Source organism: Neopsephotus bourkii, unplaced genomic scaffold (assembly GCF_033783945.1).
Source record: "Neopsephotus bourkii isolate Nb327-2 ecotype Australia unplaced genomic scaffold, CSIRO-AGI_Nbou_v1 NB_1634, whole genome shotgun sequence".
NCBI lineage: Eukaryota > Metazoa > Chordata > Aves > Psittaciformes > Psittacidae > Neopsephotus > Neopsephotus bourkii.
In genome coordinates this window covers 6,058,315-6,346,672 of record NW_026902109.1, presented here as the reverse complement: position 1 = coordinate 6,346,672, position 288,358 = coordinate 6,058,315, and the positions used below count along the sequence as shown (strand labels likewise).

At 41.1% G+C, this 288,358-nt stretch overlaps 4 protein-coding genes and 3 long non-coding RNA genes across 11 annotated transcripts; 3 read left to right on the top strand and 4 right to left on the bottom strand.

The window, feature by feature from the left end:
* Positions 1 to 3,594: 3,594 nt before the first annotated feature.
* On the top strand, positions 3,595 to 4,699 carry ADO (2-aminoethanethiol dioxygenase). Its single transcript, XM_061374017.1, has one exon. The coding sequence runs from the start codon at positions 3,726 to 3,728 to the stop codon at positions 4,464 to 4,466; it is 741 nt and encodes a 246-aa protein (XP_061230001.1). The 5' UTR covers positions 3,595 to 3,725; the 3' UTR covers positions 4,467 to 4,699.
* Positions 4,700 to 9,129: 4,430 nt separating this feature from the next.
* On the bottom strand, positions 9,130 to 11,150 carry EGR2 (early growth response 2). The gene is made up of 2 exons (XM_061374016.1): positions 10,688 to 11,150; positions 9,130 to 10,361 (listed from the first exon to the last, which is right to left on the bottom strand). Exons 1-2 carry the CDS (start codon positions 10,863 to 10,865, stop codon positions 9,130 to 9,132), a joined length of 1,410 nt encoding a protein of 469 aa, XP_061230000.1. The 5' UTR covers positions 10,866 to 11,150.
* Positions 11,151 to 12,361: 1,211 nt separating this feature from the next.
* Positions 12,362 to 21,963, bottom strand: LOC133223373 (uncharacterized). Its single transcript, XR_009728545.1, has 3 exons — positions 16,944 to 21,963; positions 15,952 to 16,007; positions 12,362 to 12,683 (listed from the first exon to the last, which is right to left on the bottom strand). It is a non-coding gene; the product is annotated as an uncharacterized LOC133223373 (long non-coding RNA).
* A 63,174-nt stretch (positions 21,964 to 85,137) lies between these two features.
* Positions 85,138 to 100,432, top strand: NRBF2 (nuclear receptor binding factor 2). 3 transcript variants are annotated; one of them, XM_061374037.1, is made up of 4 exons: positions 85,138 to 85,362; positions 96,107 to 96,191; positions 97,728 to 97,768; positions 98,891 to 100,432. In XM_061374037.1, the coding sequence occupies exons 1-4, from the start codon at positions 85,309 to 85,311 to the stop codon at positions 99,605 to 99,607; spliced, it is 897 nt and encodes a 298-aa protein (XP_061230021.1). In that variant the 5' UTR covers positions 85,138 to 85,308; the 3' UTR covers positions 99,608 to 100,432. The 3 variants fall into 3 exon arrangements, with proteins under 3 accessions (XP_061230021.1, XP_061230022.1, XP_061230023.1); XM_061374038.1 differs by lacking the exon at positions 97,728 to 97,768 and having other exon boundaries at positions 85,311 to 85,362; XM_061374039.1 differs by lacking the exons at positions 85,138 to 85,362; positions 96,107 to 96,191 and adding an exon at positions 96,223 to 97,588.
* A 7,684-nt stretch (positions 100,433 to 108,116) lies between these two features.
* Positions 108,117 to 273,907, bottom strand: JMJD1C (jumonji domain containing 1C). Of its 3 annotated transcripts, none has more exons than XM_061374026.1 (26): positions 273,511 to 273,907; positions 219,938 to 220,102; positions 166,477 to 166,590; positions 147,942 to 148,047; positions 143,050 to 143,174; positions 141,627 to 141,770; positions 141,317 to 141,509; positions 139,560 to 141,250; positions 136,297 to 136,469; positions 133,774 to 135,983; positions 130,660 to 130,861; positions 128,714 to 128,928; positions 127,576 to 127,728; positions 124,705 to 124,794; positions 123,214 to 123,341; positions 122,819 to 123,032; positions 122,122 to 122,336; positions 121,402 to 121,680; positions 120,859 to 121,027; positions 120,369 to 120,459; positions 120,130 to 120,260; positions 118,803 to 118,925; positions 117,632 to 117,771; positions 115,458 to 115,634; positions 109,353 to 109,484; positions 108,117 to 109,022 (listed from the first exon to the last, which is right to left on the bottom strand). In XM_061374026.1, exons 1-26 carry the CDS (start codon positions 273,655 to 273,657, stop codon positions 108,933 to 108,935), a joined length of 7,617 nt encoding a protein of 2,538 aa, XP_061230010.1. In that variant the 5' UTR covers positions 273,658 to 273,907; the 3' UTR covers positions 108,117 to 108,932. The 3 variants fall into 3 exon arrangements, with proteins under 3 accessions (XP_061230010.1, XP_061230011.1, XP_061230012.1); XM_061374027.1 differs by having other exon boundaries at positions 139,560 to 141,229; XM_061374028.1 differs by lacking the exons at positions 219,938 to 220,102; positions 273,511 to 273,907 and having other exon boundaries at positions 139,560 to 139,658; positions 140,274 to 141,250.
* LOC133223387 (uncharacterized) lies at positions 160,926 to 163,437 on the bottom strand. Its single transcript, XR_009728551.1, has 2 exons — positions 162,315 to 163,437; positions 160,926 to 161,640 (listed from the first exon to the last, which is right to left on the bottom strand). It is a non-coding gene; the product is annotated as an uncharacterized LOC133223387 (long non-coding RNA).
* Positions 273,908 to 283,193: 9,286 nt separating the features above from the next.
* On the top strand, positions 283,194 to 283,631 carry LOC133223281 (uncharacterized). The gene is made up of 2 exons (XR_009728514.1): positions 283,194 to 283,385; positions 283,476 to 283,631. It is a non-coding gene; the product is annotated as an uncharacterized LOC133223281 (long non-coding RNA).
* The last annotated feature ends 4,727 nt before the right edge of the window (positions 283,632 to 288,358 follow it).

Here is a 288,358-nt window from a genome sequence, read left to right as displayed (position 1 = left end):
ATTATAGACATGTTATTTGTCTTCTCTTTTTAGCCTTGTTCTCATCTGAATCATGTTTAGCTAGCATTCATATCTATCTCCTTGACTGGTGGTCGCTATAAATATACAGATATACACACCCTTGCAGAACCAGTGGCAGAACAGTGCAAAAGAGATGTTACTTGCCAGTGTCCTACTTTTTGTCCTATCAAACACACATCTGCAGTTGTTGGCAACATTGTAACACAGAATGGTTTCAGTACCCCCTGTCAAAGTTCTATACCTTGTAAACCATTCTAGCATTGTAACACAACTTTTAATTATAGCTAACAACTGACCCTCTAAGCAGACACCTCTCAGGTCTGTCCATTCAAGGCTGCTGTTTACCTTATGCTTAAGAAGTCAGGTAATTCTGACTTCTTAAACCAACTAGGAGGATCTCGGAAGCAACCCCCAGAAGAAAATGAAAATGAGCAAGGGATATTTCACAAACCTGGGGGGCAACAAAGACATAACAGCAACAAAGACATAAGAAGCTGAAAAACTGTCAACCCACAGGAGAGTTCAGGTCAAAAGGAGAGAAGCCCTGAAGTGTGGGGTGGTGGGCAGGAGAAAATAGCTGTAACACTTCCCAACACTTCTGTGTTGAGGGGAGAAAACACAGCAGGAGACCAAAACCATGACCTGAACCTGACCTCCCTCACACTGGTTGTATCATAAAACCACTGTGCTGAACCCTTGCCATTGCATCAATGACACAAAGCAGTCTCAAAGCCCAGCAAGGAACTACACCAGGGGTACTTTTTTTCTTCACAAGAACTCAAGATAATAGAGGCCAGCTAAGAGTATGGACTTTCAGAAATAAAAAAACCCATCAATTTAATTGTCAGTTGGCTGGACAGCTTGTTTTTCTGTTAATGTTAGTTGTTTGGAGGGGGGGTAATATTACTGCACTGAAAAATGTGGGTGTGATATGGCATTTAACTGGAACATTAAGTGCCTAAGACATATTTTTGTCTGTATCTGTCAGAAACTGAAATCAATACAGTAGCTGAAAACACTAAGGATCATAAGGTGATCAATTATGCTAAATATAAAACTGATCACCAGGAAAGATGTTCTTAAAATCTTAGCAAACATCCTTGTGCGCAGGACACATGGTTCATGGTTTAGAGAGTGATAAGCACTAAAGGGTCAAGTAACTCACCTAATTAACACTCAGAAAGTCAGGATCAGGCTGAAATGAGAACTCAGGATCCTGGTTTTTCATGCTGATCTCTCTTACAACTGCACGCTACTCCGAGCGCATAATGTCCTACCAAAACAGCTTATTTTTGTGCTGAACAGAAAAAGAACCACTGTGTTCCAAGTGAGAATTCTAGCATTCACTTCCACACATAAAATGTCATTGCTGAACTAGGACACAAATGGAGAGCTTGACCCAATTAAGAGATAATTTACCATTATCAGTGGAAACTGCCAAAAATTCCAGTCCACACCTCCACAATTAAACTGACTGTCCCTGCAGAAGCAGCCTGGATAAAAGAGCACACTGAAAATGGAGCCTTCCAAAGCCCTTGGCTTCTGACAAAACGCCACCAGCCAATCAGTGCAACAGTAGTGAGGCTGTCAAGTGTCCTCAGCAGTTCACTCCAGAACAAAAAGGCTTGCAGGCCATTAAAGACTGTACCTGTCGCCTCAAGATGTCTGCCCCCTCATCCTAAGCATCCTGCCAGGCAGACCTCTTCCTGCAAGGTATAAAAGCACTCACCTGATCTTTCACCCTGTGCTCCCACCACAGGCACTGGAGAGAAAAATTACTTAAAACACTAGGGTGTGAATGTGAAAGAGCTGAAGACTGCAATGCCTTGTAGCTTTGGGTGGAACTCAAAAGCAGAACTCAAATGAACAACCTTCTCTATGAAGACGAAGCAATAATGCCATGACCTAAATCTGCATTCTGTGCACCAAACTTATTTATATGGGGAGGGAAATAGATTTAGGAAGAGAAATTCAAGTCACCAATCTTTGTTTACAGTATCAGTATTTAATCCTCTACCAGGCCATCACATGCCCACATCTATACTTTTGATTGCTGTACACAATTTCTGATTCATGTGAGGGTGGTGAGGTGCTGGCACAGGTTGCTCAGGGAAGTTGTGGATGCCCCGTCCCTGGCAGTGTTCAAGGCCAGGTTGGATGGGCTTTGAGAAACCTAGTCAAGCAGAAGGCGTTCCTGCCCATGGCAGGAGGGTTTGGTTCCAACCCAAACCCTTCTGTGATTCTGTAATGGTTCTACGATAACACCACAGAAGGCCATATATCTCTTACTTAAGTTTAATGCATAATTTAAGACTGGAGTTTCCCTTTAAACTTGGTGGGCTGCAGCCACTGGAGTCCTGTTTGATTGTTGTAATTCAGCTGTTTTTCAGGATCCTAACCAGCTGGGCCTACCAGGGTACTCAGGTGCTCAACATCTCCTTGAATTCATAGAACTCCAGGTGCTTTTTCTGTGATCAGAGCCTACTCTTCTTTAACAAATCCCAGAAATAACAAGTTAACTTCTGACTTCAAGCACAAGTATTTTATAGGCATGATCCACTTGCACAGTCATGTGTGTAAGAAATAAGGTAATAAGATCATTGCCACGGATACAAATGGAACAAAACACTGCATGTAATGCCCTGGCAGAATAAATGCTGTACCCTTTTCTGTACATCAGCCTGAAACAACCACATGCTGGCTCCACCAGGTTGGAACTGAGCCAAAAGATTATCCATCCTTTCTGTCGCACGTGGATTCTCCGAGGGTCAACATCTGGAACTCCATGTGCTTGTTCTGTTCATCTGTGGTTAAAAGTAATAAATTCAGATGCAATCACACTAAAAAGTGATGATAAGGAGACACACCAAGGACAGTGCATGCCGTACAGAAAGACCTCAGTGTAACACTCCAGTGGGAGAGTTGGTGTCAGAAACTAAGTTGAAATCTGATCAATTTGCCAAAATGTCTTAGCTGCAGCAAACAATGACAATAAACAAACCGTTTACATAGTTCATTCTATGTCCATGACACCGTACTTGGCGCTACCGTGCTCAGTTTTACGTGGCTGAACTACAAGCCAAGTAAAAAGCACCTTGTGCCCCTTCTCACCACCCCAGAACTACACGGGACAAAACATGCGGCACGGGAACTTGTTTGTGACTGTGGCTTCCCGGTCCCGGCAGGCAGGGCTCCGTGCACACCCCTAGGCAGGCGAGACAGCCTGGCTGCCAGGAGCGCAGCGGCGCCGTGCTACGCCTTGTGCCCGCGACCCCACAACCAGCGGCCGCCCCCGTTCCCCAGGGCACCACGGAGCCGGGCTGCCGAGGGCACTTCCCGCACGCCTCGCCCCAGCTCCCCCCGCCCCGCGGCATTAAGATGGCGGCCGCAGGCGGCGCTGCCGCAGCCCGCTGGGAGCCAGCCGGCCCCACCATGCCAGCACACCACCCCGCGGGGCACGGCCCTCACCAGCCACTCACCTCCACCGACTCTGCTGGGAGCCATAGTTCTCGGCCCTCCACCACCCCCTGCTCTGCAGGACCCTGGGGAGCACCCAGAGCTGCGGCGCCGCCGTCACGGGCAGGACTACGAGCCCCGAGGTGCACGGCGGCGAGGGTGCGCCTGCGCGGCGGGAACAGGGGAGGAGTCGGAAGCGGCGAGGGGACCGCCTGCGGCGGCGGGGCTGGGCCGGGTCGTGCGCCGCCATGCCCCGGGACAACATGGCCTCCCTGATCCAGCGGGTGGCGCGGCAGGCGCGGATCACCTTCCGCAGCCCGGCGGGGCCGACCTTCGGGGAGAACCTGCACCGGTTGCAGCAGCTGCTGGACGAGGTGCGCGCCGAGGACTTGCACTTGGCGCCGCGGGGGCCTTCGGCGGCAGCGGCGGCACCGGGTGGGGGGCTGCCGTGGTCCGGCGTGGTGCCGCCCGTTAGCTACATGCACATCTGCGAGACGGAGAGCTTCAGCATGGGCGTGTTCCTGCTGCGGAGCGGCGCCTGCATCCCGCTGCACGACCACCCGGGCATGAACGGCATGCTGAAGGTGCTCTACGGCACGCTGCGCATCGCCTGCTTGGACACGCTGCCCCCCGCCGCCGCCCCGCCGCCCCCCGCAGCCGCCGCGGGGCCCTGCCACCGCGCCCTGTACCGCTCCCACCAGCACTACACGCCGGCCTCCCCGCCCTGCCTGCTCTCGCCGCACACCGACAACCTTCACCAGATCGACGCCGTAGACGGGCCCGCCGCCTTCCTCGACATCCTGGCGCCGCCCTACGACCCCCAGCACGGCCGGGACTGCCACTACTACCGCTTGCTGGAGGGGCCGTTGACGCAGGCGGGCGCCGAGCCGCCTGGGCTGCCGCGGGAGGTGTGGCTGATGGAGACCCCGCAGGCCTCTGACTTCTGGTGCGGGGGAGAGCCCTACCCCGGGCCCCGCGTCTGCCTCTGAGGCGGCGGCCTGGTCCCAGCGGCGGCTGCTGGGACCTTTGGCGCTCGCCCCGCGCCTGCCTCAAGGACCGGCCAGCCGGAGTGGCCCAGAGCCGCAGTCGCGCTTCGCCGTGTGCCGCGGTACCGCGCTGGGGCTCCTCGGGAGCGCTACGAGGCAAAGAATTCTTCTTTCCATGGGCCTGGCGTGCTTCGCGAGTCGGGGAAATAAAACGCGTGTTTATGTCCTTTGGGGTCGTGCGGAGAAGTAGCGGCACGGTTAAACTTGTGCGCAGCTGCATGCTGTGTACATAGTTGGGGCCGCGCATCAGTGAGGGGGGTTCGGGCTCTGGCAGGGAAGGTAAATGCAGTAAGCGTTGTTGCGGGGAGCCCTGACGTCCCAGGAGGTGACCCCGCTGCCACAGCAACTTAGCACCGGTGTGGCACAGCCAGCCTGCGGAATGCACCCACCTAGCCTGGGCAGGGGCTGGCCGGGCTGCAGCCTTTGGGAACGGCATAACCAGAGCAGTTCTCAACAAGAGCTGTACCTGTCAAGCAGAAAACAAACCCCGAACGACTCCCGAGCCAGGATATGCGCCACCCGTAATCTCCACGGCTGGAGCTAGGAGGATTTCCGCTCAGAAGGGACACTGTCAGGTCCAGAGTTACTTTCTAACAGTTCTTTCAAGCGTTGCATACAAGATCTCGCTATTGCAACTGAGAACTAGAGTACGTCTATGCAGATTTCCTTCAGCTAGGAGGAGACTAGCCAGCTGCTAGCTACCCTTGCTCAGAACCTCTCACGCAACAGTGACAGAGGGTAGTGGAAACTGGGCACGTTGAGAGAAAAAACAATTCTCCACTGTTGTGTCAAGAAAGCTGTTCTAGAAACACGACGTATTTGTGAACCCTATATATACAGCAGCGCACATACACTAGGTACGCGCAGATAAGATTTGATCTGCTGTCTTTTCTTTAAAGCATGGCCTGTGTTTTTATATGGACAAGTGAAAGCTTTGGGCTTTTGAAGCCTTGCGGTTTCCCTCTTTATACTATTTATAAAGACTACTTTTTCATAAGGCTTTTAAATAAACGTAGCATAGACACCATGAATTTTGCCTTCCTATAATGGAACCAGTCTGGAGATGCAGTTTGCCCAGGGCAAGGGATGCAGTCTTTCTAACAAGGGAGAACCTTTCTCTGCAGGTGAAGTACTCTGTATTGCATGGACTGGTCTTCTGCCATCAGCCTAACACACACCTTGCACCACAAACACATGCTGGGGGAGCCTTGACCTTCTTAGCCATGATGTGGGAATTTGAATAAGACAGCGACTTGCCAATATGTTAAGTGATGTACCAACCTGCTCCAGAAATCATTCCACAACTGGCTTTAATTTTCCTTTGTGTATTTATAAAACAGACTTGTTTTTCCTGTACAGTGGCTTGTATGTGTGAATTTTTAAATTATTCTGATATAGCATTGCCTTTGTTTTCTGGGTTTTTTTTGGCCTGTAAAATAACGAATGTAAAACATCGTCAGCATTATGCATGCACAGGTTAATGCTTTTGCAAGGAAAAATTGGTGAAAATTATTTTGGGTGATTTCCATTTTTTCTTACAGCACTTTAAGGTGCCTGATATTTCTGCAGCTGGCTTACCTGTTTTTCCTGGAATTCCCCTGCAGTTTAGCGTTAGTTAATATTTAACAATTCTCCATCGAATGTAGTCCTTAAATATAAGGCAGTGCCTCCCTGTGTTACAGCCTGGGTCTAACCCTTGCCGATGCTAATGGAAACCATCATCCTTTTTCAGAAGTTCACAAAGATAGTGTAGCTCATGCAAACAGCTGTACTGGAAAAACAGACTGCAAAAAGGAGCATTTCTTATCTCCTCTGCTCTGTCCTCCCATTAGGTCTTTCTGCCTGGTTTTTAATTTTTTCTCTCTGTGTATAAAACCTAGTTGAGATGTTTAACAGCACAGGACTTTAACGCATCTTTCCATAGAGGACAGCATGGTACCCGAGGCTGTGGAGTGCTGCTAACAACCGTGGCAAAAACTTACTTTTTTAGTGAAGGTGTTAGCATCAAAGTATTAAAGCTGAGGAAGATGACAAAACCTGAAACGCATTAAAGAAAAGCCTCTTCGTGTAACTTCTTGCTTACTCAGTAATTGAAACTTCATATTTTCTGGATATCTGTAAGCGGAAGGTTTAAGTCTATAATGTTGTTCCGTCTCTCTGCAGTCCAATTATTGTGTTTTCACAACAGCAAAATTACTGTTATTGCTGAATTTTAGAATAAATACAGGGTATCTCACCACTGATCAGTCTTTGCTTTTCTTCACAAGTGCAGCAGTCTTGAACCAAGCATGGTGTAGAGTGCACGTTTCTTTTGCCTAATGGTCCAAATGGGGCGACTGGCCTTTTTCAGAGAGGTGATGCTTGACACTGGCTTCTCAGCACAAGTCTTCCACTGGCTTTTTGTAGACAAACCCAGGCGCATGCTTTTGAAGCTGGCTGTTACTGCAAGGCAAAGGCACTGATGCAAGGTCGCTGATACTACTGTACAATGTAAGGTTCTCTTGTAGCTGCACACTAGTCACCGCAGTTTCTTCAGTTCAGCTCATTTTCAATTTCTGTGCTCTTTGTCTCGCTTTGCTTTTGACTGGGGTGTTAATCTGGGAGTGTGGCTGAAGGCAGGAGTTCGAAGAGTGTGAGCAGAGCCTTGGACTGTGTGCCCGGGTAGCTGAGATCCCAGTTCTGCTCAGGACAGTCTGGCTGTGGCCAAGCTGTGGTTATCCGTGGCTGTGGCAGTACCTCTGGGAGCCCAGCAGGTTGAGAGCAGTGAATCCCTGTCCACCTCCCCGTAGCGCAGCCCACTGGTGCCAATCAACCTGTGGGCTTGTGCTCCTGTGTGACATCCCTCCAGCATCATACCGTGGTCTCTTTTGTGGAGCCAGGAGCTCATGGGATCAGGTGGCAAAGCTGCAACCCACTAACAGATGCAGCAGGAGAGGTGAAGGCTTACTTGCTCTGCTGAGGTGGTTGGCAGGGTGGTAGAGCTGGCATCATTCCGTGACTTCTCCATTCCATACAGACGGGTCCGTGCCTGGCTTTTGATTTGGAGAATCAAAAATCACTTTGGAAGCCTGCTTTCTGTCTGCTTCAAAATCAGACACAGTGTTTCAGCTACTACTGACCGCCTTTCCCAAGCAAAAGCCAGTGCCAGTGCCAGTGCCAGTAGTAAGTGAGCAGGGTGTTTCAGACAGAAAAGCCTGGTGCCACTGGGGCTTTGTGCAGTGGGACCCAACACGGGGGCAAGCAGAGGCTGGGAGCCACTGGGCAAGGGCCTTGTCCCCGTTCTCGTCAGTGTTGGGCTGTGGCGTTAGTGGCAAGGTCCATCCCACATGGCTCACCTGTGTGGCACCAACGACAGGGCCCGAGGGTGGGCCCTGGCAGGGAACGGCCAGGATGGCATCTTAAAAACAAATAATCAAAATAGGTTAAAAAAAGATAAAGCCGCGCGGTGTTGCGGCAGATGGGTGCAGCAGAAAAGCCCAGCTGTCCCGAAGGGTGGGCGCCGCCGCCCGGGACCCTTGGAGCCTCGAGGGCGAGCTCGGGCGGCACTCCGGGAGCCGCTTTCCCCGCCGGGAGGCCGTCGGGGCGGCAGCACTCGCTGCTCCCGAGCCCGCTAGGGGAGGTTGCCCGAGGCGGATTGTAACCACGGAACACAAAAGAAAGTGAGTCAAAAAAACCCACCCCGCTCCCCGGTTAATATCATCCCGTCTCGTCTCCGAGGGAAATCCCCTCGCCCGCGTCGCGGGTGTCAGTACACCGGGCCGCGGCCGCTGGTTTTCCGCGCCGGGGCGATGCGGTTCGCCCAGCGGCACCCGCGGCCGGGAGGGGGGTAACCACCCCCCCCCCCCCCGGGGCTGGCCAGGGGACCTACGGAAATAAATGTGTCAGTTTAGCATAATTAAGAGATTTATTTGTCTTCTTTTATAAACGTTGTAAGCACCTACCCTATTGTCGAAAAGTTTATTTACAGAGCGGCCGGAAAGAAATCCTCTCTCCTTCCAGCCTCCGTTAGTGGTTGTGCATTATTCGTGTTACCTGCTGCGCGCCGGACCCCGGCGAACAACGGGCGTCGGTTCCAGCCAGAGTATTTACATCCCGTCCCAAGTCCTACTACAAACGTAACACTTTTAAGTCACCAAAACCAAAACCCTAAACCAGTGCGTACAAAAATATAGTCTCTAAAAAAAAAAAAAAAAAAAAAGAAGAAGAAAAAGAATCCCAATATTAATAGGCAGAAATGTACAGCCATACTAAAACCAGGGAGGGCAAACTTTCCGGTCTCGGTGTCGCCGCTGTCGTCGGAGCGGATCGGTAAGGCACCCCCCACATGCAGACAGGGGACCGGGCTCTACACCACACAAGGCACCAAGGACACCTCACCACGACGGCACTGCATGCATCCATCCATCCTCCCGCCGCAGCCCCTATGTACACCCGCCGGCCGGCCGCCCCGCCCGGCCCGGCCCGACCCGGTCCGGAGGAGCCCGCGGCGCCGCCGAGTGCTCATCGCGCTCCTCAGGGCTCCGCTCCGCGCTCCGCCGCGCTCGGCTGTGGCTCCCCGACTCCGCGGCTCGGCGGCTCAGCGCTGGGTCCTGCGCGCCCCGCTCCCTCAGGGCGTCCGCGTCCGCGCCGCGCAGGGGGCCAGGGTGGCAGCGCCGCTCCCGCCGCCGGGCTGCGGGCACCCGCCGGCGGCGGCGGCGGCTCCTTTCCGCTCCTTCTGGCGCAGGTGGATCTTGGTGTGCCGCTTCCTCTCGTCGGAGCGGGCGAACTTCCTGCCGCAGAAGTCGCAGGCGAAGGGCTTCTCGCCGGTGTGCGTGCGAATGTGGGTGGTGAGGTGGTCGCTGCGGCTGAAGTTCCGCATGCATATGCGGCACTGGAAGGGCTTGTGGCCCGTGTGGATGCGGATGTGCCGAGTGAGCTCGTCGGAGCGGGAGAAGCGGCGGTCGCAGCCCTCGGCGGGGCAGGGGTAGGGCCGCTCGTGAACCGGCGTCTTGCTCGGCCGGTTGGGGTACTTGCGGGGCCGCAGGATGGGCCGCAGCGGCAGGTGGTGCGGGCTGTAGGCGCCGGCGGGCAGCCGGGCGCCCGCGCCCTCGCCCCCGCCGCTGCCGGGAGCACTGCCGGGGGCGGTGCCCGCCGGGGGCGCCCCCATCGTGAAGTTGCGGATGGTGGAGAGCGGTGTGAGCGGCGGTGGGACGCGGAGCGAGTCGAGGGGGCAGGGGAAGGGCTTGCGGTCGGGGCCGGCGTGCAGCTCCCGTTGGCACTGGGGCGGCGGGAAGAAGCCGCCGTACTCGGGGATCATGGTGAAGAGCCCGCCGTCGGCCGCCGCCGCCTTCGGGGAGGGATAGGAGGGCGGCGGGGGGAAAGGCAGCGCCCCGCCACCGGCGGCGGGCAGGAAGGCTGAGGAGGGGTCTTGCGGGTACAGGTCGCCGCAGCCCGAGTAGGGCGGCGGCGGCGGCGAATAGAGGTGCTCCAGGTCGGGCGGCTGGCCCTGCGCCATGGTGCAGCCGAGGGCCCCGGCCAGCGGGTTGGGGGAGGCAGCGGAGGCGGCGGAGGCGGCGGAGGCAGCGGTGGCCGAGGAGGCGGCGGCGGAGGAGGCGGCGGCGGCGGAGGAGGCGGCGGCGGAGGAGGAGGGCGTGCTGACCCCCTGCAGGATCCCCGCGCTCACGATGTTGATGATGCCCTCGGGGTAGCAGCCGGCGCCGGGGTACTGCGGGTCAATGGAGAATTTGCCCATGTAGGTGAAGGTCTGGTTGCGGGAGGCCGGGGCGTTGGGCGCGAAGCCGCCGCCGTAGGGCAGGTCCAGGGTCCGCTTGTCGCCCATATCCACGTTGATCATGCCGTCTGGGGGGGCAAGGAGCCGGTCAGCCCGCCGCGCTGCCACCCGCCGGGTGGCCCTGCCCCGGTCCCGACCGCCACCCAGCCCGGCCCGGCGCAGGGTTGCGGCGCGCACATGTTGCGCTCCGGCTGCGGGGGCTCCTCGCCGCTCTCAACTTTTCCCCCCGAAACGGGCGCGGAGGCAGGGCTGCCGCGAGGGGCGGCGGGAACCCCCCGGCAGGGCGGCGGGCGAGCCCTAGGGGCCGCGATCCCCGTTCCAGTCCGCCCTCCCGCCGCCCCGGGACTCCGCCGCCCTCCGAGGTCCGGCCCGCACCTGTGCGGGCAGCTCTTACCTCCTGCCACACCGCTCATCTGGTCAAACGGCCCTGCCAGGTCGGCATTGGGGAAGATCGCGACCGAAGTTGGCAGCGCGGCGGAGATGTCATCCGCGGGGTAAATGCCCTCGGGGAGCTGGTGCACAAACCCGCCGAGGGTCACCGGGATCTTGTCCACCGCCTTGGCGGTCATCATGGGGGCGGCGGGGCGGCCGGGGGAGCTGCTGCTCCCGGCCGGCGGTGCGCGCTCGGGGCGGGGAGGGGAGAGAGAGGAGGGGGCGCTTCCCCCTGCCGCTCACTACCGGCGCGGGGGGACTGCGGGCAGGCGGCGCGGCGTGCAGGGGGGCATGTGCGGGCGGGCGGGCGGCCGCCCCGTCGCGGCGGTGCCGGTGCCCGCGGTGCCCCGGGAGAGCCGCGCTCCCGCCGCAGCTCGCGCTGGAGGACAAGTCTGGCGGTAAGTATTTATGGGGGCCCCCTGAATGCCCGGGACGTCACTGCCCATATAAGGACTGAGGAACGGGGCCCGGCAGTCACGTGGGCGCCCGCATGCGGGACCCGCCGCCCCGCTCCCGCCCCGACTCCCCCCCTTTCCCCCCCTACTCCCAGCGTTGCGCGCCCCGCGGGGGCAGCCCCGACCCGCCCCGGCCGCGCTCGGCCCCCGCCGCGCCGGCAGCGCCCGGCCGCCGCCTGCTGCGCCGCCCAGGGGGGTATTCCGGTGGCGGGGCCCTTGTCCTAAAAAGGCTCGAATCCGGCCCCGCCCCGCCTGTCCTTTTTAGGGCTCGTTCCGGAAAATGTTAAAAAGCTCGGAAAAGCAGAGGAGGTCCCGGGGCCGCCCCGCCGGACCCCGCTCACTTTCTCGAGCAGCCCTTAACCGCAGAGCGGCGGCGAGGCAGAGAACAGCCGCATGCACGGAACCCGGCTGCTCCTTTCTTAACAACAACAACAACAAAGATATTATTTTTGTGAATTACGGGTGGAAAGAGCCGCTGAGTGCAGCGAGCGCGTCGTGCTTTTAGTGGAAAGTGTCAGATCTATATATACCCCCGCGAGAACGGCCCCGCCTGCTCCGCCGTCGGTGGGTTGTTATTGCTGTCGGAGGGAGCGGCGGGGGGGGGGCGCGGCGGGGGGGGGGGGGGGCGGCGGGGCCCCCGCCCCCCCCCCCCGCCTCGTCCCGTCCCCGCCTCTCCCCCTTGCTGGGACCGGTGCCATTTCCACTCCCTTTTGCTTTCCTTTCCCTATGCTCTCCTCCACGACGAGGGTATCCAACTAAAGAGTGCTTAAATTCTAGCTTTTTCTTCTTTTTACCCCTCTCCAAGTACTAAAAATAATCTCCCTTGTGCCTCCCTTCCCAGGAGAAGCCCATCTTTCATATGCTGTTCCCAAGCTGAGAGCTTGCAGCCCCTACATCTTCTTGCTGATGAGGGTGTCAGATGTAATGATTTCTGAGAGCTGTATCCCATGCTATGCTCATGTCACTAATCTTGTTACTTACGAATATTTCATCTCGTGGCTGTTTATTCCCGCCTTTTGGAAAGCAGCTCTCACATATGGTTTGTAGCGTGCAAGGTCCCTCTTCAGTGGTCTGCAGAAGTAAAAATACCCCACTTGATGACCCAAGCAGCAGAAAGACATGGCAACATATGAGCGATGTTACAAAAGCATACTCCTGCTTCAAAGCAACGAGACAGAGGATACATGGGAAGGCTAAACACCCTTCACTTTAATTTTTAACTGCAGATACCACTATTTACAGAGGTTAGCACATTACAGTGTGTGCCACAGACGTGTGGCGTGCTTGGGTGTCCCTGTGACTCATGCACTTACCCCCCTCTTGGGTCCCAAATGCTGTCCCCAGGTGCCTGTCCCCCAGGCCTCTCTTTATCCATGCAACACCTCACACCCGAGCGGAGAAAGGCTTTTTCAGTTCTTCCACTTTTCTTTCACTGCCATTAGTAAGGCTCCAGGTTTACAACTCCTCTGGTCACCTTGGAGCTCAGGCTAGACAGGAGCGTATCTGAAAAAGTGAAGGTTTTGGGGGCAGTTGTCACAATTGTTAGGGAATAGTAGACATAAACCTACCTATTTTCCTTGATAGGTGGACTGGGGAAGTATGCCCAGTAATTAGTAAACGTATAGTACGTGTTGGTTTTTAATGTAGATTTTGTTACCAGTCCCTTCTAGCACTTAATGTACAGCCAATACAGTTTGGCATATAAGATTTAGTTGAAAGGAAGCGCGTGTTCCATTTCAGGAGGATTCTAGATATTTTCGTTTAAAATACCTATCTCAATTTAAAAGTAAAATTGTGACAGAGAGACAGAGAGAGAGAGAGACAGGTTCTGGGAAATTTGACTGAGAAGTAGGAGCAATTGTATTGTACCTTTCCATTACAGCCGAGCTATAATTGGGCTAATCACTACTATGAAAGAACAAAATATTGGAATCTGTTGTGTGCTAGGGTGAGTTACTTTACATGAATTTGAGAAACAGGTAATTCTAAGCACAGTATTCTCCTTCCTGCAAAATGTCACAGGTGTATCAGATACAGTTTTTAGGGATACCCTGCAACATCTTCCTGTGTTATTTGAAAATATCACATGCCGCTGATGCCACACAGGAGAAAGAAGAACCAAGGTTTCACATCCCATCTTAACCTCCCCGTGTCTCAATCCCACATTTGAACTAACATGGTAAATTTAGTGTTCTTCCGCTACAGAGAAGGTTTAAATGAAAGATGGATATGAATAAAATGTAACGTTCCTGCTGGCTACTTCACCTAGGGGATTCTACTACTAGTTGAATTTGTTGGTTAATTTTAAAAGGCTTCTTAAGAATGGGGTAAATTGTGCCTGATTTCCAGCCTTTATAAGGACAATCAAATCACTTGACTTCTCTCCGTGAGAGCTTTGTCTTAATGGCAGCAGGATCTGGTGCAGAGCAATTTGGAAACATAGTTAATGTTTGGTCTTCAGGAACATGTTGACAGATGAAACTCAAATGTTTCTGGTCCCTTTTCGGATATTCTTGCTGTAGTGTTTGCATGTGCTTAGAGCCTTTGATCCCCATTTGGTTAATTATAACAGACTCTGGGGGTTAGACTGTCCAATTCGCACTGACGTCAATAAGCCTTAAACACAAAAAATCATACTGATTCCTGTGGTTGCTATAAGCCACGTGGTTTCATATGATGGACAGATTGCTGGTTTAAATTGCCCAAGCCCCACTTGCACTACGAAGAGGAGCTGCACTTCATATGAGTATGACGTGTCTGGCTGGGTATAGCCTTGACTGAGGAGGCTTCAGAGCTGAAGGGCAGAACTTCTCTGTTATTCCCAATTTCTTTGAAACCAGCCACCTTTGGATTTATAGTATTTACTCTTTTTAACAAGGTGCTAGCTGACACTGCACTGGGTGTATTTTCCTGCAGTCATTCTCTACCACAAGAACCTGAGACAGAAGCTGCAGAAATAAAATTATCCTTGCCTCTATACCTGAGCTTGAGAGTGGCTGGGCAAGAAAAGGCAGCTCATCCTCTGTGGAGCTGGCAACAGCACTTAACCAGCTTAACATCCCATTTGAGTCATCTCTCCAGGGGTTACTGTCCTTTTGTGGCAAAAATCAACCAATCTCACATGCTAACCACAGCAATGCTAGTGGGCCTGCTTGGGAAACGCACCCTGCCACTTCCACGTTAGGGTGGCCCCGGTTCAGCAGGTGCCCTCGAGAGTAGGACTTGTTCCTGGATAGGAGATGAGCGACCCTGTCGTCTTACAACAGCAAGAGATGTCTCTCCTAAGTCTGGGCTAAATTCAGGTTGGGATTGGTGGGGTTTCTTAGTGTTTCACATAAAAGAGAACTTTCCAGAGCTCAATTTCAGAGTTTTCAAATTTGCCCCTTTCACTGGGGAATGCAGGGACTTGTCTTGTTCTCACAGGAAGAAATTCTGATTTACTGTGCTGTGTTGACCCTGGATGGACACCAGGTGCCCACCAAAGCTGCTCTATCACTGCACTCCTCAACCAGGCAGGGAACAAAAAAGTGACAAAAGGCTCATGGGTTGAGATTAAGGACACAAGATCACCCACCAATTACTGTCACAGGCAAAATACACTTGACTTGGGGAAATTAACTTATTACCAATCAAATTAGAGTAGGATAATGAGAAATAAAAAATTAAGACATTCTTCCAACCCTTCACTTCTTCCCAGGGCCAACTTTCTTCCCAAATTCTCTAGTTTCTCCCCCACGGTTGCACAGGGGATGTGAAATGGTGGGTTGTGGTCAGTTCATCACACGTTTCTATCTCTCCCCAGAGGACTCTTCACACTCTTCCACTGTTCCAGTGTGGGGTCACTCCCACAGGAGACAGTCTTCCATGAACTGCTCCAGCATGGACCCCTTCCATGGCTTGCAGTCCTTCATGAACAGACTGCTCCAGTGTGAGTCCCCCCCGGCCAAGGTCACCAGTCCTACCAGCAAGCCTGCTCCAGTGTGGGCTCTTCTCTCCACAGGTACTGCCAGGACAGGCCCCAGCACAGGTTTCCCACAGGGTCACAGCCTCCTTCAGGCATCCCCCTGCTCCAGGGTGGGGTCCACCCAGGCTGCAGGTGGATCTGCTCCTCTGTGGATCTGCTCCTCCATGGACCTCCATGGGCTGCAGGGGCACAGATTGCCTCACCATGGTCTGCATCATAGGCTGCAAGGAATTTCTGCTCTGGTGCCTGGAGCAGCTCCTGCCATCCTTCCACATGGACCCTTGTGTCTGCAGAGCTGTTTCACATATTCTCTCTCCTTTTTGTGGCTGCATTTGCCTGGGTTGTTTTCCGCTTCTGAAATCTGCTATCCCAGAGATGTTACCACTGTTGCTGATGGGCTTGGCCTTGGCCAGTGGTGGGTTCATCTTGGAGCTGGCCTATTGGCTCTATTGGACATGGGGGAAGCTTCTTGCAGCTTCTCACAGAAGCCACCCCTGTAGCATCCCCACTACCAAAACCTTGACATGCAAACCCAATACCTTTTGTTTTGCCAGTGGTGCCTGCTGGATTCCCAGGCTGTAGGCAAAAGCCACTTCCCTGAAATCTCCTGTGCCTGTCCCTCACAGGCGTGCTACAGACTCTCAGCCTGTATGGGCCTGTTGCTTAAACCTGGTGGTACCCAGCCAGGGAAACCTGCTGTAAACACGAGCCTACAGAAAACAGCTGCCTAACTGCTGATGTGCTAGGGGAAGGGGATGGTTAAAAAGTAGAGGAGAAGGCATCCCAGTCTGCCCTTAATTACAGTACCTTAACCACACTCTGCAGTTTTCAGCCAAGGCTACTTGTTGTCTTGGGATGAATGCCTGTAAATTTTAAGGAAGTAAACGACTTCATTGTGAGGATTTGGCTTGGCAGAGCCTTAGCAGCATCCTGAAGAGTTATTTAAATGTCAATAACGTTTTCTAATTTGGGCCATAGGAATTAAACAAACCCGTGCGGAATCAGCAACTTACTAGTTTAAGGTTGTGCGGCTGAGAACAAGTGTGCGTGACAGAGAAAACTTCCAGTCAAATAAAAGTAACAACAAACTCGTTTGCCCAGAACCTCTTCTCGTTATTAAATGCGCAGAACATTTCCCGTACATGGCTTCTAGCACATTTATTAAACCCGTAGCCCTGCTTCTGCTCACCGCTTTCGTTCCTCACGTAGCAGCGGCGGAACGGAAGCTGCCGCGGCCGGCGGGAGGTAGCCGGGAGCGTGTGCGGGCTCCACTGCCCTCTCCTGGGGGAAGGCGCTCCCTGGAGTCGGCGGGGATGCGGACGCTGAGCAGAAGGCCGTGCCCTGGGCTGACTGAGAGTGCTGCTGGTGTTTCACCGGGTAACAGCACCCCGAAAACTTTACATCACAACCGTGCTACCTAGAGACATCAAAGCATAGTCCGGTAGAGTCGGGAATTCCAGCAAGGGCAGCAGAACTGCCTGACGACAGGCCCACAGGCTGTGATTCCTGTAGTCCCAGAAGCGTCAGGACAGAGTCCACACACCTGAGAGAGGTGCTGGAAGCAAGCCACAGAGGGAGCATCCCTGCTAAAAGGTTGAAATATTGGCTTTGTGTGGTACTTGCTGGAGGAATAACAACAACAAAAAAAGGTTGCTTCTCATAACAGGGAGAAGAGCATGGATATACGTATCATTCATGGGACAAGACCCTCAAAATTATAGTGACTGTTTCTAAATAACAGCAGTCTGACTGCTAAGCTCTACTTTCTAGTTCTTTCTTCCAAAACTAGTTTCACTTACCATTGTATTTCCTGCTCTAATGTGTCTCCTCTGCTTTGTGCAAATGCCACCTTGCCCCATGGCTGCCCTGGGCCTTTAGTCCAGAGAGAGACTAATCAAGCACATCCCTAGCAACGCAGGTGGCCTTCTTCTTTGAAAGACTGAAATAAAACAGAAAGTGTGACAATTTCAGTTCTCTTGTCAGTCCCACTACCTGGTGTTTGAGTACTTTGAATGCTTGTCAGAAGGTTTTCTGGGCATACTCACTTTTATAGTACTGAGTATGGCTTTTCACCCTCAGCTGAGCAGTAAAGCCATGTATGGCATCTCTTTTCAGCCCACCAGAAGAGAAAGCAGAACTTTGGCACCATTTTTCAGGCAGTCTTTTGAGAAGCAGGAGAGCTGTGTGGGGTGTTTCTCAGAAGCTTCCCACCCCTCCAGGGAAGCTGGAGCATTCACAGTATTTCTAGATTGCCAAGGACTCATTTGCCTTTGCCCTGTCTGTGTACCACTCTCAGAACCTGTTTAAATTTATGTCTTATTTCCCTGTGCTTTGGTCTTAAACCAATCTGCCTTGAGCCTTGAAAACCCTCAGCTCTTTGTGCTGGGTAAGTCAGTCTGAGTGTGATTCTGGCTTTTCCTTAGTTTTTATCATGGTTTATTTTCTGCTCCTGAGGACATGTCTACGTGCTCCAGTCTCACCAGAAGACCATCCTGACTGTGAACTCCTGAGGAGAAGGCTGTTCAGGTTCCTCTTCAGCAAAGTTACCCAATGGATGACTTTCTGTCAGAAACTGCCAACAAATTCTCTTGGAGCAGGATTATTACTTTTTTTAAATCCCACAGGAAATTAAAATAAGCAACATGTTTTGCTTCAAAATTTGTAGGGCTACATCTTCAGGCAATTAGTGCAAGTTTTCTGATGCTATAACCCCTACAAGTCTGAGTAAAAGTCTTAATTGGACATGATTTTATATGAGGTTTGGTTAATTTTTAAGTCTAAAACTCAAACTTCGCCTTAGGGTGAGCATGGTGCTTTTCATTCTGTATTTGGTCTGCTTCCACCTGATTTGCAGGAGTTTGTTTCTGTCTTTGTTTTGTTTTCTTTCTGCGATGTATTGTCCTTGTTCTTCCAACTCCCATCTCATTTATGTCTCTCTACTCTCTATTGTCCAACTTCTTCAGCTCTCCTTTCTCTCTTCCCCCTGCTGCCTTTCCTCTTCCTTGGTAGTTCCTTTTCCTTCCCCCTTATCTCAGCAATTGCTGTCAACAGCTATATTTGGAATAGAGTGGGAACAAGCTATTCTTGTGACTTTACTTTGAAATAACTGAGAGGAGCAGATGATTTTCTTTGAACAAATAGAGGATACATTGAGGAGAAGACAGGCTAGTAAACTCAAAATTATACTGTTAGGGAATACCTGCCCAGCAGGTTTGTCTTTCCCAACTCCTGGGATAACTTAACCAGCTATTAGTTTTTGTCTCCTCTGTTTTATCTTTAAATCTTCCTTTTGTGCAAAAATTCCTCTCTCCAGGTTAGTAACCCGAGTTTCTGACAAGGCCTAGCTCATCACCACAATGTCTGAGCACTTAAGTATCAAGGGGGATGACTGCCACCTAGAATCTCAGATGCCAGAATTAGCTGAAACAGGGCATATACTTGTTTAACACTTGAACTCAATGCCGTTGTATATTCTGGTATAGTGACAGAATACTGTTAAAGAGTCCCATTTGTATGGGATAGAACAGAAATACGCTGGGAGGAACAATTTCCTATCAAGGAACATGATTTCTCCATGTCCTCTCACATTAACTTCTCTTCACCACCTGTTCCTCATCACCCTTTAAACTGCTGTAAGCAATGCAGTAACAAAACTAGTGAGAAGCAGAGCCATACAAACAGGAGAGTACAGAACGTATTTATCCCTATCCCCCATATTTCTGTGTTTATACAATTAACTCCCACATTGGCAAACCAAACAAGAAATGAGGCCAAATGAGAAATTCAGCATCACAGCTTAGTGTTTTGTGCCCGTGCCAGAAGACCCAAGTCTATTTGTCTGCTCCCAAGTGAAGCCAGTTCTATTAAAACTGTACCGCTGTATGCTTTTTTGTGTGTGAAACTGCTTCATACAGGGAGATATGTGAAATTGCACACAGAAAGATGTATGGACAAGATCTCTCCTTACAAGTTAAACAATCAAAAGAGGGATGGCTGCTAGAAGTTAGACAACAGGCCCGAAGGAAATGATTCTTCTATCCATCAATGACTTACTGGGATTTCATAAAGCAGCTAACACAAATGGTCATGATGACATGGGGCTTCCACTATTGTCTCTGCAATAACTGTTAATAAATTCAGTTTGCCAGCAGAATACGTATCGATACCGATATCTTAGGAGAGCAGGGCTGACACAGCTCTAATGTTTTTCAATCAGACCATCTAACAGAAAAACAGATCAGTCTTTAAGCAAACATTCTTTTCTGTGTCCACACTGCTACTACTGCCACCACTCTTCAGATCTTGAATGTGCTATGTCAAACAGAGGCTAAGCAAAGGGAAAAAAGAATGATCCAGGCTAAGATGTGACATCTACTGTCAGCGCTGCCACTAATCCCCCACAGAGACTGCCAAGTATCTCTTTGGGCTTCTGTCTTTTAAAACTGAGCTCAATTTGGTGTATGTAGTGGATATAAGAATATGATAATATTTCGTAATGAATTAAAGGCAAGCTTAATGGCTAAGCATATTTCACTGGTATCAGATAAGTTTTTGCAATTCTGTGCTGCCATAGAAAGTGAATATATTTTATTTATATATTTCCAACTTCAGGTCAACAGACAAATGAACTTGGATGCATTTGAAAACACTGCTAAATCCATGATGAACTCACAGAGGATTTAGCCCTTCCCTGTTACCTCTTACGCCCTGTCCCATACTCACCATGCTGGCAACTTGCAGTTTTCCTCTTGGTCTCCTCAATTCCACATGCTCAGCAGAGCTGAATGACACAGCTGTAAAAAGCATCTGAAAAATAATCTTTGGATTTAAGGCTCCTAGGGCAATACATGGGACACAGACCCAGGCCAGTTTGCTGAAGAGGGAGCTAGTCCACAGTTGTATGGCCACAGACAAGTCTGCACTCACCCAGGGTCAACAAACTGCTCCCCGGGCTCTCAGGAATGCCCATGTGCCTTTGCTTTTTATTATTGAGCAGATGCAGATGTGTCTAAGGCTCAGCTCTATCTAAGCCATAACTAAACACCACTGAGATTTGAAAAGCAGGCTTTTCCCAACCTCCTTAGTCTGGACCAGCTAAGGTGAGCATTTTGTGAGCCTTTTTTATCACCACCCGGAAGGGAAGGATTTTTATACCCAGAGTTATAGTCCTTGCACACAGTGTGTGATATGCTGGACTCAGCCTTCTTTTCTGTCTAAATGCAGCGGAGCACATTTCTTCCACCACCTTGTAGGACAATGCCCCAAACCATGTTTTAGACAGTCTGGGGCCTGCCTATGTCTTTCTAATGCAGACTTTGAACTTTACATGAAGTAAGCTAGCTGGACTGGCTCCACAGCAGAGGTCAGGGTACCTGTCTGGAGAAGAGCCAAAATCCAGTAGGAAGATGCAGCTGGTGTCCCTATTTCCTCACTCTAGCTTCTAGCAGGTCATGAGGAGCTGACAGGCTGTGCATCTGGAAGAGGGTTAATGAGAAAACTGTAAGTGTTCTGTTGCAAGTATCAATTTGCAGTTACAACTACAAACTGCAAGTACTTCCCAGACATGGAAGCAGGGACAACCCCTGTTGCCATAACCTACAAAGGACAGAGGAAGAAAAGGTGTGAAGAGACAGCAGCACCAAACAGATGATGTTTTTCACTTTTATTCATACAAAATTATCAAGAACAGGAAGTACTCACCCTGTGATGTAAAACAGACGTTCCTTAAATTTAGGCTGAATAATCACCGTATCATAAACCCCGTCCCGTGATTTAGGATAGTGCTTGTGCTGGATTACACCGAAAACACCAGGCCTGCAGCATGCCTGGATAGGCTGCCCAGGCCTGACATGGACTTTGCAGGCCTTCTAATAAGCACGCTTACTGTAATATGATTTAAAGTTGACAACATGTCAAAAAACACACACAGTGTCAGAGAAGGAAAGAAATGTTGCTTCCCTTTCTATCCCCCAACCTCATTACAGGCAAAGGAAAAATAATGTATGTAGAATAATACTTCACAATCTAAAGAGTTTTTCTGGTTTCTAAATCTAGTGAAGAGTCATTGTATATTTTGACAGAAAAATGAATCAAAATAATAAAGTGAATACAAAATTATATTGCTGTCAATAATTTAATTTACACAAAATAGCACTGTGACATAGTAATTGTTATATATGATGCAGCATTCAGTATAATATTTGGAGAATACATTATAGAAAGTCAACATTTAACTACTGAAATCAACTTACATAATCAAAGCTGTCAGGGAATCTTTACAGTTTTATATTAATTTGAATGTAATTTACTATAGAGGTGTCATTCTTAGAGGTGCTTACAATAGTTAATGATCTCTGCATTTCCATTATAAAATCCTATTTTCAAAGGTTTATAACTTGGTCGTAAGAACTTTCAGCCCTCCGGCACATTTCCCCTTTCTTTACAAAAACTATGGTAGACATTTTAAACTTTTCTCTCAGAGCAGAAAGTGTGGTTACTTTCAAAATTCATTTTGAGGATTTACTAATTTGCTGCTTCCTATCCAGGGAACTCAGAAAAAGAAAGGTTCTTCACAGCGGAAGACATTACAGTTACATTATTTTCTTCCACTTTCCAGACTGTATCACCCCTAAGCCCATTTTTCTTGCTGAAATGTCTAAGTATCTTCCAGTATTACATGCAAACCTTCTCTGCATTGTTCCTTCTTTCCTTCCTATGTTGATGCCATTAAGTTTTCTTCTAGGTCCTTCTCCTCTTCCCAGTCTTTGACTCCTGGCTATGTTCTATGCCTTCTCACGGATGTCCACACTCACTTTGGCAACTGCATCAGTTAATGGGTCCTCCTGGCTACACATTTCCTCATCCTCACCCCCTTTTTCAAGCTGCAGCCCTAATTCACTTTTCCAATTCATTAGAAGTCTAACAATTAGTTATGCTCTATCAAGTACATTTTTCTCTCTGGTCTTACAGGCTTGATTCATACTAGACATTGCCCATCAAACCACTTAGACCTGCTCTGTTGGCTGGTGATTTTAAGTTTACCAGCCACAGGAACTACACAGCCTTGAGACACCAAAGCTAGTCTTTCTGCCCAGGACATAGGACATTGCAAACCAATTGTCCACAAACACACTGTTACAGATCATTTCCAAAACCAGAATTTGAAATGCAAATTGTCAGCACAAAGCTATGATCCATAATAAAAGCAAAGCAAATAATTACCTTGTCTGCTTTGGTAGACCTGTTCCAGTTCATGGGTCTAGTTTTCACAAATCCTGCTCAGATTCACTTTTTTCATCCACATCAGTCAGCCATCAATTTGGAACCCCTAAACCCTAATTTTTGTATAACCCCAAGTGTTTTAGGCCAGACATGTTTGAGCCAACATGCACAACTGTGTCTGAAATCTAAATTATCACTACCATGTAAACATCTAGATTTACAAAGAAATAACTATGTCACTCACCCAGGATCTCTTTATTTTCCATGCAGGAAGAACTTTTTAAAGTATTTGTGGTGCTGTATTCCAGCCATTCTGTCATTATGTGGCCTCTTTCACCCAGTGCCAACACTTACCCAAAATACTCACTTCCCTTTTTCCATCATTGCCATTTTCCTTGTTTGAAAAAAATGACTGTATTACTAGTAACTTGATGATGAAACAAATAAGATGGGAATCGCCTTTCTCTTATGCATACTGAAAACAGATCTATAGTTTTGGACAAAAAATATCTGTTGCTTACGTGTCACATTACTGGAGCTGGAAAGAAACACTATTTCAAGACTATTTCACAGGCATGATGTTTTGATGATGGCCTTGATTCAAGAAAAATGTGGTCATATTTAGACTAGATAGAACCAATGGCTGACTCATGATGACTTAACTCTGTAACTAGGGCAGATAACAATGGGAAAGATAACACTGGGGGTATTCTGTTTGATCCTTCAGATCAGATTGATAGTTTAGTAGTACAAAAGAACTCTAGAAATCACTTGTTTTCCCCTAGTGGTTATTCAGCTGGACACAAGCAGGATGACTGTCTGGATAAATCATATTCTACACCTCAGATCTTTATTCTGGTTTTGGAAAAAGAAAAAGAAAAAAAAAAAAGAAGATACTAGAGGATTGGCTATAACAAGGACTACTGGCTGAAAGTTTCCAGATGTTATTTCATTATTCTTTCTGCTGAGAAAAAAGAACTAGAAGATGAAACTTTAAAATCATCATCAGAGAAGTCAAGAACTGTAGAGGTCTCTTTTTCCTGCAGAATGAATACAACCTCACAAGCACAGAACCAGAGAGGACGTTCTTCCAGACTGGATGATGGTTCCTGCATTTTCACTGTTTCTCCCAGAAAAATGTACCAGACCAGTTTATCTCCATTCAATATTTTTACCCCTTGAATCTGAATGAAGAGGTTTTCCTCTAATGTAGGTACTGCTGCCCGCTCTCCTGAGGTTGACTCCCACTTCATTCATGTATTCCTAGTGCATCAGGGATGTTAGTGGCTACTGGCTTGCAGCCAACATCCCACACATTTCCTCCACAACACAAATGCCTTAATTCTGACCCACTGCCTTTCAAGTAGATAGTGAAAAAATCAGTCACAAAGAGCTTTGCTTTTATCTGTGTTTCTCCTTCAGAAAGATCTGAAAAAAAGAAAAAAAAATAAAAATCAGACATTGTACTTTTCTTTTTCAAGGTCCACGGTCAGCAAGGGTGAGATTTGGTGCCTGAGCCCGAAAAGAAGCTGAAGGCACTCAGACGGTGGTGCTTATAGCTTTGGGTGAAGGAAGTTTGTAAGCAGGGTAACTGCAGAGGGGGTGGACCACATGGCCTGCCGTCTTGCCAGCGTCACATCCATCACCTGCTCAGCAGCTCTTCTGCACGCCATTCCTTCTGAAGCAGTTCAGCCATCACCTGCTGTAGGAGCCTGTGTTTTCAGGAAGGGCACTGAAAAAAGGTAAGAAGGGACAGTAACTTTTGGCACCCAGATGAAGTTTTCTACCCTCAGCACAGAAATTAAGAGCACAGCTGATGTTACCTGATAACTGTGAGGCAGTGTGTTCCAAGCCCAGCATCTAAAGGGGCAAGAAGAAAATGTACATGGGCAGGTTACAGGCCTGGCACAGCCACCACTAGTGAATTTGAGTTATGACAAATTATGCAACACACATGCATTCTTAGACCCACAAAAGCCAAACACATACATGGTTTTAAGACCAGTCAATGTAAAAAAAAAGAGGTAGTGGAACAAAGCTGTCCATTTCATAACTTCATTGCACACAACCATAGGGGAAAACAGCACAGACAGAGAGGTCTTACATTTATTAACATAGCGAAGCAGAAGTGAGGAGATGTACAGTGATGTTCACAGGGGAACATGGAGCCCAGAATTACAATCTGATATACTAGGAGGGCTGGAATCAGAAGCCAGGGAGAAAAAAGCATTGGCAAACCACTCAGTTGTTTTCCAGTGGTGCTGTAGGGATAAAATAAACTAACCTCCAGGTTAACAAGTTATGTAGCCAGAAATATTTGAGAGAAGAGTTTAAGAAATAAATATAAATCAAAAAGGTATAGAAAAATAAAACCCCAAAGACAATGACAGTCTGGGGAAAATCACCAGCAAGTGCAAGACAGATGGCCAAATCTCGTGATACAGATAGAAAGATAGTCCACTTCATTCAGTAGAACAAGACAGTCTGGAAGACTAGAAATAAGAAAGCTAATGAAAGTGGAAAATAAGGATTTAAAGAAACCATTACACTGACCGTGTATAAATAAAGTTTCAAAGACTCCACATATGCTAATCTGAGGAGCAGGATGGCGAGAAGTTTGGAGACAAATGAAAAATTTCCCTCCTTGGTACAAGGGGCAAAGGTAGAATATGAATGGAGGGTAAATGTATTTGGTACTGCTCCAGCTGATTACAATCTCAGAAAAATGACATGGAAACCGATGTTGCCATATACTGAATTTAAGGAGAAATACACAAGATGAACTTGAAGAACAAAACTAAAATAGTAAAAATAACATAGGTTAAAATACAAGCTGCAGAAAACTGACAGCAGGAATGATTTCAGAAAAAAAAGAAGATAGGTAAATTGGATAAAACAGAGGAAGAGGCTGGCACCCATCACTGCCATGACACTTGCAGTACATCTCACTTCCAAGTGCAGAGTCCAATTTGGGAGAAGGCAAGAATCAGAATATTCTCTCTATAGGGAAAAAAAAAGGCTTCTTTCTTTTGCAAGTTCTTGTGTCAGTAGCCATTTTATGGGACTGCCAATCATGGCAAGTCAGCTGAAAAGCTAGATCATTTTCTAAAGCATCTACCTTCCTAGAGAAAGATTTTAAAGTTGACTGTGTACAATCCAGCTGCTGCTTTTAATCTTTCCCTGACAACAGTAGTTGTTTTATTACTTTGACAGTCATTTTTAGCCCATGAATAGTACCACAGTCCTTGTAAGATAGGAAAATTCTTTTGATCTACAATTTCATAAGGTTTAACAATGGACAAAGGGTTTTTCTGGTATACTTGACCACACACTTGCTGAAGTTTAGGCTTAGAAGCAATAAAAAGGCACTAAGCTATCCATTTTGAGAAACACAAAAATCCTTTTTGACAAGTAATGACTGTCAGAAAAAAAATTGTTGCAAAATTACTACCTATTAATAGAAAATTAAGAGCAAGGTTACCCCTGAAATAATTTTGATGCATTGCCAAAAAGAAATTTAAATTTCATACTGTTTTAATATAGTGTGATCTAGAGGATAAAAAAATATGGATGCAAGATAGGCATTGTATATGAGCACAAAAAAAAGGAAGGCATTTCAAGCTGTCTGTAATAACTAAGAAAAACGGGGAGAAGACTCAAGCAGACATAGAGCAGTTTTCCAGCATTATGGCTTGTTCTATTTGCTCTACAAGTAAGAACTTTGTTTTGTGCAGTCTGAAAAAACTGAATAAATTAAAAATAAAATATATTTCCAAACAAGGATAAAAAGCCATTCATCAGCCATTTTGAGTGAAAAAAGTATTTAAAAGTTACTAAAACTGTAATTTTAATTAGTAGAGGCTGCAGTACTTTAAACACTTACATATATGTTTAACTTCACACACATGTGCATCCCATTTTCTTGTCCTATTCGCATTGAAACCCATTCTGTTTTTGCTTATGTACAAGGAATTAAAACAGAAGGCCTTTATGATATTAAAAGTGTAAGGGCAATGTTTCTAGGGGAGCTATCTATTTAGCAGCTAGTCAGCTGGGTACATATGTACCTATGGAGAATATTCAGATAACGTGCTGAACTGCAGTCTAACTTCAAGTTCTTTCTAAAAGAAGTGTAGCAGAGGCTGTACACACACACACACACACATGTGTGTATTAGAAGCTGAACTGATGAAGCCTGGGTTGAGTTTCCGTTGAAAACTATAGGTCTTATTGGCATTGCCAATTTCTGTAAAAACTTTCATTCCTAAAATCCCACACCAAGCTTAAAATTTAAGCAGAGTGAAAAAAAATAATTTTTTTTTTTTTTTTGCTGGGTGAAGTTAGAAATTGGTCATCTTGATGCTTAAATGAGATTGGCTAGAAGGAAACTAAAGGAGGATGAAAAAAAGATCCTCTCCCACCCTTGCACTGTTCAATTGTTCACATATTTATAGTATTTCTTAAATAAGTATTTCAGGAGACAAAACTATTGGATTTCATGCCTTTTGCTAGACAGCTTTTGTTTACAGCCTCTTGAAATTTCCACAGAATTCCCCAAAATCACATTTTCTGGCAAAACACCAGCCTGACTCCTACAGTCTAACGTTTACAACACAGTATTTTCAGCTAAACCACTGTCCTTTGGTTTCATTACATTCTCATACCAAAATACTGAGATGTCTCTGTGCAATTATTAAAAAAACACAGAAGTCCTCTACAACCAGCCGAAACTGACCCCAGTGTCACTGACCTTCAGAAATCAACTCTTAGTGCAAGCAGAGATCTTCACCTCTGTTTCTCCAGTTTTCTAGATTTCTAAATGAAAGTCTTTTTAAAGGTTCACCTTCACCCTAAACTCTTAAAGTTTAGGGCAGCTCCAACATTTTGGAATAATGCACAACTGAGCTGTGCATATGCAAGACACTTCTTTCCATTCTTTTTCCTGATTAGGAAGACTCAGAGGGATGAATTTTGGCCTGTTTTTTTGCTAACTATGTTTAGAAGTTCCTACAGAAAATCAGCTTCTTGTGACAGGCCATGCCTGGCCTTACAACAGGCCTAGCATTTGCACACTCAGCTCACTCAATTGACTTACTCCCTGCCCTTATCAGCTCTTGGACTTCCCTTTGAAACCTCAGTCCACTAAAGAGGGAAAGGTGGACTTACTACAGGAAACATGGGCTCATGTTTCTGCATTCTTTATGCCACATCTTGCAAAGTGCTGAAGATAATACACTGTGCAATAAAAATGAATGAAAATTTGAAAGCACAAGCAGATCTGTGCTCTGATAATCCATGCAAAATGCAGTTCATGAACATGTCTTCTCCAGTAACTCTAAAAAATTAAAAAGAGGTCTGGCTGCAAACCCTACTGATGCTATGAACAATTGCCCCTCACAAAGTAAGATGCAGCTTTTGGACTGTTCCCAGCACAGCAGTGCCTGGGTAGCTCCTGCTCACCCAGACTGCTACCATGCAGCTGACAAGCAGATCACTGCATGTACAAGGCAGCAGCGCTATGAGGCCAGCAGGAACTTTGTGAGAGTGAGACTGGTCAAGCTCTGAGGGGCAAAGACTACCCCACCATTCTGTTGTCTATAGTAATTCTTATTTAGTTGATGATTTATGTCTGCAAAAGCATCCATTTTTACACAAATTATTAATCAAAAGTCTAGATCCACTGTTTCTGATTTTCATCACTGACTTTAGGAATATTTCATGTAATAAATCTAAAGTAGGTATGAATAAACAAATACGGCATTACACTAAGCTTGTTAATTATCCACCGAGCTACCCAGTTTTAGAAGTACACACGGTACTGGGAGTTCATGGAAGATGAGTTTGAAAAAGTTAAAATTATCATCTACATGATCAGAAACCTCATTTCACTTTTAGCTTCACCTGCTTTGGATGCTTTGGTTAAAAATGTATTAATAATTTCCATGTTGTTATTGTCTGATTTAGCATATTATATCTTTGTATGAGATTTCAATGTTCTACACACTGTACCTAAGAAGACTAAATTCTTTCTAGTGCAGTATTCTGTCCCTGTTAATTTGTAAAATAACAGCTATTCCTTCATGTTTGGAACCAGAGAAACAATACAAAGCTTTTCACCTTATAAGGGGAAGAAAAAAAAAAAAGGTTTTTTCTCAATTCGAAATAAAGGACCCAATCTCTTGGCATCAGCACACTGATTCAGATCATCTCTTGTAGAAGGACACAAATGTTGTCTTCTGAATTACAGTCCCAGTTGAATCTTTTCTGCATAGTGGAGCAAATCATAAATGTAAGGCCATCATTAGCAGATAGAGCTTTCACAGAATCACAGAATCCCAAGGGTTGGAAGGGACCTCAAAAGATCATCTAGTCCAACCCCCCTGCAAGAGCAGGATAACCTAGAGTACATCACACAGGAACTTTCCTCAGGTTTTTATTCGTGGACACCCAGAATTTCAGCCATCAGCCCCAAGACAAAAAGAAAGGAAAGGCCAAAACATTTGGCACCAAGCTGTGTTCGTAAGGACACTCCTGCAAAACCTCTTCCATGCACTTAGAGAACAGTACCTTCTTTCATTCAGGCTCGTCACCCTTACAACTCCTCATCTTCTTCCTTGATGTGACAGTGACTTCTGCAGCAAGCACATTCCCACACCTTCTTCAGGAAGAAAGGATGCTTGTTTTCTCCTGGCTTCATTTATTTTTGCCTGCAGTACCAGCCAATATTCAGTACTGCTGTACCAAGGGTGCTGCTGCAAAATGCAGGTCAGTGTTCTCTCAGTTCCATGGTAATCTAAGAAAAAAATTACACTGATGTAAAAAGAATTCAAACAACCAAAGGACTCCCGTAGCCTATACACTCTTGCTCCCCATTTCTATGTGGTTCTCCCAGCAAGTGGCCCTGGCCAGGATGTTGCAGCATCATTCTAACAGTTGGCATGAGCACCGCTGATTCACCTTCCTCTCAAGTTCCCATCTTCTCCCTTGTATCTGAAACTGCTTCATATTACTGGAGATAAGGAATGATCCTCCCCTAGTAAGAGATGCTGTATATATAAGGAAAAGGATGAAAAAGGAAAAATAAGTTTGCTATAATATATATACATGGACATATATATAGCATTTGTTTGCATCTACCTGTTGTTCTAAATTTCTAACATGTAGCTAAGAGAGCATTTGGCTTGCAGTTTTGGGAAGGTGGTTTCTCATACAAACATATAAGGCTACATTCCAGCTACAAATGGTTTTGTTTGAACATATAACACTGGAACAATAGGAAAATATCTGTGATAAGCTTTTACAGATGATGTTCTTAAGCCTTGTGCTGGTGTATTAGTGTTGCTAAACCCAACAGACTACAGTAGTATCCCCTTGATTAAAACTCATCAATTTTCTATGAGAAGTTTTATAAACAGAGAAAATGTCTGTATCCCTGATAAATTGAATATTGATATGAGACAAAACCAAGCGTCCAGAAAATTTTCAACAAATGAGGTACTATTGTGATACGCGTGAAGATCTCTCAGAAAGGAGTACATTTATTGCTAATAAGCATCCAAAGCAAGCTGGATACCTAGGGCTGCTGGATTATTATTAATATTTTTTAATCAATAAATTGTGGAGGAAATTGCGGAATTGATATTAATCTTGCCCCTTAACCCTTCGTGCTGTGAGATTTCCTCAAGGTCTATTTAAATTTAATTTCATAAATATTCCTTGAAAGTAGAGGCTTTAGAAAAAAAATACATGACCTGGGTGCCCTGTACTGAAAGGTGAGATGGGCTATATTTAGAATTACCTTTGCAGAAAGGGAACACCTCAATAAATGCTCTGCATGGCCATTTGTGACAGAGTCTGCCAACGCAACCTACATTTTTTACGCTAATAGTACAAGCCGGAATAAATATTATCTCCACTCATGTGACAGACCTTTGATAAAGTAGAATTGGCCTGGTTGATTAGGAGTATGTGTCAAACACAGATAATGGGGGAATCCCTTTCAGCAGCAGCAAACCACCTCAGCAACCATAATGAGACCAATTTAATGAGCCTTCTGTTTTGCAAGAGATATTAATTGCAGTCCTGTCACATAAGGTACAATTCAGATAAAATACGCAAAAAGGAGGGAAATTGGATTTCATTACATTTTTGTCATGATTATACATTTTTTTGCAGGATCATAAATCTCCCCAGTGATGATCTAAATACTCTGGGTGGCTGACAACGCTGCCATAGAACAGTGTGCATTGTTATGAAGGATGTTGAACACTGGAAGAATGTCAGGCTTTCCATTGTATCTTTCTGCCATTACGATTTTTATTCTACTCTAGGCAATTTTTGTATATTTGTTTTGTAAAAACAAAGAAAGAAGGCACCACTCCTCTGTATCCAGCCACAAGGATGCTTCCTAAACTGTCGCCAGTATGATCATGATCTTATACATGTTTCTGCAAGTGCTTCATTTGATACTTCTTCAATGAGGCTCACAGACTTAAACATACATCAAAGAGTTGTGCTGGATTAGAGTGCGAATTATCTGCATGCAAGTAAATGAGAACTCCCAGTTCAGTGTTTCAATAGTTGTACGCTCATCCGATTGCTATTCATAATAGAATATGTGTTTGTGTATTATATAAGCTTTGTACTGCCAAAAAGAGCGCTCTCAGGCAGGGCTCCTTCAATTAAGGAGATGGTTGACCTGCCAGATGATAGATGCTCCTGGCTGCTGCATGGCAGCGAGGATGCTCTCCCGCACTACATCCTCACCTGTGAGTCAGAGCAGCTGCAGGCTGATCACCTGTATGTGACAGATGCTGAACAGAAAGCGCTGCCCAGGGCTGTGTTGCAGCACTGAACAAGTCTCAGCTACCAAGTTGCACATCTGCTTGTGTTGAGGATTTACCATTAAAATTAATTCTAAAAAATACATTGTTACTTCACTGGACATAATGTCCTTCTGAACGTTGTCTTCTAACAAGGAGTAGGTATACTTACAAGGAAACAGTGGCTGCTAAGCTCTTACTACAATATATTCACCCCTAAGTATTACCAAAATATACAAAAATTGGAGAGACACAAATTTAACTCCTTGTTCCTAATACAGCTGTCAGGCTCAAAGAGTTCAGTTTGCTTAAAGATACTGCAACAGCAGTTTTGCAGATAGCCTTGGTGCTGGAATGCTGAACCTTAAAGCTGTTCATAATCTTAAACCTCTTGTCCCTGCAATGCCAATAACTTCAAAGCCATGACATGTACAACCTGTGAAACTTGGTCATCAAAAGCTTGATTTTTTTGCTTATTACTGAGAAGGAACTAGGTGGGGGAAAAAGCAAATATGGGGTATTTATTCTACAAAATACATTAATGGAAATTTTTCTTTTTCAGCAAGGAACAAGGACACCCACAAGGACAAATAGATTCAAGACAGTTTAGGACATCATAAGAACAGAGAGACTAAAGCTGGTTGGTTATGAGAATTCAGGCAAGGACAGGCTCACCAGCAGAGTGGTTGACTTAAGGTGACATGTCAGGCAGCTTCTAAGGAAACTTTCCTTTCACACATTGATGCCAGCAGTAAAGTCAATCATTTTCTGCACAAAGCCCGCATATTCAGGAAACGTGGCATTGAAATTCAGCCAGCCATGCACATACTGCAGAATTCAAAGCATAGTGTAAGTCTGTCAGCCAAATTAAATGAAACATTGAAACACACTTTTCAAAGTCTGGTCTTGTTCAGCAAAGTACTTGCGTGTTTTGGACATATCTCTGAGTGACAGTGGTTCCTAAATCCCATCCTCAGAATAAGACTCAGGGCCACATATGTCCCTAAGATGCAAATATGTACTAAACCTGGGTTCTCAAAAGTATCTTGGAGTCCTAATCTGTATTTTTAAAGTCCCAGTTAGAATTTATCTCCATTTTAGGAACCTTGATAATTTCAGAAAACCTGTCCAAAGAGTTTAATTTGCTTCTGAAAAGAGGTGCTTTAAAAACTATAAATATGCAATTCACAGTAATAGAACCTCAGCATGTACTCCCATACCTGCTGGACTAGAAAGGAAGTCTGACACTGGAAAGAGCAGCTTTTTACTGCTTGTATGGAAATACTGAGATCATTTCAGGTGACCCTGTGCAGAGATAAAAGGAACAACAGGGTTTTTATAGGCAATATTATCTGATTGTAAGAAAAAAAACCCCAACCCCAATATGTGAGAATATTCGTTGGTAAAATTATTGAATAATAATTTAATGATTTTAGGATTTGGGGTTTTTTAGATTTTCATTAGGGGAAATAATGATAAGGTAAGACAGTGTAACATACCATTTCATATACATTGCACCCTGACAATATCCTTTTTGAGATTAGTAATTTCATTTTTCTGAAAAGTACCATGTACATATAAACTACTTAATGAAATACGAGAAGCTGTAGTCTAGCAAGCTCCTTCCACATTCTGAACATGAAAGGCTAAGGAGTACACTAGAATATTGATAATCCAATGAAATATTTTGATGTTGTAGTTTTCAGTAACTACAACTCATCAAGAAAGAGAAAGAAGAAAAGAATGAATACGTTAACTCATTCTGACTGTCTTTTGTACTGTCACATCATGAGCAAATAAGAGCCTCATGTATGTAAAAGCAGCATTTGCTCTCTCCTACAGGGAGATCACTTACCCACTGAGCTGGGACGGACCCTTTTCCATGACCTTTGTGAAAGTCGCTCCCACTCTCCTGCAGTTAACATGTTCTGAAGATCACCCTTTGTTTCAGTGCCTTTGGTCACATACTAGCAATGGACTCTGCTACACTGGAATTAATCAAACAAACTGCTCCAAGGTTTAATCTTTTATACAGCAGCTAGCGCAACAGAGAATGTCATGAGCTCTGCATTTGTATGCATTCAGCAGAAAAAAGTATGTGTGGCATTGCCTCTGCTGTGATCAACATGCCTATTGATATTTTCACATTGTTCCATGATAGCTGCTTCCTTAAACAAGCACCTATGAGTAAATAATATCAAGGACAGATCTGTCTTCTTATATTCAATTTCAATGACCATGATAAAACCTCTGAGTATCCAGAAAACCAGCCTTCCGGTATAAAGGAAAACTCAGTTTTCAAACCAACAACAACTGACCTGCCAAATATCTAGACTTGTCAGGATCAGTGTTCAAATGTCACAAAGCAGTGCTCCCCCACTCCATAGCCTGAGCAAGACATACAGGAAGGTGTCAGATGCATTCTAGTGTTTTTTTTATGGCTTTTCCAGGACACTTGAAACACCTCAGGTGAGCGCGTATCTGACATCCTGTTGACCCTTCAGTTTGCTCTCCCTGTATGGCACCAGCTCTCTGGGGCTCTACAAAAAGAAAAAGCTCCCAGGAGACCCTGACGCGAAGTGGCAGCTGCAACGGTAAGACATCTAGTTATTGGTTTATACACCCCAGCCTTCTTGCAAACATCCCAAATCCACAGCTGAGTCCAAACCCTTCCTTCCTTGCTAAAATAAAAGGTTAATGTCCAAATCAGAAGTGTGGAACAGTTCTGGTACCCTGGGGTGTGAGATTTCACATGAGTTGGGGAGTGTGTGTGAAAAGTGTTGTTAGCTAGTCTGCTCTCAGCTACCGTTAGAGGAAGGTGCTCGTTATTCCGGGGGAAATTAGAATACTTTCAGATCACAAAGTACTTAAAATGCAACTACTTCAAAAAGACAGGCTACAACTGAAGTTTTCAGCAGGCTTTCAGAGCCCCACCCTCAGCAAAGCAGAAAGAAAAGAAACGGGAGCTCAGCATTTCTCACAAAATAGGGCTGTGCAAAACCCCCAGGCCAAAAATACTCTTCAGAGATCCTCGGAGAGCATAAAAGATCAAAACTTCAACCTCAGCCCTGTGTATCTGAATTGCTAATAGACGCTCAGTACTGTCTCCATCTGCAGCATCACACAACAAGAATTAGAGGTAATAATGTTTTTAAGGAAAGGGAGTGTTTCACATTGCCAGAAGCATCTTCAAGACTCAGGATTATGATATAGCATTTTCCATCTTGCCCTGAACAAGGTTTTCCAATCACCAGTTTATGAACAGCTGCACCAATACTGAGCTGTTCTTATGTGCTAAATAACAATGGGACATTGCAAAACTACAAAGGCTCGTCCTGTCCATTTAGCCAGCATGTCAGATGGAGACAAAGCATAATGCAGCCCTGTGAAAAGTCCACCCACAAACTTCATTTCACACTATAGAATGAGGCACTTGAGTTCTCTGTCTTCTTTCTCTCACATGAGTTCACACGGCAGCAACTTAAACATTTTGGAGACTGCAAAATATAGCTTTCCACAAAGTCAATTGCTTAAAAAAATAAATAAAAATTAAAAATATTTCAGATTAGCTTGCTATTGCTTTCTTGTTCAAAACTGCTGTGTTCAGTTCAGTTTAAAATATAAATCAATACTGAACAATAAAACAGAACAGTTGCCATTGAAAAGAAAAGCCCTGTCATCTTATTGAAATCTAACACTATCGAATTTGAATCCACAGCACTTTGAAGTGAATATAAAATGCTATTACTAGAAATATATTTTTTTATTACTGAAACATACTGTCTTAAGTTGTAAGATAAAATCTAAAAAACACCACCTTTTTGTTATCAAACAGGAGATATTTATTTTATCAATTTAAACAACAATTAAATGTCCATTATACTGACACAGTGGTATCAAAAAGGACAACCCGCTTCCCTTCTCAGACACACAAGCAAACATACAAACACACACTCCTCTTACCCAAAGCTGGCAGAACAGCCACAGCTCCAAAAGGAGGGGCTAAAAGAGCAACAAACTCAAATATTAACTGTCAGCAAATTACATTCCTCAGCAAAGTTTTATTTGGAAGACAGTGTCCTGCTGTTGCTGCAGTGTGTTGATGGGACTACACAACAAAGGCAGTATAACAGCAAACAGAAATTAAAAGGAAGGGACAGTGAAGTGAATTTAAAACTACTATTTTTATTTTTCCCAAGCAGAGTGGTAGGAATTAGTGAAGACTGCAGTTAAAAAATCAAATATTCCTGGAAGAAGTCCTTTATATGAAAAATTGAATCATTCTATTCAGATGCTATAAGCTCCATAACAATCCATTTAATTTTATATTTAATTAATTCTCACCACTGGAAATTACAAGAAACTTAGAAAAAATTTCTTAAGGAGACAGCTGATGGCTCAGGTTTCCCAACACTGCTCATCCTCAGCCTTTACGAGAATTCACTGACAAACTTCCCCACCAACATCCCTGTCTAGCAGAGTCCCAGCACTATAAACCACCAGCATTTACAGCTGGTTGTAAGAGTCACAAAAAAAATTTGAAAATATCCTTCTGCAAAGCAAAGGGAGGGTAACAGCTTTATGTTAATATTGCATGCAAACAACTAATCAGGTCCTGCCACATGCTCAACATTTTCACCTGCCATAAACTCAAGGTGCTGCCAGGGTGGATCCAAGAACACAGTTTAGGTACTTTTGCCTGAATACACTTTTGGATATTACTCCAGTAGCAGTTACACCCAGAAACATCTTTATCTAAGAACGGTCAGTACAAAATGTAGTATTTCCCGTAACAGTTTGAAGAATAACTTCAGTGAGCAGTCCTGCTAAGTCACCTGCCTTGATGATAAAGGCCCTGATTTGGTCACTGAGTTTAAGCACTAGTGCTGCTTTTTTGATTTTGCCAGATTAAGGACTGCAGGAGTCAACAGACATGTCAGTCCTCACAATCAGGGTAAAGAACCCTTTTAAATGTCATGGTTAAGTAAGGCCTTTACGACCCAACTCTGACATGCAGGTGAGCACAATGAAATGAAACACAAATGAAACAAACATTATGCAGGTACAACTGGAGCAGGATACAGACACAGAGCCATCTGGAAGCTGCAGAGAACCAGATTGGAGATCTTCCAGATGGCATAATCACACTGTCAAGAAAAGTAAAAGAAAATTTTGCCAGGTGCCAGTCTTCTGAGCTGAAGCCATTGAACAAAAAAACCTGCAGGAATGAAAAACAGCTTACCTAGGTGCTTCTGAAAAATTAAGCTAGAAGATTATGAAGAGAGCAGGATAAATTACATCTCTGCTGCATACTTAGGAATTCTTAAGGTAAAATATAATTTAAAAAATCCCAAACAACAACAACAACAAAGCACTACCAAACCCCAAACCACAGTAGTAAAATAAATCAAATTAATCACAACTGACTGACTTTCCTCAAGATTACATGACCCACACAACTCCAGAAGAAATACTGTTCCTCTGTAGCCAGGCTGTTATGACACTACCTTGCAAACAAGAACTCTCTCTCTATTGTAATGGGTCTTGACATTGACTTTGCCATGTTAATTTGCCAGATTGAATCCCAGTATTGGCTTGAATTGAGGTAGCAAAGAGCTATGAACATCAGCCACCAGCTAAATCCATGAAGCACAAAAGCTGCCTTTTTATGGTCAGTGGCAGTCTCTGTATTTTTCTTCCTTTTAACAAAATTAATGGTCAAATGCAGGAAAAATGCAGACTGTCTAAATTGTAAGTTATCTTTTTGTTTCTGGAATAAACAGGGAATCTTTGGAAAAATCAGCAAACAAAAAGGGAAAGAAAAAAAGAAAGAGGGGAAGAGGGGGAAGAGTGAACCCCACTGAATCATTTGATGGGTCTTGTTTCTTAAAAAAAGCAAGCTAAAATTTTGTCACAGCTAAAGTAAATTTGAGATAGGGGAGCAGAAGGACTGAGAACAGCCTGTAAATGATAGCCAACACAAATGCAAGGACTATGTACTGCATGCTGGTATCTGCAGAAGATGCAGGAAGCAGACTGAATGGGTATGCAGACACATCTGGCAAGCCAAGCATAGAAGAAACATAAAAATATGAAAATCCTGTATTATATTTTGTATGGGTTTTACAAGCACCTTGCTGATGCAGGCCCCAAAGACAGGAAGAGGATGATTGCTGTCTCACTATGTAAATGGCAATTTTGGTATCTTTGGAAGACACTGGAGTTGTCCAAAAACTTTGGGGAGGGCTTTCACCTATCTTGTTTTACCTCTCTCTGTCTCACATACACCCTCAGTCTCATGCTGGGTTATAGTCAGGTGTATATGTTTCATGCTTGATTAGATACATAAGAGAACAAGAGTTTGGTACCAACACAGGAGGAGCCAGGCAAGAAGCTGCATGAGAAGGTTGCAGGGAATGAGCATGAAATACTCTGCTGGCGTGCCTCATTTCGTGGGCTGCACTTTGTCTCAGAGGCTAGGGTCCTTTATTCCTACAGCTCAGGGTGCTGATCTTCCAGCAGGAGTACATCAAGCTGCTACACTAAGCTATCAGCAATCCCAGTCTGGTGTTTTTAAGAACACCATTGGTGCCCCACCTGCCTTTCTGGGGGGAGATACATCTTTGCTACAGACAGATTGATTACTAGGAGCATGAGAGCTAAACAGTATATACATTTACACAAATTACATAATGTGTGAGTGCAAAGCTTTGGTTCAATCAAAGGCAGCAGCCTCAGAGGGAACCAGACAGGGACATGAATAGGTTGAAATTAATGACTCCCAGTGATACTGTAGAATTCAACATCATGTTGTGTCTCTGGCTAAGTTCACAAGCAAGTGTCTCAAGAAGATAACAAGCATTTAAAAGTAAAATCAGGCTCAGCACAGCAAGGGGCAAAAAATTTGATTGTAACCTGTAAATCAAACACAAAGGTCTTACAAGGATATTGATCACAGGTGGACACTTAACAGAAACGTGATACTGTACACCTGATATAAAAAAGCTATCTTAGTCTCTTCTTTCACGTGCATAAGTGACTCACTATGCATGTAAATGTCATATCTAGTAAACAATTAATTTAAAATCATTTATGTACAGTAGAAAACGTATTTTAATGGTATTTTTCTAAAGGTCAGATAATGCAAAGAAAAACAGATAAATAGGAGATAGAAACTTACCCAGGTAATAATTTGACTATCCTACTAATAGCTTATATAGTATAATGGTATTTAAAAAAATTAGCACTACATAAGTGAGAAGGAGTAAGTAGCATGGCAGGGTCAAGATCAAGACTCAGGAAATTCCCATTAAGGCAGTTCATCCCAAGTTTACTCTTGCATAAAACATCACAAGAGAGCTTATTCTTGGGTAGAGTATACGGTGTACAAGTATATCAAATGGTTATAACATAAAATTACAATATTCTATTTCCAGTACAGATGTGCGAAACCATAGAATTTGGCTCCAGATCTGATTTTCATTCCCACTAAACTTTGGTACAGGCCACATCCTATGTTTTGACCAAGGAATTTCAAGACATAAGGTGAGAAGTAGTTATGAAATTTACTTTCCAAAACCCTCAGTACCCAGAAGTCAGAGGAACTCTGAACTTAGAGAACTACACCTATCCTATGGCTTGCCAGACAAGCTTGACTTTGAAAGTTGCTATCAGGCCAGACAAGCTGGGTTTTCTGATGTATATGGGACAGTGCCTGGTGTCGTATGCATACTTATACCTCAGACAGGCCACACTGTCAAAAAATGTGCGTGCATTTTCTCTCCATCCCTAGACAGCACAAGCAAGTGCACACACACACACAAGGACAATTTCAGCTTAGCAACAAAAGCTAGCAGAGCATGTAAAGTTATTATTTGCAAGCTTCTAACAGGAAAAATATCAACCCCCTGTCTTTCCTAATACCATGCTGGTGTTTACACATGCACATACATCTCTGAGAGTTTAGAAGAAATTTAAGGCATATTTTGCCCCTACTTTCTATCTGATAGTGTTTCTGACCTGCACTACAGCGCTGTTAATTCTAACATTCTGAGATATTCTCTCTTTCAGAAGGAAACAGCAAGACGTGCTAAATACAGTGTATGCTTACTAGCTGTGTAGTGGCTTCTCAAACAGCAACAACCTTAATAAAGTTGTCAGATCTTACTTCTCACTTCTTATTTAACACTATAACTGTCTCTACCATCTCAAGTTATTGTACTTGGTAAGAGTCACAGCAAATAGCTCCTGTAATTATCAGCATGTTTATGCATCCCTAGATACAGCTATCCCCCGGATTTCCAAGAATATTCCCAGAGTTGCATATGAAAAAGAAAATGTTTTAAACCATAGAGAAGAATGCCACTTGCCTCCTTGAAGCCTGGGCAGGCTGTAAACTGCAGGAGATTTTTCATTCTTGCCCAACAGTTCCCCCCCAGAGCAAAGAGCTTGGACATGCATCTGACAGTAGGAGAGGAAGGTTTCTATCCCCCAGGCTTCAAGGACACCTCAGCCTCCTGAAAGAATAGGCTCAATCTCCCTTGGAAGATTTCTTCCCCTGGTGCCATGCACTTTATCTGACACTCTGCAGACACTGGTTGAGTCATCCAGCAGTCATGTGGCAAACATCTTGGAGATGTTTAAGGGAGAACACTGATGCATTTTTACTGCACCACAATGCCTGAGCAGCCAGGGCCTAGTGCTGCTGTCTGCACTGGATCTACTGAAGATGTCGACCAAGGTGTCTCACAGCCAGCTCAGCCCTTTGCTATGTAAGAATTGCTCCTTTTTATAGTCTTGCACACACAGAGATCAGTTTAATTTTAAACTTTCTCACAACCTTCAGCAGGTCCTTCTCCAGTGAGCATCACTGCAAATTCAGCAGCTGCTGAAATACCTATTTGCATTTTTTTATGCTGTTGGGGAGGGTCTAAAGATGCATTGTGGCCACAGCTGCCATTCCCCTGGAGCACGTGCTGCAGCTTTGAGTTTGCCAAATGGGCCAAGCCCACAGGTTTCCTAAGTTCCCATTAACATGTTCTGCCACATGAAGCAGAACAGCTTTTCCTGGGGAGCTGTATGCAAGGCAGCGTCTCATTGGGCAGGCTCACCACACTCCCCCCTTGCAACAAGCATACAGGCATCCAGATAACAGTGATAACAGGCAATTGGATTATGTGGATGAGGCTTGAGTAGTTCATAGGATGCAGACTTGGGTGTAGGTCTGCTGATTGATGAAAAGTTTTTCTCAAACTGGTGCACGGTCTCTAGGAGCCTGAAGAACAATTTGACGATGTCATTTTCCTGTCCAAAATTATGTCAGAGTTGGTGCAGATAGTTAGTGGCAGCAAAATAACATTGGGTTCTTCCCACCTTACATACTGAGTAGATGAACTATTCAAGTTACCCCTTCCAGCCTTCAGAGTAATCCATCAAATAAGGGACTTGTAGATGGAAAGGTTGTCCAGGAAAGAACTGGAAAGGACTACTGGAGTCAGAAAGGCATTTGCCCCAGGCCAAATCGTTTTTTTCATTTTACTGATATCTGCTGCCACAGCAGTGACCTAGGGCATTCCTGTGGCACTTTCTAATCTTGTGGCTTTTGATCTTTTGTGTTAATAGTCTCAATTTTATTAGATGATTCTAGAAAGTTTCATAACTTTGGAAAAGAGGGAAGAAGCTGGATGGATGCTTTGTGGACCAGTCAGAACTACAAGTGCTCAGCAAGCCTGTTGGCCTAAAATGACAAATGACACAAAAATATATAATTTTTATAGATTTTTCAAATGTTATGCTGAAGGAGAAAACATACTTTCAAAGTACGGTCTCAGATACTACAGGGAGAGAAAGGCAAATGAGGTATAGAGGCAAGGAGAAAAGCTCTGATCCTAACAAGCCTGGGTAAATTTACTCACAAGATCAGTCACACAAACCAGTCCCTGAACTGCATATTTCTGGATCACAAGCATACTACTTGGGAAAGACAGATAGCAGTCAAAATATTCTTCCTCAAAAGGCTCACCAAAGCAGTCAAGGGTCTTTATTTGCTGGATAAGGCTTAAGCCTGTGGTGAGCTCTTAAAAATTATAGTAATTATTTTCAACAAAAGAGTTATAATAAGAACAGAAATTAAAGTCATGTTCCTAGATACCTATAATTCCAGGTGTGAAATCCTTTTATCATGTTACAAAATTAGTTTTATTTGCTATGCTATTACACAGGTTTATGCTTCTTAATTTCTCCGTTAACTCACCTGGAGAAAGAAAAAGGAAATTAAAACCAAAAGCTTATAGTAAACATACATTAGGAAACATGAAGAATCATGGGACCAACTGACCACTCCAGTGATTATGAAAACTGTAAACTAGTTAAAGAGAGCACTGTTCACTGCTCTTCATTAGTCTGATTACCTCTGCCATTAACATTTGGCTCTTATTATTATGATTGTGAAATACTATTCACACTAATGGACAAAAGAAAGTTGACATGGCTAGCTTGATTAACTCATCAATAATCATTTGGAATAATTTTTCTTCATTCAGTGGATGAATCATTCACATGTCCTTTAATAATGCACATTGTTGTGTAGTAAATTAGCATTAAGATTACGCACCTCTGGGAACTACACTCTACTTCAAAGCATTGCTCAAAAGAACGTGAATTTTACTTTTTTTTTTTTTTTAAAGAATATCAGAAAACAATGGCTTCTTGGTAATTGTGCACTACATGAAGACACATAGCCTTCAGGTTATGCAACTGAGCTCCACCTTTAAGCCACAGGATACTCAGTATGTAAAAAACATACTCCCCATCTATTTGCATTCTACTCTGGAGAGTAAAGCAAAACTCTCATTCTTCCTAAGGCAAATATAAACTTAGATAATAAACTGAATGAAGTTATATTTACCTAAACAGATAAGCATATAACCACAGCCCACCAGGCTGTTTGTGGATCTAACTTTACAAACCTCCACTCAAGCAAGGTTTCATAGTCAGCGTAACTGCATACTCCAACTCTACACATGGAATTATGCCCTGGTAGCTCAGCCTTATTTCCATGCAAAAAGCCCTGACAAGTCAGTTTCTTGCTCAGGTTTGTGAGGGAAAGGAGGTGAACCTCTCCCAGCACTGAGCCATGCCATGGTCACCACAGAAGGTGACTATCTACCCTCAGCTCTTTTTTATTCCAAGACACTATAGCATGAAACTGTTCTGCACATCTTTTAAAGCTTTTTTTTTTTTCCAGTATTTTTATTTAACTGTCTTTATTAGCATCACATCTGTGAACACATACACTACACCTCACCGACTTTATAAGTGATTATTTGTGAAGATGTAGAACACGCCAGGACCAGCACTAGCTCTCAAAGGACTCTCCTGTGATTTTTCATCATTGAACAACTCAACCATTTATTCTTGCTCCTTGTTTTCTTCTTTTAAATAACTCATTTATCCATATGAAGAACTCCCATCTTTCAAGTTCAGTTTCTTTAGGAAGCTCTGGGGAGATATCATGCTAAAAGAAGTCTAAAACTGGGGAAGAGGAGAAAGGACAAATAACAAATCACTTCCACTTCTTTATATCCCACTGTCCCTCATTCAGACACATATACCTTGGTTACAATCTGCCATGAAAATAATCTTTCTGAAGACTACTGCATTTTCTCTTTCTGTAAATGGTGTTTCTTAAATAGCATGTTTCCCAGTTGCTGTTACACTATTATTTTTACAACAGCAACAAAATCACCAACCATCATTTCATTAATTCACCCACTGAAAAACTACTTCACAAGAAGAAAGGTACCATTGGGGATGCAGGAGAATAACATTTGTTTGACAGTAAGAATTAATTGGAAAATAAACTGTGTAATGGATGCTTGTGGAGAAATAACAGAATGGAATATTTGGGGTATTTTCCTATCTTTATGTACATCAAGTAATCTATATAAATCCCCCACTCTGAGATGAGAATGGATGCTACATAAATATTAAAATACTTTTTTACAGTTACAATGGGAAACGCATCTTCCTGTGCTTTACAGCTGAAATAGTGCTTATCTGCTCTTTTCTCCCTGTGCTTTATGTAGCAGCTATTTCAGCACGCTGTATCTGCCTGCTGAGTGAGGAGGGCAGCTGTTCATCTGGTGCACATTTCTACTGCAACAGCTCCGGCAGGAACATTTGCACCTCCAGCCAACGCTATTGGCATCAATGTTGCCAGCGGGATCTGCAAGATTTCCGCTCTTTCATACACCTATCGTATGACAACACTTGAATTGTGTAGGTTTGTCATTTCAGGAGACACAATTCAAGATCTCTCAAGCATATTCTCAAAGCTCAAAATGAATATAAACAAAGGAAATGACGTGGGTTTATGATCATTGCTATAAAACATTTTATCAGCTGAGGGACAGTACCTCAAGCTGCAAGATATAGTCATACGAATGATTCTTAGTTAACCAGGTAATTCTTTTGATTTTGCTATTTTTTTATTTTAGCTTCTTAGTCATCATAGGCCAATCTCTGTGTCTGGTTTGGAGAGGGTTCTGGCCTAGCAGCTGGATATTTAAGCCTACAGAAGAAACTACTACACAGGGGAAGCTATTTATGTACTGATGAACTTGATATGCATTAATGAGTTCACTTGAGGAGCTGTGCAGTACCATTATATGATCATAAAAAACATTTTTGGAAACAAAAAAAAAACCTGGGAAAAAATAATCGTTGAAGTAAAATAATAATAGATTATTTTTTTTCAGATGTTCCCATCTGTGAAAAGTCCAGTGTCACTAACGTACAGTTTGGTTTAAAGTAAGTGGTGAGAAGGCTGGGTCATTAGCTACAAGACTCGCAACTCTTCAATAATGTAACTGTACTGCTGACCCACTGCCATATAAAGGCAACAGCCCATGAGATCTAGGTAGACAAAACCGATCAAACCCTGTTTTGAAAAAACAATCTAATTTCCAAAAAGCACACCAGTATAGGAAGGGTGGGATATAATTTGGATGTTACATTTTGACTCCCAAGTTCTAAAAAAACTCCACCAAATCAACAAGAACACAGAAAGATATCCTTCTATATTTTATACAGAAATACATACATTTGGCTTAATCATGTTAAAATTAGAGGAGACTAGGATCAGTGGCTTTTCTCCCATTTTGAAGCATGACACGCCTTTACTATTCCAGCACCCTTCAGACACAGATCACATGTGACTAGAACAGTTCAGATTTCACCCATCTGAGTGAAGTCTTGAGCTCTGCTCTATAGGAAATACACAAATGCCAAAAATAGCTGCTTGAACTAGAATTAATCACAGCATCATGCCCCATTCCCAAAATGGCTCCTGTGACAGGAGGTCTGAGGAAAAGCATCTAAGGGTTTTGAAGGAGCTGGATCAGAGTGCATATTTGATTTATGTAAAAATAGGATGCTATGTCACCTGCAGCTATATGTTAATTTATTGTCCTCTTTACACAGTTTAGAGCTCACTGTACAGTATCAAGCATCCTATCAGCATTAATCAATTATCAAAACCACTCGCTTTCTGAAAACCCTCAGTATGTACAGATTCTTTGGCTTAAGACAGAGTACGTGTACTTTATTTTTTTTATTTAATGTAATGATAACTGGCTACTTCTTAAATTAGTATCTACTGCTTCATTGATCTCCCTTTTCTGTCACCTTGGTTCTTTAAGTATTCTTCTTTAAAAATCAAACCTTTAAAAATTTCACAGTAACATCCTCAATTAAAAGGATAATGTTACTTTTCAAATAAAATCTTGGCAAATTAGGTTCCTTTTATGCACAACACACCAACCTTATTTCCATGCTTTAAAAATTAACTTACCTTTCGCTGAAAAATGTAAAGCTTATGGTGACATACAAAGTCCACCTGATTTTGTACTCAGTTAAAAAAACAATGACCATAACAATATGGTGATGACATATTAACTCGGTTTTATGATGCACTAAATAGAGCTTGAGTAAACAAAAATAATCATGAAGGGAAAAGTTTAATGCTAAAAAGCATCCAACACAAGAGCATTTTTCACTATTGCAGTTCTCAAAGCTTTTGAGGCTGCAGGGACCACCTGGCCCCATAATACTACTCACAGCCCTGGGGAGACACCACCAAACCACCAAATACAGGACTGGGTGCAGTAAATTAACACCATGCTGACATCCCAATCATAAAATTGGCTAGGCTGGAAAAGACCCTTAGGATCATCAAGTTCAACCTTTACCCCAGGACTGCCAAGACCACCACTAACCCATGTCACTGAAGGCATCATCTACACTGCTCCTGAACACTTCCAGGGACGGCGATTTCATCACTTCTCCATGGGCACCCTGTTCCAATGCCTGATCACCCTCTCTGTGAAGAAATTTTCCTAATATCCAATCTAAGTCTCCCTAGTACAGCTTCGGGCTGTTTCCTCTTGTCCTATTGTTATTTGGGAGAAAAGATTGACACCCCCCCCCTCAGTACAACCTCCTTTCAGGTAGTTGTAGAGAGAGGTAAGGTCCCCCTTTCAGAACCTTTTCTTCTTCAGATTAAACAACCCCAGCTCCTTCAGCTGTTCCTCATAAGACCCTCACCAGCTTTGTTGCCCTCCTCTAGACCCAATCCAGCACCAGGTTCCTTGAATTCCCAGGAATCCCTGGCTCATGTCCTTTTGCTGACTGCTTCTCCACTATGCTGGCCATGGGATGACAAAGGAAGGGAAGCACCAAGAGGGAAGGGGTCTTCAAATAGCTATACCATGCCATTATCTTTGCTGTTTTCTTAGGCTTCCTGAAAAAAAAAACTGCAGCCAACCTGGTGAATTTTATCTGAAGCATCCATAAGCCCTAAAAATGCAATTAAATTATTTCCTATAATATTTTGTTCTGTATAAGTCTCTAAATCTCTATTATTGTCTAGGATTTCATTGATTTATAGAATTTATGTACACCAATAAACAAGTAGTTGCAAAAGACTGAAACAGCTGGGATATAACATGAGTCATATTAATTGGCAAAACATGAATACTGTGAGTGACAAGTGTTTTACAGCCAGGTTTTTCTGACAATGCAGAGTAAGTGCAAAGAAGGGCCGCGACTAGAACTGCCAGAAAAGGCTCCCTCTTTGTGTGTCCCAGGCAACTCCTGGAAGAAAAATCTTGCTGATTGCAAGGTGTGGCTCTCAAGGCTTCGTCCTGCTTTTAGTCCAAGCCTTCCATTTTGGACTATACAATTACTCAGGTTTGCAAAAGGCAAAAGACTCATGTTTGCATATGCACACCACCATCTATGGAGGTACACTGGGAGATAAAAATAGGAGGTGCTTCACAGCCACAAACTGTAATTTGGCTCTGCATATGCAACCAAGTAGGTGAGACCTCTCATAGCTATAGCAAGTGATATTACCAAGTCTTGTGCTGTTACTAAAAGCCATGTGTGTTTCAGTGCTTTTCCTCAAGGTGCTGCTCCCTGTTAGAGGTATGTTGTTCTGGAAAAATCCCTACATTCATTTTTTTTTTAAATGCAGCCATGCAGCAAATTTGGACTTGGTGAGAAATGTCAGAGACTTTGCTCTGTGGAGCATGGGCAAACAAACCCTCAAACAACTCCTTTTCAGAATCTTACTGATTTTTAAGCTTGCTTTCTCTCCCCTGCCTCCCTCTCCCCCCGCCACCCCCAAGCCTCCCCCCTCCCTTGGTTTGACTCATGATGTCAGCAGAATTGAAAAGATGGTGGTGCAACTTAGAAGAGCAGTTGTTAGCACATCACCTACCACCCATGCCTGCATACTTGGTGTGGACATGGGCCTGTATACAGACTTATGGACGCGACTGCTGTCCTGTCTTATCTCTCCTTCCTCCCCCGAAATGTCCTAGCTCAGGCCCCGGGACAATAAAGGGCATGCAGGCTGCTTTTTTACTCTTTGAAACACCCCCGGAGAATCATTCCCAGGCAGAGGAATGCTCACTATGGCCATACCCAGTTGAGCTAGAATAGCAGGTCTGCATGACAAAACTCTTCTTAAAGCTATCCCATTCACCACTGTTATTTGCTTGCCTTACATTTCTTGCCTTTCACTTCCTGCATGTGGAGAAGGTGTAGAGCAGAGCCCTTGTGAATCAGGGTAAAAAACACCAAAAGAAGGGCTTTTTGCTCAAAAATTAAGAATGCTTTCCATTAAACATACAACCACCTAAGACCCTGACTGCATTTTCTTCAGGTTTCACTAAGCCTAGCTTTGCTGCTCTTCAAGCCATTTCCACCCACAGTTACTCACCCATCCACCCTTTCTTACGCATATAATAAAACAAACAGTAAGCATTAAAAAAAGTACCGTTTCACTGTGTCACTCAGAGTTACCCTGTCACATTTGTGAGTCTGCCTGTCAGAACAGAGATCCTGCAAGTTTACCTGAATGCTCAGAGTGAGTAATTTCATGACTGGAGGCTGTGAATTGCAAATAATGCAAGTACTAAAAATCATAGGCCAGTGCCAGCTGCCCTGTGGGAGGGACTATAAACTCTGCAGCCAGAGTAAACAGCAGGATACTTTGAGTGACCACTGCTTTATCCTCCCACACATATCTTATTCATCTTGTCTCCTTTTGATGACATTAAAAGCTGCTGTAGCATAAAAAGAAATATTAATCTGCAAGAGAAATATGAAGAGCAATTTAATACTCAGGCAAGCTAACAGATCTGGAATGATGGCATAGCTGTTACTGTCATCAACCAGCTTTCTAACTGAACCAAAGTTTGGTAAGTTATGATTGTCAAAGGAATACAGAAGTAGAGGAATACTTGGAATATTTCTATGACTTTTCACGTGACCCAAAGAGGTACAAAATTAACTGTGCTGTATTAGATTGTGAAATTGTTGCATTTAAGCCATTGTGCAGAAGACACAAGCAAAGCTTGTGTCTCCCTTGTTTTCCATGGTTTTGAATATCATCATTCCTCCTTCTCAGAGGTTATTGAAAATCATTACTGCTTGACTTGAATTGTCGGTGCAAATACAAAGGAGAAACTGCTCCCACCTTCCAAGCAGCCAGGCAGGTGTTTTTGAACAAATAGCATAAAGTTCTGCTGCTAAACCTGTAACAGGGTTAGCGTGGACACGTAACAAGGGACTCCTTACAAAACCTCTCCACCAACCTTTGTCAAAGAAGCGATTCCTCTGTCAGCCCAGCACAAATCCACTGAACTTAACAGGTCTAATTTTCAGGATACACCAGTAGGCAGGCCCACAGTTACCAGCTCAGTTAAACTCTGGTAAGGCAAAAGCCCATGCAATCTTCAGAAGAAACCGAAACAAAGGCTCAGCAGCAAGCCATTGTGGCTTTAACTAATCAGAGAGAAACCACCTGCAGGAATACCCCCTTTTTCTGTTTACTCCAAGCAGAACCTTCCAAATGATGATTAATCACTGAATAAACTGAACAACTGACAATGACATAATGACAAAGGGAAGGCTGAGAGGGGCACCAGCAATGGTGGATGTGGCTCAAGCATGGGTGAGTGGAATGGCCAAAGAAGATGGATGGTCTGAAAACGCTTGACACTTAAGTATCTCCTATGTAGCAGGAGGATGGCTATGCTAAAGGGAGCTGCCAACTTCAAGCAAATAATGCTCTGCACAACAAGCTGACACACTTCCTTCAGCTGTCAGCAGCAATGCAGAGGGGCAGCTTCCTCAGGAACAAACTAATGAGGCTTTTAATTGGGATGTGAAGCCCCGATAATAACAGAAATAAGAGATACTGTAAATGACAGGATAATCCATTACAGTGGAAAGCATTGTGAATGTTTTCCTGATTATATCCACAGATTATCCTACCTATGTCCCTGCTAATTTGAAAAATGATGAATCATAGAGTTCAAACAGGACTCAGATGAGTCAATTAGACTAAGTAGTGATATCAAAAGCTCATATTTTCTGCACTTAGGAATCAAGCATATTTTGCCTAACAACAAACAAAAATGAGCCGTGTTTTACACTCTCAGTTGACCAAGTCATTAGCAACATGGAAGAATACTTCTTTAAATTTTCCATTTTTTTCCAATGTTCTTGCCCCCATAGAATCCTTTCTGGCAGACGTTTATTAGCAGGAAAAACATTTGCAGGAAATGAATTATTATCTTGCAGCATTCTGCTGATTCCCCTTCTAACTTCATCACATTCATGAGAAAACTTTTGACTGCTGTTAGCCGAACTCTGCACATTCAGTACTCAGACCAAAACTGAGCTCCAGTGTACAACTGGGGTATTACTTTTTCTCTCCTTATGCACAAAATGCTCTCTCTGAAGTGGAAATGCAACTGATATAATGTTAAGCCTTTGGGACACATTCACCATACATTGTGGTTTGGGCAGTTATTTACGCAAATACAGAATTATCAGGTAAATCTTCACACCCATCAGGAGATACATGGACATTAAGCACCTTACTGTCTTTGAAAACATGATTGGTAGATCACCTGATTTGAAAGGTGCATTTTACTGAAGAAAGATAGATTGTCTGGCTCAATCTTGTGTCAGGTTTGCAGTGCATGAAGCAAGTAGCAAAATTCAAATAATGTCAATAGGAGCACATCCTCTTCCAATTATCTTGTGATTAGCTTTGTTTGATCTCAAGTTTGATCAAGTCTCAGATGCTTTTTTTTGGCTTCAGGTTCAGTTAGAGCGTTTTCTATTTTGAATTACTTCACTGAAAGCAGGAATATCTCCACGTATCTGAAAACTACTGTGAATATTTTTTATATCTCAAAAGGCTTTTTTTTTTTTTAAGGGGAAAACATTCACAAACCACTTCAGCTACTCAGAATATAAATTAAGTCCGATCTCATTCCAATGATGGCAATTTGCATTTTCTCTCTCACTGATTTAACAGAAAACAGACAATTAAGATGAGAGCTACTGCAACGATGCATCTGCACTTCCAGACGTTAGCCTATGTCAGTATTTTTATAGTGTACTTGGCCAATGGTTTAGTAAAATTTAGTTTTCCCTACGATTTTCTATAAAATGTCTCTGTCATCAGATGCAGCTTTAGAAATATCTTAGCTTTGAAGAAAGAAAAGAAAGCAACAACCAACCCAGACATTTAAGGACAGAGACATTTATGCAAACACAAAGTAATCTTCTGGGGGCTGAAACCACCATCCAGGAGCCTTCATCATTACAAAACTGGGATCTTGTCAAAGTGCCCAGAAAAGGACTTGCTCAGAGTGTCTTTCTGTAACAAGCAAAGCAGAGACTATTTCTTCTGTACAATACTCCTTCTTAGCACCACAGGTGGATTAATTCCATGTAATAACATGCATTTCTATGCAATAAGCTTGCAGTTGCCAAATACACAAAACTGTACTGAGAAGCCTTTATCACCCCACCTTCTCAGTAGTATGGGCATTTTCTAGCTTTCCTGTTTAAGCTGCTTTACAAGAGGGGGGCAGTGAAAAGTGAGAGCATAAACTGTAGTGTAGCATTTAAAGTATGTCTTGGAGCATAGTCATTGCTCAAGGACCAGTTGTATATTCTGCATATGACATCCCAGGTCCAGCTCAGACACTACTCCTTCTGTGGCCTAAACACATTTTAAAGACAGGGTTTGGTTCCCAGCCTCACTTATGAACTTTCAGAAATTTTATATGCCTTTAATTACAGTGTTACAGGACTGCCAGTACTTCCCAAGAACACTGCTACATACCCTGGAACAGCTCCTGAATCTAAGTGTGTACATCTTCAATTTCATATTTTCATGCTGCCATATTTGTTCCATTCCTCCAGCATATCAGATGCTTCCTCATGACAGCTGTCCTGCATGTTATCACCAGCTAACTGCACAAGCATCTTCATGTTTCACAGTAACTGTTTTTATCAGTTAAAATTCACATAACTTACAATAGCTGGTCAAATATCTCCATTTGAAAGCATTCTTTCCCTTTCACTGGTACAAACAGTCAGTGCTAATTCTCGTTGAAGTTCTCCCACATCACCTGGATTCTCACCTCAAACCTTTCAAACTCTCCAGTAATTTCGAGGAGTCTTAACTCTTAACAAGAATTGAGTTTATGAAATCATCTAGAAGTCTTGGACCCCAACATTGTATCCCCCAGCTGCTTTGCACAGTTGTTTGTCCAAGGACAACACATGAATCTGAGGTCATGCAATGTTAAAGGTACAACTTTTCCCACAGAAAGGAATATTTCATATTCAGCTATGCCCAGACACTAGTAACTGTTGCCAAATTTGCTAAATATATTTTCTCTACACTGACATCTTTCTATTACAGCACAGGCTTTTCCACAAATTTTTTTTAATACCAGTCTATGATCTCTGCCGTACTCTCTCAGAGACAATCATTATACACAACCTCACCAGTTGCAGCTTCATAATGCTATTTTTCTTCACATTCATGCTTCTACATCTGTATTTTTCACCACCACCCCCCCCACACCCCAGTTCTTTTTGATTGTCTGTTTTGAACAAATATTTTTCTTATTTTCATTAGATTTTGTGTACATACTTCTTTTGATCCAAACAGGATCAGGAGATGAAGATAAAATCCTTTGAGGAAAAGCTTTCCCTCTGTATTTATTCTTGCTTGTTATTTTGCATAGCTCTCTTCACTTGGCTCTTCAGAGAAAAAGTTCTGGTGACCTTTGAAATGCACAGATAATTTAAAAGGGTCAGCCATAGACAAGGTTAGAAAATTTGTGAACAGGCAGGGAAGAGCAGATAATTTGATTTGTTACTGTTCCTTCATTTTCTTTAGATACTTCTTTTCTAAATTCTTACAAAAACATACATCCCAGTGAGTGAGGAAATAGTAGAAGAGAAATAGGAAAGTACAGACAGTGCATTTTCCCTTCAAAATGTTTAAAACATCTTGTGCTGTTTCTTTGCAACAGTGAAGATTGATGTCTTTTTTAGGATAATGCTTCAAGGAACTACATTACAAAAAATACCAGCTTCCTTTCAGCTAGTTCTCTGCATGTGGCAGGATATTGGTAAAAATCAGCAAATTTGGGATGTTAATGTTCAACCAGGTACAGTGAAGGGTGCAAAGCGCTTAAAGACAGATCAGCTTGACAGACTCTGAACTCCAGCCTATTTAGCCAGGCATGTACTTCAGTTGTAAGTTGCCTTGTTTAATTAGCTGCTGAGGTGTTCCATCTTCATCCCTACTGCCTCATGCCTCATAGGACGTAGAAGCAATCACCGCTTGGGACTATGACAGAGCAGGGCTTGATTGTTCTACAAGATGTCCCATAGATGGGGAGCAGACACAGTTGATTAACCATTAACTTAGCAGTTCTTAGAATAAGGTTTTTTTCTTTCAGTGATGCTAAGATAGACACTTCAGAAAGATCTGAAATGTTATGTAGAAGATGACAGATTGCTTTGTGTATTTTAAAAAGGGCTGATCACAGCAGGCTCTACCACCAGTTTAAGAATGAGAAAAACATAGAGATGGTGGAACTTCTATGAGACTTTTAAGAAATACATACACACACACAAGCACATTTGAAATTAGTATAAAGATGTCTCCATTGAACGTATTTCTAATGAAATACTTATGCAGGTTTAAATCATACCTTGTTGAAAAACTGCTGCAAAACCAGTTCTTGGCAACCAGAAAAATTCATTAGTCCATAGGTTTATGTTGCTTTTACAGAGGGAAAAAGAGACACTTGCAGAAAAAAAGGTGGAGGCAGACTGCTCTGAACTAGCTGCAGAAACCATGCTGAAGAAAGTGTGCATCTTAAAATATGTATGTCCTGTGTTCACTGTAAAATCACTTGGAATCTTTTACACCATTGCCTCTTTCCATTTTGAATTACCACCACAATTTAATTCTCAGATGTTTCAAGAGGATTTCTGGGAGCTCTGTTGTATAGTATTTAGTTTTCTTTATGAGCTTAGGTTATGCATTTAAGTTTTGATTATTAGTTCATTAACAGTCCAGACTTTTATACCTATCCTTTGCTCCTGACTCCAAATAACTATATAAAGAACCAATTTTCATCAGTGCCTGTGAAAACACCTTTAGTCCAGTGCTGGCTGTTACAGTTTCACAACATGTGTCAGTTTTAACTGTTCAGATTAGTAAGCCCATTCTCCCGACCTCTGAGCTTTCTTTATCCATCCTTCAAGAAAGCATTGCAGAAGGGCACAAGAATCAAGCCCTGTTATTGCCACAAGGCCTTCAAATTTCTTCAACCATTTCAATTTGTGGTTAGGCTCACTGAGATCACAGAAGAGCACAGACCTCTGCTGGTGATGGGCACTTAGTGCTGGGCAGAGATACACATTTTATGATCCCATTTACTTGGGTTTAGAGCATGGTGGAGCTGACATCTTGATTTATAACAGCCCAAGGGAGATTAATTCATGTCAGAGCTCAGAGCTGACCACGAAAATAGCCAGCGTGGTGTTTTAACCAGGCCATGTCAGGTAGTGCCTCCAGACATCTCACTCCTATTGACCAGAGAAATCAAATGACAACACTGAAAAGGTACTCATCTACCTAAAAGGAGTCAGCTTAATTTTCTCAACTTAATATCTCCCTTCATTTGTTTAGGAAGATGGGGATATTGCTCTGCTTCCTCCCAATGTGTCAATAACTCACCAGACAGCAGGGATGAAAACACTGCCATGTTCAGCTGCCCATCACACACCTCTGTGAGCAGCAGCAGCACCAGCCCTTCAGCTGTCTCAGTTCATATCCAGTGTGTCCACTGAAAGCAAACCTATCGAAGAGCATTTCACTTATTCAATTTGTCCCACGAGCCATCAGTTTCACAAGCTTAGTGCTTAGTAACAGCTGTAAGACACTCAAGGAACTACTGCCTTCTGGCATGGCACCTGCATGCAAGCACTTCCTAGTCATTACATGGCAGACACAGCCCTGTAACTACGGAAGGATCTAAGGTCACAGGTAGGCTATCTGTACAAGTGAGGAGACCCCATTCCCTGAACTCTTTACTCTTGCCTCCCTAGTCAACAATAACTTGAGTGTACTGAATCTCAGGACACACTGAAGAATCCTTCCATTTATCAAGCCCTCACAGAGGCAATTTTTAAGATTCTTGAAAATTTTTGCAAGGCACAGTTATTTTTTGCCTTCCCCCCTCCCCATCCCCCCCCCCCCCGCCCCCCCCTCCAGTCCTTTAACTGACACAGAATGAAAGTTGTGTGATTTACATGTGCCTGGAAAGGATGGAAGCAGCTATTTTTAACTGTATCACTTGCTTTTAATTCCATCATTCGATTAGACATATATTTTAGCTTCAGGAAACTTTCTTTTCAAGAGGTGAAATGCCAGCACAGTACACTAGCAGAACCATTAGCTGTCAAAATAAAACAGGCTTCATATTTACAGAACAACAAGATCAACTACACGCAACAGAAATAAGATGGCAGTGCACTTTTGCTTATCGGCAGCTAGTGCAGTGTTTTCTGTATTAAATTTAATAGGCATTTTACATGGGATGTCAGATATTTCTGTCTCTGCAAATAGGGTTCTTTCCTTAAAAAGAAAAAAGAAAAAAAAATAAAATTAGGTTTCCTGCTGCTTATATAGGGAGATCATTGAGGAACAGCTTAGAACTGCAGTCTTACACTAGCAATGACTAGGTAGTCATCATTTTTAAAAACAATGTCACAAAAGCTATTTCGACATTGTCACTCTTAAGAATAATTAGTTTCCATCAAAGCAACAGATTATCTGTTCATGTTGTCCACTGGGTCATTACAATGGGCAACCAATACAGATAAATGGTATCTAATCTTTTCTGCTCTTCTATTGGACTGATTGATGGTTATAACTTCTCCAATATTATAAGGCAGAAAAATTATGCTGACATTTAGAAGCAAAAGCACAGAAAGATAAAACTAAGTACAAAGCACATCCAACACCATAAAAAAAAAAAAAAAGAAAGACAAATAGAACAGAAAAACAAATGACAATTAAGCCAAAAGAGAATTATAGAGGGGAACAGCTATACATTGTGGGTGGCAAGGAGCTCAATTAATTATAGAACATGAAGGGAAATCCAGGCATTTCCATTAGATGTTATTAAAAGACATATTGACTGAATTTCTTTACATGTTATGCCTTAGAAGAAGACAAAAGGATTTCCCTAGTATTGATTTGTTCCTGGAGCTGGTCGACTTTAAGACATGAAGAATAACATAATGAGAGGTGGCTGGGTAGCAAACAAGAATGAATGAATTGCTGCCACTGACACTCATATTTGTGAGCTTCCATATATTATTGCCTTTTTCAATTTAACATTTTTTCATATTGCTTGTCAGAAACCACTAAACTGCAAGACATGCTCTAAACTAAATACACAGTCTCAGAATCATAGAATACCAGGTTGTGAGGTGACCTCAATGATTATTCAGTTCAACCTTTCTTGGCAAAAGCAGTCTAGAAAAGATGGCCAGCATCCCTGCCCAGCTGAATCTTACAAGTGTCCAATGCTGAGGAATCCACCACTTCCCTGGTGAGATTATTCCAATAGCTCATTGTTCTCAAACGTTTTCCCCTTGTGTCTAACCAGACTCTCCCCAGGAGTTACTTGTAATCAATATCCCTCATCTTTTCCATGGGACTCATTGTAAAAGGGGAATCTCCATCTTGTCTGTTGCCACCCTCTAAATACAGGAACATGGTGGTAATTTCGCTCCTGAGCCTTCTTTTCTCAAGTCTAAACAAACCCAGTTCTCGCAGTTTTTCCTCATAGGTCAGGCTTCCCAGTCCTTTGATCATCTTTGTGGCCCTTCTCAGGACCCTCTCCAAACCTGTCCACATCTTTTTTGTGGACTGGGGAACAAACATGAACACAGTATTCCAGGCATGGCCTGGCAAGCACCAAGAATAGTGGTATAATGACTTCTTTATCTCTGCTGGTGATGCCCTTACTGATGTAACCCAGCACCCTGTTGGCTTTGCTGCAGTAGCACACTGCTCACTCATAATGAGCTTGTTGTTCATCAGGACCCCCATGTCCTTTTGCACAGAGCTGCTCCCCAGCCAGGTAGATCTCAGCCTGTGCTGCAATCCTGGATTGTGCTTTGACCTTGTTGTTTTTCATGTGCCTTAGCATGCCTTCCAGGAGAATCTGCTCCAAGATTTTGCCAGGCACAGAGGGTGAGACTGACTGGTCTGTAATTGCTCGGGTCATCCATTTTCCCCTTTTTGAAAATGGGGGTTATATTTCCCTTTTTCCAGTCGTCGGGAACTTCACCTGACTGCCATGATTTTTCAAATATGATGGCCAGTGGCTTAGCAATTTCATTCGCCAGCTCCTTCAGGACCCGCGGATGGATTTCATCAGGACCCATGGACTTGTGCACACTCAGATTTTTAAGATGGTCTAGAACCAATTCCTCTCCTACAGTGGGCCCAAGGTCTCCATTCTCACAGTCCCTGCATCTGCCTTCCAAGACTTGGGTGGTGCGGTCAGAGCCTTTGCTAGAGAAGACCGAGGCAAAGAAGTCATTGAGAACCTCAGCCTTCTCCAAATCCTGTGTAGCTAGTTCACCTGAGAGCTTCCGGAGGGGGCCTACGTTCTCCCTAATCTGTTTTTTGTTTGCTATGTACCTGTAGAATCCCTTCCTGTTATCCTTAATATCCCTAGCCAAGTTTAATACTAACTGGGCCTTAGCTTTCCTAACCTGGTCTCTAGCTTCCCGGACAACAACCCTGTACTCTTCCCAGGCCGCCTGTCCTTGCTTCCACTTGCTATAAAGCTATTTTTTCATTTGAATTTTCCTCAGGAGCTCCTTATCCATCCAAGGAGGTCTCCTGGCCCTCCTGCTGCACTTTCTTCTAGTTGGGATGCAACACTCCTGAGCTTGTAGCAGGTGATCCTTGAAGACCAACCAAGAGTCTTGAGCCCCCCTGCCCTCTAGGGCTATATTTCATGGAACCTTACTAAGCAGGTTCCTGAAAAGGCTGAAGTCTGCTTTTCTGAAGTCTAGGGCAGTGAGCTTGCTGCACGCTCTTCTCACTGCCCTAAGGATATCAAATTCAACCAACTCATGGTAGCTGCATCCAAGGCTGCCCTGGAGTGCCACATTTCCAACGAGCCCTTCCCTGTTGGTGAGCACAAGGTCAAGCATGGCACCTCTCCTTATCGGTTCCTCTATTACTTGCAGAAGGAAGTTGTCTTCCACACAATTGAGGAACCTCCTGGATTGCTTGTGCCGTCATTACAACAGATGTCAGGGTGGTTGAAGTCACCCATGAGAACGAGGGCCTGTGAGCGTGAGGCTTTTTCCTATCTGCCTATGGAGTGCTTCATCCACAGATTCCTCTTGATCAGGTGGTCTATAACATATCCCCACAGTAATGTCTCCCATGTTTTTTTCCTTTATGCTATCAAATAACTTCAGGATTGGGCTAACTATGAGATGGATAAAACAGATCAGTCTTTCATTTAACCAGTAGTAAATAATAAGGCTTATCCCACTTCTCCAAAGCAAAAGCAAATCCAAATCTGCTCTGAAATTTGCAGCTAATCTGGGCCGCTAATAGAAGTACCTTTGGAAAAAGCAGAAATTTCAGTGTGGCACTGGCTGGAAGGGGATTGTGCCTCTGAAAAGTGCAATTATTTTCCCATTCTTTTATCACAGAATCACAGAATCCCAAGGGTTGGAAGGGACCTCGAGAGATCATCTGGTCCAACCCCCCTGCAAGAGCAGGGTAACCTAGAGTACATCACACAGGATCTTGTCCAGGCAGGCCTTGAATATCTCCCATGTGGGAGACTCCACAACCCCCCTGGGCAACCTGTTCCAGTGCTCCGTCACTCTCACAGTAAAGAAGTTCTTCCTGATGTTAACGTGGAACCTTCTATGCTCCAGTTTACACCCATTGCCCCTTGTCCTATCACTGCATATCACTGAAAAAAGCCTAGCTCCATCATCCTGACACCCACCCATTACATATTTGTAAACACTGATGAGGTCACCCCTCAGCCTCCTCTTCTCCAAGCTGAAGAGACCCAGCTCCCTCAGTCTTTCCTCATAAGGGAGGTGTTCCACTCCCTTAATCATCCTTGTGGCTCTGCGCTGGACTCTTTCAAGCAGTTCCCTGTCCTTCTTGAACTGAGGGGCCCAGAACTGGACGCAATATTCCAGATGCGGCCTAACCAAGGCAGAATAGAGGGGGAGGAGAACCTCTCTTGACCTACTAACCACACCCTTTCTAATGCACCCCAGGATGCCATTTGCCTTCTTGGCCACAAGGGCACATTGCTGGCTCATGGTCATCCTCCTATCCACCAGGACCCCCAGGTCCCTTTCCCCTTCGCTACTTTCCAGCAGGTCAGTCCCCAGCCTGTACTGGTACATGGGGTTGTTCTTCCCCAGATGCAAGACTCTACACTTGCCCTTGTTGAATTTCATCAAATTTCTCCCCTCCCAACTCTCCAGCCTGTCCAGGTCTCACTGGATGGCAGCACAGCCTTCTGGTGTGTCAGCCATTCCTCCCAGTTTAGTGTCATCAGTGAACTTGCTGAGAGTACACTCAGTTCCCTCATCCAGGTCGTTGATGAAAATATTAAACAGCACTGGTCCCAGCACCGACCCCTGAGGCACTCCACTAGTCACAGACCTCCAGCTAGATTCTGCACCATTGACCACAACTCTCTGCCTTCTTCCTTCCAACCAGTTCTTGATCCACCTCACTACCTGATCGTCAAGCCCACACTTCCTTAGCTTATCTATGAGAATGCTGTGGGAGACAGTATCAAATGCCTTACTGAAATCAAGAAAAACCACATCTACTGCTCTACCATCATCCCTCCACCTAGTCACTTCCTCATAGAAGGGTATAAGGTTGGTCAAACATGACTTCCCCCTCATGAAACCATGTTGGCTGTCCTTAATAACCCCCTCATCCTCGATATGCCTAGAAATGGAGTCAAGAATAAGTTGTTCCATCACCTTTCCAGGGACGGAAGTAAGGCTGACCGGTCTATAATTACCCGGATCCTCCTTTTTGCCCTTCTTGTCTCTTCTTTTCTCCATGAAACTCCCTATATACATAACTTGAGGGTTTTTTACTCTTATCACCTATATCCTATGAACTAGAACTTGTGCAAAATCCTGGTTCTTTGCTACCTGTTCAAGCAAATGAGGTAATATGATTTCAAGTCTGAGTATTAGCTCTTCCTCTCAATGGCTCAAATAATAATACTTAAGTTTCTTCAATAAGCCCTCTGTTTTTAGGAATATATTTAGGAAATAATGGAATCAGAATAGAAAGATGAAACTTTCCACAAATGGAGACCCAGATACAACACAGATTAAGTCAATCAAAATCCTTCAAGATTTTTTTTTAACATTTCACTTCGATTTCTTAAAATCAATTTAAATTCCTAAGTGAAAACTCACTTGGACTAAAAATGTAACATTTAATTTTAAAAATATCCAAAGAAGTAAATCTAGAGTTTCAAGCTTCTTCTGTATTTTTTAAACAAACACTGTGATAAGATTATCCCTTCTTATTAAAAAAAAAAAAAAAAAAAAAGGCAGCTTTCATATCACACTCTCATTTTCTGGGGAAAAAAATATAAAATAATATTGACTGCTTCTTCTAATAAACAATGGGCCCCTTTTTGTCAATTGTGCAAATTAAGGGGGATCTATTTATCACTCGCCTTGTGATTAGTAAATTTCAAGACATGATAATGCTCTGATGTTACATGTGATATCGCTGAGTGAATGAATGCAAAGTAGGAGGATAAGAAACTGTTTTATCTAGTTTTTCTTCCCTTCTGTTGTCTGTTTATGCTGTGACATTTTCTTGTTTTAGCTCTCTTCTGCTTCTTTGGAAATTAAATGAGATACAGTATCTCAGAGACTACTGGCACTTGTGGATTAGTGAGACTAACGTAAAAGCAATTAGCTAGGGAGGAAAAAAGAAACTAATTGCCTGAATTTAATAAAAAAAATAAAATTATAAAGTGCTACAAGAAAAATCACCAAAGGTGAGGTTTGATAAAGAATGGTGGGCCTTGGAAACTCAAGACAAGAGAAGGTGCAGGCAAAGCTTCTCTCTTGAATTACAGGGACAAGAAGAATGGATCAAGGAATGGTGGGGCTGTAATGACATTGACAGAGCAGCAGCCTCATGTATTCATCCTCACCAGCAACCTGCCAGCTGGCACCAACATTTTCTAAACATATTCAGGATACTCAGAACAAGATGTTAAAAGCAATGTATTGTACTCAGTTTGTACCAGGGAACCACAGACGTATTCCACCTGGATGCCAGAACACTTAAGTCTCGTGTGTTGTACATGGGAAAACTATATTTGGAAACCCATTCTGAGAACTACATTTGAGTTTTTTGCTGCCTGAACTCAGCTTTTATCAGTTTGAAGAAGAATAAATCTATCTAAAGCTCATAAAAAGGAAAAGGGTATTTGTGCTGTGATGTTCCTTTGCCAGCATCTATTCAAGTTTATCACATAGGTACATAGACTGTGAATTTGGAGATCCTGTGAGAGAAATAGCTACAAGTATAGGTATGTACTTTCCTATGCAAGTTGTTAATCTGAAGCTCTAGCTTGTCATCTACTTTAGAAAGAGCTCTATTTAAGACTCTGATATACTATTTATTTTCATGAAATAATTTGGAGTTTAATCTTGTACTCAGAATGCACTACTCCACACTGTAACTCTGCTTTGTTCAAGTTTAAAAGGTAATTTTGTAGTTTTATCTAAATGGGTACAAATAAGCAACTTGTAGAAGATCACTACAGAAAAAGCACAAAAAGCTTTGCTTTTCTATAGATTTAGAGGTCCAAATAAAAAGTCACCAGTAAGTCATGTAAACTTCTCTAGGCTGATCACAGACTCCCAACTGCCAAGGAAAATATCATGTAGCAATTACAGGCAAAACTTTTCTTCACTGTGCCCTGTACAATGATAAGCAAAACAGTACTATCTGAGCAATACTTCTGATGACTGCATGCCTGGGAAAGACAGAGTTGCAGAAGCAGCAGACTTCACAAGTCTCCATCCTCTTGTTCCCTAGCAGAGCTGATGAACGCAACATAGCGCATTTGTATGTGAGCATCCATGCAGTGGATCATCTAGCCAGTCTTGCCCACAGGCTCAGGAAGCATTAGATTTCTATCATCCAGGTTTTCAGGTTAGTATACAAAATACAGAGAGAAGAAGGCTACCAAGACACATCCAGACTGTTTCATTTTAAACACCTGACTTAAATGCAGTAAGTTATACTCTGAGGGCATCCTTCTTCAACTACATATGCAGAGAATTTGCCTGTCTTGGCTCAAATCTAAGATCCAAGTGGTATATGTGTGTTCCCCAGAGTACCCCAAAAGAAAGACAAGGTGCTACTTACAGCTGCTAGCCACTTGCATAGACAAAGTTGCACCATCTTTTTTTTCTTTGAGACTCAGTCAGGACAATGGGTCACAGGCAGCACTCCCAAACAGGCTGGTACAAGGACCACTAAGCACAGGGGAAAGGGATTAGCAATTCCTTCACCTTAAAAGTACTAGCTCTAGGTCCTTTATATAAAGACCTTTAATGGTCCAGATTTCTCTCTAATACAAATACTTCACGAGCACAGACACCCAGACAGCCCAGGTGAAACTCAGGGTGGCCTAATGTGACTCCAGCTGTAAGTACTCTGAAATATATGCAAAGTGAATGCCTGCAGCAGATGGCATGGATATCATAACCTGTAAGGATTTTTTTTGCTTGTCAGAATAGTGCAAAACCTGCAATGAGTAATTCACCAACTCCAGCACACCAGTTTACAGGGAGGTGGCTTAGGCATAGAATCCTCAGTACCTCGTTGTTTCAGCTTTCTGCAGGCCAGGGCAAAGGGCATGGCAAGCCAGTTCTGTGATTTCCTTCTAACTTTGTGAACAAACAGCTCTCTCAAGATCACCATTCCTGCCTTCAGCTAGCACTGAATGTACTGTCATTTGCAAAAGGTCAAGCTAGATTCAACTGTGATTAATTCAATGAGTAGTTTGATTTTTACATTTACTGCCACACTTCAAAGCAAGAACTAAGAACACACTGTAAACACAACTCTTCCCATCAAACTATTCCATAACTTAGGATTACAAAAAAAAATAAAGTTCCTTGTTTGAAACCAGATGCATTTTCAAGAGCTCTTCTACCTGATTTTTTGTGACCACACACTTCAGATGTATCTGCATGCTACATGCTGAGAACAGCTTCCATGCTGCAGTCATAGAGGAAAGCGTTCCTCAGTTCCGAACTAACAGGCAGTGAGCGAAACCTGACTTTTCAGGTATGAAGGATATAAACATTTCTGAGATAGGAAACTTAAGTGCTTGACTGTAAGAGGAACATGAGACAAAAGGCTAATTCATTAGTAAACTAAATTTATATAAGACATGTTTAATAATAACTACACCTAGAAATTTTTGAGAAATATATACATTTTTATTGAAAGTGGCCCAATTGAAGCAAAAGATGGTTTTGATTAACCTTTCTAAGCTTAAGATAAAAGATTCCAAAAGGACTTCTAAACAGAGACAGTGGATACTTGAACAGCTAAAGAGCTTTACCTTACCAACCAAAGCAATTCAGGGAAGCAAGTGCTCAAATCAGGATTGACATGAGAAAAAAAATTAATTGAAAATTGAAAACATTTATTACTTGTAGCTTCTACTACTTCATGACAGCTGTCTTCACTGAACAAACTGCTCTCCTTGCAAACAGAAGTTATCAGCCATGCAATACTTGGGTATGTAAGAGACGTTTGTTCTTTGCCTGGGAACCCATCCTGGTTGTACAAGGTCTTGAGCAGCCTAGTCTAGTGGAAGGTGTCCCTGCCCACGGCAGGGGGGGTTGGAACTAGATTATCTTAAAGTCTTTTCCAACCCTAACTATTCTATGATTCTGTAGTGCTTCTTAAGTGCAATTCACAAACCACTTTGACTCTGGGATGTTGAAAGTGTGGAAGAATGAGAAGAGTGGCAATAGAAGACTGAAATGATTTTTTTTTTAATTTTTATTTTTTCTCAGGAATAAGGATCCAGGTCTAATATTTTAATACAGTATTAGGAGTTCTTAAACCCTTTGAAGAAGTTTCAATTTTCTATGGTTGACAGATGCAGAGAGCAATTGGAAGAACATTGTGTACAGATGCAAAATGTATCACAAATTGCCACTTAGCCACAGACATGGCATTAAGCAGTATTCCAAAGTGAGATCTGTATCCTTGCATTTCAGTAACTAAAATCCTACCTACTTAGCAAATCTTAACATGATAGAAGTCATTAAGTTCCTCAGGAGTCATCAGTGTTCCCTGAGTAGATGCTGTAAGGTTTTTTTAGTAATTATTTTTGCAGTGCTATCACTGGAACTTCAGAGATACTAACACAACAAACCTATGTAACATATTAGTCTCAACAAGCTGTAACATATTCAGGTGTAATTTACACAGAAAAGACAAAAGACTACATCAAAACATTTCATCACTCTTCCCCCAAGTAACTGTATAATTCGGAATGTCCCAGAGCATGTTTGCAACAATACATCTACACAGAGAGCTTAGCCTACACTCAAGCTCAAACTTTTCTTCACATGCCCTGCATAAAAGCCTTGAGTCTTAATTCACAAAGCTTGCTCTCTTGCCTGCTGGGAATACTGAACTAAAATTCAGGACTGGGGCGCCTTGGTGTTCTGCATTATGGAAGGTGAATGCAAAAAGTAGCCAGACTTGAATTCTGAGCAGGAAATCCTGCTCGTATTTGCTCATTTGAAAATTAGTTCTAAAAGCAAAACCTACCTAAATGAACATTTCTACCTCCCATTCTCTTTCTGTAACTGACCCAAACTCTAGCCTTCCATTTGAGAGGCTCACTAGAGACTAGAGGATTGCCCCTTTCTTTACATCTGCTGACAGTTACTTTTTTTCTTTATCCACTTATTTCAAGCTGTGCAGAATGTCCTCCCAGACATTTATTGCAAGAAATGTAAAAGATACCAGAATTACAGACTGACACATTGCAGGTTATAATTGAAAGACTCAATGGAAAATCTCACAATTAAATAAGATAAATACTTATGAAAAAGGAGAATTTGACAAGGTCATTTTTGCCAAAGCATCATATTTGAAGCAGTGGAAAAGGCACTGTCCTTGGCACTGAGAAATTTTGTCCAGCAAAGTAGAATTGTAACTTTCTTACCCTATGACTGAAATTCTGCAGTTACCTCCACAGAGCCATGCTGCTTTCACAGCCTGAACAATTTTCAGAATCATCCATTGGCACATAATTAGTTCCAGCATGTCTTCATTACTAGAATAGCAATACAGACAACTCCCTCCAAACACTGGGGTACAATATATAGACAAAAGCACATTGCTGGAATTTACCTGGACTAAGTAACTAACCTTTACAATGGAGAATAGGGAGGGCTTCATCCTGGAAAGCCACATTACATCTATCCTGTGACTGCACTACCACTGTGCTGCCTTGGTACATCCTCATATCTAGAGACAGCAGCTGCAGGAGAAGCCCTGAGAAAGAGGTGCATGCAACCCATCCTTTTATAACTGGGTATTTTCAAGCCCTAGGAAAGACATTTTGCAGTTCTGCAGTTGTTTCCACTGTCCAGCAGCACTTTCTCCCTAACCATGAAGAAAGAACAAGCAGTAGGTCTCACATCCTTTGAAGGTGACTCATTTAGTTTCACAGAGAGGTAAAAGGACATGCAGGTCTAAGGTTTTTATTAAAGTGGACCTTGACCAGTTGCCCCACATATAAGAAAGAAACAGAACTATAAATTTCCCTCTATATGATTTTGATTACATAGCCAAGAGATAGTTGATGGGACTTTCTGAACACATAATATGAGCCAAAAGCAGCTTCAGATACATGTACACACATAGACCATAATAACTTCTTTGCCCTCACCATTTTCTGCAGAGACAAGAGCATTCAATTGCATAGGGCAAATGAAAGTGTGTGACTATAAATGAAGCCAACACCTAACTTGAGTTTGGAACAAGATGTGAAGCTTCAGTCAGAAGACCTCTGGTCTTTCAGGTCTTACATTAAATGCATATTTTAAAGGAATATTTGCTCTTAGCCATCAAGCATGTATACATACAACAATATCAGAAAAGATCTGATGCTCATAGCTTTAAAACCATGTAGTTTTTCCTGATGGAAGCCTAGCATTCTGTAATAGGTTGCACTGCTGTTAGGGGAGAATATCTATTGTTTTATAGTAATTTAAGTTTCAATGAAGGATATTTTTCACTCTAGTATCTTTAACAGTCACTCTATGAAGTGCAACAGCTTGTCTTAAATTTGCTATTTACCAAGGTGGAAAGATTTCCAGGCATGAGGAAAATGTAATATTATCTGTTATAGATCAAAAAATAAGAATTCTTATGATAGGATATGACTTTTTATTTCTCACATATTTAAGTCGATATATTGTCTAGTATTGTTTCACCATTGTCTCATCATCAAGATTAACATTAAATCAAACAATGAATTATTCATGAGGTGTGAATAAATGGAATTAGCCTTTCTAGCGTTCATTCTGTAAATCGCATCTTCTGGATAAATGCTTCCCTCCCCCACCCCCCCCCTTTTTTTTTCTTTAATGTCTGAACACTAGAAATAATGACCTGGCTTGCAGCCTTGCTAGATTAGCTCTTGTTAGGGTGATATTTTTAGATGAACACAGGTCTCATCAACCAAGAGGTGTCAGGTCTGCTATCATTCCTGTTAGCTTCCGAACTTGCAACAGTTTCACTGTCCATCCCTAAACTGTACCTTCATCCCTAGCAGCCATGGTACCTGGAGCTCAGATGATTTGTTGAGCTTGACTCATTATCTACTGTGTTATAACAGCCGTTAGAAACTGAATGACATTCAATTAAAATGATATTAGCAGCTCAGGAGTGATTTTGTTTAATTTACTCCTACTCAGATGTAAAAACATTAGTGACTTTTTTAATTGGACCTCATAATGTCTAACTCCTACTCAAATGCAATGAAATTAAAGACTTTGGTGGCTAAATACCGCTTAATTTACTCCTACCCATCTATAATGACATTAAAGATGCTTTAGGGTAGATATTGTTTCCAATCATTTATATTCAAAAGAAATCTGAGCTTATAGGTACTATTATTGAGCATATAATAAAATCATACAAGAAATGTATCTATACGGCAGGGGATAGTTGGTTACAAGCAATATTAAAAAGTAATCATTCATTTTTAATGCAAGGATATTAAAAAGTAATGTTAAACACAAGAATTTGTGAAGTTTTCTGTTCTTCACAGCCTCTTCAAGGACACAATCCTTTCCTTTTTTTAATTCAGAGTGTGGATTTACATGAAATATTTTTATTAAATTGCACGTGGTTTTTAAATCTTTCTTAAGTGGTATTTATATGATAAATCGAAAGCTGACTTGTGTCATTACAGGGATAGACAGCAAAGCATACTTTTCAGTAATGGGGTTCACTTTGCTCTGTAACTGTGTAATACAGCTTAATGGATTCTTCTAAAGTTCAAACATTTTAGAGGAGCATGTGGTTCTCTGTCACATTTATACCACACCACCTCCCTTTTAAATATGACTTGTCCTATACTGAGTTGATGCTGTTTATTTCTAATACAGGTACCTGCCCCATATTTTGTAACATTGATGAGGCTGGACCATCAAATCCTTCATACCTTTTTTACACAAAAATTCCACTGATTTGGCCATTAGCATATTTCTTTCTCCTCCTTCCCAGCTTTAAAAAGAAAAAACATTATTTAAAATGCCTGCCTTCACTTAGATAAATCTCTAATTACTAAAATGAATTTAGAAAATTTCACTTACACTCTTATTATGAAGACAAGCCATGCAGATGACAGATTTGCTCTTGAGATGGCAGAACAAGATTTCTCCTTTAATCTTGCACCCTCATCTAGAACATGGTTTTGGTGATATTCAAATGAAAAGGCCTGTTCCAGATAACTAGCATAAAATACTGCCAAGGGAGACAGGAGATACTTCTTCCCTCTTGGTGATACACAGCTAGCACCCTTGTTCTGCTGACTGGTGGGTGATTCACTGACTGTCTTTCATCCTGCTCTTCAAGTGATGATGCCTTATACCAGTTTCTTCCCATTCCAAGTGGAACACAAAGAGCAAGGCCTTTTGGAAACCGTGATCCCCAATTCATTTTCTGATTCTGAAGCAGGAGCCAATGCATTGCTTCTGGATTTCTTGTCTTGCAAACTATTTTAAAATAATTTGCTAGTTTATAATGGTTACTTTATAATAATTTTATAAGGTTCCATTGCAAAAAACCGTTTTAAGCCTGAAAAACATTTGCATGCCATTTTGTAATTCATTCCACTTAAATCTGGAGTTTGGACATGGAACAATTAATAATTTTTCCCTGGGTAGAGGCTTGCAAGGGGTGAAGTATTGCAGGCTTGAAACACTGAGGAGCTTCAACACTATCAGTACTACATAAGCACTTAAAGTTAAGCACCAGCTAACACAGATCCTTCATGTGTCTTCTGCTCTCATCTGCAGCAGGTCACACAATAAAAGGGACCACTCTGCTCAGCTGGAGCTGGGAAGTGTAGTCCCTCATATGGCTCGTTTGAATACTGCACCCTATACTGAACAGCGCTCTGGTCTCAGCCACAGTATCATGTCGTGCTCTCTGTCCTGCTCTGTAGCCTGACCTGCAAGACAGACCACTCTAGGAACTTATTCAGTATGAACTAAGCACCTTCAGATGGTGAGTTTGAGAAATGAGTTCACTGTGAGGTCTTCAGCTCAGAGCATGAGATACAATGATACTGGCTTAGGTATTTTGCTGGAGGAGAGCCAGAGCCTCCAATGCTTTACACCCTATATGTTTATGGCACACACACATGGAAGTGTGGTGTCATGACTAAATATTTTAGCAGGGTTTGGGAGAAACTATCCACAACCCCTCTGGTGCCTCTCCTTACTTTAAAGACCAGAAACAGCCAAGCTCTCACAGTGAAACACTGAATTTGTGCATTGACCTGACACAGGTGTGAGTATTTGGGTGTGGACAGGGTCTGCCACCATCCAGAGATCAATGCCTAGTAGGCTGTGTGTGCTACTATATCCCATGTTACAGCTGCGTATCTGCATGCATCTGCACATTTATTTCAGGGCCATAGCTACTCCTATTTTACCCTTGCTGACAAGGTTATCTAAAACTTGTCTGGATTGACACATTGGATGCATATTGTTAGTGTTGTGGAGGAAAAAGGGGCACCCTAGGTACAAGAAAAGCTCTCAGAGTAACAAGGTTATTACTATAGTTTGCACATGGCTCAGCTATCAACAGAGTAAGTACAATTTTATATTAACCTACTACTGATATTTAGCATATTTACTGTAGGTATGATTAATGAAATCATCTCCACTTAAAAAGTGGTCAACAGGGACCACTGAGCATTTGAATTTCTGTTGTCACAGCATCTTTGTCTCACCACCTTTTTCTGGCATCTCCTCCCCTAAAGCAATCTGAATAGCCTATTGCCAATAGGTACAACATAAGGGAAAGGAAGCACAGCTACAATATGGTGAGTAAAATGAGCATTGATGGATAATGTCTGCAACAGGGAACATCAATAAAACACTGTGGAAAAGAAGGTGGATATTAAAAAGAGTGATTAACTGATCAAATGATGACATTCCAGGAACACCAAAGTCTAAAACATGCAAAAATATAAAGGGACTTCTACTTGGCTTTAGTGTCTCAGACGTTAAAGGAATCATTAACAGAATACAGTTTTCAATACCTTGCACATATATTAAAAATGACTCAATATCATCAATTCAGGTGCAAAATGACAAATTTCAAGATACATAGCCAAGTACACATTTGTCTGCACAGGAAGCCTCTCAGGGTGCAGAACAATAAAGCATGAAGACTCTGATTTAATTGCAGTTTTCTGTGTACTCCCCCTGAAGCCAGAAGCATTTTTGAAGTCAGGGATACTATGATCAAGATGAAGTCCTCTAAAGGATTGAGACTTAAATGCCTACACTCTGCAGAGATGATTTATATTAACAAGACATTTTATGTTAACAAAGAGCAAGAAAGAACACATATCTTCAGCATGAACCAAAAAAAAAAAAATATTTATATAGTTGCCCTTTTTTAAGTGGGCATCTAAGATGGTCATATTTAAAATGCCAATTGATCTTCATTTAGTTCCCCAACTCCAGTAACGTGGGCTATAAGCAGATTACTTCCCTTGGAAGGCAGCCTCACCAACTACAGGAAAGAGCAGTCCAGAATGGGCTAAAGAGCATCAACTCTTTGCCACCCCACTGCTCTTCAGACAATCCCATTTAATCTTGATAATGTGTCTGCAACACATTTACAAGGCACCCTAATTCTCATTCTTGACCCATTATATAGAGCACTAAAACAGCCTATATCTGCACCTATCCAACCTCATTTTATAAAGCCATTATTTAATAGACACAACTAATAAACCTCATGCTTACATATTTTCTAGTTTTCTGGGGGAAAAAAAAGAAAGATTTCTTTGTTTTCTATCTCTAACATCTATTTCTAACATCTTAACAAAATGAAGTGTTTCTGTTGCAACCAGTTCCAAATTGTTTTGGGAAAGAGGAAGATAGTCTGTAATATTCATGGTGGAAATTTTAATAAACAGCACCCTCAAGAGGATTAGAACTCACTTCCTTTACTGTTCGAGAAAAAAAAAAAAAATCAGTTGCTAGGCTACCATTTTTGAATACAGCCAGAATAATTTCCAAGGGTTATTTAAGGTGTTTAACTACAGAACAGATACTGTGCGGGAATCCATGTATGCATTAATACTCCCAGTCACAAGAGCTACTGTGGTGGCCCCAAGGCGTATGGTTTAGTGTGAAACTGAGGCTTGCCAAGATCAAGCAAGTAATCAGTCCCCATTGAAAACCATCCTTTCAGGAGATGACTTTGGAAAGGGATAAGGAGACAGGCTGCTCTGGGGCTCCTTGTTGCTCTGCACGTTTGGGAAAGTCCTTGTGAGAAAAACTAATGCAGAGCGAGGCCTCATATTTTGTTCTGAGAGTGATGAGTCCCACAGGCATCCCGGCTTTTGAGCTCAAGGCATGAGAGCACACCTAGACTGTTTCCTTAGACTACATCAGGATAAGATTCAGACACATGCTGTGGACATTTGGGAAGCATAGCAACTGTACCATATACTGGGTAACAGGACTGGCTGGAACTAAGGGCACACTGCCAGTGCCCTTCTGCCCCAGGACAGACAGGATGTCATTAACTGGGGGCAGTGTGAGGAAGATTATAACCTCTGCCCCTGTAAATCTCTGCCTTAGCCAAGCCATCTTCAGAGTCTTGAAGGAGAGCAACCTGCGTAGTATATCTGGATCTAACAGTGAAATCTTAAAAATCATGTCTCAGAACAGGAATTGGATGTGCTGAGGAACAACCACAATTTGCACAGCACCAGAAAAGTCACTGTGTGCTTCATTCTACAATATGATAGTGTGTATATATTTTCTTTGCAGAAGTAACACTGTCCAGATGTCTCTTCCCCTTCCACTCGTTCTTTACAACTTAACACGTATATCAATACCACTAAAACTGATCTGCTGGCTTCTTAGTGATACATTCACTGAAAATCAAGATTTTCAAGAATACCAGAACACTCAGTGTTAAATACAGCAGTAATTTACAGACTGAATAAATGTGATTCCCATTTGGGTGTTTCTCTACAATGTGTTGACAATGCCCAGTTACAGGGTATTAGGTATTTGATATTAGGTTTAAAAAGAATCTTGCAAAAATAAAGTAAAGCCTTAAGATTGAAAAGTTAATTAAATAATTCAGAATAATTATTTTACACTTAATCTAGTAAACTTATTTCCAAAGGAAGTATGTTTGGTTCTCTACTGCAAAATTGCACTCAGAGTTTGCTGTATTGGCAAATGCTGTTACTTAGCATTTTTGGTTTAACTATGAGCACTTTCTCCATGATTATCAATTTTTAGGATAATTTTTATGGATAAAAAATGTCCTTACCATATAAAAAGTCACTGTGATCTAAAGAAGCCTAAGAAAGGGTAGCCTTCTGTAAAGCAGCAGATTCATGCCTAATATTGTTTCAGAAAAGTGTGAATTCCTAGAAATGGAGTACCCAGCCAGATACAGATGTGACTGGGACTGTCAGAAAGCACATTTAATTCATCTGCCAAAAGGAAGCAGCTTTGTCAGATCAGACCTGACAATTCAGAGCTGTTTTCACAGTTACTTTGGCATGAAAAACTATTTTTAAATTACTTTTTTAACGCATTTTTATAGCACTTTTATTACTTTTTTTTTTAAAAAAGTAGATGCTTTTATTAAAGCTAGAAATGAGATGACACGTATATGCTGAAGAAAACTTGGACATAAATAACTCATATCTGATCATTATTCCCTGGAACAAAAATAAATAGCTGCTTATCTGTGATCATGATACTTGCCTATAGCATTAACTTAGATTTAACTTTCAAGATTCACATTAGTGAGCTCCACAAATTATCAGCTATACATATATGAATGGCTCTGGTCCTATTATTCTGAGACAATTCATTACCTCCCTTTCTCCCAAGTTTTACTGCCCTTTCTTAGCATGTCTGGCCAATTTTCTGACATTAAAGCCTTACTCAAGCATACTGATTGCTTACTTTACTTGCCATGAACAGCAATTTTTGTTAATTATTTTAAAATCCATATATATATGTCTCTATATACAGGCTACATATGAATAAGAGAGGCTAGTATGTAGCAATTACCCCCATCTTCTAATTGCTTTACTAATTTTGAGATAAAAATGGGTAAGAAATTTCTGCATAACTCTTCATTAAGATTTCTTTTTCACCCTTCTATAGTAGTATAATATACTGGGATAGAAATACAGCTTAACTTACATTTCACACTCAGACATGTTCGGTTTTATGCTGTAGTTAAAAAAGGTGTTCATGAATCAGCTGAAAATCTCTAGTCATAGTTGGATGACACTTTTTCTTCAACTAACAACGATCATCAGTTACAAATGCCAAACAGGAAGAGCACATCTGTGAAAAACAAGCCTCTTAAACTGAACAAATGAATAACAATGATGTGTGGGTTGTGCTTTCTATGCTGCAAACTCTGGGAAGACCTTTCCCTGAACAGCCATCTGATAACAATTGAAGACACTTTGGTGTTCCTACTCGCCTCCCACAGTCCTTTGTATCAGCAGCTCAGCAGAGAGAGTCTGACAGCAAGATTCCTTTGTCATTTGAAATTGCAGGTACTGTAACTCTGCTCACTGCTGCACAAAGGGACCTCTACTGAGTGGCTGTGTGTTTGTACAGAAAAGCCAGGAATTTCTCAATGGATGGTTCTCAATGTGCCGCACAAATGGTTATCTACAAGTTATCCCAACTAAATGGCCCTCTGCTAAGTCTCCCTTATTTACACACAGCAGCACCCCCATTTCCAAATAAACAAACTAGAGCCATACAGCACCTATGTAAAGCTTATGCTGTACAGAAGAACCTATGCTGTGTGCAGCTCCTCTCCCAGTTAGCTGCAAAGGCGAGGAGAACACCTGTGCTTAAAGCATCATTCGGTTCTCAAATATGGTGCTGAAAACCGTAATGTACAAGTCTATAAAAACGGAAATAACAACCAGAATAAAGTTTATCTTCACATCCAAAGCTTAGCGTAAAAGCCATTTCCCCATCATTCTCATAGGCCCACCAGAGAGACATTGGATCTGAACGTAAATGTATGAAGTATCAACATAAGCAAATCATTCTCAACTTGCAAGCTGCAGTCTGCCATGAACAATCCTCCCCTCTCTTTTTTGTATCCCCATAATTAAGGAATAACCCAAAGTATTTGCAAGACTTCATTCATTGTATCAGACTGCTGCAGGGAGAAAGGACAAGAACATTAGTACTGGTAAATTCACATTGTCCTTTTTCCTCAAGCCCCACACAAATTATTTACTTAATCTGGCAACATAAAAACAAGGAGCTGTCAGAACCCCAAAAGGAACCCTAAAAGAAATCCCCTTTGACTCATAAAACGCAGATCTCCCTAGCCCAGAAGAGCAGACTGAATCCATGCAAAGATTCTTACAACAGAAAAAGGGACATACATTTTAGATAGATGTAACAAACTCTTTAAATTTTGCAGAAGTTCCTTTCCATCTCAGCAGAAGGCAGGATTTCAAACACTCGAATGACACGAGAAACAAGATCTTATCTGCTCACTTTCCTTCTTGCCAAAACAGGCTACAGTTTTCCAAATACATGAGACCATATTTTCCCAAACGTTTAAAATCCCAATCACTGGAATCAGTCTGACAATGGTTAATTTGGACTTCTTCTACCTCATCAACATGCTAGAGCTCCAAGCTGTAGCATAATCTCAGCAATTTTCTCTCCTGACAAACAGATGTTACTAAGTGGAAATAACTTTAAGTGCTCTGCAGCAATTGTCACATTCCCAAAGATGACTTCTTCTCAATCCTTTATCAAAAATTGAGCAAAATAGAATCTTTCTTGCCTCTTAGGAGTTCCCATCCATGGCTTTCCATGCCTACGTTTGATGCCATTTGTCCAGATATAGTGAAGATGAAAAAATGAAACATTGTTTAATGTCACCAGATCTCTGATTTGGATTTTATCCTATCCCAAATCTGTGAAGGAAAAGAGCTTGCTTTACAGAAAAGACTGGAAATGCATGTTAGATGTAGTGTGCTATTATAGTGATGAATTGCACTGTCTAAACGTCAAAGCATAGGTCTCTGGGGTTACAACCCACTGTTCTGTTCCTGCTAGCTGAACACTGAAGGGACATGAGTATCCAGTGTTTCTGATTTCACCACCTGTAAAAATGTGAGTAAGTAACTGTTCAAAGCAAATGTTCCAACATCCATTGCCTTAGCATTTGCAAGCCTTTACGTGTCCTAGGCTAGAGAGCATTCACAGAAACTGAAAGTAGTATTAGTTTAGATTGGATTTTCTGCATTTCTGTCCTCTCATTCTTAATTTTGAAGAGCAACCGCAATTGCAGTTCATCCATTTAGGCTTATCCTAAAGTCATTATTTGTTATGATGCTGTTCCTGCCTTCAGCTACAAAGAAAATGACTATCCCTACCCTCTCACAGGCAGGATTAACAGCCACAGAAAATGAGTTATGGTTAGTCTAACTGACAGGAGCTCAGAAGCAAATTCATTTTCAGAAGTCCACCTAGGCCCAGGAAAGAATTCTGCATCCCGTGTCTTAATTCTTTCTCATGGCTATGTAAAAAAAGTACACAATGCATTTTATTTCATCACCAGTCTGCACATTAAAGACATGCTGAGAACTACTGGTGCTAAAGGTAGCATGTAAACTAAGTGGTGTGAACTAAGTGGTGCAACAACACAGAGTGTTTGCGCACTCACATCTATCTTTTATTTTTTTTAACATAACCGATGTATTAAAAGTATTGTTGGCACAGGTGGGTCATTTTATTTATAGGTGGAAATATCATTATTTTATTTATCTCTCTGCCAAACTCCAACTAAGCATGGTAGAGGGGAAAAGAGGCTAAAGTTTAGTGAGATTCTTTACAAATACATTTGAACAAAATCAGTAGTGACAAACCTCATAATTTTTTCTTCAATGCACAGTTTCACCTTTCTTAACAGAATAGGTGCCATATGGAGCTGAATTAGCTTATTTTGGCTGAATTTAGTGTAGAAGATTCATAGATCCTGGCCTGAGTATTTTTAATGACTCGGTAGATTGATAGGTATGCTCATCCACCTTGCTCAGAGCTAAGCTGTTATCTAAGTAGGCTATGACTGATATCGTCTGCTGCCCACTAGACACTACTGAAGAAATGGCCCTTGAATCAGCTGAAGACAAGACATTGTGGGATAAAAATGTAGACTGGATGCTGATACACCGAGCAGTGCTTGTATAGATTAGCACCACACAACAATTAACTCCAAGCAGCCTTCCAAAGTGGTAATATTTCAGTTTAGAGATCACTACACAGCTTCCAACCAAATACACTTCAGAATCACAAGCCATGTTAAAAAAAACACATGGCATTTTGAAGAGGTCTGGATTTTGAAGTTGTTGTAATGCAAAAATGTACTTATCTACCTGCAGCTGCAGCAAAAAAGTTATAGTGTTCTCCATGGTTCAGAGTAATCCATAAAATGAAAACTAAACAAATTAAATTCTCACAAAAAGTGAGAGATTATATGAAGTAAATAACAAACACACAACAGCTGCAGCTTCTCAACATGGGACTCCGGAACACACTATAAGTGCACTTCATGGAGCAGTGAGTGGCTCAGTGAGTGAGCTGTACCAGAAGTCGGTGGTGATGTTCAGCTTGTTACAAATGAAGCACATGTGTTCTGATCTGTTTTACATCCAGCTCTGAGCGTAAGTACACACATGGCTGAAGATCCACATGTGGACTCCTGTCACTACAAACAGCTCCACTGAGATCCATCACACAATAAAGAATTTCCTACACAGATCCAGGCTGTAGCATCCATGCTTTAGTTGCTTCTTGCCACAAATATCAAGAAAATAATCAAACATCTCTCAAAGTCTACCTGAAGAATGTCTCCTTATGTTACTTCATGAGCTGCAGCCTAAGGGTTTAAAAGGTTTTCCTGAATTCTGGAAAGTCTTTATATGTTTCATGAAATACTTACTTACAAATACGAACTCAAGTCTTACTGTCTTCCATACCTCCTCTACCAAACTGGAGTAAATGCTTTGCTGGATTAGGTCATATAAAAATTTTGCATAGTAAAAAAAATAGATGGAAATACATATTACATTTATTTTAATACAATTGTGTAATTTGAGGTTTATAGAGCCATGCATAAAGCATTTGTTATTCCACCTATAACAAAACTGATCTATTAACTCTGACAATATTTTTAGTACATATTTTGTTAAAAAAGCATTAAGACACATTATGAATCATTCTGGCATCATAAGAGTTACTAGAATACTATATATTTTTCAGGGTTATTAATATTTAGTGTCATTCAGTAAATTAAAAAATCAAGTTTAACTAAGGTTAAAAATATCTGATGATACAGTACATAGATGATTGTAAATGTATATTAATGAAGCTTTACACAATTGACTGGGTATCTTTTCGTTAATCACTCACAAAACCATGCCAAACATATATCAAAGACTTCAGATCCTTTTTCATCCAATCTTCCAACATTTCATTATTACGGTTACCTGATTAATGGCTGCAATAATATATGTGGCATGATATGATATGTTCACATTAAATTTTAATCAAATATTACTAAATTCAGAAAACATTAAGTAAATCATGACTGATGAGGCAATATTGCTGTACTGTCATATTGATGGTTAGAGAAACTCACTATGGAGAGTTACAGATTAAGAAAGAGAAGTAAATCTTATGAGGAAATAGAAGTATCTCAAGTTTAACTAGTTGGTTCTTTAAAAATTGCCTTCCAGCCAAAGGCTGAATATTAGATCCATCAAAAGTATTCCAGTGTCTGTAACTGATATGAATGTTTTGTTTTCTTCTACTGCAAGCTGTCTCATTCTTTAAAAAGCATGGATTATCATATACTCTGCAGAAGGGCCTTTTCCAAAAGATGATGGCCTGTGTAGTGAAAAAACCCACACTATTCCTCACTGCAGTTGGGAAAAATTTGCCCAATTTATTTAAAACCTTCTTATGATCTGAGAAGCAGGGTGTCACACACATGGGGTACACTTGGTCTGGTCATTTTTACCTCACTTACAGTACTGTCACTTTGCAGAAGGTAGACAGGAAGACAGATGGGGGTTAAGACTCTGCAGCCTAGATCTGCAAATTGAAGATGGCTTCATCCTGACAAAAAAAAAGATAATGGGTCTCCACTGCTGCAGACAGCAGCTTTCTTTTCAGCCTTAAACCTGTTCATCTGAAAATTCAGAACTCATATCTGGCAATAATTCTATATTTCATTTTTAACTAGCAGCAAGAAAATAAAACACTGAACTGGCTTTTTCCTGCTATGTTTGAAACTGAGAGCTAATTGTATTTATCTACTTACATTTCCTGTTCTAGTGAAAAGTCAGATGGTATTTGTTTATGTTGTCCTATGCCTGCCTTGGACATCCATCTCCCCCTCTCCCTGCCCCCATAACTGAAAGATTCAACTTATAAATTCAAGCACTATTCTTTTGTTTATATCCAACAACTTATTTACCCAGAAAATAAATTCCATTTTATGAGAGTTAGATGACCTCTCAGAAGCTAAAAGATGAACCCTGAATACCAGTACAAGAGGAAGCACCCCTAAAAGACTACAACAAAATAATTCAAGCAATAACCTGCACTGAAAAAAAACAACCCACCTTATTCCAATGAGTTTAGAGTTCTTAGAAATAGATATTCTCAGGAGGTAATTCTAAACTTTCAGTATTATAGTCCATGACTATGCTTGCATAGAATTTCAGTCCCATGGTACAGACTAAAGGACTCTCTTCTTTCATTTGTTTGTACCTTAAAAACAGAAATTAAACCAGTCTAGTCACATGACCATCTTTTTGGTAGACTCTGATGCCAGTATAACAAATGTCACTGGATCTTATTTTGAGTAGGTAAGTAGTGTACAAGTCCTGCTTAACTGCTTAATTAATTGTGTTAAAAAATGTAGTTCATTGCATAGCACTTTCCATGAGACCTTTCCAGTCTATTTGCCTCCTGGTTTCACTTTCAGTCCCTTTTTTTGTCTTGAAAGTTTGTAAGGGGTGTAAGGCTGCCTTGTATTACATGGTCATGCTTACCAGCAAGGGAAATCTCAGTACTAGTGCACTTCACAAATAAAATACTACTCAATTCTGAAGCTATACTCTGAATATTAAGAGCAATAAATACTTAACGTGCTTAGCTGGAATTTTTTTTTGACCACTTGCTCTTTTCTAGAAGTCATTCCATATTAAGCATTTTAAGGGAAAGCATACAGATAATAAAGGGGGAGAGAAAAGGAAATTAAAATCTTAAAATGGATACAATGAAGTTAATGACCAACAGGGATGAACTGGTAAAGAGCTCTGAGTATTGATGCACCCTGATAGCTCAGCTGAGCTACTGGTTTCATACTTGTTAGATCTATGGCACAAGGATTTCAGTTAAATACCTTCTTGCTATAAAAATGGGTTTGAAATTTTTTTAAGTGAGACTTGATCATAATGTGAACAGTTATGAGAATAATTAAAGCAAATCACTAAGTTATCTTCCTCCATAGTGAGATAAGTTTTGTACAGTTACAAGATTAAAAAGCACAAAATTCCTGTGAGTGTAAGACCTAATAAAAATGGAAGAAGACATCCAAACCCACAGCTCTTACCTCAGGCAAACTCCCACTGGTGTTGGCACCTCATGCAATGCAGAGAAGAGTGCAGACACTTCAAACAAAATTGCCTGGAAAGGTTTGATTCACTCTCACTTGATTAATTGAATGAGTATATTATAAGTCAGTCTTGCAGCTCTTGCTTTTCTCAGGAGTGGAAACATACCAGAAAAAAAATGTTAACTCAAGGTGCTCAGTAAACCTGAGATGACAGATTGTGATGTTACCACTCAGGCCTCCAAAAAACTGCTGTTTCCTCTACAATCCTTTGTTAAAATCAAGGTCCAGCTTTTAAAGACCCAACATAGCCTTGCAGTCTACAGGGTTGTGCCAAATCCCAGGCATCTCTCTTGACAAAAGACAACTTGATGTGGCCATATTTCTTTGCATTTCAGCCTAAGAGAGGAAATCCAAAACAAACCAGGTTTGTTTTGTTTGTTGGTTTTTTTTTTTTTTTTACCAAGAGGTGATGTTCATTGGATTTCAAAGAAGAAGTAGTTTTTATGAACAAGAAAGGGAGTAATCTTCTGTCCAGACAGAGAAACACTGCTGTGGAGTTAGAGTCTGAGAGCCAGTATAGAAAAAGAGAAAGAAATTTGTGCTAGTGATGCAAGAACAGTACTTTCATATCCTTTAGGAAAGTAAAGCTGCTAAACAAACCTACTTTTGTCCAAGATTTTTAAATCCCCAGAAACCAAACCTGAAGGGTCTTTCATTTTTGTGGATAGGACCAGCTGAGAGCAGCACTGTTCAGCTGCCTGTGGTAGCATTGAGGAAGGCAGTAACAGAAGCAGTGATGCAAGCACTGGCCCTTTCAAAGATGAGCTTGAGTGGAGCAGCAGATCTGAGTTGGGGAAACAAGGGCAGGTCTGTGGGTTATAGGTGAGAGGGGATTTGTGGCAAGGGTGGGAAAGTGAAGAAAGGGAGGGTGGTACCTTTACAGGAGTGCTGTAGGAGAGAACATGTATTAAGAAATGTTAGGAAGAAGCTTGGGGCAATGGAGCATGAGTGAAAAACATGGACATCCTCACACTCCCAAATCTGACTTCTCATCACACTTTCAAATGGCCACCTCCTTCTGACCCCCATTTTTGCCGTCAGAAATACATCAGCCTTAGTCAATACAAAGGAAGAAGTTCATCATTATGCCTTCTCAAAATATCAAAAATAGGAAAGCTTCTGTTCAGCTTAATACTGAGAAAATACGAATACAACGACAAACAGTTTTCTGGTATCTTGCACCTGGACAAAGTAATGCAAAGGAATACTACTCAGCCTTTCACCATTCCCAAACTCCTTTACCTTAATTAGTTGTACTGAGCAAAGAAATCACACTATAAATATAATTAGTTACTTGGAACCTGATCTAAAGACTAATGAAATCAGCAGAAAGCTTACAGAGAGAACAAGCTATAAAGAAAATATTAGTTTGATTGCTGTGGGCAAAACTTTCAGATCTAAGCAGAGGATTTAGCTATTTTATTCTGCAAGCAATGAGAAAATATCTTCTTGATTCTAAAACTAAAATAAGAGACCTAATTAATTCTAGAGCACCACAGTCATATACATTACTTCTTAACATGCAGGAATCAAATAGCTTATTTTTTCAACAGTAATATTTTAAAATACATTTAATATAAATGGCTGTGGTTTTCCTTTTCAGTAAACACATGTGAAGGCATACATTATGTTTGAATACAATAAATACAGCTAAAAGCATGCATCTGGGTCAATCCTCTGCATGTAATCAGGATTATGAAAATTTAGGTTTTCTTATCTTTCTCAATAAATGGTCTATGTACAGATGACTGGAATTTTTTTGAGATGTGGTCTTGGTTCTGTTCTTTTTTAACCCACCAGTTTTTTCTTCCCTGCAAATCTGACTGGTTTCTAATTCTATCAGTTGCTCTGGTAGCTAAGGATAGTGCCAAACTGTGGTTGCTGATTTCTAAGCTGTGCTGAGGTTCTTTCAGAAACAAAATTTTCATGCCAAGGTATTCTAATTGCAAGTTTTTCACCCATTTTAATGACTCGCTCTTTTGTTTTTCCTTTCTGTTTGCTGACCATGTGTAATTATACAGGAAAAGGTCACAAAGGACCTTAAGAAGTCAAAATCCAAACAGACACAAAAGAAGGGGAAAAGGCAGCATGAAAAAGTTTTCATTTAGTTTCCACCGTTTTCAAGATTTCACTGTCCTGAACCTTCCAGCTCTCTGAATGAGGTTCGTTCAGTGCCAGTTGTCAAAGCCCTCCCCCAACTACTGCCTTGCCCACAGCCCTTCTCAGGCATTCCCCAGAGGCAACCCAAAGAGACATGGCACATCTATGAGGAGATCCTGAAATCCAGTTATTCTGAAAAATCTGACAAAAGGAAGGAGGCCCATTGGTCCGATGGCTCTGTACATGTGTGGTGGGAAATTGTCAGAGGCATAGGGGAATCCCGTTTGTTTCAAAAGTGCTTCTTCAAAGAAACAGACATCCCCATCTCTCTTTGAGGAAGGCACTGTGTGGGAGGCTCTGTGGGCCCTCCTACAATGCCGTGACTGAGAAGCCTGTCTTTAACTGGAGCTTAACTGAAAATGCACAGTCCAGATAAAATGCAAAGGCACAAAGAGTAAATAAAGAAGTAGTCAATGCTAAGCAAAGTGTGGGCTGAGGAATTCTGCCTCCTAAGGAGGTGACAGTCAAATGAAGCTGGCTCATCATGTGTGTCAAAAGCAGCATCAGACAGGTAAATAGCAATTCTACACTTCCCTCCTACTCTAAAATTCCACTCTTAAAACACAGGGTATTTTAGGAAGCTTCCTGCTGACAGGCACATCCTGCCCAGAATTACATTTTAATAGTTCTTCTTTCAGACAAACATTTAATTTATACTTATACAGTCAACATGTTATTCCCATGCAGTCCCCAGGGAGGAGCAAAACATGCAAAACACAGAAATGGTGGTAATGAAATGAAATAATCATCCTGTTTTCATTGATGAATTTACAGATAATGTAGTATACTATTTACTATGGTTCTGTTTTCTCTGGAGGGCAAATTTAAATCTCTTAGATCAACTCTGTGAACACTGGTAGAAAATGGCAGCAATTTTCAGTCCAGTGCAATGGAGGTTATCACGCCATCTGACATCAATATGTAACATACAGCACTCCAGGATCTTGAAATTTTGGACAAAAAAAGTACAAAGTGTCCCAGACTATTCTCCAAGTAAAGGAGAATGTCTATACAAATTTAGAGTTTGAACTAGCAATAACATCGCTGTACCACATTGCAACTTATGTTACACAGTTAACACAGTTATGGGTTTTACTCACTTTATACAACTGCTTCAGGACTTGGCAACATGGTGCTTCTTGAAGGACCAGTGCACAATGATTTTATTTCACCACAGCCAAGAAAGTACTGGGGATCACATTAGAAACTGAATTAACTTGAATACAGTGTTGCAAATGGCAACATTGATGGCTCTGAAACAAATCCTGCGTATCACTAGCAGCTTTTAAAACATGAGGTTTTCAAAAGTAATTTTGTCATAGAATCATAGAATAGTCAGGGTTGGAAAGGACCTTAAGAACATCCAGTTCCAACCACCCTGCCATGGGCAGGGACGCCTTACACTAGACCATGTCACCCAAGATTCTGTCCAGCCTGGCCTTGAACACTGCCAGGGATGGAGAATTTACCATCTCTTTGGGCAACCTGTTTCAGTGCCTCACCACTCTCATAGTAAAGAACTTCTTCCTTGTATCTAACATGAACTTCCCCTGTTTAAGTTTAAATCCATTACCCCTTGTCCTATCATGTGTTTTTTTTTTTAATTTGCCTTCAATTTTTTAACAGATTTAGATATAGGAAACAAAGCGTTGACACAAGCCAAGAGAAGTGCCCCATTTAAGCATCCGTTAACAGTCCCTGGATGAGAAGAGGCATCACCAGGTTCCAGGGGGCTTACAATCCCTGCCAGCCTTTCTGGAGGAACAGTAATAACCACTGCTGGTCACACAAACAACGGGCACCCTGTAACACATTGGTTTGACTCAGCAGCATGGATCCTAAAGCCTGTGTTCTGTTGGTACAATATTCCTCACTTGTTTAGCTCCCAATCCACATGTGATAAATTGGTCCAGAGCCTCACAGCCTTTTCCGCTAAACATAATGTGTCCCGAAATAAATATTAAAGTCCCTCTTATAAACCAATAAATTAAATTACCTTTCCTGAGTCTAAATACTCTTTCCAGGAGTAATGGAAAACATTTCTTAGAACTAGTTTGTCTTATTTCTACAAAAAATGTATGACCTAATGGTCTGTTTTAGCAAATTGGTATGATTTATGGAGAACTGATGAGCACATAGCAAAAGTCAGCTATGCAGCTATGTGTCAAAAGTCAAATATTTAATGCAAAATTAAAAATTGGATGCAAACAGATCAACAATACAGTTTAAATAAATGGAGACTATGCAGTTCAGTCACCAAAGATGAAAAAAGGTTAGTAAAGTGGCTAGAAATAACAGCATGACCGTATGCAATTTAACTGCCAGTGTAATGTAATATCTAGCATAATATTTAGCAAGATCACCAAAATTTGCTGGTGGTTAATGCAGTATGAAAAAGGATAATCAGTGAGCTAAGTGTGTAAGATCTCATGTACAGATGCAAGGGAGTCAGTACATAGTGACACATTAACTCAGTATAACTTCATTAACAATTGAACAACGAAGTTTTGTGCTCAGATGTAAATACCTTTGCCAGACTTTCTGCTATTGTAGCATTACCATAAAGAGAGAAAAAGGCCAGGCAGCACAGGGCTAAAGGTTAGAGAAGGACTTGTTATGAAGAGGAACAGTGACCGAGTGGGAAGGTCAAGATGGGAGCTGTACTACTACAGATGACAGATAAATGTTATTTCTTCATGACTGTGTGTCCATTAACTAAAATGAAGGAAAACACAATGGTTTGGTTCAGCAAAACAATTAAATATTATCATATGTCTGAGTGTAACTACTGGCAGGGAAGCACCAAGTAGCTTTTCTTCTTCTCCCTGGCTTACCTGTACCTTCAATGACTGATACAGGACATCTTCATCTATCTACTATTCAATCAGCAGGCTCTAGATCAAAACTTCTCTGGACTATATAGGATCTGACATAGTAATACATAATTAAACCAAGTGATAAATTCTTGCAAACGAAAACAGGAACTAGCATAGTGTCTTTTGGAAGCTCCTTGCCTGAAGAGATTATCTTGTCTAACCACATATGTTGGAAAGAGAACGCCCCCCAGCACTCCTGTGTTGCAAAGCTAGTCCCCATAGCACAGGGATAGCCAACAGCTACAGCAAGTCAGGCCACACAGACTCCCTCAGAGACCCACAGACGCCACTCATGTCTGAGGATCAAATCTACAAAGGGTACAAAAGGAATCCTGGAGTTTGTTTACTTGTTGCTAGTTAGCTTTTTTATTTCTTGTTTTCTAGGTGCCTCATCTTCCCCTCCCCCTTCTCTCTTCCTTTTTTTAATTGCCTTTGTTTTCCTTTCAGTCTATAGCTGCCATGCTCCTATGAACTAATGCCATCCTTAGTTCCACCTAAGAAAGTTCTACACTAACCCCTTTATGGCCGTTTTCTTCTCTATAGTCTTTATAAGACACACTGTCATATGGATGAGGATGATCATGACACTCAGGAAGTTAGCCCTTCTTGGCTGATCTTTCTCAAGAAAGTTTATTTTGAATAATTAATACTGCTATATTGTTAGCACATACATGGCGATTTTGGTACCACTGTATTATCTGTTCCCATATACTGTGCACGGTTCCTGCAGTGAAGAGCCACGAAGGGCAATAGCCGTTTCTTCTCCACCTCATGGAGAGAGCTGAGCTGGTCACCCTCCCGACTAGCTTTATGCCCAGGGCTTAAGTTAAATGCCCGGATGTCATTACCTCTGCCCTGGGGTAACGCGCCCCAGGGCAGCACTGAGCTCTCCCGTTTGGTTTCGCGTCATTGCGATGGAAGGGCGCTCCTCGCTGCCACTAATGTCTGTGGCTGCCTTGCCTGACCTCTGATACCAGCACTGGCCTGGCTCCCCTGCCGTGATGGGTACTTCCACCGACACGCCTCATGACCGTGCCGGCTGCTTTTTTCCTCACAGAACTCCCCGCACCTACAGGCCGAAGACCCTGTACCTCGCGCAGCAATAAATAAAAGGGGAGGAAAAAAAGGGGGGGAAATCACGGATGCGTGCGGCGGGCTCTGGCCCCCGGGTTGCGGCCGGGCCGGGCCGCGTGCTCTTCCTCTCAGCCTTTAGGAGGCCGCTCACCCGGTGCCTCACACCGAGACCCCGCCACCACCTCCCCTCTGGGCACCGGGAGCACCGCCGGCGGCGCGCACCCTCCTGCCGACCGGCGGCCGTTGGAGGGGCGGGGCGAGGAGCGGCGCCTGTTGCCCTGGCAACACTGCTCTAATCTCGCGCGACTCGGAGGGTCTCGCGAGTCACCGCCCGGTGCGGGCCGGGCGGAAGCGGCCGCCGTGTTTACAACCCGCCGGGGCGGGGACGCGGGAGCAGCGGCGCTGGTAGCCGGACCGGGCGGTGGGGGCCGGCGGCACCGGGAGCGGCGAGCAGGCCGCCTCAGCGCCCATGTGCCCGCAGCCCCCGCCGTCCATGGAAGTGATGGAGGGACCCCTCAACCTGGTGAGCGCGCGGGGGCGGGGGGAGGGCTACCTGTCAGCCGGTCCTGCTGCCGCTCCCGGGCCTGGGGCGAAGGCCAGGGGCCGCGCCGGGCAGAGGGTTACACCCCTGACCTCCCACCGCTAGGTAACCGAGCGGAGAAGCGCGACTTGAGCAGTAAATAGGGTTCTCCCTGCCCCCCTCCACTTCCCGCAGCACCTGTTCAGGGCTTGTGCCAGGCCCTGCCACAGCGGCACCGGGCCCTGGCCTGTCCGGAGGCGAGTGGGGACGAGCGGTTGTCCCGGACTTGAGGCGGTTTCGGGGATCGGCGGGGCGCTGGGCTCGCCGCAGTCCTGTCCGGTGGCTGAAAGGCGGGGAGAAGCGACAGCCAGGCCGCGGAGCGCTGGACGGTGCTTCTGTGGGGCCCGCGGCTGGGGCCTGGCCGCTGCGTGCCCAGAAAAACATGGGCACCGCGGGAGAGGAGGCAGCGCAGGGTGCGTGTAGCGGCATGTTTGGATCGGAGGGGGTGCGGGGAGTCTGTGTTAAGTCTGGGCCAAGTTGCAAGCACAAAGGACAAGGGAAGTTCTGGAAGGAAATGTTTAGGTGACACAGGTCATATCTATGTGAGCTTAAAAAATTTTAGAGACTCCCAAGGCCCACTGCTGACTAGATGCCTATTAATTTCAGAAGATGAAATGTTTTAAAGCCTTAAAGCTGCAATTACTCTGCTTAAACGAAATCGCTAAGGAGCTTCAACTGAAACACAGATATCTGAAAAATACATATTCACAGATTTTAAAGCAGCCTAAATTAGTAGGTTTCTGCCAAATAAAGATCTAGGATAGAAAACAATTAATTCTCTGCTGCCTTAGGGGTTTTATTAAAGCAGTATCTTGACTATGCCTCAGATGTGGTGACACACAGAGCATTCCCTTAAAAAACTAGTTTTGGTCCAGCAGTCCAATTAATCAGGAGCAGCACACCAGGAATACAGCTGCCATGCTTCCAGGAATTAGCTTAGTCCAGAAAGTGTTTAGCCATTGTCATGCGAATCTCAGAGACTTGTGTCAGTTTTTAATCAAAGCTTGTTTGCTCCAGCCCTGACAAATTTTTACATGCTTCATACAGAGTCAGGTGTTTCTGGATTGTACTCTTCAGTTTCAGAAAGGCTTGTAAATTTGACATTGTAGAGCACCCATGAAATTAGGCCTGAAAGTGTAGCAGGAAGATTGTCTATTCTGAACTGATAGTGCAGAACCACTCTGGGTATGCTGTATTGTAAAAGTGTTTTTAAAAGTGTATCTAGTGCATGAGCTTCTAAGGAGAAGATGGTAACTGAATTCTCTAGTCAGTGGCTGAAAGTAGTAACTTTGTGGCAGTATAGTTATCACCAGTTAGTAATGCTTCCTCCTGAGACCACTTACTAACAAGTATAGGAATGACAAGACTGACTGGTTGATGATCCTCTGACCATCATAGGAGTGTGCAGTTACTCCACCAGTCTAGCACCAGGCTTAGAATAAGATCAAGACACTTCTGCATAATGGATAATACAGGAAAAAAGTTGCTAGTTGCTTTATAATACGTTGATACAGAAAATTATGGAGTTGGCTGTGCATACATTCCTACTGCCTTTTAAGGAGTATTGTGAAATACAGAAAACTTTCCTTGAAACTGATGCACAATATAGTCATGAATCATCTTATATAGAAAAATGACCTGTCTTTTCAGGTTGTGTGAAAATCGTGACAGTTCTTCATGAACAAGAGCTTGAATGGGTACAGTACTGTAGTTAGAACATGCCTACATTTTTACAAGGACATGAACAAAAGTAACTAGAGTTTTACAAAACTCTCCTATTCACAGCCCCTCTCTGCAGCCGAGTTTCAGATTTGCAACAGCATTCAGGGAAGGTGCCAAGCTCCAATGTAAGAATGTTCATATGAGTTTTTAATACTATCCAGTGTCATGCATTTCGTGTACTTCTCCTGTAAATCTTTTCTGTTGACCTAAGTGTAGTTCTTGTGGATTGGAAGAGCACAACCTTTTTCCAGAAATGCCAAACCATTATTCTGATGAGGGGGAAAAAAACAACCAACCAACCCCCTAAACTACAAAGTGGTTTTGAGTACACTAATCATTGGGCTGATTTATCTGCTATTGGTGACTTAAGTACAAGACCTTTTCCTCCTTTTAGTATATCATGGCTTGTTAACTTTTGTGAAATTGATTTTTTTTATTTTTTTTTTTTAGTTATGGTGTTTTATTAGGATTTGCTAGAGTTCTTTGATGCTGCTTTGTCCTGTGAAAGTTGTTCATTAGTTGTGTATTTGGGCATCTAGTCTTACTTACTGGAAAGCACAAATACTGTCCTAAATTTCTGGGAAGCTAATATGACAAAAAAAAAAAAGACCAGAAAAACAATTCTGTAGCAGTTTTGCAGTATCGTGATGTCTCCGTTTCTCTGTCAACATGTATCACACCAGCTGCACTTAATGACTTGTACTGGTGGCTTTCAGTTTCAGTTGTTTCTCATATATTTGACTATTTGCTTAGCCTCCCTAATTACAGGTGGCATGCTGTACCTTGCTATATTCTGTTGATTTCCATTGCATTCTTTTTCTATGTTCTGAAAGAGCTGTTTCCAGCAAAATAATATTGTATCTTTGTGCATCTGGGTCTTAATTAATGCCTTTATCTGTGATATTTTTTTTCTTAAGCTTAGTTACATTTTGCTTTCCCTAATCCACTGATTTACTTATGTAGATAGCACTGGACAAATACTGATTTGCTTTCCAGATCTCTTTAAAAATAATAATAATCTATAACTACAGTGGATTTTGTTTACTGGAAGTTTAAATCATTAAGCTTCAGGTCTAACGACTTCAGTGAGAACATCTTTTTTTTTAGAATTTGGGCTTCAGTTTGTGTTGGGGTTTTTTGTTTGGTTTCTTTTTTTGTTTGTTTTGTTTGTGGGGTTTTTTGGGTTTGTTTCATTTTGTTTTGGGTTTGGGATTTTTTTTCTCCCCTTTTAAGTTATTATAATCATGCTGAGTCTTAACCCATCTTTCCTTCTTTTAACCTTTCTAGGACTTATGCTAGAGTACTAGATGCTGATTTTGATAAATTGAAACAACTTTTCCAAAATCTGTTGCCATGGGCTGAGTTGTTAGAGCCATGGGAAAGTGTTTTGGGGCAGCTCTGATACCTGAGCATTTATTCTGTCTCTTCTTTTTGCCCTTTTTCTTCTTTCCTTTTCCCCCTTTAGGCTACTATATGCTTTGCAGATGAGAAACATCATCTAATCCTGAAGGAATGGTTTAAGGCCCTGATCCTTATACTTTCACTAATAAGGAAACCAGTTCATCAACCTTACAAATAAAAATATTTAGGTTGTGCTGTGGAACTTAAAACAGGTATGGACTAAGTGCAGTGCCTTCACCTGCAGCAACCATATAGTGGATATCTAGTCCAGATGCACAATTGTTTCACATAGTCCAGTGCCATAAACTGCAATATCTCAGCATGTTAACAGATTAAAATTTATTCTGCAAAAACATGGAGGTAAATTTCATAAGTCTTAGGTATAGGAGCAAAAGGTGTAAGTTAAGAAGCACAACAGTACACTGCTGACCATCAGAATTTTAGAAGTAACACAGTAAAAATATGAGGCAAATGGTATCAATCTCAAGAGACTAGAAAGGAAACTTGCTTGATGAACAGAGTCTGATATGCAGGACTTTGTAACTGCAGATTTTGCTTTAATACCTTGGTATCTTTCTATAGAATATTTGCTAAGGAGCTGTACCACCTCTATGTTTTATTCTTCCTATAAAGTAATGGCACTTTGTATGGTTTATAATAAAATGCAGTCCAAAATCTGGTAAATATATATTGCCTACAAGGTTATTGAACTGTAAGGGAAACAGCTTGAAGAGCTGTTTTGGTGAAAAACAGAAAGCACGGCCCAGTGGCTGGAGTGAGAATAACACAACAAAATACATATTGCAAGAATCTCATATAGTGGAAGCTTTTAAAATTAATACTCTTAAGACATTGGTAGCAGCCATTCCAGTGCAAGCCAATCAGCGGTCTGTTTTATGAAAGAGTTTAAAAGTTAGGTGAATGCTACATCCACATGAGGACAAGATAACAAGCAGAATAAATATGTAATATGGGAGAGGAGGAAGAGATGATAGAATCTATGTGAGTTTACTAGACACTGAAGGATTTAATACATGGGCCAGTGTGTTTAAGACTTATTGTCAGCCTGCACCTCTGTTATGTTGATTCAAAACCAGGAATATTATGTTAGTCTACAGAAACATCCACTCAATCCAGTTTGTTTTCTTCAAGATTATTTTTTTTTTTTTATAAAGCTTAACCTGAAAGCTGTTCTACGTGTTTTTCCAACATAAAATGGAAAAAAAGAGAGGAAGATGCACTCAATTCTGAACTCAAACTAAAGAAAATAAAAGTGCAGGTAGTGAGAATGGAAGTATGATTATATAGACATGCCTAACACAAAGTCTGGTTTTACCACAGTAGTGGAAGCCTTGTCTTGGTTTTCCCGGTAACAACATCATCATGAGCTATATGGGACCATTCATGTCAGCTAAGGGAAATATAAGCTGTGAACCCACAGAGGCAGCAGCATACCTGCTGAGTAAAGTGACTGGAGGTGCTGAGGTGATGCGTCAAATACTCAGTTGAACAACCAGATGAGTTACATCCTCTTTGGAAAAGCTTTACAATGTTGTATTCGGTCATATAACTACTACTGAAGCACAACACAAAACTATTCCATGTTGCACATATAACAGCTTACAATAGCTCCTAATCAGTAACATAATTAGCTAAGCTCTGGGTGGTTGACAGAAGCATTATCTCCTCACTGGTATCTGTGCTGTTTGGGTACCTACCAGCAGTGCCTTTCTGCTGCGTCACACTGGCATCACGTGCATATTGTCAAACCGTGCAGTTCAGCTCTGAGTAAGCGTGCCTAACAATTTAAAGACCCAGCTGAAACCTTGACTGAAGCCTTTCTGCCCCACTTGTTTGAAATTGTTGCTCCTGGAATAGGTTGTTTACTAGACCATTTGATGTGATGATTCAATTGTCCCTACTGAGGTGTAGCTCAGTTGCTGGAACAGCTTGAGCCATATGGTTTAGGGCTACATATAGGAGCTGAGATAGTAAACAAAAACAATCAGGGCAGTGGAACTGTTCTCATTTAGCTTGTAACTTCCATTTAGCAAGACTTGTATAATACCAGCCACAGCACTGTATAGGGGGACAAGAAAAGCATTACCAAAGCAGCTGAGAACTATAGGTATACAAAATGGCTCTGGCAAGCAAGTTGAAGTATTTGGTGTTTTTATCATACTAAATGGATGAAAAGGAAGAGAATGAGGTTGACTTGACTATGCAATAGGTAAAAGGATACCACACCTTAAAGAAGTTGCAGGTGATCAGGGAAAGAGCTGCAGCTATGCCTGTATAAGGTTTTGAAGACTCCACCTAACCTGAGCAGGGTGAATGCGAATTGGTTTCATATCAGATCTCTTAATTGCATTTGCATGGTAAAGAACTCAGACTAACCATTTTATTTTAAATTTGGAGTAGGTTAGGAACACACGCATAGTCAGAGCTAGTCAGTGAATTAATACTGACTGGCTAAACAACTGGTTGCTTGTCTGCCCATACATGTAAATTCTGTTACTGTTGCTTACAAGAGAGTTGAACTTCAGCATCTCTACAGTTCAATACAAAGTGAGGAATCTCTTAATACTGAGAATACATGCTCGTGAGAGTTTCACATACTTGTTTTGCTTTATAGTCACACTAACCTGTAATTTACAGTTGAGTCATTATTCTGTCAAGCTTTCAAAGACAAAAAATTGAGCTAACATGTGGCTAGTGGTCTTGGTTGAGCAGCCACAACAGGTTCTACCATTTTTTGTTTCTCCTTCAGTCAACTGTCTTTCTCTACAGAATACAAAGAGTATTTTTTAAGGGGGGCTTGCTTCTGTTGATAAAACTATACATTACCATTTCTTTAGGCTTAGTGGCAAATATATTCCTATTATTTAGCATAAGTAACAGTACAACTCTTTATTATTTATGCTTTTACTGTAACTGCCTGTAAAGACACTGTTTTCTATAGTCACACAGAGTTTTATTCATTATTGCACTTATTTAAAAATTATGGCCAAGTTTATCAGTTGTATTCTCTCCTAATCCAATTTTTCAATACATATGTAGACATGCATGCAAACCTTTCTAAGCTCACTATTTCCTACTGAGAATGGGCTTGGAAAGTTTTCTGTAGGTATAGCAGTGACAGAATGGTTATGGGGTGGGGGGAACAATGGTCCACCACCTTATCCTACCCTTTGTGGCCTGTTGCTGTAAATATCTGTGAGGAATATACTTACAACTCTGTTGTACACTATGGAACTAATGCACTGTGCACTTTCTTCAGAATACATTCTTAGGAAGACAGCCCTGTATCCTTAAGGAAATAAATCCCCAGATAGATCCCTCATCATTCAAAAAAATACCTTAATCTTTGCTTTCAGCATTAGCAGAGCATAGGTATTGATCTTTTCTGAGAAGGATAACTGGTATATACAGTCCATAGCATAAAATAGATGTTAGCAGCAAACAGTAGTTTCATTTAAAACATTTACAAACTGTTCTAGTGGGCAGAACTTCTCTGCAGTTAGCTTTCGTCAGGCCCCATCATGTAGCAGCTGGATTTTCCTGCCTTCATTTGTAACTTTTTTAGTCAGGCATTGTAATCTGTGCTTCATAATCATATTAAAATATATCACTTCCTAGAGAGTCTCTTGTGGTGAACAAGAAGGATGTAAGCTTAACATCTTGTGCAAAGCTTTGTCCAGTGAAGAGCTGTTCCCATTATGAGAACAAACTAAAACAGAACATACACAAGATTGTCTGGCTCAGCTACAGGAGGACTGTCGCATATTACTGGTCTTAAAAAAAAGGGTAGTAGGTGTACCCTATTTGAAAGTGAGTAGTACTACATTTACCTTATCGGGATTGAGTGTGCTTTTTCCTGTTGCTCCCCTTTCTATAATAGCTAGCTATCAACTGGAATCAGGGGAAAAGCAGCAGCTACTTTTTTTTTCAGTCCCCCAACCTAAGGTAGGATCCTTTAAGTTGTAATGGCACACTACCTCTAGAAAAAAAAGCCTAGCATTTTTATTATTGAGTTTGAGGGAGTGGTAAGAGATCTGGTAAGTAGGCCTTACAGCTTCATTTCTCATGGCTTGCAGTGACATCACTGTCTAGTTTATATTGGAAAAAGAAGAAGTTGAGTGTTAATTTTTGGTCTGCTAAAGAAAGCTCCAGGCAAAGAGGAGACCTGCTTTGCTATTTTAGAGGATAGCTTGATTCTGTTGCTCAGAGATTACACAGGCAATGATTTGGACTAGTTAGGTGAAAAAACCAAACAGGACCACTTATCTGTAATGGAGGTACAAACTTAAAGGTGCAGGTGTCATCCTTTAACATCTCGGCTACAGTTGGAAAGTTTGAGGAAAGCTCTCTAGCTTACCTGTTTTCTGTAGTTGATCCAGAGTGGTTCAGATAAGGCATGCACAAATTCCTTATGAACCAAATACATTGGAGCAAGCTGGGGAAGCTTTTTAGCTTGGTCATGCCTCACTCACATCTGCTGCCTCTTGCTAGAGTCAAATTGTTATACCTGTCCATTTGCCTACTGGGAATTCCTGCTCATCTGGACTGGGAGGGACATCTGGAAGTAATTGTTGACCTGCTTCCCCCCCTTCAATTCCAGAGCTTGTTAATAAATTATAATTATTCTTACACCACATCCTACATTTATTTTCAGCACTGCAACTAGAAGAGCAAAGAGAAATCAGATATATAAACCCACTGCAGTTATGCAGCAGCTGTTTCTGTCATCATCACAGCAGCAGGACCAAAGTCAAAGCAGCCCTGATTGAATCTGTTGGGAACTAGCACAGCAGGTCCAGAATTGTTGGTGTAAACACCTTCCTCTAGCATGACATCAGACCAGGGATAAACTTGACAGCCATTTTTTTCACTTTATGATATAGGACCAATTCTTCCATTGCCAATTTTATAATGTGATGCAGGCCACTCTGAATTCAAAATAGATTTACTAACAATGGTTGGATGCTGTGTTGCTAGGTGTAACTGAGCACTAAACCAGCACACTAGACAAGATGTAGAAGCTTATCCATGATACATGGCTATTAAGCACCCAATTACTTCTGTTGCAGCTTCATCACTTGCTGCTAGGAAACAGTACCACTAATTTCTTCAAAATGCTGGTGATGAATAATCTACCATGAAAATTGCAGAAATTCCTTGGTCCCTGCACAATTAACTAACTGGAACAAACACAGGGTAGAATAAATGAGCAAATATTTCCTTGGCTGGCAGGAAGACATACAAAATGAGGAATTCCTCCTCCATGACTTAGTGCAAAACACCTTTCTCACTCACAAACTGCTCTCTCACACCGGCTGTCCTGAAACTGATTTTTCTCAGCTGTGGTTCCTGTTGTTTCCACTGAGGAGGTCTGTTGCTCTGGATCAGAATAAGATGGCTTAACATTTATATATTTTGATGTAACAGCAAGAAAGGCATTTTGATCCTGTAAACAGAGGATCCTAGCTTTTTGTTTTGTTATCAACTCTGGACTGTTGTTTTCATAACTTTATTCAGTCTAGCCCAACTTCTTCAGACTCCCTTCAGCTTCACTGGGAGTTAACTGAGAATGGAAATAATCTAATTGCTCAATCAAGTAGCAACTGACTGTCCTCAAATGTTCTGCATGTGCTTAAGTTATTTGAGTAAGATCATGCTCCAGGAGTTTACAACATATGAAAATAACCTTTGAAAACAATTAGACTCAAATTCTTCTATGCAGAAACTAATAAATGGAACCAGGCCCCTGGCTTGTTGACTTGCTTCGTTAGCTCTTCTGTTTCTAGCTACCCTGTTGCCTCCTCTCTTGTTTTTCAGACCTGCCCATGCAGTTTGCAGAAGTAGCTGTATCAGTACTAATTTACCTAAAAATTGTTTTGCAAGGAGGTAGCTCAGGTGTTTTTATGTCTGTGACATAGCTAATTTGTGACTGGATGAGCTGCCAGGAATAACCAAGGAGATGGCTCTATATGAGCTGATACTGTTGGTTCATTCCTGTGGGAAAGAAGTGTATCTTTCTGGCATATGTCAATTGTAGGAGTCCATAGAAAAAGGCCATAAAATAGATGGTTTTCCAATAGAAAAACACTTCCTCTTCTGAGGCTATTAAGACTCAGAGCAGAAGCAGCAGCGAATGATGACAGTGCTCTGAGGTAAAGAAGAAGAATATAACCAGAATATTTGTTGTGAAGAATCAAGGAGTCATGGGGTATTTTTAATAACACTTCATATTAGCATGTGAAGTGAGTTTTGGAAAAGCCAAGGGTCTAAATGCAATGATATAACTGCTAGAGATTGCTTGAGAACAGTTGTTCTGGCGTCTTTGGAGATGGAAAAATGCGCTTATTTTTATATTGATCCTAGAACATGTGTAACGTGAATTGGTGACTTATATTCACCAAACATCTGAAGTCTGGTATGTTTTTGGGTGAAGAGGGGGAACAGAATTTGTATGGGTCAGAGACGGAATTACAGAGGCAGGTATGGGTCAGAGACAGAATTACAGAGGCATGTTTCAGGCTTTCAGCTCTGTTTCCCCTACAGGTTCCGTCAGTATGGACTTGGTAAAGGCTTTATTGGGAAACAGTAATTTTAACGGAACAGGCAAGCATTTCCTTCAGATTCAGAAGTGGCTTGTGTTGTTTCACAGGGTCAGTGCCCGGTACCTGATGTCTGTTTACTTCAAAGTGAATATGTAGTAAAACACTCATGAATACTCTGTTACTGACAGTCTTGCCTGTTAGTGATTGTAGCCTTTTGTATTACACAGCTTGTGTTGGAGGAAGTACCATAAAATTCATATATTTTCGTAATGACAAAAACACTCGGCTTTCATGACTGTTGCAGTGCAGGTTAAGCAGTGTTGTTTCTCAGTGAACATATGCAAATACTTGCATTAGTCATTTGCTTTCAGCAGTATCTGTAGCCTCCGTAGTGGTTTACAAATGTAAGTATAGACTTAACTGTTGTACCACAACAGCATAACTTTGATATCTTTAAGCATAGCTGTGCTGCTTCCATTAAACGGTGTAAGCTGCAAACAAAAAAAAACAAAGATCTTTTGCAGTTTCTTTAACCAGCAGGTAGAGTCTCTTGGACACAGGGCAGCAGAAAATGTCAAACCAGCTGTAAGCTATAACATATGTCAAATATATGGCATTCTGACAGATAAATTGGTTCTAAATACTTACAGCTTCTCATAACTTCTTGTGGCTTACTGGTCTTTTTACATGACTACAGTAAATTCCTGCCTACAAAGAAGAACATGTACTTGCTGAGGAGCAGCTTAAAAAGGGTTTTGTTGTGTACACACCATCTTTGCTGCATTAACAAACTTCAGTTGTTACCTGTGCAGTACAGATTTTTGTAAGGCAGTATTAAAGGAGAAATCAAATTATAAAGCTTGGAAGGGAATGGGAGATCTGAGCCTAAAAGCCTGAGAAATGGGATCAGTATATTTTTCTTAGATGTACTGATTATTTTTTAAAACGGGTATAACTATTTGTCAAGTAACTCATTGGTGTAATGCTCTTTTTATTTTAAGGCTCACCAGCAGAGCAGAAAAGCAGACCGTTTGTTAGCAGCAGGGAAATATGAAGAAGCCATTTCGTGTCACAAAAAAGCCGCTGGTGAGTAGGAATTTCTTACATGCCATATCTTAAAATCGGTTTCTATATTTGCATGCTTCCTGAAAGTAAAAGATCTAGTTACTTGCAGAATTTTTATTCTTAAAATGTTAATTTGGTTTTTAGTCCCCATCAAGCACCCTTTTGGAAACATTTTTCCTAATCTGAATGGCTAAAGTCACATGTTTCCAAAGTTATTTTGATTGGTGTGGATAAAAAACTGTGAAGGCAGTTCTTGACCGAAGATGAAGCCAACATGCAGTTGGGAGCCTGGTGTAAGCCAGCTTCACTTTACAGTCTGTATTTTCTTCACTGCTTTCATAGCCAAAGTCACCTGCTTTCTATGTTGATAAAGGAAATACTTAGACAAATGTTTGCTTGCAGAGTACTTACTTCCCTTTCCTAATGTCTGAATCAAGACAGCTAAGAAGAGGTGATGAGCTCAGCTTTCCCAGAACTTCAACAAAACAGCAAATTGCATTGCAGGCCTTGGCACTGTGATTGACAGCCTCTCCTAAGTGAGACTTTGTGCATTTACCTGTCCATTTAACTAGTCATGCTTAATTATTTGTGTTGGAGCCTGTCAGCTGTGTGACAGTGCAACTACTGCTTGGCAGAAGAAGAAAGAAGAGGTCTTAATTGGTGCAACAAGTAGGACATTTCCAGTGACAGCGCTTGTGTGGAGACAAAATAAGTGGCTGCTCCAAACATCGTAACCTAGATACCAGGCGTTCTCACTTTGCATTCATAAATACTAGAAAACGCCATAAAATGAGAAACTGATAGTTTCTTTAGTATTTATGAATAGTCAGAGCAATGAGGGATAGCACTTACATTCTAATATGCAGACTTATCTTGTTTCCTTCACTCCATATACCAAGACAAAACCCAGAAATGTGTTGAATATTTCTTGCTTTTCTTTATCTGATGACTCTGTGCCACTATTTTACATCCTTCTGTATTTGGTTAAGAATTCCTTATACTTTGTCATTTTCAGCACTAGCAAGGTAAGTGCTGCTCTGACTTTAAGCCAGCGCATTTTCTGGTTTGGAGAGGAAGCTGATGAAAGAAGTGGAGAGCTACAGACTATATACCTCTTTGTCAAAAGGCATGACTTCGTAATACTGGCTTGCCATGGGCAAGAGGATTTTACTTACCCCATTTTGTCTTTAAATGGTTGTATGTTAGAAGTCTGGTCCTTGGCTGTGTTTCTTCTCTTCAGGGGAAAGTTGTTGTTCTGGGACTTCTTGGAAATGGCTGCTGTCCTCCCCTGAAAAACGAATTGAAACAACCCAAGCTAACAGGATGCCATGGGAAGGGTGTGGTGCTTGTTAAATGATCTTACAGTAATTTTTTCAGACTTTTGAAAAACATCAGGTGTTTCCAGCCACTGTAACTTGGTAAATACTTTGCCTCTGGACTGCTGCTTTTGTGTGGGGATTCAGAATACTGAAGGTCTGAGGCCTTTTCTTAGCTTTTATAGAAATGTTCAGGTTTTGTAACCCTCTCCTAAGTGTTTATCAATTTTTTCTTCTGCAGCATACCTAACAGATGCTATGAAGCTGACCCAGTCAGAGCAGGTGAGACCAAAATGCAGCAGATGCCAGAATTCGCCATAGCCCTGCTGTATTCCTGTGTGTCATACGCCTCTTGGGCATTAGCCTCTACATAGTTGCCTGAACTTGTGTCAGCTGCACCAAGAGTTTTGGAAGTACAGTGATGCTAGCCTTCCTTGAGAGTTTTTCCAAGTTTATGTGGAGCAGGGATGAGAGAACTACTAACCCATCCACGGGTTCTCCAACAATGGTTTCTAGTTTGCAAGGCATCCTCAAGTAGGTGATAAAACTAGTTCCATATTTAACTTTTGCTGTGAGGTACTTAGGCTGTTCTGCTGAGGCACGAAGCTGAGCATCTCAGCTGCAGTCTGTAATTTTGGATTTATTCATCCTGACTTGGCGACCTCCAGAACAACAGGCCTGCACCTTTCGTTCTTGATTACACAAATCTATCTGTAAATTCAGCAGTGTTGTCTGCTTCGTACTTTCTTAGCAGCAGGCTTTTAGTTTAGCCAGTATTATCAAAGCAAATGACCCTTGAAGATCAGACACCTGTCTTTTATCCAAAAGATCATTATTGTAGAAAAATGGAAGCCTTTTACCCAGGTGGTTCCTGTGAGTTACTAACCACCATGCCACCCCCTTCATTAACTATGGCTGAATCATTTGGGACCATATCTGGCCTTGGAGCACTTTTCTGCTTAGTGTTGGGTGTTATTAATGTCTACACAGATACCACCACAGAAGCATACATATGCTTTGTATTATTTAACTAAAGCATGGCTGTGCACGCCAAGTGACTCCTTTCCTGATGTTGGTCATAGGTCAGTTAAACAACTAGTACCTTCTCTCAGAGATAATGTAGCCTGGTCAGTGACTTAAAAACAAAAAGACCGTATGTTAACTCCTTCACAATTCCAGTAGTGACTCTAAATTTGGGTGACACATCTGAATCTGTTGCGTAGTACAAGCAGCAAGCACTTCTAGTTGGATTTAATATCTGAAAAAACAAAAGCTCCTCCCCTCCCTTGGGCATGCTGTGATGCTGTATATATAAATATTTACATGTGTGTAACTTTATGTGTGTGAATGTTTGGGTGGCATTAGGGATCACCAATTAAATTGTTTAATCTTGTTCTTACTCAGGCTCAGCTGTCACTGGAATTACAAAGGGATAGTCACATGAAACAGTTACTGCTCATCCAGGAGAGGTGGAAAAGGGCAAAGAGGGAGGAAAAGCTGAAAGCCCAGCAGAATGCTGACAAGGAAATAGCTTCACACCTTCAGGCTTCTTATAAGCCATCTTCTGAAGACTCTGATGATCAAAATGTACTGGTTCCTGTTACTCAGAAATACAGTCCTTCCACAGAGAAACATCCACATGATATTCAGGGTGTCTTTGACAGGGACCCGGATACACTCTTGTTTCTGCTTCAGAAAAGAAAGGAGCCGGTGGAAGCATGTATTGGGAGCAAAGCTCCAAAAGACGACAAAACAATAATAGAAGAGCAGGCAACCAAAATTGCAGATTTGAAGCGGCACATAGAATTTCTTGCAGCTGAAAATGAGAGATTAAGGAGAGAGAATAAGCATTTAAAAGCAGAAAGAGCGAGACTCCAAAAATCTCCGGTAGACAAGGAGTTGGATGTAGATGCTGACTTTGTCGAGAAGTCAGAGTTGTGGGGTCTGCAGCAACACTCGGAAACTACTTCTTCAGCTGCAACTTGGCAGAAGTTTGCCACAACTGCTGGGAAGGCAAAGGACATTCCAATACCCAATCTCCCACCCCTGGACATCCCATCCCCTGAGCTCCCTTTGCTGGAGCTCTCCGAAGATATACTGAAAGGACTGATGAATAGTTAAAAACCAGGAAAAATACTCAATGTACTTACTCAAACTTAAGAAAAGGGAAAACCACCAGGACAGCTGTGCTAGCTGAGGGCAGAAACATCTAACACAATCCTGCTGTTGGAGGAAAGGCATTAAAGCAACTTTGTTACTGTGAAATACACATCATATCTGATCTACTTCATAAAAGTCAGCGGTACCATAATCGGTATAAGGTGGCAAGATCTTTAGTCTTTCTCCCATTGTTTCAAACCAAATGACTGCCTGGAGAATGTTTCAAGTAACAAAATCCTTCAGGGTTTTAAAGTATGCTATATGTAATAGTTATCTACAATGCCATAAATGATGGTGCAGAACCTAACTGTTATGGTTGCCGGTCGGCTGCCACATATTGAAAAAATGCTTTCTAGCATGAATTTAAACTGTGCATTTCATTATGCATAACTTTGCTAATTCAAGTACCGTGCAATTTATACACCTCCTAGATGGATTTATGTGCCACACTCTATACTCCTGACCATGTTAACCTGAAGCCAGGAGAGATGTTAATTTCCATTCTATGAAGGAACCAACTTATTAGTTCTGTTGACGAGTTTTTGGGGGGTTATCTGTTTACATAACTAATCAGGGTGCATTGAATCTAGGTATTGGTTTCTGTATAAAGTGACATTGTTTAAAAAAAGAAAAACATACTTAAGGAAAAATGCCCTTTTTGTTTTCAGCGATGCATGAATGGAAGTAATTCTAGCTGGCAGTATTTGATTGAAAAAGAAATTGTTTACAGCTTAACCTGATTCAAAAAGGATATGAAAATAAAAAACAAGGTGTTTTGACACTAAATGTGTGTTAAATCTCTACAAATGTTGCAAAGTATAAGTAACAAATTCAGGTTTTACACTAACAGTGTTAGTACACACCTACTGCTGAACTTCTGTGTTCATCATCCAGCAAATTCAGGAACGCGGGGATGAATTCAGAGGGCCTTGCCTATACATCACATGGCTTGGCCAATGCCTGGCTTCTAACACCTACAGAGAGCTGAAGTGGAGGAAGAAGCACTTGGGTTTGCTTGGGGACAGGCTCCCTGGAGCTGAATGAATGGTGCCCCGAGAGCTGTGCACTCCCACTTGGGGCTTTGGTTCCTGAGCCCTCCGCACAGTCAGCCCCTCTCAGCGTGGGTCAGCTCATGCCTGCCCCTAAGCTTCATTAGCCCTAACCGTGTGCTGGAGTGTTACCTGAACCCAGGCTTTCCCAAGTGGAGGCAGGGGGGCAATGTGTAGCGGAGGCATTAGTTAGCTTTAGCAGTTAATGAAATGGTTAATGAAAAGTGGTGAGTGTTGAAAACTAAACAATTTTAAGTTACTTTTGTGCTGTTACAAGGTAATCTTGCTTTCCAGGAGTACCTTTTTCTTCCAGAAGAGACTTGGAAATGCAGCATTTGCTCCCTAGTGCTGTGCAAATTCTCCCCTTACCTCTGTACAGCTGGTGTCGCCTATGCACGCTTGAAGGAGAGTAGGGACTGGAGGCTAGAAAAAGAGCTCTGGAAACAAAGGTAAGACCGGTTCATTAGAGGAGGTCCCTTGTGCTGGATTCTATGAGGAAACTAATTTTGCTGGGGGAAAAAAAAGTTGTATTTCAGTTGGAACAGTTCAGCACATGGCTCCACAGAACAGCTGTGATGAGGTGACCTGTTCCAGGTCAGCCCCAGCTCTTGCTGCTCCCACAAAAAGGCAAGATACCTTCTCCACTGTCACCTGCCTGGCTGGCTGTTGCAGGTAACAAGACAGCAGTTAGTGAATAGTGCTTGTGTTTTGCGTAAGTAAAGCAAAGAAAACGGTATGTGCTCACAAGAAGGAAATAAAATTATTTAAGCACCTATCTCATGTCACTGCCAAGGGCTGTAAGCTACAGGCAGACATTTCAGCTGTCTGCAAATAGCAACCAGAGAAGAATCCAATTTTTAGCCTGGCTACCTCTGCTGAAGGGCCAGGATTCTTTGGAGGGCAGGTAGGGGAATTGTAAGCTCTACCCGCTGTTTTTAAGACTGGACTATTATGTCATATATAGCTGCATACGCAGAACAGCAGGTCGCAGGGAAGCTGCTTCCCTGTAGGAAGACAGCCAAGCAGGGGCAAAACTCCACATGGCCACTTTTGAAAAACATTGTTAAAACTTTTCTCTTTCCTGCAACACAAATGTGTGTTTGTTCTTGCAGTCCGGCCTACTCAACACAGCTGCTGCTGAAACCCACCTCTAGGCAGTGTGGCTTAGCTCGAGAGTTCCAGTCCCATGAGTGAGGCAGAAGGGAGAATGGCTGAAACCTTCCCTTTGATAGGACAGGAGCACCTAGCTGCAGAGTAAGCCCTGCTGACATTACCTGAGGCCCCAAGAAGGCAAGGTGGAAAGCTGGCCATTTCCGTGTAATACTGAGTGTGTCCCAGAGCTGCAGCAGGTGACACCAGTAAAGAGTCTGACTACGACCTGGTCTACTGCACAGGTGCTGCTGCTGCTGCTGCCTTAGCACTGCCAGCCTCTTGCCTCCTTCCCTCCCATGCAGCAGCACAGTCATGAGGCCTGCAGAGAAAGGTGGGTGGGATCAGGTAGGGTCACCTCTTTCAGCAGCAACATCCTAGAGCTGAGAATTCATTGAATGATGGATAATCCTGAGTAACTTCCTGTTCCTTCCTGCCTCCAAGTGTTTTCCCTGAACATGTATAATAACTTAATTACATCTTTCAAATATCCATAAAAAGAAAAGATCCTTGGAGTGTTGCAGAACTGCTTTTACAGAAAACAACATTTGAGATAAGTTTGAAACAAAAAATACAAGATTAAAATTACTATCAGCAAGTGTCCCTGAGACTTCTGCAATCTGACCTGCACTAGATAGAGCAGATGGGGAAGAAGGAGCAAGGGATGCAGCATCCATCTCTGCATTCAATAAAGTTACTTTTCCTTATGAAGTTCCTTATATTCCAGGGGAAAAGCTAAGTGTATGAAATAAGAGGAAATATTTTAGTTTTTCACAGTAAGGAATTACAGTCTGAAGAATGAAAGGTTGTATAGAGAATCCTCGCCACTAGAGGACAAGTTTTATTGATGCATAGTGACAAACGTAAGGAAACGCTTCTCCAGCGTCTGTTAGAGGTTAATTTATGCCTTAACATTTTAGAACTGTTTTAAATTATTATCGCCATTCAGTTCGTGCGAGTTTTGGCCTCGGGAAATGATGGAGACGTCCGGTTTAACTCCCCTGCCTCCACCGCCTGCCTGTCTTACCTTCTCCCTCCCGTCGGCCAGGCCGAGGCCGGGGCCTGGGCCGGGCTCGGGCGCCACCTAGCGGAGCGGAGGCGCCGTGCGCGGCTCTTGCTGGAGCTGTAGGGCCCCGCTCCCCCGCCGTGCCACAGCGGCGGCCTGTCCTCGGGCCTCCTGGAGCCCCCGGGCAGTGAGCGCCCCGCCATTGCGTGCACCGTCCTGCGGCGAGTACCGCGGCAACGCAGCGGTGCGGTACCGGGCAACCGCAGTCGGCACGGGCGGGCAGCCTCAGCTGTGCTGGTTTGTACCCAACGGAACTCAAAGCGGCTGAGGTTAGTTCAAAGTGTCTCACCAAGGGCCAATTTTAAACATAGGCCCAGACACTCACTGCTATTCATAGAGTTCACTTTACCACAGCAGCCACGCTTGTCTTGAACACAGAAATACTATCCCTGTCAAATATAGCCAACATACGCTTGGCAAAAAGAGATCGTAATTACCCAGCCTCTGACTGTATCTCTGCAGAAGGAGAAACCAATGAAAGGCAACTGAGAAGCAATGCGGAGAGTCTCTTGAGAATAAAACCTGCAGACTGCACCACCCATTGCTGCTTACAATGGCAGCTAAAGCCAAAATACACAAGTGTTGGGGTTTGCGTTTTGGTTTCATATGAAGGGAAAAGGGGATCTTGTGACCTCGTCCCCTGAGAGCATTTCCATTTTCAGGAAGCCTGGCCCTGAACTCCTTCCTCGTGTCCTGGCAGCAGCAGCTCTTCAGCCATCTGCAATTCCTGTTGACCTGCTTCCAGTGGTGGGGGCTACACCTCACCCAGGCCACCCTTCCCAGCAGACACTGGGCCAGGTGACCTTTCAAGGCCCCTTCCGCACCCTGGGCTGTTCCATGCTCCCCCAAAAGCAGGCTCACTAGGAAAACAGGAGGAGAGCAAGTACAGCCACAACAGCTGACAAAACCCTCACTGAACTGGACTAAAAATACAGCAGAAAACAAAATCAACCAGTCCAACTGCCCAGAAGTAACCAGAGTGGTAGCATGGCTGCTACAAATCAAATACAGGCTGGGCACCATTTGCCAGACCTTTCTGCCTGGGTATGTGGCCCCTGGAGTTCAGCTGTACAAAGAGAGTCATTGCTCCCTCCAGACACAGAGCTACAGCCCTCATGTCCTTCATCTCCTTCTCTCCTGTGTTTGTTTTACCAGAAGTAACCTAAACTTATCCAGGCTTTGTGTCTTGTAATCATCAGAAGTGCTCCCTCAGGCTCATTTGCTGCAGGAGTTCAGGTATTATTGAGATCAAACAGCACAAAATCCTTAGAGCTGTGAAAATACAGGATTTCCTGCCTCAGAGCTACTAAACCCTGCAATTCCACTAAGGAAGCACAGAGCTAGGATAAAACCACATGCTCAGGGACTGGAAAAAAAAACAACAGGCATCTGTGTCAAGACTACATCATAGTGGTATGGTTGGAAGATACCAAAGTGTTCACTTTGAAACGTAACAGCAGAAATCCTTCAGTCTACCACTTAGCTTTAGAAAGGCCCGTGTTTAAAATGCAGTTGTTTGTGTGCAACACACCAGGTAAAACACGTCTTCAGTCTGCTGTGAGACAAGATTTTCCTACTTGCTATATATAGATCATCACTTCCTTTAACCTATGAGAACAAACACAAGATGTGCAGAGGTTGGTCTGGGTGCGCGGCTGAGGCTGCGGATCATTTGCTCCTTGGTCAGAGTTTCCTCAGCTGCCCTGCTGAGATGGAAAGAAAGGGACATGATGGTGGAGGCCCCATCAGAGGAGCCCCCACGCCACTGGCGTGCTCCCCTGCCCTCCTGGGGCACACATATCATGGGAACACAAAGGCGGGGAAAGGAAAGCAGCACTCGGGCTAACAAAGCACAAGTCAGGCAGTGGAAAACAGGAGCTTTGCAGAGGCAGAGCTGGGGGTTAGGAGCAGAGAGCACAGCAAAGCCTCTGTCAGGGAGTCTCCACTGGGAGAGGCAGCTTGTCCATTGCGGATGTGGGGAGAGCACAAACATCCTGCTCAGGAAAGCAGCAGAACAGGGTGATGGTGGCTGTGGAATGAGGAAGGGAGGAAAATTCCCAGTGATGGGCCTGGGGCAGGGAAGGCTGTCAGCTGTGAGAGGGCTCGACAGGATGTCACGGGAGAGAGTACAACAGAACTACCACCTACCGAAAAGGTCAGAGAGCATGAGAATGTAGAGCTGATCAGATGGGGTTCAGTTTACACACACAGATCTGAGCAACTTCTGTGAAGTTGGAAGAGTAAACAGATTTTTAAACCAGACTGTTATAAGCCCCTGCACCTCTGACCTGCGTAATGGGGACCACGGTTTCACTGCTGGCAGTTCCAGCAATCCAGGAACATGTGTTTCAGCTAAACCACCTACACCATCACACATCTGTGCTGAAATTCTCCAGGTCACAGCAGCCCCGCTTTATTCTGTGCCAATTACTTACTCTTTGTTAGTTACCTCTGCAGTTACAATAGGAAGAAAGTCGTTTACTGTGTGGCATTGCAGTGTATGGAGATGATGATGAGGTGGAAAGGGGCAAGGGAAGTGGTGGGGAAGGGCAGGGCTTGCAGTTTTGGTGCCTTTGAGAAGTGAGCTTTCAAAGAACGGACAAAACCAGATTCACGGACAGCACAGCAGATGAAGACAGCTTGGTCTCAATAGGGAGGTGGCAAAATACGATACTGTATGTCATATTCTTGTTCTAAGAGTTGACAGTGTTCCTGCACTTCAAGCAGCTTCAGCTGACCCCATCAAATCCTCTTGACTACAATAAACCAGTTGAGATTGTAGACCAGAAAAACTCCTAGTCTTTAGAAAAGAAAGATGGGAAAAAACATGTCCAGTAATGCCTCACAGGGCATGGAAATGGTTGAAGGAAAAACTAACCTGAAAACAAAACACCTTCCCACAACCTCCTCTTTAGTCTCAGTCTTCCTGATCTGATTTCCTGTAGTGGAGTGGGGAGCTCTGCTTCATTGTGATGAGCCAGAGGATACTGAGTAAGCTGAGTTTGCTACACTACATACTTAAAAACCCCTCTCTTAGTGGCACTTGGAGTAACTGCTCCCTTTTAACTCCTTGTGGGCTGCTAATGCCCGCAGCACGCAGTCTTTCAAAGTTGATGCAATAACCACTTTACAGCACTCCTCATCACACTCAGCTTGTGCCATGTTTTCCTTGTTCACTCACTTCTGGCTTCTTGCCCTCCTGCCAGTTACTGGGAAACACCATCACTGCGGCAGGAAGCTTATGAAACCACCCCATACAGAAGCACAGCAATTCCCAAAGCAGTCTGCATAACCCATCAGGTTTTGTTTCCATGTGCTGCAAATCCACCAGACATACCCAAGAACCACAACACTTTAAAACTGTTCATCTGGTGCAACTACCGTATTATTTACTATAAAATCTACTGGACAAATGGATAGTTAAAACTCTAGTGACTATGGACAAATTGTATTCATGCAGTTTGAACAAAATTCATCTTTGCTGGGAAAGCAGTGAAAGATTTACTTACCCCAGTGATACTGTAACAGTGAGCCACGCTGCCTGAGCCCATCAGTTTTGCTTCTCCAAAATGAGATGTTTTGTCTTAAAATCCCAGCAATCTCTCAGGCTTTTCTTCGGGAGCATTCAAGCTGCCTCACATTTCACCCACATGCTTTTGCAATTAACAACTCTGACATACACTTAAGGATTCATCAGCAAAGGTGGCAGGAAAAAGGTCACTAAGGAAGAACTCACACTTGGAAATCTAAATTATTCTCGCTCAGCAACTCCTTCAGCCACCACCTGAGAAGGGAAGAACCTCTTCAATCTCACTGGCAGATGCAGGGATTTCTCTTGGGTCTGCAAGTGCTGCAGGGTGATAGGTAGCTGCCTGTGCTCTACAGGAGCCACAGGGATGGTGCCAAAGCTCAATCCTGGAAGCAGTGCATGCTGCCTGCTCTGCAGTCACTAGCAGTGAAGTACCTGCATGCCTTTGAGAAGAGACAGAGCTTGGAGCCCCAGGTTTTGGCCAGGACAAGGCACTGCAATGTGATGCTCCCCCGGTGTACACCATGGGAAACCAATGCGTTCCCTTCAACTACAAAGATGCTCCAGCACAAGGAGGCAGCTGTGCTGACAGCCATGGCCTGGGCCCAAACAACTGCTCTTTGTGCAGAAGAACAAGGGGGGATACAACCATCTGTGGTGGGAATGCAAGTACAGCAGCCTCAAGAAATTTCACAGACGTTAAAAGCACCTCACCAGAACTCAGTTCAGGGGCAAAGAGACAGCACTTGACAAAAATTCACTCATTTACAAATCCTGAACTGTAAAACAAAGAAAGAAAAGGTACACGGCAACTGAAGCCCACTTGTCATTCAGCAAACACACACTGGCAGCTTTTGCATCGTCAGCCAATGTTCCAACCCTGTGCCACACACAGCCTAAAGGAAGACGCTGCGTGGAACCAGTTACAAAGTTGAGAATCAACTGCCAAGCACAGCAACATTAACCCCAAGTATTTATTTACAACTACAAATAAATTCCACGTTTTCAAATGAATAACAGAACTTCACATTTGGAACCAGCAATTGCTTTTGTGTTTCACTGTTTCTTAGACAGGGGGCTTTTGTTGGGTTGTTCTGGGTTGTTTTGGTGACCCAGAACCCAGTCAGATCTTGTCAGAGTGGGAGCAGTCGCCAGGTGACCACACCCTGTTGGACACATCACGACCTAATGGCTGCACCTAACATTTGATATCAAATCTAAACATTTGCATAGTTCCAATAATTTAAACCCATGTATATTTCAAATTTTCAAGCTAACTCCAAGAGCTGGAACTATGCTCTCATATTAAACCAGACACAATTTAAGAAAAAAACCATGCATTATCTTGTGGTATTACTTCAAATGTAAACAGCCAAGATGCTGTAAAAAACTGTTCTACAGAAAGTCCTTTCCCTATTCACGCAAAGTAAACACTGGGTTATTACAGGCAGAACGTAAAGGACGTTTCAATTGTCTTATCCTCACCGAGAGGTGCTCCGGCTCAGTAACGAGCAGTGCTCAGCACTTTCCGTCGCAGTTTCGCCTCAAACCCGGAGAGGGCAGCGCGGTGCACAGAACCAGGGCAGCACACTGCAAACGTTCCCACGGGATATGCGGCACCGGGAGCGAGCGACTCGCGCGGCCACAAACGTGAAGAACGAATACCAGGAGACAAGGTTTGATAAAGTCTTTTTAATGGAAAATGTAAAACCCCTTTCAACTTCAATGTACAAAGCATGTGTAACACTTGCACTTTTAACAAATTAAAGCAAGCCAATGTTTTAAAAAAATACATCATTGAATGTATATATGTATATATTTACACAGCATATTAAGTTTAATATTTAGCTTTAAAAGTTCACATAAATTTTACCAAAATGAGACATTTTTTAAATAAATTACACCTTTTGAAAACGTTTCATTGTACACTGAATAGCTTCAATAAAATACTGAAGTGTTCGTATTTAATATCTACTTTATATACTTTATATTTTACAAAGTTTACAATTATTTGGCAGTAATTTTCAGATTATGACATGACTGCTGTGCGGACTCAGCAAGATCCCAAATGCAGGCAATAGCTGGTGTTTGTGTCCTACTCTCACAGTTAACTGTCTCAATGTAGTGAAAAATATCTGAATTATTTTAGCAAACTGTACAAGTCACATTTACATTTGATCAACAATATAGCATAGAATTTTGTGGGTTTTTTCCAAAAATAAATACATCATCTTAAATCTTCAACATTTCACAAACTTCATGTACATTATAATACAGGACAGCAGAATGCTGCTGAATCGTTTGCAAGTCTAACATGTAATCACAGTGGCTGTGATATGAAGCTCTACCGTTGCAGTGTCAGTAACAAGTAAATATGATGACTATTTTTTCTTGGCACTGATGGTTTATGAAGCTTAAATTAGTGTGCATACTGTTCACCTATTAGAGAAAGTAACCTCCAGCTGATGTTACCACAAAAAAAGCAGAATGCGCTCAGTTTTCATCCATGTCTTCCAGTTCACCTTCGTGAATCTTCAAAGCTCTCACCATTTCCTTAACTGCATGATACAAGATATTTTTAACCTGCGAGAACATTGGACAGATTTTAGTAAGGGCCTTCCATGAAGGAACTCTGCAAAGTGACTATATTCAGGACTGAGCCCTAATCATAGTGGATGGAAAAACCAGGAAGGCTACATCAAGCCAGTGCTAAAGGAAACACCTTCTTACATAGCATAAATAAAACCAGCAGCTCAAGGGAGAGTCATTTACACCCCTGCATTCATGCTGCTGCTCATTGTTATTCTGTGTGAACAGCAGCAAGGAAGTAGCTCCACGCACTGCTCCGCATTTCAATGAGCCTGAGCATGCCCTGCATTCCCAACAGCTTCCAGAGCAGAATTCATTTCCTACCTGCAGTTTATCATCGTAATTGATTTCTTCCTTTGACAGCCTCAGCTCCTGTGTTAAGTGAAAGGACTGTACAAGATGTTCTGGAGACACAAAGTCTTCAGTTACTTGAACGCAGCTGTGAAAATTTTGCACCTATCCAAAATAATAAGAGGAGACTGATAATTAGTACTTTGGAGTTATTCTTTGGCAGAGATACCCAGGATAAGAGTGGGCCTTGAGATCTCTTTAAACCACAGGCTTATCAGACTGAAGGGCGTCTCTATACATCTTATGTAAAGAGCAATTAAGTGTATTCATCTCAGATAAGCTAGTTTCTGGCAAAAGGTAAACTTTGAACAATGCACATCTGCATGTGCTTCGGCACTTCTTCCTGTAGTCAGCTCCGACGTTCATTCGACATACTCTGACATATTGTATTCCACCCTTTTACCAGCTGCACAGGCACTGCTTCCATGTACTACTGCTGCACAGCCATGCCCAAAACACTGCACAGACTGACTCCACAGCAGCCTTGCCCTGCAGGACCTAGCTCCTCGGGCCACGGAGGCATGCTGGAAGCCTGCACTCTGCCAGGCACAACCGCCATGTCTGCTGAGAAGGAACTGCCATCGGAAATTAAAGTATTTGAACAAAGGGCAGGTTCAGAAGGGGGGAAAGAGCAGGTTCTGTTTTCTATAAGCACGCTTTCTTACTGGTAAGAGGCAACTACTGAGAGAAATGGACACCGCCTCCTGCCACACAGGTCATACCTGGAGGACAGGGGAAAGAAAAAGCCACTTCCTGGTTGTGAGCTCACTACCAACTCCTGTTTGTCCTCTTCAGAAACGTACAGCATCAGGTTTTCATCCCTAAACACTTACAAATTACATATCAAAAACCTTATCTCCCCAAATTCTAACAACTGCTCATGAACTTGTGCAACGGTTCTGCCTCTTACAGAGGCTGGAGAGCCCCTGCCACCCCAGCAAACACACAGTCCCACCCTGCTCAGCACTGATGAAGATCTGCCTATTTTAAGCTTGAGCCTAGCAAATGCAAGATTTTTTTGTGCATACTCAAGAATTTCTATTATGATACCTGACCTTCAGAAAACCTCTGGGGTCTACACAGCTGAGGACACGGCACTTTATTTGAAACACACTTTCCTCTTCAAAAACACTGTCTGAGTCTGTATTTACAAGGTAACCTGCCCCATTACAGGTGATACCCCAGAGGTAATCCCTAGATCAACACAGGTGTCGCGTATGGAGTTTCTGCAGCATTGCAGTCACCAAGGACAAAGCAGATCCATTCCCCGCTGTAAATCAATCACAACAGAAAAGCTTCCCGAGAGGAAGAGGGTTTGTTGGTGTCACACAACCGGCGAAGGGCAGGAAGCCAGGAGCAAGGGAACAGCTGCAGAAGTGCCAGCGCTCAGCTCCCGCCAGCACTTGGGGGATTTCCTAGAGCTTGGCTGAGACACCCCTGCACTGTGCAGCAGCCGGCTCCAGCCCACTGCTCCCCCCTCAGGCTTCTTGCCTGCTTCAAGTCTCCACCCGCCCGTTTTCCTTTCCACCCCCGGCAAATCCCACACCACTCTTTCACCTTCTCCTGACTGAGACAAGGTTTTACCAATTCCCACCCCCACTGGAGAGTGGGCAATATGTGCTGCCCTCTTTCATTCTGCTGTGCTTTAAACCTCCTTCCCTTCCAGGGCCTGTCTTATCAGTGTGCAAGTCTTTGCAGGGAAGACAGATTTTACCCAGCCAGTTTCATACTTAACATGGGAATGCCGAGCTGACAGCCCGCAGGCAGTTCTATTTATAATAGTTATAATACAAGCTGATACAATGACACACACAAATTAGTATGTTCAGCAATGATTCCCCTGAGGTTTGCAGGGTGAGGATTACAGCGCTCCCACGACTGTGCCAGTTCCAGCTGAACAGAGGTAACAGCTTCTCCCCAGCCCATGCCACACAGAGGTGTTCCAGCAGGGCAGAGGAGACTGGTGGAGAGCTGAAACAGCCTCAAATCTGGGCCAGGACAGGGAAAGGCGAGTGGGCAGGGAGAAAAGGGACATCCATCCTCGTGGCTGCACTTCCTCACTGCACAGCCATCTCCCTCCTGTCCTTACACAATGAGATCAGCCATTTCCTGAAGGGCTTAGCTCTGGGACCATGCTCAGCCCAGCAGCTCTGCATATGCAACACCCAGACCTTTAACCTACATCCTTATCACAACATCACCAGGATGTTGCATTACCTCCAGCATGTTATTTTACAATATATAACCTTCCTGTTAAGTCAAGATAATGCCACTACAACATTGTAATAACCTGTTCTACTACGAACAGGTTTTGCATGTAGCCTTAACAACACATTTGAATCACCAATTCAAGCATCTCTAGCTTTTATCACTAAAATACTTCGCAAATTTGGAGTCACCAAATTAAAGTCAGAAAGGGCATCCCTAGAGGACAACTGTGATACAAGATGACCCAGAGTGGAGCAGGAGAAAGAGCAAATAGTTCAGAGTAACAGTAAAAAAACCCCTTTTTTTAGCTGGGTAAGTTTCCAAGCAGAGCTAAGGGCTTGCTGTTACAAGCACCAAAGAGAGAACAAGGCCCAGATGCAAAGCTAAGCTCCCCTGCTTGTACAGCCAACTAGAAAGAAGAGAAAATCTTACAGTGCACCAGGCACCGTACATTCAGGGAACCACCTGCAGAGGAGACCAGTCCAGTATCTATTTCTGGTTTCCCCCCAGAGCACAATTCTTTCCACAAGAGGTACTGACAAGGCTACTCTGACCATCACAGCTCTCAGGAGAGGCTCTCCTCCCACCCCACCCACCACTGGAACAGTTTGCCTGTTGAAATGATCACAAGGGGGATGTGACTGCTGTCTGGATCTGGCTGCTGTCACAGGGAAGAAGGGGAAACATCGGAAGCAAGAGCAGTGTTTTATGCTACCATAAAACACTAAGAACAAGATACTTTAAAAGGCATGAATCCATAGAAGCCGAGAGAAAAAAAAAAAAGGTGTGTGTGTATATATATATATGAAATACACACCATCTCCTCAGCAATAAAATTCTAGACCAGCACTTCAGAAGCAGCAGTGCGACAACAATCCTAACTGGCTCCAGGATGGAAGTGTCTGAGCTCCAGTATGCAGTGACCACAGGCTGCTGGGCTCCCTAATTCCATCGCTCAGCCTAATTTTCTCTGCTCCACAACATTAACAACGAGCAACTAAAAATAAAAATGTTAATTTACCACCAAATTTAGTATCAACTCTCATCCAATTTTAATTATTAAATATTCATGATGTGCATGTAAATCTGAAACACTTAACATGTAAACTTAACCTGGAATGCATTCTTGTGCAGACTTATTTTTAAGTGTTTATTAAATGTGCTTTGTATATACAAAGTGTCAGTGCTGATCCTTAAGGTCAGTATTTATGCATCTCTATATAGAGAGTACTATACAAGTACATGAAAGAACACGATGCTTTCATTTCCTCCTACGTGGCAGATTCACAGGAACTTCTTACTGAAGATGAAAAGGTTCTCAGCTTCACCCACTAAGGTTTAAAACCACCATGTTATTATCCCCTTAGTGCCAAAAGCTAGAGCATTACCACTTCAAAAGCAATCTGGAGTTTAAAGCCAAAGAGATAAAGATAAGAGTGGTCTTATTTTTGGTCCTTAAACCTATGAACTACAGGGAAGCCTGGAACAGTCTTCCTACTTCATCTTTTACCTTATTTATATGCCACATGCTACACAAAATAAATTTCCCAGTGTGTCTTACTTTCTGTGGGCTCCTTTTTCACTCTTGTATCTAGGATATCTCCAGTGTTTCAAGAGAACAGAGTAAGGCTGCTGGAGGATGCAACACATGACTCTGGGTGCCCTAAGTTATTTAGCCTAAAAAGAGCCAAGAATAACATCAATGGCAGATGTCCTTTGTGAAGCCAAGTCAGGCCCTGGAGACATGGTACAGGGAAAGGCAATCTACAACAAACCAAGATCTGGTCACCTGGGTTGTTTTGGGGTTTTATTTGGATTTTGTTGGGTTTTTTTTCTTTCATTTGCCAGAAAGCAACTCCAAACAGATCACCCAGGGTTAACATATGACCATGTGAAACCATCTAAAGACTCACTGCAATGACAAAGAAGTCTAGTCTTCTAAGGTATCTGTTGCTTTCAATGCCCCAGCAACTGACATAGCCAGCAGACAGTGAGGGATGTAACACCTGTCATTACTACAACCCTGACATTTTTTTCCCAGAAAAAAACCTACTGCTCTGGTCATGGTGACATGATAAGCCATTGCTTCCTCTCTGCCCAGAAAAGGCAGCAGATGGAAGCCCATCTGCAGGTTAGAAACCAAACAGCATCTTCTTCAGAAAGGCCTGGCCTTTTCTCCCAGGTGGAGATCAGTGATAAATCTTTAACAGCAAGATGGTTTACAACTCCTACTACAGGGTGGGGATGCTCCTCATTCCTTGAGAGTCAGCTACCCAATTAGTGGTGCTTGACAGCTGGCAAGACAGCAAGAAAGCAGGTTCTATTTCCTGTTGAAACAGGAGTTTCATGGAGTGAAGAAAGAAATTGCTGGTCGATGAGAAAATGAACATGAGCCAGCAGTGTGCGCTTGCAGCCCAGAAAGCCAACCATATCCTGGGCTGCATCAAAAGGAGCGTGACCAGCAGGTCAAAGGAGGCGACCCTGCCCCTTTATTCTGCTCTCGTGAGACCTCACTTGGAGTATTGTGTACAGTTCTGGTGTCCTCAACATAAAAAGGACATGGAACTGTTGGAACAAGTCCAGAGGAGGGCTACGAGAATGATCAGGGGACTGGAGCACCTCCCATTTGAAGACAGGCTGAGAAAGTTGGGGCTGTTCAGCCTGGAGAACAGAAGGCTGCGTGGAGACCTCATAGCAGCCTTCCAGTATCTGAAGGGGGCCTCTAGGGATGCTGGGGAGGGACTCTTCATTAGGAACTGTACTGATAGGACAAGGGGTAAAGGGGAAGTTTAGATTGGATATAAGGAGGAAATTCTTTCCTGTTAGGGTGGTGAGGCACTGGAATAGGTTGCCCAGGGAGGTTGTGAATGCTCCATCCCTGGCAGTGTTCAAGGCCAGGTTGGATGAGGCCTTGGGTGATATGGTTTAGAGCGAGGTGTCCCTGCCCATGGCAGGGGGGGTGGAACTTGATGATCTTAAGGTCCTTTCCAACCCTAACTATTCTATGATTCTAAATCAATCTAGAACTGCTCCCAAATTGTATCTGAACAACCGTATCTTTTTTTCACCAAACAGTCTGCAGACTACGAGTAAAAAATAGATTTTAAAAAACCAAATACCAAACAAAATGAAGCAAACAAACCCAATGTGCTAGGAGAGGATGAAGCTTGCTACATATTCATACTGTTTCTTGAGAACTGCCCTACTGGCAGTACTTCTTCTTACATAACTAAGGATTAAACCCTCCTGGCTGCTGCAAAGGTGGTATCACACTTTCTGATGGTGAGGAAAGCTGCTGAAGGGTCAAGCGATGACTCCTGGTGATTGATGTATATTTTGTGTAAAAAGTAACTTAATGTGGACTGGGAAAACAAGCTCCAAATCCTGTTACAGAAATATCTTTTTACACCCAAACTGTTTCTACAGTTCTCCTATGGATGAAGACAGAAACAACGACAAGTGACATCCAGGTATTTTTACCTGTTTGGGTTGCTCTCCCTGCTTCCCCTGTGTTTAGGTTAACTTTCAGTTTAGAATTAAAAAAAAATACTAACCTGACTTTGCCGTAACTACACCAGTTTATTTAGAAATCTGGTAATGCAATGAGGAAAAAAGTGGTAGTAGTGTGCTCATTTTTCATTTTAAAGGAAAAAAGGAACAATGTAATTCCAAGCGCTCAAGTTGCTCTATGTTAGTACCGGCTGGTCATCTATGCAAGCAGATGTACCTTATTATAAATACCTATACACTAACCAGTAATAATAAAAAAAATATCTAATTTCAGTACAGGTGTAGTTATGTCCTTGAAAAAAGTTATTTTATTATATTTATGGTTATTTAATCCTGTGTCTTTAAACAAATGTACATTACCTGATGCAGTGCTCCTGCTGGCAGAATAATAGCATCACCAAGAAACTGAATAACCGTACAAGTTTTCACACCGTATTCTTCAAGAAGTCTTTGGCGAAGTTTTTTGTTCACATACCAACTCTGATCACGTATTGGATCATGCTCTGGTAAAAGGTCTAGGCCTTGCTCTTTTGCTATCTGTAAGAGAAAAGATCCCAAGTCACTTTCAAAAGAAGCTGAACTTTTTGCTGATGAGCTGTAAGCATACCTAACTTAATGAAGCAACACTACTGTGTTCCCAATACCTAAATGAGACTTCAGTTAGGGATTCAAAGGAACCTCAAAAGGAACTGGGAAATCCCACTGAGCTGAAGACATCTACAGGACTCCCATTCCAAAGCATAAAACTTTGAAGAACTCGGCATAACAATCTATTAATAAGCAACATGCTTTGTGTGACTTCTTTCATAAGGAAAATAGAATCTGACCTCAAGAGTTCCGATGCTGCCAATTCCTCAAGCTCACAACCTTCAGTTTTGACACCTATACACAACATCAGCTCAGGAAAAAAAACCCCAGCAGACAGAACTAAGGGTCACATGGTGCTGGGCAACTCAACTTGAGAACAGGGCTGGACTAAATGACTTCAAGAAGTGCCCTGCCAATCTCAACCACTCTGTGACAGGAAGCTATTTTCCTACCATCCTGCCAAGGAATCCATAAAAAGATAATGGACATAAAAAAAAAACAAACAAACAACTTGCTGACAGCAGTAGACTTAACTGCAACAACCATTTGTCATCAAGTTAACCACAGAGGAACAAATATTACCCTTAATCTATTGCTAATTGCCAGTCATAGTGACTAAAGATAAAAAGACACATCACTAATCCACCTGTCATGACTCAGGGGCCAACTGTCTTATATTTTTATTCATATTTATATTAAATACTTAATATGATGCAGAGCTTGAAACTGTTATTGTGTTATCACCCTTCTTCTGTACTAATAAGATACTGAGATTTCCTCCTAGCAGGTAAAGTGGGCAAAAGGTCTAGTCATCAACTAATCTCCACTATTTCAAAAATACTACACCACAAATTACGAGGCAGTGGCAGCAAATGACAAACTGTTTTACACAGCATCTTAAGTGCTTTGGCTTTGAACCTGCTGCTCTCAGACTTCCACAGTATCCCTTGATTGCTCTGAAAGAAGAAACTCTGAATAATACCCATTTGTCCACCTATTCCTTTGCATTTGTGATTTTGTTCACAACTCTCTTTTGGGGGGGGGGGGGGGGGGGGGGGCGCGAAAGAAGAGCCACAATCTACTTTATGAGCACGTACTTTGTGAATGAACAGAAAAGCCTCGCTGTGTAATTCATCACCTCCTGGAATTAGCTTTATTTTATTTACTAATGCTCAATTTTCCCCACAGTTCAGCCTGCCAAAGAGAAACGTTTGAGTCACCAGAGGACAGCTGCCCTGGGACTGAAACACTGCCTCACTGTCCAAGAGGATTTTTAGTGATAAATTTCTTGGGCTCTTCCTGCTCACAGTAGAGGCCTTTGGCTTCTGGCTTGTTTATGGACCCCTTAAGTCTAGCCCATTAAAATGTATCTGATTTTCTTTCCCAGAGCAGAAGACAGTGAAGATTTCTTTTCCTTGTGCGACCACTTCAGTGATATTTTGGTATTTCTCTGGTTCATAAGGACTGCCTTCTAGAACATGAAAGCATGCTGAAGACAGGACACAGAAAACAGCTTCTGTGATGGTATCTCTAATACCGTCAATGGATATTCATCCTACATGGTCATGACCTGGAAGGTTCTGCTGTTGTTCTAAGGAAAGCTGCCAAAGGAAGATCTGCGCTGTAGCTAATGTTGAACAAGTCTGCTGCTTTTGGGTGCATTATCCCCCACTGTTTCCACCTTTGCTATGAGCCAAGGCATGTTCTTCGATCTCCTGAGCCTCCAGAGTTTACAAGCTACCTGTAACTCTTGAGAAGCGAGCATGTACCATCTTATACCATTTATTTGTTGATGATGTGGCAGGTCAATTATAACTCAAGTGCTAGAAAGCATTTTGCTTCCTTTCCTCCTTTCCCTAAGCACAGGGGTTTGTAGTTTTTGCCATCCCTCTTTGATTTACCAGTCACTTGGATTATACTTAGAAAATACGTGTTATGAATCTAACCTTTTGCAGGAACTCCCTTATCTTGTCAGCATCTTTGCCAGCATAAATGTGCCATAAAGCACCAGGTAATTCACTTGAATCTTTCAACCGCTTCCTTAAAAGGTCATCCAAATCTTCCTCTTCCAACTTCTTCAAAACTCCTAAGATTCAACAAAAACGTTTCGGTTTATGTGAGACAGTAAAAAAACTTTAAACACCTTCTTTTCAAATTTCTTATGTGAGATTAAGCAGATCAAAGTCTGCTGAATAAAACAGAAGCCCCCAGGTTACCTTTCTGTTTGGCGTTCGTACAGAACACGAACACCAAAACGTTAAAAATATTTTTAAGGTAACTTTTTTACATCTTTTGAATTTTATAAACACGTTTTGCCCACCTGAAATAAACAAGCAGGGCTGGCATCAAAAAATTACAGATGAAAAAGGCATTTTCCTATGGTCAGCAAAAGCAGCATTTTACGTGCTGCTCTGCAGCAGCTAGTCAAGAAGCTAGAGCTCTCCCAGTATGCTCAAGTTTGGCTGTGATTAACTCAGTGCACACACAATGGAAAACAAAGCAAATTGAAGACAGCAAACCTTACTGCAGCTGTATTAAGTCACACCCAAAATCTACATTTGCTGATTATAGAATAAGAGGATGAAAGAGTAAGCGGAGAGAAACAAAACTATTTCAATGATTTAAAGACTGTTTCACATAAGCAATAAACCTCATACAGACAAGCAACATATACCAATTTCAGCTCTCTGGTGCTGAAAAATCACATTACAGTCCAAATCCAATAGAGCAAACACAGTGCATCCAGAGGGAGCAGAATAAACACAAGCTCTGACAAATACATCATCCTGACATAACTGTTAGAACTACCACAGCTTCCAGAGAAAATTCTTCATCTTGCACTTTCATTAGCTCTGCCAGTACTAGCACAGGAATGATACATCAGTTATAGGTAATGGCAAAAAAAGTGAAAGGAGCTTGACATGCCATATCATAATTCATGAACTGCAGTGTATTTTATGAAGAATTAATGTGTGTGCAAATTGTTGAAAGAAAAACTCCCAGGTTTAAGAAAGTACTTATGGACATATCTTTCATCTACTTCAGAAGAACAGCATCGATTTTAAAAGTGGCAGATCATTCAGTTCACCTACATCTCTTAACAAAGTGTGCGTTTACCTGATTTGGAAAGTACTCCATTTCCTTTTGCTATGCCAACATAAACAAGGATGTTCACAACATCAGAAACTTCAATATGCAAATTTGTGGTTCCTATATCATGGTCTTTAGTAGCAGCAACACCTATGTAACAGGGTAAAATTAAGATTTGTTATATTGTATATTCACCTTCAAATATTGTATATTCACCTTCAAATAGAATACAAATATTCTATTTCTTTTCAAATAGAAATACGCAACAGCAACCGAAAAAAGATTTCCGAAAGTACACTAAACATCACAGAAAAGCATCTTCTGTACAGGCAGGATTTAATGTGAAAATACTGAAATATACAAACATGCTTCTGTTTCACTTGCTATTTTTAGCAGAGACCTTGAGATATCTCTTAGCCCAGGTTAACTGTCCCTATGTAGCAGCTGTGTCAGAACAAAGCACATTTCAGCAGAACAGTCAATGAACTTCCCTGATTACTGTCTTCCTTCCCAGCCTTTCAGGTTGTTTGGAGCAGAATGTAAGTACAGTGAATACACATGGTCACTGAATCAATTCAAATTTGTCACTTTTATGCCTGGCTGCAATCAGAGCTCTTTATCAGAAGAAATCCCCAAGTAAAGAGGAAAATTAATTTCAGTTCTAACAGGTGAAAACATACACACTTAAGTCAAAAGGACATTTCAGAACCTTAAGTCTTGCAGCAGTATTACATGAAAGTGTCACCAATGAGTCAGTTCTCAAGACTCATGCCTTGATCACTATTGTTAATACGTTTGCTTAAAGGACATCTGGAGAACTTCTTAAATCAAAGCCATCACATCATAAATTACAACTAATTTATTGTCCTATTGCAACAATTTGTAAAACAGAACTGAACAAATGTGTTTGGAAAAGAAGGAGCAGCTGGAAAAGGTCTGAGAGAAACAATCTTTTCTAAACAGGTTTCTGAGTGTATGGCACACAATACAAATGCAAATTATGAAAAATACACTGAGATTTACGTATGACCAGAATTACGAGTACAGTAGCACTTCAGGAAGTATTCTGCCATATAGCATTACTAAAGACAGGACCTGTCTTGTGTAAAAGTAGCTAAAAATTCATATGCTTCAGAAGACAGTAACAGCACAAGAAAAGACAAGAAAGAAATATAGAAACAAATAAAACTCTCATGACTGAGGTGCATGAACGGTTAATATGCAAGTCACTTATGTATTTCTCCTACTGTCAGTGAACTATTACCTCCAAGTAAGGTCAGCTTTCTATCAAGCCTAGTAACATTCTACACTTTTCAGAGAAGAGGTAACTGCTACAATTCTAGGGCATACTCACCGTATGCACTGCATAGTCTGGGTCCCAAATCTGGACGGACAAAAAACCCTGGCAGATGAGAAGCCAAGTTTAGTTTTCCTTCTGGACTACAATATTCAGGCAAGGGTAAACTTTTTAGCAAGTCCTCATATCTGGAGGAGAAAAGAAAGAAGAACGTAACTGAATTTGTGTCATTACATAGAGAGAAAAAGAAACAACATGGAGATTGATTAAGAGTATCTAATATTAAACTCAAATACCTTGCTGGCATCATCGCCTTGAAATCTTCACCAGAAGGCCAATCTTTCAGTTTTAGTAGAGCTGTCTCCCCATTTTTTATTTTCTGTCGTTCTGCAAGTAACATAGAAAATACTTGGAACTAATACACTTGTAGTTGTTTCATTTTAAAATATATAATAGAATTCTGAACCTGTCTATGAAGTTCTCCATAAAATGTGAGATAATTAATTTTGAGACTTGAGAATGATACAAAACAAACTCAACTGCTCAAGGAACAATGACATTTTAGTTGGACCTAACTAGTATATTAATCCATCTTCCACTCTGTAAAGGAACAAACCTGAAGTTTCCATCACGTTCTCTGGAAACAGATTACCTAGATCTTTCTCTAAAAATCTTCTTTACAACTTTTTTAAAGTTTCTTCAAAGCCTCCAGATCCACAAAGAATGTTTTTAACTATTTCTAACACTGTTCAGAACCAATGGAATAATACACTTAAAGTAACGTACTTGAAACATCTTCAAAACCATCCCAGAACTCCTTGACGTTGGTGTTTGAAATAATACTGTCTTTGCAATTCAAGATATCAGCTTGCTGGTTTCCAAAATCTAGACTAATGGACTCAGCTTTCCACAGGCTGAAGTTCATTTTCTTATGCATACCAGACACTAGAACAGGCTGTAAAAATTAAATAAAATTTAAAAGTCAGTACTTATCCTTCAACTAACCTGGAATACAAATACAACTGAAACACACACTGAAGACCCTGGCCATGCCGAGCTGTTAACACTTCCTCCAAAAGCAACCATACCCATCACGTCATACACACATTTTTGCATTTTCAATCTCTGTAACTAATTTTTCACTCATTATAAGCAGTTAACTGAATTTTCAACTACACAAGGTCCATATATAGGTTACACCTGACAAGCCTTTGCCCAATGCTAACAATATATTTTCAAACATGGAATTAGGCAAATTTGTCCTTTAAACACAGCTCTCCCAGAGTTTATACTGAGGTCACTTTATAGACCAAATGACTCAATACCTACCCTTCCTTGTTTCCAGCACTCTTTGAAGAGCTTCCAGTTGTTGCTGTTTTTATGGTCTCTGAGCCACAAAACATGCTTATCACAGATCCACGAATACTGAATGTCACTGTACCGTTTACTGCAGTCATCCTGAATACTTTTTTTATCATCCTTTGGCTCATCTTTTATTTCAGATTTTACATTTATCTTTGGTGCTCTATTTGGTGGAATCTTGTTTTCTACTACTGAAGCAATTATGTCATCAAGAATGTTTGGCATAGTCCTTCCACTCTTGCCACTCTATCATAGCAAACAAATGTATGATTAAACAATGTAAAAACAAATAAAGTTAATGCAATTCCTTTGGCAGCAGAATGGAAACATTTCATTACCAATTAGAAGCATGCAGTTATCTACTTCCTTTGTAGAGAACTGCATGCATTCTTACACAGAAAAAGTTAGAAATATACAGTTATTACAAAGCTCAATATATAGGAATCTTCCTTTATTTTTTGTTAAGGCTTTACCTAACTTCACAGACATTGTATGAATCCATTATCACTATATATAACAAATATAAATATTAATACAAGTGTGTGCACGCACACACATGACGTTTTAATTATAAATGAGCTTTTAAAGCAATACAGCTATCAGACTATTTTAACTACAATGTACCAAAATAAATGATAGAGACTTGCAAATCCTGATATAAAATCCATGCATCTTGTCAACACTTACTGCTGTTCCTGTAGAGTAAACCGGAGCAAAAGCAATACCAGCATCTGTAGAACCCAGACGCAGTTTGCCTGCTGTTGTAGTTAATAAATCCCGCAACGTTGAGCCCTGCTCATTGTTCTGGGATGCAGGAGGAGAGCTTTTACAATTTTGGGACTCCAAATTATCCTGGTCTTTCTCTTCCTTTGAATGTTTTCCAGAAGGACATTCTTTGTTCTCTAAAACAAAAATTATCATTTGAAGTTTACACTGTTATATTACCATGCAGGCATCGGAACACCACCAGTATCCCGTATATTATAGTGGTGGTGCTAATATGCTGTAGCACTAGCACTTCATTCACCTGAAAACACACCAGAAGATGAACTAGATCCTTCAAAATACAGTGAAACAGTGTGACCCTGAAAAGGCCACACTCAGCATTTCACACATGCAGCTGAGTATCTGTCACAAATGAGAGATGCTGTAGCTGGAAATACTGCCACATCACACATGCATTCCAACAGGGGTTCTTCTGGTTAAGGTGACTCTGACACCACCAGCAGAAGGCATTGCAGTTTCAAGATTAAAATTAAGGGAGAAAAGAACATAATCTCTTCTACCGTTGAACAGGAACCTGTGATTTTTTTCCTAATTCAATTATCTATCACTGGTGCCCCTAAAGTCATGGATATATGACATGACAGTTTCAAACATATACCTTTCTTTTCTTCTCTGGCTTTCTGCTCTGCAAGATCAGCCAACCAATGCAGTGGTGACTGCGATTCAGGTGGTGTTAACTTGCTGTCTGTGCTTACATCACTCCTTGGACTTGTATTACCATTTGTCTCGGACTTTTGAGGAGTATTCTGCTGTTGAGACTCAGGCATGCACAGAGAAATTTTATTACTGTGGTTAAGGACATTCTGCAAAACCTGTAAGGCACAAATTTATTTTTAAATATGTAACTTTCCCTTAACATGTCAAAGACAAGGTGCTAGTATTTAACCATCATATATGCAAACTAAAATACAATTTCTATCACTCAAAACCAAAAAATCACAAGAATCAGAACACATGAATAAACTGCAATGCATACACATATTTTAGACTCACCTGAGACACACCATTCATCGCAGGAAGCTTGCCAGCTTGCGTACTCTGCTTGCTGGTACACTGACAATGAGACTTGATTTCAAATTTTTCTCTAATATTGTGCATAGCATCCAAAAGATCTGTCAAAACTAGAAAAGAAGAAAACCATCAGCAGCTCTCAATCATTTTGTAACCCTCTTTCCAGTACACACACCATGATGCCAAATGTCATCTCTAAACCTTTTTAAAACACAAACTTGTAGAATTGCTAAATTTAACACTCAAAAATATTATAAAAGGACTGTCCAGTCTACCTTAAAGCTTGTGCAGAAAGAGAAAAGGTCTTCCATTAAATAATTGCACACTACTCTTCTGAATAATCTAACCTTCACTCGCATTCCTATTGCATGGTGCACACCAAGCAAGTCAGTCATTCATTATTTACTCCTCATTGTTCAATGGGTGCATCATTGCTTCATTTAATGAAACTGTCAAACTACAGACTGAAGTGAGCCACGTCTTGACAAAGAAATTAGTATGTGATTATGCAATTTAAGGCTGTTTGGTAATGGGTATGCACAGAAGAAGAAAACTGAGGTTAGACAGGCAGTCTTCCCTGTGCTGTTGCCAGGCAAGTGGTTCACTTCACAATTTAAAACAGTTTCAGTCTGGAACCTGTTCTGGGGAATGTTACAATTTGAATTTATTATGGGGTCTAACCAACCTTCATTTCTCCCTGAAAGAACATGCAGAAACCCATTTAAAAAAAGAAAAAAGACTGGGTCTGTATTTCCAGCTTAAAATAGCTTGGGAATTTACTTAACAAGTTTAAGGGCACATTTGAATTTTCTATTCTATGCATCAATGCTGCCAGAGATCACAAGTGAAGCTGCACTAACAACAACTACACCTACCTGCAGTTCTTCATAAAACTTACTTGGCTGTAAGAAAAAACCTGAATTTAGCTGTGTTTAGTTTCTTTCTGTTTTGTTTCTTAGTTTCTCATTTATCATAAGCTGCTTCACTGCATTTTGTTCTAAGACTTTCAATCAGATGTCCAACAAAACCACACACGAATCTTTCCTTTTTGGTGGGTGGGTGAGTGGGACAGAAAACAGTGAAAAGCAGATCCCCAATAATCTGCTGCCACATAATGCTCCTTGGCAATACTATATTAATATTTTCATTTAACAGCCAAGGTCCGATTTATTAAGTGCATTCTTGGTGTTTTCTTCTGCTCTGGAAAGGTACAAAACAATCCAAACAAACATCCTGAATTTCTTCACTTCCTATTCCAAAATCCCTTCAGGTATATGTCAGCACACTCCTCTTTCTCTCTTCACAATCAGTGCCACTTGCTAGTAACTGCTCAGAGTCACCTGCCTTCCTGCAATGATTTGACAGATTTTGCAGGTTTTTAAATGGAAAATGGGAAGTTTCAAGAAACAACTCTGGCCTTTTTTCACAGAAAAGGCCTGGGAAAAAACACATCCTGCTTGTTTGCTTTCTTACCAGAGCCTGGAATAATCTGTGTTGGCATCAGGTGTTTGTGATCATGAGGCTGTCCCTTCACACACTTCATCCAAGCATATAACTCCTTATCTGCAAAACAGCATTGCCAGTTGTTTTACTTTAGTAAACATTTTTCAGTTTTTAGTTAGAAACAGTTTTCTATACATACTGTAAATATTCCATCCTTATACCTTGCATAACAAAGATTTGCATACAACAGCTACTTTTCACAACAAGAATACTTTTAACAATACCGACATCTGAAACAGCCGCATCTGTGACACAGATCCTTGTGAATAACCTCAGCTTCAAAGTATATTCCATTCGCTACATTTAATGCACTGCCAATTTAGCATAAGCTGAAGTCCTTTACAGTTGCTACTGAGGCAGCAAGATTCCCTTCATGAATTCTAATACAGGAAAGAGACTCAATTAGGCTGCTATTGTATAGTTCATTTAATTTGACACAATCCATGCTTAACTGAAAGTGGATGTCTTCAACCAGAGGGCCAAAGAAGCAAGAAAGATGGACTTTTAAACTGAATCAATTCTCTGATTTAGCCTACCATGCAGCTGCACCAGTGTTAATGGTGGCACAAAGGAGACAGAATTTGCATCACAGATTCATGTCAGATTAAAGCAACTAGGAAAGCAAAAGTCTCTTGTACCAGTTAAAAATTGTCTGTGGCAGCAGAGAGGGCCTAACCGGTAGGAGAAAGAGGCTTCCTATGAAGTTTCAGGAAGATCGCCTTACTAGAAAAATATGGAGTGTAAAGATTAGACAGAGGAAGAATGACAGAAAGCAATGTCTGGCCAAGCTGCTGGTCACCAATCTGCTATGTGATTTTGGGGCAGAAACAGAAATACAGTTTCTCTCTCAATCCCCATTCTTGTCCCCTACCCACTGAACTGCTAGGTTTTTAAGAGACTCTTCAAACCTTTTTATTAGTTTGCTCAGCTGTAGCAATGTAAACTAAGAAGTACACCACAGGAAGCATTTAGCACCTTTAAAGCATTATTTTCTTCCACTGCAATAGATGTGCAACATACCAAATGTTCTTTCCAGGTATGTATTAGATTTGTTAGCTATCCTGTAGGTTTTGAAACTCTTCAAACATTGAAACATATGACTGGTCACAAACATAAATCAAATAAAAAAACAAAACAGCATATACCTACTTAACGTATTATCACTGAAATGCCTTAACATGGCATTCCACTTGATGGTGCCATGAACTGTCTGAAGATAACAACGAATGCATATTCATTCATCCATGTAGTAATGAGAGAAATCATTGATAAGTATCTGAATAAAAAATATTCAAACCTCTAGCACTGCTGCTGAAGCAGGGAAAAACCAGTGTATCCTCTGTTACATTTAGCAACTGTAAAAACAACTATCGGTTCCAGGAAAAATGGTGTAATGTAAGGTGCTATTATACAGAAATGGGTGGGTGGTTCTGAACTTTGCTAAGAGACTGCCAAAAGAGAGAGATAGTTCACATGAATCCTACAGCATCATTAGAAATAAAGCCGCAGAGAGGGAAGCTATCATACTTCTACTTTTGCATGCAATGTGATGAGCAGTAAGGAGAAAGTCTTCCCTGTTAGAAAACCGAAAAGAAGCCTGCTTCTACATACTGCTTTTTTAAGCTTTTAAGACATTTTACTAAAATTTTCCTGGCTGGTTAACATGCGCTATAAAAAGCCTCTGACTGCATATTCCCACTACGGTAAATAATGTTCAGTGCATATCCCAAGCCACGTCAGATGGATGCACATACACGCACTCACAGACTTAAGCCAGTTAGGAGTTGCTGAAACAGCCTCCAGCCTTAAAGCATTAGCAACTGCTCTTGGTTTTGGAGAACACTGACATTAGCTTCCTAGAAGCTTCAGGCTTTGATGGAAGTCTCTGGGAACATCCTATAACTGCACTGTAGGAAGCCTCTCACTGCCAGCCAAGGACAAGATGGATGAGTTTATTTATCAAAGATTTGCCATCTAAATATTAAACTTTATTTTACTAGCATTTCACATCTGTGACATTATGCTGCTATGACAAACACAGAAATGCTCTTCAAAACAGCATTATACTTGAATTGGCTCCTGGCGCAGCGTTTGACTGCAGGACTATGCCAGGGTACAATGCCTGCCACACAGGGGAAAGCAATCCTTTCCAACAAGCAGTCTGAGCACCAATGTCACAGTCAAGGGCTGAATAATCAGATGAAGATTCCAAGCCATTCCTCCTTTCAATTACAAACATGCTTGGTTACTAAGAAGTCATAGGTTTGCAAGTTAACCTTGTTAAACTTCACCACAGTCTAAACTAGAAATTTCTATTTAAGCACAGGATAAGCAGAGTATGTGTGTAGGCTGCTGGATCATGAAGCCTCCTCTAACATTTTAAATACTATGTGAAGTATTTTTCTTTCTCTTTTTATAATAAAAAACAGGCTCTGCTAAGCCAATATGACAAACCATGTACTTCTGAAGGGAGGATGCAAAAAAAAGCACTCAAATCAGGGCAAGTTTCAACAGCAGTGAGTTAAAGCAGGGAGGTGTAATGGAGAGCCAGACTCACAGCCAAAGAACATAACTTAACCCTGGGGGGCAAGGCACAAGCAATTCAAGACAATCCACACAAAAAGGCTGAAAAGCAGACAAAGACTTAAAATAGCCCCCACAGCAGTTGCTTTCTGAATGACTGATTCTACGTTGACCTGCAAGAAAGGAGGCAAAGAGAACTGAAACACGCAGGCAGTAATTTAACACTTAACAGAAAGGCAGTTACAGTGGTGGATCAGCAGCTCTACAACAAATGAGAATAAACAGCCTATACAATACTCTAGTTCATAAAGAACTGACCTCTAGAACTTTTTCTTTCCTTTGCCTTGTAACAATCTAGGCAGACTACAAATCCACATTTTTGGCAGACCCAATGAATGTTAAATAATGTGGCTTCACATGCATCACACATCTCACGGACTCCTCTCACTGCTCTCTTCCATGCAATTTTGGCTGAAATACAAAATAAGCAGAATAAAACAGCTGAAATTTAAATGCAAAGCACAGTATGAATAGTCTTTATAGGTGAAACATTATTTTCCCCTCAGACACAAATGGGTGCGAGGGGAGGAAAGTGATCCTTCATAAACAGACCATCAACATCTACCCCTTTAGTTGCATTACACAACATCTCCATAAAATCTACTATCAATACACTGTAAAGAAATTAAAGCATTAAAAAAGCACAAACTAAAGTAATACAGAAATAATATTCCTGCTTAACATGAGTGGGGTACAAGTATGACAAACTTCTCTAACATACACTTTTACCCCATGCAATGAGGAAAGCCGGGTTTTTCATCTGACATGTTTAATCTCAAGGGCAGCCAAACTAGTGAGTCTGGACAGTTAAAGGTCAGCAAGAGCAGAGAGAGTGTCTGGCCTGGAGACCTGGCAAGTACTTCTCCTTTTCTGCCTCACCTCCTCCTCCTATTGCTTGGAATTAGTGGAGCCATCAGCCTGTTTCCAACCTGTGCCCATCTGCTATGGACCAGAAGGATAGGCTAACTGTGGCTTTGGTGAGGAGGAGGTTGACAGTGTTAGCACATGTTCTGTGAGACCCATGCTGTCACATTATTCTCCTTTGTTTTGGGAAGGAGACACGTCAGAAACACATTGTCTGTTGGCAGCAGTCGGTACCTGGCTCACTGTGGTCCTTGGCTTGGAGCTCACTGCTCTGGCTGGAAAGCTGGAGGCCAAGCTGGGAACCAAGGCTGCTCCAAACCCAACAGCACAGCCATCAGCATAGGGAGGGGGAAATAGGCTGGCCCACTGAGGATGATCCCTGCCCCTTACCAACATACTCTCTTACAAAATAGCCTAGGAAAATCCCATGTGACAGTCCAGTGAACTACTCAAAAGGAAGGAGTAGGTCACAATGAACACAAACAGCTGAGCAGAACTGCAGAACATTTAAGAGCACTTGAGACTGACTTACCATCTTTTTTTACCCAGGACATGGCTGTTTTCTCAGATGTTACTAACTGACAAAATTTATCACCTATGATATCTAGAATGTACTTAGAAGTTTCTAGGTCCAGTTCATCATCTTCATAGTTTTCATGTGTCCATAAACTCAGTGCTTCATCATCATATTGATCAGGAGAGGAGAAACCATCTATCCTAACCACTCCATTCTTACTAAAAGATAACCTAAAAATGAAAACAGGTAGTTCAACTGCATGTGTCATTACATTCTGTGACTTACAGTTTACTTGCTAATTTACCTTACTGCTTATGTCTTACAATAACTAAGTTTACCTTTTTAACATCCTGTCGTATTTTTTAATTTAAAAATAAATCCTATTGCCAAAAATGGTTTTAAAATTAAGACAGCATGAAAAATAGAACTAACTTCCTAGGCACATCTTGCATTCAGTTTGCTTATAATTCTCTAACATTTACTACTGCTTTAAAATTGCAGACAGGAAAATTATCTTATTTCTCTCTCTCTCTTCTCTTTTTTGTTTTGCCAAATTTTGGTTCTATCTATTCCCAAACTTTAATTTTTGGAGTGTCTGTGACAGCAATCACTCTGTCTGATTCATATTTAACAGCTCTTTTGTCCTACCGCTCTCATGCTCAGAAAACAGGAGTTCAATACCTTAAGCCTTCCGAAGCAGAACAAATCACTAATGATGTTTTTTGCATCCACTAGTTCCTGATCTTTAAAATAACTGAAGGCTTTCCTTTATCCTACCTGGTACCATTCCACTAACCCTGTCTATATTTAGCCTATTTTTAAGCATTGACAATTATTCCATCTTGCATAATACAGGATATTTCATTATTCGTATGCAATTATGGTAATAGTCAAGGAATTTCACAGCCATGACAGTCAAATAGTCCTGAATTCAGAACTAAGTACAAAAAATGATACTTATATATTTAATGAACAAGAAGAAATTAGAATTTTTCTGGTACAACTTCTAACTGCTGTGCAATTTTTGTTTACAATTCAAGTCCTGTTGTCTAATTACAATGGAAATAATTAAACTGCTATAAAATTTACCACAATAGATTCAAACCATTCAAATTTTTAAATTCCGTAACTGTGTTTTAAAACATTGGCAAAACTTTCATCACTCACGTTCTCTCCTTCACACAGGGTTGAAAACCACAAAACTCCAATACTGCCACATTAGGAAGCAAATATTCTTACACAGAAGGTATCCCAAGTCTAACCTTGAAATGATTCCTGGACTACCATACCAAGTTTTGTAACTAAAGCTTCACTATAAAATATTAACCCCAGTCTTGGGAACAACTGCTTGTCCAAAATCAGATGGATATATAGTGGTAACACAGCCCACATGCAAATTAAACCTGTTTTGTTCTGTCTTGATAGCTGTGCTGCACGCACCATGGATGTGATGCTGCATCCTGGGAAATCTTCTTCCCGAACTTGCAAGTTTCCCTTGATCAGCCGTTAATGTTGAAAAAAGGAGGTCACAACTCCTCTGTCCTCAGAAAACTCCCAGAAAACCCTAAGCAGCACTCCCACCATATACTGGCATCAGAACAATTACAGGTAAGTGCAACTCAGTGGGTTGTACAACTTGTCCAGAATAACTGAAGCATGCCTTTTGAAAATCCCACTTCAAATGTCAGACACCTGTGTAATGATGATGTGCTGTATTTTCTGCTTGCCTAAGGTACACTGGGCAGATGTTCTGATGTCTTTGCTATAAAGCTTTAAATTGCAATGAAGTCAATCCACAAAAGAAGAAATACAGATGTAAATACTGTTAAATTAGACAGTCTTTTATCAGACAGACTGACTGAGCCAGAAAAATCAGACAAGCTTTCGAGCATGCAAGTCTTTTGCTAGTATTATTTTTAACAGTTAAAACACCACATTATCAGGAAAATAGCAGTACTTACCGACGAAAGTAGTAAAATCTACAAAATACTGGTGAGTGAGATGGTTCTTCTCCTTTCTTACTTCTTATTAACCTACATTCTCTGCACTTTTGCAAATTTGGTCCTATTTCAGAGCAAGAATCATCCTGCAAAAAGGACTCTCCTGTTTGCTTCAGCTTCTTTACTTTGCGCCAGTCTTTTAACACTGAGCGAGGTATACCAGCTGCAAATGTAAGGAGAGTTTCACGTGAGACACTGGCAGCCCTTATTTGCAGAACCCAGCCAGATCAGGCAGTATTCAACATTTCTGAAAGTATATTTGTTACCTGCATAACATATTCCATTATTACTTCCATTTGTCTGTTTGTCAGTGCCAAAGTTTAAAAGCACAGCTACCAATTAGACAGGCAGGAGCACGTTTAACTACCTGATGAGCTGCCAGAAATACCCAGGACACTCTTATTTTCTCTTGTATTATTAGCATATTGTTCACCACATACTCCACTAAAACCATATTCAGAATTTCCTTCTTACAAAATAAATGAAGAAATACAACACCCCAAGACAAGAAAGGTCTGAATTCTGCTTCAAGTGAAAATGTATGCAAAAAAGGCAAAAACTTAATGAATGGAAGCTTAAAAAAAAATCCCACTTCTTCAAAATTTATTTTTGCTGAGGGTTACAGGTATGATTACAAATGAACACTCTATTAACATGTACCTCATCTGAACTTAAAGTATCCAGCATAAGGAAGAAAATAATCCATTTACTGTCAAGTTTGTTAGCTTTGCAAGGCTAAGCAGTACAATTCCATTTTCAATACGAAAGTCCGCAGATCTGACACTGAGTAAACACAAGCAGCAAATCTACTGAGTAATATGTGCAGTTTTCACATACACACTTTGAAACTGCACCCTGTTGTTTTTTAATCAGATTTTCATTTTAATGACTTTTAAAAGTGGTACCGTTTTATCTGCAGATAGACAAAGTATCTGTCATTTCATTTACCACTGCTCTTGAAAGTTCATGTCCTGTAAGCAGGGATCTGACGTAGAATGATAGAAACGTCACGGTGTTAACTTTGGACTTGGTACCTGGGTCCAGATCTGTATTTTACCAGAGATGACTTGTGCAAACTTTGCAAAATGAAAGTCTGCCTATGCCTCAGTTCATGGCCTACAAAATGCACTTCAAACTCATCCAAGGAGTGTCACTGTACCTGGATTAAAACTTGAGAAAAAAAAATGCCGAAGTGCGGGTTTGCTAGTCCAAAACCAAGTTTTCTGCCTTGGAACCAGAGACACTGGGTGTTATCTGGAAGCTGCTAGACTTCCAGCTCTGTGGGCAAGAACTTGGAAGATTCCCAGGGCTCGCAAGACTGTAAAACGCCTTACTTTGCAGGAGGGAGCCTTGCAGCCTGGAGCTCTGAGCACTCTGGCTAACACACAGGCTCCCAGGGCTTTCTGAAACAGCATCAGGACAAAGCAGTTCTCAACCCTGGCAGTATCCAGATACCACCCACATTGTGAAACCACCATCAAGCTCCAGATCCTGAAGCACAGTTATCTTCAGCCACCTATAGGGAGCCCAGGCAGCCATGCAGTGAGGACTGATTCTTTCCTGAAAGCTCCCAAGGTTGACTGTTTTGTACAAATCTTTGTGGAAAGTCTTTTTAGTAAGAAAATCTCTGACCAGCTCTCAAAAATTACAGCAAATCTCCCCCAAGATAAACTGACAGGAGTATCTACATTCAAATATTTAATGGGTCAAGTAGGAGAGACAGAAAGACCCTGTCTGTTAAGATCTCAAAAGGATGGTAAGCATATGCATACTGCTGCCACGAACCAAACAACAGTTAATGTGCAGGATACACTCGCAACATTCCCACCCATTTCCCAACCTAAATTTCATGAAATAGTTCCGTAACTTTTTATCATATATCACTTCTATAGTCAGGAACTGCTAGCCAAAACAAGAAGTTATTGCCTTCCCTGAACTAAGTTAAGCAATCCTTCTACAATAAAACCACAAAAAAAAAAAAAAATCTTTTGCAACAACGCAAAGGGCAAAGACCTAACATGTTAACATGTATGTATTTAGTTTACTCCTAGAACTGAAACTGAAGAAGACCTTATAGCCTTGTTCTCCTTGATCTTCCCTTCAGCTGGGAGGAGGAAAAGTAATAGTACTACCACTGGACCCAAGCCAGACTATCTCAGACAGACTGCAACACTTCCAGCACCCAGTACAACTCAGGGATCAAGCACTCTCAAATACCAGAAAAGTTACTATACACGAGTCAGCCAAAAGCCAGAGAATGCAATTACAGGAAGCAGTACTCCTTTTCTTTTCTTACTACCTGCACTTCAAAATCCTTGTGCAAAGTAACTTAATGGCAGACATTCTCAAGAGAACAAAGGCAAGAGAGTCGTCCTCAGAGAAGAATAAATTGGGATAAAAAAATAATTTAAGTTCTTAAAATAAAATCTCTCATGCTGGCAGACCAGATTCGCTTTTCAGACAAATCTTGTTACAATCTGCTACATGCTACAGTATTACATTTAAATTGAATGTATTTCCCTAAATTTATTTATTCCTTAAACACAAGGGATGTTAACACGATGCAAGACACATACTAGTTAAAAGTGTGAAATGACTCTCCCTCAAATCTTTCATTAAATTAACCAAATCATAACAGAGTGGTATCAGGCTCTCAAGGAACTGCCTCTGGCTTCCTGACCAAAAGATGTACTAAAGTTCAACAATAGAGAATTTTTCCCTCCAGTAGTGCTCCAAAAATAAATGCATTAGATCTTAAAAAACCCTCAACAAACCACCACATATGTATGTATCTCAATGGTAGTGGCACAACTATATGCACCAGTCTGTTCAATTCTGATGGACAGCATAAACCAGTTTACCACTTAAGTGTAGGCCAAGAACCAGTTTGTTAACACATATATACAAAATGCTGAATTTCTTAAACCAGGATATTTCAAATGGCCTCGAGACAGATAAATCTGGACTTACTCATTCATACAAGCATGGTTTTTAACTCTTTTCCCAGCTATAATGTATGACAAAAACTGTTAGACTTCACATTAGCATGTCTCTTCCAAATCAGAATATACTCACTGCTATTACTGCCGCTCTGTAACTTCAGCTTGCTTTTTTCTTTGGCGCTCCTGCTAAGAACACCATTTGGTTTTACTTCTTCCTCTGTATCACCTTTTTTTTTCTGCAAATCATTTTGTTTCTTTTTGTAAGTTGGCTTGGGCTGCCGTTTAGTCCTTTGCTCTGACTTGCTCTCACTTTCATCAGAGTCTCCGCTTTCAGAGCCAGACTCGTAAGTTCGTTTTGCTTTTCTCCTAGGGTGCTTATCTTCTTTAGCAAACTTATCTGCCAAGATTTTGCTATCTATGTTATTTTGCAAATCATTTGATGTAGAAGCTATTAAATTGACAGTACATGGCTTAATAATTTCTGAAACACTGTTCCCTGAATTCTCTTTTTTATTAGTGTTTTTATCTTCCTCAGAATGCCTTGTTAGCCAAGCCTTTTTCAGTTTAGTGTGGTAGTTTGGCTGACTCGTCTGGGAAGTCTGCCCACTGCCTACAGAGTTCGCTTTGTTTATTGTATTACAGACGATAGCACTGTCTAGGGAGAGAGAGGTTGAAAATGTCTGATTTTTCACAGAGTTGGACTCAGTCTCACTGGTGTTACTACTTTTAAACTGAGCTGCAGCCAACGCTGCCTTGTGCTTTTTCAAATGAACAAAGTCACTGGAGGTGGAGAATCCTGAGCTGGGTTGAGCAGTGCTGCCTGTCTTGCCAGCAGCGGGTGTAACCAGAGGTGGAGTGCTGACCTTGCATTCCTGGGTCTGTGCCATCACCTGACTTGCTGTTCTCGAGGCAGTACACTCCAGAGGTGCACAGGCCAAAACTGTGTTCGATAAGGAGTAAGTCACTTCTGAGCTACCCCAGCTGGACACGCTGGTAGTTGTTGCTGCTGATGTGGTAACATCCATTTTGGTACTGCAGATCATAGTTGTGGTAGGGGCAACAGCATGAGGAATGCTGCCTTGCGAGACAGCTGGAAATTTCTTTTCATACTGTGTGCGAGCACTGTCTGAGTTCATATTTGGCAGAATTATTCTTCCAGTCTCCCTGGCTTCCGCTGTTTTCAGGCAATCTGCTTGATTTGTCACAGCTGAAGATCTCTCACTAACTCGATCTTTGGAAGCAGACTGCATTACTGGTACGCTCTCATATTTCGTGCTAGAAGGAGGACGCACAATAACAGATGCTGTAGCGGACTGTGACTTTCCACTCATTCTTTCAACATGCCAATCCACTTTTTCATTCTTTGGGGCATTATTTGACTTCCATATTTCTGATAAATTCTGGTCAGGAGCACCCTTGTAAACAGTCTGAGCTTCCTTAGGCTCAGGTACTAAAGTTGGTGGTTTCTGCAACTCCTGTATTTTGCTACCACCAGCATTAACGGGTTGAACAGGCGTCAGGGTTGGGGGTGAAAGACTGCTATAGCTGCTTTCCTTCTTCTCTAGGCTCTGATGCACAGGTGGGTGAAACACAGGGGCTCTATGCAAGGCAGGCATACTCCGGAGTGTATTTGAAGAAGAGACTGACAACTGAGTAGGGCTCCTGCTGTCACTCCTAAAAGAATTTATAGAGTGAGACTGCACTGACTGTGAAAGCTGCTCGGGTATCTTGCTCGCAGAGCCTTCAGTTTCTGGTTGGTGCTTAATTAAAGGTGGGGGTTTTGAAAGAGAAGAAATGTAAGAGGGGAGGGTCTGGGGACTAGCTGCTTTTGAAGGACAATTACTTTGCTTATCAACATATGCACTTGAAGCTTCCTTTGATGGGTAGGATCTTGGCGGTTCATTTACAACACTATTAGACAAGGTGGTGAAATAATTACTCTGTGGCAAACTCTGTGGAACCGAATGCTTCATTTTATACAGCTCTGACACAGAGCGTTCAGCATCTTTGTCATATTTTACTGAATGGCTTTTGGGACTTGAAGATAAGGATGTTACCCTGGAGTAGTTCTCTCTCTCTCCCTCAAGTGCTTTTATTTTAGCTGTAAAAGGAGCAACTTCAATACTTTCTTGTAGTATCCTTCTGTGTTCTTCTTTGTATTTGCTCAGTCGCTCCCCAGTCTCTTGCGGCAGCCTTGGCAGCTGGTTCAACACTGGATCTGCAAAATGCCTGTGCACATGGCTCTCCTTTGCTGTCTGCGTTCTGCTTTGCTCTACCTCTGTTTTTACTGGTGCAGTTGTAACAGAACGTAATGGTTCAATAAATGCTTTCCTCTCCAGTTCTCTGTTTTAAAAAGGTTAAGCAGACACAGGTTAGTCTGAATGCAGTGCAACGTGCTAAACGAAGACCTTTTCTTCCCATGCTCTGAACAAAGTTATCTATTAACACAAAACAAACTTTTCCTTATACTAGGTACAATTTTCAAGTCTTCAGATGACTCATGAACTCAAGTACCATTCCAAGTCAACAGGGCAGTCTACTTTGCAGCACACTGAGAAGCTATCAAAGTCATCCACAAATAAACTAAGGGGCAGCTAGAAGACAACATCAGCTGCTGAAACGTACCCTCTCACGCAGAACTGAATAGCAAACTTACTCTTTGTGATGCTCTACAATACTCTTGGACAATGGTGGGCTGGAATGCGCTGCCAGTTTGAGAGGCCGAAGGGGATCTGCACTGGACGGTCGCACAGGAATGTGACTCAGTAAACCAAGGCTGTCAGCTGAGGTCACTGGGGTGGGCTGGTGTAACCATGGGCTGGGAGAACTCTGTTAACACCAACCAAACAAAAAAACTAGAATCAGATTTCAAAATAATCGTGGGACCACAAGAGTTACTGTACTGAGTCCTACCAATGATCACAGGGAAGTAATGTATTTCAGCATCAAATCATACACAATAAATAAAATTTAACATCTTAAGTCACTTTTTGATCAACTGGAACATCTGACTATACTTCTGCTGGACTTGTGAAACAGAAAATAGTTAACACATTTCAGAAGTATTCTTAGAACCGTTTCAGTTTTCAGCACAGTTAATTCTCAAATGGCACCTTAAGCCCATCAAAATCAGGAAACCAGTGGTAGTCAGATGGTACTTGACTTCAGTTACTAGCAAACAGACCATTAGCTCTTCAGTGAATTGCAAGAAGTACTTCTTTCAAAAGAGAGACATGGTTTAGTAGTATTTCTGGAAAAGAATTTCATCTCCAGCTTTATAAGAAATCTCAATGATACGGGACAGAACTATCTCTCCCCTGGATGATTCCTCTTCTCCCCCCAAACAAATGATTTAAGTATAATAATCTTAATTAATCTGCTTTACTCTGCCAGGCATTTTTATTTGGCATAATCTCAGTAGCAGCACACTATTAAAACCATAAATGTATATGCCTGCCATACTTCGCAGCACTGCAAACACACAGTACGCTATTTTCTGCTGTGTACCTAAATACTCAAAAGGTGGGCAATACTGACCTCCTCCTTTACACACACTATGACAGTTTTCATTTATGAAACTGTTTTGCAATTGACAACTTGGGTAGGTTTCTATTTCTCTATCTGCTCAGAAACTTGTGTAACAACTCTGCAGGAAAGATAACAGCAGCTTTCTCTATCTCCCCTCTTTCCCTCTCCCCTCTTGAGATCTGCTCACAAGAAACATGCATGGAGGAGTGGAGAGGCAGGGTCCCTACCCTGCTGGAGTGGTGCTCAAGTGCTAGGGACAAGCCAAGAACGGGCTGCGACAAGAGTGAGTGGAGCTCTCATGCACCACAAAGCGCTTTTCCACCCCTAACTCCTGGCACTGCCCACAACTTCTTCCCCTCCTCTGCTCCCCACAAGTCCGTCCCTCTCCCCACCAGTCTTGACGACTCCCAGTTGAGAGCTGCTGCAGCAGAATGGGAGCCAAGAGCTCTCATGACACACGCACACACCACAGAATAGATATGGAGGCGCTACAATTTTGAAATTCTGATTTCTATACTTCTGAATATTCAAAGCAACCACCTGGGTATGCACTGGCAGTTTTAGTGCACGTTTCCTAGGCTAGGAGTTCCCACGCTGTGGCGAGTTCCCACAAATAGCCTGTAAGCTGTATCAAAGTATTATGCAAAAAAGGCCCATCACCTTCTCCCTAGAGGAGCTGGGGAACAGCTGCTTGAGCTCCAAGCATTGCCCGAACGGCTTGTGACCCCACCTGCAACCACCTATGGCCCAGCCCAAAGACTGGAGCTGCCACAGCCACCTGTGGATGCAAGGAAAAGGTGGGCTTGGGGGCACGCTTCCTTCAGCACACAGACATGACTCAGCCCTCATAGCTGCTACTGCTCTTGCAGCTGAAGCACATATTCCTTTCTGCAGTTGTGGCATCCATGCAAACCAACTTTGGAAACGCCCATTATGGGATTCTAAGACATATTTAAAAAAGGCCTTCAGTGCGAGAGCCAGAAGACAAGCCACCACAAGACAACTGCCACATATCAACATAATTAAAAAGCTACGTGCTTCGGTATGCAGGGCTGCATACTTCAGGCAGCCAAAGTGAAAACAGTCTATCCTAACTTCTTCAAAATGGGCTTCAGCATGGGGTAGAGCAGGCAGCAACATGAAAAGATAAATCCACCTATAGTTTTCTCTTAGGCTTTTCTTCTCTGCTTCATGTGAGTTTATCACATTTTAGATCAAACTGACTTCACATTACAAGGCCAACTCAAACTGACTGTGAAAGACTCAGCTACAATGGTTTGGCTTTTCTAAAGAATGAGGCTGGGGAAGAATAGCTTTCCCCATGATGAAAAAGAAAAAAAAATCTTTATAACCATTCAGGAACTTCAGGCTTTGACACAAAGGCTTACAATCTGGCAGAAGGACAACTGTCAGCGACATGCCTTTTGTGGTCCTCTGAGAATCTACCCAAATTAGGCCAAGTTGTAAGCCTCTGAAGATCAGTATGCACATGCTCAGTGGAGGTTTGGTTGAAGCATGCAATAAAGCCCTCCAAAGTTTCTGTCTGCACTACAGATGCTTCATCTTATACTGTTTCTCTAAGGTGCCTGCAATGATGATGCCATATCCCAAGCCTCCAGGAGCTAGGAATGTTTTTCTGTAAAGGCCATGTCTGCCTGCCGAACACCACTCTGCTGCCACACTGGGCACTAGGCTGAAAAAAACAAACCATTTCTTCTGAGACTTGAGTGGTTATACCCAGCACACAGAGGAATCACCCTGACTTGAATATAGAAGAGTAGAAAGCAGATGGGAAGGTAGGGATAGGTGTCAACAAGAACAAAAGAGGAGAAAAAAATATGCTAAGAGAAGGTACACAGGTAAGTATAAAGACAAGATAAATGGGTATAAGAGTGCAAGAAAGATTTATGAATGCTAGTACTGCTCTTCAGAACTTCCTACTGTATTTAGTACTTTTTCCATCTCAGCCCTTCTCCATTATTTAGTAAGCATACACAAAACTTCACTATGAAGATGACTGTTCTACCCCTCCTAGTATTTAACTTACACAATGACTTTCATAGTTTGACATAGCAAATATTTACCCTGTGGACTTGAGGTCTCAAACCAGCTGGCTGACCTCGCCTGATCATAAACTAAAACCAAATATTTTGTCTTTCTTTGAAACACTCAGGAAATTAATCTCTGGAAGAACTCGCTACTCACGTCTCATGTCTACTGCAAGACAGTAGTTACTAGTGGATTTCCATTCCTAGTTCTCTGCCCACTTAAAAAACCCACCATCACCATGCATGCAGCGTGACACCTACTACAGAACCTGTACCTAGAAAACCACTGTAAGGAGACATCAGCCCCAGCAAATTATGTCATTAAGAAATGAGCTCAACTTACCCTTCTCAAGGAAGCCTCTGCGTTAACTGGAGTTTCTGGGTGGACCCATTTGGAGGAGGGCAGACCAAGTCCTGAGTAAGCATGTGTTCCATTTGGATACTGCCAAATAATTGGATAAAGCCCTAGCTGATTATAGGAAGCAGAAGGATGAGCTTGTCCAAGAAGATGTGGAGACTGGTGTTGTAACATCTGTTGCTGCTGCTGGTGTGCTAATGCCAAATGGCTTAAGCTGCTAGCGTGAGCAGTCTCTAGTCGTGGATGGCCACCCAGCAAGGAGGCAGCAGGCACTCCAGGTAACACTGCAGGAAGTAGATGAGGGTGATGAACAGAATGGTGAGATGCAGTACTAAGGGGGTGAGTGTTAATAGCGGACAAGGGAGCCTGAGCTGAAGACCCAGCTAGCAGATGGGATGAACCAGTTAATGCAGGATGATGAGCATTTGGATTTAAACAGGTTCGGTGGGATGAAGAATGCAGAGGATAATTATGCTGATGTAAATAAGGTGAAATGTGATTAGTTCCTGTTTCTTGTCCAATCAGAGTGGGGTCCCTGTACACTGTGAAATGTTCGTTCTTGTCAATGATAAGAGGACTTTTAGTAGCTTCTAGAGCACTAACTCTAGCTGGAACTGGATGAAAACTAGACCTAGGCAAATCATCAGTTTTATTGGCTGACCTTGTTAATCCAGTAGCATGGCTGTTTTGGGAACTAACCTTAGACTTCACAGTATCAGAAGACTGGGTGAATTTAGGCTTAACATCAGGTGACTTTGTTTTAGGATGATCAACTGAAGCACTAGGTTTTGACTTCACAGAATCAGGGACTGGATTTTGTTTATGCAGTTTACTCTCTTCTGCTAGAGAAGCTACATTTAATGAAGACATAAACGACCCATATTGCGCTTTTTCTTTTTCAGGATTTAAGTGTTCGTTTACTGATAATGTTTTTACAACCCCAGGTTGTATCAAATCCGTTTTAACAACACTGTTAACCCAATTTTGATCAGCTTCCTGTTTTCTTGCTTCAAGGAAATTTGCATTTGCAAACTGTTGTTTTAAATCGCTGCTGTGAGATTCTATTTTCTGAACTGTCTGCACACCAAAGGTACTTGCAGCATCATCCTGGTTCTCCTTTTCAGAGCTGTTTTTATTAATAGCATCAACAGCACATTTTGGAGTAGGAGGCCTGGGTAGGAACTGCTCATTCTTAAATTCTGCTGTGTGATGTTTTTCAGCATTGCTCTCCTGAACATGTGGATCCTTGGCATTCTGCTCATAAGGTGTTGGCTGCTCTACTGCATGGAGTGAAGATTTTTCTTGCTGATCTAAGACGGATGACTTTAGTCTTTCTGCCTCTTCATGGTTTTTATCCTCCTGTATTTCATCCCATGGAGACTGCCTATCCGTTAGTGTCTGTTCTACCTCCTCAATAGTTTGGGATTTTCCTTCTTCTCCATTTATATTTGAAGTGTTCTTGCTTTTTAACTCATTTTCTGAATTTTGCTCTGAGGACGAATCTGTTAATCTTTTATTCGAAATTTCTGAGTCACTGCTCTCAGAGTAATCTGAGATATTGTCTGTCCTCAGTCTCTTCATATTTATTTTTTTTTCATCCTCTTCGGGTTTTCTTCTTTTACTAAGGAAGTGTTTAGTTTTGCTTTTGGGGTTTTCTGTAAAAGATAAAAACATGTCTATTACAGTTTCAGTTTAATATGGTTTTAAGAAGCTCTCCCTCCCTTTCCAGTAACTGCTTTTACCTCCTCGACCTATATAATCATATCTATCTTCTTTCATCTTCTCTTCATCAGGCATGCTGCTATCAGAGCCTTTCCTCTTATTTGGCCGAGTATTCCTCTGTTGCTGGTGCTGATGAGAATTCTGTTTTGGTGCTGCAGTTTGGGAATTCATTGCTGGTCTGGGACTATTTGCTTGTGCACGTGTATAATGACCCTAAAAATAATTCTGTGATTAATGGACTTCATGCAATCTTAATTAACAACTTTTAACATGTATTTTTAGTATTTGCAATACACAAAAATACTTAGGTAAAAAGATAAATGTATCTACGTGGACTGTGTTGCTGTTCTGGTTGGAACGAGACCGTCGGCGTGAAGTGATGCCAATATTTTCACCTTTCAACAAAGAGTGAACAACATCATCTAGAAAGGTCATCTGAACCATAGAAGGATCAACATTCTGAGGTTCTAACACCTGGTTTAATAAAAAATAAAATAAAATAAATAGTCATCAGCAGATGTTCAGACACTGCCCAATCTGTATTTTCTGTATTAGTGTTCACCAGTCTATTTTGTGTGCTAAAGACTAATCAGAGAAAAGCCCACTTAATCCTGACAAGCAGAACTGACATATGACTCTCAACAAAGGCTGGGAATAGAGTAAAAACAAAGGTAACATAACTGCAAAAAAATCATTCTTCCCCCCCCCCAAAAAATCACACCACTTCTTCCCTCACTTCACTGACCTCCAGATTTGAAATTAAGACACTGAGCTTGAGTAATCCTTAAGCAGCAATTATAATATGCAAATATTTTATAAAATATACTATAAAATATAGTGTGGATATATATGCATATATGTGTGTGTATATATATATAAATACTGTAGAAGCACATGAAAATAATGCTTCCAACAGAAGCAAAAATGCTGAAAGAAAGGAACCAATATGAATGGAAAGAAGAACTCTAGATCTGGCAGAATGTTAACTAGTGAGGGATATTTCAGAAAAATGGAAATGGCAACCGGAACTTTGATCAATGTGTCATTAAGTAAAAAAAAAAATAAAATAGTATTTGGGGAAAATGAATTAAAGCAAATTATGGGAGAGAATGTATGAGCCTTACACTAGTCTTAAATTTTTATTGTCACACGTGATTTTGGCAGTTACTTTAAGGCAGATGGGTCATTTGCTATATTAACATTGAATCATTACTTTGGTCCTCTGAAACCAAATTCATTTCTGCCACTAAAAATACCAGTATTAATTCATTTTTGTAACAGCAACTTCAGAAACACAGCTAAGACCCACTACAGTAAATTAGGGTTACAATAAATGCTTAGCTTAATAAATTGCAGACAGTGGGTATTTCAGTTGCTTGAAAGAAGTAATCGCTACTGCAGCGCTTAAAGATTTCAGCATTGAAAAAATTCTCAACAGAGCTGACAGGGAAGACCAGTTCTTAAATCTAGACCGCTTCACTTCAAAGAGTTCGCTAGCCTAATAGCAACAACAGAGAAAAGCAACACTGTAGGACTGGTATTAATCACATCATTGCACAAACATGATACTTCAGGATGGTTTTAACTGCTAGTCCAATGCAACGTCATGCCGTAGTTTCAGCTCAGTAACAGACTCATCCTGCTGGAACTGAACTACTCAGTGGATTTCAGAGTACCACAAAACCATACTGAGAACTCACAACATGTAGTTTACTTGAAGCTTGTTTTCCAAGTTATCACATACCAAACTCACCTGGTCATTCATAACAACCATAGTGCGGGTGAAGAGATCATGATGAGTGATGATACCAGTAAACCACTGGGTGGCAGAATCCTGTCTGTACACTCTCACCCTATAACCATTTAAGGAGTAAGGACCTTTAGAAGGGGAAGAAATAAAAAAGCCATTGAGGAATTCAGATTTAAAAAAAAAAAAGTACAAATGGATTTCCCTGAATTTAGGTTCATAGCAAACACAGCATGCATGGCACGGGCAGCAAACTACACGTAACTCTGGCACAGGACTGCCTGTGGATTTTACTTTTATTCAGGCAGACATTTTGAAATGCAAATGGTACATTTATGTATGCTTTAAGGACAATTTTGCTAACGTTTTCAACATACAGTTCTCTTATCTAGCTAAATCTTTCTGCAACCATGATGACAAATAATAGGAAAAGTCCTACCCACTAACAGCAACCATAGAAAAGTAATCTGAAAGGCTAGACTGTGGCAGTAGCAGGTTATACAGAGGCTATTTAACAGGCTAGTCACATGCCCAGATGCTTTGCTGGCGAGATTTACATCTTGGTGGTTAGGCTCTGCATCTGCCAAGTCTTTCCCATAAGTGACCACAAAGTTTCTCTCCATCACAGCAGTCAGAAAGGCAGCGGAGTGATCCTATCCCTGCTATGGCCACACAGAACACTCAAACCCACACACACTATGAAGACTTCAGCTCCCCTTTTCAGATACATCAAGTCCAAATAAATCCTATACACCGCCCCTTTGCAAAGATCAGTTTAATTCACCTCCAAAAGCCCATCAAAGTGGGGACATAAGTAAATACTATATAATAAAGAAGTTATTTGATAGTTGGTCTGAAGACCCAGAAATTGAGATCCAATAATTTTACTCATGTTCAGTGACTCACTTGATCACCAGAGCCCTATATTTCATTACACTTAAGCATTTGTATAGCATTTGGTATGACCAAGCAGCAATGCCACCGAGATCAGTTCCAACTGTGTGGGTTTCACTACTTCCGCAATCAAACCCCAGGTCAGGCATGCAGGAACGGAAGCAAAACCAGTCAGTGACAACCTACAAAAAGCCTAACTTAAATGATTTAGGAGGGCTTAGTTGCTCAACTGCACAGACAAGGACAGAATTCCCCTGTCTTTCCTAAAGACCACTTTTTCCAACCCCTCTGCCCAGTACATTGGGCAAGCTCAATAATCTGCAGCAAATATGCCAGGGACCTCACAGGTGACAGCTTTCTCTAGTAAAATATTCATATTCACATGACTGAGTCCATTATACTGGCTTCATGAGAAAGTGTGTGACCATAATGACTGTTATTAATGTCAGTATTTGAGAGATCAAGAGAAGTGTAAAAGTGATAATGATTTAGCTGTTTCCAACTGGTCTTAGGGTTTGAATCTGGAACTTAAGCACGGCCTTTTGAACTACCTTTTGCATGTGATTATCTAGGTTTTGGAACAGCTGGACACAGAAACATCATGCAGTGGCACCCTTCTTTCACCCACATCCACATCATTCACTACTGAACTGAAACCTTGAGACCTGCTGAACTGTGTAAGCTACTGGCTTTAACTCATCCCCAGAGCATGTTCCCAGCTGCACAGACAAGGGTCAGAAATGTGCCAGCACAGGCACTGCCAATCACCAGTAAGTACAGGCAGAAAAAGAGGAAGAATCTACAAGCTTATGTCTCACATTCCTAATCTTGGACCAGACAGGGTTCCCATGGGGACACATTTCCTGATGGCTTCTCTCCAACCCTTACTCCACATGCCCCCCCACAAAATGCCTCCAGCTCAGCTCCCACACTTCTGGCTGCCTGACCCAACCACATTCTCCACGTCTCTGATTTTTCATGGCTGTCCCAAAGCTCTACCTTATTCAGAAAGCCTCACTAAATTCTGCCTGTGTCTCTTTGTGCCAATTTCCCATTCCTATTTTCCTATCCCAGCTCCTCCTCTCTTGCACCCTACTGTTAACTACACAATGATTTTCAGTCTCTCGCATAACCAGTACCAGCCTCTCCCCAGTTTCTTGTCTCATTTTAGCATTTACAATTCCAGGCCACTGGCTTCCAAGTCCTTTGCCATTCTTCTCAGCTTGCAAGTTCCATCCTTCCTTCTTCATCAGCTTCCAGCTTTTCTTACTCTTCCACACTGACCCAGTGCCAGCTTCTTTCCTCTTACTCCTTGTTCTGTGTCTCCCCTTCATCCCAGCTGTTATGCTATCTATTTTCATAATAAAATTTATCTACCTTTAAAAGCAGCGGTGATTTCTTTTTTCTTACATGCTGCTGAGATGTCAGAAGGGGAAAAATTAAACTGTGGTCATACAATACAGAACAGTTCAGGCCCAGCCCAGCCCAGCCCAGCCACAAGCAGCCATTACAGGAAAAGCCTGGCTTTGTCCCCAGTCCATGGGTGAATCATGCTCAGCTACACATTGTTGCAACAGCCTGTGCAGTACTATGAGGAAATATCTTCAGGGCTGAAGCACACTCGGTGTTTCAAGGGGATTATTACACACGCAGCCTGAGAGATTGTAGTGATAACAGGAAGAAAAAAAACTCAAATATTTTAATTGTTAAAAATCAAAGACACTTTACTATGTTCCTTGAACTGGTTTTATTTGTCCCAAAAGCTTTCAACTTGGCCAAGTTTAGGAGGAGTTTGTTTTCTTGAAACAAGGAATAAACTACTCCCCTGCCAAATCTACAATCTCTACTGCAAAGCACGCTGCTGTGACTGCCGCCCAAAGAAAAGGTCGAAGGGCCAAGTTTTTTCTTTACTCTCATTCTTGTAAATTGGACTGGTTTTGACAAAAACTCCCCCTCCTCTAATTCTTTCAAACATTCAGAACTCAGTGTTCATGTTTGTATCCAATCCTCCTCTTTCTTTTCATAAACTGCTTCACTTTTTACACAAAGTAGAAAATACCAAGATATGAGATGAAGGCTGCAGCACCACAGACAACAAGGAAAAGGCTGGATCCTAAAAATGCTGTAGAGGATGAAGTAAGAGAATATAGTAACAACCTTAATAGATGCGTCTAGACATGGTACAACTGAAAATGTCGCTTTAATTGCAGGGAACTGGAAAATTATAATAACGGAGAAGATGAAGAAAACCAGAGAAGGGAAGGGAGAAGAAAAGGGTAACATCACTAGATTACAGCAGCTAGCACTGCTAGAAGGCCATCTGTAAGTCACTGATGGGTTTGTGCCAAATGCTGAAGGGCAGATTATGCCCCAGGAGAACATGATAGCCGGCTCTGCTGGCTGACCACCATCCTGTGGGGCTGAGGTGGTGACACTGAAAAGGCCCCTGTGGTGAAAGATGCATCACTGCCTGAGGAAGCACATCTCTCCTCAGGCCACACTGTGTCACACAGGTGGAGAAACGGATCTGAACTACAGCTTCTCCTTAGACAATACAGCTAGTCTGCAAAGGATGTTTGGATTAGATTCATCTCGCCATCTAAAATATTCTTAATTTGTGCACTTCTAAGCCTTCAAACATCTGTTTGAGAAATGATACAGAACCATCTATACAAAGACAAAAATACAGTTCCTGGAATGACAGAATGTAAATGAGTTGTGTGAATGATGGCTGGCAGTTTCATTTAGATGACTCTGGGGCTTTGCAAGTATTGATTCTGCAACCAGTGTACAAACAGGCTTTTATAATTATCTTATTATTGTTACTATAACAAAATACAATAAGCAAGCTGAATTTCAGTTTCTTTTTCATACTGCCCTAATCTGATTTCACATCACCTCTCAGTCCAGTTGATGTAAATTTCATCAGATTATTAACTCATGTTGTATCTGAGGATACTGAGATAAAATATAAAGTTATTAACACCAAATACCAACTTACACAATTCCACACATCGCTTTTTTCACCATCCTTTCTCTGTGGCCCTTAAGAATAATTGCATCTACTCAAATTAGAAACTTCACAGAAGACAAGTTTTTTACTGTAACTTCAGTATTATACTTACCATATTCCTTTGGTCTTCTAATCTTAGTTTCACCAAAAAATCAGACAGCAAGCAAATCTTAGAGCCATCCTTAGAACACCGCATTATTTGCTGTTCCCCTCCTAATCTTAATTTATGGAATGCCTGCTCAAGCATTTTTTTTGTCCTAAAACTTGCTTTATTGCTTGCCTGGGGATTTCAACCCAGACCCACAGAGAATAGTTTCTCCCTCCCTTTGCCTCTGCAGAGCTGCCTGTCAGTTCTGCAGGAAGTTAATGAATATACTGTGAATGCATACAGTATTTCTACTGTCAGCAAGACTGAATCAAAATAATTTATTATAATTCATATTAGTTTTACTTGTAACCTGTCTCTACAGTGTAAAAAATGACGTCTGCATTTGCTGCCACCTTCCAGCACTAAAATCAAGTTACAAAATCGTAACTTATTTGAAAGGCATTTTTCAGTCGGGGGTGAGGGGGTGGGGATCTGAAAGTATTCTTCATCTGTGACAGAACAAGCACAGACCAGTATCTGAGAAGTTATCGCACATGATAGTAATGCTAACAGAAAACAGTTTTAAACATGCTAAAAGGCGTGTGGTTGCCATTCATACATTTTCACAACAAACTTTATAAAATACCTACTTTCAGACTAATGATATTCAGCTTTTGCTGTAATCACTGAAACATCAAACAAGTTAGGAACAGTGAAGAAGTCCCGCACAGCTTCTTACATGATCTTGTTTTCTTGTATTAAAACATACTTCAAAAAAGTAACTTCCAAGTAAGAAATATATTTTCCATTATAGCACAAATGCTATGGAATGAATCCCACAGAACTAATGGCCTTAAACTAACTAACACAGTATAAAAATAAGACAATATCCCACATAATTACCTTGCATAAAAATCTCCTGAACCTTTTGCTCCTTTACCCAGGCTTTTACCTCGTCATGTAACTGCGGGTTATCCCTGAGAACTGGGTTTAGACTGTCTACGTCGTCCTAAAGTAGAGATTAAAAAAAGAACCATATGTTATGTTTACTTGTAACATTTCTGTTTAATTTCCTAGATGTATTTTAGAGTACAATATTAAGTAGTTTGGTGCTAATTTTAATGATTGCCTACAAATCGCTGTGTTATGTTTAGAAGAAACTTTGAAGTGTAACATAGTGCTAGAAGTTATTTCATGGGAACACAGTATGTCAGCTCCCGCATGTGGCCAGACTTGTAAGCTATTAATAGGATCACATTTTCATAAATACCATCTTACTAGAAGCTAAAATTGCCCTCCAAAGACTTCAATGTTTACAGATATGCAGAAAGAATTGCTTAAATAATGGTTAAATTAATCTTAAAAACAAAACCAAAAACCCAAACAAAATCCTGTTTTTCATATCTGCAAAACTTTATATGGACATATTGTGCATAAACATAAGATATAAAACCCACAAAGATAACGCATAAGAGAGCTGTATTTTAAGAGAAACAAATATTCTGAAACACCACTATTACTACATTTCCAAAAATGTAGGCCTTTATTAATCAGGCAATTTTAAATAAGACACACACCTTTTTTTTCCAGTTCCCCTGGAAAAGATTATTTTTGACTATTCAAGCAGGACATCATCTGGGAAATTAAGAATGTTTGGTGGCACTGTCCTTCTAAAGAGGAAAAACTAGGTACAAAATCTGGCTCATATCCTTGAAAACACGGCTTAAATCATTATTCATCTCTAGACTGTTATAATACCTATTTCTCTATTTGAGAGCAAACTTGCTAGGTCTGCTTTTGAGGCTGTAACAGAGAAATAAAGCTGCACCACAGCCTGGCATTACTAACTTGTACCGAAGATGGCCTTGGATATCCATGAGCTGCAGGAACATTCATTTGTACCAAGAGAATTTCAGACAACTAAAATAACCAGTGGTTCTCCACATACAAAATGTAAAATGTTTTATCAGTACTGCAGCTGAGATCAAACAATTTCTTTCCTTGATCTCCAACAAGTTCCTTGATGTTTCACAATTATTATGAAGAGCTCCAGACACAGAATACAAAGATGGGTGTAAACTGGAGCATAGGAGGTTCCATGTGAACATCAGGAAGAACTTTTTTACTGTGAGAGTGACAGAGCACTGGAACAGGTTGCCCACGGGGGTTGTGGAGTCTCCCACATTGGAGATATTCAAGGCCCGCCTGGACAAGTTCCTGTGTGATGTACTCTAGGTTACCCTGCTCTTGCAGGGGGGTTGGACTAGATGATCTCTTGAGGTCCCTTCCAACCCTTGGGATTCTGTGATACAAGCAACACAGGGAATGGTGCACTGCTGGCAAGCTCTCAAGTGACATGAGCAATTTCTCTCTATTCATCTGGATGAGATTATTCCTGCTAACCCACTGATCACAGAACATCTATTTCAAATTCAAAATTCACTTCCTGACACTTGAAGATTTGCTGTGCTCCATTATGGAGAATGCATCAATGCTTCAGTTATTAGAGAAAATTGCTCTCTCGCCTCATGAAGCTCTCTCGCTTTTGAAGGCGTTATGGCATCGGAATCAAAAGAAATGGTCAACATTATCTTTTTATTACATGCGAAGTACAACAAAGTAGAAGGCCAACAAGACCTCTACCACCAAGTAAAAAAAAACCACCATGTAAGTATGTTGCTAGCATTATCAGAGGCACATGAGGGTCAACACTAAAATTTATTCCAAGACGGCAGACTAGCAATGAGGCAATCTAAAAATGGTTCTATTTTCCTGTGCCAATCTATTTTTGCATTGATCCTACATACAGAACCAATACCACCACTGGAAAGAGAGAATGATTTGTCAAGTGAACCCAAAAGATCCAGGAACTGGAACTGTGTGATGTTCATTTGTCTGCCCTTCTTTTGCACCCCCTTCCATAACAGCTGTATGAGACTTCTGTACCAAAAATTTCTCCTCTCAGATCCACAAGTATTAGATCTAAGTAGCAGACTGAAGCACTGCAACACTGGAAGCCTGGCTGACTTAGAAATGCAGTTAATATGCATATCTTGTACATTTTGAGTAATTCCTTCAGTCCCATCTAAGAAAATTTGTATTTTAATTTTAAGACTATACGTATCGATGAGGTACCATGGAGTCAGACCTATTACACTTACTCAAAGACGAGCTACAAAAGGCACAAGTGAGGTCAAAGATCCAATATGCAAACTGCATGCAGGTATGACCACGATTATGGAGAGGATATCAAAGAGACCCCAGGGTTTTCTAAGCAAACACATTAAATACAACATTTACCATCAATCACTAAAAAAAAAAAAAAAATTCTGCTTCTAGACATGAACAATAGCTCAATAGAAATCAGTGCAGCAAAGCAAAACATAACTGACAACTGAAGCTCAGTACCAAGATACCAAAAACACTCACAGGTTCCTGAAGTCTGAGAAACTCTGGTGTTTTGTGTATATATTACATGTATCTATGAAAAAATGTGTGTGCCAAGACTGACCCCTTTCCACAATTAATTTTAAATCTGAGCATCTAAAATCCAGGAAATGAATTGCATAATGTGTTAAACTATAAAGGTAATAGCCTTAAGGGCAATGGTTTAGCACACACTACAAACTTTGGCAAAAATAGGGAGATGGGGTAACAAGCAAGGCTGACGACTCGCAGCCTCTCCCCTGTCTCAGCACTGAAGTCAAACAGATGACTCTGCAATGCCCAGGCCTCTCCCTTACCCTGTGTTTACATTGCTCAAGAAACAACAACTCTGTCTACAGATTTGAACCTTGGCAATTACACTTTCTCCTTCTTCTTGGCTGAAGTATCAAGATTGGCAGACTAACACACAAAAGAATGCCCTGTAGGATTTTCCTCTAGTCTTTTCCTCATTTGAAAGTAGCTCTACTCACAAAAGTAGAGTATGGTACCATCTCCTAGACTAGTTTTTCCACAAGTCCTGGAATACCACTTCCAGGAAGATGTTAATGCTGATCCGAAATCCTTATAGAATGAAAATAAATGGGATTGGAATTTTCTTCTCAAGTTGACTGTAGGAATTTCTTTACATACTTCGCATGGCAGCACCTCTTGCTCCACAAATTACTATATGCAACAGGGAGAAAAAGACAAAAGGAATACGGGCTAGAAAGATATGATCAAGATAATCCTTCCTGCCCTTCTGCAAGACAGTCACATGAAATAATGTGACTATCAGAAGCTTTCCAATCAATGTCAAGTTTTTTAGATCCTTGCTCCACTCTTCCTTCTTTACAGACCAAAAGAGGAACTGGAATCAATCTTCTGTTTAACTATCAAAACAGTAGTTGAGTCAGCTGCAAGTCTCTCTAGGTGGTAATTTCCACCTGCTGGGGACTTACTCAACACCTAAGAATTCCTAAGAAGGATAAATAATTTATTTTTTTCCCCAAAGAATTAAATTTTTATATCTGTTCTTTCTACTGGTGCAAAATTATAGAGCAGGTTGGAAAGTATAGACCATACCATCAGGTTAAGATACCAAGCTGCTCTAACAAGAAAGCTGAAATCTTTGTTCAGGGAAGTGTTTTCAGAGAGCTTATTAGGACAAACATAATTTATCATTCAAAGCCATAGGTGAACGAGTGCAGATCACTTATAATGCTTCAAAATTCCTTGGAATTTTAAAGACGGTGCCCACAGAAAAACAAGTCAAAATCCAAATACACACAGAATTCTCCTAGTTAAGCCCCATCCACAAACAAAATACTGTCCAAGATACTAAGAGGAATTCTTGGATGAGCCAAACCTGCATGTTGCCCAAAGACCATACAAAGAGCCTTCTGAAAGGCTGAAATGACCACAAGCTCCTTTTCCATTTTGGGCAGCTGGGCATGCCTGTGGAAGGAATTCCTGCAGATTTCCACAGCTCTCTACCTTCCTAACAAGACTTGAACTAATGAAACAAGTTGTTTCCTCAGTATTTTAAAATACTTCTCCAAGTCATTCTTCACAGAGTTGAGAGGCAGTGAGTTCATTAGATCAAGAGATGGAACATAGAACTACAAAGAGGATTCGAGTAGCCACTCCCACCCCCCATCACACAGCCTGCATGCTGCTTACAGGAGGGTGTAGAAACTCCAGTCAGCTGCGAAATCTTCATTTTCAGTGAAGAGAACCAACAATATGCATTCCAGGAAAACCGTTCCTGGAAAAAGAGCAGCTTTTGGCACTAACAAGGCTTAAATAACAGCCTGGAAGACCAAACTTCCACATACCACATGCCATACATTAGGAACCTGCAAGCATTTATTTGGTAAAGTGCCTTCTTTGGCCATGGTGTTTCTGCATTTGGCTTCAGTGCATCACGGACATCTTTTTCATATCAATAGGAACTCATTTCAGCTGGTGTTTTACAGGGAAAGACTAAGTAGATTTTGCAGTCCTCACAAAGGTCAACACCACATTAGTCCTCACCATCTGTGGCTTAATTAACTATAGCTTCCTCTGGCTGCTTAGAGGTTTTCTGATAATTTAGGACACGAATTAAATGAAAACTAGTACATAAGTGACTTGAGAGTCCTGTTTACAGTACATACACAGCACATGCTGCACAAGGAAATAAGCATTTTGTCAGTACTTTAATGGTAGAGGGACCACATTTAAATTCAAACAGTGCAAATGAAGAATTCAGACAGCAATGTATCAAAAAGAAGAAAACCTTCATTTTTTTTGTTTCATTAACATCTTGAAATCGGTTTCTATAAAAAAACTGAGAGCCCCCTTTTCCCTTTTTTTTTTTTCCTCACCAAATCATTTTTACAACTGCATGGAACTTCAGCTGCATAGAAATAAAATTTCAAATTCCACTCTGAAAAACAAGGAGTAAGGTAAATCAACACATGCCAACTGATTGCCACAACAGTCTTCAGAGAACAGGGGCAGAAGAAAGTACTGGTTTTGAAACCTAGACTGCTCAGAATTTACAGTAGACCTCTGATGACATCATTTAGAAGACTATTTACTCCCATTAAAAAAATAAAAATTAAACACCTTACCTGCGCCCATCCTCAAACATGTACATAATTTTTACCCCTCATTCAAAAGGGCAATATAATTTTCTCCTTATTTTCATTCCTTGATAACTAACCATCCATTTCTTTTTTCTTCCACTTTTCTTTTTCACTGATTGTGTTACCTGACATATCTGACTGTACCACTGATCTGTAATCTCTTTCACTGATTATACCTTTTCAACAAACCTTCAATCTTAATATTGCCCTGCCTGACATCAGAATGAGCAGGGGAAAAAATAACTAAACAACACACAAGACAGAACAGTGACATAAGATACTGGTAGGCAGAACACCAAAGATCTTAAAAACATCTATTAATTGGCAGTGTATCTCTGCCATGCTACAACACCTTTTTTTTTTTTCAAGTGGCAAAAGATGAAAATCAGCTAAAACACAGAAAAATTGACAGCAACTGACACCCCCAAAAGCATCAACGGGCAGGTGGTGTCAATGCTACACAGACCACATCAAAACTCTACAGGGAAATCACCAAATTTAGCCAAGACTAAAATACAGAGATCTTCTATTGCTTCACAGACACATACACATGCATAGACCACTAATAAACAGCATATTCCTTACTCCTTTCTGACAAGTGAAAGGCTACCCCTGCTGCAACACCACTGCAGCTGGTAGGGCAGGAGGTCAGTGAGGCACTGAAGGCTGCAGAGCTGTGCAACCCCACAGAAGCGCGTAAAGAAATGCTTTTCCAGAGGGAACTGCTCCAGGCTGAACAGTGACCCGATCCACAGTGTGTCCCTGCAACACCAGCCAGAAACACTGAGGTTACTAAAGGCTAGAAAGTTTTTTGGGAGACTGTAACTTCCCAGGTTACCTTAAACAGCTTTGTCTGAGCTGAGAGAAGAGGCTTAGGCTTACAAGGCGATGCTAGCGCTTTCTATGTAAACCCAGCCCACACTTGACCTATTTTCTGCTGTTCTGAGAGCACAGTCACGATTTACCTCATTCAAACCCGGCAGCTGCTGGGCTACATTTGAACCAGTTAAGTCAAGCTTGAAGGCACAACCCTGACCCCTAAACCAGAAACAAAGTCGAGCTGAGGTCAGCCCTGCTCACACGTGCACAGAGGCACGCCACACAGGCAAAAGCAGGGATGGGCAGAGACGCTCTCCCTAGGTGCAGAGGCCAAGCCAGACAACAGGGATAATGAATCCCTTCCCAACAAGGGGCTCTTAATGCTCTGTTCTGACAAGGACAAATTGTTTATAGGTATTTCGGACCACAAACACTTAAGATTAAAGGTTATTTTCAGTGTATGATAGCTCCAACTGTTTCTGTGAGTAGAAAGATGTAACGACAAGGAAAAAAACGATGAAGACTAAAAATGTAGCGATTTTCCAGCTGTCATTAAGCTTAACATCTCTCAGGAAAAACTATCAACTATTCATATTTTGTTCCCCACTCTTCCCTATACGCAATACTTCTCACACACTCCTACTTCCTCATTTCACCTGTTCAACAATTAAGGAGGTGACGCTGATTTTAAAGTTTTAATTATCATGTTTGAGAATCAGGGGAGCAGAGCTGCATACACCTCTCCAAGTCATGATCTGGGGCTTGAAGAAGCATCACTGCACTGGTTAGTTCAGTTCTGGAAGAATAACTCACACCCGTAAGAATAGGGCTGTGAGTTATTTCTATTTAAAATACTAAAGGTTATCCTATGGAAAATATATGAAAGTTAGGAACATAAATATATGGGGGGGGGGGCAGATCTGTCTTGTAGCCTATTATTCACCCCAATTTCGAGTCACAAACACAAAAACAAAGCTCTTTGCCTTCCTATAAGACTAGCAACATCTCAGGTGAAATGGCATGCTGGAAAACTTGCTTTTCACAAGTCACCTCACTATTCCTATATCAGTAAATAAGAATCTAGAATGGAAAGACAAAAGGGAAACAACAGCAGCATACAGAATGAGCGTGCAGCAGGTAAGCAAGCAGCCACACATGGACAAGCAAAACCAAACCTGAGCCAGGCAGACATTGTCACAAAACAACCTAAAACCTGCTCTGCTGACTTCTACAATAGTTTTGCATGTGAAAATAGAGATTAAAAAAAAAAACAAAAACAAAACAGAACAAATGAAAAAAAAGATGACCCTTATGCTCATGGGTTACATCACCCCCTCTTCAAGCAGCTGGGACAATGTGGGTCAGAAAAGCATAATCTCTGGGAGTGACAAACTGTCTTCTAACATCTGATCTAAAGACTTCCCCAAACAAGCAGCTCCTACGGACAAACCTAGTGGGCTGTCAGTTTCCACTTAGGAGCACATTTGTACTACTTACATTCTTCACATACAAACAAGTGAAAGTCAACTGAATAGCACTGCTCCATGTCCATGTTCTCACCCATTTTGATGACACAGCCATACATTTGTTTTTCTTCTATTTTCCACTGAATCACATTTCCTTCCCCTTCCTCACTGCAGGCACCTTACATTTATCACCATCTTCTCAGCAATATGCAACTTTGTCCTAATTTTGTATTTTGTTTTATCTAGTCCTAGGAGAAACAGGGAGGGGTACAGGCCTTACCCCACTCAGTCAGTAACTTCCAAGTCACGTGGTGATACTGGAAAAAGCCTTTGAGTCACCAAGCAACTCAATGCCGCTATGGGAAAAAGAAACCTCAAAGTGCAGACATTTCCTGAAGCAAGCAATTACCAGAATGAAGTTGATGCTCAGCAGATTGGAGAAAAATCTTTTAAGGCAAAATCCAGACACCTTGTGAATTGTGAACAGCTTTCAGAAGGTATCCAACAACTCCCCAGACCACAGCAGCTAAAGGACATGCTGAATGGATGGAGGTGTCTAAGCAAAAAAAAAAAAAGTACATTCTGTTACCAGTTGTCTGAACTACTGTGCTGCTAGAAAGGCAGTCGAATGCCCTGAAAAATCAAGCCAAGGAATCAGTTCTTGCTCAGACTGATCATTTTACAAAAGACCCACCCTCCTTTCATCAGGGACAGCAGAAATTGCTTGCAGCAACTTCAACTAGCAGAGCTCGAAAGCTGTTTACTGCCACCACAAGAAAACCGACTGATTGGATAGTTTATCTCTTACCTCATGGTAGTTACCTCCATCAAATCTTTTATCAGCTGCATTACTCAGCAACAGTGTTCTTTGACAAGGCTACTGATAACTAAGAGCTTACTGTATGAAAGAGCAAAGGTCTCTCAATTCAAATCTGCAGCAGAAAATTGCGAACCACTATCCAATACGTGGCAGACTGACAAAAGCTCCTAGAATCAACACCCTTAGAAATGTGCATCACAGCATCTCACTCTTGTGAATGACTCTGCTCTGTAACGTGAACTACTACCAACTCAGATTACCAGCAGCCATGGAGCTACCCAGTCCCTTCTGCAAATATCCTCAACCCTATTTACAAAATAGGAGCTCTGGTAACATAAGACTTTGCAGATCCTTTGCCCCTACAACTCGGAACGATTACAAGCAGAATACAAATCCTTCCCAACAATAAAAATATCATAACCAGTTCTTTTGTCAAGAGGAAAGGATACATCAGATATCTTCAAAACATTCTTGAAAGCTGGCTTCAGTGGATTTTGGTTCACTTAATTACTATTACATTAACGTTTTATTTTCAAGTGGTCTTCCAGGGTTTGTTTGAAAACATGTTTCCTAGATTGCTGGCCCACATGCCAATAATATAAAAGTAGTTCAGAATAAACCATGCTTCTCTCATGGTTTAAATGAGTACCACTGTATTTGCACGAACTTTTCAGAGTTAATTTTTAAATGGAATTTAAGGCAGCACTGCACAGAAGCAATACATACGGGTTGGAAAAACAATCAGCACGTTTTTCTTGCAGAATTTTCTTCAGAACAAACTTCTCTGTTTCAGGGATACAGTGAAGAGACTCTCCAACTGTCTGACTACACATGTGACAGTGAGCCCAACACTGTGCAAATGTGGAAATGCTGCCTCTCCTCCAAGATAGTATCAAAAGCAACACAGCCATCATTGTGTGCCCTTTTTTTTTTTCTCTAAGAGCACTGTTCTGACCTGCTGAAGCCATTTTTTGAGTTTTCCCTACAAATAACAAGAGGACTGACCAGCTGGGACGTATATCATATTTGGATTAACACCACAGTTCTCAACAACTCCAGAGAAAGCAGTGGCTGTGCCTTTTATAGAACACATGAATAAGGGTCTCATGAAGAGGAAAGATTCGTTGCTAATTGGGAAACAGGGATATTTCAGTTGTTGCTGCAATAAGCTCCTTGCAGTAAAGTTAGGAAAGTCATTCAGTGTTTAAACTGTGCTCATTTATTTAGCAGTATTTTTCCATCGATAAGTCTACTAGCACACAGAACCAAAAAATTCCTATTGAAAACATAACTGAAGACTGAACTACACTACTTGGAAGGGGGGAAGCCTGAGCGTGTCAAGCACCATACATCAGCCACCAAGTCTTACACATCCTGAAATCTGCCTTTATTTGTTCTACACCGAAGTGGCATAGAGTGGTGAAAAGAAGACAGCAAAAAGGAAGAAAACATTCACACTGAGTAAATACCCCAGCCTCTATGGCTGAAACATGATTTCTAAACTACGCTTATAATTCACAGCTAAAATAATAAAATACGGAATAGCTTGTGATGCACAGCAATTACTATGCTCCAAACTCACTTGCTCAGTAAAAACACACTAAAATACTACTCCCTGTAATGCTGGCAGACACACACAAACTACGGGGATATAGGGGAAAAACAGGAATAGTTTATTTTAATTCCATTCAAAAGACAGGAAATGTTTGCTAGATTGAAGGGGGAAGATCAGTATTTACAAACAATGGTAGCAAAAAAACCATCTAAGTATATTCAATTACATAGTATACTGCTAAAAAGAAAGTAAGATTTATCAGGAAATGCTCTGTACACCAAGATCCCTATATCAAAACATATACTACACTTTTTATCAGTAATGTTATTCAAATGTCTAAGAAAGCAAGATTCATACTTCTTCCTGATTTAAAAAAAATCAAGTTTGGATAAAATTACTTGAGTGTCTCCCCAGATGTTTGGCCTGGAAAAGGAATGCCGTATACACACACCTGGAACTGCTACAGCTCCCAAACTCTATTCTACAAACTGTAGCTTGCTCAAGTTTGTGCAGCAGTTCTCACAATGCACTAGGCTACAAATTAGTACTTCTATTGGGTATAATTTCAAAAATACATTTTGCAGCAATATGTTACAGAGTAGCAGCCCTGAACAAAGGAATATTGTATCACAGGAAGGAACAAAAGCAAACAAACCCATGGCCACTTCATCAAACAAGCTATTGTGTTTATCATGTCAAGCTAAAGCTTAATTCTGTTAAGAACACATTTCAATGAAACTCAGTTTCCCTCCTACCTGAAATGCAGGAAGGCCTACTCTTTTCCTGGCACTCCCATACAATGACTGGGGGGTTTTTACTCTGGATGGGTTTGTCAGTTTAGTAATCCCAAGACTGCTTTTGAGAAGTACTAAATACTTCAGTGAAAAGGATTCAATCTTCACCTTCAAAGAAGAAACAAGTTTTGTTCTGTCTGTTCTGTTTTGAACGCCTGACTTTTATATTATTTATTTTACCATTACCTCCTACAGTAGAATTGTGGTCAAACCATTTAAATGACCATGATTTTCAAAAAGTTGCAGGAAGATTAAAGCAAGTTCCTCTACAAGAGTGGAAGGAAACCTGCTGTCCCATGGATTTGACTTACCTCCAATGGACCTCACAACTCATTCCTCTTCCTCCTCACCTACCTTCCCACAGCCCTCAGCAGTTCCTAGTACCTGGAAGAGCCACACTATTTGTAGCAGCTGTGCCACCCACATGCTGACTGATGGCCTCCCCTCCATGCTGACAATTTCCCTAAGGCTTGTCAGATGTGGAAGAACTACTACACTCCTGCATCAAACCTTTGAGAGATTCAAAAAGGTAACTAAAGCTTTTATTTCTAAAAAAAAAAAAAAAAAATAAATAAATAATCAATGTAGAACAGACAGGTACAATTTTATTCCACTTATTTTGAAAGTAGACAGATAAAGTCCTTAGGGAAGCAACTCTTTTTCAAAGGGAGACACAAACACAGGCTTGGGAGAGACAATGTACATCTCCCTCCGACTTTACAAAAGGAGGATGCCAATCCCTCCTCCCTCTCTTCATGAGCATTCTGATGAAACTCTTTCTGTCCCACATGTGTAGCTGTGAGTGAGGACTGGTATGAGTCATCTGACCCACTTCTAGCTGGACTCAGCCTTTTACTTCCCCCTATGCTGGAACCACACACTTAAACAGATGTGTCAGTAACAAGCTGTTTAGACCATCACTCTTTACGACACTGCAAGAGAAGCCAGCTGGACTGCTTATGGGTGGTCCAGACACCAGAAACATGGGAAAGAACAGGCAGCTCTGAAATCCGATTTTGAGAAGAGTTAAAGATACAGAAAGCTGTGTGCACCCCTGTTACCTGTGGAGGAAATGAAAGCATGAAGGGAGCACAAAAGGCCTACGGCTACGGCTGCCGGCTGGCCCTCACCAGGAGTTCCTGAGCTGCTTCTGTCAACCTGAAAGGGTGGGACCAACCCAAAAGCTCCTGCTGGCCTGATCACTGGAGGTACAAGCTTACAGGAAAAGCAATTTTCAGCTGCAGTTGCTATTTTTAAGCCTTAAGTTTAAAGAGAAGTCTGAAAGATAAGTGCACATATGATTATGGGGTGCTCAAAGTACAGGCAGAAAAATATTATTTATCCCTGTTTCAAGACATTTATAAGTATTTTTTTTATGGGCACATGTCAATACTACACAAGCCCTGCTACACAATCAGCTTGCTCTTCATGAGCAAACAATTCACGAAACCCAAAAGCACACAGGCCTGAAATGCCCAATGTCTGCCCATAACAGAAAATGAGAGTAGCAGAGTTGCACAATGCTCTTTTCTCAATCCTTACACTTCATGGCATGTAGAACTTGAATTTGTAACAGATCAAGTAAGATTAGCACAGTATTAGATTGCCAATCTGAGGTACCTATTTCACGATCAGTGAAAAAGTTTATTACTACTTTTGACAATTTTAAGGTGTGTTAGACATTTGACCTGTCAGATCTCAGACATGCAATACATGTTTAGAAAGAGAGCAAAGTACAAACGCTGCATCTAACACCTCCCACAGGGGATTTCTCAGTGCCCTATCTTTACATTTGCAACCTTCAGCAAACAGGTAGGCAGACAGACCTTACCATTTTGAAACACTAAGGCAATGAGCTTTGTCTTAAAAAAGTTGTTCCAAAGGAGAATGTGAATACAGAAGAACAGAAACATGGGTCTGATTCATTCCTAGAAGGGTTGGGGTTTTGGTTGCATTTTTGTTGTTGTTGTTTGGTTGGGTTTTTTTAAACCCAGTATGCAGGAGGACTTTTTGAAGACTGCAGACACACTTCCACTTTCTTCCTTGAGTGGTCAAAAAGCCTCTTTGCAGGAAGTTTCATGACTGTGACGGAAATTTGTATTCTTTGCCCTGTCTCAGCTGTGCACATTTGTTCCAGTGCTGTATGGTCACAAATCCTTTAGAAATATATTATCACACACATATGAAATAAATGCATATGTATTAGGTTATATATTTGGAAATATATACACATCACACACCCTGCTCTGCCTGACCCAGACACACAGCTGAAATTCACTCACTGCTTGAGAAAAGCAGAGTCTTTCTGGGTCTTTCCCTAAAGTGGAAATAAATACACTTTCCATAAGCATTTTATAATGGAAAAACATAACGTAAACCACTTCGTTATTCTTTATTTTCTTGTTCAAAGTATAATGCAGTTGACTCCAGCTGCTTCAACCAGTAACAGCAGAATCACACTTCAGCCTGACAGTGCCCATGACTGGTACTGACAAACACCACCCAGACAAAAACATCACACTGATGAGGTCACATGTACCATATGCTGATCTTTAACACTTTACATCCCCATCTATAGTCCTTCAAGTAAACTACAATGCTTAAACAAATTAAGGCATGATCAGCTTTGCTGCTGCTTAACTTACTATATGTACCATAACAAACAAAAGAGATGTCTTAATAGTACATGTAACTTGTTATTACATAAACCATTTCAGTTCTAATTATTTGAGTTAGGTCACAGCTGTATTTGTGAAGGCTTACTATAGTTTTGCTTAAAATATTGTATTAACATGTATTTGAAAGTGTGTTCATTTTCAGTCTGTAACAAGAGCCACTATAAACCCCAAGTCAATTTTTACTTACAAAATATGCATAATATATTTAGAATGCAAAGCAGAAAAAAATAAGGATTTGACTTACACATCCCATTTCAACACTACGTTTTCTACAGATACTAATCTGACACAGAAAACGCATGTTGTAAATTTTGTCTATCATTTCCTGCAGAAGAACGGAATTTTCATTTCACTGCAAAGCAAAGTACTATGGCAAATGTTCCTGTCTCCTTTACCGTCAAGATCCCCTTGCCACTGATAGCGGAATAGACTCCACAACTTGGTTAAAGTTGTAAAGTAGGTATGCTTTATTCAGCTGAAGACGCACGGGGGATTGGTCCTCCAAAAGTCATGCGTGCCTCAGTGTTGTTTCCCTCTACATTTATCCTCTAAAGTTACCAGGTTGCACAATACGCCTATACATATTCATATTCTATCCCCGCTTCGTATTATAATGACCTAGAAAGTCCTCTGCGCCTGCGCAGTGCCCCCTCTGGTCATGGGCAGGGGTCTCAAGATGAAGTAAATGAGTCTTCCTCCTGTGGGTAGGGGTCTTCAAGATGAAGTAAATGAGTCTTCCTCTTCTTGAACTTGTCACCTTTTAGTCTTTACACATATGGCCTTAGGGTTTGGTCGGTGCCCCAGCCATAAACCATCTGCTTCTTCCCGTATCCGGCGCCTGCTTTTCCTTATCAATAGCTACTTATCATTATAATCAGGTGTCTGCTTATCAATACGACCAGGTGCCTGCTTTTGCTTATCAATAGGACTTGGTGTCTTTGTTCTGCTTAGTAAGCACTTACAACAGACAATACCTTGTCTAGGCAAGTAAATTCCTCTAACACAAGTAAATGCCTCTAACACAAGTAAATTCCTCTAACCCCCCTGTACAACCCCCCTGTACATTGGTCAACCCTCTGCATCACCACCACCATAAAAAGAACTACATGACTAAATGGTCTGACCATTCCAGATTTATGAATGAGTCACTCCCAGTCACACACAAGTTCCACGGCGAGAATAACACCATTTGTATTCTCTATGAAGCAACAGAGATAAAAGCCACCGGAAACAAGTTGTAGGTTGGTGTTAGAGGTACCACACATACAGGATCCAAGGAATTTTTACAGCAAAGGGTGGGAGTCAAAGCAGTACACATGTAAGGAAAAGTAAAATCAGGTAACATTTATCTGTAAAGAATAAACTTACAAGTGTAATACTTGCTTTGGAAAACCTTGTGATGAAAAATGGGAAAAGGCTCATACAATGCAGCTCCATACCCTACTTTTAATAATGACATTCATCTAGCTCTTGTGAAGGTTGTTCAATCTCTTAACAGTTGAAACATGTCTATTTATGCGAAGCGCAGATATGGCATGGGAATCCATGGTTCAGGATTCTCCAGCGAATCCTGCCAAGGTTTCTTTACTCTTGTTCTGGAAGAACCACTTCTGGTAACGACAGTAATTTAGTTCTTTGCCTATTCAAGCTTTGTTTTTCCTGCCAAGACTAAAAGGATGCCAAGTGTGCTCTTTTCTTTGCCTTGAGCAGCTGTCACCTTTTAATGATAGCACCACCTAATTCATGAAGCCCTTTAGCCCAATAGTTATGTTAAACAGCACTTCGTTTCTTATGAGAACTGATCTGAGCAGAATTCATACCAAACGCTCATCTGCTGCCCATTACTAGTATTACAAGTATACGCAACAATGGAAAACTTACTCAGTAGTTAAGAATTGTATCTGAAGTGAAATGGAGTCTTCCCACATATATTCATCTTTGTTTGTTTTGGCAGAAAGGTACTGGAATTTTAGGCACTAACAGCAAAATGCAGTTAAAAAAGTGTTTAGCTCACCATGGTCTATATGGACTTCATATTGAAAATGTGCAAGCCACATCAAAAACTAAACACATTTAGAAACACTCAAAGTTAATTCATCTCTGCAAAGAACGGCTCCTTAGTTCTGTCTTCTGCGCTAAAGCAGGTTAGCTGTATTCCAGACCTAACAAGGGAGTAAAAAGAACTTTTTCTTTTCTCTTTTTAGAAAAGCAGATTTTTTTCAGGAATTTTACAAAAAAAAAAAAAAATTATTTAGGACCTGTTTTGTTGGCAAAGAAAGGAAACTTTTCAAGAAGAAAAGGTATATGCAAAAACTACCTTACATTAAGTGAGCAAAGGCTAGAAATATGATTTCCAGCATTAACAAAAAATAACAAGCAAAACAAATGAATGCAGATGATCCTCCCACTTCAGAAGAAAACAGTCTTATAATGATCAAGTTTGTATTTCCATTTAATACACTGCTGGTACATAATTCAGTTAGCATGTTTAAAAAAGTTTCTGTTCTCTTAAGGACATTATCACTCAGTAAAGGTCTTATATGTACAATTAACTTGTAGAACTCTGCAGTGAGACACTGCTAGCACTGCAAACATGTCTACACGAGGTATTTCTAAAACTTATAACCCTTCAAATAAATCTTTGCACTGTTCATCAGAGAGCTCAATTTTATTACATTTCTACATTCAATGTGTCCAATATCGAGTTAAGATGCAAATTTTGGATGCCTTAGTACTTTAAAGGAATCTCTGTCAACAACCTCCTCCTAATGTTAAAACGAACAGTTTAGGTCCCTCTTGTCATAGAATCATAGAATAGTTAGGGTTGGAAAGGACCTTAAGATCATCAAGTTCCAATCCCACCGCCATGGGCAGGGACACCTCACACTAAACCGTATCATCCAAGGCCTCACCCAACCTGGCCTTGAACACTGCCAGGAATGGAGCATTCACAACCTCCCTGGGCAACCCATTCCAGTGCCTCACCACCCTAACAGGAAAGAATTTCCTCCTTATATCCAATCTAAACTTCCCTTGTTTAAGTTTTAACCTGTTACCCCTTGTCCTACCACTACAGTTCCTAATGAAGAGGCCCTCCCCAGCATCCCTAGAGGCCCCCTTCAGATACTGGAAGGCTGCTATGAGGTCTCCACTCAGCCTTCTCTTCTCCAGGCTGAACAGCCCCAACTTTCTCAGCCTATCTTCATATGGGAGGTGCTCCAGTCCCCTGATCATCCTCGTGGCTCTCCTCCGGACTTGTTCCAACAGATCCATGTCCTTTTTATGTTGAGGACACCAGAACTGCACACCACACTCCAAGTGAGGTCACCAAACTACTTTTGATACAGAACACTATCCTCCATCTTAGGCTTTAATAGGTACTTGTTTGGTCAATGAGAGGGGGACACAACCTCCTCTCACACAAAGTTGCTCCCAACATATCAAAAATGGAGGCCAAGAGTTAGGGAGACCGAGCTTGTATCTGGAACTATTTTTCATAAGCTACTGCTTTGTACCAGGAACTGGTCAACACCTCCTTTAAAACTGAAGTGCTTATGCTGTTAAATACAGTATTATTTACCATGACACTATAAAGCCAGTTGTTCACATGACACGTTTTCAAAGATGACAACCTCCGTTTGTAGGCACCTCCCAAATTAAGGTGCTTCTATGTCTAATACTGTATCAGTAAATACTCCTTGAAGTGAAGGGCCTAAAATGCATATAGCACAGCTATGTTACTGCCAGCCAGGCCTGGACAACAGGATTATTTTACAAAAGGCGGTCCTTCTCATACATTCAATTTGTTTTACTCAGCTCATCTTGCAAGGAACCAAAAGGAGATTGCCAAGAAGAGATTGATTACTGTTACTGGAACAAATGTTATCAGAGACATGATCTTGATAAATTTCAGGCAAAGGACAGACGCTAGCGCAAGTATTTGCTTTTTAAAATGCATCTGGAAGATTCCGGCTGAACTCTGAAGATGAATTTACACTTCACAGCACAGCTGATTTAAGAGGTCACTGCTGCCAAAGGAGGATATCCCACTCTGCGTTGCATCATCCTAACCCCTCCCTAGAGGAAGCCACAGCACTTGCTGCACCCTGGACTAATCCCCAGCTCAGCTCACTAACATCACAAGCTTTCTCCCACCCCCGTTTTTAAAAAGCAAGGTTGTGCTGGTTTAAAACACTGAAGGCACCTAGTGTGCGGTCCAGTAGTAGGAAACGTCCTTTGCGGCAGAGCCAAGCTGTTTGAGCAGCTTGAGCCACAGCACATAACCTCACCCTGACAAAAACCGTTGAACTCATTTGGCTTCCCTACCAGCAACACACAAGAGCACCAGCCCTTCCACAAACTGAACCTCTCTCTCCTTTGCCCAGGATTCTCTCTCAGTCGCTTCTCTTTTTCTAACTCTATATTTGGTACTGGGGAAAAAAACAACATCTTCGTGAAGCAGAAGGGAAGAAGGGGTGTCGGGACAAAATTACATAGCATTTATTCAGGGCCATCTGTTATTCCAAGTCTTAAAGTACTATTTCTGTACCACCGCAGCGTACCATCCAAGCCATAAGAAAAAAATTATGGCTATTCAAGTTGAAATCAGTTTCAGCACAAGCTGAAATGTATCAAATGTTTTTCTTATGTCAGAGAAAAGATTTTTAAACCTCCTTCTGAAAAGGTGGGGGAGAGAATAATCTCTTATTCTTTAAATACACAAGCTAATACATTAACATGTTTCTAATTAATGAAAAAGGCATTAAAATCAAGGCTACTGGAAATTTTAGCATGCTTAGAAACAACAGCAAAAGAAAGTCTTTTTTCTTTGTAAAAATTCACATTTTCTGCTATTCATTCTCGAAAAAAAACAACAACCCTAGTAAATCAGATACCACTGTATTACTGCAAAGACCTAGAAATGAAAGCCCAACTTCAGAAGGGAGGATACTATCTTTCATCTGCTCTACAACTAATGGTACTGCTTAACCTTTAAAGGAGTCAGGTGTTTTACTTAAAGGTGGTTCAATAACATCAGTTTCACAGTACTCTTTGACATGATCAGATTCACTAGTCTCAGATACAGTACAGGTTATAATCTTTCACAAAATGAGCAATAATCTCTGCCAATAACCAAGAGAACATTATTCCCATAACAGAATTTAATCACAAAACACACTTAAAAATAATAAACACATGGATTTTAACTAAGCCAAATGTAAAGTACTTATACAGTAATACGTTTCTTACCTGATAGGGCTGAAAGGCACTATCATCAGTTATAAAATCCAGCTGTTTGTCCACAAGGAATTCTACTGCAGTAATTGAATTGTATACACTTTTTCCAACCAAGGGCTTGAATGTCTATTAGGAAAAAAATTAAAATTAACCGATTAAAAAAAAAAAGCTCAGCACATCAAACCCCAAGGACTAAAGAAATGCTGATGTAATTATTCCATCAAAACAAGTTAAAACAGAATAACAATTACTAATTATATAAGAAAGGAGGATTTGGGGTTTTGTCATTTTTCCTTTGTGCCGTTGGTGGAAAACCAACTAGAAAAGGGAACTACACCATATATTTTCCTTTCCCTCATTGTGCTTGAGCAAGAGCATTTACCACAGAAGCTCGAAGTACAGGAGCACGATTAGATCTTAAACATAGAGCTTAGCAGAGAGATCCTCTCTCTCTCTCTGCCTGCAGGACTAGCTAGTGCAGTGGTAATTACAGTAAGGACGCTGAAGTGCAAGCAGACTGCAGATGTGAAACGCCCCCCCCCCCCTTCCTGTTCTGAAATCGTTCACCTTGCCTGGAGTCACCCGTCTCATTTCCCTGCTCTGACTGCTGCTGCCGCCCCCGCTGCCGCGCCTCCCTGCAGCAACCGGCTGCTCCGGCGCAACCGCTCTGGAGGCTACAGCGCTCGGTCCAGGGTCTTTTGCAGCGGGGCCGGGAGGTTTCCTGCCAACATTCCAGTAGGACAACTGGCCCCTCGCCGCCTCCCCAGCACGTGGGAGGAAGCAGGAAACCTCCTGGCCCCGCTGCAAAAGCCGGGTATGGAGAAAGGAGAGCAGGGAATAACGGGCTCCCCGACGCCCCCGCGCAGGCAGTCTTTGCCCAAACCCTCCCCCCCGCTCCGCCAGCCTCGCCCAGGCGCTGTGGGATGCGGTAGGCGAGTGGGAAGGGAGCCATGACTTCAGTGGATCTGCCCCGAGAGGGGACGAACAGGCGGTCCCCTCCCCTGCTGGATGGGTTTCCTGTAACAGAAGCGCAAGGAGAACGTGACTGAGTGGGGATGTACCGAGGGGATGAGTCAGGTGAAAAGGAAATCCCAGCGGATGAAGAGGAGAGAAAATGACGCTCTGAAGACACACAAGAACAGCAAGAGGAAGGCACGGGTGAACAAAAGAAACGACTAGCAGAAAGAACATGCAGGATATAAGGGGAAAACAAACATGGAGGGACAGAAGAAACAGAGGAAAGTTATTCTATAGGACGAAACAAAAAAAAAAAAAGATGAGGGAAAACAGGAAAGGAAAAAAGCCCTTTGAGATCGATTCTAAATTTAAAATGCAGGAGGAAAAGGCAAAGAGGAGAATTAAAGGGCATGTCAAACCCCATAAAGCACTGTGAAAATGCTACACTAACACATGTAAGATGCTGCTATTGGCAAAACAACATCACTAGCTCACATGCAACACCCCACAGCAACAGACCCCAAGGACTTACAAGGAGAGGACAGGATCACCAATGCCTGTTTAAAGGTGGGGAAACTGAGGCACAAAGCAATTCCGTAACCTGACAAAAGCCACCTAAGCAGGGCAGGAGCAGCAGTGACTTGCCCCCAGCCAGCCTGCAGGCAGCTTGTCAGAAATGCACTCAAGGTTTTATCAGACTTCATTACCTATTTTACAAAGGTGTTGCCTTGCAATTAGGCTAAATCTAGCCCAAATCTCTGGAGCTTCAGCTGTGGCACTTACCAAACAAATGAGAGAATACTTCATTGGAGATACATAATACTTTAACAAATCTATCCAACTTTACAAATGCTCAGATGTAATGTGCTGCATTCTTGTTTCCATTTCATTCAAGGTTTCACTTCAGCTGTTACCTTTTCTCGCATCAGCAAGGAAAAAATAACCCCACTCTATCAGCCAGCCAGCCATCTCAACAGGGTAACTAGATGAAAGCACTGGAGAGGGCAGGAGATTATGATAGTATGCTAACTACAGAGTTTAAAGAGTAAATAATTATTTAACCTCTAATAGTTATGAAAGGGCCTTTGCTCTTGCATCACTTTTCTATAATGGATCTTGTATTGCTAATGGTTTGAGTTGAGAGGGTGGAGTTCACATCATGAAACTGCCAAGCATTAGGTGTATGAATCCAAAAGCAGGCAGCCTTTCCTTTAAAAAAGTCGTTGTTGTAGTGTCTTTCAGTTCTGAATTCACCCCCACAGCTTCAGAAGCACTGTTCTGATTTTTCCTTTATAACTTTCTGGGCTGTTATTCAGGTCAAGAAACGTGTTTCCGACTACAAACAACAGGACATACCACATCATTAGCCGAAATGAAACCATGTGGAATGTGGCTCACAGTTATCATTCAGGATTCAGACAGCACTACAGATTAAGGTACTCATGAGCCACTGGTTTATCTTACTGCTGGTATTAAAAGAACTAGTTCCAAATATAGATCTGTGAGCATGATTATTCTGAGAAGAGAAACGTAATGCCTTCTCACTTGCTTTCATAGATCTAAGCCTCTAGACAGGCCAACGCCCCCAAAATATGCATGTGGAGGATGCGGGCTATCCCACAAGCACAGAGGAAAAATATGTAAATAAATAAAGCAAAACTGCCATGTCACACACCTCCTCATCTGCAGATATCTGCTCAGCTGCACACAAGTTCTGATTTTTCAGGCACTATTAGAAAATATTTCCACTATCAAAGAACAACAAAACCCCACCCTTTAATAAAAGCAGGCCTTCCTGGGAAAGCAAAGTCCAGACTCCATCAGCTCTGGGAGATAGGCCACCAAGGACAGGAGAGGGATTTGAAATATCTTAATACGAAAGACATGACCAAACTTCACACCACACGTCACGTATGCACACAAAAAAAAAAACAGACTAGGAGCACAACAGGCAAGAGTCAGCTACTAAAGGCAAGCATACGAGGCATGTAATAACATGAAAATAGATGTAAGAAGGTCCAACAAGCTCCTTGCAGACTTTCAGAGTAAGACGCTCCCTCTTTCCGTTCCAGAAGTGGAAGACAGCTCCTGGGAGAACAGCTTACTGGCTGAAACCAGGAAAAACTGAACCTCTTCAAACAAAAATCTCCCTTTCAAACTTGCATAAAGCTTCCTTTTACCATTCACATTAACCCAACTCCCTGAAGACCACAATTAAGCAAAGGACTCAATTTTAAGTGACATCTGACTTAAGCACTCTTCTAAGCAGCTGCTTGGAAAAAATCCCACTTTTTTTCCACCAGATTTCCCTGCTTGGCCAAAGGCAGCTCTGTTAACACACATGCACACACACACACTTCTCTCTGCCTCCAAGTTCCCTGATACTGAATAAACCGTATTTCTTAGTTTGCCCCCATTGCCATCCATATCCCTATGATACTACCACCACAGCTCATACAAGGAACAACCTGCCTATGACAGGTGCCTGGCACTGAGACCAAGAAGAATTGGTTTTGGACCTTCTGGATAATTAAGCAATTTTTCAGAAAATATTAAGTACTATAACGTCACAGCAAACAATCTCAAAGGTATCCAATGGCATTCAGCATACACTCGGAAATAGAGCAATTACTCACGGACTGCTTTTCCTAACGCCCAGTAACACAACTCATCTATTTATTTACTGTTTCAAAACCCCCATGGCAACCACAGGCCCCACTTCCTCGAAGAAACAGTACTGAACAAGCACACAGTGCGTTTTTACCTCTGTCTAACGCGATGAAGCAGCTGGGGACGTGGTGCGCCGCCCGCGCCGTGTGAGCCTGAGCAGGCAGCTCCTTGGTACCGGACGGGGCTTCGGGAGCCACCGCACCCCGGCTGCTGCAGGCTGGCGCTGCCAGGCCGTAACACCCCGGAGGCTCACTGCAGCAAGCGCTCGGGTTACAGCTAAGCCCGCAGCTGCTGTCCGGCTCACCCTGCACGTACCATCGCCTCCCAGGAGGGAGCCTTCAGCCTGCTCGGCTGCGTAACCCGCGCCCCAGCCACGCATTTCCCTATGCACAACCACTGCCTTTGCTTCATTAACAAAAAAAAAAAAGCCTCTAGCGAAATTTATGCCGTAAAATGAGCTAAAAATATAAAAAACGTATTCAAGAAAGCTAGTCAGTCTTATGCTGAACCCCGTAACATTTTATAGGCTTTCCTCTTTAAACCAGAAAAGAAACCGACAAGATCGTGTAAACGTCATTTCTACCTACTATTCAGCAAACTTTTCCACACATTGTTCTTTAGCCTCGCTGGCTAGTCTGCAATAGCGCAAAACCTGGCACCTTTTCATTATGACACTTAATCATTCAAAATAGCTGGCGCTCTCTTCCAAGGCCTGTTTGTTGCTATGGTTTGTACTCAAAAGCAGAATTACCGAGTGGAGAAGAGCGAAAGACAAAGCAGATCTGACATAAAAACCGAGCGTCGAGTTTTCTCGCACTCCCTACGGAAGAGCTCGTTCCCAACCAAGGCGTTACTCCGGCCGGGACTCTCCCAGGCCCTCCCCCAGAAGGGGTGGTGGAGCCCGCACACAGCAACCGGCAGAACGGGGGTGGGGGGTGAGCGGCCTCACAGGAAGGCGGCGCGGCCCGCCAAGCCGGACCCCCCAACACACACGCCCGGCAGAGGCGCCGTATGGCACCGTGCTCCGCCTCCCCGTTAACGGCTGGACAACGAGCCCCTGAAGTTGAACAGCCGATGCCGACACCAGAAATGCAACCTCGCCAGGCAGTGGGAGCGGGTAATCGATTCCTTCATCTCCGCTCCCCCCACTGGGTTTCCCCAAGAGCGTGGGCCGCCTCCGCCCGGCTCCCCGGAGGGGGCAGGGACGTGTCCGGTACTCACGGTGCTCCGACCCACGTTAACCCGCCTCACTGCTGAGCACAAAGCCCCCGCCTGCCGCGTGCGCGCCCGCGGAAGCCCGCCCGTCACGTGCACCCCTCCGCACATCGCGGTGAAGGGAGCGGGGGAAGAAGGACTCGACAGCCCCGTGAGCCTGGGGCGCACCCCGCTCCGCCCTAGCAGCCCTGGAGAAGAAACAAAGACCACGGGCGCCCCTCAAAAAGTTAAATATGTCCGCGGAAGGGGGGGAGGGGAGGAGGCGCGGAGGAAGCGCCCCCCGCCTCCGAGTTACGGCGACGGATTCACCTACCCCAGCCTACTCCCGCCCCGTACTCACCTCGCTCGGCGGCCCGGCCCGCGGGCCCTCGACGCCCGCCTCAGCCTTTGAACTCACAAGGAAAATGGTTCTCGCCGCGCCGCTTCCGGGTCGGACCGAGTGGCCGCGCTGGGGGCGGGGACGGCGGGGACGGGGGGAGGAGAAGGAAAAATGCTCGCCGCCCGCCCTTTGTAGGGCCGGCGCGGGCTAGCGCGCAGCTGGGCCCGCCGCGGAGGCCCCGACGCGTCCCCGCTGCTGGGTCATGGCGCGCTGCCGCCGCTTACATAAGTGCGGTCGCGCGGTGCGCAGGGCCGGCCATGGCAGCGCTCAGCCGGGGCGGGAGGAGCCGGAACGCCAAGAGCCGAGCCGCCGGCAGCTGAGCGAAAGGAGCACGCCGCGGCAAAGGGCGGAGCTCGGCAGGCGGGGGGGGCGGGCGGGCAGCCACGTCCTGCGGGGCGGAGCCGCGGGCCACGTGTGGCAGTGGCCCGGGCGCGGAGCCGGGACTCGCGGGGGCCAAAAGCCTACCGCCTCCAGCAGCGCGGCTAGAGCGCGGAACCCGCAGCCTAGCTCAGCGCCCGAAGCGCCGGCAGCGTGGCAGGGCTGCCCCTTGAAAGCCCTTCCCCATCCCTCCCTCGGGTGAGCGTTCTGAAGTCAGCAAACGAGGGCTAGGAATCTGTCCGCATTCATGTATCACACACACACACCCCCACCCCCAGTAAAACCCAAACCACCAAAAACCGGAAAGGGAGTGTCAGGGCTGACCTCAGAGCCGAGTCGGGCGCTCAGGGCTGCCCCGCTCCCTCCTGCGCCGCCAGGCACGGTTAAAAGCCCACAGGGGCTGCTCAGCCAAAAGCCTTTCACGAACAGCAAAGCACGCCTCGCCTGATCAGCAAGTATTACAGCCCGTCAACTGGTGCAAAACGTTCTCAAGCACAATTTTCTAGTTTTCAGCGTACCATCTATTTTATCCTTGATAACCAAAAAATAATACATAAAACATGTTTTCCCATCGTTGACCAGAAGTTATTGTGGCAACACCTGGTTGTTTACAGTTTAGACAAAAACATAAATTCACCTGACTTGTCATGGGCAGGGGTTGGGGGGGGTGTTAAGGTTAGGGAAGTGCACGGTGCACTCCCTAGTGAGAAAATGGTTTACAAACAGAAATATAGCAAGAACACACCTGTACGACAGTCCCTGAGTTTAGCTCACATATACAAACATTGCTAGGAGGAGAAAAAAAAAAAAGAATAGGAAGTTCTCAAGAGGGGGTTGCAATAGAGGCATTTTTTCCTTCAAAGCCTTTAAACATTAACAGCTGTACATTTTTTACTTCACGGAAAAGAAAAAAAAATACAAAGTGTGTAGTTTACCAAGAAAGTATGAGAATAATGGGGAATCAATATATGACTACCCCTCTGTTCTCATCTTGAATTACTTCAAATGATGTAAGCTTAATAATAAAATACTTAAGTACAGTTAAAAATCGAACTGCAAGGTTCTCTACCCAGCGTGGACTTGTCTCCAGCAACTGGATTTCTTTCACAACAGGTCGTGACACTGCATGCACACAGCAGGTCAGGAACCAGGCTACCTGTACATGGGTTTTGTACGCTTCTCAACCTACACTCAAGCCACGGAACTGCAGAACTGGGTTTTGTTCTGAAGGGACACTGGCAGAGGCTGTTTCTGGTATTGATTTTCCCTTTTAAGTGGTCTTGCAGCCTGCCGAGCTGAGGCAGCTGAGCAGCCTTATATGGCTGCAAGGCTGCGGGGAGGCGTTGGTGCCCTCAGCAGTCTCCATCTATTCCTGACCAGCCAGGCCGGACAGTTGCTACTCTCGTCTCCGACACCCCTGCACAGCCCCTCACCAGATCCTCTTGCCCTCAGGGCCAGCCAGAGAAAAGCTGCCTTCTACTGCCAGCAGAGCACAGGCCTCACTAACACCCGCTGCTCCCCTCAAAACACAGCCCCTGCCCCCACCCGGCCACGGTTGGGCTGCACTTCCTCATCTCCAAAGAAAGAAATCAACATCTAGCGACACCATTTTGACCTGACTTCTTTCCAATTGCTTCTTCTCTAGGGTAGGGGGGAATAATGCCTTGTCCACTTTCACCAGTACCAAGACAGGTCATGCAGCAGCAGAAACTAAAACGCATCCTTATCCCACCCCGAAAGCTGTGCCTAAGTGCTGTCCGTTCTCTGCCACCGAACAGCAACAGGGCAGCGTGTCCCATGAGGGGGGACTCCTTCACAGACTTGGTTCTTCAGAGGCCTCAGCACCTCTAAGAAATAAAAACCTACCAGTAAAAGCTGACACAAGGACATATCCTGAAGTCAGCTTTACCAAGTAGTCAAGAAATAGTCTTTTCCAAACTTAATTCTGCACTTGTGTGATCTTCTTACTTAATATCTAAATTTAACACATTAAGTATCAATATCTAAATTTAAGCACATGTTAGACTACCTCCAAGAGGTACTGAACATCCCAAAGACATCCTTGCTACTACTACCACAGAATCCATGCACCTCTCATATGGTTTCAGGGGTTTTGTTTCTTGTTTTACCATTTCTCTCAAGTAGGAGTCCAAATACTAACAGTTATTTCAGGACGGGCAAATGGAGAAATTATGCCTATTACAGAGCATAGCATATACTATTAAACTAATGGTGCTGTGATAGATGCGTGGAATGTAGTGCAACTGTCAAAGCAGGCAGTCCTTAATAATACCCAAGACAGACACTGTTAAAATACAAATCACAAGACTGTCTGGAGGACAGGCAAGTTTGCCCGTTTGGACAAAGCTTTATTAATAGACTGCGACTTAGTAACAAAGAATATTAATACCCACTGCAGCACCACCTATTCATTACCACAGAGGGATTTTGATGAAAACTCTCAAGTGGCAGCAGCTATGTGTGGAATACTAACCCAGCAACTCTGTTTCTAAGGGTTTCACTTAGAGTAAAAATCCGCTAAGTGGGAAACACCTTTGAGAGTATAGAAAAAACAATGAAGTTGCTACTGGTACAACTGCTAATGTAAGTATGCTAAGGCAACATAAAGGGAAGTTTACATCATTATGGCTTGCTAAATTTACCGCAATATATATGTGTGCCTTCTCAAAAAAAACCCACAGATTTGCCATGTAAAGGCACTAACACTCAATTTTGAACTAGAACTTTAAAAATCAGAGCCTTAAGAGTCCCAAAGCCTTTGTAAAATATTCCTACCGAAGCCTTGTTATGACATTTGCAAAATACTACACTTTAAAGTGGCTTATTTAATAGTCGCATTATTTCAGCACTGTATCCAGCTACTGGTTGCTTCATCTCATAATCAGGCCTGAACTCTGTCAAACCAGCCATACTATAAGCTTGCAGAACAGAGCTGCCTTTGTTCGTTGGCACTGCCAGTCCCCTATGGAATCGGGCAGCACACTGAATTGCACTCCGCAAACAATCCCTGACCTTCAATTACTGTCTTGGCTTGCTGCCACAGAATACGTGTATTACAGAGTGTGCCCTATTTTGCAGATAATCACGAGAACTACAGATAATCATGAATATCAACAGGAAAATGCAAACATTCCCTTCCTAAAATCGCAACTGGAACTTCAACTACAGCAAAGCATTCCTCTGGTGTGCCGCAGCAGCACACCCAGCCCGGGCTCAGGCTGTGCATGTGAGGATGGTAATACTGCGGGGTTTGTATTTTTAGAGACCGCATGAAAAATTCCAGGTGGCGTATGGCTTTGCCTTCCTCTGCTGGAGGTTTTTGGTTGGGGTTTTGTTTGCTTTGTGGCGGAAGGCACGCCGGGTTGGGCTGGCACGGTTCTGCAAAAGCTGCTCTTTTTTCCTTTTCTTTTTCCCTTTTAGAACACTGGCAGGTCTTTCACCCGAGCGGCCTGACGCAGAGGCATTTGCTGGTGCCCAGCAGGGCTGGCTGGGGCCAGGGCCAGCTGCAGCCCTTGTGCCTGCAGGCTGGCTGCCTGCCAGTACCCAGGCCCTGAGTCACTGCCCGTCAGGGAGGCTACTGGCACGGCGCTGCTGCCAGAAACACCACAAGGACATCAGGAAACTAGAGCACACACGGCTGGGAAGGGATGGTGGTGAAAGTTCTGCTCTAACCCTCCTTTTGTTTCTTGGCGGCAGTAAACCCGTGTAACTGCAAACCATGCCGCTTCCCCACACCTCGCCCGAGGAACCCATCTGTGTGATGCTGCTGGCAAGGAAAGAGCACATGTAAATATTGCAAATGAGTAAATATTTAAACTTCAAAACAAATGAAAGTTATTTAAACCAGTCTTCATCATTTAAATTAGCATTTTTCTACTTATCTTCTTCCTGTGTGTGCCACCTTACGTTTGCTTAGCGAGCAGAACTGTTTCATAGCGATACTCCTGCAGAAATAATAGTGTAAGAGCAGAGCTACACCAGTCTCACATTAGTGGAGAAATAAACTTTCTGATTCCGTATTTTTACAAACCAGCTGAGTTCAAATGGTGTACTTAAGTGCAGAAGCCGAAGTCCAAAGGAGGAATTAATGTGTGTGAAACAATCATTACTACTAAGGCTGCAACATCTAATATAAACTGTCATTTTTAGGTCAGTTCATTGGGCAAATTCTTCATTTAAACTCTACGTTGTGGTTATGGAGGTGGATAAATCTCACTTCCAGATGTGTAAAAACCTCACCAGGCTATCTTTAGTAATTTTTCCAAATTGAGAATCTGAAGACAACAGTGTTGGGCAGCTGAGGTCAATATGGAGGAATATGAGCAACAGTACAATTAATACAGTCACATATCAGCACTAACTGATCTTACAGTATATTTCAAATTAATCCAATTTAAAATATAGTTTCTATCTTTGCAATATTTTCAGTCAAGTTTCAAAATAACTTTTGTCGTTCCCTGGGCAGGCACCATGGGGTTTAATGCTGTGTGCATCAACGTGACTGTGCAATTTTCTCCATTACTTCATCCCCATCTACTTCATCATACCAGTACTGTAATCCACAGCTCTGGGAATAAGCTCTGATAGTAAACTTGAACTACTTTTGTGGCTGAATTGGTGTTCCTGCTGCAACAAGAGACCAATAATCACAGTAAAAGAAAGAACATAAGTAGGCACAAAAAAAAAAATAATGCATCGTTGTAAGGAATAATATTGTGTAAGTTCTCTTATTTTGCATTAGTTTTCTGCTAGTGTTTAAATGATCTGCAAACTTCAGAAACTACAGATTTTGAATGCTGACAAATAATTTCATGGTGAGTTGCTTTCAATCCTTCTGCTTAAAAAAAAAAAAGAAAAACAAAACAAACACACATACCCCTCCCCCCCCAAAAAAAACACCACCAAAACAAAACATCACAAAACACAGCAAACTCCAAAAGCCAGAAACCAACCCATCCTTAGTACAAATTCAAGTCATTCTTTCAGGTCTCAGCTACCTAAACAGTGTATTTTACAATTGCTGCCCCTAGTTTATTTTCTTCCTAGCCCATTCGACGTCTCCCCCTAATTCAGCTTCTGTTAGCAGCCTGCCACTAACATTTGTCTCTCAATTTAGCCTCTGCAGCATGCCATTTACAGATACAAATCCCTGTACCTAGAACCTACAGAACAGTGCTCTACTTCAGATGTATGTTCAAACACAAAATATTGAGCAGTCTCTCAGGCATCCCTTTGTGCATGTCTGTCATCTCAAGTCTAACACCACTGTAACGGGTGTATTTTCCTATGCCCTCTCCTTTTGTTAGCTGAGCAAAAATGATGTGACCCTGCCACTTACTCAAGTCCAGTAATATCAGTGTCATCTCTAAGTGTGAGCTGCTCTCTCTCACTTCTGGGTGCAAGTTACGTGAAACGTCTGTAGATCTTTCTTATAAAGCTTACGAAACATGTGGGTTTGTACTTATCCCCGCAGTTCAGAGCACCAGCCAACACTCATCCTGCATTTTGATTACTGAAGCCTACTTTACTCTGGCCTTAATAAATACATACATGTTCAGATCCATTCAAAATGCTGCCAGAAACATCACTAACCTACAGTGTCCCCTCTTTGCACTCTGTCCCCCAGCAGTCCTGTCACATCAAACTGCACTTTCAGAAACAGCAGCTCCCAATCCTGCCATCGCTCACTTATCAGTTTCAGGAACAGCTTACTGGCAACACTGGCAAAGCTGATCCATTGACATCTTTCCATTTTCTCCTTAAAACTCTGCTCTGCTGTACTGACCTCTGAAACCTTGACAATGGCTTGGCCAATGCTTTATGGAAGCCTCATAAGCAATGCCTCCTACTTCCCATCTGCCTGTCTTTGTGTGTCATCTGCCTCTGACTTACTTTCAAATTTTACCTCAGTGGAGAAAAGAACCCTTTTCATTTTGTGTTAGTTCCACAATTCACTGCACAATGGAATTCTGAACTTTCATATGAGTTTCCAAGTGTCACAACAATGTGCTACAACAGTCATTAACCTTAGGACTGGATTCTGTCTTCCACAAAGCAAGCACAAACAGCTTCAAGTTCATAATGTTCTTACCCACACCCCTTCTGCAATATTCATCAAACCCTTTTTTAACTTGGGTGCCATCCATGTTTTTCAGTATTCACACTTCTTCAGCCTTCTTAAGTTTCCATCACAATAATGCCAAACTCCCTCCAACTCGCTTCTTGGCTTTATTCTTTTCTTCCAACCCTATCGCCAACATTCACAATACTCTTGCATTCTTTTCCCCAAACTGACTAGATGTAAAATTCATTTACCCAGCCTCACCTCCAGAAGAGCAACCTGATTGAGAACATCAGCTTTAGGCTTCTTACATCCCGTGAATTGCTGCTCTTCTGATTTAGCACCTGACACTGCCTCCCTCTCATACTTCCAACTAACTGAGGTCCATTAGAGAACACGACTCCACCTTTCAACCTCCTACTACTTCCTGTCCCTCTCATACTACATTCCCATTTGCCTCACTGAAGCTTGTCTCACTTCCTGAGAGTCACCCAGATCTAGCTTTCGCAAGCTCCCTTTCTGGTTGTATTCCCCAGAGCTTAAAAACCTGCCTCATTTTTTTCCATCTCCCCCCCTACATCCTTGTTAACCTTCATTTCCAAAACACTACTTTTTCCCCCAATTCTTCTGTTTATTTTTCAGTTCTTCACTGCCACTCCCATCTTCTCTTTCCTTTGTCTAAGGCATTTTATTCACCAGCTTAGTCAGCCTACCGCCTCTCAAATGGACTGCATTTTATTTTGCACTTTTCTATTTGCTCTCCTCCAAAACAACTCGGGTGCCTCCTCACCACAGAAAGCTTGGATTCCCACCACAGTTCAGGCTCCCTGATTGCTCAAGGCTGCTGGCAGGCCCTGCAGTCCAGGCCCGCCTCCTGGAAACAAGCCACTGGCTCCATCTGAGGAGAAACATGGTGCGGTTCCGAGGGAGTCTCATGCCAGGCATCACTTCCTCTGTTACAGCAGTGGTGAGAATACACCCATGCTAGTATTTTCCATTCCCACAGCCCTACGACAGTATCCAAGCGACTCTTGTAGTATCAAATGCTCCGCATATACCTGACACCACACTCGTGGCAAGCAACATATTCTTAACATCATGCTATGAAACGGTCACTTGAGTAGACTGTAACAACTCAGTTAAGTAGTAAGTCTCTACAAGGAGTGGAATTGGCTCTTGAAACAGAGCTGGGATCAGGAGAAAAAGGTATGCTAAATAGAAGCTGCTGTTTGAAGCTACCTGGCATAACAAAAGCCTCAAAACCATAAAAAAGGTAAAGTACAAAAATCTTGGGGGGGGGGGGGGGGGGGGGACGGGGGGGACGGGGGCAGAACAACACCAAAAAACAAGAACAGAGAGCAGTGAGCAGTATTTCAGAACAACACATTCTGTGGAAGCTGAAAGAAGGAAATACCTGCTTCAATTATCATATGAAGTTGTTACACATAAATGTGGATTCCATTGCTGAGAAGTAAAAGACTCCTCAAGGCCTTCCTCCACTTTACATTTATTCCCTTTTACTGATAGCAGTGTGCTTTAGTGTTTGTCAGGCGGAATAAGAGCTGTGGAATAAGCACATTCAATTTGCAATATATTCAGAATGGGAGTTTTTTTGGTGAACAGTCAAAGGCTACAACTTCTGTTCCTCTCTCCCTCTCTGAGTTCATTGCCTCCAAAAGATTAGGAACCCCATTTGCCAGTTCTGCAGGCTTTCTATCTGGCTATCTCTGGATTCCCTTAATAGGGAAAGGCTATTCAGGGAGGGAGAGGATTACTCATTTTGGATTCAGTGCTTCTGTGCTCTCCTAGTCTCAGCTTGTTGGGAGTGAGGACATACTTGGACATTTCTCTGTGTTTTGCGATATATCCTGTTCATATCCTGAACATGTACACTTTAATTGTAAGAGTATCTTACCTTAAAAATAGTATTTTCCTATTTCCAAACAGTAAAACGTAAATATTAAGTAACATCACTGCATTGTGTTTTAATGATCTCTGTAAAAAGCTCCACCTTACTGAGACAACATGCTAGTGTATACTTCTCAAATAAAAATACCAGACTGTTCACCTCACCTTTGTGTGTCATATAAACAGGGAGAGATACCATCTAGTTTCACACTATATACAGAAATACCTTTTAACCTTCTTGAGCAGTCTATTTTCCTGCTATGATTGTTTTAATATCATATTGTGACTGTCAAGACATCCCACACAGAGATACAGCTGCTAATACATTAGTTTAATTCATAGAACCATAGAATCATAGAATAGTTAGGGTTGGAAAGGACCTTAAGATCATCAAGTTCCAACCCCCCTGCCATGGGCAGGGACACCTCGCACTAAACCATCTCACTCAAGGCCTCGTCCAACCTGGTCTTGAACACTGCCAGGGATGGAGCATTCACAACCTCCCTGGACAACCCATTCCAGTGCCTCACCACCCTAACAGGAAAAAACTTCCTCCTTATATCCAGTCTAAACTTCCCCTGTTTAAGTTTTAACCCATTACCCCTTGTCCTGTCACTACAGTCCCTAATGAGGAGTCCCTCCCCAGCATCCCTATAGGCCCCTTTCAGACACTGGAAGGCTGCTATGAGGTCTCCACGCAGGCTGAACAGCCCCTTACTCTGTAGTACAAAAGGTTTGGGAGAACTTCTCAAAGACAAAAACTCCACAGGCATAAGCCGCTAAGAAGTCGAGGTTAAAAGTTTACATTTGATAATAAAATGTCTGATGGAACAGACAGGGTTTTAGTCAATATATCCCAGCATCAGGATAATGCTGAAATGATGTTGAAACACCATCAGTCTATCTAGTAAACAAATTAGAAACTAACCTAGATACCATAATGGATTCCCCCTGCGGTGTTATTTTTAGATTCTCACATCTGCTTTCCTACATGCTTGTTCAGTAGCAACCTTGGTGGACACACACATTTTTTCCTTTCAGGAAAACACAGGACAGATGGTGTTGAAAGTACTTTTCTCTGAGATAAGTTTTCTGCTTTTTATAAATTCACTCATCTTCAAACCATGAGAGTATGAGTTTAAAGATAAAAACCGAAATTATTCAGATCTTATTCATCTTCTTTCTCTAGAGTCCCTGAAAGGTCACAGAAATACACCCCACTTAGAAGTTTCCCACTAAATGTGAAATGCATTTCTTTTCCAAGTTCAAACTTACTGTTACATTAGAAAGAAGAAATGCACCCCTGCACTTTCAAATTTGTGCCCTAGACCTGTATAGTGAATTCAGGGTCTTCTGGATCCATTTGTATAGTATATCAGACAATATTTACTTCCAAGAGCTATTTATAGCACTGATTACACATTCCCTCATTTATTCCCATAGTAGACAATGTTACTAGCCTCCATTATCTACTCCCACTTAGTCTCTCATGTTGGATTGCACTTCCACACTGTGGTTATCCTCATCATCAACCCCCGTATCCTATTCAGTTTGAATTTGTCTTTCTCCAGCATGGCTGACCAGAATTATGTGTGTCAGTTTAAAAGCACTCTTGGAGGCAGCTTTACAGGGACTCCAGAATGCCCTCTCTATTCCACTTCATGTGTCCCAGAGTCCCACCTGTGATCATCTTGACATAAAACAGCAGGTTCACAATCCTCTTTCTGACTTGCCAGAAGGCCCGAACCTTCTCCATGCCAGTGCCTCCAGCGTAAACTGGGGGTGTTTAGTCTGGAGAAGATAAGGCTCAGGGGGAACCTTATCACCCTCTACAACTGCCTGAAATGAGGAATGGAGCAAGGAGGTGGTTGGTCTCTTCCACCAAGTAACAAGTGATAGGATAAGAGGCAATGGCCCCACCCTGTGCCAGGGGAGGTTTAGGCTGGAGTGTAGGAAAAAATTATTCACTGAGAGGATGATCAGGCATTGGAAGAGACTTCCCAGGGAAGTGGTGAAGTCAATGGCCCTGGAAATGTTTAAAAACCATGTAGATGAAGCCTTTAGTGACATGGTTTAGTGACCTGGCTGGACGCTTTAGTGTCTAACCTTTACATGTGTCCAATTTACTAAAGCAGTCCTGGGGTAAAGGTTGGGCTTGATGATCTTAAATGTCTTTTCCAACCTTGTTGATTCTATGATTCTATAAGCTCTTGTCTACATTTGCCATCTGCTCCTAAATCCAACACTTCATATGGAGTTGAGATTTGTTCTAGTTTTATTACTTAATTTTTCAGGGGCATTTGAGTTGCATAAAATCCCCCTCACCTTCTGTATTAAGGGCTCCTCCTATTCTGTACCATCTACAGATTTAATCAAGTTTAATCAATTAGTCCACACATTTTAGTGAAAGTACTAAGCAAGTCATTCTCAAAATGCATGAACAACTATGGGTAGACAGACGTATTTCACCACTACACCTCTCCACCTGTTTCAACACCACGTAGCTAACATAAGACAGTTTCTACCTAATTTACTGTTCACACCACTAATCCCCATCTTCCTCTGATTATTCATCACTTGACATACTTTGGAATGTATCACAAAAGTAACTGTAATTTTTAATTGCATTTTCTTGCCTCAGAACAAAGCCAACCAGCCTTTTTGCTCAAGTGGGTCCATGATGTAGATTTTCAAAGTGCTGATGGATGACTAGAATAGCCCATGATTAAGGGGAAAGGGAGGAAACACAGGGTAGATATTACCAGTCTATATGTAAAGGTTTAAAAGAAAAAAAAAAAAAAAAGCCACAATGAATTTGAAAATAATACATAATGTCAAAGCAAATTTCCTTTGTAACATAGAAGAGCAGACTTGAGAAGCAGATCTATATATCCTGACTTACAAGCTTTTTGGCACTGCATCTTATGATGAAATGAAACCCAAATGAAACTAATGTGGATGCATATCAAGGAAAAAGGACTACACAAAACAAAAAAGACCCCAAACATTCAGAAATCATCACCAGCTCACTCTAAAAATACTTATCCAGAGTGCAGTTCCAAAGCCATCCTACACTGGGTCTGCTCTTCCTCACTATTTTCATTAGTGACCCAGATGACAGAACAGAGACTACATTTATTAAATTGACAAACAACCAGCTTGGTGAGACTGCAGATTGTATTCGAGGACAAAAAGACAAACTGGGTAAGTGGTCTGAAAAAAAAAAGATGACATGCAAAACACTGCACGTAGGCAGAAGTCAACAGCTGAAGTACTGAATGGTGAATAACTGGCCAAGGAGAAATTCCACAGAAAAATACAGAAGCTAGGTTCAATTTATAAACTGCTATGAGTTAATGGTATCATGCTATAAAAATGCAAACACAATACTAGGATGTGTGAATGTTAGTACAACCTGTGTTCAGTATTCAAAAGCCTCATTTGGAGTAGTCAGAACCATTTGGAGTGAGCAGAACTTTCGAAATTGATCCTCAAGACAGGTACATGCTCAAAAAAGAGCAATAAAATGAGCAGTTTTGGAAAATACCATGGAGGAATACACACTGAGGAGACTGGAAGGGGAGAACAGCTGGGTGTGTCCGCAGCTATGAAAACAGGATGCTGCAAGGAATAATTTCTTCATCTCTACAGCAGACACAACAACAAATTTTAACGGTCTCAATTTAGATTAGATGATCTCACGGTCTTTTTCAGTCTTATGATTCTAGAGTATCTGCAGGGTCACTTATCTCTCCCAAATAAACAGCAGTGAGAAACACATGTCCAAATAAATGTTACATTTAAGTCTGCTTTTATTATGCCATCTGCCTCTCTGCCCAGCTTCTCTGCCCAACAGCACCTACTTCATGGCTTCTCTCAACAGCTACAAACCATTGATCCTTTAGGTACCAATAATGCAAAAGGAGGAGTCTCAAGACCTTGCTCCCTGGCAGCAATACTATGGCACTCTTGAGAGCTCTGTAGTAGCAGCATCCCCCATCCACACTAATCACAGCCTGCAGGTTTCCTCTGATGGAGCTGAACAGGAAGAACTGCCTGCAGACCTTGGGAAAGGTTCTGACAGATGCCTGACCTGAAGGCCACACGCTGGCCTTTGCTGTCTAGGAAAATACTTATTTTCAAAGACAGGTATTAGGTCACGAAAACTTGCTCTTTGAAGTAGGTATATTGTGTTCTACTTCACTGGCTTTCATCTCTCAAGTCCTTGATTTTATTCTATTTTTTGAATGCCTCCCAAAGTTTTACATATTTTGAGGGCAGACTGACAGTCTTCAATTGGTTGCATAATTCTTCCTTTCCCCCTCTTTATGTTGGCAAAGCAATCCAATCATAGGTACTTCCTCCAATCACAGGTACCACCCTTAAGGAAAGATTAGCTAAAATAGTTACAATCAGCACTAATTCTTTCCTAATTTTGAGATGGAAATTTTTCTTGGCCTGAATATCTTACAACCCTTCTGGTGGTACTAATTTCCATTCTCTTATTATACATCTTCTCTTACCCTCTGTAGTTTATTAACATCCTGACTGAAAATAAAGTAAAAAATATTTACATTTTAGTTGTGTATTATTGTTATTCCCTATCTTTCTCGGCATACAAAAGCTTCTTTTTGTTAGTTTTCACATCATTTGCAAGATCAAATACAGTATTTAGAAACAAAGAAATCAGAATTAAGTCTTCTCACACATACACACACTGCTTACAGAATTCCTTCATTAATCTTACTATCTATCTATCTTCAGGCTGGCTATTCATACATTTTGGTCTGCAGACCAGGAGCATTCATCCTTACTTGGGATTCAGTTTCCAGACAAGTTTTACATATCTGTGAGTTTAAAAAAATTGAGTCATCTGGCTCCTTACACCTGGGACCAGCATATTCAAACATGACACTAAGATTTAAAACCTAAATTCCAGATCATAAAACCTAAATTCCTATACTTTTTCTCACCTATTTCAAACTTAATCAACTCAGGGTAACTAAGGGTGCAATTTGAAGTTCCACTTTACATGATTAACTGCAAACTGACACTGAATGGGGAGGTCTTGAATGTTTCACCAGCCTGAAGCACTCAACTCTTCCTCCTCTGGCAGCCTAATGCATCAGAGCTCACCCGCCCACCCAGACTGACTCATATTCTCTAGAGTCACCTTGCTGATGTAACTCGTGCCTTGGCTGTGCGACTGCTAGGATCAGCTAGACAGGGGCAGAAAGAGCAAAGCCAGCTCTTTCAGCAGCTGATTAAGCATAAAATGAAACTGAATCCTCAATCCAAAATTATTTTCTAGAATATCCTCATTGCTTTTCAAAATGAAGTCTGAAGCAACCCCGATTTCCTGTTGGTTCAGTGAATAGCTTAAGGAAGAAACTTGCCAGCAATCACATCCAGGAATACCTTGGCTCTATCATTTCTTCTCTGATCTCTACCTGGGAAAGTAAACCACCTCGTAACAAGCAGGATTTATCTAACAACACTACAGAGATCCCTATCCCTATTCGATTCTAGCCCTGAGGCAAAACAAAGGATTCTTACTCCTTCTGTCATCTTCCTCCAAACTGATTTTGAGCCAGTCTGTCATTTTTACACCAAGATATTCTTTTCTAGCCTGCCTTATAGTTACTACTGCACAACTTTTGCTTTTGTTTGGTTATTTCTGAACAGTATAAAATGATTTAATTACATCTAGTCCAGTTATTAAGAACATTCTACTGTGCTTCTGATACTCAAATGTTTTATATCCCAACCTCTATCAGAAGCTTGGATTTCTCCATTTTGTTGTCCAGGCTCTCAATATGTACACACAACATTTCTGTTGTTTCTTAGTAACCACATCCCATTATCCAGTGAAACCTTTTCCCTAGCTGCAATGCTTGACAATCATTTTCCTTAATCTTTGAGCTCTTTTCCTTCTCAATTAGTACTAGTCTTCTACACACTGGCACTGCTTCATACACTGAGACAGAAACAAAGGTTTACACGACAACTCTCTGCTGAGAGCTAAAGCTTGAATGGAAGTTGCAAAGGTTGGTCAAAGTTGTTTTCCTTACACTCAAGTTCTCAGCCATTGAACAAGCCTTCTTCTCTAAAGGCAATTTTTTACAGGTACTTGGGGGAAGAGCTTAGCTGTAAGAGTGATCTCCTCAGGGCTCTCTCCTCCAGGGAATGTAATTCCACTGAACAGCATCAGAACAACTGTCTATTCCTGTATGGTATGCGCATGTGTAATCCACCACAGTAGAAAATTAGGCTAATGATGGAGTCTTTCCTTCCCACTCCCACTCAAATCCCTTCAGGATCTTTCTCAGCTTTCTCATTCTTCCTTATCTTCCCATTCAGAACATCAAAAAGTCCACCAAGAAATCTGCAATTCCAAAGCCACATGAGCCTTAATTCTTGGATCTGATTTAAGTTCCAGCCACATCACCAGTTACACCTTGAGCCTTCTCCCTTTTCTATTTTTTTTTACCTCTTCACTTTTGAACTGTATTAGTGATTTCATGCATACTATATTTAGTAATCTTTATGAAATCTGTCATTTTCAGGTTTCTTCCACTGCTCCCTTGATTACTAAGTCTCATTTCTTTCAAGCCCTTCCCTTCAAAAAAGGTGCAACACTAAACTCCCTTGATACACTCACCAGTTACATAACAACTACTTATCAACTGCTTGACTTTTGGAAGTTCAGCTGTGGTTAGAAGCAAGATTTAGTCTCACACTGAAGTTCAAATGCTGTTCATAAATTACATTCAAACCAAACACTAGTTACTGATCCTCAAGAAACAAGATTTACTTCCCCACCCTCTGGAAAGGGTCCTGTGCTGGCTTTGTTGACCTCTACTAAAAGTTCAGTGCTTTTATAACAAACTGGATGTGTCAAAGATGTCTGCTTTGGCTATTCCCACGGAAATCTACCCAAATTTGGCACAGTTAGATGTCCCAAATAAATAATAATAATTGAAAAAAAGATAAAGAGTTCACAGATGTTTAACTGCAAAGTGCTTGCAAGCAAGGGGCTGTTTACTTTCTGCTCTTCGCAAGTGAGGGCCGTGGCCTTCTTGATGAGAAAAGAAAGTGTCCCCCATTGCCGGCACCCTGCACTAAAGGGAAAATGTAAACTGAGGAGAAGGCACAGGGGGCAGGGGAAAAAAACCACCAGGAGGGCAGGAAGGAGCCAACAGGCACAACAGCTGGCAATGGATAAACAAGAATAGAAAGCTCTGTGTACTACCACCATACATCCCCCTTGGAACCTGGAAATACACCTAGAAACCATATGCAACATTCCTGTTTTCCTACGAAGACAACTTACTGCTTTGTTTGTAATTGGGCCAGAAAACCAACCACCCAACTGGCGTGAAAACAGCAGCTCTATCCTGTGAAGTGCTTGAGTACTAAATGATAAACTGAGGAGTCAGGCTTCTTTGCACCTCACTACCTTCATCACTGAAAACAAGCCTCCTTTGGGACCCCGCTCTCCCTCCCCAGATCGACTGGAAGGAGCAGTTCTTTATTTCTAAAAGTACTACCTGTTATCAAAAGTGTCAAAGCAGAAATCACCCATGCACCCTCAGCATTCTCCCCATATGCCATTTTGTTTGACACTATTCTCTCTCTCCTGGCCTGTACCACTACCAAGTACTTTTGCGCCATTTGCAAGATGTTGCATACTCATGTGAGGATGAGGAACACTAATTTTGGGTGGGGCTTTTTTGCCTTTTAACGTGGTATAGCTCCTGTAATGATTTTTTCTTTTAATTCTCTTAAACATGCTTAATTTTTTGAAACATAACATAACTGACTTTTAAAATCAAATTATTATTTTTTGGCCCAACAAACCAGGTGGAACTGATACAAAACTATCACTAAATCAGATAATGGCATCCAATCTAGGATTATTCAGAAGTATAGGGTTTTTTTTAAACCCCTATTTAGGATATCCTCAAGCTGTGCTCATTCAAGATATAACGCAAGCAATGAATGGAAGTTTAAAAATGAAGCTTCCCTTTGGTCTTTATATTCTCATGTCTGTAAAATAATTTCAAGAACTTTACTCCCTTCCCCACCCCCAAAGTAACAAGAAAAGCTTTATATTAGCTACGTACTGAGAGCACAAAAAAGTAAGTCTCACTGACAGGTTTTTGTTTTTCTCTGAAAGATAGCTCTTTCAGACCAAGACCCACAAATGGAGCTAGACAACAGGGCAAGCACTAAATCTCTAGGTGCTTCCCCCACACTTCATAGTGCTGTAACATCATACGTTAAATTACTCCAGAAGAATCTATAAAATGAATGACCCATTTCTGGTCAAAAAATCCCAGCTGTGAATCACAAAGACTATAAAAAGCAGAAAACATAGCCTTCCCACCCCCAGTCTGTTCTCAACAATACAAAAAGAAAGAAGTAGGGATGTTTTCCAATTAATATAAAAGGTAAGAACTTTTCGAGAAAGGAGCATAGCTCTTTTTAGAACTACCTGTCCTTATGAAAAAATCACTCTGGTATACCTGTATAATACAGAGATGTTTCATTTCTCTCCCAGTCACTATTCAGTCTCTGAAACAGCTTCTCTGTTAAGTTCCTCTATATCTGAGTTATACCTGACTTTCTCTGTAAATGGGCTAATCTTGAAAAGAAAGGGGATAAAGAAAAATATATCTGCAATTTTGAGCTTATTTCAGTAGAAGACACTTTGTATTAGGTGGCTTTAATACTGCTTTTAATGATAGAAGATAATACATACCAAGTGTAGGGAAATGGAACAGAGATACTCTAGCTGTGGAAGATCTCTAAGACTCAAGTACATTTACAAGAATTGTGCCTTCCCCCTACTAGCAACTTTTTCTGTGCCTTCAGGCTAAAAGATCACTTAAGTAATGTACTGGTGGACTTCAGAAATAAATACCTCATCACTGTAATGAAAAAGAAATGGACCACTAGTTGTCACCGCAGAATCTAAATTAGGTTTCTATATTTAGAAACACCACCTTTCTTTTGAGGATAGTAACGTGCTTCATTTGAAGGGCAAAAGAACTCACGAAGCTGGTGCAGAAGCTCCTGAACACAAGGATGGTTGGCGAAAGAGAATGAAGCGTACGAAATCTTTATGTAATGACAGTGAGTACTGAACGTAATTGTAACATCAAAATTAAAACTAATTTTGTAGAAGATGGGAGGCATATGAAACTGGAAAGTGAAGTTTAACTAGTTAAGTTCTAGCGCTTTAAAGAAATTAAAAGGACAAAGCTAGTCCTTCCGTTATCACTTTTCACTTACGACCTTTCAAACACAAATGAATTAAAATATTGTAATAACATCAGGTATTTGTTACAGTAGTACTTTTGTAGTTATTAAGGTCTAAGGATGAACATCGACACTTCTATTTCAGAACTGAAGAAGATTTTGCATTATTAAAGCTTAGCGGTTTAATTCTTTATGTATGTCAATCCAATAAAATATATTAGCTCTTCCACAAACCTTACTCCATCTATTATTTCACAAAAAACATCGAGGATTTTTCTTCCACTGCATCACTCCCCCTCCCCTCCATTATACTTCAGTTACTCCTTTACTTCTGGTCACTGACACAGACTAGAGAAGGCTGATCCTCTGTAAGTGAAACACAGTGTTTTAAAGTGGATGAGGGAAAATTACTCCTACTTCATTTTTGCCTTTCATTCTGTCTCATTTTCTTTGTCACTGAAATGTTCCCAGTCTGCATTTATTAAAAATAGTCAAAGTGACCCTAACTCATTTAGTATCTAAAACATTCAGCAACTCCAGATGTTCCATTCCAAATATATCCAAATTTATTTTCATTTCAATTTAACCAGACAGCAGATCCTCTAGGACAGATAAGAAAAAAATGCAACTTGCTAAGCAAAGCTGCACTGTGCAAAGTGTGATGGACTTTATATTAGAAACTACTCTGATTCATACATATGCAGTAGGAGGAGGAAAAAGGATTAATATAAAATATATTGTATTAGCCGTAAGACTGGAATGTAACAATTAATTAGGCTTGAAGAATTAATTCCCAATAGTATTCAACACGCACGTAATCTTAACATTCAGCCATATAGCCATGAAGAGGAACTGACCGACTACCTAGACATTTAAACATTTAACAGAAGATTGGCAAGTTACTGAAAAACTTGTCTGCCTCCTGCTAAATCCTCCTGCCAACTCCAATTTCAGTATAAATTCTTTCAGACATGATAAATTTAGAGAAAAATTGAAACCTAGCCTTTTTGGTCTCCAGTATTGCAGCTCTACTTCTTGCATGTTAAAAACTTAGATGTTTCTCAGAAGTGTTTTCTCTGTGATTCACAGACACATCCCACTGAACTTCATAATATAAATAGTTCTAATAATATAAAATGCATTCTTTATTGGAGTTGCCATTTTGCTGCATTATCTAGCTTTTGCAAACAGAGGACTAATGTTGGGCTAAAAATTATGTTTTCAGGACAAAAGCAGCTTAATGAGGGTGGGAAAGAGCAAAATATATACATTCATGCAAATTTGCTGGGGAGGTACTGCTCCAGGTAGACCAGAACCTGACTTTTAGCTGGAGTGCAGCAGGAAGCAGAGAGCAGAGGCACAGCCACTCTTCCGCATACTGCTTTGTAGCAACATGACTGGAAAGCAGAATCTGCCAGACCACAGTAGCTGTGGTGCACAGGCACCACTTTCACCATTGCTCCTCACCAGTACTCAGAATGGCGTGAGTACTCCCAGGCCACATTCAGTGCAGCTGTGAAAGTGCAGTGAATTAGCTTTTCTTCTTTTTCCTTTTTTCATCAACAACATTTTTGAAAACAAACTGTCATTTGAGAGGACACTCCACACCAAAGCTCAATGACCATGAGTGCTTCTTAAGGTATGCAGCTCAGATAAACATGTTTTAATATATTTTGCCTATCATTTTAGGAATTAAAGCATGGGCAAGAGTTGAATTTCAGATTGACGAGTTCAATTAGATCAAGATTATTATTAAGATATAATTATGAGCATTCAGCCCAGATTTTGTATTAGGTGCAATCCAGCCATTTACTCTAGAGCTTCTCTCCATGTCCCCTGGGAGGCACTGGGATAAAGGAGGATTCTTGAACATTCACAAAATCTGAATTCCTTCAGGTTTTATATATTAGCAAAAGACATCTCCTGACAATTTCATTCTGAAAATCAGTACTGTTTTGTACTTTTGGGTCTCTAACATTTACTGAATCATTTGTTAGTTTTTCTGTTGCAGAAACAGGTAGTAGAACAGAGGAATGCAAACATTTGAAAAGAGAAGCCCAGTTTCAAGATCCTCTTCCATTTGCTTCAGAGCAGTTTTCATTACTCCTCACTCTGAACCAGAAACCTGGACCTCTGTCTTCTGCCTCCTGCATCAGCAGAAAAAAGGACCAGTTGACCAAACATCCTCGCTGTGAAGGTTTCCATGAGATTTCTCTACATTTTTTTAAGAGTTTATTTTGCCAAAAACTGCATTTCTGTTGGTACCTCAACCATGTACCCATGACTGATTGTCTAATCCACTCCGGCTTCCTAAAAATGAGCTACTCAGCTGGAAACAAAAGTTACTTCTACCTTCACCATATCATTACAGCTGACTGGGAGGAGAACCCGTTGCATTAGAACAATATTATTCTCCACAGCACAAAGTACTGAATTCTAGAGGGTATAAGCCATCAACTCTGACGTTCGTAGAGTCTTCAGTGAAGGGCAACATTTAATCCAGAGAAAAAAGGATTTTTTACAAGTTTGGCAAAAGGATTTCCCATGGGTAGTCTGCTTTGACAACAGTTACCACATTGGGACATATGAAATTACTGTAGTTTTTCCCACACTAAAAGTGAACCCTACACGACCATCAATTTCAGAAACATTTGTGTTTGTTAATTAAATGTTCAAATTATCATATTTACAAAGAAAAGGGGTAAAATGGAACGAATCAAAACTTACTAAACTAAGCATTAGCTTTATTCTTTAAAACAGAAGTATACAACGGCATGTTTTCTTCTAGGCACCTCCAAGTTAAAAAAATGTTAACTTTCTAATGGTAAAAGTAATACAAAATTAAGCAGAAGATCCTTACAATTATTAAAATAAAATATTGTGTCATGGTGTCAACTTAGCTAGCTAAAACTCATGTATGTGAAAGACTCTCTCCTCCCTCTCCTGTAATAGATGAAGAAAAAATAAGATGGGTTATGCTGTTGAGAGCATTAAGTGTGGTTAGATTCTTCTCAGAAAAGCACACCTGAAAAAAAGACCCATTCCTATAATAAGAACTGAGCTAATAAGGCTCTGGGAAGAAGTAACCAGATTAATTATTTGGTTTTGCACATCCTGTATAAGTAAACTTACCATGTAAATATATTTGTATGATAAGCAACTGGAAAAAAAATTACTTTTCCCTCAGATTATTTTTATTCACTTTAAGCTATCTACCTTCTTAACAGAAATTATTTAAAACAATCGTGGTACATAGGGCAAGAGTCTGTCCATGAAATTTACCTATTTACATTAGAGTTGCTCATAACCTAAAGGCATCAGAAGCAGCTGACTGATGTAGCCCATATATTTACATTTCCTTAGAGCCAGACTGAAGAACTGCAGTCATGCCTATGTAAGCCTGCTAGTTTGCTGCTGGAGCATAACCAGGAACAGAACCCCACGCTCCGTCCTGCACAGCCCTGGGAACACAAATCACACACCCACAGGAGATCTGAGCCAGGCATGCTCTCAAGGAGGTCCCACTGTGCTCCCTTCACCACTGGGAGCTCCCGCCTGAAGATGAGGCAAAAGCAGTCCACAGCAATGACCAGAGTGTGCACAATGAGGCATTGCACCCTGCCCATCTGCCACACTGCTCCCCATCATTTGCTCCAGTAGGCATAGCCTATGTTACAGACAGGCTCCAATGCTGTTGCTTGTCAGTGCAGGGTCACAAGCTGCTCTAGGTTCCTGAAACTGCCTCAGCAGAGGCCCTCATGTTAAACATATCAGCAGTCTCCCCCTGTCTGCAAGTAACAAAAACTCGCATCCTTTTTACCAGCACACTTTCAATGTGCAGAATCTTTAACCTTATCAGAAAGGCCAGAGTCCTGGGCTAAGCTGGTAAGCAACTGCACAATTCTTTTTCCTACAAGAAGTCTTGTGTTGGACTGGTGCTGGCAAGGCTCCCTGAGAAGTCATGTGCTCCAGCATTTACTCTTTTATTGCAGTATATGGTTCCACTTCCCAATCTACTGCTTCTGCTTCTCTGAGGAAGCAAGCAGATGTCCCTGTTATTTATTATATTCACACCGTATTTCAGGATTTAATTTCCAAACATGAATGGGTTTGGGGTTTTGTTTTTTTTTTAAAAAAAACAATTTAGATTTGGTCTTCCTCAAAACTGCAGGTGTGTTGTACCAGACCAAAGCCCTCACCGCATCACCCCTTCACATTTCTTTCAGTTCAGAGAAACCTCTTCCAGCCCCGCAAAGATAATCACCCCGACTGAGAAACCTCAGACACAAGAAACACTGACAGACAAAAGCTACCCAGGGTGTGGCTGAAAAAAAGGCAGCTTTTAATCACAGGTCTCAGCATGCAGAGCTGCTATCAAAACATCCATGCTTACTATCAGAAAACACAAAGCGTGCCAGGTGGATGTTTACTTATTGTACATGTGAAAACTTAAGCGCATGATACACTTTTGATACAGTGCTGATTATCTCAGTGTACACGCTGCAGTAGCCTACTGACGCTCACATGAACTGCACAGCCTGGCTTCTGGCACAGAAGACAGCTTGAGGCTCACCTGAAGAGCTCTGCCTAAATGTCTCTGGATTTGTACTGGAGATAATAAAAAATTGTTTCCCTCCACCATTACATATGTAAAAACCTAACCAGTGAAAACACGGTATGTTTGAACATTTACATGAGGAGTGGTTAAATGCAGAGGCAGGATTTGGGTGCTGTGTAGTACACCTACTGTGTTCCTCCAACACAGGTGCTCAAATTTATGTGGGGATTTTGAAGTATGTGTTAACAGAGGACTGCTCATGTCACAGAGGACTGCTCATGTCACATCTCAGTTTATATTTTATAGCTAAAACTTCAAAGTACTGACCTACAACATAAAAGCTTAATCCATATTCCTGTTGAGAACATTCAGTTCTGAAGAAGACTGCCAGCCAGTGCATATGTGAAGATCACAGACCCTTGAAAACAGCATACAAAAGACTACTCAGGAAGCTTTGTGGCAGTATCGTGTACTATCCTGAACTGTAGATTTTTTACAAAAGTAAAAATTGCTTCCTCATATCAATTCTCTCAGTATCTGAGATTTCAAACCCTTTTTTTGTTGCAGCTTTGTTGCAGCTAATGCAGTGATCAGGTTAGCTGGTACCTTCTTCAGCAGCATCCCCACTAATTCTAATTCTTTTGCTTTTTCTGGTGGTTGCAAAGCAGCTGATTGCATACATCTGTTACCAGGGACTGACGGCAGGAAGTTGTCTTCAAGGAGCTTCATTTTTCTCTTCAAGGCACACAGAGCAGCACTGGATAATATAATAAAACTGAAGACTCTTTCATGCAGTTGATGAGGCTCTGTGTGTACAAGGGTATCAGGGAGCTGATGAAACACTGGTTTTATCTCTGTGTCTCACAGACACATAAGTGGTAGTCCTCAACACTGGCTGACATACAATGACTCTGAAGCTAAACCTCAGTAATGGCTTTATTGGGGGGGGGGGGGGGGGGTGTTAGTGTGTCTCTCTTTTTTTGGTTGCTTGTTTTGTTTATTCCTTGCATTGACATTCAGGCTAGACAAGAAAAGTTACCTTGCATTTCCAAAGCCCAAAATAAACCATATCCAAATGTAGGGATTACACGGATTTCCTGCGGAAACCATGAAAATCACAAACTGAAAACTATGGATGATTTTGTCTTGGTGTGTGGATTTTTTGTTTGCCCCCCCCCCCCCCACACACACACTGTTGTTTTTTTTTTTGCCTGGAATACTTCTAAGTGGTCACAGAAGATCTGGATGAAACTTGTCAGAAAGCCACTCTCAGATACACGCCATGCTTTGAAGTCTAACAAGAAGTACTTTAAACTGACAAATACCCACAGCCATGCATGGCAGCTAATGCTATGGAATTAAAGCTGGGATGGTCACAAGGGGACTGGGGAGAGTAATGGGAGTTTACAAGCCAGGCAGCTGCTGAAGCAATGCTAATCAAATTCTGATGCTAGTAAGGGGAAAAAAAACTGGGAAGACCCAGAAATTTGACTTCTTTGTGCTGTTAAAATCATTTATTCTGTGCTCCTCATGCACTGAGGAGGATGAAATCACTACAGAGAGAGTTGTTCACTTTAATGCAATTAAGGGCACAAGAGGACATAAAGAAAAACTCTGAAGAGAGGCAGAATGGAAAATGGAAGAGCATAATTCCCTCTCTGACCACACATACAGCTCCCTAAACCACATCAAAGGATGTTAAGAAAAGAAAATCAGAAACCTAAGAGGAAAAAAAGAATTACTTCCTAAAGAAGGTAGCTATGAAACTTTGTCTAAGTGGTGTATAACAGCAGAAGGAACTGCTCACTACTGTTATTCCCATCTCTTCAGAAGAGTATGAGCATCAATACTAGTTCAGACTAAGTCACTACCTGGTTTCAGCAGTTCCCACACACAAACACACTTTCTCCTCCTCAAGCATGGCAAGGGGCACACAGAACAATCTAGCAGCTACTGGCAAATGGCGGTTTATGGACAAACTTTCTGAGTGAGAGCCCGCATCCTATTTAATCTTCCTCTCCCTGAGTCAGCATAACTGCTCGCCATACCCATGCACATTTTTACCACTGTAGCACAGCATTAGGCAGGACAGCAGTGTGGCAGTACCTTTATTGTTCCCTTTGTGAATGAAGTACTTCCTTTTGCTTGTTGTGAACCTGCATTTCTGATGTTTCACTGGGCATCCATTGATACTTCAAGGCGATTAGTTCTGACATGCCACCACAACAGAATTCATTGCCATACAAAAGTCTGTCCCCCCCCCACACACACACCTTCAGCCCTGTTCTAAGTTAGAGAACACAAGCCCACTTAAGACTGAGAAGTTAGTAGTTAATATTTTTACCATCTTTACTTTTACAGTGTACTACACATCCCTTGAGGTAACCAGACTGCATTTACTTCTAGACATGTGCTGTTACTTTCTACACCTTCATAATTTTTTGGTTTTGCTTTGTCCTTATACTCACTCTTTTTCTATTGCTTGCTGCTACTCAGCTGATCACTACAGCGAAAACGAAGACAGAAACAACAAGCCATAGTTAAGTTCAGTTAAGGGCATAAGATCACTACCTGCTCTTTAGAATGATGCTAAAATCCTGGGTAAACAATCAAGTGTGCATTTAGACTTAGCTATTTTAGAGGGCTAGTGGTTCTCCAGTAGCAAAATATGTGGGGTTTTTTTAAAATGCCATCAATGCATTTCTGAATGCAAGAGTTTCACAGAGAGGCTTACGAAGTGGAGAGCTTGTCAGGGGAATTTTTTCATTTTATGGGACTCCAAGTTCATAAAAATTTGTAATTAGAAGTATTTATTTTAGATTAACAGCTGATCTACCAGAACACTGTGTATCCATTAGTACTTGACACTGTCATCATTTGAATGAAATCAGTGTGCACCTCATTTGGGAGACAGGTACAAGCCAAAATAACAAAACATTTTAAGTTGACAGTATTACTCTAGGGTCCTGAAGCAAGCTTGCATTTGTAAAGATCTATTATTTGAGAAAGAAGGCTGTACTAACGGCTTTATTTCTTTTGTTACTGTCAGTAGTTAAAAAGATGGCTTAGATGAACACCTGGAATGCATTTATTTCATGCATTTTATAAAACCTGAAGTAATTCTTGCTGTACGAAAGCCTTTATTTAAATTTACTGTAAAATCTCCATAGTCTTACAGACAAAATATTAGAAGAAAGCATTAATAAAGTAAGGCTTATAGGGAGACTATCAAAAGATATAACTATAAAAACACAGTAGACCAATTGCTGATTTACAACAAGGAAATCTGCAAGCAAGAGTATTTCTAGACCATTAGAAATCTGTACCCCTTACCAGAGAAAAAGACATACTTTGTCCAGTTGCATTATGCTCTTCTACAAAGTCTTTTGTGTGTTGAATCTCACAAGGTGTTAAATCTCACCTTGGTGTCCTGCACAAACACCAACCAGAATTCTGAATCACTGCCTCAGGTGAACTTTACATGAAAATACTTCCTGAGGCTGTTCAAAAGGATGTTTGCCAACAAAGCAGCTTGTTAAAATGCAGACTGAGCAGGAAAAAGATATACTGATATTATTTTCAAGATCATACAAAAGACCTATACACTTCAGCAAAGAAAAAATTTCCTTTACGTTTCCTGAACATTTAAAGACAGCATTTATACGGTTCTAGATTGTAAGAGTTCATTCTTAATGGCAACAACATCCTATGAAGCCTCTATCAACGAAACCCTTTTGGACAGAAAGGGAGACAAAGGTATTGCAGTTTCTTCTCCAACAATGGCTTTTAGTATAAAGAAAAATATTTTTTTCTTTTGGGAGTTCAAAAGCATTCTTGGATTCTGCGCTACAGTGGCATAAAACAATCCAGTGACCTGACTTCAATTCCATCTGAACACACAGCATTACTGATATATATTTTTATAAAGGAGGAAAACAAGGTAGAGATGTCTTCATAGTTAATGCTTTTTTAACCAGAAAACTATTTTGGGCACTAGAAAGTAGAGCAGAAATTATGTTTTAGGAGTACTAGGAACAAGCCTTACATAACTCTTGACCTGAAGTAAATATTTTTAAAAAGTGATGCTTATATTTAAAAGATACCTATAATTTCTATTCTTATAGCATCATCAATGGGAAGGAAGAACTCAATTCCTGATTAACACTTAATATGACATGTATCAAGATACCATCTGCTCAGGGTTGTTTTTTTTGAGGGGGGGAGTGCAACAAAAATACAGTAAAAATCCATACTCTGGATATTTTACTGAAGTGTTTAAAGTACTTTTATGTAAAACAACTAAAAGTCACTTTAGATTTTCATCAACTAGGTCTCTACTATAGTCATTAAAATAGATCTCATATAATGTTCTCTGCCATATCCTACCATGGTAGTCTGTAGAACTCCACAGAAATTTTCTGGTTTTATCTGTCTCTTACCCATCCTAGCTATTAAGCAAACTTTCCAGGTTTTAGGAATAAGCATGTTCTGGACGATTCCTAGCACTAGGCTCAGGGTAATAGGCAGAAGGGAGAATAAAGATACATCCCTGCATTATTTAAAAATCTTCAGGAGTGTGAGGATAGGAAATGCACAGTGAATCACCAGGCTCCAGGTAAGGACCATCTAACACTGCTGACAAAAAAAACCAACCTAGTGGATCATCTATCTGCTGGATTTTGAGAGATGAGTAAGAAAGAATATTAGGCATAGATACTGCCTTATTTTCATTACATATGCAACTTTAATTTCATTTTTAATCAGTTCCTCTCAGGAGGACAGGACTGAAAATTTAATCCTCCAGCCTCATTCACACATAAGAAAGCAAAATGTTTTCCAATTTTTCAATGGATGACTTTGCATCCTAAATAATGGCTTTAAAAGTATAAGTTGTTTCATCTGCTATCTCCTAAACTCAAAACTGAAACCAATATTACAGAAACTACATCATATGGAAGTATACCAACCCACAGAGATCACAAGTGTTAATTTGAACTTTTATATTTCACTAACCAAATGAAGGGCACGAAAAAGCAGCAGGCGTGGGGGGCCCTGTCTGGAACTATGTGTATGCACTTCAAAATATTCTCTCTCCTAAACCAAAATGATAGCCTGAGATGAGTATCTTCCTGAGCTTCCAAGATTGAATACCAAGTGCTTCACTGCTCAGAAGCCAAGCAGCTATGTTCCTCCCAGCAACTGATGAACCAGAAACTCTGGCAGGCTGCCCCAGAACGCAAACCCAGAAGACCTTGCTCAAAACCAGCCTACCTTGTCAGAAGCCTTTTGAGCTAAGGAGCCTAAAAACCTGTGCTGCAAGGCAACCACAGCAGCTGGAACAGCTTTTAACAGAAGACTGTTCAGACCAGTCCCTAGAAGGAGATGAAAGACTGTGTAAATGAGCATCATAATTATCTAGTAGGCAAGTTTTGATACTCAGGATTCACAGGTTTTGTTTTCAGTTCTGAAAGGAAGCATGCTTTTTTAATGGTCAATCCCATTTGGCCTCTTTCTGCTTTCACCACTCTTACCATTTAGCAAGAGAAATTACAGTACTTCAGCTGCTTATCACTTTTCCCATAATAGTTAGATGAAAGTGGGATGAATTCATACACTGTTACTCTCAGAACCTTACTGGACAGGTGGCCACAACCAGAATTAATGCATAATTAATTTCATGCTTCTGCTTCATACAAAACTCTGGCCTTACATTTAAAGAACTATTTACTCAGCTCAAGCAGTAAGCTCACATACAGTATTAGGGATATCAAGCAGATTTGGTTTTATATAAAGAAAGTGCAAGCCCTATAGAAATGGACTGGCTAGACCTTGGGCACATTAAAGAAATCTTTCTACCTGTACATGGGACTCTCACTACCTAGAAATATGACATATTATTGGGGATCCCCCCCAACCAGAGATATTTTTCTTCTGAAGTAACCACACTTTTTTATTTTAAATCATTTTCTTACAATCAAACAAATAGAGGTTTGTGCTAGAGACACATGTCACCCTGTAGACTCATGATCAGTGAAGAAGGCACCGCGGTGACTCACTGTACCCTCAAATAACCTCCAGACTGTTCTGACAAGAGCTGCAGCAGAACACGCTGGCTGCTGACTCAAACAGATGCAACATGCACGGCCTCATTCCCTCACAGAGCGCAGTGCCTTCTCTGTGCCATTAAATATGATTCATACACAGGACTTTGCCAAAATCAAAAGAACAGATCAACATTAGCAGACAGTAAATTCTAAGTCTACTCCTCTTTGAATATGACTCGCAAATAATCTCTAGTGTAATTCTGCATATAGCAACTTGCCTTTCAACCTCAGTTGTTACAAATTTACCACCTTCAGTAAAAACATACATCCATGTTGACCATGTAAGAACCCAAAAGAAACATCAGAGATGCCCGACACCCAATTAAAGTAAATAGATGCCAGTGTTTTGCATCAACTGTTTGCTACTAGCAGACTGTGGTGAAAGCACTGACATCAAAGTCGTTACAACCACTTCCAAAACACACCTTCAGATTTCATAGAATCTAACACTCATCTCGACCCTTCAGAAAATGAGCCAGGGCCTTTGGCAGAAAGGAGGACATGTGATGGAAGAGCTTTTGAGAAATGCTGTCAGACAGCCTGGCATGAAGCAGTTCCTGTCTTGACAAGAAAGTCAGAGAGAGACAGATTTGGCTAATAATCCCATCCTTTTTAACCAGACAGGATGTGGTTCTACAATAGAAAGACACTATTGATTCCATTAACCTACAGTGCTGGAAACAAGTAATGAAAAATGTATTAATTTCCCTGCTCATTACCACCCTCAAAATAGCTGCTACATGCTCACCTATCACTTACAGTATTTTTCAAGACAATACCATCATCCAGAGAGAGCAGCATTTCTTACCTCTAATACTTACTTTCTTAAAGAAAGAACAAATCCTTGAATTAAACCAAGACTTTTTATCCGCTTGTATTTTCATATATGATTTATTAGTCCCTTCCTATGGTATGGCAGGCTCTCAAAACTAGAAGAGTTGACCTTGCTGCCTAGAACATAAAGGTATCACTAGCAAGAAGTTTAACTTTTAGTTTGCAGTAATATAAGTTGTGGGGTGTTTTTCTGGTAAAGCAGTAAACTGGGACAGAAAATACATTTTGGGACTCGTACTAATATGGAGATCAACAAATAACTGTGTGAACATTTTACGCAACTAAGTTTTCACCAGTGATACTTGAGATCTGTACCATAAGCACAAATATAAAATAGGAAATCATTTTACTCCAGAAAGTTATCATAAAGGATGATGTCAACTGCATGACCAATACACACAGATCTTTAGCACTCCATGGCTTGATAAACAGAAACATCCATTCAGTTACATAGCTATCTGTAGACGTCTTGGGCATTTGGTGGGGTTTTTTGGCCTTTCTTCTGTTCTTTTTCAAACCTCTTTCTCTAGCTTGTCCTCCATAAATCCAAGATGTGTAAGTCATCATGCTGTTCTGGTATTTAGCTTACTGAGCCTTTTCCTGCCTCTTCCTGTTTTTACAGTAAGAACAAACTAATACAGCCTGCACACTAACAAATACCAATTTGCAATGGTCTTTCCATTGAAATCACACAGAGAAACTGTCAAGGTGTAGGAAAAATCCCTTCCAAAAAACTATTAACCTTTATAATGTATTTCTGAGACTGGGTTATACTCATGGAGTAACTTATTCCCCTCCCATACAAATAATGGTTCTCTGTCTGTCAAACTCAGGATTAACAAGAGGCTTAAACATCACGTTCAGCATCACAGGAACATGATGGGCTTTCTGGTAATAATATTCAAACTCTTAGAAGTTCCAGTGAATGCTCCTCCCAGAGATGCAACTCATTCGTGTGACGTGTCAGAGGACAACATGCTGGGAATTGCACCACCAGCCCCAAATGGGATTTTCTGAGGAGTCAGCTCCCATCCTGAGATACCCATGAGCATCACGGAAAGTCTGTGACTCACAGCAACCAAGAGCCTCTGCCAGTCTCTCCAGCTGCATAGGGACAGGGCTACAGACAGGAAGGTTGTTCAAGCAGCTACAACCCACTTCCTTTCACTAAAGGCCCTCCAGCAGCTTGGTTACCAGCCAGATAGCAAAGCTGCAACAAAGGCACATCAGCAGACATGGGAAATGCCTTCACTTTAGCAATGGAGCCTGCACCCTTGTCAGGTGACTGAACACAAGCTGTCTCCTGTGTGAGCTTCATCCCTTTAAAGCAGCATGTTCTGCAAGCAGCAGCATACTGCATGTCCTGCGAACTGTTGTGACTGACCACGTACAAGCAATGGTGGAACACGACATTCAACTTTGAAGTAAGAGCTGTGAAGAGTGAATGAACAACTGAAACATCCTGTCCTCTAAGAATTAATAATGAAGACTACTTACAGGAGGTATTTGTTGTTAACAGTCCTATATTCCACAGAAAACACAAAGCTTTCTGAACTCAGTCATGTGGAAAGCACAGCTATAGAGGGGTATGCACCCTACACGAGGCAGGTACCAGCACCACGAAAACAGCTGAATAACACAAAGGGGACTAAGGATACAGGGGAGAATAAATATCAAATGGCACTCAGGAATTGTAAAGGGAATAAGAAAGAACAAATGGCACAGTAATATGTTGTGTCTACATTTGTAATGTTTTTGGGTTGGTTTGTTTGTTTTTTGTCTTGTTTAAAATATTACAGCTTTGAGTTTCTTTACAAAATTAAGGTTACTGAAGCTGAATTCTCAGCAGACTGTGGAACCAGAGTTCCCACAAGGGGAGCATTTTCAGAAAGGAGATTTGAAGCTAGTGAGAAACCTTTAAGAAAAGGTTTTAAGCAGCACTTTTTTTAAGACAAAGCTTTAGCAATCAGGAGGTGGCAGAAGACAAGGTGTCTGCACTCCAAGCCCTGCACCTGACCTCAAAGTACACGTTCTACACACTGTTCTGACACAGGATTCAGAGTGTGGTCCAGAGGACCTTTTATCTATTATGTCCACAGGAAGAAACTCATCACAGATTGTTACATACATCTGTGAACTTATTCAGAAATCCAGTTAGCCTCTTCTAACACCACTTAAGAGTGTGCCTCACTGCTCAGTTCCTAAAGGTTTAGTAAATGCTGGTATTGACAAGCTTTCTCTGTACTACACAGAGAACTTGTCCAATCTGGCCAAGATGACCTCCCTACAGTCAATCTTGTGAAATGGATCCTTGCACAAGACCTGGCAAAATGAGGAAAAGAAGTGGGGATGAAGAGAAGAATGGAGCTAACTAGTGTATCTCTTTGTCGTCCTATGCGTCTGAAGTGAGGCATTTCTTGGCATTACAGAAAAAAACATAAGTGATTCCTCAAACCTAGATTGTATTGGGACTTTACAAAACAAAAACATAGCTCTCTCTGGGGTGACCACCAGTGCAGTTCCTTCATCTTTGTTATGCAGAAGTAGCGTAGGGGGTTTCCTGCTTTCAGTTTTCCTTCCAAGAGCTCTGATGAAACCTGTACCTCACTGGTAACCCGGGACTCTACAAACATGCATACTCCTTTCAGCAGCCACTCTTCTATTCAACACCATGACAAGGGATTCTCTCACATTTTCTCTTCCATCCAAGAATGGCAAAAATCACAGTATGAAAATATTACCACAAAGGAGCAAAAGGAAGAACCCACTGGACTCCATCATATTCTGATCTGCAGTCTTCTGTGGCAGCAGCAATCCTCCTTTCAAAGGTGAAATAGAGACAACAGCTACCACCACGTATTCTATGATTCTGCTTATCTCAACAATTAGGATCTATGTGCTAAGAGCAGAATCATGTGAACCACCTTCAGTTTCTTGCAAAGAAGAGAACAGGGAGAACAAAGACTCCCCCTTTTGACACCAGTGAGCTCCTGCAACAGTTCTCTTAATTCAGAGGATGACCTTACATTCTGGCAGTCACTTGCCTGCAGAAGCTATGTTTTAGCGTATACCTAGTTCTTGATACAGGCAGGGACTGAACCAGCAACTGCTGGAAACTGAGTCTTACACGCCAACAAATTCAATCCAGACAAGCAAAAGCTGGTGCTGAAACAGGAGAAAAACAACCAAACCACCGGAAGAAATGGTAAACAGCACACTTACCTCAGTTCTCCTCACACTGAAGTCTTTTTTCTTTGCTCATGAATTCCCAATTCCCTTTTTGACCCTGTCAGCAGCCTGTGTCACAACACAAGCCCCCGAGACAGCTCTAAACGCACCAAGATTGCTTTCACTGTTATCAAACAGCAGCAGAGAATTAAATGAAGCACCGGTCACAGCTTGGAAACCAGTATGAGCAGTTTAAGTAGACAACTCTACTGCTTTCACACCTATCCCATTACTGATGGTATCTCCTTTCAAACAGCCAGATATAACCTCCTATCTCAAAAATAAGCAGCACACCCTGGAGGGCAAAGGAAGAAGCAACTGAATCCTTTCACTGCCAAGCAGACATCCCAATAGACAGGAGGAATTACAGAATAATGTATAGTCAAATTCTTGCATTACTGCTAAAATCGTACCAAAATTGGGAGTCAGACAAAAAGAGGGAGGGAAAAAAGTCCTATTTACTCTTCTTGTGATCCCTACAAGTAGAAAATCACAAGTGAACTCACCTCCTGCCACAAAGCTACTCAAGAAAATGACCTTCTCAGTAATCAAACTGTATTTCCAGCCTCCATGGTTGCAAGCTGAGCCTAGAAATACTAACAAGCTGCAAGTCATTCCTTGCATGAGTCTGGAAAAATGACTCAGATCTGCAAACTGTCCTGTTAATCTCAACGCAGAGCAGCACTGAGTCGATGCCCATGTGGTGGAAACTGCCTTTTCTCCACATACACCATAAACATGATTTTTTTGCTAATGAATTTCATGACTTGGTTGCAGTTGGCAACAACATTATTTCCCCCACTCTATAATGGCTCCCACTTGCAAACTCACCCCTCAGAGAGTGACTAACCCGCAAGACAGTGCAATAAGCAGTAAAATGTAAGGAACAAAGAGAACACAGGTTTTACCTGCGTGACAGAAGAGAAAAATATGGCCTGGTGCACAATCAAAGTCACTGAAGAAGTAGGAGGGTGGGGAGAGGTTCAGCAAAGGTGGATCCAAGCTACAATCTCTGACACAGAACACCCAAAACACTATTAGAAAAAAAAAAAATCTCTGCAGAAGAAATTAGTTGAAGAGCATGATAAAAATCACTGGCCAAGAATTACAACAGTTGAAAACATACAGGATTGAAAATCATTTTACGTATGGATTGTTTAAAACTCATTTCCACTACTCTAATGGGAAGGTTGCTTGAAGACTGTATTGCTTTAGAGAAGAAGGAAAAAAACTGATTAGCCTTACTTGTTACAGTTAATTTGTGAGTAGCTCATACCCACATGCTCATATCTACCTTGGAAATAGAAAATAAGCCTGTTCTTGATAAATTAACATGACTGGTTTTATGTGCATGCACGGTTACCAATATTCCTTAGCTCCAAACAGTTTTGGATCATGGTTGAAAAGAGAAATTAAATAAAGAAGCAAATCTGCTTTGGCCTAATGGCTTATTTTCCATAAGAAATTCGATATAAACAGTTACTGGCTTTTCTCAATTTACTTTTTATAGTCAGAATGTTATTGCTGGCCAACATAGCAACCGTATTCAGACTTTACTGCATTTTATAAATCTTGCAGTGACTTTCCTGCTATTGCCCATCTTCATATCTCTTTCAGTTCATTTCAAAGATAAACTCTAATGGCAACCAGCACTCATTCGGATTACATTAATTGAAAGAACTCTAATGAAACTGTATTGCGAAAGCAAATTACAGCTAGTGCTTTAAACTCACAATGTATACGTTAAAATATACCTGGTTAAAACTAGTGAAAAAGGTCCATATATGTTAAAAGAGAAACATTTCCCCAATAGAGAGTAACTAGCTATCGACTATCTTTCATAGTCTTAGTGTGCCAAAAACATCCATACGTAAGTAACAGATCCTTACTTTCTTTACACAGTTAAATTATTTAAAGAACCTAAAACATCAGTGCCACAGTGCAAATACATATACTAAAGCATACGTTAAAATACCATTAATATACAAAAGTAAGTATTTAGAATTAGTACTTAGAACAAGAGGTAATGGGTATATCTTAAACAGGGGAGATTCAGGTTAGATGTAAGGAAGAAGCTCTTTACTGTGAGGCTGGTGAGGCACTGGAACAGGCTGCCCAAGAAAGCTGTGAATGCTCCATCCCTGGCAGTGTTCAAGGCCAGGCTGGACAGAGCCCTTGGGCAACACTGTCTTAGGTGAGGCATCCCTGCCCGTGGCAGAGGGATTAGAACTAGATTATTTTAAGGTTCTTTCAAACTCTGACTATTCTATGATTCTGTGAAGCCTGGAGAAGTGGGTGAAGAGTCAGTCTTTCTCCCCTACTATCCCAAATTTGCTTAAAGTAACACAAAGACCTGGGACAGGCAGTTTTCTAATTCTCTTGGTAGGTAAGATGTCATACATTATATTATCAAAAGACAGGCAGATACAGAACCAGTCAAATGACATCCAGTAGCATTAATCTCCCCTGTCTGGACATGTGGAACAGTTGCCCTTCCTGCTTTCATTTGTACTTTGTACATGCACTTGTAATGTTTAAGAAATTGAGATAGGTCATTTTGCCACTTTGAAAGTGAGTTTAGGTTAGATATTTTGAGGAGAATTTGTAAAGCCCAATAAAAGATATAGTGGTTATTCTAATAAATAATCTAGCATGCTATCTTATGCATGCCAATAATGTCATTTGTACTGAAGGAACTCCAAGTACGTCTATCATTAATAGATTGTGCAATTGCAGCAGCCAAAGATGTCGAAATCGACATTCTACAGCAGTGGCAGTAATTTCAGAGCCATGTGCCAAAATATGATTAATAACAGTTCACTGGGTAATTTGATAGTAACACAGGAAAATAGCTTGTCACAGAAAAACCTTATGATCAATTACGAATGCCTTCAAGCCCCCCATAAGCATAAGCTTCTAATAGTACAAATACCACAGTGCTTATATATGCAGATTAACTGCCAAGATATGGGTTACACACAAATATATATCCCAGACAAAAGATCAAAACTATTAATAAGGGAGCATAAGGAAAACTGCATAAATTCTTCCCCAAGGAAAGCTCACCTGAGATTATGCACATCTAAAGGAAATACAAATTGCTGCACATTTAGACAGACAGCAGAGCTGCATTCCTACCTCACCACGTTTTAAAGGAGGACAAAAAGAAGAGTCACAGCGGGTGATTCTATACACTAAGACATACTGGCCAGATTCATAAAAATCATCTGCAATCCCTTCACCTGCAAATCAAGTCAAACACATTATTCTGCAAGGACTGCACCAGTTTTGACTGATCAGATACTGCTGCTGTCTGCAGGTACCTTCACCAGCAAACTGGATGGCACTTAGTGGAGGTTCACAGAATTCTGTCTGTCTAGGTAATGCCTGATAGAAGTCAGCTTGCCACAAAAGTTCTGATGCAATCACAAACCCACAGCTGCTTTTATACAACAGGACAGAAGCTAGTATCTTACTATGAAGTAAGGAAATGCCCATAAAGCCCTAAGGACTTAATAAATAAATGCATTCTGTAATTCTGTTTTAGTTTTACATTATTTCCACTATGACAAAGTTCCAAAAGACATCCTTGGCAATTTAATTCCTCCACAATAGTCAATAAATTGTCCCAAATATTTCTGATTTTATCCATATAAATTAATTACACCCTGAGTCTTAGAAGATGACTGCATACAAGTATCTATCACTCTACTTTCCAATAAAGGATCAATAGGGAATTCAAGCTACCTGGTAAATGCTTCCTAACCAGAAAGTAAACCAGCATTGATTATGTCTGTCCTGAGTAATCTACAGAAGGGGACACTCTGAAAGCCGGAGGTACTGCCCAGTCTTCAAGTTTAAAACTATCAGCATCTTGCCTCAAACTTCAGTAAGGATATGATCCTGGCAAACTTACAGCAGTAATTTACAGAGGTATCAAGACCTCTTCATATACAATCTACTACTAACACGATTCTGAATGGGAAAGTGGTTTTAGTGAATCTTCAAACTATCCTAAACTACAAAGACATACACTATCCCAGTACCCCAGAAGTACCCCAGCACTTCTGTAGTACTTTAGATAATCATGGTATAAAAAAAAGTTGACTTTAAAAGAATAAAAAAGTTTTATTAATCATTTCGAGTACCTAAAGTACTATGAGTACTAAAAGAACTGTAATTTAGAATAGTAAAAGTACTATAAGCAAAACTCTACTTGGACATATAGTAATACTGGAATATTCAATACTGAAATATAGTAATACTGGAACAAAACACCAAAAGACTTTAGCTTGGTAACAGAGAGTCGCTAGAACACCAGTTAGAGTACAGCCTATTCCTGACAAATACACGAAAACACTTAGAAACATTGTACTCTAAAGAGCCAGCCATACTCTTAAATGCAAAATAAATGCAAAAAAAAAAAAAAAAAAAAAAACAACTATAAAGAACATAAATCTATTCTGGTTGTATTCAATAACAATATATAGCTTTATTAATAAACTTTCAAAATGGCTAAATTCATCAGTGAACTATATGAAGTGCTATTCAGCTCATTTCAGGATTCAGCCAAATGTTTCACTGATTCCAAAAGCAGTGATTCAGTCAGCCCTACAAATCAGAATTCATCCTTATTGTGATGCTACTGATATAGTTTGTAGCTATTCAGTATATGCATTTAAAATCCCAGCAAAGTCCTGCAATGAGATATGTAAGAATTTTTCAAAGCCACCTGAAATTAAAGCTGTGAACAGAATTATATTTCTGCATCGTTTGTTAAAAGAAATTAGGTACTTACCCAATGTCTTAAGACTCAAACTGATGAGAAATTTTAAATTAAACCACTTTTAAATTAAAGTCAAGAGTTTTTCAGAATGATGCATTACACATGACTAAGTTTTTTTGCTGAAGCAGTTCTATTAAAAAACCTGAATATTGAGAGGTTTCATGTAAATTTCTAAAAGTTGCTTAATTAACAGACCAAGTATTTTTCATAAAACCATCAAAATGGAATACAAAAGCAGCTAATAAAAGACCAAAAAGCTTAATAAAATACTTTTTTTTTACCCATGACTGCTATAGACCCTAAGACAGTCAGTAGACAAAAAATTAACACTGTACCATTGTTTGTGTTAATAATTCACCTATCTGTAAATAAGAAGTCAGACGTACTCAGGGTTAGGTGAGGTCAGCCACGTTTCTCTAGTAAAATATTAATTATTGCTGAAGTATATTATTTTCAAACAAGGACCCATTCCCTAATCAATAGCAAACCATTTTGATAGCTTATGAAGTCACACTAACGAATATTTTTCTGACACTGGTTTTGTTTCTGAAGGCTTTATATAGCCCTAAGCTCACGGTTCTTCACATTAATTCACTTTCCAGTATTAAATATATTCTGTGTAATAATGCTTCAGACATGCAATGCAAACAAAATATTTTAAAAAAATTATCGATAATTATTGTTCAAGTAACCTCACGCTTTACTACAAAGAAAAGCAGATAAACCCCCAAACATAAAGCGAAGCTTCACTGTATGTCCTTTCCCCATTTGTGTGAATATTCCATGCCGCAGAGGATAGAAAAACAGAAGTGTTGCGAAACCGCATATATGACCAAGTGGCTGTTTCTCAATACCTGATGAATTCCAAAAAATTAAATGGTATCAGTGTTGTTCATCATTTGGTTAAGAATGACATCATCCTAACAGGACACACACTGCAAAGAGAAACACAAATGTCTTCAGTTTAAGTTTTTGCTTTTTCTTTTAAGTCATCGGAAGTATATTTGCCATTTCTAGCCCTTGACTCTATTTCCTGGTTTGGTCAGCAGCTGGAAGGATGTTAATCCGAGGGTACAAGAAAGGAAGTGGTAAAATAATATACACCCAGCCCTGGTCTCTGCATGCTCACAGAGAGAATGGATTTTGAACCCACTGCAGACAACTGGAGGTAGCATGTAAAAGAAAAGAAATGCCTCTTTTTTTTTTTATTAAAAAGAAGAAAAAAAAAGAGGATAAGAAAACTAATGATCAGAATAGACAAACCTGTTCCTTCAGCAGCTTCCTCCTCTATGCTTCCCTTCCCATCAATGCTCCCAAAATACACAGGGTTCCAATTAGCCTGTGGTTACTGTCTAATCACATCTTAATTCTTGTCGTGAGTGGCAACGTTTCTGTTCTTTAGGTCCAGCTGGGGCACACTTAGAGCCACCAAATCTAAGAAGGGCCTCAGAAATGCTGATGAAACCCATGTCAACATAAATGCTGCAACATGGAGTTCAGAAAGTAACAGATGTTCCCATACAAACACACACATGAAAGGAAATGGCAAGCACTTCAGGAGAGTTCCTTTATGACGGTGAAACAGCCAGGAACAGAGGACAGAGGACACAGTGGTTTTACTAACGAGTTTGGTTTTCAGAAAATAAGGAAGTTGGTTTTGTTTTGTTTTTCAATTCAAAGTTCTTGTTATCCCAAATATTAACACCCTTTTCCACACCACAAGGGCTCAAAAGACTAAAAAGTCTTCCTCTGTGTCTTCTCCTCAATCCACGGTGTTAATTCTGTTTTTGACTCTAGCAACACAAGATCTCCCACCATCACTTATTCTGCTTATTAAAAACTGGGAAACTTCACACCCAATGACAAGACCTGCTGCTACTGCTGCAAGAAGTAGTGAAGTACTACAAGAAATTACCAGAAGTCAAGGGAATATTATTTCATGGGCACCAGCTCTTGTGGTAGACCAAGGAGAAGCTAAAACACCACACACAATCATGACATGACAAAAATGCTCTGTGGAGTCACTCCACCAAAAAGGAGACCTAAGAAGCAACAGCTGCCTTGTTTATATGCCAGTAACAAAAAGTCAGGTGGAGCCAAAATATACACTTCCTTGATACCACCAAAAAAGCTTTCTTCAGATTCTCAGTACTTTGCAAAATGCAGAACTCCCTAACCTAGCAAAACAGCATTTGGCCCTGGCTGCAACATGTTGACTTCATCCAGACATTCGTTTCACCTGAAGCTCCTATGTCTCAGCTGTAGAACAGACTCTGTTCACACAAAGACGTGTATCCAAACAGTAATGTGTGAACTACTGGAATACTTTTTCAGAAAAGGTGCTTCACAATTTGGGGGTTCTCCCTGCTGCTACACATTCAAGGTTGACGCTAAGACTTCATATGGCACATCATATGATCCAAAGCTGCTAGAATTCTGGGAAAGGAGAACAAGAAACGGATAAAACTCTAATTATGCCTTCCACAACTCATTCAAGTGAGCACGAAGAAAGCAGTACTTCAGTATTGCACAGCTGACAAGTCATTAATGCACAGAAGCAGCAGTGGAGATTTTAACAGTGGGTGGCTTTCAAAATTAGCTGCCAAGTAGATTTGACAGGCGTAAAGCCCAGCTGCTCCACCCCACCACAAGAAAAGTACCAAGCAGCTGCTTCTAGATAGATGCTTTCTGGCACAGCTTTCCTCATTCTGGACTGCTACCATTCGGATGGAGGACAAGTACCATGCTGACATCCTTCCCTCACTGCACAGACTCTCAAGAGGTATAGGTCAAGAGATTTTGGTGGTTTTAGCATTTTTAATAGAGTGAGAAGAATGTATTACATTTAATGTATATCTTATATATTATATAAAATATACTGTACAAAATAGATACGTATTGTGTGTATATGTCTATATACACCACCCACTTATAAATACATACCCCCACAAAGAATGTATATATAAGTATTATTACTTTACATAAACAGCAACAAATAAGACTGCAAGTAACCACACTGATGGAGATACACAACAGACATTGCAGGCACTCAGTCATTCTTCCCTTCTGGAAGCTGAATTTCCACACTACTGTGCTGAAGTAACCAACTGCATCCACATGCCTATATTTTGCCGACACTGTATCTCCGAAGTTCAGGTTATCCTTCTAGTTTACTGAAGAAGTTCAGATGATTTAAAGAGCTACAGAGCAATTTTTCATCAGCCCAAATGGAAAGTTTATTCTCTGAATGCTGGGTGTGTGTGCGTGTGTGTGTAATATCAAAGACTTAACACTTGCCAGTCAATTCCAGAGGATCCAGCATAGCTCTCTGCTTTAACACCCAATGAAAGCATGGAGTAGGTCAGTGTTGAAGCTGGAAGCGTGAATGCAGTTTAGATACACCTACATTAACTTCAATCTAGCTAACTAGGGTATCAACAGGAGTATAACAGTATACTGAACCAATATAGGTTTAAGCACCAGTTACAAAATCAGTATGCAAGCAGTTATCCTCCACAGAGCTCCCTGCAACTGTGGCTGCTCTTCAAGTGCCTAGCATGAATATGGAACTTCCAGAAGCTTTAAATCTATCTTTTACAGAAACACACAGAAATTATTACCAGCGCTTCACTGCTATCAGTCTTCTGCACAAGGTGCAAGTGACAGAAGCACACTCGACATACTTGCAGCCAATGGACACTAAACAGTATCTTGTTTGCATAACCCTTGGAGAACAAGGAGAAATGCTTTACCAGCAGGAAAAACCCTGAAGTACAGAGACCTCCAGGATACCATGGCACAATAAAGCAGCCTTCTCTAGAGGAGCCACCAAAGTAGCAACTGCCAAGCCTGTATGATCAAAATTACTTGTGCTTACTGTTACTTTAAGGCTAACGTCTAGAAAATACTCTGTTTTGTCTGGAATACTAGCACTCCTGTAAATGAATTTGACATTAAAAACAATTTTTAGCATAGCACTTAACTACAAAAAATATTTTATGTGGTTTTTATATGGAAGCATGTGTTTACAAAACTAAATCCTTTCTAACAAAAAGGGTCCCCATCCCTTTGAGGTGCAAGTTTAATAAGAAGAAAGCAAAAAACAAAAATTAAGTACAAACTTGCTGTTAGACAACACCCCGAGACAAGAAACTTCGGAACAAACAATGCAGTAGTGTAATGTGCACAGAAAGTACCAAGGCCACATACAAGTCAGCACTGCAGTGAGGCTTTCCACTTCGTCACTCGTTTCCAGAGTGGGAAGCCACAGGACAACACCCAGATTTCACAATGGAGCATCTGGGGAGGCAGATTCCAGTTTATTGCTCCTCATTTGGGGCATGTCCTGGGAAGGTAATGGCCTCTGCTTAGAAGGCAGTGTGGAGAGCAGTGGCTCCCAGTAAGCAGTAGTTTAAAAAAGCAAGTGCCAAAGTACACAGGCAGGACACGGTTGAGACGTTTATGTTCTGTGGGAATATTACAGTAACATACTCTCCAGCAAAGTAATCTTTGAACCACCTCCAAGCGCTGTTTCTGCATATTACTGTCTTTCACAATGCAGCAAAAAATCAGGTCATTTATGCTCTGCTGAGTCAGTTATTTAAATTTTCTCTTCCAAAGCTCTAAAAGTGTCTTAAATCTCTTCCAAGAAGCTGACAGTTTCCAAGCATTTTCCCTTGCTGTACGGATCTCATCTTTATACCATATTAGCATGGTATACATGCACTAGAATTCTGATGCAGGGAATGGAGAAGCTAGGGAAAAAAATATCCACTATTAGTTTTTGATTGTTTTCCCTGGAAGCTACAGCACTTCCTCCCCTCAAATTCAAAATATCCTCAAAGTTTTTACTTATTTTTAGGACCTGGGAGACAGAGTCTTCTCTCTGCATTGCTTTCCATACACACAGTAATCCTTTGTGAACTTACTTCTTTACTGATGGAGCATTTTGAGTGTCTGCCGAGAATTTAATCACAGTATCTGGCAGTATATACCTGTTTTCTATTGTGGAGAGAGAGGAGATCAGGCTGCAGTGAAGGAACTGTATACTCAGGGAAAGCATTAGCAGTATCTACAGAAACACCTGACTTTGAAGGAGATCAATCTGACCCATGGGACCAACATACAAAAGAGAAACTTACTCAGAATAACTAAAATTAGACATCAGGACAAGGAACCCAGGACAAAAACAAATCCTTTACAAGAGTGAAAGAGTCATGATATTAACAGGAATGAAAAAGGGACCTGTTCTACTTTCCATCATCATGCCAAAAATAAAGAACTTGATTTTGTCTCAAGAATCTCTGGAAGCCCTATAGAAGCTTGTTATTAAATCTGTACACTTTCTTCTTTAACTGTGACACAAACGCCAATTAACTGGCACTTTATAAGTATTTGCTTTATAATCCAACACAATCAAGCCAGCTGAAACAGAATCCAGTCAAGCAAAACGATTCTGCAATTGACAGCTGGGACAGAGGGGCAGGGAGGGAGGGGGGAAGAGGCTACATAAGATCAGAGGACAAGTCTATCCTTCAAGTGTCCATGAACACACCTCCAAATATCCAAACAAGCTGTCAGCACATGAACATATGGCCTTATTCACATGCAACCGGAACAAACGCACCCACTACCACGCAGAACAAACCTCATCTCATTCTTCTGCAAGACCTCCCCATTAGCATGATGGTCAGACTGAAGGCCCACAGTCCTACAGGTGCCACTGGCACTGTCCACCATAAATCAGCTCCAGATTCTCAGTGGAAAAGAGTTAGCCATTGCCAACAAATACCCACTCTTTGTCCCTGGTTTTGTTATAAGCCTGGCTAAAGCTCTATGATGTTGCAGAGCCCTGGACAGGGTCCCAGGAAAGATCATTCTCAAGCCACTGGTTTAGCAACGACTCGACTTGTTCCAAGAGAGAGAGGCAAACAGACCCTTTTTTACTGAGAAGATGGAATAGCTCCTTCAACTATCCTACGTTAGGAGACAAGCATATTCAGGATCTCCTCATGAAATGTACTTTAGTTTTTATACATACACTCTTCAGAAATACACAGCTACAGGAGAACCAGCTCTTGCTGCATGACAGCACCAAAACTGGAAACGATACAGTAATTGCGGAACTTTGTATTAGATGAGACATTAGGGAAAATCTGTTTGCTAGCTTTGTAGTACTCAACCTTGTCAAGCCAAGTACAGACTCCATATTCAAACCAACAGAATTAGTATAGATTCTTCTGATTGATGATATATGAACACATACTGAATTCACAAGCAGCACTGTTTTATTTACAGGTATAACAAAACAAACCATTCCCAGTAGAACATATGAAACCCCTGACTCCTGCATGTAATCTTCCAAGGCACTCAACTCTGCCCTGCCAGCTAAATGTACCATTCCCCAAGTCCTGGCTTTCATCATATTAGACCAAGGCAAACTGTTTCCTCCTTTAACATCTACCCTGCATAACACTGTCAGTTTCTTCCAAAAGGAAAAGGCCACAATAAGGTAATACTTTTCCTTCCCCTCTTCTATAATATTCCTTTCTTGTTGCAAGTGCAGAAGTTTCTCATGCACACTCCCATTCAATGCATTCACTTTTTCTTATCTCCAATCCCAATCCTTTTCTTCCCAGTCTCATATTCTCATAGGTTCTTTTCCTAAACGTACAAAATTGTCATAATTTATCCATCTTAAGCACCTTTAATCTTAACTGCATTTTCAGTTATCCTTCTTGCCTTATTTTCTTTCTGAGATGATGGAACATGCCCCTTAAGTACCTCTTTTAAATGTCTGCTTTTCATTTCTATGTGTAGACCTTCAATGATAAATTTTAATTTCAGCACATTACTGAAGTTTTCAAAACCACCCTTCTCAACCAAAATTATTAGGAAAATGCACTCATTCCACACCTTCCGATGTCTTAAACATAGCTGAGGCTGTTAAAAAAGTGAACTGCTATGTTTCTACCATGGTGCCCTCACCTATTTAGTCTACCACCTTAGATTTTCTTCCACATTATTCTGTTATTCTCTAAATTGTCTCTAGCAGCTTCTGTCCCTAGTCCTCTCTTTTTCTCCCTCTACACTTTACTTCTAGGTACTTTCATGTGCAACTAGAGAGTAATGAAATTCAAACTGACAGCTCACAGAAGCATTATATTCTGTCCATGTTACAACCTTGCCCCAGTCTGTCACCCTGCCCACACACTTATTTTTATCTCCTTGGCTGCTGAGGGGATACCATTACACTCCTAAGACTTCAGACTGAATTGTATGTATCACAGGCATGATTTTATTACTGATCTCTAACATCCTAGTACACACACTATTTCTACATAAAGGAGATTTAGTCCCCCCTAAAATATCCCCACCCCATCATCTCAATTACTTCAGAGCTGTTTCCTAAGGAGTTAACAAATCAATTCTGCCTCATTTTTGAGGTGCTGGTAATTCTCCTATGCATTCACTTTGAGCCATTCACTCCCCTCTTTTTGTATCTTTTTGACACACACCCTGTGTTTACCAAACTAAGGTGGCACATTCAATTTCAACACCTTATCTAGGCTACTTTTCTTAATCCCTTAACATGGAAAGGTACTACTCACTTTCACTACCTGCACTTTTTAAGTCTCAAAAATACATACTTTTTTCCCTGTGCCTACCCCTTTTGGCCAGTAAGTTTTCTTTCGCACTGTCATCTGTAAAGCACCTCCATTACACCACAAGCATTGTTTACTGAATGCTCTCTTCCCTAATATTTAGGCTACGTTTATGCTGGTAATACTTATCTCCACTGCCATTTCTTTGTGCTTCTAGATAGTCCTCTCTTCTATGTTCATAAAATCCCACAGGCAAGGTGATTTCCAATTATCCCAGTCAGCTGGGCAGTCAAGAAGTCATCTCACAAGAAGTATTTGATTACAGCATGACAAGGTGAGGCACTACACTGCCTCTCTCTTTCACTGACTTGCACAGAGGCCCGGAACAAGTAGCCAGACAACTTCATCAGAATGACTCATAAGGTGAAGCATGTTGCTTGCCAACAGGACTCTGGGCTCATTTACAACTTTTCACCTTTGGCATGCATGAGGCAAGAACACTAAAAGAACTACTAAAAGGCAAGAACTACTACAAGAAAATCTCATAATGACAGAAACTGGATTCAGGAGATAATCTATCCCTGCTCTGTTACCAAGTTTCTAAACAAGGAGAACGAGTTTATTCTCATTTCTTCATCCTCTCAGCACCTGACATAAGAGCCTAAAAACTTAAAGCACGGCTACACAAGGTCAATCAACCCTGGGCTTTCAGTAACAGCTATACTTGCACATTTTAAAACAGCACACACATCTGTGACGAACTTGCATTCTGTCTATTTCATTTATAAAGTGGAGATTACACTGTGTCGCACAACTGAGTAATAAGAGACATCATTAATTGTGAAGTACACGGATACTAAACTGATGTCTCCCCATAGGAAGCCCCACAGGAAATAACAAGCCTTCTTTGTCTGTACACCATAAATACAGAATATGTTAACCAAAGAAGAGAAGAAAAGGTGACAACCATCCAAATAAATAAGCACTTTCCGTTCACTCCAATAAAGGCAAAAATCCTATGGAACTACTACGTACTTAAATATTGCTTTGTTGCGTACATGTCGGCATCCAAAAGAAAGCTGTACCAGAAACTTTATTTTTGTATTTAATACGAAGACAAGATAGCCAAGTACATGAATAACTGTCTTCAAAATAGTTCACATGCATGGGAAAGATTGAGACTTTTCCTTTAATAACTACAGCACGACTCAACTTTTCCAAAAAGTATGTATTATCACATCCACATTCAGGGTTTCACATAAAAGTGCAGATATTCCTATTTGCTGTTTAGCAAATGAGATTTTTTTTTTTTTTTAACCACCTTTTCCATTGCTTTCTCATTTTTAGGAAGTCTTGCTTTAGAAAAGAAAAAAACAAAACCAGAAAAACAAACACATCACCACTTAAATTCTCATACTCTCATAGAGGTCATCTACGACATCAGTGTTCAGGCAGCCTTGAGATAAAACCCAAAAGTATCATGGCAATTTGAGCACCATCCCTGTTCCCCAAGGCCTGGTGTGCTCTGTGCGACTACTGATATAGAGCAGAAGACTGGGAGGTCTCTGTGGAAGGAATGTGCTCTAACTGGAGTTAATACCCTGTATCCGCACTTTCCCTCAAATATGGTTTTTCTGGAACAGATGACTAGAGGGTTAGACTCAGAAAACAACTGCTAGAACATCTGTATGCAGGCCAAGTACAAATGCTGAGAACTTGTCATCTTTAACATCTGGAAACCGTGACCTGACAAGCCATTTAAGCCCCACTTTGAACTACATGATTTCAATTTGAATTGTAAAAGTAGGAGCAGATCTTTTGCAACCCTCCCTTCTCACACCTATCAGCAACCTCAAGAACGTAAACATTAAAACAAAAATAACAAATAATTTGTAAGGTGGAGATGGAACGGAAAAAAAAGGTTCTATCTTTCGCTGGACAAGCACAAGTTTGGAAAAGTCTCTACAGAGAGAGAGGTTTGACTAAAACATTTTCAGACATTAGCAAAGACACAATTTTAACCTGGGCATGGGATAAGCAGCCAGCCTAGAATTTGTTCTAGAAATACACCCCTTCTAAACTGAAGAAGGATTTCTACCCTAGACGGTAAGATCAGAAGCATGTAAAATAGCAGAGTACTAAAACACTAAGTTCCAAGTTGCTAATAGATTCGCAATCAAGGACAGATGGGTAACTTCAAGAACTAATTACATGACTCCCTACAACTAAGAATTCTTGGTTCAAGGATATACTAACACAAAGCAGAAAATTTGCCTGTACAGGTAAATACGTGGAACAGCTTGTACATCCAGAAAGCTAGTTCGTTTTACTCATGCAGTTTGTTTTACTCATGCACATTAGCACAAACATATAAGGTGAGTCAAGTAGGAATATTAACTGAAGAGGAGCTAAGTCCATCTAAAGCATCTATGCATCTCTTTCCCTGCCAGGCTTTCTCGCACAGCCAGCTTTATGACCTTCAGAATTACTGTTTCTTGTGACAACATTGTAGAAAGTCTGTCAAGTGCTCAGAGATACAAAGAGGAAGAGAACATTTAAATGAAACACAGATATAGTTAAAGACCAGAGGGGAAAAAAATACCATCATCTTCATTTATTAAAACTGCAAATTTCTAAAAACCCAAGACTGAAGTTACAGATACTAAGCTTAATATCAATTCCACTAAGAATTCCCTTCACCATTCTGACAAATTTGTTGGAGGTCCCTTTTACCTGCCACTCTGTGAGGAATCTTCCCCAACTCTCTAGAAAGTACAAGCATCCTATATAGTAGGTTCCTGAAATCTCATCATCTGTTTGGCTCTTCTGAAGACTTTGACAGCACTACTAGTTTCTTTGGAAGGAGGAACAAAAAAGGAGTATGTTCTTATTGCTTATTAGATTATCTCATCAGCTCCTTAGCATTCATCCGGTTTACCTAAAGGCATGCCAAAACCAGACATAACCTCCTAGCAGTTCTCTCAGCAGCTTTAACGTTTGGGCATCAATCCAGAAAGAATGAGAGTCATACACAGTCTCATACACCAGGCAAGCAATCAGCACTTTTTCGACCTTTGCTCACTTTTCCCATCTTTCTGAACTCTGGCCTGAATTCTAGATATGCTCAACTCCCACACAGAAGGTATTACAAGCATAAGGGTTTATTTTTCACCTTAGTTTCAATCCTCCACAGAGCAATAGGATGTGTTGCTGATAAGTCTATATTTGTAAGATGCTTTGACTATGTAAAGTATCATTAGCTCTATTATGTCATTCAGAGACTAGTTTTGCAGTGCTCCATGTTGATTCAAAAGAGAAGACGAGTGACTATTATCATATCACTCCCATCACAAACATGTATTAGTATTTTGTTATTCTTTCCTTATCCTCATCCCCCTCCATGCTTACCACTTTCCACCACTACTTAAGTAACCTAGATGGTTTCCTAAGGACAGAATGAAAGAGATTAAAAGAGTTTAGTAAACGCAATTGCTCAAGTATCTTACCAGTGCAGGCCACTGAATTTGTTTGATCTTTGATCCCTGAGTCTGGCTTGGGTCCTTTCTTTTTGCCCAGACCAGCTGGTACTCCACCAAGAAGGTTGCAAAATCTTCATAAACTTTAACCCATTCTCGCTTTTCCCATTCAAGGTCATCAAATTCCACATATACCTGGGGAAATTTAAGAACAGGAAAGGACATACATTATTACATACACACAGCACGTGTGCATCTACATGCATTTTTGAAAACGTGTTAAAATTGACGCAAGAGTTTAGTATTACCCATTTTACTACCGTGGCACTGAAATTATATAATTATTTCCTGCACTACATAAGTATTTGTGCTGAAGACAGGAAGGTTACATTTGCCGAAACACTGCCATTAACTTTGGGTACCTTATCTCATGAATGAAAAGTATAACACAAAGTAGTCCAGTAGTATCATTCCAGTAATACGTAAAGCTATTTACATATTAGTAAATAAGTTTTAAGAATACTTAACATTCACAGTTGAAATACTTGTCATGTAATACAAGCCAATCAAACAAATATTGTTTCAGGAAAAAAAAACAGTAAAAAATCCCATCTGGAACAGAACCAGAAAGGACACCGTGAGCCTGCAGACTGCTACTATAAGCAAGCCCAACAGAGAGCACCTAACAGAAGCAGCTCAGGTTTTTTGCCATTTCTGTCCTTGAAAAAACAAACAAACCACCCACACTTTGTTTCCAGCTAAATTAATTTGAAGCCAGTTTGCAATTACTTGATCTTGTGCCGTCTCTGTCTTGTAGGTTATACAGGTCTATCCAACACATCCTAAGAGAACAATCACACCCTCACTCAGCTGCATTCACGAAGGTAAATATACCAAACCTTTTGTCTCTTCATGTAGAAGGGAAGAGGGAACCTGAGCCAAAATCCAAAATCCATTCATTTGCATTAGCAAACACAAAACTCTAAAACCATCACATTTCACAATTATAATTTAAAATAGTCAACATAATCAACTGGGGTTTTTTCCAAAAGATGAGAAAATTCAAAGAAAAAAAAAGAACAGCCAGCATTATTAAAAAAAAAAAAAAAAAAGTCACTGCTTGTCACACAAACTGGAGAGGAAGATGCTTTGCTACCCTCTTCCTGAATTTCAGCTCCCAGCCACACCCAAGACAACTTCTGAAACTGGAGTTTCTTCCTCTGTCTCCTTCTGTGACAATGACTTAAGTTGATCACTGTCACAGAAATATTCTTCTAACTTTGGTTAATTTTAAGCCTGCAACATACTTCCTTACCTAGACTTTGTCTCACAATTTCCAAAGGTGTACTACATAGTGTTTCTTCTCATCTTGTCCTTCTCCCTTCTGTGTACACAACTTAAATCTGGACCAAGACTCTCATTCCTGTATCAAAATTCATCATCCCAGTTTTCACCCTATACTCTTTTTAACCCATATTACATCCATTCTGTTCCTACACACTCCCTTCCTTTTCCCTACCCTCTTTAAAGCATCAGATTAAGATAACTTTGTGCAGTTACTTTCTTCTATGCCAGCCCATTATTGCATCTCCACTTACAATCTGTCCCAGTAAAAAGGAAGAAAGCACTCAGTCTATCCACCTACTTTCACCACTTCCCCCCCAACCTCTACACTGCTCACTACTCTAACCACAGCTATCGTTCACTGCAAACCTGACTCCTTTTCAGCCATACATCTACCAGCTACTGACACCCAACCTGTCATCATGCACACCTGTTGTCACCAATATCATATTCTCAGCCAACCAGCCTTTCTACCTCTTATCTCACATCTCATCTTAATATGCATTTTCTTTCTTCCTGGTCCTAATCACTGCGTCAAGGTAGAGTATGCACCAGCTGTCTGCATTAAATACTGTTCTTTCTTTATTTCTCAAGGGCAGAGCTTTCCTATGGATTCACCATGTTGACATCTGGAATTTCTGCCATTTGCCTGCTGCCACTCCTCTGACATTTCAATTACCCTGGCTGATTCCAGTCATCCCTGCCTCTGCAACACCTTGCTCATCAATGCAGCTACTTTTTTTACCTTTTCCCTTTGCCCATTTCACTCAATGGAACGATGAAGAAACTACTGCTAGTCTTTGTGGTGGTTTTAAGATCTGGCCTATAGGAACAGTTTGTATAAAAAAATCCTCTCACCTCAACACTTCATTATTACAGCTATTGCCTGTTATTTTAACAAAGCAAGTAGAAGACAAAACTCAAAACTAAAAATTGTAAATTGACACATTTCATTAAAAACACTTTTTAATAATTTCTATAAACTAATTTTAAAATACAAAGTGAAGTTACAGAATAATAATTTCTCAATGAAAACAGAGTTAACAGTAAACATAGTAATGCTTTAAAGCACTTACAGGAAAGCACATCCTACCTTGAAGTGATAGAGGAGCCAACAAGGAGAGGTGCTATGCTAGACCCTGTCCTCACCAACAAGAGGCTGGTGGGGAATGTGAAGTTTCAGGGCAGCCTTGACTGCAGTGACTACGAAATGGTGGAACTCAAGATCATTAGGGCAGCAAGGAGGGAGTGCAGCAAGCTCACTGGCCTGGACTTCAGGAGAGCAAACTTCGGCCTCTGCATGTATCTGCTTGGTAGAGTACCATAGGATAAAGCCCTTGAGGGAAGAGGCACCCAAGAAAGCTGGATAATATTAAAGGATCACCTCCTTCAGGCTCATGAGTGATGCATCACAACAAAGACAGTGTCACACAAACACACCAGGAGGCAAGGAGCTCCTGGACAAACTCCAACACAAAAAGGAAGCCTACAGAGAGTGGAAGCAAGGACAGAAGGCTTGCAAGGAATACAAAGAAATTGTCTGAGCAGCCAGAGATCAGGTTAGGAAAACCCAGTATAATTAAATCTGGCCAGGGATGTCAAGGGAAACAAAAAAATCTTCTACAAGTATCTTGGTGATAAAAGGAAGACAAGCAAAAATACAGTCTCTCTCTGGAAGGAAACAGGACACCACCTACCTACACCATCAAACACCTGATATTGTCCCACACACTGGGACCCTCCTCCTGCAAATTCCACTCAATTATTCTGGACTGGTCAAATAATTTCATGTTACTGTCTGGAAGGACAGCTTATTTGGGTAGTCTATAACAGGGTGTAAGGCCTCACACAGCAGCAAGTAACAAAAGAGAAAAAAGAAAGAAAAGGAGGCAGCAAGGGGAATCAGTGAATAAACATTTGGAAAAACACAGATAAACCTAAACTGGAGATAGCAGATTAGAAACTGCAACACTAAAACATGCTGTATCTTCTGGACACTAGCCAAAACTTGTGGTTATCTGTGATACAATCTAGTGTTTGTGTGCAAGTTTTGCACCCCAGATAAACTGAAATCCGGTGCAATGACAGTGGGAGTTATTGCTGAGCTATCTGCAGAGTCTCCTGGCACTGTATAATTAGATCTTCAAAGGAGCAGTTCCAAGAAAAGTGGAGAATAGAGTGTGGCTCAGAGCCAGTCTGCCATTGCCCAGGGCACCATATTCTTCCTCAAGTATGATACACACACAACCTTACTTGGGAATTACTTCTGCCAGCTTCCACCACATTCAGGTTTCAATGCCAAGTCTATTAACTATCTGCTGGCTTTTCAGTTGATTTTTGAAAGGCAGAAACAACACAGACAAAACAGAGTCCAATCCTTCACCCATCTCTCTTCACCCATTGTTTTTTTTGTGTTAGGAAATACCTAAACCAGGAACATCCACAATGGATTTTTCTAAGGCAACAGTAGAACCTCTGAAGAACACAGGCTTCCTCTTTCTCTGCACACTGACCTACTGCACGGAGAAGAGCAATATCCGAAGCAGCACAGCTTATGAAAGGGAGTAAATAGGGGAGAGGAGAAGGAAAGGAAGCAATCCAGCAACCTACGCCAACAAAATAAAATATAGAGCCAAAGTCAGACCCCCTAAGGAGTGCAAAGGCTGAAAATATTTAATCTTTCTTGCTTCACTGATGAAACCCTGTACAGCAAGAAACTCTACATTTGCCTCCCTAAGAACGAATGTTGATTTTGAGAGTTTTAGGCCAAATTCTGCTTCCTTGCCTTGTCAGTTATACAGAAGTTTGTGTTCCCAGTGTGGCTGAAATTTTCTCACCACGTATGCATTCACTTGCATAAAAAGGAGAATTCCCACTGGGATGATATTATATTTATAATTGGCATTAATGTGCTAATTTTGTAGCTCTATTTTCCAACAGGAAGCAGCATAAGCTTTAGCATGTTTTTCCAAGTAAAGCAAGACAACAAATTTATTTCCAATGGAGTCTGCCAAACAATTGCAACAAAATATTGCTGTTTCAAAGCCAAAACAGAACAATAATTGTGAAATTCTCTACATGCAGCACTGTGATCCAGAGTTTTCCAGTCAATTCAGCTCCAAATAAATATGCCTGACCAAACAAATTCTGAAACCCTTTAAACTGTCACAGAAGCAACGCTGACTTCCATTACATTTGATTCAGTGCTGAAAAGCATAGTCCATGCACCATCCACTTTCTTGAAACCACCTAAAGGGGTGGATGCTGTTCTTAACTCTCCCAGCACTACAGCAAGGCAATGTGTTGCCCATAGGCTGGTTAGTACTGAAGACAACTGCAGCATTAACAATCCAAAGGCTGACTGACTTCATGTTAGGTTTGCCCTGGCAAGAGCTCCAGGCAGTACAGCTACAGGAAAAAAACTTGCACCATTTTAAGGCAAAGTGATGTCTAATAACAGGGAAATAGACTGCTGCATAGCATTTATTTACTAAGTTTTTAACCCAAAATGTCAAAAAATTGTATTTAATTGTATATAATTAATAATAAATTGTTAAATTTTATTTAACGAAATACACATTTTCTGTCCTAAGGGAGAAGTGTAGTTTCCTCCTTAGCATCTAAAGATTGTTAGCAAAATACTTATTCCTAGGAAAAAAAAAAAAAAATAAAAAGCAGTCTGCCTTAAGATGTTCTTAATAAGGCAAAGAAAAAACACTTCTACCTTTGTACCATATCAGTTTTTCATCAACACAAATCTGGCTACTGACTTCAGGGTGATTCCCAGAGTACATTCTACTGGGTTTCATACGTAACATTTTTAAATTAAAAGAAAGATACAGAGTATTACAATATGTACAATTATAATGCATATATACTTTATACACCATTTATAATAGAGTTGAGAACTGAAAACTCCAGTGCTAAAAATTATCTGTGGAATTCAAGTCTTTTAAGTTGTCTAACTAAAGATAGACCTAAAACTCATAGCATGCAATCAAGCATCAAAAACTAGTTGTCAGAGACAGTTTTCCAACCTTGTAATGGATAGCCAGGTAAATACAAGAACATAAACCTTCCATGTAATTTAAGAGAAAATTACTTGAAAATACACAAGTATAAAAAAGTGTTTCAATAGCAATAAATAAAATCTTTCACAGAGGGAGGGGAGTTGAAGGGGTGCATTTTGTGCGGTATTTAAAACCCATGGTACCATGATGAGAGGGGAAAAAAAAAAAATAAAATCCTATCTGATACCTCCAACTTATAATAAATACGAGAAACAGAAACTACATTACAAGATGTCAGGACAAAATTCCCAAATTAGCAAATTAAAATGCAAGTCCAAGTTAGTTCTTCCCTCCTCATATTCTCCAGTGTTAACTGCAACATGCACTCTTTAATTCTCGGGTATATATATTTTACAGGATACTTAAGAATGGTTTATTCTTGGGCCAGTGAAAAGGGTCTTGGGAATTTCCTGCTTTTGAGAGAAAAATCTACCTTCAGAAAGAAAATCCAAGGAGCCAAGCGAGCAGTCAGTGCCTCCCCCTGCTGCCCACAGAGGTGGATGGAGGCAACAAGTCTGGGGATCCCAAACCAAACCACTGCCAGTAGCAATGGCAGATTGAAGTTGCCAGGAAGGTTTCCAGAGTTCTGAATGCCACACAGCTGCAGCAGCTTACTTTGCTTTGGTGGGCTGTTTTAGCGTTGTATGTAGCTGAAAATTAACACAAAAGTACACTAGGGTCCAAAAAACTTTTCTACCTACTTATTGAGATGGATGCTATTGCCAAATATCTAACTGGTATAAAGTAAAGCTAGTTGTAAGTACAGTGAATGGATCCAATAAGAGTGAATTTATAAAACTTAATCTTCCATCATGTTCCAAATATCCTTGCCTTCTCAGGTTTTTACAAATTGTTTCTTTGATGAAAGAGGCATTACCCAGCAGTCAAGTCTCTCTAAATATATCCTTAATCAAATGCAATCAAAGCACAAATTATTATAAAGCAAAACAGCTACACACAGTTAAATTATTACTGTGTTATACAAGTGCTGCCCATTTCCACATGGAAAAGTGGTGTAATTGCAACCAAAGACAGCAGCACTGTTTCCTGTTTAATAAAGGGCTTGCAGTATTGTTCTATGCTACCAAAATTTCCACAATCCTTCACATCAGCATTGCATAGTCACTCTACATTAAAAAGAACTCATAAAAAAATCATCATACCCTTTCCTTTATATATTGAAATGCTACATACATTTGCATTTTACAAACTCTTCAAGAAAAACAGTACAGAAAAAAAAAAAGGGCAAGAGTATTTGAAAATACACTGGCATCAGTTCATAAAGCCTAAAACCACCCAGAACAGCCGGAATAATGGCAATATAGTGTTCTTAAACTATCAAATTCTTTAGGATTAAAAGATGAGGTTTATTGCCTCCACATATTCTTAAAAATCACCAGCATTTTTACCACAAATCAGACATATTCATTCCTAAGTACAAAAATTTCAGTTAGGATTTGTAGACAAGAGTATTTACTCTTGACAAAGAAACACAAATGTACTGCATAGTTTTTAGCAGGCATGAGTAGACACCCACAGTGCTACAGTAAGTCTTTAGAAGCCCTGAAAGTGTTCTTGAAAAAGCTGATAAAAGTTTATGAATTAGACTCTTCCAATTCTTCCATCATTTAAAGAATATAATAGCCTGCCTCAGAGATCCACCAGCTCTGCATCTAACTCTGGAGCACTAGGGAAAAAAAAGCTGTAGAATCAGATGTTTTACATGAAAGACCACTGAAAGCTCCTTAGAAGATGGGACAAATTAGTAGTGTTCATTATTTTATGATATTTTAACACTTAAAGAAAAAACATGCAGTTGTTTGGACATCTGTTTTGATTATTTGTGGAGCTTGCAAATACTAACAATAATTTAATAGCAAAAAAATTAATTTTCTCTTAAATGGAAAGTCCTGCTACTCTCAGATGAGCTGTGGAAGTCAAAAGGACAATTCCTCAAAGATTAAAAGCCCTCTGCCACACTCTACTACCATGAAACGTCATAGTCATTACTCTTAAATTCTCTCTTTATTCAAAGGAAAATGGAATAGGTATATTATCCCAGAAGCACTCCTCAGTTATAACCTGGGAAGTTGAAGTGTATGGAAAAAAAAAGTGGCTAGCTCATTACATGCAGTGTATTAAGTCCCTGTTGTTTTAAAACTGCCTGGAAACCTTTTTTTTGGCACAATGGCTCTGGATGTGTCCAGCAGGAGTGGACCAACACTTACTTCATGTAAACCACTGACAGACCCTGCGTAACAGCATCCAGCTATAACTCCTCTGAAATACAAAGACAGAAGCCCTACAAAGCCACTACTCTCATTACTCTTGTTACTGAGGAAAAAAAAATAAAATAAATATAAAAATAAATAAATATAAAAATAAAAAATAAAAATAAAAAATAAAAAATATAAAAATAAATCTGCAGATCACCTGTTCTAGATTTATAAAACTATATGAAGGAGCCTGTATCCTTGCTCGAGACACACAGTGACAGACACACTCAAGCTGAGCCTGTACTTTAAATGCCAACTTGCTCAATACGCTTCATACATGGAAGAATAAGGAACAACCATGCCCTCTCAACAGGCTTCTGAGTAAGCCAGAGACACGCACTGGCTGGAAAACACGTGAAATATATGCCAGGTGCAGGAGGGAACATGACCAGATGTAGCAAATACATGCTTCAATAAACATGAATCATCAAGGTAGCTTCCTTACATCAGCTTTAAAACATAAAAACAAACAAACAAACAAAAAACCAGAGAGGCCTTACGTCAAGAAAAGAGTAGTCTCAACATATATTACTGAGGAATAAACACAGAAATTATGAACATGTACAGTTTATGGTTAATTTCCAAATCCTAATTCTGCAGTCCCTGAAATTCATGTTTGAGCATTAACAATAAAGCAGCTTTTGCAGAAAATAATACAGAGAAAAATGGTTGAAAACTGAAGAAAAATACCAGTATTATCACAACACCCTGCTTAGCAATCCGTAGCTTGGATTGCTAAGCAACCGGCACATCATGTAGAGTACAAAGTAAAATTGCAGGGAGGATGACAAAATAAAAAAGCCTCCTACTTACATGCCCCAATACCATCTCTGGGAAAAAAAAAAAATTAAAACATGCATGTGTTTCATCCCTCAGTTTAAAACGCATATTCTAAAGACAAAGCTGAATGGAGAAAATACGAATGACACTGAAATGCAAAGGGGGAAAAAAGACATCCTTCTGGTATGTGATTTAGAGTTTTAAATGAGTTTCTCAAAAAAATCATAGAGTCATAGAATAGTTAAGGTTGGAAAGGACCTTAAGGTCATCTAGTTCCAACCCCCCTGCCATGGGCAGGGACACCTCATTCTAGACCATGTCACCCAAGGCTCTGTCCAACGTGGCCTTGAACACTGCCAGGGACAGAGCATTTATCACTCCTTTGGGCAACCTGTTCCAGTGCCTTACCACTCTCACAGTAAAGAGCTCGTCTCTGATAAAAAGGTACCCATAGGAGTGCCAAATTTTATTTTAAAACCTATTTCAATAACATATTCATATAAAATATTTGACACACCTATTTCACAAATCTTTTTTTCACAAACTCAGATCTTATGAGCAAAGGGAAGTAACATGCAAACCAGGAATTACATCATGACTGTACTGGACTTAAAGAAACCGAAGTCAAGCAGCCCCATTTTAAAAATGTTTTAGATGGCAAAAATATACTAAATTACTCATCCAAAATGAGAAGTAGAAATGACTATTTTAAGAAAGCACAAACTATTAAATCATTGCAACAACTAGTTAAAATACACACATACTCAAAAACTTCCCAGTCCTTTAAGACTTGGAAAAAAAGCAAACATCTTTTGAATTCTCTTTGCCATCACACAACACAGGAAATTTCTTATTTTACCTGAATTTCTAAAGACAACTTGTTCAGAAGCATGCATACTATAGAAAGCCTACATACCCAATCTAAAAAGAGGGAATTCTGTATTTGAATCAGACATTTGTGACTTTAGACACGGAGAACAACAAAAAGTTTCTTAAAAATAACCATTTAGCTATTCAGACGTCTAGTTAAAAGCAATTCGCATGTGCATATATGCATTTTTTTCAATGTCACATTGAAAAGACCAACATCTGTCATTTAATAAGGAATCATTATTGACAAGTCTCACTTCAAAAAAGATACGCTGGTTTAAATCTGTATATCTCTCATATTTGAAAATCTGACTAAAACAACTGAATAGACATAAGACCATTTAAAATACTAATTATTAGTTGTTAAATGTTAATGGCTTTCAGTCAATTTTTACATTTCAGTGGCTTATTTATGAAGATAAAGTTTGTCTAGCAGGTTGTCAGCAGACACACAGCACTACAGGAAGCTGAATTAAAGTGCATACAGAAAGGAGTAGATTACTTCCTAGTTTGAATTTATGATTTGCTATTGTTCCTCATCCCCAGGGCAGGAAAAGTCACCCAATAGTCTGACAAGGCATGGCCATAAAGCTACTCATGAGAAAAAAGGGCAACTTAAGTTCAGACTGTCCCAGGAGAACTGAAGGAGACAACCAGGACATAAGCATGAAGCTATGATGATTACCTGAGTTTTTCTGATTTTTCACTACAGCTGAATAGCCCTAACCTGAACAACTGCTTGACAGAATCAATAGAAGTGCTAATAGCACAGGATTTCCTCCATTTCTACCAAGACAGTCCACTTTGCTATCTTCAACAGTCATCTTTCCAAGGTTCAAAGGACTAACCAGCCTCCCAGTGTCTGAAGGTGGTCTAGATGGATGGCAGACAGGGACTCATCAGAGACTGTAGCAATGAGACAAGGGGCAATAGGTTCACAAACTTAAAAAGGGGAGATTTAGGTTAGACATAAGGAAGAAATTATTTACTGTGAGGGTGGTGAGGCACTGCAGCAGGCTGCCCAAGGAAGCTGTGAATGCTCCATCCCTGGCAGTGCTCAAGGCCAGGTCGGACAGAGCCTTGAGCAACCTGGTCTAGGGCAAGGTGGCCCTGCCTATGGCAGCAGGACTGGAACCAGATGATCTTTTATGCACCAAGTGCCTCTCAGCTGCTCTGTGTATCCACATTGTTCTCTGGACAGCAGGCCAAACAAACCAGGAGTGGGCTTACAAACAATTTCCTTTTTGTCAGCTAAAGCCAGAGATAACAAAAAGGCATCAGAAAAGCTTTAGCATAGCAACAGACAATAGCAGAAGCTGGTCAGCAGATTTTGTTTGTACCAGAGATATTTTCTCAAGGCCTAGTTACTACCAACAGTAAGAATTCAATCGGATAACCTTTCACAATGCATTGCTGGTTTTTGATCAGCTTATAGGAATCAAGAGAACTATGGAAAAATATTAAAAGAGTAATCAGGAAACCAAGAGAAAAGTTCATCTACCAAAAAGACACAGTAGATCATATTTCTTATAAATAATTCTCAACTACAAAATGGTAACTTCCTGTGTTCTGACAGAAATGCAACTTTTGCACTTATAACCAAGATTATCAACCTTAAGCAACAAGACAATCAAACAAATTTCATCAAGAACATGAGAAAATTGTAATAATTATATGTACTAAAAAAAATCTGCAAAAGCATGAAAACAAGAATCCTGAAAGGCAAAAGAAATTTAGTGAAATATTTATCTACTTCATGGATTATCCACTAAAATGTTGGACAGTATTTTCCAGTTGTTTTTCCTTGTAAGAGGACTAGAATACTTGATATGGGAAGTTATTTTACCATATCAATTACTTTAAAGCTTTACCTCTTTTCAGAGAAGAACATCTCACTGCCTTAACAGTAATTCGCTGTTCTCTTTCCTCTACCAAACATGCTACCTATAAGCAGTCTGTAAACTATTTCTCCTAGTCCTGCCTAAATCACCTCTAAACAGTATAATAAAAGTTCTTAAGCTCTTCCTAGCTAAGGCATAGAGGTATTTCACTTTTGCTGTTGTGTCCAAGTTTTAATTTTGGAAATCTGAATTCTTAAAGCCTTCGCCTTTAGTGTTGCAATTGTATTCAGTGCTATCTTGCAAGCTGAATTATTCCTTTGTTGTTTTAGTCAGAGGCCACTTCTTACTATTCCAGCTTTTGGGTTTCTGTGTCCTCCTTTGAAACTAAATCTCTGTTTCATTCACATAGTTGATCCTTATGTACTCTTTCGTACTGGAGAGTCGTTACTCAAAAACGGATTCTCATATAATCTCTCTGATGTAGCTAGAAGCTTGAAGACTCCTGCTAACAAACCATTCATAAACAAAGCTTACAGAAGTCTGTTCCTTTCCTGTGGATCAACTGCAGTGTTAGAGAAAAAAACTAAAATCTGTGCTCACAGGCTGAAGCTTCAAAGGATTTAAACTTTTCAGGTATACATGATCTTCCTTTATTTTTCTGCTTGATACCAAATTGCAAGGCTAGACTTCATGGAGAATAACTGGGTCATTACAGTTCATAGTACACCAGTGCATAAATGTCGACAAACTGGGATCAAGGTTCATTCTAACACTGAACTGAAGTATCTCCAAGTATTACTAAAGGCCAGAGGAGATTAAGAACCAGGGTGTTGACACATATGAGCAAACAAGACATCAGGAAACATTCAGCCAGGTTCTCAACCTCTTTCCTTTGCCATAATGGCCACTCATTAGCAACATGCACAATTTGGTTCCAACTTCGCCAAAAAATTCCTTAGTCAAAGTATTTCAAAAGTCTTCTAATAGTTGCTTGTTTGTGTTAAAAAAGACCCCAGAAAACAAACAAAACAAAAAACCGAACACACAACAATAAAACACCCCCATGCTAAACTTTAGACATTGATATTGAATTGGGATTTTCTGTACTCTATTCACAACAGCAGGCAAGTCCCAATCTCTAGGTGCTTTAGCACCCATACTCTAGAATACCCTAGAACAGGAAGACAATCATTTCAACCCAGTGTTACTGGCTTTGACCACAAATTCTTTCAGAACTGAGATTATATGTTTACATGATACTAAATGTGATGGAGACCTAGTGACAGTGGTTTTTCACTGGGGTGTTGCAACACAAACCTGCTGCTCTGAACAACTACCCACTTTGTTGTTGCTGCTGCTGCTGCTAAGGATACAGCACAGAAAGGACTGCTGCAAATAAATAGAACTATTGGTGCATAAAAGCTTGAGGAATAGAGGGCTGGAAAGCACTTCAGGTTACAGAAATCATTCACAATACATACATGAAAACCCTCACCATGTTTGTCTACTAGTGTTTTTCAGAAGATACACTTTTTCTCTCTCATCTAATGCTACTTTTCGTCCTGCAGCAAAATTACTTAAGTATGTGATAAAGGTCATTCAACTTTTGATATTTTAAGTATTAACAAATATATTTCAGTACCACAACTCTCCAAACTACAGAGAAACGTTTATGATTTGCACCTTGACTGCATTAAAAAAAAAAAAAAAAGCTTTACACCATACCCTTTTTTTGTTGTGGTGGTGGGGTTTTTTTCTTTTTAATTAGAATTTGTCCTACAAGTCTCAAATGTACAACTCTAACAAAGAAATGAAGACAGCATAATTTTATGCATTTTCTGCTCTCCTAGTAATTTCCTGAAAAGCTCTTTTTAAGGAAGAACAATAGATCCATTGATAACACCAAGAGAACAATAGATGCAACAGATAACACAATCAAACCCTTAAGGCTTAAGCCCAGAAGTAAAGACAGAAGAACAAAACAGTGGCAATGAGTATACATCAGAAGCTGCCTAATGAACCACGTGAATAACCTTAATTACTGCATCAACTATCTGTGGGTAACTTACTAGTGAAAAACTGAGACAGACATTCCCTGTCACAACAGCAAGAGTAATATTTTTGAATGGCATTTTAAAGATTATAATAAATTAAAAGAACGTTTATGCACCATGATTTTATAGGCTGTAACTATAAAGGACTGTGCCTGGGATTAAGGAAAAAAAAAAAAGTCCTCCTGCAATTCAAAAGTGAATGCTGCAGACAATAACAAAGCATTAATTCAGAACTGTAGATAATTTGCTCACCATCTGTGCAAGTTTGAGACACTAAAAAAGTTTGCTGCACGTGCTAGGCAGCTTCTAATTCTAGAAATGATACATATGATAAATGCTTCTAATGTATTGACTCAGACATTTATAAAAGTTACTTAAATCCTTTACGGAATTGACAAATAAAATACTAAGCTTAAAGCACAAACGCAAGGACTGGTACTCTTCATGTCCTCCTTTCCCCATTAGCATCTTGCTAATTAAGATCCCCCAATTCAATCACTGCTATAGAAAAAAACTGCAAAGTAACTTCTCCCTTTTTTTTTTTTTTGCACTCATTCTGTATTTGCAAGTTTATTTTCTAAAGAGCTCTTTGTAACTGTGATTGTCACTTAAATGTAGATAAAGTGCATTAACATTTGCTACAGAAACCCACTTGCTTATGTTGATAGGTTTTAAAGATTCTGATTAATATCCACTTCAAGTTTTGGGAATGAGGAAACATCTTGAAAACTAACAAAAAACCCCATGAACTGCAGTCGATTGTACACCTACAGGAAGACTTCCGGAAAAAAAAAATCAAGTAAGTAAGTAGTGCCTTTATGACATCCAGAGGTAACTCAAGCAACCACAGCCTTCCCTGAGTGAAACTGCATTTGACGAATTTACTGTACTATGATATATCAGTGCAAGAGAAGATACAGCATACTCACATCATCGCTGTTCCCAATCCCATTGGGAATGAGCAACAAAATTACTATTTAGGTTTAGGACACAAGTGTTCCCTTCAGGAAAATTAACACACTGTAAGAAGGTATTTTTGACTGAAGGAGTCACCAGCTGCAGAACTCTAAGTAGTGTAAGATCACGGAAGTATTCATTGATAAAGAAGACAATCTGTTTTCAAAGCTTACCAGGGAATGACAAATAAAGTTTCTACCTCGGTTTACCAAATGCCTTCTGCTTCACTGTGTGGACTACTTAAGATCAGGATGTTTTTTCTAACGTCTCATTTCCTTGTATATTGCATGTATAATATACCTTGTGCTAAAATAAACTTACTGTGAATGAGAAAGGAACAATTCATATTCATATGAAACTTCACTTAGCATCCAAGGCAATAATGTAAGAAGGAGATGTCTGTCTTCTACTGCCAACAAACATTAATACTGCAATAAATTATGAGAATACACAACAAACACTTCTGAAAGTAATGTTCATTACTGGCTTTCTCACAGCTTTTGGTATATTTATTTCGCTGTGATACAAATATCCTGCACACTGTAATTTATTAAAAGTACTAAGCATAGCCAAGGCCTGCAATAATGCAACTGTGATATACTTTGAACAACACTGCAACATTGCAAATACATATACCTGCTGTATTTCTGTTCAGTGTATGTATGAAGGGAAAGAAAAAAAAAAAAAAAAAGGTCAAGTTTTTCTCCCATGCATTTCACTTCCCACAAAACCAGAATGACCAAGATGTTTTATTCCCCAGTCACTGCATGGAAAAAAAGGAGGAGGTCTGAATGCCACAGCTAAAACCCATTCTTAATTCTCTCTCTTTGGATGGACAAATTCATGGGAATCATTTATAAAGAAACATACCTGACAAGTTCCACAGCACTGGAAAAATTAAGTGTTCTTGAGCACCGAGACCAAAGGGCAAAGATTTCCAGGCTTTCTAATGTGTGTGGCTTCTCTTATCACCACATCCCTTCCTTCCTTCCTAACCTTGATTTAAAAAACCTATGTATTCACAGGATACATTCTACCTGGGAGTCCTCACCGGCAGGACTAGTTGTTCAGCTAAGACTACACCAAGCTTTTGGTACAGGCAGATTTCTTAACATGTTTTCTGCACCCATGATATCAATTTAAAAAAAAAAACAAAACATCATCTCTCCCCAACAAAAGCATGTAAGTATGCAAGACATCTAATGCCAATACAGGCTCAACCCTTTTTCAATTCTTTGATTTTTAAATTTAAAAACAGAAATAGGCAGCTTAGTCATGGTATTTTTTCATATTAAACCTATAACCTTTACATACTTTTTCTTCCCACATGCAACACGCTGAAAAACAATTGTAGAGCTCTGAGGAAAGCCAGCACCTGCAGGAAAGGGTTTAATCTGGCAACTGCTGGTGTTGTTGAGTTATTCATCACATAAATCTCTTATTAAGTCCCGCCTCTTTCCTGTAGTTCTAACCGTTGGAGTTTGAGAAAAACAGACCTCGTTTCATGCTAAACTCCCACCACTAAGCAGCTGAATCTCCTATATTACTTAGGATACTGTTCGTGAGAGCAGACTTCACATGGAGTCATGCAACATCCTGTTCCAAGCCAAATGCTCCAGATGGGATATGTTTCACTGCTGCCTCCCCCTCCCCAGCCCATTTAAGTTTGTTCTTTTTTGTTTGAAAGCATTTATCCCAAATTGATGCTATAACAGCATGCTAAACTGACCTTTTGAGAAAAATACAGACAAATCAAAACTTAGTTAAAATCTGTATGTCTTAACTACAAAAAAAAAAAAAATCCACGCCACTTAAATGATCAAAATATTTGTATTAGCTCACCAATTATCAAAACTGGGTATGTAAGAAAACAAATGACTTGATGCAGCTCTGCACTGGAGGGAAATCTGCCTTGTTTCAGAAAGTTTACTAATAATTTAAAAGCTTAACATTGTCACGCACGTTACTAATCTAATGGAAGTTCTCATCGACATAACAAGGAAAAAACTGTCTAGTCTGTTGATCATTCTGAATGCTGGCAATTTCTCAAACATCTGCTAAAGGTCAGATTTCCACTGCATGGAACCAATCAATGAAGCTACACAACACTCCCAGCACCACTGGAAGTGCCAAACAAAGACCACTGTTTTACATAAGCAAAGAAACTCAGCCTGAAATCTTTCAAAACACTACCAGCAATGTCTTTGCTCCATCTCCACACAGTACTCATCTACCTGGCAATGGTTGTTAGGATTTATTCTAGTTTTGCTTTTTATAGAAGAAAGAGTTTCTTAATGCCAACCCGTTTTTCTGCACTGTTAAACAGTATGCAGCCAATATCACATACAAACATTACAAAGAGGAAAATGGATATAATATTTATTTAAACAAAAGGGGTTTATATTTATGTGTTAATCACCACACATTTCAGAAAACTGAATATTCACAGATTTGGTGCCTTTGTTTCAGTAACTTCAAAAAAACCTCACCCCTACCAAGTTTTAAAAACCAAGATCTTAGTGTTAAAAAGCAGCCTGAAATCAGAAAATTCTGTCCTAAAATCCTTACTAAGCATTCTCAGAAATATAACCCCAATACCTTAACAGATTAAGGAATTGCTGGCTCCTGCTAGAAACAACATGCTCTATATTTCAGCAGCTTATCACACACCATAAAACCAAACACTTTAGCAAGAGCCTACACAATAGAAATAAATGATTGATTCTGATGCTGCTGAAAAGCTGAGCTTGTTCTATTTTTACAGATAAAACATTATTTTATATATGCACAATCTGGTATTGATTTACAAGAAAAGCCTTCTGCACACAGGAGAGAAGGGCCAGTAAAAAAGCAATCCAGTGGAATTTCAGGGACCTTTTTTTTGTGTATGTCACTAAGCGATTTGAAAACTACAACTTTACACATGTTTTATAATTTGTTGATGATGTTGAAGAAAACCCATTTTAACTTCAGAGCCACTATGGATTAGAAAAAGGAAGCAAAAGCCAGCAGACATTCCAGTAAGTTCAGCAGAAATATTCTTCTATCCTCCTAACTCAACAACTAATACAGTAATTGTGTGGTTGTGGGGCAGTCCTGAATAAGACAATATCCAGTTAAACCCCCATAATTATTGCTAGGCAATCACACCACCTCACAGTTGATAGCCTTTTGCTGTGGTCCGCACTGCACAATGCTGCAGTGCTTGAAGCTTTGCTCCCAAACCCCAGCTCTTCTTGCTACCACAGCTACCAAACTGCCTTTCAACTCCAGTGCCCAACGTGAACCTTAGTCCTCCTTGCAGAGGGAACGCTCCCCTAACACATCAGAGTGAAACTACCACACCAGGAACCTGTACTACTCGTGGGTCAGAGAAAGTTACCCTGTGTGAAAAGAGATGACTGTACAGCAGTCTCATGGGAGAAGGGACCAGCACTTCTTCAGCAAGACTAGACTCAACAGAAAGTGATGTTGCATGACAGCAATGGCAAAACAACAAAAGCATAAGCTGCTTCTACAAATACCTACCCAAAAGTTTTAACAGCACAATAAAACTTCATATTACCTGAGACACAGAAACAAAGTTACTAAAATGGAATTCAAATTTGTCTCTCACAGAAAAGACCCTTCAGTATTTTTTTATTTTATTGAAGCTGAATAGGAATAGGACTCCATGGTATTTCAGGGAGACAGTTATTTCTCCATACTGGTTCTAAGACATCTTTGAAAAATGTCTTCCACTCCTTTAAGCAATGCTTTTTCATGATAGTTTCTTGCCACATCTAGCTGTCAGTGTTTGGGCTTATCTGTTTTGTGGGACACCTAGGGGTATGGAGTTTTGTCATACATAAAAAACAAAGCAGCCCCAAAAATGCCCGTAAGTATCCATCTGTCTCCCAACTTTCAGTCATTCAACCATCTCTCCATTCAGAAGCCAAAAAAATGAACAAACATCTGTATGAGATTGTTTAGGGAAGGGTGCAATGACCAATAAATGTATCTATCACGCTCTGTTTCTTCCATCAGGTCTGTACAACTTGCCACTGCAAGAAGTTTTCTTCAAAGCATGTTTAGAAGCAGCTTATTTCCCGTAAAGGAAGAAGCATAACAACACATGTGTCAGTGGCAATTCAGTACAAAGATCACAGATCAGTAATAGCCTATACCCATGACAGCTTGAAGAATTTGGGTGCATTTATATGCAGGCATTGCCAATTGCATTACTGTATCTAAGCAGAGGTTTTATTTAAAACATATATCGTACTCAAGCAGCAGCCTGGCCAGATGGGAATACAGAATATATATGAATCAAAATGACTTAATTAGTACACATCTACACACACAAGTGCGGGAAAGTATTGGCCTGGCATTCCTATTACTTACACTTTTACAGAAGGAAAGACAACGGCATGCTTAGCTCTTAGTACTGAAATGGAACTGTATTATAAACAGTCAGCAGAATTTACTTTTGGAAAAGATGCCAAACAGCTTTCCAGTACATGTAGATCCACCTCTACCTTGGAGAGGTTTTAAGCCATTAATGCCAGTTTCCAGAGTTTTTTTTATTACATAGTATTAACCCCACAAAACAACAGTAAGATATCAAGTGCCTGATAAACGTAAACTGCACATGCAGAGTGCACCTATACTACCTTTACTCATTTAGTGTACAGTTTGGATGTTACCCAAAAAATTATGAAGAGAGATGTTATAAGTGAACTAGAATATCTGCAAAGACCAGGTTTATGAGTGCAGGCTAACTGCCAAAGCATTTACTTCGAACTCCATGTAACAGTGGGTACAAGCACTAAAACCCAGTTAAGAACATCTGCTCTGAACCACAGTGCACATCCAGAGCCTTGTCAGCTTGCTCTGCTTTACCCTGTGACACGGGTCACACACTGCTGTTAGGGAATCCACTGAGAAGCAAATTATTCAAGTCCTAGATAGCAACGTTCAGAAACACACCCAAGTCACAGTGTCTCCTTCTACTTGTGAATGAACTGTACTATGGAAGTCACAAACTTACTCATTAAGCAGAGGGAAGGAAGGGGGGAAAAGAATGCCTAAATGCTGCCTCCAGAAGAAGCTGTACAATGAATGACTAACCCAAAAAAAGCACAAGTAGGTCATCTTTAGATAGACACTACCCTAGCTTCAAAAGGCTGGGAAGAAGTTCAGTACTTCAACCTAAGATTTAAAGCTTCTCATCCTGTGTAACTACAGTTATGCCCTACAGAATTACAGTACTTACTCGCCCAGTACTGAATGGATTTCTTTTTCTTTTTTTTTTGAAAATTCTCGAAAGTTCATTAGTTCAAAGGATGTAAAATGTTCTTTAAATATGCGCTACCAGAATTGCTCCCCAAATCATCTCCATGTATGTATATTTAAGATTAATATCTTACAGCTTTTTTAGTGAAATGGAGAGGCTATAAGAAGAAATCTAGATTTAGCACCAACTTTCTCCCATGGTGCTTCAGAGAATGAAGAGTAATGTTCTCCAGAGAACCTCTCAAAACAATTGCCCTTTTTCCACAACAGCTGCCATTTACTTACACTCTCATAAGGACGGATGCCATAGGCTGCCTCTCAGCAAAGAATAACTGTTACCTCGCTTTCATCCTTTCTCAAAGTCATCATCTATATCCCTACAGATAGGAAGCCACTTTCTCCCCTGGGGGCAATTGGCTTCATTCCCAGTAGTGAAAACAGAAGGCAAGTAGTGGCCATCTTTGTTCGGGCAGTTGTGGCTTCAATCAAACTGAAAAATGAGAAGTTGCAGGCACAAAGGAGGGAAACACACTTTTATGATCTTTTTCCCTAAAAATTTATCTCAGTTCTAAACATCCTAAAAACTGCTGCAACTGAATTAGCTAGCAAAATGGATACAAGGAAGGAGGAAATAGGTATGTATGTGAAGCATGAAAAAAAGGAAATGAGAAAATTTAGGAGTTCACAAAACATCAAGAATGAAAATAAACTGGGGGTCCTGTTGCCCTGAGTCAGTGAAGTGAAGCAGCTGTGTATCTGTCTAAATCAGCCCTGCATTCTGCAGTTGCTTTGTGGCCCCAGAGTGCGTAAAACAGCTATCACATGGCAGTCACTCTGACCTTCTGAATTGTTAGAAGTCTACTTTATTTAACACAGATTCACTTTTTAGGAATTTTCTTTTGTACGGATTGGATAAGAACACTGCCTACATGGAGTGTCAAAGATGGGTCAAGCCGCAGAAATTGCCAGAAGAGAACTACATGCAGGCTGAGTCAAGTCACTAATTCAGAATCAAAAGAAGCATTTTATTACTGGACAAGAGGGGGAGGGAGAACAGACACAGACAAAACAATCTTTCAAAGTCTAAAATATGTTATTAATTACACTTACCATAATTAACTGCAAAGTCAGGTAAACGAAGGCTTTTGCAAGACACAGGAAATGCTACTTCCCTTGAAACTTTCTGTTAGAAGTTACTATGCAGTTGTCTATTTAAAACTGCTGTTCTGAAGTTTATGGTTTTACTACTCCAGTTGTCTCAGTGATGGTTACATTCTTTCCCTATCCTAAATTACCAAATTCTCTACCTTAACTCAGCAATCCTTAAGACTTTGCTGCAATGTATTAGAACTACAAAGTGTGGCAGGTAGGATTATTCTGCTGAATTGACAGCATTACCATTCCCTGACATTTCAGTGCTTCACTTAGAAGCCTTTAATTACATTTTGCACTGGATTAACAAAGAATACAAAACAATATGGACCAACATAAATGAAACTCTTAACTAAAGCTGCCGATACGGTTTTATCTGAGAGATACCAGCAGGTTGCTTCTGAAAATGTTGAAAAAAATATGAAACTGAAGTGCAAAAAATGTGTCATACCTTCTTCAGCATTTTGAGAAGCATGCTATGCAGCCAGCTAATTCAATGGGGTTTGTTTCAGTAAGTATTCTCACATGTAGAATTTGGAACACTCCTCTCCCTTCCCACTTGCAAGCATGCGAATACTCCATTATAAGAAAGTTTAATAGAAATATCAAAAATAAATTAATTTGGAAAGCATAGTTGCACTCTAATCCATGAATATACAAATAAGCTAGATCTCTAGTTAAATTTCGGCACAGACAGCACTGTGTAAAGTTAATTAAGCATTCCATACAACATAACAATAAGACCAAATAAAATCCTTCACAAGATAAAAAAGAAAAATGGGAAAGAAGGAAAAAAAAAAATCCACCATCAAAAGCACCAAAGTCCGCAGACTACCAAGGGAACTAAGGGAAAGTCTACACTGCATGTCCTACGGCCAAGCAGAATCCAGAAAGCAGAATATTCATTAGCACTGTTAATGCCAACAGGTACAGCTTAAACTGCCATCATACACACAGTGCCTATTATTTCACTAGGGGTTAAATGGGATTAATGTAACATCATCTGCTTATGCAGATCAGGAAATTAAATTATCACTCTGTATGGTTCAGACAGTACAAAGAATATACTCTTACAACAGATTCACAAATACAATAAAGCCACGAAACATAAGGAAAAGGTTCTATTGTGCCCAAGTTTGTAAATGCCAGATCTCACTACTGCTGTGGCACCATTGTCCAACCAATAATTCACAGATTTTGCAGGGCCAATTTATAATAACTCATGCAGATGACAAGTTACCAACACCCAAGAGATTAAATACAGTCGACATACACTCTAGCAATGGCTTCAGTATAACTGAAGAACATTAATATCTATGACTTTTCTTGAATTACTGTAATTCATATAATCATTATGCCAAATTATATTCACAACCTACTAGTGATCAACTCTTAAGAATTAAGAGATCTACCCCTTGCAATGCAATGGCTGAAGGGACTTAGCAGTAATCAAACCCAGATTCTTACAGACTTCTAGATGCAAACTTCCAGATGGCAACAACTACTTACTTTCAGTTACATAGGCTCATCTGCTCAAATACTTCATCACCAGAAAACGGAAGGGAAGGACTCAAAAAGTCCCAAGATAGCTTGCTTTCTTAATTTTTTAATATGTAAAAGTTTTTGATTCACTGTTGTTCATTCCATATTTGTAAACTATCTCATTGCTTTTATGTCGTGACAATTCCCTTATTCTAGAAAGACAAACATATTCAAGAATGCTTCATAAACAGGCAAGAGTATCACAATTACCCAATCTGACAAGAACACTTGCTTTATTCTTACCTTCCAAAATTAGCACCTTTCCATTTTTCATTAAGTAATCAGGCAGCATACAATTATTTCTCAGAGTAGCACCACATAAACTTACAAATCACTGACAACTTAATTCATCTATCAGCTGGCCTGCCAGCTGAATTTCACAGAAGAAATGAGCTGAGACAAAACAGCATCATATGGTCAGCTAAATCTGAGAGTGTGGAGGGGAAAAAAAGGGAAAGAAACAAATCCTAAGAATTAGTATTTCAAGGCTTTTTCTAGGGAGCTTGACTCTGATGTTTCAAAGTCTACATTGACAAAATTCTAGCATTCAACACCTAAGAGAAATAAGGACATGTATGCAAAGAAGGTATACCATACACAGTGATGAAGGGCTTTTGTGGCTTGCATTTCCGCACAGCTCAAGCCCAACAAGCAGTACAGACATATTCCAAGTCATTAAGTCTTACAGAAATCCAATGCAACATTTAAACTTCCCTTCCACCTGCAAGAGAAAGCATCAGAGACCTAACAAAACTAATACTCTACTAGGGCAGGACTGCAGTAACTTACTAAGTGTTCGGTCTCTTCCTTGTTTATGCTGCTATCATTTCAAAGGTGATTTATTCACAACCTGACAGCTGAGACTTCATGAAGGATGAACAGATTTCACAGTCTGCAGTTCCAATTTGTTATTACATATCCTGAAGTCTCCTGTGATTTTTCAATAGTAAAAACTGAGTTTCTGTGACATTTTCATGCCTATATACCGAAAATCTGTGGCAGTGCCATTTTGAGTCATGTTACCTGGGGTGCAGGTATTAAAAAAAACAAGCAAAATACCATGCACACCTTAATTACATTCACCACATCACATACATAAACTGCTTTAAAGATTAGCCCTTGCTTCAATGTTTATAGTAATTAAAAGTGGCATTATATAGGACACCTTCTACATCACTCACTGCTGTCTTCCTGTTCTTTTTTTTTAAGGAACTACCTTTTTTCCCAGGAGCAGATGACAAGCGCATGGTTTTCTACATTCCCAAATAATATAATCTCATCATATTACTCTGAATTCCCTGTGAAGCTGCAAAATTGAGTTCCCTCCCATAACATGCTCCAATCTCTTAATACATCCTGAAGTTTCTTCCCCTCTCACCCTGTGAGCTTACCTCCACGAGACTATCCCACAACTTTATTCAGCCTGGTCTCCTGGGGATATGACAGCATATGCTTGTGGCTTATGCACATGCGTGACTCCTGCACAACAGGTATGTGACCAAACCAAACCATCGCCTGCTGAGTTCCGCCTCCCTCTGTATGCAAAGTGTCAATTTGGACTCCTGTCCACCACTTCAACTGTTAGTTTTCATTGAATTCTCTATGAAAAAACCTGTCTCATGCATCATATATTCACTGAAAATGGCCAAGAGATTCAAGTATCCGTGACAGGAGACAGACAGACAAGACAAAAACATGGAAATATTTAAGCTTTCCCACCACTGTCCCAATTTTCTTTGCATCTGTCCTAACACCAGGCTGGCAAAAAAAAAAAGAACACAAACTTGAAATAGACCTAATGAGACAAACTGGTGGAGACCTTTGCCTCTGAAGGCCATGGGGAGATGTGCCCATCAGTACAGTCCTCCAAAACCGCCAGAAGAAGCTGGTAGAGCTGAAGGAGAAGGGGCACAGAAAGTGAGCCTACACGGTGCATAAAAGAGGAAATTCTTATCTAGCAAGACAAAAGTAAATGAGGTTCTTCAAGAACGTGTGGTGGGTTTGGGGTTTTTTTTAACTTTCTGAATAGTCTAGAAACTTCCCCATTTCTCTAGTTTTATCATGGAGAGAAGCAGCAGTTGTTTAATTAAAGTTCGTACACTTAAAGCAGCAACTCCAGACTAAGCACTTTTAAACATTTAGTATCTACTACACCATGTAGTCTCTACTTTAAGCCATGATACTACAAGTTGAAATGCTTGTAAAAACAAGTAAGAGTTGAAAAATTCAGCATAATACGCCTAAATTCTTTCTTTCACTATTCAACCATTTTCCATAACAGCGTATCTACAGCATAGCAACTGCCTCCCACCTCAGTTAACGTTTATGGAGCAGGAAAGAGCAGTGCTTCTCTGCATTCTTGACAAACTCTTGGCCAGACACCCAAATATTTTCAGACAGCACACCTTTAAAATTATGATTCTGCCAAGTGAAAGGGGGGATGGAGAAAACCACCACATTTTCTTCTCCTGAAGTGTGTCGATATGGCTCATATAACTAATTCTTTTCAAGGGGATGTCTAAGCAGCAATTAACACAAGAAAATACATTGGAAAAATAGAACCAGAAGCTCCTGGATGGGTGATTGCACTTGACAGGAGAGGCATAAACTCACTTGAAATACTCTTCTTCAAGACATAATCAAACTACTGTAAAACACCAAAACCTATACAAAGGCATATATGTAAGCAGTATTTAAGAGCATCCTCCCCAGTCTCTCACAGACTCCCCTAACCAACAAAATTCAAGTAGGCCCTTTCAAGCAGGCAAAAGGGCTTTTCAACCAACAGCAACAGTGATCCCACAAAGTAAGAGATACATTAATGTGAGGATGAAATATTGAGTCAACAGCACTTGGGGGTCAGCTGGAACCAACAGCCCCCATGGGCTGCACCATTACTGATGTAGTAATAGAGGAATCCAGTCATTTTTAAGCGATCACAGTCAGTTCTCACACAATGTCAAGAAAAAATAGAGGGCACAATGAAATGATTTAAACACTTTCTCGGGACACACACACACACACACACACACACACACACACAACCAAAAGTAGAACAAAACTTGACCATCTGCAGCTACAGCGTCTCTTACAGCCTTTTACGGGGAAAAAAAAAGAAACAACCCACAAAAAAAAGGACATCTTGTATCATCTAAAGCATATTGCCTCTTGTCAAAAACATGAAGCAGCTAGCTGCTACCAGGTCACCTCATATATATACATACACACATACGTATGCTCACTTCCCCCTTCAGACACAGCTGCTTAAAACATTTTGAAATGGGTTACGGGATTGCCTGAGAAAGCCAGAAACTGAGGAGGTAAGGAAAAACAACATGGCAAGTTTCCTTCTGAAAAAAGTAGTGGTTGTTTACCTAGGAATACTCTACCTACAGAGCAGTACTAGACCCAAAAATACTGCAGTAGCTTGTTGATTTATCTGTGTAGAGATATTTTCATACATTTGGCAAGTCGTAACTTGCAGAATAATTTAGCCCTTTTGTGAGACTGCCAAAATGGCAAGAGCCAGGCATCAGATTTCTTCCAACAATTAAATGGGTCAGACAGAAACTACCAATAAACTTTCTTGCAAAGAATAAAAATATCCTTAATAGCAATAGTTTCATTGAATATGAATATGAAGAAACTGAATTTATTATCAGGTAAAGCTAGCATTTTAGATATAGCTGAATTAGGCTGCAAGCTACCCCAGAGCTGAAAGCAAAGTCTATGAAGAGTCTCCTGATAGTTTGATGGCTCTGCAGCTAGGCACAAACACAGGCATGCAATCCTACTCAACAGGAATCAAGGCCTAGAGGATTAGGAAAATATCTATGAATTCTTTTCAGTGGAAAGAATTGAACATGTTTTGGAAGGTCCATGATGGAAGGCAGAGCAATCAAGCAGTAAACACACACAGGTTTTGTATGTGAAAAGCAAGAACCATCTTAAAACAGTGAAACAAGTTAAACCCATTATACTTTAACAATGTATTTTCTGTAACACCATGTATCCATGTGCAACTGGAAAGGACTGGATAATGCAGACTTCATCAAAAAAGGACTCTCAATATAGCAACACTTTTTTTTTTAAATGATTGGTAAGATTAAGGTGAGAAAATGGGCATCTAGAAGTAGATAGCAATAAAAGCACCTATAGTTTAAGGTTCATTTGTTATTGGGGATTTTTTAGTTCCCTGCTAATAGAAATTAGTGAATGTTTGCTACACAAACTTATAAACAGAATGGTCTACCACGTTTATTAAATAACCTCAAGGGACCTAACTATTTCCTTGCCAGTGAGTTTAAATTTCTTATGTAACATAACTTAAAGCAAGCAACATAATTATTTTATTGGAATAAAGAATATCAATTGCAAAAGGATTCTTCGGGTACACTTGTACCGAATTCACAGTCTAGGAATGTACATGAAATCATACAATGATTATGCAGTTTCAGTGTATCTGCTGAAATACTGAAAAAAACATTTTTATCTGCTTCATCTCTGGCAAAAAAAATTTACACCACAGTGTAATTACTTCAAAGTTATGCTAAAGTAGAAACCACAATTCAGATTACTTTATAGATATGGATTCTATTCATGAATGTACATACACATTCAACATCAGTTCAGAAAATTCTCTTCAGCAGTCTCCATTAGGGGTCCCACAAGCACCTTCCCCACCCTCACACTCCCACGCTGAAGCACACAAGGATCAAGGCAACCCACACTGGCACACAGGTCCCAATGCAAACAAAACTAAGCTGCATGAGCAGAGGGCAAGTTGCTGCACTGACAAATACAGAACATTTCTAGGCACAATAGTTATATTAAGTAACAGCTTTTTCTTCAATTACCCATCCATGTGACTCTCACTTAGCAGCTTGGCTGTGTAGGAGATGGAAGCTAGAAATTCAGCTGAAAGATCAGAGCTAACGCTCACTGCATCTGTTCTCAGGGCTTCCATCAGCACATTGTTCAGTTAGTGCATACACGAAGACCACACAGCCTCCCTCCAACCCTCACCATAAGGGCTTCACTGAAATAAACTATGGAGACAGAGACTTAGCTGAACAACTTCCAATATACAGTGGAGCATTTGTTAATATCATTCATTGTTATGCCTCAATCTGTAATCCACTTCAGTAGCATGTGCCAGGAACTACTGGTCCTACGTTCAAAAGAAACAAAACAATCTAGGTATTAAGCAAACAGATATCATTTTACACAAATACAGCATTTCAAATCAGACTATATCATTTTGCTTCAGGCTGACAAGCAAGAGTCAGGCACTGTGGACTGAACAAAGGTTCTTAGTTTGTGAAATCTTAAGCGTGGTTGTCACTCTGTCAAAAAATAATGCTATAAACGAAATATCTTGCTGTACAAGGGTCGATTAAAAAGAAACAGTAAGGCTGTTCCAGAACTAGTGACACTACCTGGGCCTTTAACAGTCCCAGAAAAGAAATAAAATACTAGTTAAGATCCACAAGCAACACTGGACCTTTTCTCTTGCCAGAATATGTATCTCTGTGGAAGCAGCAGGTCTACTGGAAGGATTATTCATTTGAGGGGCACCAGGCTCAGAACAGACTGTCTTAGAGACTATTTTATGAACCAGAGGTTCTACCACAAAGAAGGTTGTCCTAATTTGTCAATCTCTCCACAGCCATGAAATGTTTCAGATTTACAACCAGTCACACCTGACCAGCTTTAGACAACTTGCTTACCTCCCCATTGATGCAACACTGACCTACACTGCCATTCCTCAGAACATCCCAATTTTCTGCACAAAAGCAGATGAAAGGATCTTCATGTTTAGGACAGATTGGTTGTTTTCACAAAAGTTCATGTGAAATTTAATAATCACTGATCAAATGATTGGCAGGCAACTGAAGAGTGAATACATCTCCAATAATTTTTTCTTTGTTCAACATTAAAAAGTCTTACATTTATTTACATTTAAAAAAATGGCTGATGCACCAGTGCATCCCTTGAAAGTAGCAGCCTGTAAGTACAGATTTGAATGCATGCAATAACATCTATTTACTGCTGGTCATGGGTAGCTTGTAAGCTTAGCAACGAATAGCTTTACATTTGAAATACATCCTGATGGAAATCTTTCACAGTCTTGAAACCCCAAGACCACTGTAAAAATTTACACAGACCAGGACAGCCAGATTTCCCCTTTTAACACTGACCCTCCAGGTCTCCAGGGAAAACAAATCACAAATGACTCTGTTTTCTGAGAACGGATGATTCAGGCATCTTCATGCCAAAGGATAACTACACCTACAGACTTTGCTACCAACAAATACATAGCTCATAAAATTGTGAGCTGCTTAACCACAAAGACCTACAATGAATTAAGTGCTTCAATATTTACACCAAACCAAACCCATACATAGAATTTGTTCAAAGTAGAGTTATTACATTATCATCTAGTATCTCCCGGGGAATACCAAAATACTGCTATAATCAGGAATCTATCTTTGTAATAATACCAGCATCTGCTACACCAGGACACCGAAGCATTGCTCTGACAATTAACCATTACCTAGAACAATCTGGCAGTTTGCTATAAAGCTCCCTGTTTGTTTGACAGAGGAATTAGTGATTGCTTTCCCAACAAAATTTGATAAGTACAGCTTAATAATAACCTGTTCTGAATGGAAAATAACAAGGAGGGGAGGGGGACAGGGACAAGAGAAAAACAAACAAACAAAAAAAAAAAAACACAAAAAAAACCCCACAACTTACTGACATCCATCTGCCTAAGACATCAAACTTATTTTAGGCACTGTTGTTTTAATTTCTAATGGCCATAACTGCTAGGAAGAATTGAAGAGTACTTTAAAGATACTCAAACTCATTGGATGGTATCCAGTTGATGTGGTTAGAATGGTGTGATGATGTGGAAACAGAAAATAATGTGGCCCACAGCTCTTTGGCAGGCTTTAAAATACCCTCTTTCATTGTAAAACTATTTTAAGTAGCTGATTGAAAGGTCCTAATAAGGCATTTTGGTTGATGTCGACTGCTGTGAGAATTGCACCATTTCTAAAAGAATTTAAAGACCCATTAAATCACCAGTCACAGCACCCTTTCTACACAACATCTTGAAGCTTCTCAAAACCCTCATCCACTGAGTTAGAACAGACATGCTGCTTATAGAGATTTAGGTTCAAGTTAAACAGGCTTTCTATGACTCCCTGAATTAGAATTCTTTAATTTCTATTCCCCTTAGAGGTAACTTCCTACACAAGGCTCCCTTGCCTTCTGCATTTGTTCCCATACAAATCAACCTCTAAACTCCAAGTGTCCCAACACAGAAATGGAGTTGTCCTCAGTCAAGACAATCGGTCTGTAAAATTTCACTGAGGGAACTGGCTACGCCTGATTATTTATTACCTATTTTAAGTGGCTCCTAAATGTTCGGGACCACTGACAGCATTCAGTATGTCTTCCACTGAGCACCTTAATCAAATTTAGATTACTTTCCAAATATTGAGGGAATGAAGTTTTGCAGACATCTTGCTGCTGGCCCACCATGGACACACAGATCGCTTTCTTCTCAACAGTAAACTAAACAGCACACTTCCATAGACTAGGCAGCTACTTCTTTCTAGTTGTTCACATATAGCTACATGAAAAAAACAAGTCAGAGTTCCCAGTTTACAGGAACAAACCTTCCTGATACAAAGCACAATGAATAGATTGCAACTCTCTGCCCAAGCACTGTAGAACATACTGATAGTTTAAAAATGTCCTTTATGCCCTTGTGAACAGCACGATGACAGAGACTTCATATACAGTTTTTAATCTGTTTTGCTGGTGCAAACCTGCCAAACTTGCCATGCAAAGGGTATCTGCCAACAGTGACTCTTGACTTAGACAAACTGCATGATTAATCCAGTAACAGCAAAGGCAATAACTTAACTTTTGAAAATCCCAAATTTTACATTGCTTCTAAGAATTATTTTTTTATTTATTTTAAATCAAACCATCAAATCTCTTTCCACTTAAATTAGTTTTCAAAATGCAAATAAGGAACCACACAAGTCACCCAAACACTAATGTGAAAGTTATGACCAACTGGTCCCAAACAAGGTTTTGGGAAGTCTTCCTCTTGACATGTTGTTTTATAAGTTTTTAGTAGGAAAATCTTCTACCTGCAAATACAAATTAAACTTAGAAGACTGTTTGCTGTAACAGTACCTTTTTTTATTTAATATCTGTATACAGGACAAGCTATGAATAGTCAATTCCAAAGTCTTATTGATGGCTCAATTTTAGTTTATGTTGTCATGCATCTAGGGCATGACAATATCACCCATTCACTGCTACATGAAGAGCTCATGCCAACTCTGCCCCCAGGCCTTGAAAGAGATGGCCTACCAGTACAAGCAGAAGCAAAGCTGAAGTAAATTGAAATTGAGGAGATAACAGGCAAGCACAGAGGTAAGGAAAAAAAAAAAAATGTACTGGCCAAGCAGTTTTGGGGACACTATTCAATCAGCAAAAAAATAAAAAACTATGGCAAATGAAAGCATTTTCCACTGCTCCTGTTCAGGGTTCTCTTGTCTGTGTGTTTCTGAAGTGCAAGACGTTACAACTGCTCTTTTTCAGGGATGTAATCTCTCTTTAAATTATCTTCAAAACAGAAATAGATCGCTTCTGCAGTGCTTCTTTCAAAAAAAAAAAAAAAAAAAGAGGTAGTCTCAAAAAGTTGCATTTATTTGTATTAGTGATTTACAAGTCTGAGATAAGGATTACGCCAGAAATTCAGATTTTCTTCCCCAAAACAGTATTTCCAAAGACCTTTCTAAGCTACACAAATGATTTCTCTTCTTCCCTGCTCTCTCCTCCCCCCACCATCTCTTGAGAACCGCCTGAAGGCAAATATAATTGGAACCTTGCACTCACTGCAGACATGTCATGAACAAGAACATAATCCAGGGTCATCAGCAGGCTAAAGCTAGCACACTGCACTGCCATGCAAGATGATCAGTGTTTGGATGATAAGCATGCCTACAGGCCAGCATCGCAGCCAAGGCAAGCCTAACAGACTTGTGAGCAGGCAGCTCACATTGTTCTCAAGCAAAGTCTGTTCAGACCATCTACAAAACACCTCTGAGAACTCTGAAAGCAACTGTACCTATTCCCCCCTTCCAAGTTTAGAGGATAAAACATAAGGTCCTAAGGACTGGGGGGAAGGGAGAGGGAAGGTTGAAAGCAAGGATCTGCTTACAGCCAGAGAAGAATATCATTAACTATTAATAACAAAAAGGCTGCAATGCAGGCACTTGAAATCTGGTACAGCTTACTAAATCACAACTGCGTATGAGACCATTATACTACAGTGTACCAATAACAGCTCCACAGTTCAGAATCCTTACCTTGAAATCTCAGTTTCTGTAAGAAATTCATACATTTATATGAAAACCACACAGTACGTATTTCCAGCAATACAGCACTTATTATGATGACAGCTGTCTGAAAATGGGACAGAAAAAAAAAACCCACAAAAAACAACCAACCCTCTTCTAGTTAAACATTCATTTTAAAATCAGGTCCTTCTGAAATAGGATGGTTTATGTCAAACGATTTACACATAATATTCAATAAAGCCTAAGTGCACATCTTACTGAGTCTGCAGTAACACCAGGAAATGAGAGGAAATGCAAGTCATGCATACCGAACAAAGCTTCTTTATTAGAAGAAATAATGAGTAAGTTTCCTCTGGAAAGAGTCCTGTGAAAGCCAGCTCCTTATACCAAGACAGGGGTTCCAACTTCTTTCCACCTCACTTCAGAAAACTGGCAATCAGTAAGCAGTTAATACTGTATTAACAAGCAAGGCATGACAGAGAATTTTGCTGAGTGCCAAATGCAGGGAGGATGGCTTGGTTTGGTATTTTGCTTGGGGTTTTGATGTTCAGTACACTAGTGGCCTAGGTGGAGCCCTCTATTCACATCTAAGCAAATCAATTTTTCTGAACCCACTTTCTTCCTATTCCCTGGACAGACATTTCATAGAGTACTGATCTGCCCTTTCAGGTGCAATCTTCCTTGGTGAAATACAGAGTAACTGCTGTCTGCCAGAATGACAGGAGGACAAAGGGCTAAAGAACAGGGGAGAAAGTCTGCAGGAAGAAGGGCTGGATCACACTGGTGCTTTTATTGGAATATACAGTGGGCAATGCCAGGCATCTCAGAGCTCTGAGGTGACTAAAGAGCAAATCAAATTGGGATGAGAATGCCAGTGCTGAAGCACAGAGGAGAGCTGCAGCTGTTCCAGTGCTGCAGTTACTCCTCACTCATCGTTGCTGCAGTTGGTTCACAGAGCTGGAATTGTGTGGTCATGTTCCCCTGCTGTCACCCCACACCACACAGGCTCCACAGTGCAAAAAGGAACTAAAGAACCCTGCCCTAGTGCTGGGCCTCACTACTTACATGTTGTCTTCTCAAGCCAGGTGGGTCTCATAATTTTGAATGTATTTTGTAAGAAGGGCATATTTGATCACAGCTGGCTGTAGCCTGTTAAGCCTCTCAAAGAGTGGAAAAAAGTTGCCCACACAAATAGGTATTGCATAAAGACAGGAAATAAGAGAAAGAACCATTAACAGAAAATTTTTACATGCATTCTTAAGTTTGCAAGTAACAATATAGTTTCAAAGTAACCCATACAAGAAATATGTTTGAAACACAAAAATAAAACACACTTAGGGAACTATTTGTAAGCGTCCAGAGCCACACCAAGAAAAGTCAGAGTGGAAAGCCAGCTGGGACAGTTCTACAACAAAAACTCCAGAGAGTGGAAGGGTGGTCCACTTACTAAAACAGAACAGGAAAGAGAAACGTAATAAATCTTGAGTCACAATCACATTAAAAAAAAAAATAAATACGTGTTTAAGTGTCAAGTTGCTTCTTTCTGGTGGTTAATTTTATTTGGGGATTTGAATGTAGCAATTCACTACCGCTGGAAGTAAAAATAAAAACTCTGGAAAAACTTTAAATATTAAATCTAAAAAAACAAACAAAAAAACAAAAAAAAAAAACACCACCAAACCCCTTCTTTCTCAGGCCTGAAAAACCAGCACAGCTCACTGTTTCATTTCTTTTTTTAGAACAAAAGTTGGCAACTTCTCAAAGTGTTTGGGATAGTATTATTTTTTTTCCTTCCACTTGAAGTTAAGCAATGTGGTAAGTTTTCCTCCCACCTTCCCATTCCCACTGAGTTTGGAACTCACCAGGAACCAAAGCACAACTTTCACAAAGGACACCAAAAGACATCAGTGATTTACAGCATCTTACCATAGCCAGAGACAGTGGATACCTACTCCTTGCTCTGAGCAATGTGGGTCTGCATTTCGGCAGGACAGCTTTCTGCCCTTAGGGCTGATTAACAGCAGACCACAGCCATTTTGAGAGAAGCTCAGTCCAAATCAGGACCCGAGGGCTGTTTCCACTAAAAGATATGACCACTGCTCACAAGCCAATGCTTTCTGAAACACTGAATTTGCCATGTCAGAGCTTGCAGGCTCCCTCCAGGAGGATCAAATTTGATGTTTCACCCTCACATTCACAGACTGTTTGTCAAAATTTTAACACACCCACAGTAGAGAAATGCAGTCACGCATCCAAACACAAGATAAAGATGAACAAGAAAATTTTAATGTTTGGCATGGATAAAGAGTTTATGTTCATGAACTACACCGATCACGAGCTATACAGCTGACTGTAGCAGGGCAGCACTCTTCTCAGTAATGCAGTGCCAAATTAATGAAGCTTTGGGGTACATTAAAAACAGAAAACAATAAAATTATTTTACCCAACATATAGTTGCACTCAAAGAGTTGCAGTCAATGGCTCAATAGCTAAGCGGAAAATAGCGACAAGTGGCAATCTTCAGCGGTCAGTACTGGAACCAGCACCATTAAACGTCTTTGTCAGCAACATAAACAACCTCAGCAAGTTTGCCAACTACACCAAGCTCTGCGGTATAGCTGACACACTGGAGGGTAAGGGATGCCATCCAGAAGGGCTCTGACAGGATTGAGTAGTGTGCTTGTGTAAACCCCATGAAGGTCAAGTGTGCAAGGTCCTGCACCTCAGTCAGGGCAATCCCAACCACAGCTACAGGCTGCCTGGAGAACGGATTGAGAACAGCCATAAGAAGAAGGATTTGAGGGTGTTGGCTGATGAGAAAATGAACATGAGCCAGCTGCAGTGTGCGCTTGCAGCCTGGAAAGCCAACCGTATCCTGGGCTGCATCAAAAGGAGCGTGACCAGCGGGTCGAAGGAGGTGATCCTGCCCCTCTACTCGGCTCTCGTGAGACCTCACTTGGAGTATTGTGTGCAGTTCTGGTGTCCTCAACATAAAAAGGACATGGAACTGTTGGAACAAGTCCAGAAGAGGGCCATGAGGATGATCAGAGGACTGGAGCACCTCCCATATGAAGAAGAGAGATGGGGCTGTTCAGCCTGGAGAAGTCTCCAGGAGAACCTGCAAATATTACCAGGAAATACTTGACAGGAAAACATCAGATAGTAACAGGTCACTATGACAAAGTCATGACTGGTGCCCCTTACAAATTTTTCTTTTTTTAGCTGCCTAAAACCATAAATATACTTTATTTCTTACCAGTATTAAAAAAAATTTTGCAGTCAGCAGCCCCGAACTTACATAAATAGAGATAGCTAAGTTTCATAGAAAACTGGAATGTCATTCTCCTTCTTTTTGCTATTCATGAAGGCAAGGTATGTTTGCATGATTCAGGCAAATCATCTGCTGAGAAGACAAGCAATAATGCTGTCTGAGCCACCAGGATCTGAGACTTTGAAAAAACAGCCTTTCATAACAAAGTAATACTCCATCAGACAGTTTTCCATATGCAGAACGCTAATAAACTGATATCCTCAAGTAATTAATTATGAAGACACTGGGCAACAGGAAGTCTCACAGCAAACATGTACATTCAATTTTCATAAAGTTGTTTTGCCCCAGTTTGAGCTTCAGTTTGGAGAAGACATATGCCAGATGAACGGAGAAACTGAGTTTCTTTCTAACAGGCTGCAAATACGTTCCACGAGTTCTCAGCTGCACTCAGCACAGTTAACTCGGAATACCAAGCCAAACACTAGCAATGGTCATTGATGCTTTGTTTCTTTCAAACATCTCTGTACTTCAACAAAATATTATCTACTTTAAATTTCAGCTACATTATCTTTTGTACTGAAAACCTGTCTGTGGACAGCACTGGAGGATTCCAAGACCTCATGAACTCCTGAATCTGTAAATCACAAGGCTTTTACTCAAGTACTAAAAGAGCAAGACTCACAATAACATGACAGAGACTTGGTGGAAGGCAGCAGAACAGCAAGAGGGGAATCACAGGACTATAAATTCACCCTGTTGTGCTTCTCAACAGGAAATACAATGCTACTTTAACAATGATTAATCACTAAAAAATGAAGATGGATTCACTACTCAGAACCTTCAAATCAAACCTGAATGTCTCTTTTGGAAAATATGCTTGCATTAAATGCATTCTGAAAACCAGGCAAGACTATCTACAAAGCTTTGCAGCCTCAATTATTCAAGAGTTTGTTATTACTAGATCATCTAAATGAATTATTTTGATTGCCAACAATGCTGAACACTCTGCTATACACTGCACTGATAAGTAAACAGACATTCCTAATATAAGAAACCCAGATTTTCCTTTTTATGTTTAGCTTTGTCAATAAACTAGAACAGAATATATCAGCAAGTGCCAGTGACACACGATCTGCAGCTGCCTTGCATCTGCCCAAGTAAACTCAAGAGTTTTGGTACTTCACTGGCAACAGATTAGCCTAGACTGCCACATCAGCAAAAGCAACCCTGGAAGAAGGATAGGCAGAGATCACCTAAGAAAATATTAGAAAGGAGAGACAGTGATCTGTGAATGTGAATATGAGCAGCACCTGAGCCTTCAAACCCACAAGTTAACCTACAGTTTGCCAAAATTCTCAGTCAATACATGACAACTGGTTAAATTGTGAGGACTCATGGTGAATAAACGGATTAGTACTTAGCACAAAAGATCACGAATCAGTTTATGGTTTTGTTTTACAGGGTTCTTTCGCACAAAATACTAAGCTGGCTCCTGCCCCGGTGCTCAGCAGCTACATTAGCACCAAACAATGACTTGCCAGCACCACCACAGTAAACACATTCTGCAACAGACATCAAAACCCTGGGATCTTGCACCTGCACTTTTCAGAATGTAACACTCCTCATCCAACAGGCTAGGTGCCTAATGGAAGCTAAGCAGCCACTGTAAGAGTGGAGCTCATTAAAGAGACATTTATAAAGGACAGAAATATTCAGCTGCCAGAGAAAGACATCACTCAGAAAATAATCACTCTGTGCTCTCTGCCCTGATCCAAAGGGAAACCTACAAAATATACTGCAAAAAATGAGACTGGGAACAAACTTCACTGACTATCAAAAAACATTAATTCAGCAACATGAACTAATTTTACTCCCTTCCATTCACCTCTTCATGTTCCACACAAACTACATGTATTTTACTTGCCTTAGAAAACACTTATTTTAGCACTGCTTTCACGCCCTCTTTCCCATTGCTTCCATTTCAAAGATTTGGGTGCTGAAAATCACCACCTACATCAAAACATTTAATAGTAAGTTTTTCTACCTTTAAAGCTTCGTTTGATACACCCTCATACAGTCACGCATCAATGTCTGTCTTTCAAGGGATCCTATGTTTTCTCCATATTTGACAAATCTAGATGACCTGTTTTCTCAGTTGCCCTTTTGACAGCCTACTTTATATACATGCACGATGAAGAGGATACAAAACCTGCCATCAATCCAGTTCATAAAAGCTTTTTCTTACAAAGGTGGATTTCCCCTGTTATAGCAGGGTAAGGCAGGAAAACTTCACTGATTTTTCTGAGGGGTGAAGTAGAATTTAGGTTTAGTTACTGAACTAGCTTTCACTCCCACTCATAGTTCAGCACACCCACCTCCAGGGACACAGATGCTGCAACAGAACCTATCCACACAACCAATTCCTCCAACTGTGCTCTCTGACAAAACCTTGCAATAACCACCATTTTTACCCTTCACCAGCTAGTGGGTATACGTCGTTTACCAACTTCGATACTTTAGATGATCTTTTTAGGATGCGAACAAACACACTTCCTATTTTTATTCAAGCACAGAGGAGAAATATTGAGAACTAAGTCTACAGAATGCCTATTTTAACATCTTGCTATGCTACTTAAGGCTATCTTGATTTTTTTCCAGGCACACCCATTTTGAGGGCTCCTACATCTCAGTCTGCATCCTTGAATTACTACAACCCACTCTTGTGAGTGGGAGTAGAAAACGGGGGGGAAAAATATCTTCTTTTACATATTCAATTTGGCTCTTCTAAACACCACCATTCCTGTAGGCTTAATTAAACACAAAGATGGGGGGGGTGGAGGGGAAGCAAAGAAAAAAGCCAACAAGGGATGACAGAGTCACTGGCTTAACAGCACTCAAAAGTCTCTGCCAAGACACAAAATTCTTTCTGTTCCTGCATATTTTCCCCAGACACCTCCACCTTCTCTTCCCTGTTAAACTAAACCAATATGTTCACACAGTTAAGCATTCCAATAACTTGGTCAATATAAAATATTCATAGAGGCTCCAAATCTATCAAACTGGAGTAATTTTTCCCCTCCCCAGTTCAAGATGCATAAAACCTTAGAGGGCTGGTAAGCACACCAATGCTCCTGCCTCTTCTGGCAACTTTAAAAAGTTAGCCTTCAGTGGAAGAATTAAGAACTACATCATGGGTGCATTTAATGATAGCGTGGTCCAGATTTTATCATGTTTCATCACTTTCACAGGTTGGAGATGTTAAAACAAGAGGGTGTCGCAAACCCTACTTAACACCTAAAATTTTGTTAGGCAAAACTGAATGAATACAAATCCGAACATACGGAGTATTTCTTCTGTCTTTCTTGATGCAACCCACAGAAGTGATTAGCTTGGCCTGTGACCAATCTGACATCTTGACAAATTAGTCAGTTCCTCACAGATAAAGGATCTCAACTATTTCATGTTTAGACAATTCAGGTTAATTTGATTATTACTCAAATTGTCTTGTCACACCCAATTATTCAAACCTCTAAAGTAAAGTGAAAACCAAAAGGTCTTTGCCACATCTATAACAAAAAACAGCTCACATCACGATACATGAAAAAGCCTGCTGGCAATTCAAGTTGCCACCAGCCCTTGTTATCAAGATGCCAATGACTGTGGGCTTACTAAACCATCAGAAACATTCAAATAAAAGTGATTCCAAAGCCTTTAGGGCTAAAAAGCTACTGTTAGTGTTCAAACTTTTTGAGATCAGTATTCATTTCAACTTTCATTAGAAATACTTACCACTTAGTCTCCTAGAGCACAAACGGTCTGCACACAGGTCAAAAGGCACTAGTGTAATCTATTTCAAAAGTTATTTCCTGAGTTCATATGACAGAAACAGGAAATATGTGATGAAAATGAAATATACACTCTCTACTGGGGGAGGAGGAATCCAGAATGTATTTAAATAGGAGATGAATCAGACTACTTAGGACAACTCTATGGTTAGGGTCACAAAAACCATTTAAACTCACTCCTTGACACTAGCTTTCATACTCTGCACCATCAAGGACAATGTGGCTAAGATGGGAGTTTTTAGTGTTCATGCCAGTATCAACTCTTCCAAGGCCTTTACCCTCAGACCTGTATTTATGTCTTACCTAGGTTCATACCATCACTTATTACATCATTTCTTTTTCCTTTGGACTTCACAGAACTCCGGTTCACACATCCTCTCACAATACTGATACACAATAACCGTCCTACTACATCACAATGACAGCATCTGCCTTTTTTTTTAAGTAATTTTGCCTCCTTTCTCTATCAACATAACATACCAGGGTTTGGTTTTAAAGTCTTCAGATTCAGCTACAAAATGCGAAGTCCTGCTTCTGATGCATACTTAATCAAAATCTTTGTCATTGGCTGCTTACAAAAACCAAACAAAATCAAAGCAGTTTCAGCCCGCCACCTCTGAGTTTTATCCTTGGCTACCCTTCATGTTTGACGGATGTAACAAAACACCAGTAGAGCTACTTTGTTATACGCCTCAAAAACCTCTCCTACCTCTCCCAGTTTTCACCAGTTTTCCCAAAGGTTAGGTTGTTGTACACAAACAGCACATCATTATAACCTCATTTCAGCTCCTTGTCCTTCCGGATTTCACAAACTCTGAGGCACAGACAATTTTAGCTCTGTATTTGCACAGCATCTACCACAGAGAGGTCTTGGTCAAAGAGTGTCCTCCAAAGTAAACAGAATTGCATGGACACAGAAATTGTAATCTCAGCAATTCCAGCACTGAAACTTGGCAGAAGTTTATCATGCGATTCGCAGTCTATTTACCCTAGAACACCTCAGTCTTACCTTCGGACAAACAAAATCACATACAGACAAACCCTTTTTTTTTTTAAGTTAATCCTCCCAATCTTTGAGATCACCTTCAGCAAAAACACACCACTACTTAATCTTTGCTCCATTTATTACCTACAGAAACAAACAGCCAACAAAACTGTGTAACTATCTACTGCTAACACAGACAGCCTTGACATCTTATTTAAGATGAGCGATCAACAGATTCCGTAGGTTTGAGCCTCACGTAAAAAATGGAATTTATTGGTTAGCTTCCCTAAGAGAACGGAGGTTTACTGGAAGTCTTCCAATTGTGAGGACAGGACAAGATGTTTATGAGCAGACTGAAGTATTCTGACCACAGAAAGATGAAATAGAGAGGTGTGATTTAAGGAGAAACTAAAATATAGCTTATCAGTGGGGTACGCAGGGAACAGGAGATGCTAAATAGGACTAGGACAACATCAAACTGTTTTGCACAGGATAAGACTAAAAGCAGTGTCAATAACTTTGACTCATGCATCCAGAAAGAACAGTCTAATCTTCTTCTATTTATACTTACATGACAGTAAGATGACATCTCCCTACATAACACATATTATTGCAAATCTTCTCATGCTGGCTACCTTGGTGATTTGATATTTCTAACATTAGAAGGTAAGAAAAAACAAAGAAGGCAGCAAGGTACATGGGGACGTTATTTTACAGCACTCATTTCAAAGCACCTCCACAATGCCTTTTAATTGGAACGGCCATGATATTAACTGCTCTGTGAAAATGTTTAAAGATTTCTTTGTCATTTATTTTTATACATTACAACCTGTAGAATTTTTTTTTTGTATCTTCTTCCCCAGATGTGCATCTTCCATAATGCACACGTACTTTAAGTTATAAACTGCTGCACATTTGACCCAATGTCACAGGCTGACCAGCGTTCACACTCCTAACCCATATGGCATGATTCTGCTAAAAGAAGACTTTATTTTCTTCCAGACTATTAGTAACACCTTCCATTAGAGTAGCTAAGCAAGTATTTTCCATTTTAAATAATGTTAATAAACTGCTGGGAAACAGTTAAAAAGTCTATACAGAAACAGTCAATAGGGAAATAGAAACTTAACAACATATACTGCCCTAGTCCATCACTAGTGCTCACCGTAACAGCCTTCACCACAACTACAAATGCTATACACCACAGGACCCACAACCCTAACTCTGTTCTCCTAATCATGAACAGAAACAAAGCTGAGCAGAGGTAAAGTCCTGCAAGCTCCACAGTTCCACTCTGACAGAAAAGGTTAATTCTGTAGCTCCACTGGTTCAGACAATAAAAATCCCACTGCAGAGTCTGAATGGCCTAGGGGCGGATAAAGCTGCAGTCAGAGTTTGCAATTTAGTAGACATCTGATAAACTAATCCCCATCAAGGATACCTGTCTGTTTAACTGCTCATGACTAACACAATTTAACAGCAGCCTTAGTTAAAAATCAGCTAAAAGGGCAGCCAACCAAGTGGCACAAACTCAGAAACGACTACATTAGCACAAACAGCCTTAGAACCCCTTTGCTGCGATCCACAGGTAGTTGAAACTTACCGCAGTATCAGGAAACATCTCCCTCCATCACAGTATGTATTAGAAAGCAGTCTGTAAGACCTAACTTTCCAATTCCCATATTATGTTGCTGTATTATTCTACATGGTACTCAGATAGCCTATAGTTATCTATCCAAGGTACCTTGCTATAAAGTAAGGTTTGAGTTCATGCTTTCTGTCCTATATGTGCAATCCTGTGGAAGAGTCACAAAAAAGCTCAATTCAAATGCCCTGAGAAATGCCAAACTGACAGCCTTAGGAACAAGAACTACACATGGTCCAAGCTATAATCAAACAGTAATACTAGCTTCATGTCTGCTCTCAGACTTGAAATAATCAATGCTGTTTGAGTTTGCTCCTCCCCTCCCCCCCACCATGAGTTTCAGGAGTCATTAGCTTTCAGTAAAACTGTGAATGTAGGTATTGCACTTCAACATTTAGATTTTTTTCTTTACAGATTTCTTACTATTTCCCTGTGCTCAAGAACAGACTCACTGCTTCAGGAGCAAGAAGCCTTACAGGAAGGGATGCTGCACACAGAGCCTTCCCTTTGTCAATTTATATCACACGATGTATGGGTTCCTACATCTAAACCATTATGGTCCTCTCTTCTTTCCTTCCTCCTCTGCTAATTGACCACTTTACTTCCTATATATGCCTGCCAAGTCTTTGCACTGATCAAAAAAACCCTCAAGAACGGATCAAAAGGTTTTCGGGGTGGGGGAATCCATTCTTTCCCACCTCCAAAAACTGGCCAACTCAGTCCTAAGATCCCTAAGGACCATTCTACATGTCCTTATTTTGTCCTCTTCTCAACTGAAGACATACTATTTAAAGCATGGGGGGTGGAGGAGAAGAAGGTATTGAATGATACAAATGATACAATTGACTTCACCAATTTTGAAGGTACCAACTGAAGAGTCTTATTAAGTTCTGCCACTACTTAGGTCTTTATTGCTCAATATTTTAGCAGTAAAGTAACATATCAGCAGACTTAAGACTTAACTTGTATCTGTTGATCACATTTGAAATCAGTCAGTGAACAGTGATCAGCTTTGCCACATTACTGAAACATGAGCCATGCTTAAAGGTATCTGAAAGCTATCTAAAAAATAAAAAAATCAAAATTAGGGAATGGAAAATCCTTTTAATGTCCAAAAAAAAAGACAGCTGGGGGAAAAAGATGTGCCAAAGTGTACACACACTTCTCACTTTACCTGGACATTATTACAGAAATAAAACTTAAAAAATTAAGTAGTGTCAGTAAACCATTTTTCCAAGTGTCAACAGAAAGCCAATCTTTCCATTTTAAAATAAAAAAATCTTTACAATGCTTTATGAAAGTACTACTACCAGTAAAAAAAAAAAAAAAAGCAAACAAAAAAAAAAAACAACCCACATTTGATGGAAATAGAAAGTAAATTAGTCCGTGAATAATTTAGCAAATGAGGTTTCTCATTTTATATTTTCTGTAGTCTTAGGCCCCACACTAAGATGAGATTGTATAAAAAGCTACAGATAACAAAAGGAACACATTAATCTAGACTACAAATTTCTAAAGGAAAAATATGGAAAATCCTGCCTGACCAATCTGGTGGCCTTCTATGATGGGGCTACAAATCTGATGGACAGGGGTAGAGCAGTTGACGTCATCTACCTGGACTTGAGCAAAGCGTGTGACACTGTCCCACATGACATCCTTGTCTCTAAATTGGAGAGATATCAATTTGATAGGTGGACCACTCCGTGGATAAAGAACTGGCTGGATGGCCACATGCAAAGAGTTATGGTTGATGGCTCAATGTCCGGCTGGAGACCAGTAACAAGCGGTGTCCCACAGTGATTGGTGTTGGGACCAGTCTTGTTCAACATCTTCGTCGCTGACATGGACAGTGGGATTGAGTTCGCCCTCAGCAAGTTTGCCGATGACACCAAGCTGTGTGGTTCGGTTGATACGCTGGAGGGAAGGAATGCCATCCAGAGGGACCTTGACACGCTTGTGAGCTGGGCTGATGCCAACCTCATGAAGCTTACCCATGCCAAGTGCAAGGTCCTACACCTGGGTCAGAGCAATGTCAGGCACAGATACAGGCTGGGCAAAGAAGAGATTCAGAGCAGCCCTGCAGAGAAGGACCCGAGGGTGTTGATCAGTGAGGAAATGAGCATGAGCTGGCTTCAGTGTGCACTCGCAGCCCAGAAAGCCTGGCAATATCCTGGGCTGCATCAAAAGGAGCATGACCAGCAGGTCGAAGGAGGTGATCCTGCCCCTGTACTCTGCTCTCATGAGACCTCACTTGGAGTATTGGACAAGGGGTAATGGGTTAAAACTTAAACAGGGGAAGTTTAGACTGGATATAAGGAGGAAGTTCTTTACTGTAAGGGTGGTGAGGCACTGGAATGGGCTGCGCAGGGAAGTTGTGAATGCACCATCCTTGGTGGTGTTCAAGGCCAGGTTGAACAGAGCCTTGGGTGACAGGGTTTAGTGTGAGGTATCCCTGCCCATGGCAGGGGGTTGGAACTAGATGATCTTAAGGTCCTTTCCAACCCTAACTATTCTATGATTCTATGGTAAAATGTAACAAAGCACTTGAAATATTTTCTATTTACACAAACACAGACATTCCTTTCAATGAGTCAAAATTTATTATTTCTTTTAAATACGCAGAAGGAGGTAAGTAATCAATTCATTATAAAAGTTACCCATCAAACTAAGAAGTGGTCATGACATTGTCTAAAAATACATCACATTCTGGCCTATATACAAATGTTAAAATATGACAGTATAGAGAAGGATTAGGTATATTTAGGACAGCCCACCTGGATTAACAGTTAGCAAGCCAGAACAGAAGTATTTCACTACCACTCCCTGCCTTTTTTGGTTACTATAACTGGAGAAAAAAAAAAAAACAATTTACTCTGGTGGAGAAAATAATTTCTACAATTTAAAACTCATTTAAAATGTTATGTTTTTTTCGGGGGGGGGGGTGGGGATGGAGGGGGGGATTAAAAAAAAAAAAAAAAAGGAAAACCAAAAACCACCTCAACAGTATTAAATTAAATATATCCAGAAATATCTGCAGAAAGGAAATAATGTGAAGATACACATCTCCATGTCTATAGCCATTTCCGATATGCAAACAAACTGCATGCTTTTTAAAATAACATGGTTCAAACAGACATTTATTTGGACAGGTTTGGTAGAAACTGACAGAACAGATATTGAGTCTCTTGTGTTAAGAAACAGTAAAGGAAAATTGCCAGATTTATACACTCCAATAGAGGAGTATGAAGTAGTACAGCAGAGCTATTAAATCACCAGTGGCATGCAAATGGCAAACAAGAGTTAACTGCTGACTTTTATCTCACAACACAGAAAAGCATTTCTGAAACAACAGCAAGCAATCCTGAGTACACTGCACAGTCAAAGGCTGACACTTTTTTGCCACAGGATGTTGAAGAGTTAACAGGGATTCAAAAAGGTGTCCTACAAATTCATTTAGGAAAAACCCAGCAAAGGCTACAAAACCCAAAGACCTCTGCTGCAGATCCCCTGAGCTCCAAATCACCTTCAGGGAACAGTGAGAAAGTGCATCTATGTACCAGAACTGCAGAGGTATGATACCTAAATGTCATGGCAGCTCTTAAAATCACAGCATCTCCTTCACATTCAGCCTTCAACTACATCAGCTTCTCTATTTTGACTGAAATATTGTCACTACACCAGTCTTAGCTCCTAATTCTTTAAACATCACTATAGGTCTATAGCCCGAAAGTCATTAACATCTCCCATAAAAGCAGCTCATACCATTCCTTGCTTGCATGTACTTGCTTCTGTCTTTGATGAAGACCAAGGCTGTGAAATGAAATCTTCGAGTTTTGCTTTAGGAAAAACAGGGAAGCAAGAAAAGCTACAGATTAACAACAAACTCCAGTCTAAGACTTCACTACTAATTTCCTGCCACTCTTCCTCCAAGATTTCCTATACTAACTGAGCAGTTTAAACCACCTATTTCCTATTACCGGAAGTTTGTTTGCTTGTTTGATATTGGCTTTTTTTTGGTCATTTTGCTTGTAGGGAAAAAATTAAAAAAATAATAATAATTAAAAAAAAACAAACAGCAAGCTTGTGGACTGTCAAGATAAACTATCTTTGCTACTGCTCCTCAAAAATACAGCTTTGCAGTACCTCCTTTCCAGGCAAGAGAGATTTGACTTGGGCCACTCAGCAATTGCTCTCTTTCACAGAGCAATCGCACTCCAGATTTTAAACCATCATTTTATTAAAGAGCCCTGTTCTCTTTGCAAAAAAGTAAACCCATGGTGAGTCAACCTAACTAACTATTATGTCAGCAGTGTCTACCTGAGTTGTCATACATAGCAGGAAGTTACTTGCAGTGAAGCCTAGCTACAATCATTTCAACATCTACATTAATTACAGTGCTGATCAGAAAAATCAACAAGATCATATTTTTGCAGAAATATTACATGCAATATTTCACTGAGGCATCAGAGGTATACACATTTCACCATATAAATGCCTGTTTCCCTCAAAGCATTTAATTTCACATCCATTCTCCCAAAACTTGCCTTTGCAAAGAAGTATAGCACCAACAGATTTCAAATTATGCTATGGGTTTTAAACATACATTTCCTTATTCAAGTGAAAGAATAAGTTACTTATACTGAATGAATAAGTATCATCAGTTCAACTGCAATACATAATTCCTGCATTAGAGCTGACCAAGCTAAGACAGATTTACTAGTTACAGTGAATGAAAACTTCCTAAGATATTTAAGTTAGTTTTCAACTACTTCATGCAGGCCATGATCAAGAGACATTTCTCCCAGAAATACAGATAGCTTAAGCTGCACCTACCCTCTGCCATTTGCCTCCCATCGATCTCATACCACCTCCTAAGCCCCAGTATAACTGCCTGAAGTGCCATAGCAGGATCAGGAAATTGCTCAGGGTTAAAAACAAAATAAGCCAGCAGTGCCACCAAGAGAAATGTCTGTGGAACCACAGTCTCCAAAACCTCTAAAAATGCTGCCATGGAAAGGTCAAGCTAAAAGCCTTAATGCTTACCCTGCACCTTCTGTGCCCATGAAGCTCTGAATTGAGTACATGAATTGGTCAAATCCAGTTTCTCTATGTAAAAGGAGGCAATTTCCTCATGAGCAGATTAAGATGCTCTATTCCACTCAATTCTGAAAGTCAGTAACAGCTGTTTAAAGTAAAATAATTATATTTTTAAGAAAATTACTAGAAAGCAAAACACTGCAAAATCCACAAGGTCCTTCTAGTTCCCCTGCTCTCACTCTTATAACATGAAAGTTAGCTGATGTTAAACCCCCATACCACTAAAAAGAGTAGCTTTCTGGACAAGTCAATATAATGAAGCAATATAGCATTAGCTTAGCTTAGAATTCTTCACTGTCTTCGAAGAACAAGCTGGTTACAAGCAGATCAGGCTTCAGACCCTACCTAGTAGGGATAGGAGGGAAACCATCCTTGCAGTAACACTGAATGTCCGTGCCTAAAGCACAAAGATGGCCAATAACAGCACATCATAGCAATGTCTCTTTTGAGACAAACACCTTGGTGTCAACTTCACATAAGCTTCTCACATGATCAATACTTACTTTGCTCCATCAAAAGCAGAAGCAGCTTACCAAGTCCTACCAAAAGGGAAGGTCAAGCCTGATCCCAGCAGAGAAACTCAGGATCACTGGTGGAACTATGCATCTCTACAAGTCACTGACAGTAGGATCAGAAGAAGGTTGAGCTTATTTTTGGCCAAGTTTTAAAACGACCACATTTAAAATTCACTCAATTTGTCACTAAAAAACAGTTCTGCTGTTCTCAAGCAGCTTTTGAGATGTTGGTATGTGCACAGAAATAACAGCTTCTTCTAAAATAAGTACTCATTCTTTAAAACTCTTTACAATGGCTATGACCTGCTGTGTGTTGGTTTTTGTGGTTTTTTGTTGGTTTGTGTTATTTTTGAAATACCTCCAAAGATTCACCCCAAAGTTCTGGACCAAGACAAGTTTGATGTAATGCAAATCTGGAATAATACACTGTTTGTATGGATGGCATATAAAAGGCAAAAGAGAGTATTTTTTTGATTAAGAAAATACTTGATATATCTTTCTTAAAGCCTCCTGAAACAAGTACAAGATCAAACTTTCCTTTTCCCATATTTCATTTCCCGCTGCATACTTTGCAACTATGCAGCAAATTAATAAACTGATTAATGCCTAGCTCAGGACACCCAAATTCTGTTTGCAAGCTTGACATTCAAATAAACCTTCCTCAAAATCCACCAGTGTAAGTATGTATTTACTTGTTGATCTGCATCATATTCAGGATTCTATTAGTATAAAAGCAAAGAAGAGGGAAGGGCAGAGAATAAGCCACTGAATCCCTGTAGCCAATTACATCAGAACACTTGTCTGTTTGATCTTATTGTCAATTACTATGAAAAAGATGCTCTTTCCTGAACACTAACTTCACTTGGCAACTCTGGAAGACAGATGAGGTGACATTCATAGGCACAGGATGACAAGCTCGGTCTTATTAGAAACACAGAAAGGAAACAGGAAGTTTTCTTTACTCCTGAGCCAAGAGAAGATTAGTTGACATGCACCAAAACTTACAAGACTCTTGTTGGCTTCAATACTGGTACAGAACAGTAGAAACAACTGAAAATCGTCTAAATCCCTGTTGCATTTTGAGCTTCTCCCAGTCCTTTCAAACCAAATTCAAAACACATACAAAAAGCATCCTACAACAGCCCTCTGGATCCAGAGGCAATACTGATGTGATGAACTCTGGCATGTTTCCAGCATCACCTCCAATCGCTGGAGTCAATAACGTGACAAGCTCCTCACCAACAACTTGCCCTTCATCTTTCACCCAGATGCTGGTACAGAAACATGTAGCATTTTTAAATTCCATTATCCACCACCACGCTATGCACAACTAGTTTAAAGCTTGTTTCTGTATTTACTTTGTACAGTATTTTTACTAGAGAGTTTTTGACATCTTCCAGTTTATTTTAAGGTTAACAAGTAAAACCTGCACAGCATGTATTAAAATAATGAAAAAAACAATTTAATTTTTAATCAGATTAGCTCAAATGTATTAAGAACATTCAGTTTCTCCTTATAAGTGGAAAGAAAAAGCACGTTGCACTATAAATTAATATATGGCAGAAAACAAATGTAACCCACAGAATTGCAATTCTGTGCCTGTATGACAAAGCCATATGCCATTCATGCAGTTTGGGAATGCAGAGCAGGAAGGTTACAATTACAAGACAAAAAGACTACACAAGAGCAGATCCAAACACAGTGAAAGCAAGTTTAACTTCATCTTTTAGTGAAAAGCTATCCATGCATGGAGTACTTCTCTAAAATATCTTATTTCCAAATTATCAACAATTATTTCAAATTATTTTCCTGTTATCTAGAATGGAATACTGATTAAGTTTGCATTACATTTTGTGAACTTCCATTTTACTGTTAAGTGAGGGCAAATTCAGCAAAAATAGACACACAAAGTCTGCAGCCATTCTCTTTAAATGTTTTTAACAGAAATACCGAATTTTTAACAATTCCTTGTTTGCAAATTAGCAAAGATAAGATATTTAAAAAATACAGTTTACCTAAACTGTTAATGTCCTGTTTTCTCTACTACATCTTAGTAATTTTACTGCAAATAAAAATCAAACAACTGCTTCAAACTATCACTAGTATTTAGTATTTTATGAATGATATCCAACATGGTGATCTATTGCTATAATGTATTTCCCTGGGTACAATTACTATATGTTACATCTGCCTATCTATCATAAAACATTAAAGACTACCGAAGTACTCAATTCTGTCTTCCAACCCCTGAATATCATAGCAGCAAAGTTCCCGCATCAATAAATAAACAGTTACAGATCACTGAAACTTATAGCTACACTTTTTATTAAGGGTTGCACCCTATGTGTTTAGAAGCTTATTTCCATTTTGTTTTTCATGTGGAGAAAATATACAGCTGACTATATGATTATATTCAATGTACAACTGCAGGACCATGAAAAGTCACACAACTCTGAAGCACTTCTGGTAAGCAAAATCATTTTAATAATTTGGTTTATATTTAAAAAAAAAAAAATTGCTCCTCTAAATAATCACTTCTTAAACACAGTATAAGAGAACACCTCTGCCATTACCATGTCAAATCTCATCAGTAGTGATTAAATACACATTTTGCAATGTGTGACCCAGAAGGCAATTCTTTTGGGATAGCAAACCCAGGGAGATCATATGACATTGACTCCACCTCTTTCCTCCTGTCCCTTTCTTTCTTTGACCAGAGTTATCACTGCAATCAGAGAGCACACAGGCTTTTATAAGCAGTTAGCTGCAGCAAGGCAAAACAGAGTTCCCAGCTTCTTCTAGCAACACCCACTGTTACTTAAGCAGAAAAAGCAGTTATGAATTCTCACGACGACTAGTGAAACACACACACACACATACACACACAAATACAAGTACTTATGTTAAACTTCTTTTTGTTTGTATTTTTATTAATAGATATACGTTTTTCATGCAACAGGAATGTTCAGGAACGAAAGATCAAAAGGTCTATCAAGTTGTGACTCAGACCATGAAAATCATCAAGAAAACTCCTGGATTAAATTTTATACATTGTACATATTGTATAGATACAGCAGGTACTTTAAAACATCTGAAACATTACACAGTGACTAAGAACGAGGCATGGATTCCAAATCCTAGCAAGAAGTATCTGTAACGGCAAGTGCATTCATCTTCCAGAAGACCAACAGCACTCACACCCAGTGACAGTTGTTCTCACCATATTCCTCACTAGTGGTACATTAACAGGAAAGCTGAGGAAGGTAAAATTTCAGTAAAACAGTGGAAAATACTTTGACACTATTCTTCTTAAAAAAAAAAAAAATTAAACAATCAATAAATCCATTTTACAATGAAACAGAGACCATATATCAGCTATGTTGCAATCATAAAACATATAAGTAAGGAGTCATTCAACATACTTTCATGGAGTAGGAGAGACCTATCAGAAAGAATATACTGGATAACTGAGTTCTTTTCTATATTTTCTTACCACAACAACAATTTCCACAATTAAAATATTAATTACTTTAGATATGAAAACCAAAAAGCACACTTAGGAGCATATGAAAACCGGAGTCTTCATTTGCCTGCTCACAAGCAGAAAGCAGCTAGTCGAGCCTTCAAGTCTGGAGTTCCCAATTTAATGAGTAGTTCTATTTACAGCAGAACTAATGAAGCTCCGTTTCCTGCAGATTTGCTCTTACAAGCCCTGTGGCCACTTAAGATTAATTATGTCAGTTGCTTCTAACTTTGCCCATGTCTCAGTAAGAACCTGCACCTCATAAAACTCTCTATTCATCCATATATTCCCATATGCACACTCATGCTTTTGTTGACACTCGGCTCTTTCTCATGCCTTTAAAGCCACCTTCACATACCATCAGTTCCATCAACTACTCTGTATGGTGCTAAGCAAGAGGCAGCATATGCTGTGGCTGGTTTGAAGCTTGGTACATGCTGGTTGGCCAGCTGGAGACCACCTCTTCGCTTCCAAGAGGAGCACACAAAATGCCGTAACCTCCTCACCTTTATGGGGTTTTTATGGGAGGAGAGCTCTCATGTCCACTCAGATGTCAGCTTTCACAGACTGGGGGAAGATGCCTTTCTCAGACCTCTCCCCACTCTTATATTGATTGAAACTGACCGGGGGGTTCATACTTATTAAGGAATAAAAGACACAAAGACAATGTAATGATACCTTCTTCCAAAGCCAGGATTAGAAGATAATTCAGTTTTGGTTGGTTGCAAAGCATATTGAAAATGCTCACTGCTACCCTACTCCGTTCCTGCAGCTGAGGGCATCTTCTGTACTTCTGCCATGTCCATCCACTCAGAGGGACCAGATATACACAAAATTGACAAAAACTCAATTTCAAAATTTTTATGCTGCATCCTATGGCAGCAGTGAAGCTGTCAAAAGAATTACCATTTCACTCCACTAATGAGTAGCAGAAGGGTCTGAAGCTATTCATAGGGAAAGCCACCCCAAAACAAAAGCCATGAAAGGATAAGAGCAGCACTCATCTATCTCAGATAGTTCATGTGGAGGCAAGGCTAGCTGAAAAAAAAATAATCTTGTCCTCCACTGGGTGTAGGGGAAGAGAATACTCATGTTAACCAGTATCAACTAACAAATGCAAAAGAAGAGCCTAACCCACAGAAACTATCTGTTGCTAGCAGAAACCTTACCATTTCTTCCTCTATCCACTCCCTCTCTGATTTATGCTTGTTCGTGCCTTGGGGACAGAAAACAGGTAACACAAAACCCAAATACTGCTCTTAGAGAGGCAATGACGCTCCAATAGGTAGGTACTAATCTGTGACTCATTAGACCTAGATGGTATTTCCAAAACCTTCCCAGGCTTACAGCACTCCTAGGTGACTAGAAATCTATCTACACAGCATAATGCAGCACTGTGTTGATAGCTTGAATACCAGAAGGAATACGGCCACAATAGCACCGCACTGCACCCAGGCTGAAGTGCAGACTGGAGCATTCATCCTGCTCCTCAGGTAGTTTGGATCTATCCAAATAGCACTCTACTACAACATACAAGCATACCTTTAGTCATCCTGCCTCAGAAAACAGCTATAACGCTACAGTTCTTCCTTAAATTAGTAAGAACTGTAATGAAAGACTGTATGAAGATAAAAACACTCAGCGAAGTTAGGAAGAGGAGCAAGTATTTACGACAGGCAGTGTACATTATCCATTTAACATAACAGATACAACCCCTGAAATGCCTTGGTTTTAATGCCCTTTCTCTGTTAGCTCTGCCCCTAGAGTTTACAGATTATGGCTCTGACTTGTAAATGGTAGCAAACAGCTCCTTAAACCTTACTCAGTGTTTCCATAATTGTATATAGATTCTAGAGCATACTGTCCTGCAAGAACATCCAAAATAGGTTCTAAAAATAAAACATTCTAGACTATTCTCACACACAACCAAAGGTTGAAAACACAGGGCATTTCATAAACAAGGGCATGAACAGCATGCTACTTGAATTATAGCTGGGGGGAGGGGGGGCAAGGGGACATAAACAGCCCACAATATAGCAGAAAAAGTAGCATTTCAAGTGTCACATATATTCTGATTCTGAAGCAAGGCTTAAAGCCTGGGATGTATGAAAACAAGAATTCTTCATTTTTGTGAATTGCATTTTCCGCAACAAGCAATCAATAAAGCTCCAAAACCAGGCAATTGTTTGCTTGATGAGTTTGTAAAAAAGGCAACATTCCACTCCTAACTGTGCTCGGCTGTGAACGCCTCCCCCTCACCAGTAGCAATACGGATTGTCCAGCGCAATTTGGTGATCCTTTTTTTCAGCCTACGTAATGCCATTTACATAGTCGTGATATTTTTAAATGTGCGTTCAGAAGCACCAAATAATGTAAAAATCATGGAAGAAGACAGCCTGACCACAAAACTCGCAAATGAAATTACGACGAAGTTCACGCAGCACAATAAAACTCCATTTTACAGATTATGCATTCAGAACACTAACCCAAGGAAATCCTGGTCGTGTTTCCCTCCCCAGCAAGAGTGTGTCTGAGCACAACAGAACATATCCTGGCTCCTTCGCTAGCCTCCACGCACATTCCTACACCCCTTAGGAAAACAGTGACAGCGGACATAAAAGGAAGGGAAACAATGACATTCTTTCAGTAACAGCTATCACTACCGCGTCCAGCACGTTAGCCCCCATCGGTCAGTGCTACATGACGACGCTTTCTGCATTCCCCTAGAACAAGCGCATTCGCCCCCAGCCCGAGCCCAGCTGCTCCAGGAGCAAGCTGGTTTACCCTCGCCGGCCAGGCCAGGTATTCTCCCTCTCCTAACGCCACCGCAGCCGGACGCAGCAGCAAGGCCAGGGGCCGCATCCGCACGAGGGGCATGGAGAGGACCCGGGCCAAGGCCGGCGCAGCCCCCCCGCGCCGCGGCAGCACATGCCGAGGATAAATGCGTCTCGCCCCGGCCTCGACCCCCGGCGGCGGCGCGGGCTCCACGTCAGCCGACCACCAGAGCGCTGACACGCATTCTTCCCCCGCACCGCCGCTCCCCGGGCCAAGGGCTGTGTCACGCCGGACCCGCCCGGGGCGTCCCACCGCCCCCCGCCGCCGCAGGCCCCGCGCCACCGCCTCGGCCCCACCGCACCCCCCCGGTCCAGCATGGGACGGAACGCGGCTCTTACCGCCAGGTCGGGGCTGTGGGAGTCCCGCTGGGACACGGCACGGATGACCCCTGCCCGCCAGCGCCCGCTCTCCGGCGGCTCCTCGCCGCCGCCGCCGACGCACAGGAACCGCTTCCCCACCAGCTCCGGCCGCGTCTCCACCGCCATGGCCGCCGCCGCGCAGGCACCGCAACCAGCCACAGAGCCCCCTGCTCTACGGGCCGCTCATGGCGGGAGCGGCGCGGAGCGGGGACAGGCGAGGGGCTCTTCGCCTCAAAGGCGGACTGAGTGGGCGCCCCTCGGCCGGGCCGGCGCCGCGGGGCCACTCCGCCGCTGCCTGCAGCCTGACACAAACACCCGAGGGGCGGGAGAGGGCCGGGGGCGCGCACTCCCTCCCTCCTTCGCTCGCTCGCTCGCGCTCTCGTTCACCGACGCGCTGCGGCCCCGACCACTCCGCCCACGCAGCCCACTGCCATGGAGACCGGTACCACGCGCCGTCTCCCTCCGCCAGGCAGCGCGCGGGGAGGGGGCGAACGGGTGCCGCCGCCGCCGCGTGGCAAAGAGTCCGGCCGCGGCGGCACTGGCACGGGCCCCCACCGGGACCCTGCGGCAGCGCCTCCTGCCACCGGCAGGGAGGGCCGGGGGCCCCGGACGTGCGTGGAAGTTCTAGCACCGCAGAGCGACTGTCCCCCGCGGAGGTCGCCTCCCCTCAGGTGAGCCCTGGGCTCTCGCCCCCTGCCCAGCCCCGCGGCGGGGGAGCATGGCTCTCACCTGCAGACCGCGGCGACCACCCGCTCCCACCGCCCCGTCTCGCCGTCTGGGGCTACCGGCACCTGCACACCGTCTGCCCGGCTCCGGTGCCGCGGCGGGGTTGCAGACACAGCTTCTGCCGGGCACGTCCCCTCAGGTGGCCCGGGGCTGTCCCGCATCCTGCTCTAGGCGCATCGCTCCGAGAGCTCGGGCTGGGGGAACCGCTTGCAGGGAACAGAACGCCTATGATTCCGGCCCTCCACGGGTCGGGAGAGTTCGGAGAGGCGCTGCCCTCATCTGCAGAGCCTTCTTTCCCCAGTTTAGCTTATTAGCTAAACAAAGACAACCATCCAGCTTTTCCTATTGCAAATAAGGCCATGCAACGCTACAAGAACACAGTGTTTGTTTGGTCCATCATAAATAAGACTTTACAGGCATGAACAACACTTCAGACCCAGTGGACATTATTTAACACTGAATGCAAGTGAGCAGAGGACATCAGAGCAGCCAGCTCAGAGACTTGCATGTACTTCAACCGAGAGAGCTCTGGTTATAACACATAACAAAGCCATGTTCTGTAGCAGTTGCTATCATCTTACTGTTTTCTGTATTGAATCCTGCAGTCATGCTGTAGTAATGTAGTAATGCTATATTTGCGTTCTGAGAGTTTTTCCTTCATGCTATCTAGAGGTGTAGCTTTCATCACTGGTATCCTTGCTCTGAGGAGAGCAGGTTAATGATCTCTCATCTAAGCACTAGAAGGCAAATTTGAATAGTGCATTTTTTTTTTAAATAGATTATGAGGCTAAAGCAATAAATCAAGGGTGCAAACTTAGTGCATTCTCATATGTTTCAGTAAGACAAATTCTGGTACAAGAGGAGTTAATTAACAGGAAAAAAAGAATCATCATTCACCATGACAGGTTTGTTCACAGTATTCTAATAGCTTATAAGACATAACATTTATACAAGAACGTACATCTGCCTGTCAACCCATTGGCAGTAGACTAGAGATGCAGAGGTGTGCTCCTTAGCTGTAGAAGACACCACAGCACATTCGAGCTATATGAGATCTTCATCCACATGTGAAAGGTAATGCTACAATCAACCCAAGTCCTGCATTTTGCGGAACAAGCAAATATTAGCCAAGTACAGAGCAGTTATTCATAAAGGGTATAAAAAGAAGTTAACTAAATAAATATAAAACTCTTTCAAACTAGAAAGATTAGATCCCCTCCTGTTTAGCTAAAGAATAGTCTGAGATTACCAAATTACACACTTAAATAGTGTGCAAACCATAATATGAAAAAGTTACCTGATTCTAGATTGAACTTGTAAATTGGTCACAGAACACGACCATGTTAATAAAGTATTTTTAATTTGTTCCAAAAAGATCATATCACAAAGTAATGATACCAGAATCATGTTTTACAGAATCATTTTAGTACAGATTAGAATTCACTAAAGGTTATTGTATCATTTTGTAGTTGTTACCACATTTCCTGAAATTATCAGTAAGATCAAGTAACATCAACCTTGAGGTGTAAACTCCCACAGTTGGCTGCCAGTTCACAGATGCCTGGTGAGAAGGGCAAGACCTTTGCACAGCTCCCTGCCACAACACTTGAGCACGGCTCCTCAAACAGCTTTCCAGGTAGACCAGAAGAGAGTTTAAGGGAGAACCTCCACATACTGTCAGGGCAGCTGCACTCCCTGGTCACCCTGCAGCACAGCTTTATTCTTTCAGTTATTAAGTTCTGAAGAGCTTTTGTTACCCGTATGTGTTTTAAAGTCAAAATTCCTGTGTTCAGGTGGATCAGCACACAAGAGACCCATAGGTTGCTGAACACATTTCCCACCTTAGGCAACTTACTTTCTTAGCCTCTGTTACCCATTTCTTCTTTGCTTCTCTCTTTTCATCTTGTTTCTCTGCAAAGTGCTGGAAAGGGGGAGAGTGGTAAGAGTTGAGGATGTGAATAAGTCAGCTCAGAACCCCCAGCTGCAACAGAACATAAAGTAATGGTACTGTGGCCCAAGGCCTGAAGATATTCTAGAGACTAACTTTTAGATGACAATCTGTGCTCTATCGCACTTCAGTAGGATTTTTTTCCTTTCCCAGAAGTCTTTGCAGGTATCAAACCAACACATTAATTCCCCTTTCCTTCCTCTTCTAATTCCTTGATAAGTATTATGCAATACTTGAACTGAAAATTCCAAACACCAAAATTCACAGGATTAAAGGATGAGGGATCGTATGAATTGATGCATCTTCTTAAGAAAGTGGCATAAGGAAGCCTCTTCTCACAGATTACTCTAAGAAGGCCAGAGGAATCATCCTCTTGGAGCTCAGGGGCAACGCCCAGAGGCAGGTACCCATGGACAACAACAAAACAGAGCTGACATTTTCAGGCTGAAGAAGTACAGAAAACACCAGAGCAAAATGCCTCAAGGCTGAGCCCCAGGGAAGGAGGGCTCTTCTTTGGAAACAGACTGTAAGGAAACGCCACCATTGCATTCCTATGCAATGTGGCCCCAGTGCAGCTCTGGCAGTAAATATGGTAAGTATTCAACTGAGTCACCAAAATTTACAGGTAAAGTAAAAAAGTTCAGCCATCCAAACAATGGAAAAACAACAGATACTAGATATGATCTGCTGGGTCCATCCTCTCACCCAAATTGTACATCAAACTGATGCTAACCACCTGAGCCCATCTGAAAGAGGCAACCAGGTCATGGCAATAGGAAGACGAGTGAAACAAGACTGTGTTCTATACTTTCAAGTGTCAAGAAGAGATCTACATTATTTCAAGAATAGCTGCATCTTCCTTTTTTTTTTTTAAACATAAGTGAAAAAATATTGATGGTGCTGTTTATATTTCCAACAAATGGCTTCTATGGTTATAGACCCCACTTCAGCTGGGCATTTAATCATCTGAAAAAGCTGTCATGCATATACTGTATTGACAGCATCCTTAAACTGCACAGATTGCTAAATAAAGGTTTTGGGTTTTTTGTTTTTTTTTTTTTTTTGGGGGGGGTGTCAGATATTTTCAGTCCCACTTCTCCAAAAGCATACACATTGGTCAGTAGTAAAATTAAGGTCTCTACTGAGAGCTATTTCTAAGTTTCAGATTAAAATCCAGCACAGCCTGTATTGACAGTAATTGTACCTTATCCATATAGATAAATACTGCATTTAGAAATAATCATTTCCACTTTGACAGAGGGAGGCAAAATGAACTGTCACTGTCACAACCCTTAAGCAAAGGGAATATTGAACCAGCTCTTCCTAAAATTCAATGCTATATACTTTTAGGTGTTTTACCTTTCCTTGGGAGATAGCAAACATCAGTTTCCACTAAAGTCATAATTCCTCAGAAATTTGGAAAGTCATATTTAATACTTTCCAGAGCTCAGCATCAGAAATTAAGAATTTATATTTAATAGAAATTTGCATCATTTGGTTCAAAAAGTTTTCTAACGTGAGAATTCATAGCCAAGAGAAAACCAGTTTCTCTCAAACATCAGTTATTTCTACTAGAAAGATAAGGTAAGAGTTGGATATCAAAAGTTATCTTCTACATTGAATCTAAGGGCTTTTCTTAATGCATCCTACCAAAACCATCCTTCTTGAAAAGAGAATTACTTCAGTGGTACGACAGTCCTTGAGAACTGAATGGGACACAAGGGCTAGTGGGAAAATATGATTAAAGACAGCTATTTAATGCAGGTGCAAACTCTGCATTAAACACCTAGGGGTACAAAGTTAAATAATAGTAGGAGTTATGCTTCATGGGATTATTTCCCCAGCTCTACCACTTAACACCCCCTATGCTGATTTACTTGGGGGTGTGAACTGGCCACTAACTGATCTTTTCCTGTGTTTTGGCTTTCTCACTTGTAAAAAGGCTGTAAATTTACTGCTATATTTACACCACAGGTAAATAGAGCACCCCACAATGCCTGGTATTGCCTTCAGAACTTCCTTGATACTATCCTGGCCGTTTCTGCAAGCACACAAAGGAGAAAGATTTAAGTTGATTGCATTTGCAAATCATTCCAGCCATACCTGCACTAGAAAACACTGCAGTTCACAGGGTGCTACTCCATCTGTGCTTACAATAGTAAGGAGCACTACTGAGCCTCCATGTGATGTTTCACAGTCTTTTTATAGCCTAGAATAGATAAGCACTCACAGCGCACTCAAATTCCTACATTACTTTCTGTTCCAGTTAATGATATATCACCAAAAGGTGTCTAATTTATTTGGTTTTCAATACATCCCCTTCCTCAGAAGCTTGCTGACATCTTAAGATATTAACCTATCCGTATTTTCTCTCCCTTCACACACACTCCCCCCTACCCCCAAGCCCCGTATCATTCCCAATCACTTACCATTGCCTTACACTTGAACTGGTAAAACAGAGCTCCCAAACATCCCACATCTGTTTTAAATATGCAGTCAGCCAGCTTAGCCCAATGAAGCTGCAAGGGCAGGTTTTACTGAGCCCTAGGACTTTTGCCCTGGAGCTGATGAGGCACAAACAGCTTGTTCTCTACAGTGGAGGTGGCTCCTTTCCTCCACCTTTAACAGCTGCCACTGTTTCTGCAGGTAAGTATTTAACTACAGCCTGAAGACAGAATATTATTGGTACAGAACAGTCTTTGCTACTACTGATGAGTTTATACTCTATGGAGGTGAAAAGTAAAGGGTGGGGAAATAGCAATAACAAAGCTGTTAGTCTCCACCTTTCCTGGAATATCTACATGCTTAATTTGTTATATGAAACTTAAGGACCCTCCCTTTGCATTATCAGATAATGTCTCCTTCTAAAACAACCTCTTTGAATTTGCTTGGAGAAAAATGTTCTTAGTTTCTTCCAAATACAGATGGAAGATGCCATTTCCCAGTTGGCTAATGGTCACTCAGCAGAGGTGCAAGTACTGAAAGCAAGGATGATGAACAGGCGGAAGCAGTATAATGTTTTTGTGTCTTTTTTTGTGGCCATCTTAGTAATGTTAGATATCCATTCAAGTTTCTTCCTTACATTTCAGCAAGCCGTTGATACCAGCTTGAGGCTTTGGTACTTCTTGGGAACCAGACTGAGCTTTAGGCATGTCTGTTGGCCCCTAACAGAGCTTTCCTGGGACAACACACACTGTAACACCCAGAACTAAGAGCCAGAACTGAGAACAAATTCTTACTTGGCTGAGGGGATCTGGCTACAGAACAGAACTCTAGGAGGGGTCAGGCATATTCAGAGCCTGAGCAGTCTCAGCAACACTGGTGTTCCTCCTGAAAAGGCCTGCCTTTCAGTGGATTGCTCCCAGCATTGGTACTCCTTTCTCCTGTCAATCTGAAACCATCAGCCTTAAATATTAATTAATCACTTTTCCAGGAACCTTTGTCTCCAGCAGTGCTTCCTCACACTTGCACCTAAGCTGTCGAAAGGCCTATAAGTGCTTGGTACTGCTGGCAGGGTATTAGGTAGCAGTAATATTTGGTATACAGAAATGCCTGCTTTTCTCACAGATGTCTCTAGAGCACAAGTTTTGTGGATTATCCAGTGTGTGAGTGTATTTTTACCTAATGTTAAATGTTTGGTTATTGTTACCTCTCTGTTTTTGCAATTAGTAGGTTTATAAGGTTAGCAGATGGGCGACAGTAAAAACAACAACAACAAAAAAAAACCTCTGAAAATATAAGTAACTGTGAAGGCAGTTATTACTTCTATGCTAAAGTCTGCTAGAATCTTGTAGAAGAGCTTCTCGCTGTTTTGGATGAAAGGTGTTGAAGTAGATCACTTTATGAGTAGATACTGTTGCTGATGGAAAAAAAACAGCACATATTCAGCACTGAAATAAATATATAGTTATTTGAATTAACTGGGAGCTGGGTCATGACTCTTCATTGGAGATCACTGGTGTATTGTGTAGTAAAGGTAAAAAAGTGAAAATGAGCAACTGTGCAACCTTCTATTCCAAGTGCTTCAATCCACCACATGTGGTACCATAAGAACCTTCAAACAACTCTAATTTAGGAGGCAGAAGTGTTATAATCTGATTAGTACTCTCTATGTAACTTTCTCAATGTTTGTATCAAAGCTTCTTACTTATCTGTAAAAAAATCACTATTAAAAGCTGCATTGGTGCTGGGAACCTGGTGATTTCTTACCTACTAAACTCTAGTTTCCATATGAATTGTGTTGGGGTTGTGCCCCCTTCAGAAGCAGGGGCTCTTGCAAATAGCAGCTTTAGACTGAAATCACTTTGATGTTGATGTTACTAACCCTGACATAACTTATACAGGTTGTGGTTATGGTAAATAAATTGCTTAGCATGCTGCTACACAATACACACAATAAAGAGCCAATGGGAACTTTTAGGATCTAGAACAGCTCTAAAGCCCAGGTGAGAAACAGCTGAATTTAGATATCATTAGACTATGCATTGCTAAGGGACAAAGACTTGACAATGTCACTTATAGTTACTTCCTTGTTTGGAAAAAAACAAAACCAGGTGACTGGGTCTTTCTAAAACTGAGGTAGAAAGAAAAGCTCATAATCACTTAAAAAAAAAAAAAAAAAAAAAGAAAACAACCTTTTAGCTAACTCTTCCTCTTGTAAGGAAGAGTTGTCCTCTCCCTCACTCTTACTACTCTGCTATCCAAATTCCTTTGCATTTTCTTAATGCAAATTTAGTACTTTCCCTTTATGTTTATATCATTAAGCAGAATTGTTTAATATCAGCTTTGTCTAAACCAGTAACTATCCCACGTGGTAACTATGAGTTTCTGTGTCAGGAGGGGTTAACAAATTAGTGTTAATTGTGTCCTGCAATTCAGCAATAGCTACTGTCTAACAATTTTTACCTCTTTGGTACAGATTGTCTTAATATTTCATAGTGTTGTATAGCACAGGATGTAAACAAATTATGTTACAGACTCCGTGATCTTCTTTTTCCTGGCATTGTTATCCCAATTAAAACTCACAAATTTGCTAGTGAGCCAGTAACTTCTTTGATTAATTTACTGTTCTCATTAGCAGTGTTCTAGGGTCTGTCTCGCATTTGTTAAGGCTATACTCAAAATTGGTCTTGGAAAGGATTATCTGAAAAGGCATAGACATACATAAACAGAGAGATGGAAGGGAGTTGCTCAAATGTGCTTAGTCCCCAGTAGTTGCAGGTATCTGCATTACTGCTGTTTCCAGTGTAATTAATGCTCAATCACATTTATTTATATCATTATTTTCCTTTTGCATATGGCTTCTGGACCTGATGTTTCTATTCATTTGAAGAAATTAAGTCTCTTCAAATTTTTATCTATACAAGGACTTATCTGTTTCTGTCCCATGCTATTTTGTAGTATGATACGCAGAAATCCTAAGGAACAGTATCTGTAGATTTATAATACTCCAAAATGCTCTTAATATAACACCTGAAGTAATTTTAGCAAGGTAGGTGTAGGGGGTTGCATGGACACAGACCCAAATGCAAATTGCACAGGTCTCCAGGAGACCAACAGTTTCAGTGAGTGGTCTGAAGGTGGGCTTGCTCTCACTGTTGAGTCCTAAATCCAGGAAACTAATGGATGCCAGTTACTGCACTACCCTTCCTATATTTAGATACTGATCATGCTTTAAAAGTAATAGGCCATAATACTTGTTAGCTCTAATATTAGAAGTACCTGAAGTGAGGCAAAAGGAAGAATAGCAATTGAAGGTAAATCTCTGCATCTCAATTCCCTATTTTTAATCCTCCCAGTTATCTTTTCCCTTTTAATCAAAAAGCTGTTTCAAGGTAACTTCGGTATTACTCAGTTGTAGCAGTAAACTATATGGGAATATTCATTATTTGACCATATCTAAAGAAAGATGACCCCAAATTATAAAACACTGAGTTCCAATTGTAACTGCATTAAGAAAATACTGTGTGCAAAAAATTCTCCCAGCACAAGCTGATCTGTATCTAAAAGCCCTAGGTGTAACCTGGACTTCAGAAAAGGCCAGCAAGTCATTTCTGCTAGTCCTGTAATCCCAGTGGTGTTATTTACCTGGAACAGACTTTAGATGACTGCACAGAGATTTGGATGATTCAGAAAGGTGAAGGTCCAAGGCAGGTGGTGAGCCAGCCTGTGTGGCTGTACTGATGTCCTAGACTGGGGAGTGATGTTCCCTTTACAGGAAGAGGAGTCAAATGGCTCTTATTAAACCCATAATTTGTGACTCTTGTATGCCCAAATGTAATGCAAATCTGCTGTTCTTCTTGTTTGAAATTACTGACAACAGAAGACAGAATGGAAGTTCAAGGAAACGGTTATAATAAGCACCACCTCAGAGCCTCATGCTGACTTCAATTTTCTTATGTCTTTCCCTGCTTTGAACTTTCTAAGTTATGTCCCAGCAATTTAACACTTGTGTTTTGTGTTAGGTGAACTCTTTTAATATAAAAAAAGCCTGAAAGTGCATGTTTGATGGTAACTGCTAATTCAGTTGAGACTGAAGTCATCAATACAAGAGAATTTAGTAGTGCTTACAGTTGTGATGCAGCTCATTGAAAGGGAAATAAAATAAGGGCAAATATTGATGTCTTCCTTCCAGCATTTGCATTAGCTACAAGGCTTGTTCTGTGCCAAGGATGAGAGAACTTGAGTATTTGGTTTGTATTTGAGAGCCCAGTGGGTCAACTGCTTAAAACAATAAAGGTGACTTTAATTCAGATGATCAACACAATTAATTGTTGATAATGGATCTTTGTGGAGTTAGTGGTCTTAAGTACTTCAAAGATCACCTGCTGAGGTTCCTGAGTTTTAGGTTGCATTTTAGGGATGGTGCTGGTGGGGTATTTTTTTGTTGGTGGTGGTTTTTGGTTTGGGTTTTTTGAGGTGGAGGTGTATGTGTGTTTGTTTTTTGTTGTTGTTCTGTTTCTAACCTTATGTGTTACTTCGGGTTTCATGCATCTTGGTGGATTGCTTTCTAAAATGTGGGAGAGAAAAAAGAGCATGTGGAAGAACTGTGTCCATACAGGAATACGGTTGGAAAGGAAGGTATAACAAACCAGCTTCTGATTCCTTGTGTTGGATTGTGCCTTTCAGTGTCACTTTTGACGGCTAACAGTTCTTTCTAGCAACTTCTGGGATACAAAATGTATGCAAAAGAAGGTAAACCTTTGTGGGAAGAAGTTTTGATTTGTCTAGACAGAGCTTCCTTGACATAACGTAGATAATTGCTCCCTAGCCTCCTGCAGACTACTACCTATGAGCAGCTACAGCAGCAGCTTATTTATGCCTGTTAAACCAGAAGTTCTGCCTGTTGTTTTTCCTGCCTTCATCACTTTCCACTGCTATAGTCTAGCTATGTTATACCAGGACATTAAACATTCAGCAAACAGAATGTCTAGACAGGCTGGAAGACTGTGCTCCATTTTTCAGAGTCAACTTTCCTAAGAATTAAAAGGCTATTTGGAAAGAGAAAATGGCAGAGTTCCTACTATGAGACATCTTCAGGCTGCCTTCTGAAGTGAGCATGAAGTAAGAAACTCTGGTAGGGATTTCTAGCAGTGCACAAAATTCCTGTGCAAACCCCCCTCTTTCCCAGAGAGGCTTCAAGCATTTGATAGTTATTGCTAATGTCTTAAACAGCTTGCACTTGTATTCTAAGGACACAATACTACATATAAATGTACCCTGTTAGCTGGTAATGTCCTGTTTAAATAACAGAGGAAAGGACTAAAAGGTGACTTCCTGGCCACAGAAGACAGGAAGGATCTTTCTGAGATAGAAACAAATGTTTTCCATTTAAAGTATGGGACATGTGGACCAACAGAAATATTTTGCTGTGCATATATGCTAGTTTTAGCAATGCTACATAAGCAAGCAAAGTAACTTTTTCCCATATAACCTTTGTTTTCTTCAGTGCTGACCTTTAGTCACCCTGTATAGTAAAAAGCAAGTACTTGTTTCCTGCAGGGTGGAAATTGGTGTTGTCTCTAGAGGCTTTGTAAACTGCAAGTTCAATACCAAATAAGGGCAGATGATCCTGTCACTGTTAATCTACCTGCACACTCTGTATGATTGTGCTATAATGTCGTAGAAAACTTAAGCCTTGATTTCAGGCCTCAGAACAAGCCTGGGAGGCTTTGCAAGAGGATGGAGGAAGGGAGGGCAGTCATCCTGTGCAGCACTGGCTGCTGAATCCTTGTGCTGCTTGCAGGAATGAGGACACAATAGTCCTCCTATCAAGCCATGTCTTTGGGGTCCTCCCCAGCTCCCCCTTCCCTGGGCAGCTGAAGATTCCTGGGAAGCTTTGAGATAAACTTCTTAACTTTCAGTGAGGTTAGAACAGCATCCTTGTGTAAGTGCTTAATAATCTGCATTCTTTAAAGCAAAGCAAATTTTGCTGTGCTAAAGAAAGACAAGCCATCCAAGAACAGAGAACATCGACAAGCCTTTAGACCAGTGGCCAGGGTATTGAGAAGCAGCACACAAGATGCCCAGATGAAAAAGGACAAACAACTGAATGTGAGCACCCACTAGATGAAGCAATTAAAAGGGGGTGACATTTTTACCTGTATTAATGACAATAAAAGGTAGGTGGCAGATTTACTGTCTTATGCTATTCAAAGTCATACAGAGTTAACAAAAATTTGGTTACAACATTCAGTACATGAAAGTACTGAAAAAGAAATGTGGGTTAGAGCTAGAAATCTACCATAAAGCATTTGGGGACTAGAAAAAAGTCATTTAAAGAAGGTTGCAGTTTAATTTTTCAAGAGATTGAAAGGTGATTTAAGCATGCATAAATCCTTGTGGAGAGAAAATGAGTATAAAAGAGCTCTTTAATCTATCACTTAAGAGTATAACAAGAACCAATGACTGGCAACTAAAGACAAATGCAAAGTTTAAAAGCATGTGCCCTTTTTCCTATAGGGAAAAACAATTCACTAATGAAAATAAAAAAAAAACCCAAACAAATAACAAAACCCTAAAGTTCTGATGCCTTCAAATTAATATCCTTTGTTGGCAGCACTGCTCCTAGAAACAAAGGTTATCTGCCTCACTGATTTCTGAATTTCTTTGTCTTGGGTTTAAGTCAGATGAAATGATTTGATACTCCCTCACAGTTTTAAAAACCTGTAAAATGGGAACCCTTCCCCAATTCGGGGGAGAATGCAGAGAGCGGATAATTCTTGGGAGAAAAGGAACCCAAGCAATGAAGAGACTGAAAACATTGCTCCAAGAAAAAAAAAAAAAAATATATATATATATTGGTCTCTAAAACAGCTTCCTTAAATGCATTTTTTGGTCAGTAGTTTTGACTACACCTGTCATTCATAGGACAAACAAGGAAGGCATAGTGAAGTCAGCTGGCTGAAGACTTAACTTTTAGTTGTACATAGCAATTGCTGTCCTGGTTTACAGCAGTGGTCCTCCCGAGTAGCTCTCCTAGCTAATCGTGCAGTTATGCCCTGGGAGGGTGGGAGAGGGAGAGAAGGAAAGGGAAACCTGATAGCTCAGTGTCCTTTGGCAGCCTTTTGACTTGCTGGATAATGTATGATGTAGTCCTTCAGCTCTTGGTACTGATTAGGCTCCTCTGGAGCTGTGTGTGGGAGTTTGGGCTCTGCATTTCAATAGAGGTGGATGTAATAGAACCTAAAGGTGTAGAAAATGTGACATAAGAAACTTGGCTTGTTTCTTCAAGGGAATATGTAATAGCTTAAGTACTGGTTTCAGTTTTTAAAGTTGCTGCAAAAGGAAATCAGTGCTTTTCCTTCAACACTTGAAGGAGATGGGATTAAAAGCTCCTGAATATCCCTTAACTTGCTATCTTCTTGATACAAGGCAAAGCTTCCCAGTAGGGTAATGAAGGACTAGTAAACATAGTTAAGAAAAGGTGTGTAATCTCTGTTGAAAGCCTTCAGGAGCAGGTATTCAAAACATCTGTCCAAATGACATGGGGTGACCCTGGTTTTGTTATGATGCAGATAAACTTCGGGTCCTTCCTGGATGTAAGATTCTTTTTTTTTTTTTTTCCCCCCCCTGCTTCTTTTGGGCTGATGGCCATGCGGTGGTGCACTGTTTAGCTGAAGGCTATGACTTTCTGCAAATGGATATTGTGCTGAACAAGGTTGTAAGTGTTGCCAAAGAATGTACATCTCCTCTTGATTCTAAGTAAAATCTATCAACCAGTTTAAAAGGCAAACATTGTTCCCTGATAAAATACAGCTGGTGTGCATATGAGCTTAGTCAGCAGACTATAAAATAGCATAAGCTTTCCATAGTGGTCAGAAACATCAAAAGCAGAAAGTGTATTTAAAAAAAAACAAACCCAACCCTCCAACAGATTGTTATAATTATTAAATGTGACACATCACAAGTAGTGATAGAATATAACTGCCTTGATATTACCCAGACAGGAAGAAATAATATGGCTTCGGTCTGTGACTGTATACAGATTTAAAAACTCAGAGAGAGGGTGGATCATCAGATATCAGAGTATGTGTAGCCCATAATTTAAAATGGGTTTGCTATCATAGGAGAGGCATATATTTACTGTAACACACAGCTGCAACTTTTGAACAAGTTAACAACTTTAATGCCACTCTACTTGGGAACACGGGAAGATTAAACTATGCAAATCTGTTCCATGAACTGCCTTAATGAGATGCACTGGTGTATAAGCCTGGTGTGTGGTTAGACTTACCTACAAAGTAATGCTTGTAAGTTCATGTGCAATACCTGTCAAAAACCTTCCTGTTTAAAACTTAACAAAACAGAAGTAGGGAAGCAACAGGAACAACACTGCTGCTTTATGGGAGTCTCTCAGGTACTCTCAGTGATCTGGAAATCAGCTTTTGTTGCCTCTGCTTGCCCTTTTGGGGCTGTATCCTGTATGATTTGAACTCCAAATGGAAGCAATAAGGTAGGATGGACATATGACTGCTGCCAGGAGAGCAAGTCTCAGATGGAGCTTTTCTGAACTTTCCCCTTCCTCTTTAGATCACATTTCCTTAAGAAAAAACCTAGGGGAGTGCTCTTATGTGTCTGCTGAGAAAAAAAGGAACCAGAGGCATTTAACCCATTGCAACCAGTCTTTAAAAACTGACAAACCAATCAACAGTTGCATGAGAAGCCTTTTCATAGCATGGTGAATTTGCTTTAAAAAAAAAGAAAAAGAAAAAAAGGAAAAAAACAGGAGAGAAGTACCTTTTCATTATTTGCACTTTAAATCAGATTAATTTGGTTCTGTCTGAATTTCTGAATTGCCTCCTTCTATTACGCTGTAGTCAAAACAGGCTAGTGGTGGAGTGATGAAAATGCTTTGAGTTTTTATTGACAGGGCTGTTCTGGATTTCTTTCAGTGCTCTGTCTTGGCCTTATCTAGTTTCTCTGACCTATAACTTGCTGAGGTAACAGCTAGACCTATCTTTTGTCGTCTGGGTGCTGGGAAACCTCTGGGCCTGCTCTTTCATTTGCTACTTTATCTCCTTACAAAATTTCCCTCTACTATGTAGTTCAGTCATCCCACAGTGCCAGCTAGATGCCTTTTTTTATCTCCAAATTCTGTATTACTAAAGATTAAGAACAAACTGAAGTTGTCAGGGCCCCACAAGTCAGGAAACTAGCTTCAATAAACTCACCTCCAAACCATTAATTTTATGTTCCTGTTGCTTTTTGAGTTTTTGCAGGTATATCTCCTAATGTGAGAGGAAGAAATTATTCAAAACCTAAGGATTTTTCCTATTAATATAGCAAGAAGTAATAATATTAATATAAAGAAGCAAGAGCTTAAAAAGGAACATGACACTGTGTAACAAAACTTTGAGAACAACACTGGTTAAACCTACCAAGTTAAAAAAAAAAATATGCAGAAACACCCATTTTAAACTTTTTATTTTTTTCATTAATTTAGATGCTTCACATCCTAATTGCACACAAAGATATTTCTGAAAAACCGCAAGTTACAGCCTCTTGGTATACTGTCTGTCTCTGGATTTGGGGGAAAAAAATCACTTGAGACACAGTTGTGTTAAACACCAACTGTCTTTGCCATGTTCCCCAGTGAGATGCTGCGCTGGGAGGCTGGAACACACATAACAGCAAGAAGTGGTGCATCCAGAA

Coding starts and splice junctions, on each gene's coding strand:
- ADO (XM_061374017.1), top strand. CDS start 3,726: ATGCCCCGGGACAACATGGCCTCCCTGATCCAGCGGGTGGCGCGGCAG.
- JMJD1C (XM_061374026.1), bottom strand. CDS start 273,657: ATGGCGGTGGAGACGCGGCCGGAGCTGGTGGGGAAGCGGTTCCTGTGC. Junction 123,033..123,213: donor CGATGAATGGTGTGTCTCAG/GTGAGTCTAAAA, acceptor TGTGCCTTACAG/GTTTTGCAGAATGTCCTTAA. Junction 109,485..115,457: donor CAGCAGGAGCACTGCATCAG/GTAATGTACATT, acceptor TATTTTGGATAG/GTGCAAAATTTTCACAGCTG.
- NRBF2 (XM_061374037.1), top strand. CDS start 85,309: ATGTGCCCGCAGCCCCCGCCGTCCATGGAAGTGATGGAGGGACCCCTC. Junction 85,363..96,106: donor TGGAGGGACCCCTCAACCTG/GTGAGCGCGCGG, acceptor TTTTATTTTAAG/GCTCACCAGCAGAGCAGAAA. Junction 96,192..97,727: donor GTGTCACAAAAAAGCCGCTG/GTGAGTAGGAAT, acceptor TTTCTTCTGCAG/CATACCTAACAGATGCTATG.
- EGR2 (XM_061374016.1), bottom strand. CDS start 10,865: ATGATGACCGCCAAGGCGGTGGACAAGATCCCGGTGACCCTCGGCGGG. Junction 10,362..10,687: donor GATGAGCGGTGTGGCAGGAG/GTAAGAGCTGCC, acceptor TTGCCCCCCCAG/ACGGCATGATCAACGTGGAT.